This window comes from Triturus cristatus, chromosome 8 (genome assembly GCF_964204655.1).
Source record: "Triturus cristatus chromosome 8, aTriCri1.1, whole genome shotgun sequence".
Classification (NCBI taxonomy): domain Eukaryota; kingdom Metazoa; phylum Chordata; class Amphibia; order Caudata; family Salamandridae; genus Triturus; species Triturus cristatus.
In genome coordinates this window covers 78,348,796-78,575,195 of record NC_140591.1, presented here as the reverse complement: position 1 = coordinate 78,575,195, position 226,400 = coordinate 78,348,796, and the positions used below count along the sequence as shown (strand labels likewise).

At 47.7% G+C, this 226,400-nt stretch overlaps 1 protein-coding gene across 1 annotated transcript; it reads right to left on the bottom strand.

Annotated features, from left to right (window-relative positions):
* Positions 1-83,244: 83,244 nt before the first annotated feature.
* Positions 83,245-225,215, bottom strand: FSTL1 (follistatin like 1). The gene is made up of 11 exons (XM_085621046.1): positions 224,859-225,215; positions 207,534-207,590; positions 147,895-147,999; positions 142,216-142,345; positions 138,105-138,137; positions 131,411-131,541; positions 118,144-118,262; positions 117,059-117,171; positions 115,863-115,973; positions 95,103-95,188; positions 83,245-86,599 (listed from the first exon to the last, which is right to left on the bottom strand). Exons 1-11 carry the CDS (start codon positions 224,859-224,861, stop codon positions 86,555-86,557), a joined length of 933 nt encoding a protein of 310 aa, XP_085477172.1. The 5' UTR covers positions 224,862-225,215; the 3' UTR covers positions 83,245-86,554.
* Positions 225,216-226,400: the final 1,185 nt, after the last annotated feature.

Genomic DNA, 226,400 nt, shown 5'->3' with positions numbered 1-226,400 from the left:
TTTAAGATGTCGGAAGACTTCGAGTGTACGTGTGAAGAGGTCCGTCACATCGCCCTCTCCCTCTTCCCCAATATCAACCTTTCTATACAAGGTTGCTAAGCCTTCGGGACCTTTATCCTGGTACCTATCCTCATAGGCATTCAGAGTGTGATAACAAAGTCGTACGACTAAGTGTCGTTTGTGGTTGTCGGCATACGAGTTATACATATCTGTCACATATTCCTCACTTTCCTTCCGTTCTACTAGTGTTCTCACTACCTTATCGATTCCGGCTCGTTCACCCTTTGTTAGCCGATTCATTCTGGCGGAATCTTTCTTTCTCGTCTCAGGGTCATCTAACGTTATTGCTAACGTTGTGTTCAGTACAAGAGGCTCGGCCGGCGCGGAGGCCGTGAGGACCGAGGCCCTGGTACTGCTTTCGCTTGCGTTCAGGGGTTGTGGGTGCTGCACTATAGGTTGGGAGGGAGCGTATGGAGGGGGCATGTAGATGATCGGAGGACCTAATAGCAATTCATCGTTCGCCCGTTGCTTGGAAGGCAACTCAGGGTAGAGCGTAGAGGGGGTCCTAACAGGGCACTGGCCTGACGTTTCAGAATCTTGTTTTTGTTTAGCTTCCTTTCTCTCCTTTATTTCTTCCTCTAACTTTCTAGCGGCAAGGTGAGCTGCCTTTCGTAGTTCTTTTTCTGCCTTTACTTCTTCTCTCTTTTTCCGTTGCGTTGTTTCTTTGCGCCACATGCCAATACTGTTGAGCATAGTGGGCCTCGTTTTATTGCTACGTAAAGCTATTTCTAGCGTTTCTATTTTATGGTCATCAAAGGATCCCATCAGTGGCCACTGACTTTCGGAGTCCTTCTTTGTATATTAATGCCATAGTTTGCTATAAGCTACAGCGACTAGTCCATATTTAGTAAACATGTCCTTATTAGGGTTGCCTTCCAGTGGAGCCGGATGGTTCATCTCTAATAAGCGGTCCGGGCAGAACCAACTACTAATCAGTGGGGAGAAGATAGGCATGACGGGTTACAACGGGGACAAAAGTCTGCACTACCTATCTTTTCACTGCTTGCAAAGACTAGACAGAATATCTCTATTCCACGTTATTTGTAAGCAGAGAATACCTCCAAAGAACCAATATCGAACAACCAGTGTTCGGACAATCAAACAATCAATGGTGAGAAAGAGATAGGCACGACGGGTTACAACGGGGGACAAAAGTCCGCGTTACCTATCCTTCACTATCTGCAAAGACTAGACAGAATATTTCTATTCTACGTTATTTGCAAACAGAGAATATCTCAAAAAGCACTATTCGTCAAAAACAATCAATGTTCGGACAATCAATCAGTGGGGAGAATAATAGGCACGACGGGTTACAACGGGGGACAAAAGTCCGCGTTACCTACCCTTCACTATCTGCAAAGGGAGAGAGAGTGTTTCTACTCTTCCCCGTTTGTAGGCAGCAAATATCTCAAAAAGAACAATCAAATAAGCAATACTAGTATTTTCAATCAATCAATCAATCGTTTCGCAATTTGTCGTGTTACACGACCTTACCCGGACCGCATGGACAGTTTCTCGTCTTCTGCCTCCAGCGCCCGATCGTCCTCTACTCTCTGTATTTGCCGCGGCACTCCTGATGGTTCCCAGTCAGGACCGTAGATCACTTGAGAGAGGTCTGCTCGGAACCAGTGAAGTTCGGATGATCGGCTGCCAGACGAGGGTCTATCGGGCAGGAGCTCTTCCCGATCGTTGCAGTCGTTCACTCTGTCGTCGGGACCTCTCCCGTTGGATCCACGTGTCGCTGATGGGCCCCACGTTTGGGACGCCAATTGTTAAATGGTAGCAGCAGTTTCAGTCGATAACCTTTCAAGTATTGCCCGGCGGTAATCGCCTCTTATACCATTCGATGATTAACCAACAAAAGAGGCAGGCGCCGGAGACTGGAAGGCAGGAAACAAGTTTTATTCCGTCGGAGCAGAACACATCAGATCAGACAGCAAGGTATCGTCTCGAGGTGCTCTAACCACATCTCTGAGGCCTGGCCTCTTATACACAGGTTTATTGCTTTATTACCGGTTTATCGTACATGGCACATTCTTGAGATTGCTTTGATACATGAAAGAACATCCTCGGAATCCCCGGCTCGGATCCGCTCCCACACATAACTACAGTGGAAGTCCCCACCCCACCCACAGTAGGAGATGGCTATCACACAGCTGGACATTTCGCCAATTCCCGGGGGTGTGTGCGACTGGTCGGGTCTCAGGGGGTGGGGGCCTTAATCTACTGTAATCCCTTTGATGTGAGGTGTTTCCTTTACAGTAGGGGCAATAAACTGCATCCGCAGGGCTAGGTGATGGCCTGGGATCGGTTCGGACAATCGGGCGCAGAGGAAGGGGGTTATCAAAAGGATGTATGACCATGTATGGGATGAAAGGAGGTGTTGGTGAGGCGCGGGATGTGGTTCCATGGCAGGGTCGCGCAGAAAGGAGAGGGTTTATGGCCCATGTATGGCGGGGGTGGCCGGCGCGCGGGGGATGTTTGCAGCGCCTGAGGGACGCGCTGGCGATCGGCAATGAGACCATGGTGCCTAAAATGGCCGTCGCGCGTTTTCTGCGTGTGGCGCTTGGGGAGAGACAAGATGGCGCAGATAATGTTCAGATACGAACTAAATTTCCACAACTCTGTGTCACGATGGAAGAATATTATGAGGAGGATGGCTATTATTATGAGGAGGATCCTTCTGGCTCTTTGGAGCATGATTTGGTGGAAGCGCTAGATCAAGGGGTGCAACACTCCGTGAATAAGGCGCTTGTGCGCGCTATAAATCCTTTGAAGCGACATTTGTCTCTTTACGCGCAGCAGCAGGGTTGGTTACCGCCTGCACGTGCGTCAAAGTCTCCTGTCAATCCCCATAGGTCTGATTTTCAGCGGTTGGCTAAAACACTGTCTTCGGACACGGCCTCTCCTAAAGGGTCGGCTGGGACCTCTTTTTCTTCCTTCCATGATCCTGATGCTGATGATGCGCATTCCTCCTCTTCTGAGTTTGACCCACCTCCTCGGAAAAGGGCTCGCAAGGAGCATTTTGTTGACGCTCCTTCCAATCCTCCCATTCTAACATTTGAACCTTCGGACATTATGCATCCCCACTCCTCTTCTTGGTTACCTTCACCAGCGGTGGCTGACTATGTGCAATCTCACATTCGCCAACCTTTTGCCCAGGATGTCCGAGCCCGCATGAGATCTGAGTGTCCCCGTCCTGATCTGGCGGACCATTTAGCCGAGACACCGGAGGTCTACCCTACCATGGTCACCTACCTTAAGAAGTACGCAAGAGACCCCAAAAAAGGTTTGGACAGATCTTGGCGCTCCTGCCAGGATAAATTATTAGATTTATTGGGCCCACTCACAAAAATGTTGGATTTGGGTGTTCTAGCTAAAGAATCATCGGCTCTTGTAAACCCGGATGAACTCATTCAATGGGCCCAGAGGGCCATATGTCAATTGGGCAATGCCAATTGTGCTCTTTCATGCGAACGTCGCCGCTCCATCCTTCTCCGCCTGGATCCCAAGCTGGCGGAGCTCTCCTCTTCAGAGGCCGGTCCCTTGGCTCAGGGGCTCTTATTTGGTCAACCATTCCTCAAAGAACTTTCCAGTTTTGTGGCCACTTTCAGTGGCCTTGACAAGGCCCAAGCCTCGCTGCGGCGGGCGTTTCGGCCGGTTTTTGCAAAGGCCGGGCGTCTTAGGGGACGTTCGTTCGTCCGAGGATCCCAACAAAATTCTCAACGAGGATTTCAGTCCCACAGTGGAGGTGGACAGGATTCCGGTTTTACCACCCGTTCAAACTTCTATCCCTCCCGTAAGTGAAGGGGACAGTTCCGGAAAGGTCGCTTCGGAGGACAGCAAGGAGGTCCTCTCGACTCCAATACTTCAGGTGAGGCTGATTCCTTTTTCGGATGTGGTTTTGGGGGGAAGGCTCCAGTTTTTTCTCCACAATTGGCAGCTAATCTCCAGCGATGCTTGGGTTCTCGAAACTGTTCAGGGCTACAAGATAGAATTTTATCAGCCCACACCTCAACCTCTCCTTCCCACCCCGTTGGTCTTTTCTCTTCAAGATCAGGAGATCATTTCATCAGAAGTCGACTCCCTTCTTGCGAAAGGGGCTATTCTTCAAACTACCCGCCATCCAAGAGGGTTTGTGAGTTCGGTGTTTCTGGTTCCGAAACGAGGGGGTGGTTCCCGCCTGGTCCTCAATCTAAAAGAGTTCAACGGCGGAGTGGTTTACCGACATTTCAAGATGGAGGGGATCCATCTTTTGCGAGATCTTCTCCGAGCGGGAGATTGGATGGTTCGTCTCGATCTCAAGGACGCCTATTTGTCAATTCCAATCTTCAAGCCTCATCGGCGGTTTCTCCAGTTCCAGTGGCAAGGGAACTGGTTCGAATACCAAGTCCTTCCGTTCGGCCTCTCGTCGGCGCCCTGGTGCTTCACGAAACTTCTGAAGCCAGTGGTGGAACACTTACGCGCTCGGGGTCTCCGCATGATTATCTATCTGGACGACATTCTGATCATGGCGGATTGTCTTCACAAATTAATCTTGCATCTCGATTGGACGATCGATCTTCTCCAATCCTTAGGGTTTCTTGTGAACCTGCAGAAATCTGTCCTCACCCCTTCTCAGGTGATGGAGTTTCTAGGTTTCCAGGTCAATTCTCTGACCTGTCAACTTCTGTTACCCACTCAGAAGATTCGTTATATCAAACGGGAGTTGGTATCGATTATCTCCAAACGGATTGTATCATTGAGATCTATAGCTCGTGTAGTCGGTCTTTTGGCGTCTTCAATTCAGGCGATTTTCCCAGGTCCTCTGCATTACAGGGCATTACAGCGGTTGAAGATCCGTCATCTCCAGCAGGGTCTTCGCTATTCCGATCAGATTCCTCTTTCAGAAGAGGCGAGGTGCGAGATGCAGTGGTGGTTGGACCACATGGAGGCCTGGAATGGACGAGCCCTGTTCGGTTCTTCCCCGGAGATGGTGATCGAGTCCGATGCCAGCCGGTGGGGCTGGGGAGCCCGGTGCGGTCCCATTTCGACGGGGGGTCGTTGGTCCCCTCAGGAGTTGTCTCTTCACATCAATTGTCTGGAACTCCTGGCGGGGTCCTTTGCGATTCGTTGCTTCACGCCTCTTCGAGCCAATTGTTGCATTCTTCTCCGCATGGACAATGTGTCCGCGGTTCGGTATGTCAACAAGTTGGGCGGCACGAGGTCCAAACTCTTAGCGGAGATCGCCAAAGATTTTTGGCACTTTTGTCTACAGAAGAAGATCACTGTTATTGCAGAGTATCTTCCAGGCCGCAACAATCTGATTGCGGATTGGCATTCACGTCATCTTCGGGATTTCAGCGACTGGAGGCTTTATCCTCGCATCTTTCGTTCCCTCCGTCGGTTTTGGGGACAGTGTCACATCGACCTCTTTGCCTCTCGCCTCAACACGCAGCTTCCCCGGTTCTTCAGTTGGAGACCGGATCCGAAGCCCTGGCCACGGACGCGTTTCTCCAGTCCTGGCCTGCCCTTCTGTGCTATGCCTTTCCTCCGTTCATGATGATTCCGAGAGTCCTGGCTCGCACAAAGCGTTATCAGTCAGAGCTGATTCTGATTGCTCCTCTGTGGAGGGCTCAGGCTTGGTTCCCAGTTCTTCTGGAAATGTGTTGTGCGGTGCCGATCCTTCTTCCCCAGAAGTGGAATCTTTTGCTGGACCCTCTCGGGAATTCGCATCCCCTGATCCAGTCAGGCTCTCTCCGTCTTCTGGCTTGGCGACTTTCGGGGACCCTTGGTCGGTCCCAGGCCTTTCACGCGACGCTTCCAAATTTATCAGTGGATCTTGGGCACCCAACACTCACAAACGCTACGCAGGTTCTTGGAAACGATGGTGTGATTGGTGTGTTCAACGGGAGGCTGATCCCGCTACAGCGGAAGTCTCTCTAATTATTAATTTCTTAGCTTCTCTTGCCTCTTCAGGCTTAGCTTATCGGACGGTTAACAACTTCCGTTCTGCCATTTCGGCAGGCCATAGTCCTCTTGAGGGTAAACCTGTTGCGGAACATCCTTTGATTACTAAATTGCTCAAGGGTATTCATCTGGCGACTCCCCCTTGTCCTAAATACACGTCTTTATGGGATGTATCTATTGTCTTGAAGTTTTTGGACGCCTGGCCTTCCAATTCCTTGCTTTCCCGCAAACAGTTGTCAGCCAAACTGACCATGTTGTTATGCCTTGTCTCTTGCAGACGGGTGTCTGATGTTCGGGCATTAGACTTGGCTGGTCGTTGTTTTACTCCTGAGGGTGTCACTTTTCGCCTCTCTCGTCGTTCCAAAACGAATACTTCCTTTATTTCCTATCCTTCTTTTCCTCTTCATCCCAACCTTTGTGTGGTCCAATGCGTCAAGGATTATGAGGTATGTACTGCTTCTTTACGTTCTGATTTACAGGGTCAACTGATGATTGCTTTGCAGAAACCCTTTCGTCCTGTTACCCCGGCTACTTTAGCTCGTTGGGTTCGCTGGCTTATGTCTGAAGCCGGCATTGATGTGTCCGTTTTTGGTGCTCATTCGGCACGAGGAGCTATGGCTTCTAAAGCTTTTTCAATGGGTGTTACTTTGTCTGACATTATGAAGGCCGCAGATTGGTCCTCTGATTCCATGTTTAAATCTTTTTATTATAAACCTATTGATCATGTTGCCTCAGTAGTGGTGGATAAGCTTTGAACAGGCATAATCGGAGCCTCCTGTCCTGACATAGAATTAAAAATTTGCAAATATTCGTGACAAGAATTTTCAATTCTATTAAGGACAAGGAGGCGAGGATTATCCCACCCATTTTGTTTCTTCTGATGTTTTTATTTGCATTTATACTGATGTTTGCATATGTACTATATATCTTCTGATACTGTATTGCTCTCTGATATTTCCCCCCCCCCTTGTTATATTTTATTATATATTGGATGTATTTTACGGCAGTCTGTCTCTTTTCAGGTTCTGACCCGAAGTGACGATGTTACTGCTTCTTCTGGTTCCTTCTGCATCCGATGGCTTTCGGCTACCAGGGTCCTGTCGCCTTCCAGTGCTGTGTGTTTTTCCTTATGGACTCCTGCGGCTACTGATGGTGGTCCCTCCTGTTGGTCATCGTGACTCTTAATCTGTTTCCTTCTATTTGAACTGTTCTCCTCACCAAAGAAAGAGGATGTTGTACTTGCCATATTAGCTTTTATACGGTGGACTCTATGGTTATATACGTCATACCCTAGTGTTTATGGGTATTGTAGTTTTTTGTTACATATACTGTGTTCTTATTGGCTGCTGAGCATTTCTAGTAAAGAAATGAGAAAGCATAATCCTCGCCTCCTTGTCCTTAATAGAATTGAAAATTCTTGTCACGAATGTTTGCAAATTTTTAACTCTCCCACCAGCTGCCACTGCCAACTTTGAAAATGCTTAGACTGCGAGAGTACTTCGCTCCTGCAAGCTAACACTGCAACTCGAAGATCTGACTTTGTCGCACGGTACGCCCCGCTCACCATCCAACTGCCCCTACAGCTGGAGAACAGTTTTCACGCAGGCTTGAACACAGAACAGCCAGCACCACGGTCGACCGAACAACCACGTTAGTGCCTTCCCAGAGACACTCGGACCACACAGGATTTGTCCGTCCTCCACTGCTGCGTATCAACGATGGCCACCACCGACAGAACACCGGCCAAAATCATCGCCAAATTGTTGTAGACAGAGGAACCACACAGTTTGTCGGTGCTGGTAAGTATTGTGGTTTACTATGGCAACGCAGCAACGGCGGACTCCAGCACTTGGCCGGTACAACAGCCTGCAGTAACCGCTTCCCCCAACTGCCTCCCCAGCCCGTTCAAAGCCCTAATATTCCACTGTATAGTAGCCCACGAGACATCGAGGCATCCTCGAGCTCTCGTGGTGCGGGGAGTGCGAGCCAGCATGACATTATGACTTTATCCGACTGTATAAAGTTGTTCTGCTCGAACCAAGAACAAAACCTCAATAAAAGGTGTGTTTAAAAAAAAAAAAATGCGGATGTCGTGGGTTTGCAGCAAGCCACAGAAGTCAAATGTTAAAACCGATATGATTTCAACAAGGTAGAAATGCAACCGTATTATTTTTTATCGTTGGCCTTGGCAGCATTCAGTGACCTGTTAACCAACATTCCCTTTTATAATATTCCTCAGTTTGTAGGAGCGGTGTCGTCAGGCAACCATGTGACCCCACACGGTGCCTGACGGGATAGCGTGCGCACTGTGCGCAGTTGTACGGAGGACACAGACCGTGAAGCACCTTGTCTCTTCCTCTCCGGAATAAACCAGTTATCTCACACTAACCAAGTCTGTACCTTATTTTGGGTGTGAGACAAGAAATTACAGACTGGCGACGAGCGGAACGCGAACCCTGCTGCACCTGCCTGCTGCCGTGCTGCGCTCACTACAGAGAGCGCATCGCTTCTACAATCCGGGGAGGGAGTGCCGTGCCATTGCAGCTCCCGTCTACGCGTGGCCCATCCACCCCTCCAGAGGCATCCAGTAACTGATCTGCCTACCAGCGAGTGCAGGGTACGCCATCAGCACGATTCCCCGATCGCACTTCCACTCCTTGCACCCACCTCATCACCGCTCCTCTGAGGCCTCATGTCAGGCAGCTGCCGGTGACCACATCTAGTCCCACAAGTGGATGTGCACACTAGGAGGCCCCACCCGTACCCGGTGGCCCCTATATGTGGTACAACGCTCCTACACGGTGGCGCCTCCCACTGCGGCCTGCTCTCCGGCCCCTGCGCAGCAAACTCAAGCAACGTGACCTGCGCAAGGCAACCTGCGCACATGTTTCCTGGCCTCCTTGCATGCGGTCATCCTCGGCGCAACGCCTACTGGGGAGGACAATACGCCCAGCGATCCTGGGGAGCCATCAGCTACCCGCCCGTGCAGTCAAGCACTGAATCCAGCCATCGCCCTGCTACCTCTGCCACCTCTGCCTCATGCATGTACCAATGCAAGCCCGCAGTGATGTCGAGGTTCGGCGTGTACATTCCAACCCGTCAAGATGTGTGCCCAAACCTTCTCTGTCAACAACCCAGTGCCTTTCCTCCCGAAACCAGGTGAGCCAGCCATGAAGTGGGCTGATTGGAAGGGATACTTCCTCAACTACCTCTCGGCCCTGGAAGATGAAGGGTAAGAGGCGTTCTCCAGCAAATGCAGAAAGAAGATACTACTACACAACCTAGGTCCGGAAGGGTTAAGGGTCTACGAGAACATGGTAAAGAAACCGAGGGTCGCAACGGAGGAAGACGTGTTCCAGCATGTGTTAGAAGACCTAGAAAACCACGACCAGCCAGTGATTTGCACGGCCATAGACAGATACAATTTCTTCCAACAGAAACAAAGTGACTAAGAGACAGTGGAAGATTACGTTGCGGCGCTCAAAAAACTGGCTGTCAACTGCAAATTCGGTCACCTTCATGATGATTTAGTGTGTGACCAGATAATAATGCATACCACTAACACCAATGTCCAAGAAAAGCTTTGGGTGAGTGGAGAAGCGCCACTGCACGAGAACATAGCGATCGTCAAAAAGGCTGAACTGTCCAAACGCTGTGCGGAAGCAGCGAAGAAAGACACAGAAAGTAAACCAACAGTATGCAAAGTGAGTGACACAAAAGGGTCTGGAGACAGGCCTGCACCCATGGTGGGACACAGAAATAGCAGACGGCCCACCAAGAATGCATCGGGGCCTACAAGACCTCTCCCAGAAAAGAAGGGTTCCTGCTACAGTTGTGACAGCCACACACACATGGCCAATGATAAACGTTGCCCTGCCTTCCGAGTCAAGTGTTCCTTTTGCGGGGTGGTGGGACATTTTGGCAAAGTTTGCAGATGGAGACCCACCAGCTCCGCAGTGAAATGTGTCATGTACAAGTCAGAACCAGAAACGGGGAGGGTGAGGGTGACGACGACTGCATTCTATCCATTGATGACCAAGTGTGGGGCATAAATTGCAATGCCAGAAAAAAACCTCCTGTCTTTTGACCATTGGTGGTGTCCAAATATCCATGGTAGCTGATTCAGGGTCCCCGTTCACGATCATACAAAGGGACATTTGGGATAGTGACTTCGCAGACACCATAGGGAGCCACCTTCACCCCACAGATGTACACCCTGTCACTTACACAGGGGAGAGAATCCCCATGGTAGGCTTCAGACAACTAAAATTTGAATTCAAGGGGAGGGAAACCACAGGCAAACTATGTGGCAAAAAAAGGCCCCTCAGTCCTCGGCTGGGCTGACCAAGGAGCATTGGGCATACAACTGAACCCCAACAGAGTAACCCAAGTTCTCATGACGGACGACCCTCCCAAGCCGGACTGCATCAACCTGCAGAAAGAATTCCCTAACGTCTTTGGCGGGACAATCGGTCAACTGTCCAAGTTCACACACAAGATAGTGCTAAAGGAGGGCGCAACACCGGTCAGCCACAAAGTAAGAAACATCCCGTTCAACTGTAGGGAAGCCGTACAGCTGGAGTTGCAACGCCTATAAGATAATGGCAGCATAGAACCCATCGAAAGCGCCAAATGGTTGGCGCCCTTAGTCGTGGCACGCAAACCGAACGGCAAGGTGCGCCTGTGCATTGACTTGCGAGAACTGAACAAAAATATACTGGTGGACAAGTTCCAATTGCCACGCATCAACGAACTGTTGGCCCAGACCAAGGGACTCAAGTTGTTCTCCACAATAGACCTCACAGCAGCATACCACCAAATCCTGCTCCACCCTTCATGCAGGAAGTTGACCTCCTTCATTACCCCGTTTGGCTGCTACAGTTTTCAGCAACTCCCATTCGGACTGGCTTCTGCCGCGTCCGTTTTCCAAAAACTGATGCACAAGCTATTCAAAGACAGCAACAACGTCTTGTACTTTTAGGACAATATCGTCGTCATGGGAAACACCAAACGGGAGCACGATACCACACTTTGAGAGGTATTGAGGACGCTGTCTGAGAACGGTCTGACAGGGGAACTGGAGAAGTGCAAGTTTGGTCTACGCAACGTCACATACCTGGGGCACGATGAAAATAGAATTTCCCCGAAGAAGGCAAATGTGAAGGCCATCAGGTCTGCGCCTAGGCCACGGACTAAGGAGGAAGTCCGTTCCTTTCTGGGGTTAGCGGAATTTTATAGCAAATTCATCCAAAATTTTGCCACCAAAACCCACAGCCTGCGCCAGCTCCTGAAAGCAAAGAATATCTTCAGTTGGATGCCGGAATCAAACCTGGAATTTGAGACCATCAAAAAAGACATATGTGAAGCCACACCCTTACAAGGCTTTGACTGCTCTGTCCCCAGCATATTGATGACGGATGCCAGTGAGAAGGGGTTGGGAGCTGTCTTATCGCAACGCACAGCAGACGGCATGTAAACCACGATTGGCTTTGCATCACTTTCGCTCGCCCCCAACGAAGAGAAATTCAGCATCATCGAGAAAGAAATGTTGGCATCCACCTAGGCCATGGCGAAGTTTCTGCAGTATCTTTGGGGTTCCCGATGAACCCTCAGAACGGACCATAAACCGCTTATTAAGGTCTTAACGTCCAGCGGACACACAACAGCCACCCCACGCATCGCCAAAATGTTTCTCAATTTCCTAGACTTCCTTTATGACGTGGAATACCTGCCAGGCCAAAAGAACAAGATGGCGGATTTTCTCAGCCGCTCTACTGCCATGGAAGGGGCGCCGAACCCCAGCGATTGGGATGAGTACCAGGTGACGCTCACCGCAGACCACGATACTGTCCCAGGTGAAAATTGTCACGCAAGGGTGGCCTGCAAAAAAGCACATGACAGATGATACCCGGAAATATTGGGAAATACGGGATGAATTGTCCCTCAGCGACGACACCCTATTTTTACTCAGAGGATACAAAGTGGTCCCCCCAAAAGCTCTGGTGGACCGCATCCTCGACATCATGCATGAAGGCCATTTAGGCATCGTGAAATCCAAAAGGAGACTGAAACAATCGTACTGGTGGCCTGCCATCGTCATCTCCGTGGAGAAGTACGTACGTGCGTGTGCGCATTGCGCCAACGAGGACAAATCGTTGACACTGCTGAGGCCCCCCCGATGGGTGAGTTCACCACTCCACCAGCCCCTGGGAAGAGTTATCAGTTGACATATTGGGTCCCATCCTGGACTCTTGGGGTGTACCCAAATATGTTATAGTCCTGGTTGACAGGTTCTCCAAATGGCTGGAGGTGAAAGTCTGCGAAAAGGTGGACACGGAGGCAGTCATCGCTTTTCTCACTAGCGCCTTCTTGAGAGAAGGAATCCCGAGAGTCATCACATGCGACAACGGTCCCCAGTTTGCCTCGTAGAAATGGACGGCGTTCACTCGGAGAAATGGTATCAAGACCAACCACACACCAGTGTATCACTCCACGGGCAACGGCCTAGCCGAAAGGTTCAACCGAGTCATCATGGGCTCAGTCCAAGTGGCCATCAGCGCGGGCAAGAACTGAGAAAACAGAGCTCCGGAACACGCTATGGGCATACCGCATCACGCCCACACTGACAGGATACAGCCCGTTCCTGATACTGCGAGGAAGAGAACCATTTACGAGGGACAATCTCGCATGGATGAATTTGAAACTTCAGAGCAAATGGTCTCCGGCGGTGGTTCGAAGCAATATAGAGAAAGCTCAAAAAATTTACAAGGACAACTACGATAAGAAGCATGGAGTGTGAGAAGCCTCTTTGGCATTAGGAGACTGGGATAGGGTGAAGCTCGGCCACCTACACAAGAAAGTAAGTTCAGCAAGGCTCTACAAGTCAGAGAACTCTACTCCCGCTCTGCTCTACTGAGTGACGGCAAAGTGTGGTCCCACTGCAGAGTGGTGAAATGCAACAAGGTCCTACAGTGGCATAGGACAGCACTCCCACAAGGGCAGGCTATGACGGAGAGGACCCAGATGCAAATGTCGGCCCCACATCCTGTTGACTCCAGAGCTGTTGACACTATGAGGGGTACAGGGGGTGATACGGGGACCACAGGAGAGAGGAACATGGGGGTTCCCACACACCACACACCACCTCAGGAAACCAACGACAACCCAGACATAAGACAAAGGGTTCCCACAGCACAAAACGAGAATCAAGTACAGCGCAACATGCAGACCCCATCACAGGCAAGAGAAACATGCGAGGAGCTGGCCTCCTCCACAAGAACCCGCACAGGCAGGATAGTAGTGCGCCCTAAGAGATATAGCGAGTTTTCTATGTAAATCCTCACCATGCACCTCCTGCTCCCTACCGCAGGATACCCTCCGCATCTCTCTCTCTCTCTCCCTCCCCCCCCCGTGGAGGTACCTCTACATAGGGCCCACCCAGACCCACTGTTCATGCAATCTGCGTAATAGCAGCCAATGCAGAGTTACGATATTCCCTTTTGTTGTTATTGTTAAGGGGGGAGATGTGTGGTGTCACAGTCTAGTCGTCAGGCAACCATGTGACCCCACACGGTGCCTGATGGGATAGCGTGCGCACTGTGCGCAGTTGTACGGAGGACACAGACCGTGAGGCACCTTGTCTCTCCCTCTCCGGAATAAATCAGTTATCTCACACCAACCGAGTCTGTGCCTTATTTCGGGTGTGAGACAAGACATTACAACATGCAGTGCTTACCGTTTCTGGGGTGCGCCTACTGTTATCACCAGGAGAGTTGAAATGTGTGGATAGAGCATCAGATAGAAAGAGAAGAATGTCGCCAATGTGAGTGTCAAGCCTCGTTTTCACTCTGTCTCTGTGCGCAGAAAGTGAAGAGGAGCAGCCGTCCCCGAGCGCAGCTATGGATTGGTATGACAGAAGAGTGTGTTTGCTGACTGGTTAGGGTGACGATCCATTGTTTATGCTTTCTCATTTCTTTACTAGAAATGCTCTGCAGCCAATAAGAACACAGTATATGTAACAAAAAAACTACAATACCCATAAACACTAGGGTATGACGTATATAACCATAGAGTCCACAGTATAAAAGGTAATATGGCGAGTACAACATCCTCTTTCTTTGCAGCTCCGCAGCCAGTTAAGTGCTTATTTCTTTTCTTATGCATTACGCAGTGTATTTGCATGCATGCTGATTACTGTAGCATTTTGCTTTCAGGGTTTCGTTGCTTCGTAACGTTCAACTTGTTTGTTTATATTGCCATGGTTACGAATTTTCAGCACGCTTGATATTTCCGTTTCGCTCGCCGCTCTTGTCATTTCTCGTGCGGGGAGTGTGTGGTTCACCTCCCGTTGTCGGGCGCTTTGCGCCCGCGTTTTGTTGGTGGAGAGGGAGACAGGGGCTTGGAGGCTCGCGCTAACGCTGCGAGTGCTCCGTCTTTCAAAATACCGGGCGGTCGTTACCGCGCATGCGCGGCGGCCATATTTGTTTATCGAATAAGGTGTTTCTCGCCTGTCAGAGCGGTCGCTTCGCACCGAGAGCCCACAGCCTGAGTATTTGCCCCTATTACGCCCATTTGCTATTGAAAACGTTTGGGCTGTATTAATAAGCATAGGCATTGCCTAGAGTGCTAGTTGTTTGCTGACAGCAAGCCCTCCCTCCACATTTGAATTTATTTAATTAAGTGTTCAGATTTATCTACACTTTGGCTTGCTGTGGGGTTTTTTCACTCCCCCTGCATTGTGCCTTTGGCCACTATTGATTTGCTTTTTTCTTGTGGGCATTGATTTCTGTTACACTCTGTGTCACGATGGAAGAATATTATGAGGAGGATGGCTATTATTATGAGGAGGATCCTTCTGGCTCTTTGGAGCATGATTTGGTGGAAGCGCTAGATCAAGGGGTGCAACACTCCGTGAATAAGGCGCTTGTGCGCGCTATAAATCCTTTGAAGCGACATTTGTCTCTTTACGCGCAGCAGCAGGGTTGGTTACCGCCTGCACGTGCGTCAAAGTCTCCTGTTAATCCCCATAGGTCTGATTTTCAGCGGTTGGCTAAAACACTGTCTTCGGACACGGCCTCTCCTAAAGGGTCGGCTGGGACCTCTTTTTCTTCCTTCCATGATCCTGATGCTGATGATGCGCATTCCTCCTCTTCTGAGTTTGACCCACCTCCTCGGAAAAGGGCTCGCAAGGAGCATTTTGTTGACGCTCCTTCCAATCCTCCCATTCTAACATTTGAACCTTCGGAAATTATGCATCCCCACTCCTCTTCTTGGTTACCTTCACCAGCGGTGGCAGATTATGTGCAATCTCACATTCGCCAACCTTTTGCTCAGGATGTCCGAGCCCGCATGAGATCTGAGTGTCCCCGTCCTGATCTGGCGGACCATTTAGCCGAGACACCGGAGGTCGACCCTACTATGGTCACCTACCTTAAGAAGTACGCAAGAGACCCCAAAAAAGGTTTGGACAGATCTTGGCGCTCCTGCCAGGATAAATTATTAGATTTATTGGGCCCGCTCACAAAAATGTTGGATTTGGGTGTTCTAGCTAAAGAATCATCGGCTCTTGTAAACCCAGATGAACTCATTCAATGGGCCCAGAGGGCCATATGTCAATTGGGCAATGCCAATTGTGCTCTTTCATGCGAACGACGCCGCTCCATCCTTCTCCGCCTGGATCCCAGGCTGGCGGAGCTCTCCTCTTCAGAGGCCGGTCCCTTGGCTCAGGGGCTCTTATTTGGTCAACCATTCCTCAAAGAACTTTCCAGTTTTGTGGCCACTTTCAGTGGCCTTGACAAGGCCCAAGCCTTGCTGCGGCGGGCGTTTCGGCCGGTTTTTGCAAAGGCCGGGCATCTTAGGGGACGTTCGTTCGGCCGAGGATCCCAACAAAATTCTCAACGAGGATTTCAGTCCCACAGTGGAGGTGGACAGGATTCCGGCTTTACCACCCGTTCAAACTTCTATCCCTCCCGTAAGGGAAGGGGACAGTTCCGGAAAGGTCGCTTCGGAGGACAGCAAGGAGGTCCTCACGACTCCAATACTTCAGGTGAGGCTGATTCCTTTTTCCGATGTGGTTTTGGGGGGAAGGCTCCAGTTTTTTCTCCACAATTGGCAGCTAATCTCCAGCGATGCTTGGGTTCTCGAAACTGTTCAGGGCTACAAAATAGAATTTTATCAGCCCACGCCTCAACCTCTCCTTCCCACCCCGTTGGTCTTTTCTCTTCAAGATCAGGAGATCATTTCATCGGAAGTCGACTCCCTTCTTGCGAAAGGGGCTATTCTTCAAACTACCCGCCATCCAAGAGGGTTTGTGAGTTCGGTGTTTCTGGTTCCGAAACGAGGGGGTGGATCCCGCCTGGTCCTCAATCTAAAAGAGTTCAACGGCGGAGTGGTTCACCGACATTTCAAGATGGAGGGGATCCATCTTTTGCGAGATCTTCTCCGAGCGGGAGATTGGATGGTTCGTCTAGATCTCAAGGACGCCTATTTGTCAATCCCAATCTTCAAGCCTCATCGGCGGGTTCTCCAGTTCCAGTGGCAAGGGAACTTGTTCGAATACCAAGTCCTTCCGTTCGGCCTCTCGTCTGCACCCTGGTGCTTCACGAAACTTCTGAAGCCAGTGGTGGAACACTTATGCGCTCGGGGTCTCCGCATGATTGTCTATCTGGACGACATTCTGATCATGGCAGATTGTCCTCACAAATTAATCTTGCTTCTCGATTGGACGATCGATCTTCTCCAATCCTTAGGGTTTCTTGTGGACCCGCAGAAATCTGTCCTCACCCCTTCTCAGGTGATGGAGTTTCTAGGTTTCCAGGTCAATTCTCTGACCTGTCAACTTCTGTTACCCACTCAGAAGATTCGTTATATCAAACGGGAGTTGGTATCGATTATCTCCAAACGGATTGTGTCATTGAGATCTATAGCTCGTGTAGTCGGTCTTTTGGCGTCTTCAATTCAGGCGATTTTCCCAGGCCCTTTGCATTACAGGGCATTACAATGGTTGAAGATCCGTCATCTCCAGCAGGGTCTTTGCTATTCCGATCAGATTCCTCTTTCAGAAGAGGCGAGGTGCGAGATGCAGTGGTGGTTGGACCACATGGAGGCCTGGAATGGACGAGCCCTGTTCGGTTCTTCCCCGGAGATGGTGATCGAGTCCGATGCCAGCCGGTGGGGCTGGGGAGCCCGGTGCGGTCCCATTTCAACGGGGGGTCGTTGGTCCCCTCAGGAGTTGTCTCTTCACATCAATTGTCTGGAACTCCTGGCGGGGTCCTTTGCGATTCGTTGCTTCACGCCTCTTCGAGCCAATTGTTGCATTCTTCTCCGCATGGACAATGTGTCCGCGGTTCGTTATGTCAACAAGTTGGGCGGCACGAGGTCCAAGCTCTTAGCGGAGATCGCCAAAGATTTTTGGCATTTTTGTCTACAGAAGAAGATCACTGTTATTGCAGAGTATCTTCCAGGCCGCAACAATCTGATTGCGGATTGGCATTCGCGTCACCTTCGGGATTTCAGTGACTGGAGGCTTCATCCTCGCATCTTTCGTTCCCTCCGTCGGTTTTGGGGACAGAGTCACATCGACCTCTTTGCCTCTCGCCTCAACACGCAGCTTCCCCGGTTCTTCAGTTGGAGACCGGATCCGGAGGCCCTGGCCACGGACGCATTTCTCCAGTCCTGGCCTGCCCTTCTGTGCTATGCCTTTCCTCCGTTCATGATGATTCCGAGAGTCCTGGCTCGCACAAAGCGTTATCAGTCAGAGCTGATTCTGATTGCTCCTCTGTGGAGGGCTCAGGCTTGGTTCCCAGTTCTTCTGGAAATGTGTTGTGCGGTGCCGATCCTTCTTCCCCAGAAGTGGAATCTTTTGCTGGACCCACTCGGGAATCCGCATCCCCATATCCAGTCAGGCTCTCTCCGTCTTCTGGCTTGGCGACTTTCGGGGACCGTTGGTCGGTCCCAGGCCTTTCACGCGACGCTTGCAAATTTATCAGTGAATCTTGGGCACCCAACACTCACAAACGCTACGCAGGTTCTTGGAAACGATGGTGTGATTGGTGTGTTCAACGGGAGGCTGATCCCGCTACAGCGGATGTCTCTCTAATTATTAATTTTTTAGCTTCTCTTGCCTCTTCAGGCTTAGCTTATCGGACGGTTAACAACTTCCGTTCTGCCATTTCGGCAGGCCATAGTCCTCTTGAGGGTAAACCTATTGGTGAACACCCTTTGATTATTAAATTGCTCAAGGGTATTCCCCTGGCGACTCCCCCTTGTCCTAAATACACGTCTTTATGGGATGTCTCCATTGTCTTGAAGTTTTTGGACGCCTGGCCTTCCAACTCCTTGCTTTCCCGCAAACAGTTGTCAGCCAAACTGACCATGTTGTTATGCCTTGTCTCTTGCAGACAGGTGTCTGATGTTCGGGCATTAGACTTGGCTGATTGTTGTTTTATTCCTGAGGGTGTCACTTTTCGACTCTCTCGTCGTACCAAAACGAATACTTCATTGATTTCCTATCCTTCTTTTCCTCTTCATCCCAACCTTTGTGTGGTCCAATGCGTCAAGGATTATGAGGTATGTACTGCTTCTTTACGTTCTGATTTACAGGGTCAACTGTTGATTGCTTTGCAGAAACCCTTTCGTCCTGTTACCCCGGCTACTTTAGCTCGTTGGGTTCACTGGCTTATGTCTGAAGCCGGCATTGATGTGTCCATTTTTGGTGCTCATTCGGCACGAGGAGCTATGGCTTCTAAAGCTTTTTCAATGGGTGTTACTTTGTCTGACATTATGAAGGCCGCAGATTGGTCTTCTGATTCCATGTTTAAATCTTTTTATTATAAACCTATTGATCATGTTGCCTCAGTAGTGGTGGATAAGCTTTGAACAGGCATAATCGGAGCCTCCTGTCCTGACATAGAATTAAAAATTTGCAAATATTCGTGACAAGAATTTTCAATTCTATTAAGGACAAGGAGGCGAGGATTATCCCACCCATTTTGTTTCTTCTGATGTATTTATTTTCATTTATACTGATGTTTGCATATGTACTATATATCTTCAGATGATGTATTGCTCTCTGAGTTTTTTTCCCCCCCTTGTTATATTTTATTATATATTGGATGTATTTTACGGCAGTCTGTCTCTTTTCAGGTTCTGACCCGAAGTGACGATGTTTCTGCTTCTTCTGGTTTCTTCTGCATCCGATGGCTTTCGGCTACCAGGGTCCTGTCGCCTTCCAGTGCTGTGTGTTTTTTCCTTATGGACTCCTGCGGCTACTGATGGTGGTCCCTCCTGTTGGTCATCGTGACTCTTAATCTGTTTCCTTCTATTTGAACTGTTCTCCTCACCAAAGAAAGAGGATGTTGTACTCGCCATATTACCTTTTATACTGTGGACTCTATGGTTATATACGTCATACCCTAGTGTTTATGGGTATTGTAGTTTTTTTGTTACATATACTGTGTTCTTATTGGCTGCTGAGCATTTCTAGTAAAGAAATGAGAAAGCATAATCCTCGCCTCCTTGTCCTTAATAGAATTGAAAATTCTTGTCACGAATGTTTGCAAATTTTTAATTGATGGATAGTTTCAATAGGGCATGCTGGACAGCATTTTGAAGGTCCTGTGTGGTTTTGGATGTACAGGCACTGTACTTCGTCCATGTTCGGGTGCAATGTCACTACAGAGAGGAGGACAAACACCTTTGGGCTTGCTGCCAGAGAATAGTTTTCAGTGCTACGCTGCATTTTTACATGTGATGTCAATTGCATTGCACATTTTTGCTCATTATATTCTTATTTTGAGAGGAGTGGTCAAAAAGTGCTTTTATATTTGCTCTGCATGCAAGAGTTCTGAGAGGAGTAGCAGTTAATGTAGGCGCTACAAATAATTTAGCAGTGAGTAGACAAATGGTTCCCCCTGTTCTGAGTCTAATTTTTTGCATCTGTACAATAGATGTATTTGCCCTGTAAATCCATGGTCCTGTGAGAGTGTGAACCAGAGGATGTGTCTCTCAGGTGTTCTTAGTCCTGTGAGACTGCATAGCAGAGGATATGTTGACTATATGTCCCTGATTTTGAGTAGAGGGTGAATGTGTAGTATATTTCTCATGTCCTGCGCCAGTGCACAGCAGAGGGTGTGTGCTGCTGGTGTTCTTAGTCCTGCGAGACTGCGCAGAAGAGCATATGCTGACTATACGTCCCTGTTCTGTGAGAGTATGCAATAGAGTGTTAGTAAAATGTTTGTCTATAGTCCTGCAAGAGTGTGCAGTAGGGGGTGAGTGTGTAGTATATTTCCCTGGCCCTGCTAGACTGAGCAGCAGAGGATATTGTAGTAAATAAATCCAGGAGGCGGTGTAGGTGCAGGTAAGTGGATTTATTTCCATACAGTTCCCCAACTGTCAACCCACAGGCTCCTCAGGTCAAAAGTCCCAACATTCTATCATGCACTCTCAGTGGCATTCTAGGGAGGAACCATGGTGGGTAAGGAGTAGGGGTAAGAAGGAAGGTACCAAGGAAAGGGAAAAAGAAGGAGGGAAGGGGAGAGAGGGGGCAAGCGCGGGATAAAATCCAAGATTATAACACATATGTTCAATCAATCAATCATAGCATTTGTAAAACGCACTACTTACCTGTGAGGGTCTCAAGGTGCTGGGTGGGGGGGGGGGGGGCGGAATGCTGCTACTGTTCGAAAAGCCAGGTCTTGAGGAGTCTTCTGAAGGTCAGCACACTATATGTCCCTGTCCTGAGAGAGTAAGCAGTAGAGGGTTAGTGTAGTGTATGTTGTTTGTCTCTAGTCCTGCAAGAGTGTGCAGTAGAGGGTGAGTGTGAAGTATATTTCCCTGGTCCTACAAGACTGCAAGGCAGAAGTTGACTATATGCCCCTGTCCTGCGAGAGTACGCAGTAGAGGGGTTGTGTAGTGTTTGTCCCGAGTCCAGCAAGTGTGCAGTAGAGGGTGAGTGTGTAGTATGTTACCCAGGTCTTGCGAGAGTGCAGCAGCAGAAGGTGTGTGCCACAGATGTTCCTTATCCTGCAAAACTGCGCAGCAGAGAATATGTTGAATACGTCCCTGTCCTGCGAGAGTACGCAGTAGAGGATTAGTGTAGTGTTTGTCCTTAGTCCTGCAAGTGTGTGCAGTAGAGGGTGAGTGTGTAGTATATTTCCTTGGCCCTGCCAAAGTGCCCTGTACAGGATATGTTGAGTAATGGGTTTCCTTCATTAAGGGTTTCGAAATAATCTGCCCGCAAGACACGTGGGCCACAAAAGACTTCCATGTGGACGGTTTTCGATCCTGTTGTACTTTGGCAGCTCAGACCCCACTAGGAGGGGAAAGGGAGAGTTGGCTGTTTATAATTTCGGTCAATGTCCTAAAGTAAAGTTCTTGTGTTCGTCGCCTTGGTTTTAAATACTGCTGTTGTCTGGTCTAAGCCCAGTAGATTTGTTGATTATCAACTTTTATAATAATCTGTTTGACCACCAATCCTCAGAAATAATAGGCATACTAGCTGAGCATATTGTAAAACTGAACTGTAATTCTGTATGTTCTGGGTGGGTGACTTTTTTGTACTTAGTACCCTTTTAGTGAGTCTCAGGTCTGTGGCCTGGAGGACCATTTGAACCAGGAGGTGACCCATTTTAAGCATACAGTGTATGGGAACACAATAGTGTCATATTTAATAACGATCTCTTCTTTACGAGTGAATGCGGCCCATAGCCCATAAACCTGTGTCCAACTTTTCCAGTGGGTGGCTGTCATAGTGCCATTGATTTTATATTCATTTCAAAAGATTATAGTATTTTATTTTCAGAATTCAAAATTTTACCTAATTGTATGAGTTACCATAACCCCCTTGATTTTATATTTAATTGTCACCAGTTAAGAGTTGGCAAAACCTCTGAGTTACCTTCTATTACCTTTTCAGCAAATAGTGGTCTTTGTGTCAAGTGGGTAACTGTTGATTCGTCCCATGTTTTGAGGACTATAGTGTCCCAAAACCTAGACCAAATGAAAAAAGAGTTTATCTATTGACATACTCGCCAGTCTGATAATAGATAATTTTGCCAGGTTATGCAGTTTCCTTAGCACTTACCTTGAAAAGTAAGTCCCTTATTCCCCGCCCACAGCATCGGTTTAACTTAGCTTGTTCTACAGCCCATAGGATGCTTAAATTGTTCATAAATCTTAATCAAGGAATCAGGAGAACATCAAGTTAGCAAGATCGTTGTATAAAGCCACGCTTCGGGATAGGAAATCTGCACTCGGAGAATTAGCATGGGCAAATCTCCTCACAGCAGGGAAATCAAAGGACTATAGAATATTCCGGGAGGTAGTTAATCGAAAAAGAAACAATTGATGGACGGAATGCTGGACAATGCAAACATTCACAAGGATCTGGGTTAAATCCTTCATTCTTTTGCTCACCACACCACCCCAGTTTAGACCCAGCCATATGCAAATCAGTCTTGACCCTGTTCCTTGTGGGAACAGTCCAGCCCGAACTGCCAAGCCTGGTCCTCCCTGGACCGGAAACAAGCATCCTGGGACCGTTTTCAGGGCATCACCCTTCATCAGCCAGGCTAGCTTGAATCCAGTGGTGTAGTGAGCACGGGACCCACGTCTGGGCATACCCTTCCCACTTAGGGCAACATAAGCAAAAAAAAAAACCGATGGATTTAGGCCCAGATCTCTGTACTGGGGTGAATGTATGACATTGTTCTGCATTCTGTCCATCAATTGTTGTTTTTGCATTTCTCACCCTGAGTGGGACAGGTATGCCCAGACGTGGGTCCCATGCTCTACATGCCACTGGAATCAAGCTATCCTGGCTGATGAGGGGTGAAACCCCAACACCGGTCCTAGGATGCTTGTTTTCAGTCCAGGGAGGACCTGGCCTGGTAGTTCGGGCTGGACTGTTTCCATTGGGCACAGGGTCAAGACTGATTTGCATATGACTGGGTTCAAACTGGAATGGCATGGTGAGCAAAAAAAGATAGATATAGGCCCAGATCTCTGTACTGGGGTGAATGTATGACATTGTTCTGCATTCTGTCCATCAATTGTTGTTTTTGCACAGGTAGGTAATCAAGCCATGTCTACATCAGGGCCTCTCGCCACGATCAATTGTTTAATTTCACCAGAATCTTCGGTTACTCCATTTTCTCAAGTATTAAACTCCAAGAGTAAGCTCTGCACAGAACAAGGTCTTTGGGATATGACACCGGTTGATAGAGTCAGGGTCAGTTTGACCATTGGGGTTGACGAAGTGCAAAAGTGGCAAAGCCCCGGGCCTGGACGGTGTTCCTGTGGACATTTTTCAAGAAAATGTAGACCTATGGGCCCCACTTCTAACAAATGTATTCTGTACTACAATAACTGGACCCCTTTTACTCACTTGGAAGGAAGCAGTTATTGTGCCCATTTTTAAGAAAGGGGATGAATCCGGCCCTGCCTGTTAATGTCCAATATCTTTGTTGGACTCAAACATGAAGATTTTAGGTAGGGTACTTTTGGCGAGACTTGAGGACCGGGCGGAGACAAATAATATTATTTCAGCTCTCCAGTATGGATTTAGACATGGGACTGGAACCACAGAACAATGTCTTAGTCTTTCCCTTTTAATTAGTAAATACATTCATGCTAAAAACACCGCTTTGTACCTGGCTTTTATGGATTTTCAAGTTGTTTTGACTCCGTAAATCGCTCTAAACTATGGAACATCTTCGAAATCTTGGGAGTGGAAAACCCTTAGTCTAAATTTAATTAGACTGCACTGGGACTCCTCGGGAAGGATTCGCTATTCTCCTACTGGCGATAGTACGTCCTCCATAAATTGTTGTCAGGGAAACTAGAAAGGATGTATTTTAGCCCCATTTCTATTTTTAATTTATACAAACTGTCTTTAAGGGCATTTTCTCCAGAAAAGGATAGACATCCAGAGGGTGGGAAATCGAAACAGCCCCACACTCCTTTACGCTGACGATGCTGTCCTCATAGCTAGGACTGCAAATGGTCTCCAGCGGTTGTTCGATGGTTTTATGGAGTTTGAGTTCTCTAGACAGGAAGGTTAACCAATCTAAGTCTTTTATTTTAGTCTGTGGGCCCAAAAGCACCAAATTGAAAACTGTTATATCGAGGGATCTCTAATTTTACAGGTTCACCGTTTTATTTATTTAGGTATTCCTTTCGACCCCAAACTCAAATCGGCACCTTTGCTGTCGCTAAGATCACTTCAATGTTCAAAAGCTATTGAAAGCATGTTCCGTTTTGTATCTACATTGGGGCATAGGCCAGTGAAAGAAATGTTGACTTGGTTTACATCTAAATGTATCTCAGTGGCCTCTTATGGGGCAGGTGTGTGGGGGTATTGTAATAGTAATAAACTCCAAAAATTAGAAAATAGTTTTTTGCAAAGAATACTATTGGTTCCCTCAGGCCTCAGCAACTCTTTTTTTTATCATTCTGAGGTTGGCTTGTCCTATTTAGAAAGGGTATTAGGGCTGGCTAACCTTTTGCTTTGGGTAAAAATCAAGTGAGCTTGGTCTATTAAAAGTATAATCATTGATTGCATGGCCCTTGACAACATGGCTTACATCCTGTGGCTAGCCTATATTTAGGGCACCTTTTCAAGCCTGGGGCACCTGAGTTGTATAATAATCCTGAAATACTACGCCCTGTGACGAAAGCTCGGATAAGGTCTCTTTTTTATGACCACTGTCATAGCTCTCGCCAAGCTAACGCCTTAAGGATGGCCTCCATGGACATATATTTTGCTCTAGGTCCCTGTTATGAGTTGGAGCTTCATCTAACGCTTGTAGAGAACCCCCAACCCAGATTTTACCTAACTAGGGGGCATATTATCAACAAACAGTGTTAAAAGTATCGCTGCTTTAGCGGCAGAAAACTACCGCTAAAACGGCGATAATGGGCTTGATAATATGCCCTTGAGAATTCCCATAGAAGCTCATGTTCTGGTGTCAACATGGGCTTCTATGGGAATTCTCTGCGGCATATTATCAAGCCCATTATCGCCGCTTTAGCGGCAGTTTTCTGCTGTTAAAGCAGCAATATATTTAACGCAGTGCTTGATAATATGCCCCTAGGTTACGTTTGGGCACATAAAAGTTTTCTTTTGCTTTTCCGCATCAAAGTTCATGGTTTGATGGTCTTCCTTTTTGCCCTTGTGATAATTGTTCAGTTCAATCCTCAACTCACCTAATGCTTTCTTGCTCTCTGTGTAAGACAGTATGCTCTTGATTCCTTTTCCCAATTTTACATCCTATGAATTTTAAGTCATATAAATTGGGCTTTTAATACCTTCAGAAGTTAAACTCGGACGAAATGTGTTGTGCAGTCATTCATTTTATCAGAGGTGCATTTAGTATCAGGAAGAGATATTCTTGATAAAGTTAATATGCATCCCACAAGCATAACATGTTTTTGCACTTTTTGTGGTAATCTAAATCTGTAACTTTTATTGACGTATTTACTCTTATGAGTTTTAATATTTTTCTGAATTTTTTGCTATAATTATTGTATGGAAAGGTTTTAATAATGTACTTTCATGGCATTGTTTTGCCGAATAAAGTTTGCTTTTGACTTTGACTTTGATATGTTGAGTATGTGTTCTTGCAAAAGTGGGTAGTAGAGGACGTGTGCAATATATGTCCCTGTTCCTGCAAGAGTGTGCAATAGAGGGTGAGAATGTCATATATATTTCCCTGGTCCTGTGAGAGTGTGCAGTATACGGTAAGTGTACCTATGTGCCTAGTCTTGCGCGAACGTTAAGTAGAGGGAAATTGTATGATTTATGTCCCTGGACCCGTAACTAAAAGCAGTAGAGGTATGTGGAGAACATGTGCCTGGTCCAGCAAGAGTGTACAGTACAGGGTATGTGAAGTAAGTGTCCCTGGGATGGGTTTGTGTGACCTGTGCACAATTCTGCTTTCAGTTTTGTGTGGATGGGGTTGGATGCAACCATTGTGTGAACAGTTCATCAGGTTTATCCAAGCTGGTGTCTCTAACAGTTCTCTTTGTATTTTTATTAATTTCCATGGAAAGAAGATGTGTTATAATCTGTTGTATTTGCAAGGCCTTCCCTGCTCTACTCCCCCTGCTCCCCTGCTCTGCTCAGCCAAGCTTATGATGTCATAGAATGTTTTTGAGTGACTGGACGGATAGACGGCTGCTAAAGAGAGCGGGTTGGGCAGAGATGATACTGCTTCTGGTGGGGTGTTCTACTAAGTAACCGGTTACCTTTTCAATAAACCTTAACCCGTTAACCTACACAAACTGGAATCTTCAATCATAACACTCATGTAAAGCACTCTAATGCCCTAGGGCCAAGATTTTCGCTGTTTAAAAAGAGCAAAAATAAAATAAGGGCCACATGTACAATCATTTTTAGCGGTCGCAAACAGACATTCGGGCCTTTTGCGACCGCTAAAAGGGTTGTAGCATGTATCAACTCTATTTTGCGAGTTGATAACCTGTTACCGACTCGCACAATAGGGTCTGCGAATTGCTATTAGGAAGGTGTGTGCCAAGGGCATCCTTTCTTAATAGCGAGTTGCAAGGCCATGTATGTTTGTTTTGCGACCGGAATGCAATCGCACAGCAATCACATTCTACCGCCTACTTCAAGTAGGTGATAAGCCATTCGCAAACGAGAAGGGGTCTCTAGGGGACCCCTTCCCCTTTGTGATTGGCAGCAGGTGGTCCCAGGGACCACTGCCTACTCTTAAAAAATGAAACTGGAACGTTTCTTTTTTGTTTTTGAAACGCATCTAGTTTTACTTTAAGGAAAATGGGCTGCATTTAAAAAGCAAACTCAGACATGGGGGTCTGCTGTCCCCAGCAGACCACCATCCCTTTGTTTTATCAGCCCTTCTAAATGGGTCACAAATTTCGACCTGCTTCATGAGTATTGATGAGGCAGGTCATTTGCAACCCCATTGGGAATGGCAAAATGTGTCTGAGACACATTAGTACATTTCCTTTTGCGACTCGCTAAAATTCGCAAATTTGGAGTCGCAAAAGGGAATGGTCATGCATGGGGCCCCAAATATTTTCTCTGTAGTTCTCATGGTCCGAAAGAGAGGTGTCTGTGAGAGCCGTTGTGGGGAGGATTCTGGACTCGATGGAATGAAATGTTGGTCTGAGGTGAAGAGAATGTGAGAGGAGTCTGTCACCGATTTTTGGGAGACAACTATCTGTCCGAGATAGGAGCGCAAGTGTGACCAAAATAGAGTGGAGCCCGGGAGCCACAAGTCCTCAGGGCCTTTGGACTGTTGAGCCCTGAGGTAACCTGGGTGGGAACCCTCGGACTGTTCAGCTCTGAGGATCTTCTGTGTGATAAGTAACCCGCGGCCTATCTTGGACTAGGTCTGAAAGAGGAATACGTTTTCTGTAATCCCCGAAAAGTTTCAGTAAAACCAAATGTCTGTTCTCATTAATGAGACGAAGACCTGCGTTAAATACTGTTTCCCCAGACTAACCCCTGATAAACCTCAGTAAAAACATTGTTGTCGAATGATTTTTCATTGTGATTTGTGTTTTTGGGTCTTTAGAGAAGTAATTTAGCTTGGGTAAACCTTGCTGATCCTGGCTGGATTTCTCTGGGCAACATTTTCAAAAATGGCAGATGTGTGGCGGTGATGATGTAATATTTCAGGAACCATGAGACCTATATACTTCATTTTGGAGGTCAAGTAGTCTTATTGACACAGAAAATAACTCCTCAGAGCAACCTTTCCACCATTTTCCAAAATGGCAGCTATAATAGAGGAAGAAGAGACATATATAGAAATGTAACAAATAATAATGGTTTTTAATCCTTTTATGTATATACTAAACAGTGCTTATGATCTGAACATGGAAAAAATAATGTTTATCACTCCTGTTTATGACACATTCCCACAGTTCACTTTATTTATTTGTTTCGGCAATGGATTGTGGTACGTTTTCAGAATGTTGAACATTTGTAGCACAGGTTTTGCAAGTATTTTGTATTTATCGGTATTTGTATAGTGCGACATTCATCCCAAAGGGACATCATGGCACTAAGACTGAGCAGAGTGCGGTGCAGGTAATTGTAAGAGTACTATTTGGAAGGTCAGTATCTAGGGAACAAAAAGGTTTTCAACTTTTTCCTGAATATCAAATAGTCGTCTGTCAGGCGTAGGTCGAGTGGAAATTTGTTCCAGAGGACCGCTGCTGAGTTTGAGAAAAATCGGTCGCCCATCCTGACTTTAGTCGTACGTTTGACTGTTGCCAATGCCTGATGGCACGATCTCAGATTGCGCGAGGGTACATGAAATCTATTATGCCTTGCAAAATATGTGGGCCTTTCTTATGTAAAGTTCTAAGTTCGTAGCACATGAGCTTAAAGCTGGCTCTTTGGCGTACTGGCAGCCAGTGTAACTCCTTCATGCATAGAGATGCTGAGCTATATCTACTTTTACAGATCAGTTTAGCAGCAGCGTTTGGAACCACCTGGAGTCTGGTGAAAAGATAGTCGGCCATGCCCACATAAAGTGCATTGCCATAGTCCAGCCTGCTCAAAAGAAGTACCTGTGTCACCGTTTTCCTGCAATCCAAAGGGATTCAAGGAAAAAGTCTTCTAAAGAGTTTTAATGTTGCGAAGCCTTTTCCGCACAGTGTGCGTACTTGATCCTGCATAGATAAGGCATCATCAAAGATGATGCCCAGATTCTTTGTAGCCTGCCTTGGTTCAGGGGCGGTGCCCAACGCCTGGGGCCACCAGCTACTGTCCCAAATTGAATGCGCGCCACCGAAAAGCAAGATCTCGGATTTTCCGGCATTTAGTTTTAAACAATACCCAGACATCCAACCTGCTATTTCCGTAAGGCAGTGGATGAGATTGCTTTTAGTGTCAGCTTTAGTGAGCCTGTCAAACAGGGGAATCATCAATTGTGTGTCGTCAGCATAAGAGCATATGTAAAAACCCCATTTCCTGCTGATGTCTGCCAGGGAAGAGACAAATATATTTTAAAAAGTGGGGCTCAGAGTAGCTCCCTGTGGAACTCCATAGTCAATTATTTTTGCGGTGGAGGAGTAGGAACCCATTTGGATTATTTGGGTTTGATTTTTAAGGAAAGACGCAAACCATGCTTGGGCTTTTGAGCAGAGCCCTTTTTTCCCCAGGATTTGTAATAGTTTATTGTGAGATACGGTATTGAAAGCCACAGTAAGGTCCAAAAGGATCAGTGCTACAGCTCTACCTTGGTCAACCAGTGACCTAATATTATCAGATACAGCAAGCAGAGTGGCCTCGGTGCTGTTGTTGGCCCTAAATCCAGTTTGTGACGGATCCAGTAAATTATTAGTTTCAATGAAAGAGGTAAATTGTCTATTGACAAATCTCTCCAAGACTTTGGACAGGTATGGTAATTGAGAGATTGGCCTATAGTTTGCTGGGTCGTAAGTTTCAAGGCCTGGTTTCTTTAGTAGGGGAAAGGCCACTGTTTTTAGGTCTCGCCTGAGCTAGCGCATGCGCTGCTCTGGTGAGACATTTAGTAAGTGGCTTCAGAAAATGCTGCTTGTGGCCTGGAGCTTGCGGTTACGCGAGCGGGTGCGCGCTTGTGAGCAGAGGCGCCATCTGGCTTTCCTCGCATCGCTCGCGGGCACCCTCTCTCGTCATGTGCATTGCTCGCGGGAGCGCGCGCACATCGCACACCACTCGCCGGCACCTTCTCTCGTCATGCGCATCGCTCGCGAGAGCGCGCGCATATCGCACACCCCTCGCCAGAATTTTATTGATGTCTTTATCGCTTCCCACCCCTCCCCGATCAGCGATGGCCACCCGATATGACATGCAGTGACCGGAAGGTATTGGAGCACTTTACATGACCCCTTCTGTGTTTGCGCAATGACCTGCATACCCTGTAGTCTCTGTCCAGGATTCTAGGGTTAGGCATCTCCAGCGCACACCCATCAGAAGAGAGGCTAATTTGCTAAGCCCCGCTGCTCAGGCTGCAACATTTATTTAGGTATTTTAAAGCAAACACACTGTATATAATTATTACGAAGCAGCTAACATGATTAATGCCACTTGATTGCGCCAGAAGGTAGATCTGCTCAGTTCCCGTTCCTTGAAGGACCTTTTTTTAAACAAAGAAAAACAAACCTTTTCTGGGGTCCGCAAAGTGTTCTGACATGCCCTACTGTGCTCAGGTCTGTTGCTCAGTATGGGGGACTCCATGTCCCTGTTGGTCTCTAATCCAACCCACTCTGTGTTCAGTGCTTAGCTCAGCCCCTGGCTCCCTGCCACTGCTGCTACTTGTTTTCTTCTCTCCGTTTTGTAAAGCGGCAGAAGTTTTATTGCCCTCCGAGGTGGCTCTAGATGGATACATTAACAGCTGACCGGGGGCGGGTCCTTTGACAAGACCTCGACCACTTAGACATTGCTTACGTCCACGGGGAACAGTTGTTTGATAAAAGCACCGACAAGGTAACGTTTTATTCTTTCTGTGTGCCAAACAAGGGCAGACGCAGAGAAACATTTCCCTACATCAACACACGTATTTTCCAAGGAGAGCCGACGTCACTTTTTAAAAACTGATGCCGTCTGTTGTGATCTGCTCAGGTAGTGAGAAGCCCCTTGCAGTAAATACAATGTGCCAGCGTGTTAAAAAATACCTGTTTCTGCAGCGAGCGCAGTTGTAAGCGGTGCAATGTCCAGTTAGCACCAGCATCTGCCTGCTGTTCCACATAATCTAGAAAAAACCTCTGGGTAAATGTTATTAATCGCACCTGATAAATCCCACGTCACACCGTATGAGATTTCACCAGGTGGAATGAATGCTGACTACCCCTCGGGGGCTGTCTCATTGGCCTGGTGCCCCCTGTTCACCCACCCACCTCCATCTGACATTTCTAACAGCTTTTTCACGGTCCGGATTAGGTCTCCAACCTTTTTTGTACTGGAGTTGCTCAAAGAAGCGCATTGACAGCTACTAATATTCCTAGTGTTGTATAATTTAAATTGTTTATATAGCGCCACTTTACAAAGATTGCCAGTGAAGCGCTCCTTCCTTTTTCTCTAATTCCGCACAACAGTGTTCACTTCTGCTGCTCTGCTGCTGGGCCTCTTCCCCCTCTCTTTCCTCCTCTTCCTCTTACTCCGTCTGTCTGTCTCTGTCCCGCTCGTCCTCACTTGCTGAAACCCATAACTTCCACAAATGGCTCTCTTGCCTACATTCCACATGTTTTACTTAATTTTGCATTCCCTATAACTGTTTGCTATTTCCAGGATGTTGTTACTTTTTTTTTCTCCAGGTAGCATATTACTCTGGACTCCCCTCCCTCATAACCTATTTCCCATTTCTAGTTGTCTAGCGCCTCGAGTCATTCCAATGGAAATAGCGCTATGCAAATATCTTCACTCCGCGGCATACAAAACAAGCATTGGCATAGCCAATAGGTCTCGCCTTTGGGACCTTATAAGTGTTTAGCCATGCAACGGTTGATGTTGTTGCACCAAGGATATTGTGCTGCATAACTAAATACTTATAAGGTCCCAAAAGCGAGACCTATTGACTATGCCAATGCTTGTTTTCCATATATCTGGAAAAGATGCAAGCTCTAGGGGATTGGTTGAGAGCTTTGGTGACCTGGGGGCATAATAAAGACGCCAGTCGGGAGAAAATGAAATGCGGGCAGGGGTCTAGTGGCGATCCTGCCTTGACCTCTGTCATAGCTTTAGCCACTTGTTCTTCTGAGAAAGGCGTCAGTGTCGAGGTGAGCATGTACTGCGGGATGGGGTGCTAAGTTTTCCCAGACCGTATTGTCATCGTCATTGGGAATATTAAAGGATGCATAGATTTTTTGTCACCTTGTCTATAAAGAAGTTGTTAAGTAGCTCACAATTCTCAGACGTGGGTGCCATAGATTGAGACAGAGGTAGGCTTGCAAAGTTCCCAAATTACTTTGCAGTGTTCTTTGGATGAACTGCCATTATCTTCAATCCTTTTTGTGTATTACTTTGTTGTGGCATTTTTTAAGGAGCAATGATACATTTTTTGTTCAGCTAGATCGTTTTGTTTGTCTAAGCTGGTTTTTGACATTCTCCATATATGCTCCTGGGTTCGGCACTTCCTTTTCATAAGTTTTAATTTCAATGTATACCACTTTTCAGATTGGGTCTTATTAGTGGATTTACTAATAAGTTTATTACATATGCAAGTACATGTATGTTTAAGCTCTGTGGGTAGAGGCTTTAGAAATGTCATAGGTTTTAGCACCCCATCAATATCTTCCCAACCAAATTCACACAGATCTTTCCCTACATATGTATGATCCAAAACATTTGCACATCTTCTGATCAAGTAGAACATTATTTTAATGTGTCCACACACAGAATCTGATGCTGGTGGAAGGTCACTTAGCAGGACTGATCTCTCGAACTAACTGTACCAAAGATCCTCAAATGTGTGACAGTCTGATGATCGTCAAATGTGTGACAGTCAGAACACCTTTTCCACACACACACAAGGTATTTTTCTACGTCTTTAAAGTCACATTCTTCTTCTGCCTCAGCAAATCCTTTTAGAAACTTCACAGGTTCAGCAGTTAAAGCTCCAAGCTTTGTTCCGAATTTGCCCATAGTGTAATCACCCGTAAGTATTTGTTGCTTGATAAGAACACTGGACATCTCTGGGTCAAGTTTCTTGTACAGAATGTTCCATGACATATCCATAACTCTGACAATCCTTGTATGATGAACATTGTAACAAATCTAAGTAGCTCAATAATAACATCTGTGTCATTTGCCAGTACAATGACTTGATTAGAACCATTTCGAACAACCCACTCAGCATGTGGCACAACACGAAGATCAGCTTCCTCCAAATTGCTGTTAAGTTCTTGAGCAATATGGCCCATACCTTTTAAATATATCTCTGCAGGCACCAACTCCCCATTGACAATCATTCCACTTGTGGTAATTGGAAATGCACTGTTCACTGAAGCATCAACAATGTTTTGGTAACATCTCTAAGTTCATCATGTTTGATGTTGATAACCAGAATTTATGAAGGTGCACCGGTTTGGTGTCGAATTTTTGATTCAGGCAAGGTCGGTTGTTCCACTTTTAGATATTCATCTGATTCTCTCACATTCGTTGGCAGACAGTTTAAGATAACTCTCAAAGACAATGTGCAGTTTTTGCAACGGTCCTGATATCTGTAGAACAGTCTGAATGACCTCTCCGAAGTTTTGTTTGAATGAAATCTTGACCAATCGCAATTGTGACATATAGTCCACAACAATAGCAGTTTTCAATGAGAACACCTTTTCGAAGATAAATTCTTCAGATGAAAGTTTTTTTCGAGCTCTTGTACGAGTTTGCGCTTCACTGGTTTGGTTGCAGCATCTCCATCAAATAATGCGTTTGTTAGAAAAAGATCGTGTGACAGAATGTCCTTGGTAAATTCTCCCCTTTCTTTTCCTGCATCCATCTCTCTATGTGCTTGCAAAGTTGTTTTTTTGTAACCTGTTTTGTAGTGGCTGGTTGGATGAAACTCAAACTATGGCAATTAAAGCATAGACGTTTAGCTTTAGTGGTTATGTCAAACAGCTTTTTCTCATTCAATACGAATCTCTCTTGCTTCATTTCTGTGTATAGTTTCGATCCATGTTCCAGGACATTTAGTAGACATGTCTTTATATCATTATCCACATATTGTTTGGTTACGAAGTTGTGTCGTCGCACAGGCTCAGTAATTTAAACTAGTTTCTTTGCTGCTGCCTGAAATAAAGAAGGCTGTCAACATGTTTATTAAACACTCCCCTCTCTTTCCCACAAGTTTGCGGCGAGGAACAGTTTCACGATGGTCCATTAAGTTTGAATTTGCCATCTCTCTTAAAACATTGCAAGTAGGAAGGACTTCATGGTAAACTAGCTGTCTTTCACCAAAAATGTCTTTGGATGAATTTTCTGTAGAGTTGTGTTTTTTTTTTTCACCTCTAACTTCTTCACTCTTTCCAAATACCAGGACCCTTATAACTCAGGTAGTTTAAGCAATCGAATTTGCGAAAGACAGTAATCAGTGACTCCACAGTCTTCACTTGCAGCTCCCAATCACCTTCCCGATCAGCATTTGCCAAGTTTATCACTAGAGCTATCATGTGTAAAACATTTCCCCAGTACTTGCAAAGTTCTGATTTTTCTTCACATTCTTTGACAAACTCTACAAACTTGTTTGTCAGGTTTTCTGATATTGAACATTGCATGGCTTTGCATTATGGGCCTCATGTAGGTAGCCTAACATTTACCACTTCATAAATACCGAATCATACCGAATCGGTATTTATGAAGTGGTAAATGCTATGTAGGTAATCCGCCGGTAATAATTACCGAATCGGAATGGGTCGGTATTTTAGAATCGGTAATTACCGATTCGGTAATGGTAACTGGCTTCCCATTGATTCCTATGGGCCAGGAGGCCCATAGGAATCAATGGGGAGCCAGTTAACATTACCGAATCGGTAATTACCGATTCGGTAATGGGGGGAGCACTATCAAGGGTGGCAGGGTGTCACATTGACACCCTGTTGCACCCCTGATTCCTGCATGTGTGCACATGTGGCACACATACATGCCCTAAGGGCATGTATGTCTGCCACATTGCACACTTCTAAGCGCTTTAAAATTCTTTTACACATCCATTCTTACTTTACCACCAACTATTAGTTGGTGGTAAATACCGACTCCAGACAACACCCACACACTCCCCCTACATCTCATTTCTGTATTCGGAATTTACCGAATCGGTAAAATTACCGATTCGGTAAATTACCGAATACAGAAATGATCCCCCTACATAGCAAAAGCCTAAATACCGGTCGGTAACGGTATAATTACCGAAAATCGGCCGTTACCGACCGGTATTAGGCTACCTACATGAGGCCCCATGTCTTTTAAATGGAGTGGAGCCTGTGCCTTGTTCAATTCTGAGATAAGATATGCAAAACCTAATTTGTTGTCATTCTTGTTCAAGAAAGTATTCCAACATAATGTTTCTGTAGCCTCAGATATGATGAGCATATCTTGTAACGAACGAACATAATTAGTTCAATCAAATCAAATAATACATATAAAGCACACAGCTAATCAAAAGAGTGTCCCAGCGCTAAAAGTCCAGTGAACCAGGTCTTGCATGAGAGGAACACAATCTAAAAAAAGCATCATTAAAAAGCCAAGCTTGTAAACTGCATTTAAAAAAGTCCATATTCCTGGTCGCACGAAGATGTAAGGGAAGGGCATTCCAACTTGCAGCAGCTATCGCTGAGAAGGAAGTGACTATCAATGTCTTCCACCTCGTCTTCGGCACAACCGCCAACAAAGCGTCTGCCGAGTGAAGGGTTCTGGAAGGATGGTAATGGATGAGACACTTGGATAGATATTTAGGGCCTATACCATAGAACGCTCTATGGGCAAGCATTATCCCTTAAATGTCACTCTAGCCCGAATGGGAAGCCAATGCAGCTCCTTAAGATGTCGCTAAACAGAAAAATTAATAGGAATGTTGAGTAGGAGCCTAGCAGCCGCATTCTGCACCAACTAGAGTATCTTAAGCGGGTACGAATGGAGGCCTCAGTAAAAGTGCATTGGCGTAGTCCAGCCAAGAGATTATGAGGGAATGGACTACCATCTTCCGACAAAAAGCTGGAAGAAACAGGAACTTCCTCAAAAACATGAGAAGGCCAAAGCATATCTCAACTGTGCTCCTCACTTGTGGTTTGAAGGACAGGTTACTCCAAACTTCACTCCCAGGTTCTTTATTACCGTAGTAGGAGTCGGAGGAGAGGGAGCAGAACTAGGCCAAACCTGACCACCCCACAATGGGGGTAGGGGGAACCAAAAACCAGTACCTCTGTTTTGCTTGTGTTGCAGTGAAGATTACTCTGGCACATCCATTAAAGCACTGCTGACAGACACGCCTCAAATATGCGTTGGGCACCAGAGATGTTCCTGTCCCAAGTTAGAATAATCTGTGTGTCGTCAGCATAAGGGATGATTTGCCGAAGGGGACCTATAGAGATCGAACAATGTCAGGCTCAAGGCAGAACCCTGAGGAACCCCAAATTTAATGGACTTAGAGTCTGACTCCAATGGCGGCATCCGCACCGACTGGTCTCTGTTCAATAAGAAGGAACGCAGCCAGGCCAGGGCGGTGCCACCCAACCCAGTATCCCGCAAGCGTTGAATCAGGAAAGGATGAGAGACTGTATCAAATGCCGCTGAAAGGTCTAAAAGCAGCAACGCCACTTTCTTCCCATTGTCCACATCCATTTTAATAGTGTCTGAGACGTCGACCAAGGCAGACGCAGTGCAGAATCCAGGACGAGAACTCGATTGGGTAGAATGCAGCAACTGATAGCGAAAAGATAGCTGGAAAGTCGAAATTGACTAGTTTTTCGATGATCTCAGCAAAGGCTGGTAACAGGGAAATCAGCCTGTGGTGGGCCAGGATGGAGTTATTTGACGAAGATATTTTGAGCAGTGGGATCAGCCTGGCTTTCTTCTAGTAACTGGGAACACAAGCCTGGTGCAATGAGTTGTTGATCAACGCATTCAGGGTGGGGTTTAGGTCCTCTCCATTGGCATCGAAGATTCGGGGAGGACAGGGGTCTTCGGGAGACCTCGACTGACAGGCTCTAAGGGCAAGCTCAGAATCCTCCAATAGAATGGGGGAAAACTCTGTAAAAGGGCAGGATAATGGAGGAGGAGCTATCAAGGGCTGGTCTACATACCGGCCTGGCTCGCTGTTGTTAGTGGCAGTGAATACTCCTAGGCCGTCTTACCCATAGGAATCAATGCCGTTGTTAAGACCAGCAGCTGTTAAGGACCCCATGATGCCTAAAATCTTGTTCTCGAAAAAGCCTGAAAGTTCGGAACAGAGTTTCGGAGAGGCATCTAGGGGCTGAGACAGGGCGAGGGCATTGGTAAACTTCTTAGAGATTTTAAAAACCTCTTTAGGTAGATTATTCAACCTGGTGATTTCATCAGTAAAGTACTTTGCTTGAGCATTTCTAGTGGCTCGGTGATAGTAGATAGCTCCAGTTTATAACACTCCTTATCCGCCGACAGATATTGCTTGCGCCAAGCTTGATCAAGCTTCTTGCAACGTTGCTGCATCTGTTTACGCTTCTCATTAAACCAAGGAGCTGATGGCCGTTGCTGATCACCCAATGCAGATTTAATGGGTCCCACCTGGTTGGCCATATTGCCTAACCAGACATTGACTACCAGTGCATCTACAACATTACCAGCAGCGAAGCAGTATTATTAAGGAAAGAGATGGTTTCCTCAGTCTTGACCTAAGCTCAATTATGATCAGGGAGTGCAGCATTATAACTTCTGCATCTGGGGCCATGCTCCACGGACCAACAAAAATACACTGTAGAATGTACCGACCAAGTTTTGTTCAAGACCTCTGTAACCTGGATACAGCCATTGGAAAAAATAGGATCAAGCAGATGGCCCGCAGAATGGGTAGGCTTATTCACGAATGGCTTCATATTCCAAGCGGAAATAATATCCGAGAGAAGGGATGTCCAAATGTATGTTCAGGTCGCCCAGTCTTGAAAAATTGAAATATTTTAACAGCTAGCTGGACAAACAATCACTCAAAGAGGACAAGAAATTAGTGGCCAGACCAGGGGGATCATAGATTAATATTCCAGACACAGATTTGTAAGCTGGAGGAGAATAACAAAAGCCCAAGGATGAGAGAGCATTTAGAAATGATGGCTATGCACCCACCCCTCTTACCTATTCTATCATGACGCGTGATTGAATAGCTCGCAGGGACAGCAAGAGTGATATCCGGGGCAGAGCTATCACTCATCCATGTCTCGGCAGCAGGGAAAAGAATATCCAGATGTTCCTCCTCAATTATGTGAAGTGCATTTTATGAAGAGAAGGAACATTTCTTAATGCTGCCTGAATCCTTAGCATATTTTCACAATGATTAGGGGCCTAGGGAGGCTATTGACCTGAAGGGCATTCACAAGCAGCTCGCCGTCATACAGTTTAAAGGGACAAAAAGAGCAAGTAATTCGCAAAACAGGGTCAAACAAGTCGGTTGCTTCCGACATATGGCACCAGGATTCAAGGGTAAGACCTCTGAAGGAGAATACCTTCAACGCAGGCCTTGTTGATTAGAAATTTGGCCAGCATGGCTGGCGCTGAGCTCAGAACGAGCGTGGATCAGCACAGACAGGCTTGCCCTTGGTGTGCCTTTGGCACGTCCGCACACTGGACCCTCTTATGTCCCTTGAGGACATACCCCTGCGGCAACTAGACCACAGCTTTCAAAGATGGCGGCCAGAAATGGCCAAAATGGAAGTGGAGGCATGAATGCACTGAACACGGCGTTCTGCTAGTGCCAAGGGCGTCGAAAAAGATTGTGGCTCGGGGAGGTCAGGTAAGGTCACCAAAATACATAAAGAGACATAAAACACTTCAAATACTCTTTAAAAGATGCTCCTTAAAATACATAAATCCCCCCCAACAAACCAAGGGGTATATCAGCAATAAGTTGCGATAATGATCGCAAAGCGCCCGTATCGCTGTTCTTTCAATCGCCGGCTATCGCTGGATTTCTTCGCCGAGTTAGCGCGGTATTACCAACGCGTTTCCCAAAGGCGATAAGAAATCCAGCGATAGTGGCGAAAAGCGCCAATATCGCGTGAAAAACAGCGATAACTTGTGAGCGCTAATAATGAGCTTGTAAATGTGGGAGTGTGGATTTAACCTGCCAATCCACTAATATGCCCCTACATGGTTAAGTCAGGTTTTGAGGAGACGTAAGGATCCGGCGATACCCGCGGTTAGCGGGAGTTTCAATATCGCCTCACAAATCTTGTTGATACAGCGCTGTTGTGTTAGTGCTCTATTACATGTTGTAACTTCGACGGCACGCCTACTTTGCATCTCATTAGCGATGTTCATCACTGGAATGAGATGCGGTGCAAAAACGGCTGCTAACATGCGTTAATGCATGTTAGCGCCGCATTGTAAATATAGAGATTAAATCATCGCCGCTTTTTTGGCTTTTAAAGCCAAAAAAGCGGCGAATTGACCCTTGATAATATGCCCCCAAGACACCGACTTGAGAGGTTTGTCCACGCACCGGCCCCTCTTATGTCCCTAGAGGACATCCTCCTTCCACAACTAGACTGCAGTTGTCAAAGATGGCAGCCTGAAATGGCCAAAACAGAATTGGAGGCACAAACACACTGAATTTTTGGTACTCTGCTAGTGGTAAACAGCCTTTACAATGCATGGCATTACAACGCATATGCCTTTACCATGCATGCCTTTACAACAAATTTCGTTGTAAAGGCATGAATGGTAAAGACATATGTGTTTTACATGTAAGTATAAGGGTTTAGGGTAGGTTTGAGTTTTGGGGTGTAGAGGTCATTGTAGGGTTAAGGGTGGGCATGGGTTTTGGAGTGTAGGGGTAATTTTAGGGTTCAGGGTGGGTATGGGTTTCGGGGTGCCAAGGATAATTTTAGGGTTCATGGTGGGTATGGGTTTTGTAGGGTCAAGGGTAATTTTAGGGTTCAGGATGGGTATGGGTTTTGTAGTGTCAAGGGCAATTTTAGGGTTCAGGGTGGGTATGGGTTTTTTGGGTGCTAAGGGTAATTTTAGGATTCGGGGTGGGTATGGGTTTTGGGGTGCTAAGGGTAATTTTAGGATTCAGGGTGGGTATGTGTTTTGGTGTGCCAAGGGTAATTTTAGGGTTCAGGGTGGGTATGGGTTTTGGGGTGCTAAGGGTAATTTTAGCATTCAGGGTGGGTGTGGGTTTTGGGGTGGGAAGGGTATTTTTAGGGTTGAGGGTGGGTATAGGTTAAGTGGTGGTAAGGGTGCTTTTGGGGTTTAGGGGGTATGGGTATTGGGTTGGAAAGGGTATTTGTAGGATTTTAGGAGGGTATGGGTATTGGGGTAGTAAATGTAATTTTAGGGATTTAGGGGGTATTTAAAAAAAATATGTATATATATATATACATTTGTATATATACACATATCTATACGTATATATATATATATATTCACTGAAAAAACCATAGGTTTCACACATGTTATAGTTAGCTGGACATTTCACTCGTAAAAAACCATTGAAATTCCCCCGTTATAGTTAGTGCAGGCAACTATAACTCACGCGACCGCAATCCTCTGCTGATGCTAATACTGTATTTAGACACTTATTTCCCATGTCTTCTTCCATTAAATTTTAGCTATACATATATTGCAAATATTTTTTTTTCATAAAGACACATATGTCATCAGCAGAGGATTGCGGTCGCGTGAGTTATAGTTGCCTGCACTAACTATAACGGGGGAATTTCAATGGTTTTTTACGAGTGAAATGTCCAGCTAACTATAACATGTGTGAAACCTATGGTTTTTTCAGTGAATTTGCAAGGTTTTTTAAATGCTAATTCCTAACTATAACGTGTGTGAAACCTATGGTTTTTTCAGTGAATTTGTACGGTTTTTTAAATGCTAAGTTACTTTACGCCGTTCGTGGCGTACGCGCCCACTTCACGCAGTTCGTTCCGTGCGCGCACGGTGCGCTTCACGCACCGTGCGCGCACAGTGAGCACGCGGTGCGCTTTGCGCACCGCGCGCCCACTTTACGCAGTTAGTGCCGTGCACGCACGGTGGGCACGCGGTGCACTATGCGCACCGCGTGCCCACGTTACGCTGGATGGGCCATGTACGCACGATGCGCTTCGCGCACCGTCCGCACACGTAGGACATATTATGCGCTTCGTTGTGAAAGGTTAACTATTATATGTTCTATGGATTAATACGCCATGCACAAAAGGTACCCTCCGGGCACCTGTTGCACACGGGGAGGGGAAAGGTGGATAGTGTTTTTTTTTAATTTATTTTTGACCGTACGCGTACGGTAAGCGCATTCGGCGTTTTTTCGAAAAAAAACCATTTGAATTTTTGCCCTTGGGGGTCCTTTTGAAACACCCTAACGAAGGCTAGGTGGTTAGGAGCTGTCTAGTCTGCCCCTTTTCTTGTTATCCCACTTTGTTTTTCCTCCCCCCCTCAGAGTGCGAGAGAGAAAATGGCGGCCGACACTTCCTGGTTTCGACCAATTCGAATGTTTACTAAGATCTAACAGCCAATCAGAATCGCGCTCGCGCACGGCACCGTACGCGTACGGTAAGCTTACCGTAAGCGCACGGTAAGCGCACGGTAAGCTGCCACAGATATATATATTGATTTAAATGCTATTTTCTCAGGAACTACTGAACAGATTTACAAAAGGCACTTCCTTGACCTGTAGACTACCTCTCTGCCAAATTTCAAGTAACTCTGTTCAGCCGTTCGCGCTGTAGCTGTGTCTAAAGGTCCAATGGAAAAATGCATGGGGAAAACGCGTTTTGGGACCCCCCTTTTTTCTCAGCCCCCGCTTGACGAATCCCCCCGAGACTTTCAGGGTAGGAGCGGAGCGTAGCGCCCCATTAGTTTTGAAAATTTCGCGAGGATTCGTCGACCGGCGCCAAAGTTATTCCAAATAGAATGTTGCGGATTTCCTATGGAAACAGGGTCCTAACTATAACTACCTACTGGCGACCGCCAGTAGGTAATATGTATGTATGTATGTATATATATATATATATATATATGTGTGTATATAATTTTAACCTACCTTAATCACTTTTACCAAGTGTATGCCTTTACCACGCATGCCTTTGCATTGTAATGGCATGCGTGGTAAAGGCATATTCGTGGTAAAAGTATGCGTCGTGATAGTAGGTTGTGGTAAATGTATTCACGTAGTAATGCCCACGTTGTAATGGCACGCATGGTATTAGTACGCGTTGTAACGTATCCTATTCTCTGCTAGTACCAAGGGAGAAGAAAAAGATTGTGGCTTAGGGAGTTCCGCTCAATACTGACTGGACAGTTTTGCTTCCAAAGATTTCAGCCTCAATAAGTGCATTGTCTATGCCACATCCACTGAGATAACTTCCTGCTCAAAGCAAACGCCACATTTGTCCTGTGGAAAACGCCCATCAAAGGAAAAAAAGTTCATCAAATTCTACTAGGTTGCTCAGAAAAATGTCAGCTACAAAATGGAAACACCTTCATCACAGAAAGCAGGATAGGCTGGTCTTAAAGCTGAGCACGCACATTTTGGAAATTATTTAGAGCTGTGTACACTGTTGCGTAGTTTGTGACTGGAGATGGTATTGCTGGTAAAAACCCAACCTTCTTCAGTGGGATGGTATTCTGGGAGATCAAAGCATGAATTCCTGCCCACAGTCCACACCGAAGAAGCGATATGATAAATTCAGTTAAATCAGCTTTGTGGACCTCAGCTTCAGGGAAAAGAAGATCCATATCCTCAGCCACTTTGAAATTTTCCGGTACACTGGGACGTGTTGATGCCTTGTAGTAATTTATCACACGCTGGCAAGGCAGTTGGGTTATAGGTTTGCAGCTTCAGCTGACACAGTTGGTTTTCCAGCAGGTACTTCATTTGTACAGTCTTGGAAAAGCACCATGGCAGTATCATTTGTGCTGGACGTTCCAAGAGCCGTCTTCAAATTCAAAATTATCAAGAGCAGCAATTGTAAATCCTTTCCTGGTAAAGTGACTTGGAAGTGGTGCGCTGTCAGATTCACAAGATTATCTTCCATTTCTTCACTTATATCTTCAAAGCCATCATCAATGTTGTCGGCTTCTGTTCTGAACTCAAGAACTTTGGTTGTTGACAGTTTTGCTTTGCTGTTATTAAACATTGATGTAAAAGATGTTAAGACAACATCAGCCATTCTTGTTGACTCCCATGATTTGCAGAGGCGTAACGAAACTTGAGGGTGCCCCCTGCAAGGTACGTGGAGGGGCCCCCGCTCCTGATTTAATCCGAAGCTTTCAGGCCAGAGTACTGGGCTGCCGGGGGCCTCTGCATGTGCAGGGGCCTGTGTTACGCCACTGACCTGGGGCATCACACAATTTGTCAGTAAGTCCAAAGTCAAAATCTTTCAGGATGTTTCTTAAAATGGTTCCTGCTGATTTTCTGCATCCTGTGATCTTATTTTGGCAGCAAAAACTTCAGGAGTCAAATCAGAGAAAACCATAAGTCGCTCATACTTTTTGTTAGACTGACAAAAACAAACTCTGTCATTGTATATTCTCACCAGAAAAATCTTAATTTCATTATTATGGATCAATACAGTTTCATCAATGTTGACTATTATTTCTTTGATCTCACTGAATGTAAACCTGGAACTAGTACTGAAGAGTGGCTTTAAAACTGCATTTGCTTCTTCAAAGCGTACAAACTTAACTGAAGGCTGGAGGCTACGTCGCTGCTTGAAGCTCATTGTACATTCATATTTTCAAAGTATGCACACATGCAGTTTAGGTGGGCATACAAATCCACTGCAAATACATTCACCTAGCTGTTAAGATTGGCTACTCGACTAATATGCATTTGCAATGCAATAGGTCTTGCATTTACACAAGTTTAAGCTAGTGGCATTGTAAATGACAATGCATTTTATTTATGTTTTAAAAACAAAAATAAAAGGCATTGTTATTTGCAATGTCAATAGCTCAAACTCGCGTAAATTCAAGACCTATTGCATTGCAAATGCTTGTTCTTATAAGGCATTCCGCAAGATGCCACGGGGAAAACACACAAACAAAAAATAAGAGAAGAAGGGAGAAAGCAGGAACATGTCAGACAGATAAACGGTTCAGATAGTGTCTGGCAGTGGATTAAATAGGCATGAGGTGGAATCACGCAGCCTGGGTATTCGACGCGCTGACATTTAATAGCACAGGCTGCTGGTTTCTGAGCAGTGCTTTTAGACACCGGCACTCATGTTACAAATTAAGCACTGGACAGGTCTTAGTGGTGCACTGTTGGGAGCCATTGACATTCACCAACATAACATATGTGAGCTCAGCTGGCTGTCTGTTTATATTTGGTATGTCTGCGTCGAAAATACCACTAGTCTAGGTGTGACATTAAAGCCATCCACCAGGCATGTCTGTGCTGTGCTGGGTGTGTGTAATGTCCTGTGTAATGTGTTCGCTCTGACAGTGGTATCCTCGTTGAGAAACAATTCATGGAATGAATGCAGCTGTAAACCCTTCGAACAGCGTACATGATGCTTCCTTGCATTTCACATGTTTAGATTGTGAAGGTCTGTATTAAAACCTCCCTTCTGCCAGGATAGCTTGATTCCAGTGGCATGGAGAGCACAGGACCCACGTCTGGGCATACCCGTCCCACTCAGGGTGACAAATGCAAAAACAACAGTTGATGGACAGAATGCAGAACAATGTCATAAATTCACACCAGTACAGAGATCTGGGCCTAAATCCATCGTTTTTTTATTCACCATGCCATTCCAGTTTGAACCCAGCCATATGCAAATCAGTCTTGACCCTGTGTCTCATGGGAACAGTCCAGCCCGAACTGCCAAGCCAGGTCCTCCCTGGACTGGAAACAAGCATCCTAGGACCGGTTTCGGGGTTTCACCCCTCTTCAGCCAGGATAGCTTGATTCCAGTGGCATGGAGAGCACGGGACCCACGTCTGGGCATACCTGTCCCACTTGGGGTGACAAATGCAAAAACAACAGTTGATGGGCAGAATGCAGAACAATGTCATACATTCACCCCAGTACAGAGATCTGGGCCTAAATCCATCGTTTTTTTAATTCACCATGCCATTCCCATTGAACCCAGCCATATGCAAATCAGTCTTGACCCTGTGCCTCATGGGAACAGTCCAGCCCGAACTGCCAAGCCAGGTCCTCCCTGGACTGGAAACAAGCCTCCTAGGACCGGTTTCAGGGTTTCATCCCTCTTCTGCCAGGATAGCTTGATTCCAGTGGCATGGAGAGCACAGGACCCACGTCTGGGCACACCCGTCCTACTCGGGGTGACAAATTCAAAAACTACAGTTGATGGACAGAATGCAGAACAATGTTATACATTCACCCCAGTACAGAGATCTGAGCCTAAATCCATCGTTTTGCTTTGTTCTTTGGTCAGTCCCTTTGGTCCTTGTTCTGGCTAAACCACAGTTAACGCATTGAAGATCCTCTGCTTTCTGATCAGTTGTTGGAGGTGGACAAGGAGGAGCCATCGATCTTCTAAGTGGATGAGCATTGTGTTTGGTTGTCGTCGGTTTCTCAGAAAACTCTGATTCTTGTTGTGATTCAGTGGTTTCTGCTATATTTTGACAATTATTTTCCAGGCTTTTTTCCGTTGTATACGACTTGTGCACTTGTTGTTACAATGATAAAATATTTCATCCTCTTCACCCATCTGTTTCATTCGTTTTAGAACTTCGTCTTGACAAATTTCTGCAGCATCTCAAACTCTCTTCTGTCCAGCTGCAGTTGATGTTAGCTTGTCCTCCGGAATAGTTTAGCACATGACACATTGTCGAAGGAATCCTCAGATTTTGTAGTTAGCAACTCTCTGTCAGGAGGTAAAGATCCTCTGCTACCACCTGCTTCACTCATGTTCACAAATTTGAATTAACTGAGAACCTGACACAAAAACGATATTAAAATAAATTACCAATATGATGGCTAAACACATCATTATAGAGCCGTCATTTTGGAAAATGGTGGTAGGGTTGTTCTGAGAAGTTATTTATTGTCTCTATAAGACTGTGTGACCCCCAGAACCTATGTTGTGGCAACAAAATGAAGTATATAGGTCTCATGGTTCCTGAAATATTACATCATCACTGCAACACATCCGCCATTTGTAAACACGTCATCCAGAAAAATTCCGCCCGGATTAGCAATGTCTACCCAAGCTAAATTTCTTCTCAAATGATACAGAAGTACAATTCAACAATCACAAATTCGCAGACAACAATGATTTTTTTACTGAGGTGTATCAAGGGGCCAGGCTAGACCCTCAGGAATCACAACAGCACACAGCACTGATGAACTAGCGTCATCCCTAAGGAAACAGAGAGCAATGGAGGTAACGTGCCTAGAAGGACTGAAGAAGGTTAGTGCAATGAGAGAGAGGTCAAAAGGGATCATCAGCACATACTAATGTCACCCTGAAAAGCATACTCATGGAAAAGAGAGTCGCAATATGAAATGAGGCAAAAAAGAAAGCTATTCAATTGATTAGGTATATTTACTTGATTCTTGATGATTGGCCACTAGATATACACAGAATGAATTTCGTAACAGTTTCAAAGTGATACCTATGATGCTTTTATATAAGGCTGTCATAAATAGTGGTACCTTAAAGCACTCCCAGAGAAGCAGATATATATGTGTGAAGAGGTAAGGTTGGGCCCAGCAGAGTTCTATGGCCTTTGCAGTAGAAGTTGCCTGGCAAAGTTAAATAAATAGAACAATGTTACACACAAAATACTGAAATGCACAATTTTGTATTGTGTCAGCACAGAGCATTGTGATGACACTTTAAAAAATATCTTTGCACACCAGCCTAATCAATAATTAAAAGGTGCTGGTGGTATAATTTCAAGGTTTGGCAAAGTCGAGGCACTATCTTTACAGTACATGGCAGACCAAACATTGATAACATTTGAAATCTTTTAGCACCACTTGCACATGGAATGTATGAAACACCTTTTGCAGTTTTCAAAGTACTCACGTCCATTTCCCTCAGCCCATTATTTATTTATTTTATCTATTGAGTGTGAAACTTTCGCCAGAGGCATCATGGCAACAGATCAAGATGGAAACAACAGGCAGACATACAGAGGGCACTTGGCAGGAGAACTTGTAGAAAACAAGTGTCCTTAAGGCGTTCCTAAATAAGGAGTAGTTAGCGACCTGCTCCGTCTTTGTTAGGGAAGCTTTCACTGCTGCTGCCACCTGTTTTGTTTTTGTGTTAGAGAAGCTTGCGCTGCTGTTGTTGCTGTCACCTGTCCTGTTTTTGTGTTCAGGAAGCTTGCCCTGCTGATGCCACCTGTACTGCCTTTTTAGGAAGCTTGCACTGCTGCTGTTGCTTCCACCTGTCATGCCCCTTAGGGAAGCTTGCCACCTGTCCTGCTCCTTATGTTAGGGAAGTTTGTCCCATTGCTGTTGCTGCCATCTGCCCTGTTCTTTGTGTTAAAGAAGGTTGCACAGCTGCTGCCACCTGTCCTGCCTTTGTTATTGGAGCTTGCACTGCTGCTGCCACATGTCCTGCTCCTTGTGTAAGAGAAGCCTGTCCCACTACTGTTGCTGCCACCTGTCCTGCTCTTTGTGCTAGGGAAGCTTGCACTGCTGCTGCCACATGTCCTGCTCCTTGTGTTAGGGTAGCTTGCACTGCTGCTGCCACATGTCCTGCTCCTTGTGTAAGGGAAGCGTGACCCACTGCTGTTGCTACCACTTGTCCTGCTCTTTGTGCTAGGGAAGCTTGCACTGCTGCTGCCACATGTCCTGCTCCTTGTGTTAGGGTAGCTTGCACTGCTGCTGCCACATGTCCTGCTTCTTGTGTTAGGGAGGTTTGCCCCATTGCTGTTGCTGCCACTTGTCCTGCTCTTTGTGTTAGGGAAGCTTGCCCCATTGCTGCCACATGTCCTGCACCTTTTGTTAGGGAAGCTTGCACTGTTCCTGCCACCTGTCCTGCTCCTTGTGTTAGGGAAGCTTGTTCTGCTGCTGTCACCTGTCCTGCTCCTTTTGTTAGGGTAGCGTGCACTGCTGCTGCTGCCTGTCCTGCTCCTTGTGTTAGGGAAGCTTGCACTGCTGCTGAAAGGAAAATCACCCCTTAAGAGACTATTTAATGACCGTGGAGTAATGACATGTAGGCAAGCATTGATGGCATGCATAAACTCTAAAGATATATTCATGAACTCTGCATTTGTAAAATTGTTATGTGCTGTTGGAAAAAAACTAGAGGAGTAATATCTGAACTATTTAGCCACTGTATCCCAAAATATACTGTAATTGCATTTTAGTAAGTATACGACATGAGAAAAATCGTGTATATAGTGTTTTTAAATCTTTTTATACTTGGTGATATTTTAAGCATTTTTGTAAGATTTTAATTAATCAAACAAATAAATAAACTTGAACTTGAACACTGCTGCTGCTACCTGTCCTGCTCTTTGTGTTAGGGAAGCTTGCACTACTGCTGTGGTGCTGCCTTCGCCTTACCTCCGTTGTGTGTAGTGAAGTTAGGTAAGTACCTTTTCATTATACAAATGTCAAAATAAGTGGCATTGTCAATGCCTGCTAGCATTATCTGCCCGACGATCTCAGTTCTATTACAGTGGCCTCACACTGTGAGTCCACTGGAGGTGCTCAAATTTTTTGTTGCTTGATTTGCTGGACTGGGAGTGTCCCCAGAGGGAGCCCACACCTGTAGTGCCTGCTATGAAGAGAAGCCTGCTGGTGGCAGCAGATTGAGGTGCTGCTCCCCAGTAAGACGTGTCTAGTGACCATCCACAGGAGTGAATTCAGTGCACCCAACTGAAGGCCCTTGCTTATCCGCGAGTGTGTGCTGCGTTCGTGGTGTCCTTCTCAAGACCATATTGGAAGTAGTACAAGATGGACACAGCCTGATGCTGCCAGCAATAGCTTGGGAGTTCGAGCTCACGCCAGTATCTTGTAATTATTATAATTAGGAATAGTAGTAGTATTTGTAGTAACATTATTTGTAGTAGTAGTAGTATTTGTTGTAGTAGTATTTGTAGTAGAAGCTGTAGTAGCTGTAGTTGTAGTAGTATTTGTAGTTATTGTATTTGTAGTATTATTTGTAATAGTACAACAGTAGTAACAGTATTTGTAGTAGTAGCAGTAGTATTTGAAGTAGTAGCAGTAATACTAGTAGTATTTGAAGTAGCAGTAGAAGCAGCAGCAGTATTTGTAGTAGCAGTCGTAGTAGCTGTAATTGTAGAAGTATTTGTAGTTATAGTATTTGTAGTATTATTCGTAGTAGTATAGCAGTAGTAACAGTATTTGTAGTAGTAGTAGTATTTGTTGTAGTAGCATTTGTAGTAGTAGTTGTAGTTGCAGTAGCAGTGGTGACAGTTGTATTTGTAGTGGCAGTTGTAGTAATAGTAGTACTATTCGTACTAAATTTTTTATTGTTTTTGAGCAAAGCCACTAAAACATAAAACACAAAACAGACTACACTGCATGTGTTCGGATTACAAGAAAAATTTAAAGGAAAACCTAATAAAAACCTCCCAAGGATCTAGCAATCTCCAGACACTTCAGCTGTCCCAGTAGCACAATTGCATGTGATCAAGTGACCACATAACACTTAATAATATATGAATTTAGATTTATATGAAAGAAACAATGAACAATTTGAAAGCTATTGAATAGGAGTTTCAGTTTAATATTACATGAGTTTAAGTTTAATATTACATGGAACATCCCACCATTATCTTCACCCGATTCATTAATGCCTTTGATTTTCATCCTGGATCTATGTCAATCCACACCTAAAAATATCGTGACGCATACTGACGTTTGGGAATCCATAGCTGTAACTATCAGAGCCCTGAATCCCCAGTTCATCTTTTGTCAAATTCATTGAGCATCTGTTTTGGATTATCCTCACTCGAAGTCCCTGGTTATGATCAGTTGCTTGCTCTGTTTAAGCCTTCCTTTGACCAGTGGCAAAGCACACTGACCGCATAAAAGGGTCTCCTTATGCTTGGACAAGGCAATAAGGAGTTAGTGTCATATATCAGTTACTTTCAGCTGCTGATGCTAGAGGCAGTCTGGACTGATGACGCTTCCGTTGGGGCTTTCTACCATGGCTTAAGAGAAGAGTTAAATGATGACTAAGCTTTGGTTGGGAATCAGCCTACTAGTTCCCTGGTGTTCATAGACTGAAATATTCAGACTGACCCATAAAAAGACATTGTAAATCAGAGAAAAGCAGCTGTGCGCAGTGTATTTGGAATGTTTAACAAGCAGAAGCTTCAGAAGCAACTCCTCATAAGGAAGAGATCATGCAGTTAGGAGGAGTATGCAAGACCATCACGCAGAAAGAGAAGGATAAAAGAAGGAAAGCAGTGCGCTGTTTATATTATGGAAAAGAAGGACATTTTATAACTCAGTGACCTACTCTGGCTGGAATGGACTGGCTTGTCCTTAGATGGCAGACCTAGGTCGAGCACACAACTGACTCATCTGTCTTTCACAACAAAGGTGCATTTCAAGTGTTACTAACTATGCAGTGGTGAATATTTCCAGTCTCTGGAGCCTTGTATTATAGACAAAGATGAATCTTATAACCAGTGAAAACGACAGCCCCGAGAGGTTAAAGGCTTTGATGGGACATCCCTCACATCAGGGCTAATAGAGAGAGACTTTTCTGATCATTATGGACACACCAAATAGACATGTAGGAACCATCCACTTTGAGCATATTGATGTCCCCCGCATTTCCTATCATTCTAGGAACCACTTGGTTACAGAGACATAATCCATAGATTGAATAGCAGCATCCTTCTATCATGCTTCCTTCTTTCACTGTAAGAACACAGTTTTCTATGTCTGAATCCAGAAAAGATGCTGCCATTATCTTGCTTTGTTCTAAGACATACCACCATCGAATTGCACGTGCAAAAGATAATACTACAGAGATTTCAGGAATGTCTTCAGTAAAAAAAACATTTCCCTCCACAACTAATATGTGCTGCCAATTTGGTTCCAGGAACGAACATTCCTCATGAGCAATTTTATCCTTTGGCCTCAAAGGAAGATGAAGTACTGTGTATTAATCTCCACAAAAACTTTGAGAAAGGATTTATTTACCCCTTTACATCACCTGCTCAGGCACACATTTTCTTCATACCAAAATCATAAGGGAAGTGTAGACCATGCAATGATTACCAGGAACTTAATAACATTACCATTAATAATCATTATTCTTTGCTACACATGTCTGTATTGTTGGATCAAAAACGGAAGCAAGAACTTTCTCCGAGCTCGAACTCAACCTCATAGGCATTTACAACTTGATCAGACTAAGTAATGGCAAAAAAAATGGAAGACCTCTTTTATGTTTCAATCATTTTTATTGAGGTTTTAAAACATCTACAACAGAGGCCGCATACCCAGCTCAGAATAACAAAGTATGGAAAAAACACAATTAAATAATATCCTCCTTTCTGCCTTCCCAAAAACAGCCCCACACCACGACACCCCTATATACAATTTGTGTACAGAACATTGTCATTAATTTGCCCAAGAGTCTCCATCCACGAGGGCTCTTGTCTGACACAAGAAACTTAAAGCGTGTAGTCGATTATGACAATTCAGGTCTTTATTATCTTTGTTCAGGAAAGTCAAGACAGGGTCCCACATGTTATTGAATTTGTTAGATTCTCTCTTTAGGTCATATGATTTTGGCACTATGATTAACTTTTCACACCTTTTTAGGGCTCGCGCCCTGCGTTGCACTGCGTAGCAGTGCTCGCGCAGGCGAGAGCCCTTTTGTCCGGGGGTTGAAAACGGACCCTGGAATCGCACACGCTTGTGCGTGTGCTGTTCCTCTTGGGTTCCGCTATTGGGCTTTGTGTGCGTGTTTTTTGTAACAGAGCACGCAATAGGCCAAAGGCGGGCGCATTGCTCCGCCCATGGCCTATTGGTGTCTGTTACGCGCACCAAAGCCCATATGTTTTCAATTATCGTGCCCAGCACCCCGTTAACCCTCCTGCGGTTAGATTTATGTATATAGGGCGATTGAAGATGAGGTTACCTTTAGACCTCTAACTTTCTGGCGCAGGATGTGGGTGACCCCGGAACTGGTAGATTATCAGGTAGAAACAAAAGAGCTACTAGGTCTTCCCGGGGCAGGAAAAAAAATTGCTTGGTTTGCACATATAAGGGAAGAGTGCACAAGGATAGGCAAACCAACCCTCTGGAGTAACCCTGAAGAAACTTGTTCTACAGTTTCACGTACTGAACTGGTGAGAACTTATCGAACTCACAAATTGGAAGTCATCTACGGGAATCCGAACCTAGGCAGTAGAATATCTTACTGTGAAAGATGAGTATAAATTAGAACCCTTTCTGGATGATATTCTACCGTCCCCAGCAAGAAAATTATACCTCCAGTTTAGATTTAGCACCCTTCCTTTGCGGGCCTTCACTTCCAAATGGTCTGTATTGGGCCAACGTGGGTGCCCAGCTTGTAACCATCAGGAGGAGTCAGAGCTGCATGTTTTATTTTTTTGCCCAGGTTATAAATCGGCAAGACAGTGTTGGCTAATCCAGCTGTGTAGGAACATGGGGTTTGTGCACTGTCAGGAGGCATTTAGAGTTTTGAAATACGATACCTCTAAGCCCATTGTCTTTGCTGTTTCTCGTTTTTTAAACACAATGTGGCGCAGGCGTTGGCTTTTCTTAGAAAAAGAAAAAAAGATAATAATAACCACCCCAGCTGCTAGCGTATCGTTTATTCTATTGCGTATAATAAGGAGATTGGAAAAACCCTCTTTTATCTTTTTAATTGTTTTAGATCTTTTACCATGAGATGATTATTTTTAATTGATACATTTTATGTATAACCCTCTCCATTGTACCGTTTTTATCACATTTTCTGCCCATTGGTTGGTCTTTGCAATTGACTTGTTTGTTATTGTATTTATGCCTGTGTTTTTTATGTTTCAATATTATCTACATAAACGACCAGGCGCCTCTAGAAGACACGCAGGGCTGGGAACGAATCCACCCCAGCTTGGCATGTTGGGAGGTCTGCTTCAGTCCTGCCTGTCGCAGATGCCGACCGTCTGCCATTCTCCCACTATTCCAGTCCTTGCAATAGAAAGAGTGCCTCGCCAAGGACTGTCATCTCATGGTGTTCGCTGCCCGCAGGTTTGTGTGCAGCCTGCTTGGCTGAGATGGCAGGTGTATCCACTGAAGCATAGCTACCCCCTCCTACCCTCCTCTCTTTAACATAAAGGTTGTATACGCGTCCTCGTCTTTCCAGGGAATTTGTGGTTACGCCTGCAGCCCGAGAGAGTTTATGCTGGACGCTGAGCAGCTTGTCATGGAGCTTGTGATATTAAGCCGATGCCTTTGCAGAGCTGTTACTCTGTCCGACATGTTTCGTGTTGTCTCACCACCTTGCGAGTAACCGTTATTTTTACTTAGCCCAAAATGCACGTATATAACGAATTGTAGGTTCCTTAAAGTATTTTCAATCTTAAGTATGCTCTTGTCTATTTCGCTCCACCTATATACTGTTTTTCAGTGTCGTCTCATAATAAGTCGCTCATTAGCAAAATACATGTTTTTTAATTCAATGTGGCTGTACTTAATCCGTGTTACATCCTCAGCTTGGCCCCCTGCTTGCTGAACAACCGAAATAAAGTATGTCAGAGCTATATGTGTTTATCTCCTAAGGCCACCACATACTCGAAGAATGTACTTCTTGCATTTCAGGAATATAAATATAAGCCTGTCAAGAGCTTTCCTGAAGGTCTCAAATTGAAGAGAAATTATGACCGTCTAAAAGTAGTCTACAGTCTTGTAACCAAAAACTCCATAGCACTTTAAATCAAACAATATATATATATCGCCAACCCCAATTTGCATACTATTTTGATAATATCCTTTAAAATCTACATAGTGGACAAATCCACTTACGTAGTTGGTGAGAAAAGAGACATGCACACATGACATTACTTAACTAAAACATCTTTAAAATGCTTCCATAATTTCAAATTTACGTTTATAAAATATAAGTTTGAAGCATCTGACTCTCTTTGCTATCCGCACAACTATTTTTCATTGCTATATTTGTGTGCTCAAATGTTTACGACTTGGAGTGACTTAAAAAGCATTCCCTCAAACATTTGCAACCTGTTCATTAGAGATGGACGTTGATGTTTGCAGAGTATATGCTCCGCAGAACACGTGAAGTAATTCCTGTAAACACAGACATGCTAAGAATGAATATAAATTATGATATCAAATCAGTTCTGTTTAGGAACCTGCTGGGAGCTATTTTTAAAGAGACCAAGTCTTTAAGGGATTACAGTCAAAGTGGCTAAATATAGTCCGTGTTCATTCGGTTCACAACATGCTCATTTTATGTTGCGTTGTAATAGAACAACCTTATTTTGCAAACGGTATCTGAGAAAGGCTTAGTAAAGTGTTGATAGTTTTATACACCAGAGTGAGACTGATTTCGGTTTGTATTTTATACATTTCATCCAATTAACCCACATTTTATAGTCGATCCTTTTAGAGCCATTTATAATGCAATTAACCTTTTTCTATCCCTGCACGTATGTTTGTGAAAGTAATTAACTCACGTGAAGTGCATGTGATCATATATCACTTGCACTGTACTTGATAAACATTTCAGTAAACACCTCTGCATCAGCCCACTTTCAAGAGATTAAAACGTATGTGATCAGACGTAAGTCAAAGAAAAGCACTTGGGGCAAACAGCACTCTTGCAAACTACCCCATAATTAAACCACTTTTTAAGTTACGCTGAACCCCCATTTCTTTGTCAACAGTGTTTTCTGGGTGATAGTTACACTTAAATTGAAGGAATGATGTGTTTACCATCCAAAACATAAAAGCGTCCAAAATGTGTAATTTATTTGAGGGTATGCAAACATTTGCGAACTCCCCCCCCCCCCCTGCACTAATCATAATGTAACAGATGACCTAACAATGTCACAGGCATCACTGGTGATATCACATCAGGAAAGACATGAATGAGCCAGAAATGATTGATCCTTTCCCCATGTTTGCTCACAGTGAAATGTGGGCTTGTTTCTTGGAGTATGATTGCAGTGCCTTCTGCTATTTGAACGCGGTTTTGCAGCATTACTCATACATCTAATGTCTAGGATCATGAAGCTTGTCGCTTGCTTATCCTACTATGGCTTTTGTTTTTTGTATTGTAACCAATAACTTTTTTGACTGAGCTTTGCAGGTGTCATTTTATTTATTATATCGACTAGTAACCATCTGATCCTCAACCACAATTTCTCTTAAAGTGCTTTCTGGTGCACAGTTGCAGATGTGTGAGGATCTGCTCCTTCCAGCAGTTTGTCTGTGTCACTACCACTCAGGGCATTTTGTCACAGTGGGCTTTGAGAGCTAGGCATGTTCTTTAGCCACGCCTTGCACATGAGCCCCTTAACCTAAAGTGCATTAGGCATGTACTACTGCTTTACCCAGCAGGTTCTGGGTTCCTGGGCTAGGTCTTTGGCCAAGCCCTTCTCCTAGTCACCCACCTTCAAAAAGCACTAGTCTTTGCTTCAGTTGTGCCCTGAAGGCTTGGAGACCAGAGTACCAGTCATGCCGTGCATGGCTTTGGAGAGTGCCCCATGGTCTCTGTGAGCAGAGTGTGAAATTGTCCCCATTTTAGATTGTCAGTAAACCCTTCCGGTAAAGGTCAATCTGCAAGCTCAGTGACGTCTATGAATCATATGTTAATGCAGTTTGTAAAGTCAGCAGCAATGTTATCCGACTTGCAAATGAAGATCCCTGTAATTCCTTCAACTAGCAGCACATCTACTCATAGCAATTAACTGTAATTGTATGGCTGCAGTCACCCTTGCCACAGGTCGATGTCCCTGTAACAAATAGATATACAGACAAGGCTGTATTTATACTGTCAACAAATACATGGAGGTTGCAGCTGCCAATTTTCCTGTTTTACAAGTGTCAGGGTGACCTTTCTGATTGTGAAGCCAGAAGCCTCCTAGGAGGTTGGGCCATTGTCATCCTGCCTCACACTAGCCCACTGAGGTTCAGTCTCAGTCTTGCGAGAGCCTTTTGATGATATCCCAAGGATGTGAGAGTTGTCAGCTGCCCACTTTTCATCCACCTCCACAAACGTGTTGACTGTAGAAGGATGAGGCAGCTAAAAGATCATTCAGCTATTTGGCTGTGTTAGCGGTCGAAACAAGGAGGACACTGTACAAACATTGCAGACAAAGGCGTGGATTCCCACCAGATCAGGGTGCAGGTAAATACTTTCCTCTTCCCACAGTTGGGCAAGTCGGGGGAAAAAAATCAGTCTGTCTATTTATCGGTCTTCTTTGTCCTTAGCAGGTCCCCTAATGCTTTTTGCAGACAGAGGTAGCCTTTTCTTTTCAGGTCGAGCCTAGCGGTAGTGTGCATGCGCTGCTCGCTCTGCGAGGCATGCAGTAGTAGAGTATGCTGTGTAAGCCTCGCCCACTCTCCGCCCATACTTTTCATTGGCTGGTGTCATTGTCCTTGGTAAATGCTGGCTTCCGATTCATTATGAGGCTTGTTTGTCCCTCCTTGTTACCGCCTTGTCACTATTTGTTACCGCCCATAACGACTGGACCTTTTACTTGGCTCGTTACACGGTCGGCTTTATCTAGGGGGTTAGCACTATTTTGTTTATGGGCACTTATGGGGACAATGGGGGGTGCTATTTTTTGTATTTGTATCCTGAGTGCGGTGCCTGCTTCAAGGACCCCGCACTCTGTTTCTTTTTGTTGTTTTACTTTAAAACTGAGCGTGGCACCGCTTCAAGGACATTACGCTCAGTGTTAAAGTAGAATACAAAACGAAAAAAGAATGCAGTGTCCTGGAAGCGGCGCCACGCTCAGTTTTAGACTTAAAAACACATTTGTAATGCATTAGGTCTCTCATTTATGCGAGTTTAAGCTATTGGCATTGTAAATGACAATGCCTTTTATTTGTTTAAAAAAACCAAAAATAATAGACATTGTCATTTACAAAGTCAATAGCTTAAACTCGCGTAAATGCGAGACCTATTGCATTGCAAATGCTTGTTTCCTATGCTATGCCCCAGCTGCCTTACAGAATTTTGGTAACAATATATTCAAAGATCTGTTGGACATAATCCTGTTGATATACTAGTGTTTCCTGGGAATCGCTTCCAACATCAAGGCCATATGAGGATCTGCAAACACTGTTTCTCATGCCAAACTTGAAAAGAGTGAATTTGAAGATTCACAAATCACTTTTTTGGAGTTCTAGATTTTCGGATATGGGATCAGCATAGATCCTATTAAAGTAAAGGCTATTTATGAGTGGCCCCAGCCTACAACAGTAAAAGAAATACAATGATTTCTTGAATTCACCAGTTTGTGTTGCCATTTAAATTGTGACTTTGACTCTATCACTAATTCCATCACAAAGCTGACCAAAAATGGAAGAACGTTTCTGATGGGACAGAGAGCAGGAGCACACTTTCCAGACTCTAAAAAAGGTTTTTACTTCGGCACCTATTTTTGGACATCCTGATATAAGTAGACCCTTCGTGGTAGAGACTTATGCCTCCTCCTTTGCCATCGGAGCAGTACTCTCCCAACACAGCCCCTTCTTACTGAGGCCCCGCATCATGAAGCTTTTCATTCTAAGACGGTCAACAACCCTGAATCCAGTTATAACGCCTGTGACCGAGAGCTACTGGCAAACAATGAGGTGGTCCCTTACACAGCACCACTATCTGGGGCACAGTTTGGAGAGATCACAAAAATCTTAATTATCCTCTCACCAGATTCTTGGCGGAATTAGCTAAAGCTAAGAATGCTCAGATGGGAGACTGGGGTTCTCTAAATATTCTCAAAAAAGTTTAACAGAAAGGTGAATTGTTATTTAGAAATAGGTCTGTGCCCTTTCTCAAGTACATTTGCAGAAACAGGCTCTGCATTTGTGTCATGAATAAGCCCGGGTGAAATTTTATTTATGCAAACATAAACGTGTGTCATTTCTGACATTTCATGGTCTGATTATTGTACAAAATGCCCAAGATAATGCGATTACGTCATATTGCGCAATTCAAATTTTATTTGGGTAAAAATCCTATCGTGAAAGCACAGAAACAATGCTAACGAACCAAAAGTGAGCAGCTGTTGCTTTAGACACACACGATTTTGTGCTATTTCTTTTAGTACGAAATGTGTCCTTGCACCCAAAGCGGGCAACAGGATGAATTGCACGCTACAAAGAAAGTAGCAAGAAATGCCTGACTTGAGTTTCACAAACTTTTGTGTAAATTTGGAGGCAATTTCTGAAATATCTGCAAAGGGATTTACAGGGATTTTACCCACGCCAGTCAGGATTCTCAAGCCTCAGGTCACCTAGGACAAAAGAAAACCAAAGGACTGGAAGAAAGATATTTTTAGTGGTGTCGGGGAATATAGTCTGTTCAGGCTTATGGGCATCAATCTGCCATCTGTGGACAGGACGAGATCTAACATATGAAACTGGCTGGTTCGTTGTTTCCCCTTTCAACTCCCAGTCAACCATGGACAATGCTATCAATGGACTTTGTTGTAGAACGTTTTCTCTCAGTTGTCAACGCAACTGTAGTTGCCTATTCCACCAAATAAGGGCATTTGTCCTATGGAAATGGCTTCCCACAGCTGAGTCACCTGTTTCACAACACATTTTCATAATGCATGGCATTCCTGAGATTATAATATCTGATAGGAGGTTCCAATTTACTGACGGTTTTTGTCTGAATTGATGAAATGTATTGGCACAATACACTTCAAATTCACACAATATCACACACAGAGAGATAGTAAACCTGAACCTTTAAATCAGTCCATTAGACAGTACTTAAGATGCTTTCTCGTAAATCATCAGACAGAATGGAGAAGATGGATCACCTTGGCCGAAGATACCTTTAATAACTCATTTTATAGATCCAAAGGCATCTCTATATTCTATTGGATCTTCGGAATACGTATTGAATGTTCCCTCTCACAAGATAGGAATCCTCTGACCCATCCGGGTCACATTTGTTGTGCAAGATACGATCCGTCCCGCAAACATTTGGCCTAAACTTGGGCAGCTTATAAGCGTTTTGCAAATGCCTTTGATTCTGGTCCAGAACTAAAGCAAGGGATAACGTATGGTTTTCTACCAAGTTCCTGACTATTCCTAGACCAAATCCTAAAGTTTCACCAACATTTGTAGGACCTTTTCATGTAGAAGAATTGTGCATCATTTATTGTACTGTATTTTATTGTAATTGCATTTATATAGCGCTTACTACCCCTGACAAGGCGTCAAATCGCCTTTTCGGTGAGTAGTACGCTACTCCGGAACCCATAAAGGATTAGTGTTGAATTAGTATAGTGACATATGAAAGTAATTTGAGTGGTGGATAGATTAGTTAGTTATTTGGATTCAGAAGGATAGTGGAGGGATAGAAGAGGGAAAAAGATTAGCATTTATATAGCGCTTGTTACCCCAGATCGGGTGTTGAAGGCCTTTTTTCGGCGGGTAGGCCGGTACTCCAGAACCCATAAAGGATTAGTGGTGAATTTGTATAGTGAAATATGAAAGTAATTTGAGTGGTGATTTGGATTTGGATTGAGAAGGATAGCAGAGGGATAGAAGAGAGGAAAAGGTTTGCATTTATATAGTGCTTGTTACCCCTGATGTGGTGTTGAGGCGCTTTTTCTGCAAGTATTGTACCCTTGAAGTTACCCATCCACTGGTGAACCCATCCTGTGGGTCATATCTCTAGGCTTACCCTGACTGCAGGACTAGGTGCCAAAATTGAGAGCGCTGGGATAGTTTGAGGTTGAGACCATATAAGTGCCACTGATGCAGCCAGGCGAAAGGGACTTAGAGGTGGTGGCATAAAAGGCCCAATAGTGTATTATTGATATGAAGATGGATTCCCAGATTCAGGGTGGGAGGAGGGCAGGGGCAAATAGTTGGGACGTTGCTCTTAGTCCTAACCCAACATAGGGACAACCGGCAAATTAGTGTATGGTGGCGACCCCCCACATGATGTTGTAGCATATGCTTCTAGTCAACTTTGCTATGAGTGACTGTCTGATATGTGATGTCATTTATAACTTTTGAAAATGTGAAACTTTGACTGAGTGTGTGTTGAGTCTGATGTAGAGGTGATTATAGACTCTTGATGCAGACATGGCAGATTACAGTATCTGCTGGTTTGGAAGGGATTTGATACCTCAGAACATTCTTGAAAATCAGCTTCTTCTGTAAATGTTCTTAAATCGGTATCATTCCTTCATAAAAACATGTCCCTCTCAAGCCCGCACTAACCATAGTTTCCGCCTAAATAATGTTATTGACCTTTGTGCAGTGAGATTAAAGTTTGGTGATTTTCACTACAATAGACTATCAATACCTGTTGGGCCCATTCTACTTTAGAGGTCCCACGGTCCCACCCAGAAGCGCCATCCTAAGCCATTCTCCAAAGCGTTCTATCATCTTTACTTTTTATGACATAAATATAGACTTCCATCTTTTATCCCACAGTGCCCTTTTGCTGTTAAGTGTGTGTGATATAAATGTATCACTTTCAATAGAGACATCACTTTAAAATGTGCATCAGGGCCTCTTGTTTACATAAACACACAACCTCAGAGGTATATTTCAGAATACAGTTCAATTTGCATAGGAGATCTCTCCCCACCAGATCTACAGGGCTGGTGTGACTGTTCCAAAATTCATGTTGTAATAGGAATTATAGTTATGGGGGCAGGAGCAGAAACTGGATGGGTATTGACAGAATCTGAAATGCTGGCTGCTCGCCCCAGTTGTCAGGCCGCAGATGTCTCTAAGCCCTGCCTCATCTTCTGTGCCACATGTAAGGCGGGTGGGTCCAGCCATCTTGGATGTACGTCAGCTTTAGCCCAGATGTTTTTCTTTTACGTTATGTGCGTTCGAATGATGTCGGTTATACGCTGCAGCATCATGGGCTGGTGATGGAGGTGTGGTGGTTCTTCCGGGAAAGCTTCAGGAACAGTGCCACGTCCATGCACAGTGTTGTGAAAGGCAGGGCTTGCCCTTTCTTGCCTTATAGTTCCAAGCGTATTGCACATTAGCAGAAGAGATGCGTCATCCCACTCCGCACGCAACGCTGGCTGGAGGCTAGAACTGGTCCAAGTGCTGCACGCACTCCCTTCCTCACTCAGCCCCTGTACACCTTGAGTATTTTGATGATTCACTTCCTAGGTGGGGTTGACGGATCCCTCTTTCATGCCTGTGCCTGTTACTCCATGGATCTGAGACTGCCTAATCATTGCAGTTCACTGCCTCAGAAGTTGACATGTGTCTTGCCACTGTCTGTGCTTTACAAAGATTTAATCCCCTGAAGATTCAATTGCAATCAAGCTGTTCTCTTTTTTTGTTGCTCGTTGGCTTCATCCTTTAGGATTTTGTTGGGTTTAATTCGCGGTTGCCTTGTTGTCCTTCCCGTTTGATCTGCCTTTTTGATCGGGTGTGCTCTATGTGACAATAGGCAACTCGTCTTTCTGGTGTAGTGGTTGCTAATGTCCTGACCTGTACTGAGAAATATTTCCGGAACAGGATATACCATTGCTTTTTTTATCCTTAGGTCCAGAAGCAAAAAATGAAGTCAACTGGCCTATGGAGACACGTGCTTCCTCCGACCACGAGTGGTGCGAGGCGTGGCAGGGTGGCGGCAGCCTGCATTGAGGATGACGCAAGCGCAGGAGTCACAAGGCTCTACCGCACAGTCTGTCTGGACCACATGTGAAGAACAAAGGCCTTATCAACTGAATCACGAGAGGGCTAAGGGTGTAGATGACACAAAGAAGGATTGTGCCTGCTAGTGACCTTGCACTTACCCTCTCACCGTGGTGAACAGAGGGTGTGGCATTGTGAGGGTTCTAAGACTGTTTGTGACTTCGAGGGTAGCTGGATCATCTGCTTCATGCCATGATGAGCCACACCACTTCCATCCAGGACCATGGGAGGATGTATGATGCAACCCTGCATGCATTTACCACGCATGCTTTTACAACGCAGTCTCTACCCCGACTGCAACATTACCACACATTCCTTTACCGCGTAAGTTGTTACAACAATTTGCCTTGGGGGGCGCTGGACTTTGGAATAGTATAGTTTACTATTCCAACTCCACTCTACACAACAGTAGGGAAGGGGTTTGACTTAAAATCCAACAGCATTCCAGCAATGCGCCCCCTATAGCAAGTCGTGCAACGACTTGCGTGTAAAAGGAACGCATGGTAATGTAGTGACTGAATTGTAAAGACAGATCGTGGTAATGACTTTTTGGTAAAGGATGTTTCCCCTCCAGCATAAGGGCTTGTCATGCTATTAGGTATAAGAATTGGCACCATTCTCTGTGACTTACAGTTCCCCAGTTATCACTGTTTCAGGTTAGGTGTCTCCCAAACCCACACTAGGGTGTCCCTGTGTGCCCCCAACACTAAACCCTGTGATGATGACGGCCATTGCAGAAATATCAACCTCTAAATTTATGAACCCCTTTTGGGTGCCAATTGCAAGGTACCATTGTGTCCCCTTTCACCCCTTTTGCACCTTTGTCTGATCCAGCACTTGTTTAAGCACGGCATGGTCTCCAGACCGTATTTCAGATAATGTCACCTCAACTCTCCCCTCTCCTCCCTAGTACAGACACCGGAGGCCGAGCACACTGTCAAGCTATTGACCTGAGGCTTGGTTCATTTCTTTGTGTCAACTGTTAATATCATTTCAGTGATTTTGGGACCCAGTAAACCTTCAGTTGATGGCTTTTTGCCATTTCCTCACAACCACTGAGCTATGCTGTTTTGAACTTCTACCTGCACAGATGCTAGGACAGGGCAGGCACATCAAAGCCCTTTGAGATACATTGTAAACAGTTGTCTTCTGAGGCCTTTATCAATAATAATTTGCTTTTTAATATAATGTTTTACACCACACTCCTAACCTTGTATGCTTTGTAAGTTCCTAATTTAATGTGACTCAATTCACTGACTTCAGAAAGATGAAAGGCTGAGTCTTTCTTTCTTTTTAAACTTAAAAAAAAAAAGTCAAGTCTTTCTTGCTGTGATCAGAATTTAGGACCTTTGGTTCTGTGCAAATATGCTGTGATTGCCAAGTGTTTATACACCAAACAATATTGTCTTGGCTTTGCCTCACCACAGGATATCACTGCACATAGTGATAACATAACCTCATACTTTACACGTAGGTGTTCTAATAACATTTAAGGTTTTATCTCAGCTCATGGATCAGATAGGATCTTCTGGTTCTCTTTGAAGAGTTCTATTTCAGCTGCCCAGCTTATCCCACTGCAAATAAAGATCCGTGCTTTCTCAAGCTATGACCAATGACCAATATGTATAAAGAGTACAAAGGTCCGTACGCGTCTAAGCGCTGTAGTCTTTTTTTTATTATTGTGTGTGAATACTGTATTTAAACTTTAAACTAGAGCCCTGACTCCTGGACCAAGCTGTCATTGGGAGGTCTAGATTATGGGAAAGTTAAAAGTTAGATGGTCAACCCAATTGAAATACAATAATAAATAAAAGTCGTTGCACCCCAGTGGTAAACGCGAGAGATGCTGCCCAGTAAACATTGTCTGCCCCAGGACCAGGATAAAAAGCTTCACACCTGCCTCCTCTTTTAGGCACCGATGGAACAACGAAGCTAAAGATGATGGACATGTAGTGGGGCATTGTGGGATTGCGGCTGACGTCAGGGGCTGTGTTGCTGGCTCCATCGATGGCCAACTTCCAAAAGTAAAATCTTATTTTCTTTTAAAGAAACTGGCCAGACCCAACCACTACATGTGTGGCGTGTCAATCTACACAAGGTTCACCTTGGAATATCTCCTGAAGGGAGCACTCTGGTGAGCCAGCATTGTTTCTATGATGGCACTAATTTTATTTATTAGACCTATAAAAGCAGAACTTTTGTCTTGCATTATTTTAAAGCTGTCAGCGCATGTTTTTATTTTTCTTTCTTCAAGGTCTTTATATTGAAGTTATCAAAAAAAGTACCCAAATGGCGCAGCTTGATATATAGATAGATGAAAAGCTCAAATGTGTTACTAAGATCGACCAGAGCAATCAAAGAGTTAAAACTATGAGCCTCCCCCACCTCCAGCTCCCACCCTGGTCAAGGCAGTGGCGGCTAATTCAAGGGAAGGACATGGCTGCCCTACCACGGTGAATAGCATCTCCAGGGGTGCAAGTCCAGGGCTGCCAGCCTCCATGGGCAAGAGGGCTGTGTCCAGTGTGGTGACTTATTTCAAAAGTTGGCTACACAATGTAAAAAAAAACTTGTGGGTCTTTATGTTAATGTTGTACTTCGTTTTTTCAAGTGTCATTTTATCCCAAAACTTGTATTGTAACTTGTAAAGTTCTTTGTGTGTTTTTGCATGCATTAGCTAAATGTATCTTAGCTGCTCCCAGCAGAGAACTTAGCAGGACTCTGCCCTATGGCTTTACGGCTGCTGCTATGTCTTCTTCCAGGCATCACAGTATCACTCCCAGGCCATTCAAAATTGGGTACCCCAGTGTTGATTTAATGCCACTTAGAATGTCATTCCAACAGATCTCAAAGTAGGAACATCGAAGTGATAATCAATTACTCACAATAAATGTCTCAGAGTTGTTACCTTCTGTTATAGTTTTAGCCGTGGCCATTACAACCTTTAGAGCTTTTCTACCATAATGAAACTAAAGAGAATGTATTAGAGTTTTTGTTAATTGCATTTTTTTACTGAGATCTACACTGAAAGTTCCTTTGTTCAGAAGGACCCTGATACTAAGGTAATTGTTCTGATAAGGCAATGTTTTGATATCACGAACGTCATTCGAATAGAATTCTGAATGGACAATCTCAAGTATAGTCTAAGAAATAGCGTGAAAGGATGCCTTATTTACAAGGCGGCATTAAACCACATTAAGTGGCTTAACGCTGCTTTGTAAATAAGACAAATACCTTATTGCCACAGAAATGTTGATAAAAGTGATGTTCCTGTAGAGATAGGGACTTGAAAATATCTTATGCCCCCAAATGTCAATGTAGTGAGTAGAGTGCAAGAATGTAATCACTTTTTGTTGTTTATGGACTTTGTTCCTTAAAATAAGGAATCAGGCACCCTTTTCAGAAAAATTGTACATGTGTTGTCAAAAGATTGAAAGAAGAAAGACAACTCAATGTAGTGGCATCATAGACAATAATTAATACTCAACTGAGTGAAACAGTTGGGCTGCAGTTGGTAACTGCTCAGGTTTTCAGACATCCTCAGAAAAATATCCCATCTATCTCTGGGATATTGAAAGCCCCATTTGTTCACGATTTTCATTTAGAAGACAAGTTATTTCCCACCCATCATATACACTGAATTCCGTGGGACATAGGTTCACAGGCCTCTTCCAGCCCATCTGTCTGCAACAGTCAGTTGTATCCAGTGAATAGTTCTCAGATGTTCGGATACATCACAGGTTCTCATCAATTGCACGCTGTCCCCTCTGGACAGAGGAGGCCCACCGATCTGCGCTCTTAACTCCAGAGACCATCATCAAACTTGTGTATTATCGAGCCCTCATATCCGAAAATGAGGGGGAGACTTGTATTCTCCATCAATCCAGCCATTTCCATACTTGTCCGAGGGTTGAAAAATAGTTTACCATTTCCTCCGGCATAACTTTTAACTTTGGTGCAAACCTCATCGTATACTTCCATCCTATTTTTGAAGGTTTTTCTTAGCAGAGTCAAAGCTGTACTGCCATTGTTGCTGCAGTCAAGTGAAGTCAGTTACAAAATTCAATTCCCTCAGTTGGTCAGACTCCATCCCTGGCCAATGAAATGTTCATCGAATGGATAAACAACTCTCTAAATGCTACGCTCTCTATGAAGAAAACTGCCTTAAAAAGATCTAGGATTTCAGCTTCTTGGTATTCAAATGATTTACGAATGAAAAAGTGCCACTGTAAGAGATTGGAACGTAAATGGTGATTAGGATATGCTGGAGCAGACAAAACCATCTATAGAGAGGCTATCAGAGTATACAAAAAAGACATAAAGAGCGCACAATCTTTATATTACGCACACAAAATTGCAGAGGCCAGCTCCAGCTCTAAGGAGATCTGTAAGATTGTAAAAAGTCTTATTAACCTCCCAACGCCTCCACTCACTGACGAAAATCCTCGGCTCCGCTGTGAAGATTTGGCCAATTTCTTCTTCCAGAAAATAAATCTCATCTACTCTTCCTTTCCATCCTCAGAGCAGACTACTTTGAAGGAGTCACCTTTATGTCCCCTACAAGAAAACATATCCAACTGCCTTCCAGTATTGGCGAAATTTCCCCAGATGGATGCAGACCATCTCACCTCCCTCATGCATCAGGTGAAATCAGGGTCCCCTAGGGACCCAGCACCCCCACACATTCTACTCTCTGCCACTCAGACCATTCTTCCTACACTGCTAGCTGTATTAAACACCTCGACCTCTACCAGCACAGTCCCAGTGGCCTGGAAACAGGCCATGGTGAGGGCCCTTGTTAAAAAACCCAATCTGGACACCAAGAATCTTAACAACTTTCGTCCGATCTCCTTGCTGCCTTGGGCAGCTAAAATCTTGGAGAAATATATAAACGGCCTATTAACAACTTTTCTCGAACAAAACCAGCTGCTCGATCCCTCCCAGACAGGCTTCCGCCCCAAGCATGGGACCGAGACTGCACTATTGGCCGTGACAGAGGAGTCCAGGAGGATCTTAGATCGGGGAGGATCGGTGGCAGTCATCCTCCTCGATCTGAGCGCTGCATTTGATACCGTCAATCACGATATCCTCGTGCAGCGTCTCCTGGACACCGGAATTTCTGACAGGGCCTTGGAGTGGCTCAGGTCCTACCTGAATGACAGATCTTTCCAGGTATATGAGGGCAATGTCACCTCCATCAGTAAGACTCTGGGTTGTGGAGTCCCGCAGGGATCATCGTTGAGCCCGACGTTATTTAACGTCTACATGAGGCCACTAGCTGAGATCGTCCATCCGTATGGTATTAAGATCATTACCTACGCGGACGATACTCAGCTGGTGGTTTCTCTGGCACAGGAAGGGGGATCCTCAGCATGCACGGATCTAGCAGGCTGTCTGGAGATGGTTAAGAGCTGGATGACCAAGTCTTGCCTCAAACTCAACGGAGACGAGACTGAGCTTATGCTCTTAGGTCGTCTCGTACCTTCTTCCATCGATACTCTCTGGCCATCCAGTTTGGGACCTGCCCCAGTGCCTAAAGATACCATTAAGAGCCTTGGTGTCTGGCTGGACAGGTCCCTGTCATTTGACCAGCAGGCAATAAGACTATCTGCTATCTGTTTCGGCATCCTTAGAGTCATCAGGAAGGTCCTTCCTCTACTCCCCTTCGAAGCAAGAAAGACCGTGGTTCTGGGCCTGATCCTATCACGGTTGGATTTCGGGAATGCTTTATACCTGGGAGCTCCCAACTCCACTCTACGCAAACTGCAGTTGATACAGAACTGCGCCGAACGGACTCTCTTACAAATCCCCCGCAGATCATCAGTAAAGTCCAGCCTAAGGAGACTGCACTGGCTTCCCGTTAGGGAAAGAGTCAATTTCAAATCACTTTGTATTGCACATCAAGCCTTTTGGTCCTCAGGCCCAGCAATTAATTTCCCCCTTATTACACCCTATCAGCCCGTTAGACATCTGCGTTCAACCTTTGCCAATTTGGCCATTGTGCCGAAAATAAAGAAGTCAAGATCGGGAGGCCGCTCCTTTTCCTTTAATGTGGCCAAGCTGTGGAATGCTCTTCCCCAACATCTAAGGTCCAACCCTGACCTCAGTTCCTTCCGCAAACAGCTGAAAACGCTTTTGTTCATTAATCAGTAGTAGGTTAGATATTCTTCCTAAGCAACCTTAGCCCAGTCGGTTTTCTCAGCGCTTGGACGCCCCAGGGCAGCTACGTGCGCTTTATAAAACCCAATTCATTCATTCATCCATTCATTCATTCATTCAGTAAAGAAGAACTTCGACACTCTCATATGGGGTTGAACCATTTAGTCTGGCATATTGGAGAAAAGCAACTCTGTGAAGTTCAGAAACTGTATAAGTATTGCTCTTGTTGGGGTCCCAGGCTGGAGAGGTTGCCAGGCACTTTAGGAGCCCTATCAACAGAGAAAAAGGTCCAAAGACCTGTAGGCATTAAGATTGTCTGGCTGCAGTTCTCAGTAAACATTTCTACGTTAGAACCTTCAGTCCATTCAGGATTGCCCACAAATCGGATATTGTTCTTGCAGGAGCACCCCTCAATGTTTTCAGCCCTCAAGAAAAAGTGAGGAGTATCAATCTCAAGCGATTTCAACCTTTCCCTGAGTTGTTTAATGTCAGCCATTGCTTCTTTCAGATCCTGTTCAGACATCTTTACTTTCTGAAATCATCCTGAATTCAGTCCATAAAATTCTAGATTTATCCTTTTGGGCCTAATTTATGCTTGCCGATCATTTGTGAGTTATGTACTGCAGTTAAGACCAGTAGAGTAGGTTTGGGTCAGTGGTTGCACAGTGTACAGTTTCAGATCTATTAATACAGTTCACTGCCTGATCTAGTAAAGACAAATATCCCCAGGTTTTTTGAAGGGTGATCTCTGAAACACAAGCACTCGTCCAAGAGAAAGGCAGCACACACAGGGTCCAGGTGCACAGGAGATTTCAAGCTGAGATAGTCCTCTGTATTCAGGAAAGTCTTCCCAGACCACCAGGACACTTCCCTCCTAAACCAGACAGAGATCCTCCCGGAGAGTTAATGGTGTGGATGCAGCTGGGTAAATCCTTTCTATAAAAGAATGCATTACAAGTGTCAAATCCTAACCAGTTACTCAGGCATCAGTATGTGCAATTCCTGAAGTCTCAAGGAGTATTTAGTGACATTGCTCCCTGGGGTTGTCAATTATGAGCCCCATCACCTTGAAACTCATAGCCTGGTATCTTGTCTCCATACCAGTTGTGTCTTATACGTCCCTTTCTCCAGGAGTTAAGCCTTGTTTGTTGCTAGAGGCTTTAGGATCACTGGCTTGGGGGTGGGGTCCTGGAGACCTTGCTCTTTTCTAGAATAAGGAGATCAGGGGTCAGATTGAAGAAGATGCCAGACAATGCAGCGCAGCACTTAAAGTTGTTGCACTGCGTTGCGTGACAAGGAGAGAGCAGGAGAGTGCTATCTCTACAGAGATATGACGCTCTCCTCCCCTCTCCATAGTGCAGGAGAACAATCAGGCAACCATGAGCCACGCACACACCTTTGCACCATATCGCAAGGGTGTGTGCGTGAGTCTAGCAAAGGATTTGTACTGGAAGGGTGGCCTTCCAGAACCAAATACAACACTTGAACTAACTATAAATCTATTCTTGCTTTGTATGTTTGCTGTACAGTGCAGCATGAATGCAAAGTTGGAAAAGAAAGGAGAAATAAAAGTATTTCTCTTTTTAACACCTGCTTTGAATTGATATTATTTTTTGGTGCAAAACCTTGTCTACTATTGTTAGCAGATAGGGTTTTGCGTTAAAAAGCATGGGTGGTCACACAGGAACACCCATGTACCACCGATGTAACGCCCCTCTGACACAGAGTAACGCAAAACATGGCTTTGTGCTGCTTTGTGTTACTTTTAGGTAACTTTCCATCACACAAAATGTTTGTAAATCTGGCCCCAATAGTCACACGTGAAAAACTATCCAAGTTGGATAAAGGGGAAGTGGCAGTAGTAGCTCAGATGGGATATACCTGTGATGGGAGTGCTGTATCAATTGATTCTTGCTTTCCTAGTGAGTCACTTGTCCACAATTACTGTTCTTAATGCTGCTGGGTTTTGTCTATGGTAAAATGTAATAAAACGTTGTATTTAAAAAGATGTATCCAGACATTGACTTGTCAGACCTTTCCCGCAGTCCTGCTATATGACTTTCTCCTTGTTTTTTGTATTTACGGCGGGGGCGACAGCCTTGCCTGATGGCGGGGGTGGGGGGCTCCACAGTCTCGCACTCTCCAGTAGCAGCCCAGGTTAAGACATTGGAATCCATACTCCAGGAGGGGTCCACCACGCTCTTTATACCCGAGCGCCTAAGCTTGGGATCTTGTGAATGTTGGTTTGGTTCGGGCGACAGATGCTTCCGTTCTCAAAGTGTAGGGTGGGGGGTTGAGGTTTGGTATTTATTGGCTGTTTCTCTTTGCGAGACTGTTTTCTTTGGGTTGGGGTTGTTATTTACTGAGTCTCTCACACAGCACCACACCGCGAGTGGCGTCATGTCACTTCATGCAGATGCGCATGCGCGCTCCACCGCCGCTCATCTTCCGCCACCGTCCGCTGATTTCCCCTAACGTGAGATCCGCGGTCCCTCCGGGGCCTGCGCGCTCCTCGTCCCCTTCCTCCTGCACCCGGGTCGTGGGGGGTCTTCCCAGCGTTCCCTGGCTGTCTCCTCCCCAGCGCGCTCCGTCCCCATCGCTGCCATGGATGATTTAGCTCCCAAAGCCCAGGTGCGCATCCTATCCTGGAACGTGAACGGCTTGCTGGACAGGCTTAAGCGTACCGCCGTCCTTAAATATGCCCAGCGCGCGGGAGCGGACGTGCTCCTGCTTCAAGAAACTCATCTGCTCGGCGAGAAATGTCCCTTTCTGGCGCGCTTCGGGTATGACCGGGTGTGGCATTCCGGGTTCTTGCGCGGGTCGCGGGGGGTCGCCGTCCTGCTGCGCCGTCCCTTCCCTTTTGTGTTGACCCGGGTGATCCATGACCCCCAGGGGAGGGGAGTTGCTGTCAGCGGCACGCTTGAGGGCAGGCCGCTCAGCCTCTTGTCGCTTTACGTGCCGCCCACAGAGCTGACTCCGGCCTTATCTCAGACCGCATCCTGGCTGGCGACTTTTCCGCTGGGCACTATTGTTCTTGGGGGGGACTTTAACGCCGTTTCCGCCCCACGCCTTGATTCCTCGGGTCCGGTCTCAGACTCCCGCGCGGCGCGGGCGAGGCAGCTGGCGGGTTGGACGGAGGCGCAGGGCCTGTGCGACGTATGGCGGATCTGGCACCCACACACGCGGCAATATACGCACACCTCGGCCGCCCACCACACCCACGCACGCATTGACGCGATCTTTGTCCCCCCTGCTGATTGTGTGGGCATCCAAGACATCCGCATCCTCCCCAGGGGGATATCCGATCACTCTCCGCTTCTACTAGGTCTGGGCCCCCCGCCCCGTGGGGCCCGCCAAATGTGGCGCTTTAACGCGTGGTTCCTCCAAGACAAGACGCTCCGTAGGGAGGTGGGGTCCGCGCTGGCACTCTACTTTGGCGACAATGACGGGTCGGTCTCCTCGGCGGGCACCCTTTGGGAGGCTTGTAAGGCCACGGTTAGGGGGGTTGCCAAGGCACAGGTGGCACATCGCCGGGCGCAGCTGCAGCAGCTCACCGCCTGTGAGGCACGTGCGCTGCGCCTGGAGCAATCTATTTCTGAATCTGGTGATCCGGCCGAGACCCGGCAGCTGCGACTCCTACATGAGGAGATTCGTCAGCGGTCGCTTGACACGGCCAAGCTCCTCTGGCAATCCTCACTGGCGAGGGTATACGGATGGGATGATAAGAATGGAGCGCTCCTGCATCGGTTGGCCACTTACCCCAGGGCATCGCGCATCATCCCGGCGGTGACCGATTCGGACGGCATGCTCCAGTCTTCCTCCGTGGCTATAGCGGAAGCATTTGCTCAGTACTACTCACAGCTCTACCGGGCTCGGGCGTCGGACCTGTCCCTGGCTTCACTGCTCGCCGCTGGTGATTTAAGACTTCCCCGGCTGCGGCCGAGTGATTGGGAGAGTCTGGAGGTGCCCATCTCTCCCGAGGAGATTGGGGACGCGATAGGGCGCACGTCTGCCAGGAAGACCCCGGGCCCGGACGGCTTCCCCCAGGAGTTTTATGCCACCTACAAAGATCATCTGGTCCCAAGGTTGGGTGCCCTGTACGCTGAAGCGGTCAAAAGAGGCTCCTTCCCTCTGGAGGCCGACATAGCCACGATTGTGGTTCTGCCCAAGTCCATTCCGCCGCCCAGTGACAGGTCGGCCTATCGGCCGATCTCTCTTATCAACACCGACATCAAGCTGTACACTGCGGTCCTGGCCCAGCGGCTCCGGCCCTTTATGTCGTGCCTGGTGCACCCAGACCAGTGCGGCTTCATGCCGGACCGGGGCACTCGTCACTGCCTCCGCCGCCTTCATGTGGCCTTGGCACATCGCCATCGCATATCTCCCTACCTCACTCTCCTGCTTGCCGATTTCGAGAAAGCCTTCGACTCGGTGGGGTGGCCCTACCTGTTCGATGTCCTGACCCACATGGGTTTCGGCCCCAAGTTTGTTGAAATGGTACGGGTCCTTTATGCGCGCCCTTGCGCCAGAGTGCTGGTTAATGGGGCACTGTCGAGATCGTTTCGGATAGGCCGGGGTACGCGGCAGGGGTGTCCGCTCTCGCCCCCTCCTCTTTGCGCTTGCAATGGAGCCCCTTGCTGCCCTGATCAGAGCAGATCCTCTCATTCGGGGCTGGGATTGGCCGGGCCTCGAGGCAGACAAAATCGCCCTTTACGCGGACGACGTTCTGTTGTACCTTGGTGACCCGGCGCGCTCGGGCCCTCGGGCACTCCACATCTTGGGTCTCTTTGCCCGCGCTTCTGGCCTCCACCTAAACTCGCACAAGTCGGTCCTTGTACCTCTGCACCCCTCCCGGGAATGTTTTGATTGGCAGAACACTATTCCCCTCTGCCGGCTGTCCTTCAAATACCTGGGCATCTGGGTCTCCCTCCTCCCGGAATTGAGCTGGGCACTCAATGTGACCCCCCTAGTCAAGAAAGCCAAAGCGGATCTCGCACGGTGGCAATCACTCCCGCTCAATCCGTTGGGGAGTGTGGCACTCTACAAAATGATGATTCTCCCCCGGTTCCTATATGTATTGCAGAACACTCCTGTGTCCTTTCCAAGGCCGTGGTTTCGCGAGTTGGACGGGATGGCCACCCGATTTCTCTGGGGTGGTGGGAGGCCACGGTTGGCCCTGTCGATATGTCGCCTGCCCACCTTTGATGGGGGACTAGGCATGACCAACCTTTATCTTTACTACCTGGCCACCCGTCTCCTGGTCATTCACGACTGGTTGGGGGGGGATGGTCTGACCCGGCTTACAGAGTGGAATTGGAGGTCCTGGGTTTTTCCTGTATTCAAGACCGCATGTACGGTGCCCCCATCCCTGCCTCTTGCCCAGACATCACCAAGGCGATTTTCCTGGCTTGGCGGGCGGCGCTCCGCCACACCCGGTGGACCGGGAAGTTGACTCACGCCACCCCCCTCTGGCACGGGACATGGTTGCGGGAGGTTGTGGGGCTGGAGGGTTTTAAGCCATGGGATTTGCTCGGCATCTCCCAGCTGGGGGACGTCTGGCGGGGGGGAAGCATGTGCTCGTACTCTGAACTGCAGGCGCGCTTTTCCCTCCACCCATCTCAATTTTATAGGTACCTCCAACTGCGACACGCTATACGCGCATACACCCCGCTGGACATCAGGCTGCCGGACCACAGCCCCCCGGAGGCTTAGGTTGTGCTGGGTATCCTGGGGAGGGGGGGTATATCCAGGATATATCGCTCTCTTATTAACAATGCCCCCGCGCCCCGGGAGGGGCTGAGGGAGCGGTGGGAGGAGTGGGTGGGTCCCCTGGACGAGGTCGATTGGCGGGATGCCCTTATGGCTCCCAGGCTGGTGACGGCCTCTGCCAAACTGAGGCTTATCCAAATCTATTACCTCCACACGGCCTATCTCACACCAGCGCGCCTGCGCCGTGCGGGCCTCTCCACTGATGCAGCTTGCCCCCGCTGTGGCTTTGACCCGGCCGACTTCATCCACATGGTGTGGTCATGCCCGGAACTGGAAGGGTATTGGAAGGGCATAGAAACCGATCTGACGGAGGTCTTGGGGTGGGAAGTGCCGCATAACCCTAAACACACCTTACTGGGCATCACTGACGGCCTAGATGGCACACGTGCTGAGAAATAGTTTCTTATGACAGCGTTAATGGTGGCGAAGAGGGATATTGCAGCGGCATGGAAGCAGCCGCAACCACCTAGTCTAGCCAAATGGAGCACCGGAGTGGACTGGTGTGCGGCACAGGAACGGACTCTTTACCAGGCACAAAAAGTACCGAAGGGTTTGGGGGAAATGGTTAGGAAATGTATTGTGAATTTGTGGTGCGGGGTGGGGGGGGAGATTTCGGGGGGGGGCGGGGAGGGGGTGTGATTCCCCGGCGGGGCTATTGCGTGCTGATGGTTCAAAAGGCTCATTGTTTTCTGTTATACCTGGCAAAACAATAAAAACTTGTTTATCAAAAAAAAGATGTATCCAGGATGAGTTTCAGTTCTCTCAGACTCAATCTGCCTGGACCATTCCTCTCATCCGCTGCACGGTGGCCACTACCACCAGCTATTTAGGCTTGTCCTCACCGCACCTCAGCTTCCTTGCAGCTGCATGCAAGGTCAGCCCCAGTCTTCAAGCCACATCTGTAGGCCTGCCTCCTCACAGCATAGCCGCTGTCCAGCAGCTCCATCAGTGGTCAATCAGCTACCTCCATCGCAAACTTTTTTCCCAGGAGCTAGTGAAAGATACAGTCTGTCTCTGTGCATCCTGCCAGCAGAGGTGCGGATACATCTTCCTGCAGCTTTGTTCCCTGCATTGTAGGTCACAGTCTTCTTGGTTGCAAGCCACCAGTCAGCACATCCATTCCTCCTTGCAGCAATAACATTTATGACATGTCATAGGACAGGGCAAACACAGGCAGTGTTGAGTCTGTGCTTTGCAGAGGTGGTCTGAGTACGTAATCAAGTGCCTTTTGGTCACTCATCTAGCCGTGTCCTCCACGATGTTACTTCTTCGAATAAGTGCCCAGTTATCTAATGTCATTAACATCCAGAGTTGTAGGATGAACCGCAATATTTACCAATTGTATTTAGGACTATGGAGGGATAGAGTCCTATTGCAAGTCACTAATTAGTTAGTGTTGCATCCTTTCCATTCCTCAATATAGTGTATGCTGCTCTACCAACCTCTGCTTTCTGTGGAATCTGTTATTGCCACTGTGTACCATGCCGCTGGCCATAACCCTGAAAAGTGTATTTGTGCTGTATCCGTATTTCTTGGCTCTATTAAACCCCTTCAAAATGCTGACCTGTTGTTGCAAAGCTGCCATATCTTTGCTATCTATCCTGATCATCTGGAGACTAGTCACGATCTATTCGCTTCCATACCTTGGATTACGGGGTTACCAGTCAGTCCTCTGTATATCGAGGGATCGTGCCACATGCATCCCACCAGTCTGTGTTCCAGTTGCGGATGATAATTTCAGCAGGGCAGGTGGGGCACACATGTACACTCACTAACACCCATGCATTCAAACACACGCGCACACACACACACCCATTCACAACACTCACTCACACACCTCATGTTGTGTGTTTCATGCACAGACACTTCCATTTTACATGTTTATGTGTTAAATTGACATCTCTTAAACAGTGACCTTTGTAACTTATTTTGCTTGCACATCATCTACTCTGCAGATAATTACTTACATGTACATTTCCTCGTAGGCACATAATCTTTTCGTAGAACACTCTGTACAAGGTTCCCGGTACTGTGCGCAAATCATGTTATGGATTGTTGGCTGTCAGGCGACAGCCCTGGGTGGTAATGTATAAACAAGATGTGGCCGATCTGGAGCTCAGGCACTGAATGCATGGGTTTAGTTTAATATATAAACCGAATGAGCCCTTGCTGAGGCAGACGAGCATTTCAACAGGGTTTTCGTGGTGCTCCCTGTTCTTGGACTCTGGCCCAGCTGGATCCCATCCCTATCCCGAGAAGGGCGGCGGCCTGCTCCACATCAGACATGGCTGGCTGATGAAACACGTTCACAGGTTCATGGGGAGTTAGATCACTCTAAGGGGATCTGGCAGATGAGCACACCTACACTTATTAGGATAGCTAGAAGTACAATTATATCTTTACATATATTCTGATCCAATTTTTACTTCAGTTTATTAATCATTTCAGCACAAATATTTTACACAAGATTGCAGTTGTCTCAATATATATTTGAAAGGCAACTTGTGTATTTCTTTTGTACCTCTTTGGGTATGCCTGAGCTACAAACGAAAGGGTAAGATTTGTTTCCACGATTTGCTTGAGGGGATTAGGGTTGTCATGTTCTGAGGTTACAGACATAATCTGTTGCCTTGTGTATTAGAGGTCCAGATGATGCACTGTGAGCTGGCCAGGTACCAGGTCAACAGATTCTGATGGTATATGCCAAATCAGTCCCATATAGTTTTGATGCGTATGTTGCCCAAAACGCACAGTCTTACTGAGAAAGTAGGAACTGTACGACAGCTGCACAGTGCTTCAGATTACTGCTGGTGACCACCAGCAGCAATTCAGGCTGGTCCTCACTGCTTCTCAGCCTCCTTGCAGCTGCATGTGAGGTCAGCCCCAGCGTTCAAGTTACATCTGTGGGCCTGCCTCCTCCCAGCATGGCCACTGTCAAGCAGCTACACCAGTCGTCATCAATCAGCTACCTCCAGCGCAAACTTTCTTCCCCAGGAGCTAGTGGACAACGGACGGCCCTCCTTTTCCCTTTTTAGCTGATACAGTCTGTCTCTGTGCATCCTTCCAGCAGAGATGGCGATACATCTTCCTGCAGCTTTGTTCCCTGCATTGTAGTTCATAGCCTTCTACATGAGCCCCCTCGCCGCCATCGCATGCAAACACAACATCAACGTCATCTCCTATGCCGACGACACCCAGCTGATACTCTCTCTCACCAAAGACCGAGCCACCGGCAAAACCAACCTCCAAGAAGGAATGAAAGACGTCGCAGAATGGATGAAGCTCAGCCACCTGAAGCTGAACTCAGACAAGACGGAGGTCCTCAAGCTCGGACAATCCCCTTCCGACTGGGACGACTCCTGGTGGCCCGCAGTGCTGGGCTCCGCGCTGATACCCTCGGACCACGCCCGCAACCTGGGATTCATCCTGGACTCCTCCCTCACGATGACCAAGCAAGTCAACGCCGTCTCGTCCTCTTTCTTCAACACCCTGCGCATGCTCCGAAAGATCTTCAGGTGGATCCCCACCGAAACCAGAAAGACCGTCACCCAGGCCCTCGTCACCAACCGACTGGACTACAGAAACGCCCTATACGCTGGAACCACCGCCAAACTCCAGAAACGACTACAATGCATACAGAACGCCTCCGCACGACTCATCCTCGACATCCCTCACCACAACCACATATCCGCCCACCTGAGAAACCTGCACTGGCTCCCCGTCAGCAAGAGGATCACGTTCAGGCTCCTCACCCACGCACACAAGGCACTCCACAACATGGGCCCCGAATACCTCAACAACCGCCTCTCGTTCTACACTCCCACCCGCCAGCTCCGCTCCGCCAGCCTCGCCCTCGCCACCGTCCCACGGATTCGAAGAACCACCACCGGAGGAAGATCGTTATCCTACCTGGCAGCCAAAACATGGAACTCCCTCCCTGCACACCTACGACTGACCGAGGACCATCTCACCTTCAGGAAACACCTCAAGACCTGGCTATTCGAGCAGTAGCAGCCCCCTTCCCCCTCCCCCCCCCCCCCCCCCACAACACCTTGAGACCCTCACGGGTGAGTAGCGCGCTCTATAAATGGATTGATTGATTGATTGATTGATTGCATGCCACAAGGCATGTGAGCTGTGGATCACATGCTGTGCGTAGACTAAAAAGAAGTTATCTCCCAAAGAGGTGGCTAACCTGTAGCTGTTGCAGTGGTCTGGAATAATGTATGTAACACTGCTGGCCCACATTAGCTTGTTGTCTCGCTAACACATCTACATAATAGTGTTTTGGGAATGTGTGAGGTGTAGACCACATTGCAGCTTTGCAGATATCATCTATGGGTATGTTTCCTAGGGATGCCATGGAAGCCCCTAGTTTGCGAGTGGAGTGTGCTCCAGTGGGAATTGTTAAATTTCTTTGTGCTTTTGCATAGCATATCTGAATGCATTTGACTATCCACCTTGCAATGCTTGACTTTGATATTGGATTGTCTTTATGTGGTGGAGCAAAAGCGACAAATAGTTGTTTTATTTTGCGGAAAGGTTTTGTCCTTTCTATATAGTAAAGAATAGCTCTTTTTACATCTAAAGTGTGTAAAGCCCGTTCTGCCACAGAATCTGGTTGAGGGAAGAACACAAGCAACTCAACAGATTGGTTGATATGAAAGGCAGGAATGACTTTTGGTGGAAATTTAGGGTTGGTCCGCAGAAACACTTTGTTTTGATGTATTTGTAAGAATGGTTCTTCTATGGTTAGTGGCTGAAGCTCACCCGCTCTCCTCAGAGATGTGATAGTTATGAGGAAAGCACCCTTCCAAGTAAAACATTGTATTTCACATTTATGCAGTGGTTTAAAGGCTGGACCCATTAGCCTGGTGAGGACAATGTTGAGACTCCACACTGGATCAGGCGGAAGTCTTGGAGGAATGATTCTTTTAAGTCCCTCCATAAATGCTTTGATGACAGGCACTCTAAAAAGAGACAGATGTTGTCTGTTCTGTAGGTATGCAGCTATTGCAGCCAGATGTAAGCGTATGGAAGAGTACGCTAAATTGGAACCCTGCAGATGTAGTAAATAGCAAATTATGTTTTGAACTGAAGCATCCAGTGGATCTATTTGATTGTTATTGCGGTATATCACACATCGCTTGAATGAATGAAACAGGTATTTAGTAGAGCGCACAGCTACTCAAACAAGAGTGTCCTGGCGCTTAAGCAGTGATAAGAGAGGAGTGAAGGAAACCAGTTATTTATTGAAACAGCCATGTCTTTAAGCTCCTTCTAAAAGGAAGGAAGTTTGGGTCAAGCCTCAGAGATTCCGGCAGGCTGTTCCATAATTTTGCACCCAAAAAGCCAAAAGATCTAACGCCTGTACGAGTAAGGCGTGTTTTGGGCACAATGGCCAAATTAGTGTTTGAGGACCGCAAGGGTCTGGATGTGGAGTAATGGTTGACTCGTTTAATAAGGTACTCAGCACCAACCTTGTGGAAGGCTTTACAAATATGGTCAAGGCCTTGAAGTCAATCCGCTCTTGGATGCAAAGCCAGTGCAAGGATTTAAGAACCAGGGTCATACAGGTTCTAGGACTAGATCTCGTGATGGCTCTGGCTGCTGCATTTTGGACCACTTGCAGGCGCTGGGTCAGAGATTTTGGAAGACCAAGGTACAGACAGTTGACATAGTCAAGCATAGATGTCACATGAGCCTGCACGACGATCCTTCTACTCTCCAGTGGTAGGAGCGGCAATTTTTTTTTTAACATTCAGAGTATACCGAAGCTGACACCCGAGAGGTGTTGAATCTGTGGGCGCCTCGACAATGTTTTGTTAATGATTATTCCTAGGTTTTTTACTTTATCTTTTTCAACGGGCTGAGGTGGCAAATCCTTGGGCCACCAAGAGCTCCAGTCAGGTGTTTCAAGATTTCCAACGAAAACGACTTCCGTTTTATCCGGATTGCATTTCAGCTTGTTAACCTTGAGCCAATTAAAAACCTTCGAGAGGCAGGAATTAATCTTTGCTCCATCAAAGTCAGAGCCTTTTTCACACAAGAAGATAAGCTGCCTGTCGTCAGCGTAAGTGACAATTTTGGCACCCGCTTCCTCAACCAAGGATGCCAAGGGAGAAAGGTAAATATTAAAAAGGGTTGGGCTAAGAATGGAGCCTTGAAGGACGCCGACATTGATAACAGGGACTGGAGAGGAAAAAGGTGGAAGCCAGATGTCCTGAGATCTATTTTCCAAATAGGAAGACATCCACCTGAGGACGGTCCCACCGAGGCCAATGTTCTTAAGTCTATTTAAAAGCCGCCCGTGTGGGACCATATCAAAGGCCGCCGACAGATCAAGCAGTATCAGAATGGCTTTGCCTCCCTCGTCCAGTCTACCCCTGATGAACTCAGTTACTTCCACTTTGCTGCATAGCATGCTCTTGTGGTAGGACGTCTAGCCTCTTTGATATATTTATACAGTCTGGCGGAAGATTAAGGTAGCCAAACTCTAAGATTTCAGGTGCCAGATCACAAGGTTGAGATGGCTGGGATGTGGATGTCTCATTTCTCTATGGCTCAGAGTTTTTGGTGAGGAACTACTGAGAGCTCCAACAGGGTTGTGAACCAGGGTTGTGGAGCCCATGTGGGAGCAACTAGGATTAATGTCAGGGACGCCAGTCTGAGCTTCCGAACCACTAATGGAATGAGTGGGATAGGTGGAAAAGGGTAGGCAAATATCCCAGACCAATTCATCCACAGTGCATTGCCCTTGGACAATGGGTGTGGATGTCTGGATGCGAAGATGAGCATTTCGCGTTTAGGTTTGTGGCAAACAGATCTATGTCTGGAAAGCCCCACATTTGAAAGAATGTGAAGAGAACTTGAGGGTGGAGTTCCCATTCGTGGATCTGTTGTCTTTGACGACTGAGCAGATCTGCAATCTGACTGTTTACTCCTGGAAGGTATTCTGCCAGGAGAAACATTCTGTGATGTAGGGCTCATCTCCAGATGGTCTGTGCTATTTGTGACAGCTGGAGAGAGTGTGTCCCCCTTGTTTTTGTATGTAGTACATTGCTGTCATGTCTGTACGGATCAGGACAGCTTTGCCTACTAGATGAACTTGAAACACTTTGAGCGCTAGAAAAATCGCTAGCAGCTCTAGATGGTTTTTATGAAGCTGCTTTTGCTGCAGGCTCCACATGCCCTGAATTGTATGTGTTTGGAGATGAGCTCCCCAACCAGTGAACAATGCGTCTGCTGTGGAACTGGGTCTATGAAGGGCCAGCCTTTTGAAAGTTTTTGTGTATTCCACCACTGCAGAGAGAGATGGGTGTGGCCGTCCACCAACACTAGATCTGATAACCGACCCTGAGCCTGATTCCACTGACGTGCTAAGCACTCTTGAAGGGGACGCATGTGAAGTCTTGCGTAAGGGACCCAGTATGCAAGACGCCATCATACCTAGTAACTGCATGAACACTCGAGCTGGCAGTAAGTGATGAGGCTGAAACTGGCAGAGCAGAGTCAGGCCAGATCGGGGTAGGCCAAAGCCTTTTGTGTATTTATTGTGGCTCCCTGATGCACCTGTGTGTTGGATGGCTGTAGATGAGACTTGGACAGGTTTATTGTGAATCCAAGCTCATGGAGCAACTGCACTGTTTTGTGAGTGTGACAGAGACAGCTTTTTTGCCAGCTGGCTTTTATGAGCCAGTCGTCCAGATATGGGAAGACGTGAATGTGTTGTCTTCGACGGTGAGCTGGGACTACTGCTAAGCACTTGGTGAAAATTCTGGGTGTGGTTGTTGCTCCAAATGGGAGCACCTTGAACTGATAATGCTGTCCTGGTACTACAAACCTTAGGTATTTGTGATGAGCAGGATGTATTCGGATATGGAAATAGGCTTCATTTAAGGCCAGAGTGGACAGGAAGGGGCCTTATTGAAGGAGTGGAAGAACTTGTTGTAGAGTGACCATGTGAAAGTGGTCTGATTGAATGTATAGATTGAGTTCTCTGAGGTCCAGTATAGGCCTGAGCGATCCGTCCTTCTTGGGAATTAGGAAGTATAGGGAGTATACTACAGTTCCTGTATGTTCTAATGAGACTGGCTCTATTGCTCCTTTATCTAACAGAGATTGAACCTCTTTTTTGTTAGAAGGGTGAGATGTTCCTGTGACATTACGTGTGATCTTGGAAGAATGTTTGGGGGGGTGTCTGTACGTTCCAGATAGTAACCATATTGGATAATTTGTAGAACCCATTTGTCTGAGGTGATGGGGTTTCAGACAGGGAGAAATTGAGAGAGACGTCCCCCGACAGGAGTATCGGAGGGTAGTGGAAGCAAGTCACTGTTTGTTATTTGCGGGGGAAGTGCCTGTGGAGCTGCCCCTGCCTCTTCCCTTACCATTGTTTTCTCTAAAACCTCCTCTAAAATATCCTCTTGATGAGGGCGATTGATTGTTGGCCTTGTAAGAGGAGGAGGGATCTTCTGTGGTAACAGTTTTGGACCCACCCCTGTAAAAGGAGCAGCGAAAGGAACCTCTACTAGCAGGTAATTGTAGAGCCCCCATGGACTTTGCCATCTCAGTGTCTTTTTTCATTTTCTCCAGCGAGGTGTCAACTGCTTGGCCAAATAGGTGTTCCTTGTCAAAAGGTTGATTAAGAATGGAGTATCTATCAACAAAGACCTAGGACTTGGAAGGTAGAATCTTTTTTTCTCTTAGCTGTGGATTAAATCCTATTACTTTAGGTATATACCACTCCCCACTTTTTTGGAAAAAGGGTAGTCATCCACTACGCTAGCCACCTTCAATTGTAAAATAGGATTTTTACCTGTGGCAATCCCCCAGACAAACCTCAAGGTGCATGAATACATATAAACTACACCAAGTGTTATTTCAAATACAAATAGTAAAAGAAATAAGAAAAAAGAAAACATTTGAGAAAAACAAGATGGCACCTCACGTGCGCAACACCAATTGAGCCTGCTGATTGGTACTCATCAGCTCTGCCCACTTTTATCATCATTGGTTACCATCATGTTTCAAAGAAAAATTCGAAGAGTGTCCAAAAAAATATATTTGTGAAGGTACGTGGTGAGAGAATCACATACCAAAACGACTGAATAGTGAAGATAAAAGGTTGAGAAGGATACACCCTCAATAGGTTCAAACTTTATTACTCCTTTGATGTGCACCCAAATCAACAATTAAAAAGGTTGCTTAATGTGCATACCATAGTGCCAACATGTTTCATCGCCCAATCTTATTATGGCGATTTCGTCAGGGCTGCTCCAGTCGCTTGGCACAGACACAGGACACTGCTAGAGTTTTCTCTCTTGGGGACTGCCAAAGGTAAAAGGGAAATAAAAACACACACAACTTTCAACTCATTCCACTGCCCCTGTTACATACACAGATCTCTGATTTTCTTTTGAATATATCTGTTACCCTTAGTGAGCCATGGCCTCGCGTACCAGCTCGCATCAATAGGACCTGCACGGGCTCCTCAAGTGAGTCCTCGCAGTGATTCCACACTCAGCTGTAATGCGGATCTACAATGTAAATATTTTTGATATATTCAAATCCCAATCTTGTATAGAATGTAGGAAACACCTACACACTCATGTGTTCAATGTGGAAGCCAATATAACCCTTTATTTGCTGGTTCTTTTTAAGGCGACCCAACTGCCTGTTTGTCCCTGATACAGTGTCGCTCTGCCCTCATTGTCTATCACTCCTTTCTCACTAATTGTTTCGACCCTAATGATTTGCACCCGTCTCTAGCTACCAAAAGCTTGTTCTGTGTTTTTTTTGTCATCCTCAATTCATCCATCCGTCAAAGAAACATGCCAACCGAAGGTTAATGGTTTTGTCCATTTTATTTGGCTTACAGACCACAAAAATAAGAACGCAACAAAAACTTAGAAAAACACAGAATAAATGCTTGTAACAATCATCTGGAATATGAATACACACAAACTAAAGAAGGCGTAGACACAGGCAGCAGAGACAATGTGTGTTTTTTCCCGTATGTTTTATAATACTGAAAATTAATAAATGTAATAAAATAATACAAAAAAACCAGGACAGCACCTTTTAAAGTAAACAGCAACAGAAATACTGCTTGGAATTGAAGGGGAACTGACTCCCCACAAAAATACGTGGTCAAACTGCGGTCAAAGTAATGTAACAGAATTTCAACTGCTCTGAAGTAGACAACAGTACATGTTATTTGCCTTAGGGCGCCAGCAGCAGCCGAACCAATCCTTCTGATTTTAACCCTGTCTCCCATCTGACACTATGCCATTGATCTAAGTGAACTGGACACGCTGATTGTAATGGCCGCCATGCACAGGAGGGAACAAGATGGCCGCCACCAGCAGGCAACACCACACTCAGGGTAAAGTTATTGTTCTTCAAAATGTCAGCCTAGGCATCGTAAAAGACACTTTTTTAGATTAAAGAGGGCTTTGCTAGAGTTTTGCCCTAAATATAATATTTGATCAGCCGGCTCAGTGTGGAAGCTGACAGCTTTTGTGGTTCAGTAGAGACGGGAGGTCACCGAGCAGCCACTATATCTATGCTTTAGGGAAGGTGGACATGCTGTTGTCACCAGATCCACTCCCTTACCACTTACTGCTAATGTGTCTTTTAACAGAACATGAAATACCCAACTGCGGTAAATGTAAATACTTGCCCCTTTACCACACTGCGCATATGCTACGCTTCTAACTTTGTACAAGCGGCAGCGTTCTCTGACCCCATTCAATTGCATCTTTGTGAAAAGTGGTACGCTTGACTGTCTACCACCAACTCCACCACTCTCAACGTATTACTGTTGCCTCGTATGACCCGGCCGCCCCTTGCACCAAGCCGCCAACCAGGATGGGCCGTACTTCCAAAATGTGGTTACAAAAGTGGGCGTGATTATCTTTATGAATTCCCGGATGATTTTGAGGAACTTTCTATTCCATTATCAGCTGAGATGTGAACATTAATTTGGATCAATTCGCTGGAAGAGGAACGCACCTACCCGCACCGAAGAGGATTTTGATCTATCGTTCTACGTCAGCACGTGAAAGAGATTGGCCCTGTAACCGAAACTGCGACTGAGATGGTCTTTCAGGCACATTTACACACTTTCCTCAATACGTACAGGGCAGAAATGCCTCCAAAATCATTAGAAGTATACCCCAAAAATAACCAGCGTGGTACAAGAACACTACCTCACCACCCAAGCCCAAATCCTCTTGTGGCCCAACTGGAGACATCATGCTCTTTGGCTTTTGTGCACGAAACATGAATGATGACGTCACCAGCAGTAAAGCGAGACCATCAGTTTTGGGTGGAAGAAATGGCATTTTACCACGAGAACCTCAATTGCGCATTTTCATCCACAATCAGTTTAATTGATTGATTTCAAAGCACCATATGGTAATAAAATATGTTAAATAACAAAACAAAAAATACTGCTAGCTAGTTATACAAAATGATATTTTCTGAATAAAAAAAATGTTAAAAAAATGGAAATGGTTAGCTAGTCCTTGACATGGAGTGACAGGGTAGCCGGTGCAAAAAACAGTGGGAGGGAGCAGGCGAGGCATGCATTTGACGGATGGGGAGCAGAGATGAAGCACAGGCTAGGAAAAAGACATGTGGAGAAGCGGGGCAGAGGAGTCAACCCTTTCATTCCCGCCAAAAGTTATCCAAGGGCTTCAATGGGGGCAGCAGCCGTGATGGGGACCTTCTAGAACTCTATAGGTGCACTACTGAACAAAGATGACTCTGTCCACCGCCAAAGGGGTCTAAAATGTATCAGACAAGTGGCTTGTGGGACAGAAGGTGGGTCTACCTTATTTTTACTTTTTTACTCATGAAAACAGAGTGTGATCACACATTTTGCAAAAACACGGACTCCTAAGTAAAGTCTTTCAAAATCTAAAACTTAAATGCGGTAACTATCTCTCTCCAAATATTGCAACCTGTATATAATTCCTAAATGCTGCCAAGCTCACTTCCCATAAATTTAAGGCTGTGTTAATTTACCATACAATGTCGGCTCCTCCCTTATTCAAGGGCAAGTGTCAGGATTTGGGCCAGCTCCAAGTTTAACAGGAAGGTATTGATTAAGATCGACATCTGGTACTCTATGTTTAGAAGGCTATGCTTTTGCAAACAATGTTCCTCAAAGTCTGTGTTTTCACATCCTCCCATTGAAATGCCCCAGTAAGGGCCTACAAAGCACAACATGCTTTGTTGCAGACAAAGCGGAGTGCTCAAAAAAGTTGAGTTTCGGGGCGATGATACCCCCGTGCCCAAACACTCACGCTTTAAGTTTCAGACCCCATACAATGAAATGATCATCACATCCTCTATCTGGTCTCTCACGTGAGTCTCCATTGGAGTCGGCTGTCCTTGTCGTGAGATGTGACTCACTGCCTAACTCCACCAGTTGCCCCACACAGAACTTGTGTGTAATTGGTTTCTGAAACACTTACAGCTATAAAAGAATAGTTCCAATCCTAGCTGTTATCTGTTCATTCCCCAAATAAAACCCTGCAGTGCCTACTTACTTCCTGTTTCCCCTTCTGATAGGTACCAAAGTTTCCTGCCCGTCCTTTCTGAGTAGTGAGTGGAGAGGGCGGTGGTGGGGAGGGGCGGAACCACGGCACCTTGCATCCTCATGTCACTTCCTTCCCACCGTCCGCTACTTGCGCCTCAGTCTACGCGGTCAAGTTGGTTTGATTACTGATGTAGAACAACCGGTTTAAATGTCCCACTAAAAAACATACAAGAGATTTGGGCACCAACCCCATACAAGATTCTGGTTCTCAACAGTACGTAATTCCTCTGGCGGGTTTTTAAACGCAGAGGCTGTTGACAAGCGCTGACCTCAGTAATAGAATAGACACCATCAGTTTTCTTACCCTCCCTCATACAAAAATGCTCTGGTAACCCTCCCAAGTCTGGTTTTATAACAAATCCCTAACTGAAATGAACAGAATACATTCTTCAATTAAAAAAAAATTGTTGATATAAATTGCAAATATTTATGATCTGGCAAAAGAAGCTCCCTCTGCGCGTCAAACCCCGCGCCGGTGAATAGAGGTGCGCGTGCGTGCTGGGAGCAAATCTTCTTGGCTCCTCCCATTGCGGTGACATCACGTGGTCTACATCTCCTTGCTGCTCATCTTTTTGGATTTTTCAGCCGTCTCCTTAAGAATGAAAAAAATAAATTAAACTCAACACTTGACCACAAGAGGCTGACTCTTGTGCTAGAAGATGTTTGATAGTAGTCGCATTGTTTTTACAAGAGTAGGAATAATTCTGTAGACATTCTGATGTGGTTATGCCAGATGCACAATTTTCACAAGGGACACTGGGCTAAATCTCACTTCCTCAGAGACACTTTTAACTTACCTCTACAGAGGGTTGATCTGGAATTTTATTAATTGAGTAAAATGTGTTCATGTTCTGTATTTTGACCTCATCCTATTCGTCCACATAACAGACTACTAAACTCATGCTGTGCTGTCCTATTCATCACTTTACGCTGACTTTCTATAATACAGATGCTGCCGTCCTACTCATCATACATTGTAGACTATCATGCATAGATGCCGGTAGGCAAATCACCATCAGAAGATGTAATGTGATGAGCCCTTGTGTTGTGATGTTCATCATCAGGAATGAAATGGTTACTTACCAGTAGGAATAGTTTTGCAAAGCTGCGGCCACTGCAGGGAAGAGCAGTGGGGCCGGCTGGGGGGGGGGGGGGGGGGGGGGGGGATTTCGAGAGATGACCACATGGGAAAATTAAATAAATAATTAATTTTCTCTCATGGTTATCTCTCGAAAAACCCCTAGCTGGCCCCACCACTCTTACCTGCAGCGGCCGCGGCTGGTTTTGCACCCCGAAGAATTTTCTGGATTCACATGCTGTGCATCTATTTATTCTGCCATCTCATGGTTGAGTCTGGAAAGGTGTTAGTCCTTCTTTTTTTTGTTTGTTGTCCCGGTTGTGGCCGTCGCCAACCACTATTTGGTGGTACGTCTATCCCCTGTGTGACATCAGGGTGCACCCTGGAAGTTCCTGTGCATGGTCGCCATCTTCAGATTCTTTTTTTTTTTCTTTTTTAGGTCGAGCCTGGGCTCTGTGAGACATACTGTATTGAGGTAGGGACTTGAAGCGCTGCCCATGTCCCACCCATCTTTTCAATTAGCCCCTGTTACCGTCCTTGAGAAATTGCTGCTTTTCCTTCCTGAATAGGCTTGTTAGTCCCTCCTTGGTTACCGCCTTGTCTGCATTTGTAACCTGCCATAATGACTAGACCTTTTGCTTGTTTTGTTACACCGTCTGCTTTATCTTGGCTGCAAGCACTATTTTGTTCAATGATTTGCCCATATTCCACCCACTACAGCGCAGCAAGCCGCCCGCTTTTATTTTCATTATAATTACTAATAGCGGTCCACTTTAACTAAAGCGGACACGTTTCTTTCTTTATTTTAGCAGCACGGTCTGCTTTAAGTATAGCGGCTGTACTTATTTAATTATTTTTTTGTTTACTAGCGCCCATGCGCTGCTTTCACATTAATGGAGACCGCGCCCCTTTCCTTAGACAAGCCGCGTCTAAAGAAAGGTGTGCAGCTGCTATTTAAGTAAAAGCGCGGCATGGGGCACTTTTACAAAAAAAGCATTTATTTGTAAACTTGACAAACAGATGCTTTTTTTGTCAAAGCCCTTATGCCGCGGCTTCACTTTAATGTCGGCCACGCCCCTTTCTTTAGATACGGTTTCCCTAAAGAAAGGTGCGCAGCCTCCGTTAACATGAAAGGGGCACTTTGACACCAAAAATATTTGTAATGCAATAGGTCTCCCAGTTACGAGAGTTTAAGCTATCGACATTGAAAATGGCAATAGCTCAAACTCTCGCAAACGCAAGACCTATTGCATTGCAAATGCTTGTTTTTTTAATGTAGTTTCCCGTGCCATGTAGTGAATGCAGAAAATTGTTCAGGCTGCAAAACTACTCCTACTGGAAGCAACCATTTAATTTTGTAACATGAATCCTTTTCTGGATTCGCATGCTGTGCATCTGATTATGTAGCGGTATTTCGTTCCTTGGGTAGGTTGGGCTGAAATGTGGGTATGTTGGCAAACAGGTGTTGTAGTACTCTCTGTCAAGCCTGTTCTTCCTTGTACATTTGAATGTCCACACAGTAGTGTTTAGTGAAGGTATGTGGAGACAACCCTTCTTTCTGGTCAAATGCGCTCTGGGTCATATGAGTAGGGTACTTTCTGACATAGCGTAGCAGGTTTCTATGGCTTCACTATCCATTGTGCGATCGTTCCTTTGGTCACAAGAGTTCACTTGCTTGGCCTGGCAAAGGAGACCAAAAGGTGGATCCCCCTTCAGCAATGCCTTTGTCTCCTTAAGGTAGTACATTGGTGCTCTTCGCACATCCTGTGTGTGAAGCGCCTTCTCGTGATTTTGGTTCCTGAAAAAAGGACAGTTGTTGGATGCTTTGGTTGGCGTAGAATTGCGATATGAACTTTGGTAAGAACTGTGTGTTCGTTTGTAGGACAACCGTGTCCCTGTGAGTCTGCAGGTATGGTTCTTGTATTGTCAAAGCTTGTAGCACACTGACTCTGCATAGGGATGTGATCTCTGTTAGGAAAGCTGTCTTTAAGGACAAAAACTTCAAATCTGCCTTGTACATCAGTTCAAAAAGCTTGGTCATGAATTGTGTGAGCACTGTGTTCAGTTTCCACATTGGTGTTGCTGCCCTCGGTGTTGCTGCTCTTTTTGACCCTTCCAGGAATCTTTTCACCACCGGGAGTGCACAGATGTGGGTCCCTTGCTCACTTTGCTACTGGATTCAAGCTAGTCTGGCTGATGAGGGGTGTTACCCCTAAATCGGTCCCAGGATGCTTGTTTCAAGTCCAGGGAAGACAAGGCTTGGCAGTTTGGGTGGACTGTTCCCATAAGGAACAGGGTCAAGACTGATGTGCATATTTTGACGAAAACTTGGGGTCGGTAGATTCGGCCCTTACTATCTGGGAGGCATTTAAGGTGGTATTGAAGGGGCGGGCCTTGGCATTAAAGACTGGTTATATACGTAACAAACGCAAAGTGCTACTCCAGCTGGAGGCTGAGCTTCAACATTGGGAAGCTGAATATGCTGCCAGTCCCACGGATGATACAGTACATCGCCTCACACTTAAGAGAGAGGAATACAAACTGAAGGCGAGGGGGCATATGATGACTAAACACCTAAATATGCAGCATAGACTATATGAGCTGGGAGATAAGGCGGGAAAGACATTAGCGTGGCTAGAGAAAAGGGATCATGGGGAAAGGTGGGTGCAGAGACTACCCTTGCCCAGCGGCGAGATGGTTACACACCCCAAGGACATAGCAGAAGCGTTCGTAGAGTACTTTGAGAAAGTATACTCTCCATCTACCACATACAACGCAGAAGACTCCCGCCAGCTCCTCGCTGACAGCGACCTGCCCACCCTTTCTGAACAAGAAAGACACACCCTGGATAGTGACCTCTCTGATGAGGAAATCCAGAAAGCCATTACCCAAATTCGCTCGGGCAAGGTGATTGGACCTAATGGCACCCCTATCGAGTTTCTAAAAGTGACGAACTCTCAGATAGCCCCACACCTTCGGGCCATGTACAACGAAAGCTATGAAACAGGTCGACTCCTGCCTGATCAACGTCTAGCTACTATAGTAGTAATTCGTAAACCCGGAAAGCCCAGGGACAAATGTGGGTCGTATAGACCAATTTGCCTGAGCAGTGTAGAAGCTAAGATATTGGCGAAAGTACTAGCCGCAAGGTTAGTCACGGTCATCTCTTCCCTGGTACACCCGGACCAATCAGGCTTTATGCCAGGTAGGAATACGACGTTGAACATTCGTCGTCTCCAGAACGTATTGGCTCGGAAAAACTACCTATAGGAGGATGCGGCGATCCTATCATTAGATGCCTCCATGGCTTTTGACTCCATAGAAAGGCCATATCTATTTGCGGTACTAGTGCATTTCAGATTTGGTCCTAAGTTTTTAAAGTGGGTGCAGTTACTCTATGAGGATATATGGGGTCAAATACGGGTTAATAATCATACATCCCGGGCCTTCCAGCTAAGAATGGGTACCCGGCAGGGCTGCCCATTGTCGCCACTAATATTCTCCCTTATGCTCGAACCACTGGCGGCATGGATACGGCAGGATGTAATGGTAAGGGGGTTGAAATGGACACTGGACCAGGAGGATAAAATATTACTGTACGCCGATGATATCCTACTCTATCTTGCCTCCCCCTATCGGTCCATCCGGGCAGTTTTGGATATATTCACCAACTTTGGGAAGTACTCCGGATATGCCATTAACTGGACCAAATCTATACTGTATATGCTCCATTGGCAGGTCCCTCCCCTCCCGGCCGATTGCAAGCTGGAGGTGGCTGGAGATGGGTTCGTTATCTGGGGGTGTATATCACGGCAAGTCCGGTCCTGTTTTACAGCCACAATCTGGCCCCCCCACTGGCCCGGCTGAGATCCGATGTCGAACACTGGTGGTCCCTGCCGCTCTCCCTGGTGGGCCGAGCCACCCTCTTTAACCCCTTCAGCGCGGCGCGGATTTCCGCGCTGTGCTGAAGGTTCCGCATGCGCACAGTGCAACCGACGCGCATGACGGAACCGCTCCGTCATGCGCATCGAAGGGGTTAAGATGCTTGCTCTCCCGCGATTCTTATACATCCTTCAGAACTGCCCGAACCGAGTTCCAGATGCCTATTTTACAGCGGTAGAGGGCGAGGTTCATACGTTACTGTGGAATGGCGGGGCCCCCCGGATATCGCTGAAAAAACTTACCAAGGGGTGGTACGATGGAGGCATAGCCTTGCCGGACCTGAAACTATATTACTGGGCCTCGCAGTTGGTGGTGGTAAATCACTGGGTGTATCGACCCCCTGACGACCCGGCGTTCGTGCTAGATAAATATCAAACGGGTCGTGCAGGATATCTGGGAGCGCTTTACTCCAAAGGCAAAAAGTATACATTTATAGGCCCCATGTCTCATACAATTGACATCTGGCGCAGAGCAAATTCTCAACTGGGGTGGGCAAACACCCTCACAAAGGCGACACCACTATGGCAGACCCAAAGACTTGGTACCCTATGTTTTCAGCCGGGGTTTGACAAATGGGACCTGATTGGCATCTCAAAAATCGGAGACTTGATAAAAAAAAAGGTTCCATCCTTAGCTTTGAGGAACTGAAGGGAATCTACCACATGGCGCAAGGTGAACTATTTCGCTACCTTCAGATTCGACATGCCCTCCAGACGGCATTTACTAACCTGCATGATATTCCAGATTCGTCGCCTCTAGAGGACAGACTATTAGATGGGCAATTACACTCGAGGGCCATCTCCCTGACGTATAAAAAGCTGTGCAACAACCTCCCCGACACATTCGAGATGCTTCGGGAGAAGTGGCAACAGGACGAAGGACCTATTGAGGAGGGAGGCACTGATGTCTCCTAGGAGGGCGGCGATCACCCTCCGATACCGACTGATCCAACTAAGGGTCCTACATAGGTCCTATATGACGGGGGTCGTCCTTGCACGCATAGGGGCTAGGGAAGATCCACTCTGTATTAGGGGATGCCAGCATGAGGCCACTTTCTATCATACGGTATGGGAATGCCCTGCGATCAAATCGTTATGGGAGGGGACCACGACTAAGCTTCAAACCGCGCTGGGGAAAAGGCTGGCCCTCACACCTCAGCTGGGCCTACTTAACATATGGGAGGCTACGGACCTCACGGAGATCGAGCAGCAGATGGTAACGCTGGGCTTCACCTTGGTCAAACGGGAAATAGCACGCCACTGGGGGGCTGCAGATGCACCATCCCTAAGAGTATGGGTTCAGGAGTTAGACAGATGATAGCCGAAAAGGAAGTGTTCATTATTCGAGGATGCCCCAGGAAGTGGGAAAAGAAATGGAAAGCATGGAATAGGTACAGAGGGACCTTATGTACATCCCCAATGGTGGATTTGACACTACGACGAAAAGAACTCAGAGAAGTGTTAAAATTGTGAATGTAATTCATTGTACGTTATTTAGAAAAAGTGTTCTACGGTGCTGCTGGCACAAGTGTGACTCTGTCTGTGCAATTGATAAAATCAATAAAATGTTATAAATTTTTTTAAATTTTTTTTTTTAAAAGACTGATTTGCATATGGCTGGGTCTGGCCTGGGGATTCCGAAGTGATGATGGTTTCAAACCAGATATGTGACTTGGGGTGAGTGTCTGAAAATTTCAGTGCTCTGTTCATTATCTCCTTGTGTTTGCCCTGTTGATGTGCGGGCATTGTTTCTCTTCCTTGCGGTTGTCACAATCATCAAAGCCGCAGGGATGTGCCCCTTGATGTACTCGGATCCTGTGTAAAATACTTGTACTTCTCCACACAAGGGGTTATTGCTCTTGCTGTGGCTGGTTCTCTGAAAGCCTCTTTCCCTTTGTTCAGGATGCTGGGGAGCATGGGCAGATTGAGGTTTACTTTCTGGGAAGGCATCAGGGTAGGAAGCATGATTCTTACTTTTCATTCTCTAATTGTACCCCATACCTGTCTGCTGCCTGCTTGGTAAGGCTGTTGTACAAAGACAGGTTGTCCGGGGGCAAAGGCCTCAAGAAGCAGTTGTCCATGCCCTCCTACTCGGACTTGGCATCAAGGTTGTGCCTTTAGCCTAAAACTACGTTGCCACCTCTCCTTCCTCGAGTTTGTGGAGCTCCTCCTGTTCTTCCTCATATGGCTCTGGAGTCACGGGTAACTCCATGCCTGGTTGCTCATGCGCCACCTTTGCAGATCCCGATGGTCTTGCTGGGATGGGAAATTCCCTCAGTGATTTGTCAAACTCCATTTTCCTCTGGAGATGGGCCAGCGTTTCGGCAACGAGCCTCCGCTTTTACCGCTCGAGCACTTTTTGCTAGATGTCCAGTGTGATTGGCATCTTCCTTTTTGGAGTCGGCAGCTACCCTGCCCTTGTGTCTCTGTTCTTCTTCATTCCCTCTCAAGCACTTGTGTGCGTCGAGGGTTTCATCTCAGGTTTGCCTCCATGTGTGTCCTATAGTTGGGACTCGTGCGGCACCTTATATGTGTGCTGTGCTTCAGTTATTGTTTGTTTTGATGCTGAGGCTGCTTTCGAGAACTTAAATTCTGAGACTTTTTGCAACTTTGTTTCCCTCTTTTGACGTCGTTCGTGGCCTTCCTCTACACTTTCCTTCTTTCAATGTCAGCTGTGGTGTCTTCCACGTGCAACTCCCCTCCTTGCGCAGGTTCGCATTCTTTTTGTCTTCATTGGATAGGTCATGGTCTTTCAGGAATTTCTGCATCTTGTGGGTGCTAGCCATGGCGTGGTGTGGTGGTAGTCTTTGTTGACGTCGTACCGTGAGTGTCTTTGGCACAAATTCCGTGCAATCTTCACAATCTTCATCCTTATGGTCTTTCGGCAGGGACAGATTGCAGACCTCATGTGGATCCCTCTGCACAAACTTGTGCTGACATTTGGGGTAGAATTTAAAAGGCATGTTTTTGATGACCCTCTGCTGCCTCTCTACTCTTCATTCTCCAGCCACGTGGGTTTTCACCGGAGGCATCCTCTGTCAGAGTTGAGAAGGCCCCCCCTTCCCTGTTTGAGCGTTCTTCCTGTGGCTTTTCGGTGTTCTTCAGTGCTTTTCTGTTTTTTTCCCCCCGTTATTACTAGGAATTCTTTGGAGCTCCCCTGTTGTGCTTCCAGACTCAATGGCGGAAAATATAATCTGAAGGTGGCTACCATACACAGGAACTTTCAGGGCACCTTCCGACGTTACACAGGGGATGGATTACCACCAAATGGTGGTCGACGACACCCACAATTGAAAAAAAAGTGAGAGAAGGGGAGAGAAAAAAATGAAAAAAAGAGTAGGACAAACATGCTTCTGATCCAATCACTAGATGGCGGAATAGATGCACAGCATGCAAATCCAGGAACGGTTTCATGATGCAAACTTCTAGGGACTAAGTAAGATCCTTCTTCATCTAGCAACATTCCTGACCTCTATCCTTCCACCACTCACCCCTCTATGTTGGCCTTAGGAGTGTGCCCACACCAATATTCAGCTTTTTCGGAAATTTGCAGAAATTGGATTTCATTTGCTCTTTTCTTTCAGACAACAACATAAGACAGCATCACCAGTATAGTGTGGTATAAGACTTAGCAATACACGTTTGAATTACAGGACCTTTTTAAGGACTAAGTATTGCGGACTAAAGTGTAATGAGCTGGTGCCAGCCTGTTCCTAGTGTGTCGACATCATTGCCTGCATTTCAACCTATCTTCTACTGTGTATGTAAAATGGATCCTTTAGTTCTGGGATTTGCAATGCTGGGGCAATTTTCTGATCTCAAATGTAAGCTTATGACCTTGCCCATGCCAATTGTTTATAAGAGGTTGCATCAGTTTAAAGGACTAGAAGTGGGAGTGTGCAAAATGGAAAACCCAACTGTAGTTTCACCCTACTCTCCCAATGAAGGACAGATAGGGTCACAAAACTCTAAGAATAAGGTCATCTGGAGTGAACAAAAGAGAGAACAAGAGACTAAACCAACGCTTGATATGGAATAAGGAGCAAACTGGAGGTGGTAAGAATGTGACTATCAACCTGATGCTTCTGCAGTTCCTGCACATATCTGGTCATCTCTTCCTCGGTCATTTCCTCGTCTGGCTCACCATCCTTATGATTCTTCCCTGAAAATCACAGGCAGAGGTTAGAAGCAAAGCATTACCAGCCGCACATCAGCATTCCTAGCAGCAACACTCTGTAAATCATAGCCAGTCATTCAAACCAGCATTCCCAGCAACGCGTCAACATTCCTAGCAGGAATACTCTGATTCCTACCTAATCGTTCAAAGCAAAGCATTCCCAGACACACACCAACATTCCTATTAGAAATGAGAATCATAACCAGTTGTTCAGAACAGAGAATTCTCAGACCCACATCAACATTTCAAGTCGCTATCTCAGCGATTCATAACTAATTGTCCAAATAAGAGCACTCCTGGACATAGATCAACGTTCCTAGCCGGGATGCTCTGTAATCCATAGCGAACTGTTCAAGAAGAGCATTCCCAAACGCATCAACATTCCTAGCCAGATTGCTTCTGTGGACCACAAGTGGGGGCTGGAAGCCTAACATTCTCAAGCATTTATGAACATTCCAAACTGGAATCCTTCTGGGACCCAGAGCCAGTAGTTGGAAACACAAATTCCCCAGATGCACATCAACATTGTTATCCCTGTTTTTTTCTAAATCATGGCCTATGAATCAAATCAGAACACTCACATCAACATTCCAAGTCAGAATCCTTCCATGAGCCACATGCAATGATTTGAAGCAACCCCTTCGAATCATCACAATTCATAATCTAATTAACAAATGCATCATCTGACGCTCTTGTTAAAATATGTAGGTGCTCCTGTCCTATTCATCATTACTGGTTCTAAACGATTATGGCTAGAAGCTGCTGTCCCGCTGATCATCACAAGTTCTAAACTAATATGGCTAGATGCTGCTGTCCTGCTGGTCATCACGAGTTCTGAACTAATATGGCTAGATGCTCCTGTTCCGCTCATCATCACAGGTTTTAAACTAATATGGCTAGATGCTGCTGTCCCGCTCATCATCACAGGTTCTAAACTAATATGGCTAGATGCTCCTGTCCCGCTCATCATCACAGGTTCTAAACAAATATGGCTAGATGCTCCTGTCCCGCTCATCATCACAGGTTCTAAACTAATATGGCTAGATGCTGCTGTCCCGCTCATCATCACAGGTTCTAAACTAATATGAATAGATGCTCCTGTCCCGCTCATCATCACAGGTTGTGGAAATATGGATTTTTCTGGTCAGTTATGTCCCCTATCTTGGACCCCAACGGTTCTATGTGCATATTACAAGTACATGTATGTTTCCTCCAGTTCCAGTTATGAAGACGCAAACACATGTGCGTCCACCATCAACATGTCCTCTGTCAGATCTGCCATGAATAGGCCGGATATTCCATTCCTAAGTACGAAAGGCCACCGGCTTTATATGGTTCACTTATGCCATTTTACAGTCCAGGCAAGTAGGCCCTGATTCTGTCGTCAAACTCTCCTTGCCTTCTGCCTCTGAAAACTCCAGTCTGAGCCTGCATCTGTGACCATGAACTTTGTCTCATTCTCTGCGCGGCTCACGAAGCCTGACATCAGCCTATTCTCTGCCAAGAACTGTATTTCACCTTCGAGTTATCTGCTTCACCCCTTAGCCGATGCATTCCTGTCTAGTAGTTTAAATAAACATTCTTCCAGCTACCGAGCAATGGCTCGGCTTCTCTGTCTTTATACAAGTAATTCATAGCCCTGTTACTATGGAAGATTCCTGCCCCCGCATTTAGTGTAGACACTTAGACGCTTGTACACGCACACACAGTCAGTATAGAATAGATTCTGTCCGAGAGTCCTTCTTTTGTGGATAACATAGTTCTTTAAACATAGGATGTTAGATATGATTTGGGATTAGGTTGACTTGACCCCCCAGACTTTTCGTCTCCACATGTAGAGCTAAACGTCAAGTCCCCTTCACCCCTAGTTGCACGTCAATCACACGTCATGCTGCTGCGCGCGCATCTATGCCAAGTATTATCTTATAGATCCACCTATATATGACATCATAACCAATTATGTTCCTTTTTACTCCTTATTACACCCATTTTCGGTTACGCATATGAATCGTCATTTTCCTTATCAATTGTTACGCCTACTGCATTCGCTTCATTGTAATGTATGTACTATAAAAGTCATTTCTTGTCAATAAAGTATGTACTTCACTTCCTGAACCTCCGTGGTGATGGAACTTGGAGTAACCGATTATAATCGATCATTGGAATAAAGCCCATTCCGAACCTCTAATACCACGGATTCTGCCTCTCATTTTACTGAGCTATTTTATTATGTTTCCGTATCAAATTAAGTCCCGGTAATGAATTTTATTTACCACATGAATGGCGCCCGAACAGGGACACTTTCTCATCTCACGCGCCGGCGGTGAGTTGCAGGCCCGGTCTCCTGCCACAGCTGGACGGACAATAACGCGTACCAGCAGGATTTCCTGTATCTCCCTCCGGTCAAGCGGGGGCGACTGAGGCTGCGATCAACACCCAGACGAGGCGGTGAGAAGTGCGAAGTATCCCGACCAGAGCCTAGCTGAGAGAGCAAGATCCGAGGTATACAGAGGCCCACCAGTTCGAAGTCAAGTCCAGTTTCCAACGAGTCGAGTCGAGTCCAGTCCGGTCCAAGTTCAGTCTCCGAGGCCTTCCGTTTCCGAAGCTACCCGGTGAGTACCATTACTGGGGAGGCATTTCTGACGTGCACATAGGTTGTGCCGGTCAAGACGGGTTTGGGTACACAAATCCGGTCTGCACTGTTTTAGCAGTGTATATGTACTGTTTAGCAGTATATCAAGTATTCCGAAGTATCTAGTTAATGTCAAAGAATTATGCTTGGTGATTAGTTATGCAGACGATCATCATTGTTGGTTATTTTAAAGGTTAAAAAATGTTTAATGTTTAATGTTTAATGTGTTAAACGTCCTGCATATTGTGGTATGAATGGTTGTTCATTATTGTGCTTTTGTACCAAGTGTGTTCAAGATTAAGTATCAGATCAGTTCTCAATATGCCACTCTTTTCGAAACTAAGACAGATCACTACAAGAAAAGGGGTACTCGAAGAAGCCGTTCCTATTCCTCCTAGGGACACTCCAGGGTACTTCATGTATCATAAACATGGCTTAGACGCTATATTATTTCTTGATTTATGGGTAGACTACACCAAGGAATTACCGGAAAGTCAGAGGTGGCCCACAGCGGGAACCTGGGATGCAGAGTGCATCATGAAAGTAGAAGAAGAGTTATGGAAAAGGAAAGTCAGACAGTCACAGAAAGATGCCGTTGAGTTATGGCGTAAAGAATCTCATAGACGTACAGAAAAAGCACGTAGACAGGAGGAGAAGAGTAAAGAGAATTCCAATAAAGTTCGAGAAAATCTATTAATTGAGGAAGGTATCCGAGTGAAATCAGAACAAGTAGACAGACAAAGAAATGCCCTTATGAATGGTATGTATCCCCTTCTGGCCGAAGGATTACCTAAAGCTACTCCCGAAACACCGAAAGACTTGCCGCCCCCATTATTTCCAATAAAGGTACATCCTAAGGGGCATCCTAGAACCGCAGAAGATGTTTTTCTTTCCTCATATATAGATGACGCAGCTCCCGAGTATGCTAATTCCGCCCCACATAGACCGCCTATCAGGGAGGTTCAACGCCAAGACCCAGTACCCGTATCCCTACAGCAACAGATCGTGTCACAAGTTCCGGCAAGCACATCTGTTTCTACATCTGTTCCTACAGCTGCTTCTATAGCTGTGTCCACACCTATAGTTGCTGTGTCACGTTCAACGAATCCTTTCACACCCGACACCCCAGATGGGGCTACGGGAGGTGCTAGTAACATTTTTTCTACGCCACCCAGAATAAATAAACTTACTTTTCAAGAGTCAGCACATTCACGTACCCCCAAACTCATAAATGCCCGTACACTTAAGGAACTTCTTATAGATTGCAGATATGACCCTGTGCCCGGCAAAGAGGACGAAATGACCCTGGCATCATTGCGTATCAGACGAGCCGCAGTGTACTTAGGGAAGTTACCAGGAATGACTGCGCATCTAGATAAAATATACCATTTTGTCCAAACAGGGCGAGATCCAGAATGTATTAACAGAGCTATGGAATACCAGAAAGTGGAGATACAGGGGGAACTGTTACGTTTCCTCATAAATTGTGTGATTAGAAATGAAGACCGACCGGGGGTAGACCCGGAAGCAATGCAAATTCTTACCAGATGGAGCCAGAATATATCAGAAGGTAGACATGATAAACAAAATTGTATAATAGCCATGTGCCGAAAGATCCGTAAAGAAATAGAACGCCTACACGAAGAAAGATTAGCGGTAGACGAGTTCGAACAAAACGAGGAGGAAGGGTCAGGACTGCCCGCAGGACAGTCAGACACCATAGCCTATGTAGGTAGAGGAAGATCTTGTAATAGTAATAAATGTCCTATTAACCCGATACGTCCGATATGTCCAGATAATAACAGGAATTTCCGAATACCTATAATTAACATCAGGTCTAACGAGCATTCGTTCCAAGCCGCCGACAAACTACTCCGAGAACGAAGGGGTTATCATTTCCTCGATTCTATGGATGAACAAGATTTAGCTAGGGCAGCTGTCCATTGGGTGGACAGTCCCGGAAAATATAGGGATGATACAGTAGCACGCGCATTTTTGAATCTCACCCCAGATGAACAGCGGTTAGCTGGGATTTATATGATTCAACAACTCATTATACTATATCAGAGTCAGCATTCGGACCCTGGTCCCTTACCTGACATATTGACTGAATTGCTTATGAATAGATGGAGAGGTTCAGGTACTAAATTAATTAAAGAAATTCTAGAATCAAGAAAGCAGTATATTCTTTTTGTATGTTCAGAACATGTTTCATTACCCATTAAGGAAAGAACCACGTATTACATGGACAGACAGAATCCTTTACGAGAAGTACACCCAATAAAAGGCGAGGACAATGAGTTTAAACGCGTATTTGTATATACGCCCATATCGAAAATAGAATTGTTAGAAATGAAGAAAGTGGTACCAAGCCATGACAAGGATCCAGCGGGTTTTCACCGAGAAATTAAAGACATGTTACTCATGGGAGAGTATACCTATCCCGACATTATGACAATATTAAAGGTATTGATGCCTGCTGGCATTTATGAGAAACTCAGGGAAAAAGAGTGGGAGGTAGGAGACCAAAAGATAGAATGGTCAGTATTAGAAGCAGAAGAAAAGGCCCGAACTGCAGGAGCAGGACTCGGGGATAAAACTAAAGCACTACCAGGTTTATTAGTACAGGTACTGCCACGTTTATTAACTACGAAAAAGGAAGATTGGGGTACAATTTCAGCCTGTAAGCAGAAGCAAGATGAAGACACTAGTGACTACTATGCCCGATTTGAAAAATGTTTTGGTATAAATAGTGGCATAAAAGCAAGTAGCGAATCATATCCGCATCTGTTTGTAACAAAATTAGTAGAAAATGCCCTGCCCCAAGTAAAGAATAGAGTATTAAAATTCGAGAGTACCTGGCAAGGTAACACTCCATCACAAATGTTACAAATGTTACAGTACCATCACAATAGAATTAGAGAGGAACAAGAACATGAACACAGACGCATGAAAGACACAAAAATGAAAATGCTAGTTTCTCAGACAGTTCCAGCTGAAGGACATAAAAAGGGTAGGACACATTCCGGTGATTCAGCAGGACCTGTAAAAGGGACATGCAATTATTGTAAAAAGCCAGGTCATTACGTACATGATTGTCCAGTTTTGAAACATAATATCGCCATAGGTAAAACACAAGAAAGACCACGGCCACCTAGACAGGACCAGAATGAACAAGGAGCTCCGCAGCATGCACAGTCCATGCCAGCTTCACAACAGTCTATACAGTTTGTGCCAGCTGCACCAGCGCTGCCTGTTGCTGCCACACAAACCACGACACGACAACTGTACCAGACCGCACAGTACGACTATCCTGATTATCAACGATACGCATGAACAAGCCTAGAGAGGGAAGTTGACTTACCCCTTATCGAGATCCCTGTAGATCAAGAAGGACCTTATGTACATAGTGAATTATTAGGCCAAGACAGAAAATTTTTACTCGATACAGGGGCAAGTCGAACAACCATAAAACGTAGTGAAGTTCCAGGGGCACCCCTCTCAGGCTCACAGAATATTTCCCTTGGTTTTTCAGGAAAACCTATTGTTAATGAAGTGTCACAGCCTCTCCCACTTACGATAGGACCTTTGACCCGAACTACAGATTTATTGCTTACTAAATCATGTCCAGAAAATCTGTTAGGAATAAAAACACTGAAAGCTCTAGGAGCTATAATATGTTGTTCTCCGGAAGGAGTAAGGTTGTTTTTACGTGATTTTAAAGGTCATTATGTGTCTAGAGACATGGATCCCCGACTGCAGACTTTACCTACACATCTATGGGCACAAGGCCCTACTGATGTTGGATGCATGAATATTACACCATATCGAGTCACATTAAAGGCAGGAGTGGTACTACCACGAATGCGACAATACAAGTTACCACCAGATGCTGTAGTGGCTTTACTACAAATCATTGACGAGCTCATTACCCAAGGAGTAGTTGTAGAAACAGACTCCAATGTATGTAATTCACCGATAATTCCGATTCTTAAACGAACAGATCCAAAGGCCCCGCCAGTATATCGATTGGTTATTGATCTGCGCGAATTAAACAAATGCATTGTGCCACAATTTCCTGTGGTCCCAGACATCTCGTCATTACTGACAGCTATTGATTCCGAAGCGACATTCTTTACTGTAATCGATCTCAAGAATGCCTTTTTCAGCGTCCCAATAGATCCGGAAAGCCAATATTTGTTCGGATTTAGTTTAAATGGACGTAGCTTTAAATTCTCACGCGCACCTCAAGGATTTACAGAAAGCCCCAGCATCTATAGCCAAGCACTGAAACGAGAACTCGACAGTATCCACATGCCAGTTAACACTGCTCTGCTTCAATACGTCGATGATCTGTTGATCACCGCGAGAAGTGAACCGGAATGTGAAAAAGCATCACTGACAGTTTTACAATTTCTAGCCGAAAAGGGGCACAAGGTGTCCCCTTCTAAGCTGCAATTCTGTGTCCAGCGAGTTATTTATCTTGGACACTCGCTGTCCAAGGAGGGAAGGCAGCTTACACCCGACCGCATTCAGTTAATAGCTAACATGCCAATACCCAAGACACAAAAGGAGGTGCGGGCTTTCATAGGCCTCACGTCATATTGCAGGCAGTGGATCCCTCAGTACGCATTTCTAGCAAAACCACTCATTCAGTTGACAACACAGGAGGCAGCCACATCGACTGTTCTCCCTTGGACCCAGGAACATACACAAGCTTTTGAAAGCCTAAAGAAAGCTTTATGTCAAGCACCTGTTTTAGCAACGCCATGTTACAGAAAACAGTTTACACTCTTTGTTACAGAACGCGAAGGTACTGCCTTGTCAGTACTCACACAGGAACAAGCAGGAGCACACAAACCATGTGCTTATTTTTCTAGTACATTAGATCCCGTAGCTCAGGCTTTGCCTGCATGCCTAAAATCAGTGGCAGCGACAGCTTTAGCAATCAGACAAAGCGATGCCATAGTGTTAGGACATCCATTGACAGTTCAAGTACCACATGCAGTAGAGGTTCTTGTAAATAGAACGCAAACACAACACTTGACTATAGCGCGACTTACAGGGTACGAACTTACATTGTTTCAGCCACATATAGAAATCAGACGCTGTAACACATTGAATCCTGCCACACTTTTGCCAGTAACCGGAACAGACCCACTAGCCCATGACTGTATTGAAGTTATTACAATAACGACGAAACCTAGACAAGACTTAACCGATGTCCCATTGTCAGACCCAGACCTGACATTGTATGTAGATGGTTCATGTATGAGAACAAATACAGGAGAGTTGGTGGCTGCTTACGCAGTCACAACAGATACTGAAGTCATTGAAACTAATCGTATAAATACTTTGTCAGCTCAAGCCGCAGAGCTTATTGCTCTGACACAAGCCTGTATTCAAGCCACAAATAAAAAAGTCAACATATACACTGATTCACGTTATGCATTCGGAGTTGTACATGACTTCGGCGTGCTATGGCGAGAGAGAGGTTATTTAACTTCCCACGGTGCCCACATTCAGCACGGACCCCTCATTCATGCCTTATTAGATGCAATACATCTACCTACTGCAATATCAATTATGAAATGTAAGGCTCATACGAAGGTTACTGATATCATTTCTCAAGGCAATGATCTAGCCGACAGAACAGCTAAACAGACTGCTCAAACCCAAACATCCGACATGACAAAGACAATAGTCCCGACGCCAACACATTGTATGACAGTTAAAGATCCTACCCTTGACGTAATTGACATACAGACACATGCTACACCAGACGAAATAAAGAAATGGACTGAATTAGGAGGGATCCAAACGGACCAAGGATGGATGATGAAGGAAAAGTCTGTGTGGTTCCTTCCTGATTCAATGGTCCAAGTTATAGTTAACACTATACATAGTCCAGCACATCTAGGAGAAAAAGCTATGCTAGATAGCATTCAACACATTTGGTTCAATAAACATTTACGAGCAGCAGCCAAACAAAAGGTCCGTACCTGTATGATCTGTTGCCAGTTCAACCCAGGAAAAAGTGTTCCCGTAGAACAAGGTGGATTTCATCCTCCTAATCACCCTTTTGAAGTACTCCAGATGGATTATATCCAGATGGAACGATGTCGAGGATTCAAATATGTTCTCGTAGTTGTCTGCGCTCTGTCTCGCTGGACGGAGGCATACCCGGTTTCAGATTACACTGCCCCGACTACTGCCAAACAGTTAGTTCGAGAATTCTTCCCACGATACGGTTTACCACGTGTTGTTCACTCAGATAACGGCCAGCCGTTCTCATCCGAATTAATGAAACATGTTTCACTTCTGTTAGGTTATCAGTGGAAATTTCACTGTGTCCGACACCCCGAAGCAGCAGGTCTCGTAGAAAGACATAATCAGATACTGAAAATCAGATTGTCCAAAATATGCAGAGAGAAAGGTGTCGACTGGGTAGTAGCGTTACCAGTTGCACTCTTCTACATGAGAATGGTAGCACACTCTCGAACAGGGCTATCCCCGTATGAGGTGATCTTCGGCAGACCACCAAATATGTGGGGGACGCCTATACCACGCAAAATAACTGATATTGACTGTAATATGCTGACAGATTACTTGGCTTCCTTGATGTCTGCACTACAATCTTGTCGTTCACAGGTAGCTGCAGCCTTTCCCGACAACACTGAGGTGAAACCCCATGACGTAGTTCCGGGGGACCTTGTGCTTGTGAGAAATTTCGACCGAAAGACTCAGTTGGAGCCCAGGTGGAAGACACCCCAGCTGGTCCTGCTGACCACAAGGACAGCCGTGAAGATCGAGGGCAGGAAAGGATGGGTGCATTCAAGTCATATCAAGAAATTTCATGGACTTCCTTCAGATGTAAATAGCCCACCTCGTGTGTCTTCACCAATTGACTCAAAACTACCTCTGGCTGAGGCCGACAGTAAAGAACTATATAAACTAAAATTAAGGCCTAGAACGTCGGACGATTTGATTGTTTAAGTCCTCTCCTAGGTGAAGCGGTTGAATCTGTCTCCGACATGTATCGCCTAGACCTGAATCATGGACAGTCGCGAAAAATGATGAAACGACAGGCGTATTGTAAATCACTGCGTAGCCATTGCATAGTGACATTATTAATCTTGTTTTTCTTAAGTCTTTTAATAATTACTGCAAGTATATTGTTGCACATATATTACCCTATTGCCAGAAACGTTTACAATGTTACTGCTGAACATTCTTTTAGTGACTTACCCCCACATGAATTGTCTTATAGACTTGCGCTGCGCAATAACACTTTCATTAGTATGTTACATCATTCCCATCAGACTAGTAATGCAACTAATTGTTGGGTGTGTGGCCGGCTCCCTCCCTATCAGAATTATGAAGGAGTCCTGCCTTTCTTTCCACATCCGTTTACACATAATGGCTCCTGTGGAGCATGGTTTAGTTTAATAAATTCCATAGACTCAGACACAGCAGTTTATCAAGACCATTGGGTATGGGGAAATCTGAACCTGGTTTTATTCAAAGTCTGTTACCCTGACAAGGAGGGTCGCCCCAAAGGAACAGGAACTGATCTAGAAAATGAAGTATATGGATTAGGTAACTTTACTCCTAATCTCATGGTTCTAAATGTCGAATCCGAAGTTGAACTAGTTTTACCAACCATGTCAGTATTCCCAGCGAAAGGTGAATTGTGTGTAAGAAAAGTTGGTTCCATACATATGGGCCATAGTAAATGCACTACTACAGTAGAATTCAGTGATCAAGGCAAATCTTCGTTTAGAGCTTATCGCCACTCCTACTTTATATGTGGTCAGACTGCATATATGCGTCTACCTCTAGATTGGGATGGTACCTGCTACATTGCATTCCTTTTGCCACCTGTTTTCCTAGCTCCTCCTGATTATTATAGAAATATTCATTTAGTACACAACAGAGAGCGAAGAGATCTCCCGATAGTCGATTACACTGAAACAGCATGGGAAAAATACACAGATTTCAATAAAGGCATCTTTCCCTATATAGGTACTGTTACTAATAGTAAGCTGATACGTAGATTAACTAGAACCCTTGAAGCGGTAGTGAATGAAACTATTTCCGCCTTAGGCAATTTAACAGAAGAGCAGTCTGCTATGCGGATTGTTGTGCTTCAAAATCGTCTTGTCCTTGACGTCATCCTGGCTGATAGGGGCGGAGCTTGTAGGGTCATCGGATCAAGCTGCTGCGTATTCATACCAGAAAATTCGCCATCTGTATATAAAGCTATAACTCGCCTTCATAAGATTGTAAGCCAGATACACCAGAACCCAGGCACTTGGACTTGGTCCGGTTGGTTTTGGAGTGTGATATCAGCCTGGGGATGGAGAGTTCTATCCTTCCTAGGTATTGGCCTTCTCATACTATTCAGTTGCTGCTTATGCCTACAATGTGGACCAGCGATTTGTGGTCTGTGTGCCACATCGTGCATTCCACATCAAGATTTTCATTCAAGATCCCGGAAGAAGAAAGAAGAACAAATGATGTTATATGAACAGATCAATGGATTAATGAGGATTGATATCTCTTGACGGGCAAGTAGGGGACAAGGAGGGAATGTGGAAATATGGATTTTTCTGGTCAGTTATGTCCCCTATCTTGGACCCCAACGGTTCTATGTGCATATTACAAGTACATGTATGTTTCCTCCAGTTCCAGTTATGAAGACGCAAACACATGTGCGTCCACCATCAACATGTCCTCTGTCAGATCCGCCATGAATAGGCCGGATATTCCATTCCTAAGTACGAAAGGCCACCGGCTTTATATGGTTCACTTATGCCATTTTACAGTCCAGGCAAGTAGGCCCTGATTCTGTCGTCAAACTCTCCTTGCCTTCTGCCTCTGAAAACTCCAGTCTGAGCCTGCATCTGTGACCATGAACTTTGTCTCATTCTCTGCGCGGCTCACGAAGCCTGACATCAGCCTATTCTCTGCCAAGAACTGTATTTCACCTTCGAGTTATCTGCTTCACCCCTTAGCCGATGCATTCCTGTCTAGTAGTTTAAATAAACATTCTTCCAGCTACCGAGCAATGGCTCGGCTTCTCTGTCTTTATACAAGTAATTCATAGCCCTGTTACTATGGAAGATTCCTGCCCCCGCATTTAGTGTAGACACTTAGACGCTTGTACACGCACACACAGTCAGTATAGAATAGATTCTGTCCGAGAGTCCTTCTTTTGTGGATAACATAGTTCTTTAAACATAGGATGTTAGATATGATTTGGGATTAGGTTGACTTGACCCCCCAGACTTTTCGTCTCCACATGTAGAGCTAAACGTCAAGTCCCCTTCACCCCTAGTTGCACGTCAATCACACGTCATGCTGCTGCGCGCGCATCTATGCCAAGTATTATCTTATAGATCCACCTATATATGACATCATAACCAATTATGTTCCTTTTTACTCCTTATTACACCCATTTTCGGTTACGCATATGAATCGTCATTTTCCTTATCAATTGTTACGCCTACTGCATTCGCTTCATTGTAATGTATGTACTATAAAAGTCATTTCTTGTCAATAAAGTATGTACTTCACTTCCTGAACCTCCGTGGTGATGGAACTTGGAGCAACCGATTATAATCGATCATTGGAATAAAGCCCATTCCGAACCTCTAATACCACGGATTCTGCCTCTCATTTTACTGAGCTATTTTATTATGTTTCCGTATCAAATTAAGTCCCGGTAATAAATTTTATTTACCACAGGTTCTAAACTAGTATAGCTAGATGCGGCTGTCCTACTCATCATCACAGGTTCTAAACTAATATGGCTAGATGCTCCTGTCCCGCTCATCATCACAGGTCCTAATCTAATATGGCTAGATGCTGCTGCCGTACTCAGCAGCACAGGTTCTAAACTAATATGGCTAGATGCTGCTATCCCGCTCATCACAGGTTCTAAACTAATATGGCTAGATGCTGCTGTCCTACTCATCATCACAGGTTCTAAACTAATATGGCTAGATGCTCCTGTCCCGCTCATCATCACATGTCCTAAACTAATATGGCTAGATACTGCTGCCCTACTTAGCATCACAGGTTCTAAACTGATATGGCTAGATGCTGCTGTCCCGCTCATCATCACAGGTTCTAAACTAATATGGCTAGATGCTGCTGTCCCGCTCATCATCAAAGGTTCTAAACTAATATGGCTAGATGCTGCTTCCCTACTCAGCATCACAGGTTCTAAACTAATATGGCTAGGTGCTCCTGTCCCGCTCATCTTCACAGGTTCTAAACTAATATGGCCAGATGCTCCTGTCCCGCTCATCATCACAGGTTCTAAATTAAAATGGCTAGATGCTGCTGACGTGCTAATCATCACAGGTTCTAAACTAATATGGCTAGATGCTGCTGTCCCGCTCATCATCACAGGTTCTAAACTAATATGGCTAGATGCTGCGGTCCTGCTCATCATCACAGGTTCTTAACTAATATGGCTAGATGCTGCTGTCCCGCTCATCATCACAAGTTCTAAACTAATATGGCTAGATGCTGCTGCCCTACTAATCATCACAGGTTCTAAACTAATATGGCTAGATGCTGCTGCCCTACTAATCATCACAGGTTCTAAACTAATATGGCTAGATGCTCCTGTCCCGCTCATCATCACATGTCCTAAACTAATATGGCTAGATACTGCTGCCCTACTTAGCATCACAGGTTCTAAACTGATATGGCTAGATGCTGCTGTCCCGCTCATCATCACAGGTTCTAAACTAATATGGCTAGATGCTCCTGTCCCGCTCATCATCACATGTCCTAAACTAATATGGCTAGATACTGCTGCCCTACTTAGCATCACAGGTTCTAAACTGATATGGCTAGATGCTGCTGTCCCGCTCATCATCACAGGTTCTAAACTAATATGGCTAGGTGCTCCTGTCCCGCTCATCTTCACAGGTTCTAAACTAATATGGCCAGATGCTCCTGTCCCGCTCATCATCACAGGTTCTAAATTAAAATGGCTAGATGCTGCTGACGTGCTAATCATCACAGGTTCTAAACTAATATGGCTAGATGCTGCTCTCCTGCTCATCATCACAGGTTCTTAACTAATATGGCTAGATGCTGCTGTCCCGCTCATCATCACAGGTTCTAAACTAATATGGCTAGATGCTGCTGCCCTACTAATCATCACAGGTTCTAAACTAATATGGCTAGATGCTGCTGCCCTACTAATCATCACAGGTCTTAAACTAACATGGCTAGATGCTGCTGTCCTAGTCACCACCAAAACCTTTAGTTTACCATCCTGTTCGTCTTCAGACACTGGCTCCATTACCACAAACGAATAGTTTCTTACCTGTCGGTGTAGTTTTGCAGCTTGAAGATCTTTCTGGATTCACTATGCTGTGCATTATTCCGCGATCTGGTGGTTGGGTCCGGATTCGTAGTCTTTTTTTTTTTTAACCCTAGGCGAATGATTAAATTATATGTCCACTTTTCTGTAGTATTTCATTCCTTCTGTTCTTCTTTGTTTTCCCCCCTCTTCCTCCAGCCTCATCTTCCTGGCGGAGGTGGGTGGGTTCGCTACTGAATCCAGAAAGATCTTCAAGCTGCAAAACTACACCGACAGGTAAGAAACTATTCGTTTTGCAGCGTGAATCTTTCTGGATTCACTATGCTGTGCATAGACTTTGTAGCGGTTTGTTATCTTTGTGGCGGCTGGGTGGTAGATGAGCGTTGGTCATTGAATATGTGTTGAAGCACCTTCTGTCCTACTTGTGCTTCCTTGTTCATCTGTATGTCCACGCAGTAGTGCTTGGGGAACGTGTGCACCGAAGCCCATGTTGCCGCCAGGCATATGTTCTGAATGGGCGTGTTTGCCAGAAAGGCAATGGTTGCCCCCTTCTTCCTTGTGGAGTGAGCTTGAGGCCCCTCCGTTAGCTCCTGTCCTGCCTGTTTGTGGCAAAACTGTATAGTCAGTGCAATCCATCTAGCAATGGTGCCCTTTGTCACTGGTCTACCCATGAAACTCGTTGCAAAGGACACAAAGAGCTGCTTAGTTTTTCTGTGCTCCTTGGTCCTCTCAATGTAGTGCATCACCGCTCTTCTAGCGTCTAGAGTGTGTAGAGCCTTTTCTGCGTTCGTAGTTGGGTTTTGAAAGAAACTCGGTATCTGAATACTCTGGTTCATATGGAACGCCGACACGACTTTAGGCATGAAGTGCGGATCCGTTCTCAGGACAACCCTATCCTTGTGTATCTGTATGTAGGGCTCTTGTAGCGTTAGTGCTTGCAGCTCGCTCACCCTGCGTAGCGAGGTTATGGCTACCAGAAATGCCGTTTTCATAGTCAACATTTGCATTGAGGCCTTGTGGATGGGTTCAAACGGTGCCTTCATAAGCTCCGTTAGGACCACATTGAGGTTCCATGCCGGCGGCGGCAACCTCTTAGGTGGCGCGATTCTTTTCGCTCCTACCATGAATCTCTTTACTACCTGCGACGTAAAGAAACTTCCACCTTTCTCCCCTCTTGTGTAGGCTACTATCGCCGCTAGGTGTACCCTTAGGGAGGTCGAGCATAGGTTACTTTTCAGAAGGTGCGTGAGGTATCTCAGCACTGTTGAGTCCTTTGTCATTTTATTTTGCAGCCCATTTTTCCTGCACCATATTGTAAATCTTTTCCATTTCGCACTATAGCATTTGCGTGTAGTTGGTCTCCTTGCCTCTCGCAGCACTCGCATAGTGCTTGGAGGCAATCTAAGGTCCGCAAACTCTAAGTCTTCAGGAGCCATGCCGCCAGGCTGAGGCTCTCTGGTTCTGGATGTAGAACCTCTCCGTTCTGCATGGAGAGCAGGTCCTTTCTTCTCGTGAATCTGTGGGGATTGCCTTGAGCCATTTCTAGAATTTGGGAGAACCAAGTCTGCCTTGCCCACTGTGGTGCCACCAGGATCAGTGTCATGTTGCTGGTTCTGCACTTGTCGAGCACCCTGTGTAACAGTGGTATTGGCGGAAAAGCGTAGGCAAATGTCCTTGACCAGCTTATCCATAGGGCATTCCCTTGGGATTGCTGATCTGGTTGCCTGGACGCGAAGCTTTGGCATTTTGCATTCTGGCGTGTTGCAAACAGGTCTATTGTGGGAGTTCCCCATTTCTGGAAAAGCTTCTGCGTTTCGTGCCCATTGAGCTCCCACTCGTGTGAAGCCGAGGTCTGCCTGCTTAGCCAGTCTGCCTCCACATTGTCCTTCCCTGGTAGGTGGATTGCCAGCAGGTCTATCTTGAGAGGTATGGCCCATCTCCAAATCTCCTGTGCCAGAGTGGAAAGGGGGAACGACTGTGTCCCACCCTGTTTGTTGATATAAAACATGGTTGTGGTGTTGTCCGTTTGAATCAACACTCTCTGGTTGTACAGGTGCTTCTGGAATGCCTTCAGGGCTAGCAGGACAGTCTTCAATTCCAGGTAATTGATATGTCTGACCGCATCTGCCGGAGCCCACAGACCCCTCACTCTGAGTTTGTCCATGTGTGCTCCCCATCCCCCTTGAGATGCGTCCGTGTTGATGGTCACAGTTGGGTTTGGTGGTGCCAGGCTTTTTCCTGTAGTTATGTTGTCCCTGTTCCACCAAGTTATCTCTTCCTGCACTGCGTGCGTAACAACCACTAGATCTTCCCAACTTCCGCTCGCTTGTGACCATTGCTGTTGTAGCCATTCTTGGAATGGTCTCATGTGAAGTCGTACATTTGGGACCAGGTGGATAAATGACGCCATCATCCCCATGACCTTGCTCACTGTTCTCACTGTCAGAACTCGCCCCTTCTGGTAGAGGCGCGTCTCCTTCAGTAGGGCTGCTGCTCTCCTGTCGCTGGGCACGACCGTTCTGTTTATGGTGTTGATCTTTGCTCCCAGGAAAATCTTCACCTGTTCTGGCTTCATTGATGACTTCCCCCAGTGTATCGAGAACCCCAGGTTCGTCAGTGTCTTTGTCACCCGTGCTGCGTGTTTCTCGCACTTCTCGTGGGTGTCTGCTTTGATCAGCCAGTCGTCTAGGTAAGGGTACACATGAATCCCCTTCCTTCGTAGGTATGCTGCGACTGCCGACAGGCATTTCGTGAATATCCTTGGTGCTGATTTCAGGCCGAAGGCCAGGGTCGTGAATTGGTAATGATCCTGATTGATGCTGAATCTTAGACTTTTGTGCCTTCTGTTTATTGGGATGTGCAGGTAGGCATCTTTGAGATCCACGGTGGACATGAAGTCTCCGTCCCTTATTTGGGGCAGCACCTCCTGTAGTGATGTCATTTTGAACTTCTGTGTTCTGATGAATTTGTTTAGGTATCGCAGGTCCAGGATGGGTCTGAGATTTCCGTCTACTTTCGCTACCACAAAGTAGTTCGAGTAGACCCCTTTGTTCCTTTCCTTGTAAGGCACTGGCTCGATGGCTCTCTTTTCGAGCAGCTTCAGTGTTTCCTCTCTGAGTTGAGCAAGCTCTTGACCTGAGCGTTGCCTTCTTTTTGGTTTTCTGTTTGGAGGCGTTTCCTCCAAGTCCACGCAGTAACTGTGTTGCATGACGTTCAGTATCCACTTGTCTGTGGTTATACGTTGCCATTCCTGTAGGTAGAGTCCCAGTCTTCCGCCTACCGGTGTTGGATGCTCGTAGGCGATCGGGTCTTGTCCCCCCCCGTTGTTTTTGCATTGCGCCTCACCCCTGGGGGTATGTTGGGGGAGAGCGTCCCCATGCGTGCCGAGTCACTTAGATGAGGGTTGGTCACCCCCTCGTCTCCTTTGGCCACGTCCGTTTCCCCTCCCGCGAAAGGACTGGCCCCGAGGCTGGTACTGCCAGTTTTGTTTTTGCTGACCTTGCTGGCTGTGACTGTCACCCTGCTGTCCTTGCTGGAACGTCTGGTGCGACGCTCCCTGCTGGTTACCTCCTCTACCGTACGGTCTCCTACTTGGAGTGCCTCTTCTCATCCCCCTGAACTGTAGGGCCCCCATGGACCTCGCCGTCTCGTTCTCTTTCTTCAGCTGGGTGAGCTTTTCGTCCACTGTTGCCCCGAATAGCGTTTCCCCGTAGAAAGGAGTGTTTAGTATGTTGCTCTGCACCTCCTGTTTGAATCCAGAGATTCTCAGCCAGGCCTGTCTTCGTTCGGTGATCCCTATGGCCATCAGTCTGCTTGAAGTTTCCGCCCCGTCCAATGCAGTCTTAATGCATGAGTTGGCTATATTTTTACCTTCTTCCACAAGGTGGGAGGCTCTTTGGCGGTACTCTTCAGGGAGGTGTTTGACTAGTTCCCCCATCTCGTCCCAGTGCTGGTACTGGTGTCGATTGAGAAGCGCATTGGAGTTCGCCATGCGCCAGTGCATTGCGGCGTTCCTTTCGACCTTCCTCCCAGTGAGGTCCGTCCTCCTGCTTTCCTTATCGGGGGTGGCCCCGAGGTCGCTGGCACGTTGGCCCTTCTCCTGGCCGTGGAAGCGATGATGGAGTCGGCCGTGACCGCTCCCTTGATGTAAAGCGGGTCCAGGGAGGAGTGCTTGTACTTCTTCTCCGTCCTGGGCGTGATGGACCGGCATGTTGCTGGTTCCTTAAAGGCCTCCTTTCCTTGGTTCATTACACTTTGGAGCATGGGAAGGAACTGGCTCCTCGTCTGAATGGGGAGCAGAGTTTCGAGAAGGAAATCAGCTTTCGGTTTCTCCTCGTCCAGTTTTACCCCAAAGGCTGCTGCAGCACTCCTGACGACCATATTGTACACCCCGATGCTGTCGGGCGGCGAAGGCCTCGAAGGATACGTGTCCACGGGCTCTTCGGTATTTTCAGCGTCGATGTCTTGCCATTCCAGCTCGTGAGTGGTTGATGGCGCCGAGCCGTAGAACGACTGCTGGTCGTCTTCCTCGTCTTCGCCTTCATAGTAGGGGCCTTCTTCCTCCTCCTCAGGATCTCTCGGCAGCCCTTCGGCGTCGAATTCGTCCTGTTCCTCGATCTCGACGACATCCGTCGACGGAGTCGTTAGAATTCTGAATTGTTTCATTTTGGCGTCGAACTCCTTCTTCCTCTGAAGGATGCTCTTCACCTCCGCTTCGAGCCTTCTCTTCTTTTTCTCCATCTCGGAGATGCTTTCGACGTCGACCGCAGGTCTTTTCGACGGAGCTTGCGTCGACGCTGGCTTGTCTTTCTGCATCGCACGCCCCGCTTCGTGGGCTATCTTCGACGAACTCTGCCTTTCGGCGTCTTTCGGCACCAGGGAGTCCTTTTCGCAAGATCCGCTCGGCCTTTTGTCCATGGATCCACCCTTGGTCGTCGAAATTTTCGGCGCCGGTGCTCCTTTTGAGGACTTTGACTCAGATTTTCGAGAGTCACTCTCAGGTTTTCGAGGCCCTTTCGGGGGTTTTGAACTCGACGATTCTCTTACCTCGTCAGGCGTTTTCTTGTCGGTCTCTACGACCGTGAAGCTTTCAGGTCCCTCGGCGATGTTGTCCTCATCGTCGGTGGAGAGGCCCAGATTGTAAAGCGACGGGGCCTTACCCTTGCCTTCCATGCTGAAGTTGGCTCTTCTCTGGCGTTCTCTCACCCGGAGCGTCTTCGGCACGAAAGCTGAACAGGCGTTGCAGTCCTTGCTCGGGTGGTCGATCGGTAGGCAAAGGTTGCAGACCGGATGCTGGTCCTTCTGCGCGAACTTGTGGTGGCAGTTAGGGCAGAATTTGAATGGTGTCTTGTCCATTGCGCTCAGAGCCTCTGAGTGCGCATTTTCCAAGGGCGTCGAAGAAAATTCGTGAAAACTCTTCCTTCTTCGCGTCCCGGATGTAAGTTATTCCTCTCTGTGTGATCAGTAGTTCTTTCCTCGACGAAACTCGCGTTTTCTCCTTCTTCCTTCGATTTAAATCCTGGAGCTTCTCGATGACGATCCAGACCCAACGGCGGAAAAAAGAATCTGAAGATGGCGCCCCAAAGGTGGGACGTCCGCAGGAAGCACGACGACGTCACGAGAGGTGCACCAAATGGTGGGACGTCGACGCCCACCTGGGGTACAAAAAAACAAAAAAAAAACAAAGGAAAGACTACGAATCCGGACCCAACCACCAGATCGCGGAATAATGCACAGCATAGTGAATCCAGAAAGATTCACGCTGCAAAACCTCTTAACCAATCTACCCACCCGCCAGCCCTTGGCACAGGGCTCTGAGAGGGGTCATCCTCATACACAGCGCTGGTTGGAATGCACGGAGACTGGCTCTGGTTTGCTCTTTCGTTTCAGAAGGCAGAGCGGCACGGCACCACTGTTCTACTGCTCAATGGGGCTTAGAGGGGAACCTTTGAAGTTGAAGACTGTTTACAACAGTATTGCCGACCACAATGTCATGACCTTGAGCCAACCAGTAATATGCTTGTAATGGGCCTGTTTAAATTTGAGCCACATCCTGCAGAGGTGACGTCTGTCCTCGAAAAACGTATAATGAAAATAGCTTTCGAGGGGAGATGTGTGTCTGGGATGTACAGAGGTACTTTTTAGTCTCAAAGCTTTCAATCCACAAATCCACAAAATCACAGGATTTGTGACCAGAATTAAGGGTGTTACTATTACAAAAGCTCTTTTACAAGACATAAAAATGTTTCTTATTTAGAAAAGGGCCTTTACGACTCTGTCCGAGTGGCAAATAGAAGGGGGCGGGGGGAGAGAGAAGGAAGGGCATCCTATTTGTGATTCAGGGACAATTGCAAACCAGTCAAAGTACAAACTGCACATACCTGGTTTGCAAACAGAATAGTACATCATGGCCATGGCACTTTCCCAAATGACAGTAGGGATCCCCTGAGCAAAGAAGGGGCCAAGCTGTCTCGGTCCCCGTTCTCATGCTTTGGGTTCTTTGCCTCCAGGTCTGTGGCCCCAGAGAGATGCGCTACTTTTGGGGGAAGTGAACATGTGTTTTTTGATCAATACTTCTAGGCTGTATCTTCTACATTCTATAGCTCCCAGTGTCAAGGAATCCCCTGCGCCTCATAAAAGTTACAAAATGAATGAGCGGGTTATGGTATGTAAGCACCTACCAGCACACGTCATGGCCGTGCACACCCAGTTGCCGCAGGCACACACACAGCGGTTGCACTCCACCTGGGTCTCAGCTCCATCCTCGTAGGATTCATCCTCAAGGGCGCACTCTGTCAGGGAAGGAAGAAGAGTGGACATTAGGGTGACATTGTGGGTATAAGGGTGGCCGCCAGCACCTACAGGCCCTGAACAGAAACAGGAGTAGGTGGAACAAAGGGGCGCATGGCATGCTTACTAGGGAGGATACCACAGGTACACAGGGCACAATAGCAAGCGTCCTGTGACTGTCACCAAATGAACCCCCTTGCAGGGCTCCATATTTATACCCTCCCACCTCTGCTCTCTACAAATCCTTTACAAACATCACATCTCACACACAGCTTCGCTTACCACAAAACATCACAGACCACTGGTCACTCGCTACACCCCAGCTCTGGCCTAGCACACACAGAGACCCTCATACACAACCCAGATCTCTTTTCTCAGTGCAGGCAGAAGTACCATGTGTTGAGACCACTCTGGTATGCACTGCTTTATAAACACAAAATCAAATATTCCATTCCATTGTTTTGTGCTTTTCTGCACGTCCCTCTGCTTTTCCTCTTCCTGTCTCTCCTAGCCCTCCCTACTCTCACTGTCATGTACAATCTGTAATCTTGTGCCTAATACTTCATATTGTCACATTGTTTTGTCCTGCTCTCTCCTTCTCCTTTGCTTTCCACTTCTGCCGTTTGCCATGTGTTCCACTGTTGCCCTTCCTTTCTTTAACATTTGAAAATTTTTACTTTTACTCTGTCTTGAACTAATGTAGCATCTCTCACTAACACTCTTTTAACACTTGTTCCTTCTCTGGCCTGCTAATTCTGATCTACAGTGTCCTTTGTGTACTTTCCCAATGTCTTTCATCTCTAACTCTGCTTCTTTACCTCTCTTTGCTTTCTTGTCCTTCTTCCCCTTTACTTGTTATTCTTGTATACAATCTGATCCTGTAAGTGTGCTCTCCGTTCCTCCAGACTCCCTTGTGCTTGCTCTCTTCCTAGTTCTCTTTGTCTCTATCTCTACCTCTGTGTTCCACACTCCCTCTTTGACTCTCACAGCCTGTGTCACTCAGTCACACTCATTCTCCTCCACTCAGATTCTGTCTGTCGGTCCTGTGGTCCCCCTGGGTGGGATGGAAGGCAAATATCACACATACTTTTCTCTGGAGGGTTGAAAGAAGGGTTCAGGCACTTGAGGAACTCATTTAAGCTCAGCTTCCAGTCCGCGTTCTCGTCGGACACCTCGATGAGCGCATCGACGCAGAGACCCCTGGAGGAAGAAGTAAGAGGGCGTTATACCCAGTAGGTTCAGGACTGTCCCACCTTTGAGGTCTTCCTCACCCTGGTCATGGTCAACTTTCATCAAGGTACACGTTCTGCGAGATCCTCTCCCACCATGTCTAGGACATGACCAACCAGTGTTTTCCTGGTCTACACACAGCAACATCTAGTATATCAGTCCACACTTGGTAGGCGAGCAGCAGTTGGACCCTTGGTCCATATATAATAGCTAAGCATCCAGGTGGTCTCTTGGCTAGAGTGCAGTAGCACAACAACCGAACAGCGTCCTGGCACACATACGGTATCGAGGAAGCTGTTTGGTCTCCTAGTCTATATATGGGACACAGTCAACCACTTGATATTGGGCAAATATACAGTATCTGAGCAGTCATCGTTTAAATACATTACTTTGGCAATAGGTTGGTCTCCTGACATATGTGGAGTGCTCTGCATGTATCTTTCACAGAATAAACACTTGGGTCTTGAAACAAGACCCAACATCGAACCATCCAGCGTCAGTGTGAGGACCAACGATGAAGCATGCCACCTCTGGTAGGTGAGGTAAATCGTCCTTAAAAAGGAATATCCCCACTTTAGCTAGGTATTGTTGTGAGTACCCTTTCTCCTCGTTCTTTTTCTTGGTTCAAAACCAAGGTGTTTATTTTGTGAAAGATATTGATAGGTTGGGCGTGAACACCTGCAGGTCTATAAATCTTCCCCAAGCCATTCAAGTACTCTGCATGTAGCGTTTGGTCTCACTGTATAAATTAATTCCCAGGGCATCTGGTTGGCCATATGTCTGTATCTACCACCTAGACAGCTGGTTGGTCCCATGTTTATGTAGAGTACCCAGGTGGCTGCTTAGTTCCCAGGCCCATATACACTACCCGAGCAGCCGGTTGGTCACATGTCTGTATACGCTGCCTAGACAGTTGGTTCGTGCCATGTCTATGTAAAATACCTGAGTAGCCGGTTGGTTTCCTGATCCATGTACGTGGTGATGTTGATGGCCGTCTCATTCTGCTCCACAAACTTCAGGAACTCGCTGGAGTCCAGGCGGGAGTCTCCACCATCGTAGCTCTAAGGACACAGAAGGAAAGGCGATCACCAGGTGTTTGCTGGAGCAAAGTCAAACACCAAAAACAGAAGGGCAAAATTCTTGAATCAATCAGGGCCACTTGGTCCATTGTGTTTTTTAGGTCTCGCCTACCTATTGCGTTTACGCAATCGCTATGCGAGACTCTAGTAAAGGGGCATTTCAAAGTGCTCCCAAAAGTGGATTGCATGGCGAGCACGCGCACAATCACGTGCATCGTGCCACCATGCAATCCTTTTAGGTCCCGCCTAGCTATTGTGTTTACGCAATCGCTATGCGAGACTATAGTAAAGGGGCATTTCAAAGTGCTCCCAAAAGTGGATTGCATGGCTAGCACACGCACAATCACGTGCATCGTGCCGCCATGCAATCAGTTTGGGGAAGCGCTTCAGCCCACTGGCGCCCTCGGCATCATACTTCAAAGGGTCCGCTCCCCCGCCTGGAATGCGCTCCCCCGCCCCCGCCCCCGCCAAGCGCGCGCGCCACGGTCCGCCGGGCTTGTCTTGTTTTCTATGTTTTTTTATTCCTCGCGCCATTTCTCTTTTTCAGACAATCTCTGTTGTGACACGTGTTTTTGTTCTTTTTTCCACATTGTTCAGGAATTCGTAGGTTCTCCCTCTCTGTCTCGTGCCCTCACTCCTCATGCCGCGCACACTCTCCTCCGTGACTCTCAGTGACAGTCGTTTCTTGCGCTTATTTTCAGCTCAGTGACTTGGGCGAGCTCTTGACGTCTCTCTATCGCCATCCGGTGCCGCAGCTGAACAGTGCAGTCAGCCTGGAGTTTGTAAGTACAGCAGAGCTGCCCCTTGCTGTGGGTATATATATATATATATAAAATATATATTTATATAGCGTGACGTCGCCAGAGAGACCACTGGTGGTGATGTGTTCTGCTTTTCCGAGCCTTGAACCGATATCTCAGTGTCTGTACAGTGCCACCTGGCGGTCTCTTGTGCATTCCTCAGCTTTGCTGGTATCAATTCATAGGTGGGCATCTGTGAGCCGCTGCCAATGGGGCTGTTACACAGTGTGTCCTGTTAATGCTGCCATTTCTGCATATATGTAGGTATCTTTCTAATGCCCCGAGCCTGCAACCAGCAGACAGACAGCTTTGCAAGGCCGGTAGAAGGGCGAATGGAAGGGTGGTGGAAAGTGGGATTTAAGAGAAACGGCAATCCTCAAATGCATGGAGTGGCTCAGAGAATTCGCTATTCACCCACCGGTCAGCTTCAGAGGCCGGTGGTGCTGGAATCAGCTCAATTACACCTCAGACAGCAGCGTGAGTGGTTGTTTTTAGTGTGAAGTGTGGCGTTCTGCTGAGCTGTGGTGAAAAGCTTAACAGGTGTGATGTCATGTACAAACCGCACCACAACAATTTAAGCAGAGTCATAATCAGGGTCACTGGAATAATGCGACAGGAGAGGAATTCATTATGCTGACTAAATTACGAGGCAAGAAAAGGCAAATTATGCAGCGTAATTCGGAACATTTTGTGAGAGGATTATTTCATCATTTCTTATTTTTTACCCTTGTAAGCACTGTTTTAGCAAAGTTTTCAGCTTATTAGTACCACTTTCATATTCGAAATTCAAATACAAAAATAAGTTCTGAAAGTAACCAGTGAACCTTTGTTCAGGACCTTTCACTGCGCGACAAATGTCGTGCATTTTTACTAACTTTTGATCCATTTGAGCTAGAAACAATTTTATTTGGTTAAAATCTGCAAATGATGCGGATATGAGGATTATGTGACAAATGCAGCAGATCCATAGCTAGGTGAAAAATGCAGCAGCTGCAGAATCTCATAATTCCAGTGGCTCTGTTCATAATCAAGCTCGTGTTGGGGTCCGAGAGCTGCAGACAAAGCTATGGCCCAGCTTGTGATGTTACAGTCCTGCCTGAACCCCTGATCACACAGCACACTGCAGTGACATCACAAGCCCCACCGACTGACCGCACATCATTCTATTATGACATCACAGATCCTACCTACTAACAGCACACTGCAGTGACATCACATGCCCCACCTCCTGACACCTCTTGGCGTTTTTATCACAAGCTCCATTCTCTGACAACTCTTCACACTGTAATGTCATCTCACATCAAACATTGTAAAACAGCCCTTGGATCATAGAGCAGCTTATGCAAGGGCTTCCATATATTCTTTGTTTTTGGATAAGATAGGGCAAAAGCAATGGAAACTCCCCCCTTCAGAGGACATGTTCAGCTAGGGTAGCAGTAGTGCAAGGTTTCTTCGTCTCGGGGCACATACAAATCAGGCAGCAGCAAAGCAAGCTTTGCTCTCTTACAGTAGCAAATGAAGCCTCACTTTGTCACGAGTGACGGCCACCAATAAACAAGCATTGGCATAGCCAATAGGTCTCGCTTTTGGGACCTTATAAGTGTTTAGCCATGCAACAGTTGCTGTTGTTGCACCAAGGATATTGTGCTGCAGAACTAAAGACTTATAAGGTCCCAAAAGCGAGACCTATTGGCTATGCCAATGCTTGTTTTAGCTTGTGTTTGCAAATACAGGGGATGAAGCATTTTAAAGTCAGCCATGGTCCTGCCCTAAACAGGCAGAGCCAACATGCCAAGACAGGACCTTTCTAAACATGAACACATGTAATCCCAGACCTCCTTCACCTCAGGTAGGCCAGATCTGCTCACTCTTGCGGTATGATCAAGCCAGGAATTGGAGTTTATTCTCAAGCTCTCTTCCACTTTATGGCCATGTAGGCAGCTGCCTTGTAGTGCCACCACAAGAGGATATAACGTGGTTCCAGGCATTACAATGAGTCATACCAACGTCTTCCATGGCTGACCCCCAAAATAAAGCGTTATACCCCGAAATAAAGAATCAAGTATGCTTCTCTGGACCCAGTCACCAGATGGTGGCATAATGCACAGGATGTGAACCTAGATAAGGTTCAGGCAGCAAAAATGCCCTCATTTATAGGGGCGTGGGAGTATCTAAATGTTGAACTGTTATTGTGCCTAGGGCTCTGAACATCCATGACCAGAGCTGGATCTCCAAACTAAAAGATCTTTTTTACTGCCTGAAGATGCCTCAAGAACATGGGCACACTGTGGTCTAGAGGAAACTCTTCCAGCGCTTTGATGATCCCCCAATCCGTAGATCACGAATACACCCCCAAGATGTCCAGTGTGCGCCAGGGGCATCTGACAGAAGAAAAGTCTTAAAAACCATTGTTCATCTTATGACCACTCAGTGAACACACTTAGAAAACACAAAACAAGACCTATGTCCTCATTACCAGGGCTTCAACGTTGTACCATAGTAACTCCAGCCGCAGCCGTAAAGTTGTAGATACTAGGGGTATTGAGAACTCGCGGCGCGGGCGTGGGTGGGGCTGGTGGGGTACTGACTGGGTATTAGGCGTGGGATCCTGAGAGTCCCCTGGGAAATGAAGAATAACACGGTATGGGTAATTCCAGTCTTGATTGCAATCCTCATTTGCCCCTGCTGCTGGTGTTTCAACCAAAGACTCCCCCTGGCTATGGGAGAAAGACACCAAGGCTTGTAATTCTATCGCCGAGACACCCAAGGGTATTTGTGCGCTCTACAAATTGCTTAAATAAATGAGTAATAATAATAAATAAGGAGATTTCTGGGCCCTTATTCTATTCTTTTGTACCAGAAATAATCCCTTTTTTGTGAGTGGCAAGATTTGGGGGTGGGTGGGTGCACTGGGAGCCCAAAGATGTACTAATTTGGGCAAGGTACTGACTGTGAACACAGCCTACCTGATATCTAATCTTGGTCTCACAGGTTACCAAGTTGTGTGCTCCCTATAGAAGCATTCATTCACAAATGGTTTTCTAATTATACGTTATTACGCCCATAAAAAGTTGTATTGAGAGTTGAAATTCTCAAATCCTCAGGAGTTCAGTCCTTGACCCCTCTCGCTTTAGTGGTCACCTCTAAGGGAAAGGGAGCTCGGCCCTACATGCGCAGTCTTTGGCCTCTCCATATAGGAGCACGTCTTCAAAAGGGAGCGTGGCTGAGCGAGGTGTGGTCAGCACATGGGGCTTCCCTGGATGGATCTCATCTAGAAGGGGAGCAAGCCCCAGTGTGCAAGCCATGCTCATATGCGTTCGCATCGCCACGAGGAGAGAGGGAGCGAGGCCAAATGCAGCCAATCCCTGGCCTCTCTCTCTAGAAATCACTTCTGAACGGGAGGCCGAGCACCCACAATCATTGGCCTCTCTCTAGAGAGCGCCTCTAGGAGAGAGGCCCAGAATGCTCCATCGTTGATCTCTGCCTCTCTATGAGCGAGGCCTAGAGTGCTCAGTCACTGGCCTCTCTCTAGAGCTCAATTCGTTCAAAAGCATGAGAATAGCGTATCGTTGAGGTCTATAGACCCAGATACCACTAACAGCAGATGGTTTCATCCATGTTTGCCTATCTATATAAAGGCCCCACAGGTACTTCCCCCATCCATTTGGTGGTTTTGACGGTTCATCCCCTCCTGTTGTTCTGGTGAAGACCTGGCTCCAAAAAGTGTGTGTTAAGGGTCGAAACGTTGTCATTACATTTTCCATAGCTTGACGTATATGGACTGCTTAGGGGCAAATGAAGGACTGTACTCTTTGCTCTATTGACTGTGTACATAATATTCCATCAGCTCATTTTGAGTTAACACATGTTTACTATATGCTGAATTGTGACCTCACCTTCACTTGCACAAGCAGTGCGCCGTTTTCATATTGTGGTACACCCTTATGTGACACATTGTTTGCCTTACTCTTTTTTAATGCAGTTTGCTTGCTTACATGGAGTTTTGTGGGTGGTCCATCATAACTTGTGAAGGAGCTTCCTTGAACCCTTTTCTGAGTTTATAAACCTTTTTTTTTCTTTAAAAAATTGTTTCCCGACAGAATCACTTTATAAATGAATATGTAGTAGACCCAGATTCTCAGGGTTACTGGGCTTACCGTGTGCAATTTAATTAGGGGTAGGGAATACAGCAATTATCATTGTTCAATGGGTCTCTTAGGGCTCTAGGCCCCTGTGCCACTGTACCTGCTGCACCAATGGCGGCTATGCCCTTGGGCACTATATTGTGCACAGCTGAGTCCTTGACAGCACAGGCGATACTGACAGGTGAGAAGCTCACCCGGAGTCTCTCTGCGAGGAAATGCTCCCTGTGGGGCTGTCAGCCCTTGTACCCACGCCAAGCCTGGAGGCCAGGCAGTCGACGTGCAGTGCACACAATGGTGTAATGACAGGCTCGGTTACAGCTCACTATCAAAGCCAACCGGGGTGTGTTACTGTAACCATCAGGTTTCTTCAGACTCCCCAAGCAGGTTAGGCAGAGTCCAGGCCGGTCAGCCAGACCCACCTGGGCCTGCGGAGTCTGAGGGCAGATAAAGATCCGTCTCTGAGCCTGGGCACGCTCAGTCCACGCCCGCCCCATCTTCGGGTCATGGCTCATTGTCTGAGGTCTCCGAGGATCCAAGGAGTCAGGCCCATTCCCTGAGGCCAAAATACAAGCCAGGGACGAGAGGGAGAGCCTGCTGGTCCAATATTGAGCATCGGATGGCCACTTCTGGTTGTGGGGGTCAGAGGACTGTGGAGAGGCAGCAATGGGAGGGACTGGTGCAGCAGTGACACCTACAGAACATTCTCAGGATAGCTATGTCTGAGGACTCCAAGAAGGGAGGTTCAGCCAGCCTGTGGCCAGAACACAAGCCAAGTAAGAGAGGGAGGGTCAAAGAAAGGGCTTCCGACAGCTGTGGGGCCTGAGGGGAGGGAGCATATGGAGTCACCAGTGACACCTAAAGGGCAGTCACAGCATGACACTATTTGAGGTCGGCGAGGTGGCAGGTTCACCCCTCTGGGGCAAAAACATAAGCCAAGGAAGAGACGTGGGCCTGACGATGGCGGTTTCATCATGAGGGCGGGGAAGCATCACCCCCCCCCATCCGCAGCAAGGCGTATTAGGTGTTAAAAATAAAATAACAATGAAATTATTGAATTGTCTTTTTATTTTTCACCAAGGCGCACCATAGCTGTCAGCTGGGAGAAAAGGGGCGTGTCCTCTGCTGCCGACTGGCAGCACAGAGGACTGGAGCAGTGGCTTGACTGGATGCTCCAAAGTGCGCATGTCACTTTGGCCAGCAGTCTTGCACCAGCCAAAGTGACATGCAGTTGGGTGGACGGCAAGCACAGGCCTCCAGACAGCCCGCTCCATCCAATCCTGGTGCTACTCTTGCTGGTGCTGGAGTGACGTCTTGTGGAGTCACCATGTGCAAGTGCTCTGACAGAGTGTATTTGTTGAGGGGCTTGAGATTGAGGATGGGTCTGAGGGAGCCGTCCTTTTTGGTGATAAGTAAAGTACAGGGAATAGACAGAATCCTTTTATTGCAGAACCGGCTCTATGGCCCCCCTTGGCAAAGAGGGCCTGTATCTCCTCCCAAATGTTCTGTGAGCATTTTGTGTTGGCAGGGAGAAATGTTTGGTGGTGTTTGAGTAAGTTTTAGACAGTACCCCTCCTGCATAATGTCGAGAACTCAATGGTCAGAGATGATTTCTGACCAAATGGACAGAAACCCATGCACCCCTCTCCTGACAGGTGTTATATAGCCGGGTGGGGAGGTGGAGAGTGTCACTGTTTTGGAGGGGCAGCCCCTTTTGGAGCTACGCCTCTTCCTCTACCCTGCCATTATTGCCCCTGTAGCCACACCTCTGGTAGCCCTGGGAAGGTGATTGCTGCGTGGGTCTCATGAAGGTAGAAGTGATTTACGGGATGGGAGTTTTTGCTCCTCTACGGTATTGGGAGTATCAAAAGGAGCCACGGGGAATGGGTGTCTGTAAGGTGCCCATCGCTTTGGCCGTGTCAGTGTCTTTCTTGGTTTTTTCTAGCATCTTGTTGACCTGAGGGCCAAATGGAGGCTGGCATTCAAAGGGTACATATAAGAGATGATGCCGGACATCTGGTTTATAACCAGACACGCACAGCCATGCATGGTGAGGCAGGAGGATGCTGGTGTTAATGCTGCAAGCAGCTGTGTGAGCGGCATCCAGCACACAACGGACGCTGGTGTTAGTGAGAATGTTTTCCTCTGCCACCAATCCCTGTCCCTTCTTGCGGTACTGCTCTGGGAGATGTTGGATGAGGTACGCCATCTGATCTCAATGGGCTCGGTTGTACCAGGATGGTAGGCCGATGGAGGTGATGATGCACCAAGGCGTACAGACTGTGCTGCTACCCTTGTGTCCCGGCATGAGTTTTCTTGCTCTCCTGATCTGGAGAGGGAGCATCACCTGTGCCTTGAGTGTTTGTGAGCTTTCGAGCTGTACGCGTGGGTAGAGAACCAGGAGGTAAGTGGCCTCGTATCTATGGAGGGTCATTAGGGGAGGCAATGTCTTATCAATGCTAAGTGTAACTACCCTTGCTTTAACTGGGCATTAAATATCTCAATGGCTGGTTTGAGGACCCCTTTGAGCATATGAGAGTACTGTAGAGAGTGTTGGGTGGAGGAGAGGGCCTCCATGAGGGAATCCTCCTCCTTCTACAGCACACGCATCTCACCATTGTGGACGGTAGCTGCCCTATGAAGGAGATCACGTTAAGAGGTGACGTCATCTGGGGTGAAGGCTTTGCAGGGTACATGTCTAGGTTTGTGGGTTCTGCATCATAATCACCCCAGGGATCTGGGTCCTGAGGGCGATGAGGAGGGTCACAGGGGTCCTAGGATAGCCTTGGACTGGCTCCACCACCCCCAGAATGTGAGGAACCCTGTGGTGAGTGTTGTTGGGAATCCACATGCAGTAAAGGAGAAAAAGTGGGAGAAAGGAGTGGAGGAGAAGGTCGAGCAGGAGGCAGTGGAGAGGTAGCCCTGTCATGCCTTTTGGGAGTGGGAGGCACAGGAGTGTTGGGGGCCTCCTCAGAAGACAATTTCCTAATATGAGGAACAGAGTCCTTCTGCAGCTGTGGAGGCTTCGCCAGGATCCGACCAGTGCCCAGCTGGGTGTGGATTCGCTGCTGCTTGGCATTGAGATGTTCCTGCAGCTGCTGGAGGATTGGTTGGTCGAAGTCATTAGAGGCAGCGGAGGACGCAGCAGTAGAAGACAGTCTAGAGGGAGCCAAAGAGGGTTTACGCCCAGACGGTGCCAAGCTCGATCTCGACTCCGAATGGTTTGGCTCCGAATACTTCAGAGTTGATGTCCTTTGGCTTTGAATGCTTCGGGTGGTATGTCTCTCCTCCGGACGCTTTGGGTCAACCCGCTTCGAGTCCAAGGGCAGGCAAGCCTGCGTCTTCCAGTCCGGCGCCGAAGCGGCTGTCGACACTCAAGGCTTCGAGGAGGACTTTCGCCCCGAGGTCGAAATGGGCGTCGGGCACAGCTCAGAATGGTGGTGTCGACCATGGCCAGAAGGTAGTGGTGCACTGGAGGCCTTAGAGGCGGCACAGGAGCTCGAGGATGGCACCTCCGTTTGTTGAGTAGAAGGGGTGCCTGTACTCGTTGTGATCTTTGGCAAACGCTGGGCCTGCGGAGGCTCTTCTGGTTCGATGTCCCCCTTGAAGTCAATGCTTTCTGGCGAAAAAGATACCTCGACTTCAACACCTGGAGCATCCAGTTGCTTGACATCCGACTATTCTCGCTCGCTGACGCGGTCCGATGTATTACCCTCCTCTTTCTGTGCATCATGGAGCCCGAGCCGATTCAGAGATCGCACTGGTACTGAGTGGTCTTCTTGTTTAGAAACACAAAATAAGCCAAACAGGAGTCTTCACGACGATCAGGAGACAAGCAAAGGCTGCAAACCTCGTGGAGATCCGTTCTCGGGTACTTGAAGTGGAAAACGGGGCAAAACAGAAATGGAGTCCTTTCCGTTATGAGGACATTCTTGACACAAATGACGGTAGTTGAGAGGTTGATGACCGACACAGAGTAGAAGACACACAACGGTGGAGCCCGATAAAGAGCGCGATTGTTTAAAAGAACTGACGAGAAACGTTCTCGAAGGCCCAGCGAGAACACCACACGGTGTCAAACCAGAGCTTACTTGACACATCTGAACCCGAATGCAGAGAAAAAACAATCTAACAATGGAGTCAATACCCATGTGCAATACCACTAATAGAATGAATTGCTGAGAGTGGTGAAGAACAAGGGATACGTCCCTCTTTAATGGCCTCATTTATCGAAACTGTCTTAACCTGTGAGTGGGCAAGGCCCCCTTATCTCGCAAAGGAAATATTAAGAGTACTAAGTTTAGATAGGCAGAACTGCCTACCTAAACGTACAACTGCAATGCCACTAATAGGTGGAGTCACTAGGTCCCATGACTCGATAAGACTTACTGCGAAGAAAAACAAGTTTTACACGTCAAAGCCCAACACTAAACGGCGGAAGTATGCAGAGCATGTGTATCTACAGCCACACATGCCATGAAAAGAAAGCACCTTTTCTCCATAGCGTCCATTTTCAGGTGTTTTTTTTCCATGCTGGCTTTTCCGTGCTGTTAGACAAACAAATATTGCCAATAGGTTTGACATTTGTAAGGGATGTGCATGTGCAACGGGCTCGCAAAACAAACGTTAAACCTATTGGCTTTGCCAATGCTTGTTTTATTTGCATTTTAGTACTTGTACTTTGGTTTTTCCCATTATAATGCAGGACTTCAAATACCAGAATGCAAAGAAAAACAAAGCTGAACTAATTACTTCCATTTGACATTACTACTCGAACACTCTATTCATCTTCAAAGGTTTGTTCTGTACCAACCTCACATTTTGGTGCCTAAGTGGTGCTTTACCACCAAAAACGTCTTCAGACCAGTCTGAGGGGCAGATTTACAAGCCACTTGCGCCACTTTTGCGTCACTTTTGCTTCACTTTCCCCATGTTAAGTGACGCAAAAGTGGCTTGTAAATCTGCCCGTAAATTCATAACCCTGTTTCCAACCGCATTCTAGCCAGAATGAACCTTAAACCCGCTCCCCCTGCCATTACTGGATTAGCTTCTAACTGTTGGTGAGACTGGTAATAAAGCTCAGTGGGTTAATGTACCTGGGACAGATAACCGTCTGCAGCTAGGTCGGAAGCTCGATTTTCCACATGGTCTATTCAGCCAATCATTTTTCTCAGGTGGGGGAAATAAATGCCTCTCTACGTTCAATAAAAATGCCACCCTTTATTTTAAACACCGAGGGGCTTATTTACAAGCCCCTTGCACCGACGCTACGTCACTTTTAATATGGAAAAAAAGTGACGAACCGAGGGCGCAAGGGGCTTGTAAATAAGCCCTGAGAGACCGAGCTACCAAGCACTTAGCATTTCCTAATTTAATACCTAAATGTACAGCCCCACAACCACAGAGTTGTTTCTTTGTGTGTGTTGTAATGATAATAGCTATTATTTTACTCAGTGGTACCGAGTAATCTGCTTCAGAATGATTAAAGTCCTCATGGGGTACGCGCGGACATCTGCAGCCGGTGCATGAACCCCCAGAGCTGTCTCCGACTGTCATCACTAGGGAGTGATTGGCTTCAGAACGATGAAATCCCTCAGTGGGGTACGCACGGACCTCTGCAGCCGGCGCATGAACCCCCTGAGCTGTCTCCGACGTCCCATCACTAGGGAGTTTTGTGTTTAAAGATGGCCGCTCCCTGAGGGAAGGAGCAGGGCGGCATCCTTTGGTGTGGGGACCCAGTAATTACCGGTAATGACAGGTGTGGGTGACACCCCTGACAGGACCGACTCTGCACGCACAAAGGGTATTAGTAACAGTTACAGATCCGGGGCGGCGCTGCGGGGGCATTCCTCGCCCCCGGGCCTGCGGGGGTCATTGCCATGGAGCCGGCGGCGCCCACAATAAACTCCTGTCAGGCCCTGTGTGCCGAGGCGTGTGTTCATCCGCGGTGACACCTCTCTCAGGCCTGGTACAGACAGCTCTGTGTACAGCTGCAGCGCGGGCACGTCCGTATGCGCGTGCACGGAAGCAGCGTGCGCCATGAAGCTGTGCGCTGAGACAGTCTTGCTAATGACCCTCAGACAGCAGGGCTCGGAAACAGTCTTTCAGGACAATATATGTTTTGGCGACGAAGAACCGAAAAGCCCAGCGCAATCAATGTGCCCATGATAGGGCCCGTGGGCTTTTAGTTAGCAAATCACTGCATTCTGCGACTTCTAGGCACTTGGAATCCTGGGAAGTGAGCGAGGTGTGCAGACAGAGCTGAAAGTCTGCGTTTATGTGCGTTGAAAGGGGAATGTGTCTTTGGGCGGGTAAACCGAGTTGTACGCCGAAGTTTAGTTAAGTGCGTTAGTTAAGTGGTCTGTGGATAATGTATGAGGCTGCTTTGATGGAAGTCATTGACTAGTGGCCAGCACGGCTAAAGCAGGCTTCTGTATTGTTCAGTGATTTATAATATTGAACAGTGGCCGACGACAACTCGCAACGGATCTGTGTGGACTGTCCTGATGCCTGCACAGAAATGTATTCCTGTTTGTTACGTCAGTGTGTGTATCTTGAAACAATGTGTTATGTGTGTGGCTGACACACTACTATTGATGAGGCAATTTTGAATGCGTTTAAGTAGAGGTGCGCATGCCGTGTTGTTTGGTTTTGTTGAGAGGATGCTGTGTGTATATGTGTGGCCTGAGACAGAAACGCCCTTGAGGGATGTATATCACAATATTGGAGTTGGCCTGCTGAAAACTCACATAAATAATAGTGGTCACCCCTATATTGTCAATGTCAGAATATATAGTAAAATGGAATATGTTACTTACCCTGTAAGCATCTATTCGTAGGTGTAGTGCTGTAGATTCATGTGCTTAGCATTCTGCTGCCATCTAGTGTTGGGCTCAGACGTCTGCAACTTGTTTTTCTTTGAAGAGGTCTTGAGTCACAAGGCATGGTGACTCCTACTGTAGTCTGTATTGCTCCACGTGTATTTATCTTACCAATATAGTGGGAGTCGATATTGTGGATGTCGATATTTCAACAACGATATCATGACACCCCATCATCCTTAAATCGCAAAGGACTACCTTTTGTCAAGCAAATGCCTGCTTTTCGACTGCGCCCCTACAAATCACCAATCTCACCCAAGGCCTTCCATCAAAAACCTTCCAACTAAATGAAGCCTTCCACTCAAAGAAAGCTTAATCTAGCTAGTCCTTCTTCCATTTCACATACTCCACAGGAAGTGTGTTACAGCTGTCTGCCCTTGAATGTGACAGGGTTTTGTGAATGTGTGTCAAGGCAGGTCTGTGTGTCAGTGAGTATGTGTGCCTGTGTGATGAGGCAGGGCGGTATGTGTAAGAGTTGGTCCAATCTATTCTGCCAAAGGATGACTTTTGAAAGTTGTGTTGACAAACTCAGCAGCTCAACAGACAGGTAGTTAAAGGGACTTTAGACAAGAAGTTCAGATCAGAGGTACTCAGATCCCCAGCTAACCCAGACGAATGCCATGTTACTGCTTAGGGCCAAAAGGTGTCAAGAAAGCCTGGAATGCGCTAAATAATTAAGGGCAGTTTAGTTGTTAGCAGTGCCTAATTTCAGCCGGTGGTTTCCGGTGCGCGGCACTGGCACTTAAATGTCAACACTGGCGCTTGTGACAGTCTGCCACAAGGTGGCACTCACTGGCTAATTTAGAGGTGACGACAATAACAGCCCATTACTAATTCAATATGCAATAAAAATGACTATTACCTGCCGCCCAAGCAATTCGTATAGCTTAGGGGGCCTGGAATAATCCAAACTGTCACACTTGTAGGAGTGTGATGGTCAGTTGTTGTGTTATCACTATCATTGGCAGCATGGCAGGGACAATGTGTGGTGCGAGCTGCAGTGGCCTCCCGACGAGAGCCCTGGCACGTATGTTTTTTACAAATGTAGAACTGGTTGTTAGGGCCATTTGACATTTCACCAAAAGCACTTGCCACCTTCACCCTTCACGGACCTTCTGTTGGGTATGTGAATTCAAAAGGAAAAACACTAATCATGGAACTATTAGTTTGCCACGATGTTAAGCGCACTCCATGTACCAGAATGCTCAGGGGCTGAGCAGCTGACAGTAATACACCACGTGGGTCTAACGACCAGATGGAGGCCACGCCCACCGGCAGCTAGTGGTCTTTCCTTCTAAGTTCCTCACCTTGAAGTACTTGTCGAGGACTTCACTGTAGTTGTTGCCCTTGGAGAGCCAGCCGTCTGGAATCACCTCAGCTTCCAGCCACTGAATGATGCGTTTCCGCAGCTCGTCCCGATCAGACTGGTAGCAGACAACTGCCAATCAGGGGAGAGGAGGAGAGAGTGTGAGCAAGAGATGTACAACTAGCAGGAGAGGAGGCGTATAGCAGCCAATCAAAGCACAGGAGGGAGCGTGTGAGCAAGAGATGTACAACTAGCAGGAGAGGAGGCATACAATAGCCAATCAGGGCACAGGAGGAGGGAGTGCGTGAAGCAAGGGATGTACAACTAGCAGGAGAGGAGATATACAATAGCCAATCAGGGCACAGGAGGAGGGAGTGCGTGAAGCAAGGGATGTACAACTAGCAGGAGAGGAGATATACAACAGCCAATCAGGGCACAGAAGGAGAGAGTGCGTGAAGTAAGAGATGTACAACTAGCAGGAGAGGAGATTTACAACAGCCAATCAGGGCACAGAAGGAGAGAATGCGCAAAGCAAGAGATGTACAACTAGCAGGAGAGGAGATATACAACAGCCAATCAGGGCACAGAAGGAGAGAGCACTGAGCCAGATCTTTACAACTCGAAGGAAAGGAGACAGTATGCAAGTTACAGATGCACACCATCAATCAAGGAAGAGATAAAGACTGGGTGCGAGCAAGAGGTTTACATGAGATGGAGAGAGTGTGTGATACAGAGATGCAGAGTTAATGATTAGTGGAGAAAAAGAGTAGGCATGTAAGCTGAAGTGATACAACCAACAAGTCGATGCAGAAACAAAACAGTAGGGAACAAGCAGTATTGAACCTAGAGGCACAGAACTACCAACCAGTGATCAGAGAAAGCAAGGGAGAGGGCATCAGGTGAAACAAAATGGTTACTTATCAATAGGAGTAGTTTTGCACCTTGAAGAATCTCCTGGATTCACATGCTGTGCATTATTCCGCCATCTAGTGGTTGAGTCCTGGAACTTTTGTTAGTCTTCTCTTCTGCTGGGTGCCGTTTGTGGCCATTTGGTGCTATGCCCATCCTCTTGTGACATCAGACGAGCACTACGGAAGCCTCTGTACGTAGTCGCACTCTTCAGATATTTTTCCCTTGGTGACCTTTGTTTTTGTTGGCTTCTTGATGATTTTAGGCAGGATTTTAACCCTCCTTGCAAACTCTCATTCTTTGGGAAGGTGGAGGGCTGCATGTGAATCCAGAAAATTGTTCAAGCTGAAAAACTACTCCTACTGGCGAGTAACCGTTTCGTTTTGAAGCATGAATCCTTTTCTGGATTCACATGCTGTGCATTGATTTTGTAGCTGTCTTCTGTTTTCTCCTGGAGGTGGTATTAAAATGAGGTTGAGTTTGCGAATACGTGTTTCAGTGCTCTGTCCCACTTGTGGGTCTTAATTTAACTGAATGTCCACGCAATAATGTTTTGTGAAGGTATGAACTGATGATCAGGTGGCTGCCATGCGTTTGCTGCTTATCGGCATGTTTGCAAGCAATGCTAAGGTGGCCCCTTTCTTCCTTGTGAATGAGCTCTAGGTCATGCCTTCAAATGCGTGCCTGCTTCCTGATAGCTGCTTTGTATTGTTTGCACTGTTCATCTTGCAATGGTGCCCTTTCTTACTGGTATTCGTTTGCGTGAATCAGCTAAGGATATAAAAAATTGGTTTCCCTTTCTGATCTCTGTAGTTCCTTCTAGGTGGTACATGACTGTCCTGCGGACATCCAACGTGTGTAGGACTCCTTCGGCGTACGTTTTTGGTTGTTGGAAGATCACTTGTTTGATTTATGTGGAACTGGGATATGACTTTAGGAAAAAAGTGTGGGTGTGTTCGCATGGCAACCCTGCCAGTGTGCATTTGTAGGTAGGTTTCCTGGATGGTTAGCTCTTGCAGTTCGCTCACCCTAGGTAGTGATGTGATCGCAATTGGAAAGGCAGTTTTTACGGTCAGGAACCGCAGTTGTGCCTTGTGCAGTGCCTCAAAGGGTGCCTTCTTTAGTTGTGTGCGGGTTAAGGTTCCACATTGGTGTCGGTGCAGACATGGGTGGGGCTAGTCTTGTTGCCCTTTCTAGAAACCTTTTAATCACTGGTGCCATGAAGATGCTTCTTCCTAGGTGTCCTTGTGTGTAGGCTACTATTGCTGCTAAGCCTTCTTTTAGTATGCCGTATGTTAGGTTGTCATCTAGCAGTTGTGTGAGGCATTATTTTACTGTTGTGCCTTCCATTCTGATGTGCAGTAGTTCTTTATCCCTGCACCGCAGAACTTCTCTCTGCCATTTTGCTGAGTAGCATCTTCTTGTACTCGGTCTTCTTGCCTCTTTTGGGATGTCCATGGACCGTTTTCAGGTGGCCAATCTCTATGACCTCAGGCACCAAGCTGCCAGACTCAAGGTATTTACTTACAGGTGGTGGACTCTTCCCCCTTGCATTGCAAGAAGGTCGTGCCTTGTCGGCAACCTTATAATGTTCCCTTGTGCCGTCTCCACCAGGTCCAAGAACCATGTTTGTCTTGTCCACTGAGGCACAATGAGGATCACAGTCATGTGCAACTGTCTGCACTTGCTCATGGCCCGGGGCATGAGAGGAATTGGTGGAAAAGCGTATGCAAACCTACCTGACCAGTCTACCGACAGGGCATTCCCCTTGGAGTGGTCGCGTGGGTGCTTCAATGCGAAGTCTTGGCATTTTTCGGTTTTCTGGTGTTGTGAAGAGGTCGATCTCTGGTGTGCCCAGGGCTGTGACGAGCTCCCAGAGCACCTGTCCATTTAGTTCCCATTCGTGTGATATGGAAGCTTGTCTGCTTAGTCTGTCTGCCACTTTGTTTTGTACTCCTGGCAGGTAGGTAAGGTTATTCTTCTTTGAATGGCCCATGTCCATATTTCCTGGGCTACTTTAGACAGCATGTGTGATTTTGTTCCTCCTTGTTTGTTCAGATAGAACATCATGGTTGTGTTGTCTGTTTGTATTTGTACGGTATTTTCCTTGACTAGAGTCTGAAAATCCTTTAGGACAGGAAGGCAGTCTTTAGTTCCAGGATATTTATGTGTGGGTTCACTTCCTACGCTCTCCACAGTCCTCTGATTTGTAACCCTCCCGTGTGTGCTTCCCAGGCCGTGTGGGATGCGCCCGTGGTAACTGTCACAGTTGGAGTTGGCTGTGTGAAGGGCTGGCCAACCATTATGTTATTTGTGTTCCACCACTTCATCTCTTTGCGCACTTTCTGAGTTACAACCACTAGATCCTCTGAACTCCCTCGTGCCAGTGACCACTGATTCTGGATCCACTCTTGGAGGGATCTTGTTTTTGCATGTAGTATAATTCGGATGCAGGAGGCCATCATTCCCATCTTTTTTCTTTGTCAGAAAGTGCCCCTTGTGGTAGCCGCCAGCTTTCTCTGTGATTGCTTGAACCCTCTTAAGGGTAGGGAATGCTTCTGCTTACACCATGTTGATACTTGCTCCTAGAAAGGTCTATTTCCCTTTGTAGATGATTTCTCTAGGTTGATTGGGAAACCTAGCCTGTGTATGATGGCCCTGACAGTTCTGACGTTCTTCTAGCATTGGTGGAAGGAGTTTGCTTTTACCAGGCAGTCGTCCAGCTTTGGGTATACATGAATCTCTTTCCTTCTTAGATAAGCTGCTACTGTGGCCAGGCATTTTCTGAATCCCTTTGGTGCTGACTAGATCCAGAAAGGGAGCACTTTGAATTGCTAATGGTTTTTGTTGCCGACAAACCACAGGTATTGCTTGTGGTTGATGGGTATCTGTAGGTAGGTGTCCTTTAAGTCTATAGTTGCCAGGTAATCCTTCTGCTGCAGCAATGGAAGCACCTCTTGTAGAGGGCACATCATGAACGTTTGTGCTTTCATGATTTTGTTTTATAAACAGGTCCAGAATTGGTCTGAGCGCCCTGTCTATCTTTGGGCTGCGGAAGCATGTAGAGTAGTTCCCTTGGTTGATTTTTGCTGATAGCACTCTGTCTATTGCCCCTTTTTCCAAAATACCCTGCATCTCGCATTCTGCCCCCCACTGGTGTTGTATGGAGTGGCAGCTGGCCTGCAGAGTTGTTTGGCTGAGGAGCTGGCTGCTCTGGAAGGAGATCCCTTCCTCTCGCTCTGCCACGAAAGGGCTGTTGTTGTGCTGTCTGCGGCTGCTACTGTTGCACCGCTGATTGTTGTTATCCAGTGAGGTGGTAGGGGGTCTGTGGTACGGTGCCCCCGAAGCTTCCCCTTCTGGCTGTTCTTCACTTGGAGGCTGCCCCTCCACATTGGTGGCCTCAAACCTGTAATGCTCTCATGGCCCTAGCTGAGTAATTGTCCTTCTTCAACTGCTGGAGTGTTTCATACATTGGGGTGCCGAATAGGCGTTCTCCAGGAAGGGGGTGTTAATGGTGCTTGCCTGCATCTCGCTTTTGAACCCTGACACCTGTAGCCAGGCGTGTCTTCTCAGTCTTGTGCCCATGAACCATCTGTCTACTGGCTGTGTCTGCGGCGTCAAGAATGGATTTCAGGCATGTGTTGGTAATGGTCTTACCATATTGCCTGCTTTTGGAACTGCTCTAGGAGCTGCTTTATAAATTCACCCATTTCTTCCCAGTGCTGATGGGCATACCAGTTTGGGAGGGCATTGGACTTCGTGATTCTCCACTGTGTGGCTGCTCCTCTCTACATTTCTTGTCCTACCATCTCCACACTCTTGCTCTCTGTCTCAGGTGGAGGGTGTGGAAGTGGAGAAGTTGGCTCTTTTCCTTGCTGTGACCACTATTATGGAGTCTACCACGGCATTCCCTCTAATGTACAGTGGGTCTCTGGAGGAGTGTTTATATTTTTTCTCAGCTCTCTGGGTCACTGCCTTGCAGGCTGCTGGCTCTCTGAAAGCCTACCTTCCTTGGTCCATGATGCTAGGTAGCATGGCGAAGTATGTGTTCCTGCCCTGTGAGGGCACAGGGGTTTCAAGGAAGAAGCATTTCTGTGCCTTCCCCTCTTCGAGTTATACTCTATATCTGATGCCAATTTCCAACTGAGTTGTATGTGGCGATATCATCTGAGGTTCTCTAAGGGTAGGAGCTGATTACCTCTTCGAGTGAGTCGTCTTCGATATCTTGCCTGTTGTCGACACTCTCAACGTCGGGGAAGAGTCTCTGGACAACGTTGAGCTCTTCGTCCTCGAAGAACATTTCCTGTTCTTATAGAGGCTCTGGTGCTTTTGGCGATTTTAGTTCGACCTCCTCCAACTCTTCCTGGCTCGGTTCCCTCGGAGGCTTTGAAGGGATTTAAAATTCCCGGAAGTAAGTGTGGAATTTTTTTTTCTTTTGCAAGATCGGTGCCATTTTGGCCTTGAAGCATCTTTTCTTTCTTTAGACCTCAAGCGCCTTTTCTTCGGCATAGATCGTGGTCAGCGTTCTTCTCTTCAGAGCAAGGACCTCAAGGTCTATCAGTTCCTTCAGTCACTCTTGCATGTCCTTTGACAACGAGCCTTTGTCCATGGGGCTCTTTGCGTTTTGACATTCCTTCGGTTGTCAAAGTACCTGAGAACTTTTTCGGGGGGTCTGCCTCCATAAATTTCTTTGAGGAACCAGGTGCCCTCTCAACAACCTCTCGCTCAACGTCTGACCCTTCGGCTTCAGCTGCTTCAGTGTCCGCGTTGTCCTCTTCCTCACTAGACAGCTCGAGGTCCCTTAGGGATGAGCTCTCTTTCTTCTGGGCCTGCAGGTGGCATAGTGCTCTTTCAGCTTGGCTCTAGTTATCAGCGTGTTTGGGATACACTCAGCGCACAGCTCGCAGCCGTCCTCGTCATGATCTCTGGTTAAGCAGAGGTTACAGACCTGATGGTTGTCATTCCAGGCAAACTTTTGGTGGCACTTGGGGCAGAACCTGAAGGGTGTGTTTGCATCAGTGAGTTCACAGTGCTGGTGGTGCATTCTCCGACTGTGTGGTCGCCCTACCACGTGTTGGCCCTATTTCAGAGTTAGTGTTTTTTGGTTCTTTGTCCTTTTTTCTTCCGCAGATCTTCACTCTCTGTCCTCGACGATTAGTCGAAGTTCTGGCTCTGTTCTTTGGTGTCTGCGTGCTTTGGTTGATGCTTCCAGACCCAATGGCGGAAAGAAGAATCTGACGATGGTGACCACGCTCAGATGCTTCTGGGGTGCACGTCTGACGTCACAAGAGAACGGGCATAGCACCAAATGTCCACATATGACGGCCAGTAGCACAAAAAAGTAAAAAGAGGGCAAATGAAAATTTCTGGACCCAACCACTAGATGGCGGAATAATGTACAGCATGTGAATTCAGAAAAGGATTCATGCTGCAAAAGAGCCAGTTACAAGTGCGTGGACTGCGACAGTGAAGTTGGTATGTTTTGGCTGTGTTTAGTGACATGTGGGACAGAGACTATTGCCTTGTTAGTCTCATGCATTGTGTGTGATGACGGCTGTCACTTCTAGCTGGACAGTAGAGATGACAGGACTGTGGTTGTACAAAGACTTGCGTGTGTCAGTTGCACATTTTGCCCTTATCTACAGAGGTCATGGATCGGAAATGGGTTATATGTTACTTTCATGTTCCTGTGGCGGGTGATGGCCCTTTGAACTTTACACATATGTAGAAATCATGCAGTTTACTACTGTGGTTAGCACATGTTTGTACATGTGTGCGCTTCTCACCTGGGGTGGCCACTGGCTTGTCGGATGTCTTCTCTGTAATTAAAAAGATGACAATTATAAATTCAGAAGTGCGGAAGGCCCACAATACCAATAGCATACATTTCATGTTTCGCATCACTTCCATCACATCTCTGTACACAGCGCCCTTGGTCACAGAGCTCTCAGTATACAGATTCCATGTGCGTAGCTCATACGGTCCAGACTTTGGTCCTTGCGGCCTGGCTCTGGTAGGCCTCCGTATAGTTGTAGGACTATGAGGACCAGAATAAGCAGACTCAATGAGGGACTCGTGCACGAAACCAGGAGACGTGAGAGCTCTGTGCACGGTATCCATAACCGCTGAGGGACTATGGACAGCCTTCGTCGGCCACCCAGTTGCTGATATTCTCATCAATAATCACCGGCTGCCATGTTGCAAAAACTGACTCCAGCATCGGTTCCAGTACAATCACCAACCAAAAAACCCAACTGCCTTTTACGCTTTTTAAATACACAAAGGGCCAAAATGAAAAGCAACATTACTGCGGGTAGAGAACTGACCGTCTTTTGCTGACACTACTCCCTGGTGCTGGGGCACCCTCTCCTTCAGCACACTAGTCATCTTCTGGCTGCTGTAGAAGCTCTTTCATGAATCACCCGTAGATATTTAAAGAACTACATTGATGGTTCTTCATGAATTACCAATCACTGCCTATTACAGCAGTGTGAGATCTGAGCCTGTAAGCTAAACTCTGCTGTCTGAGCCTGTAAACTAGGCTCTGCTGTCTGAGCCTCTATGCTCAATCTCTGCTGTCTCTTGTAAGATCAAGCTCTCCTGTCTGAGTCTCAAAGCTCAACCAATGCTGTCTGAGCTCTGCAGTCTCAGCCTGTAAGATCGAGCTTTGCTGTCTGAGCCTGTAAGATCGAGCTCCGCTGTCTGAGCCTGTAAGATCGAGCTCCGCTGTCTGAGCCTGTAAGATCAAGCTCTGCTGTCTGAGCCCGTAAGCTCGAGCTCCGCTGTCTAAGCGCATAAGATCGAGCTCTGCAGTCTAAGCCTGTAACATCCAGCTTTGCTGTCTGAGCCCATAAGATCGAGCTCTGCTGTCTGAGCCTGTAAGACCAAGTCTACCGTCTCAGCCTGTAAGATCGAGGTCTCTTATCTGAGCCTGTAAGACCAAGTCTGCTGTCTCAGCCTGTAAGACCAAGAATGCTGTCTGAGCCGGTAAGATCAAGCTCTCCTGTCTGAGCCTGTAAGATCAAGCTCTGCTGTCTGAGCCTGTATGCTCTGTCTCTGCTGTCTGAAACTAGAAGCTCAACGTTTGGTGTCTGAAATTGGAAGCGTGCGCTCCTGCTGTCGGAGCACGTACGTTTTTGTTTTCTCCGGAGTTTTATATAGCGCGAACTTGGTCCGAAGGTATCAGAGCACTTTACATGAGCACCAGTTGCATTACAGACAGACACATACATTTTTGTTAGGCACAGAGAGATTAAGTGATTTGCCCAGAATCACAGGATGTTGAGCGTCCCTACCGGGACTCAAACCTTGTTCCCTAGCGTGGAGGTCGACCACTCTAGGCGTAAGGCCGCATCCTCGCCATATCTAAGAGATGCTGGCTCAGCCTGCTGGATCAAGCCCTGTCTGAGCCTCTAAAAGCACTCTCTGCTGTCTCAGCCTGGGAGTCTGAGCTCTGCAGTCTGAGTCTGAAAGCTCGAGCTCTGCTGTCTGAGATTGTAAAATGAAGCTCTGCTCTCTGTTTTCACATTTTTCTCCCCTTGGTGACTCTCAGACTCATTTGAACGGGTCGTCGCACTCACGTCACACTCTCACTTGGTGCAATTTTGGCACAACATTTTAGCTGCACTTCACTGAAAGATCACAAGTGATCACTCACTACACTGAAGAAATCGACCCTGAGCAGCCATCACTGTGTCTGTCTGCTCTGGGGGTCTATGTAACCAGCTGCAGTGGGGTCTGTCTGCACCAGGATCCCACTGTCAGCCGCGTCAGTGTGTCTGTCTGCAGCGAGACTCCCCTGAAATCTGCTGCAGTGCAGTCTGTCTGCACCAGGATCCCACTGTCAGCCGCGCCAGTGTGTCTGTCTGCAGCGAGAATCGCCTGAAATCAGCTGCGCTGCAGTCTGTCTGCACTGGACACCCACTGGCAGCCCTGCCAGTGTGTCTGTCTGCAGCGAGAATCCCCTGAAATCTGCTGCAGTGCAGTCTGTCTGCACCAGACACCCACTGGCAGCCGCGCCAGTGTGTCTGTCTGCAGCGAGAATCCCCTGAAATCAGCTGCGCTGCAGTCTGTCTGCACTGGACACCCACTGGCAGCCGTGCCAGGGTGTCTGCAGCGAGAATCCCCTGAAATATGCTGCAGTACAGTCTGTCTGCACCAGACACCCAGTGGCAGCCGCGCCAGTGTGTCTGTCTGCAGCGAGAATCCCCTGAAATCTGCTGCAGTACAGTCTGTCTGCACCAGACACCCACTGGCAGCCGTGCCAGTGTGTCTGTCTGCAGCGAGAATCCCCTGAAATCTGCCGCAGTAAAGTCTGTCTGCATCTGACACCCACTGGCAGTCGTGCCAGTGTGTCTGTCTGCAGCGAGAATCCCATGAAATCAGCTGCGCTGCAGTCTGTCTGCACTGGACACCTATTGTCAGCCACGCCAGGGTATCTGCAGCGAGAATCCCCTGAAATCTGCCGCAGTAAAGTCTGTCTGCATCTGACACCCACTGGCAGTCGTGCCAGGGTGTCTGCAGCGAGAATCCCCTGAAATCTGCTGCGCTGCAGTCTGTCTGCACTGGACACCTATTGTCAGCCACGCCAGGGTGTCTGCAGCGAGAATCCCCTGAAATCTGCTGCGCTGCAGTCTGTCTGCACTGGACACCCACTGGCAGCCGCGCCAGGGTGTCTGACTAAAGTGAGATCAGCAGCAGTGCAGTTTGTCTGCACCAGACACCCACTGGCAGCCGCGCCAGGGTGTCTGCAGCGAGAATCCCCTGAAATCAGCTGCGCTGCAGTCTGTCTGCACTGGACACCTATTGTCAGCCACGCCAGGGTGTCTGCCTAAAGTGAGCATCTCCTGAGATCAGCAGCAGTGCAGTTTCTCTGCACCAGACACCCACTGTCAGTCGCACCAGGGTGTTTGTCCGCAGTGAGAATCGCTCGCCAGCCGCTCACGGGTGCCCGTCAGCACTGAGATTCAACTGCTGTCACAGAGGACATCGAGCTAGAAGCCCCAGAGGGCATCTGCCAGCCCTGGAAGTCAAGCAAGGGCCAGCAGTGGCAGCAGCTGCTTCCTCTAGAGTGCCCATCGGTACCCCGGGCACTCACCTAGGTCTCCCTAGCCTCAGAAGCCATGAAGGCAGCAGCAAGAACAGAAAGTAAACAGGGCACTGAATAAACAGGAAGAGGACCATTTACTGTCTGTTGTTGACCCTGTCCCTCACCTCCCCCTGTCTACTGATGAGGTGTTACAGGAGGACCCCGGGTCAACCCTCTTCTTGACCTCTTACCTCATCAGGTAAGTGAGGTCCCTTTGGGCTAACTTTGTACTTAGGTATGGACGTCCATGCTGGCAGCACGGAGACTGAGGTCTGGTGAGCTACTCTCAGGTTGTTACCCCGCTGTCCTGCCCCACTCTGCAGTAGGTCCCTGAGTACCTACAAACACTGCTCCACTGAGTGACTGAAGCTGGAGTGAGCCTTTCCCACAGACTTCCGTTAAACCCCAGGGCAGAGGAGATGACAAAATGTTGCCACATGAGCACACAGCACGTCCAAAGGAGGAAAAACACAATCTAAAGATGGAGCCGATGTTCATGTGCAATACTACCTAAGGGAGGAGTCACCATACCTCGTGACTCAAAACTTTTTCATAGAATAAAACAAGTTGTACATGTCCGAACCCAACACTAGATGGTAGGAGTATACATAGCATGTGTATCTACAGCTACTCATGCCATGAACAGCTAGTTCTCTTGCATCCAGCCCTCCACCCTGCCAGGCCAGGCCTCACTTACCCTCAGGGGCCAGTGAGAAGAGGATTTTGACAACGGAAACAGCTTTGTTTTAACATATTACCCTGGTGACATCCCCAGGCCATAAACAGCAGCCAAACGCAGGCCATCTCACCTTTGCAGTGACCATCGTAGTCCACCTGGATCTTGGTGCCAGTCAGGCAGGCATCACGGTGCAGCTCGCAGTGGTTGTGGTAGGTTTTGGCGTTGCTGCCACACACAGGCCTCTTGTGTGGTTTGCATTTCTGAACAAAGAAAAAGAAATATGCTCAACTGATGCCTGCTCAGAATTCTTTAAAAGGGGCTTCTGGCTCAGATACTATGCATTCACCTGTCACAGCCCTTTCAACAGTTTTCCCCACATCCAGATGAGTCAGTGATGCATCAAGGCAGATGTAACATGATGACTTACGGCACCACCACAAGTGGCCAGAAGAGGGCGCCAGATTATTATTAATGGTCTCCAAACGGCTTGTTAAGAGAAGTGAAGCGCATGAATGGCAAAATGAGGCTTAGAAAATACTTGCACCAAAGCTGAACTCACACTGCAGGGGCCACGTTTTGACATTGGCTCTTATCATTGCTGTGATCTGAAATTCCATTTTATTCCACCAAAATTGACAGGAACAAACACCATTCTGTTTACTGAACCCTGTCACCAGCAGTAGGGGATGTCAGGCAGTTTGGCAAAATCAGGATGTTCCAAAATGTATCAGGGAAGCTTAAATTATTCAGGCTCCCAATAATTTGCCACGCTCATCGCTGTAACTAAAATACCCATCAGAAGTCATTTCCCTATATTTACCACAGATATAGACAGTTGAAAAAAATGTACAATAGTTTTAGATCTAGACATCAGTTACAGCATTTTCTGCAATATCATGCCATCTAGTGGTTGACTAGGTGTGGTGCAGCAGCCAGGGCAGCTGACTTCGGAGCACAGGGTTCACAGTTCAATCCCTGGCTTTGGCGGCAGCTCAGCACCATGTGACTCTGGGCAATAGCTCACTTCATTTCCACGACGGCCCCCAGCGCCTAGAGACCTGTAAGGGTGAGTAGTTCGCCCTTTACAATTTCTGAAAGTGACCTCATTTTAGATTTTTCACAGGGAAATGGGGAGCCGATTCCAGGCCTTAGCTCCTAGGACAGAGAATGATCTGTCCCCTCTGGTAATCAATTTGAAGTTGGGGATCCGAAGAAGTTTAGATCTTAAAATTCTATGAGTACTATAGAAGTAAATAAAGGATGAACTACAGTCTTCCTGTCAGCTAGTTCCAGACACGGCCAAGGTGTGTGGATGGAAAGATAAATACTGTCAAATTTCACCCTATGGTTCCTTATCACAGCAGCGGGAAGGGGAGGGCTGGCAGGCCGGACAGGTCACCAATCTAAGGTGGAGAACGTGTTTTTCTTCCCAAAGAGGAGAATTTCTGCTTTCTCCATGATGCACTTCAGATGATTAAATTCCATCCAACTAATACCTTGAGTAAGGCCATTCTTAAAAATCAGTTCACAGCCAATTTTTATCTAAAGACAGGATCGATTGAGTATCATCTGCACATGAGGAATTGGTGATTCCAAAAGATTCAATTAAAGGCAATCAGTGGAGCCATATAAATGTTAAATAAAGTTGACTAGGGGATGAACGCTGCAGATCCCATACTTTAATAAAGTTTCTCCTGACATACCATGACCAATTGTGACTGCCTTTTTCCTATCTCCAAAAAAAGATTGAAACCATGGCCAAGCATGGTCACAAAATTCGATGTTGGCAAGGCGCTGTAGTAATAAAGCATGTGACACAGTATCAAACGCAGCCGACAAATCGAGAATAATTAGAACAACATTATTACCATAATCAAAAATGATCTTTATTGACTTCAAGAAAGACTGACCTGATTGAAAGGAATGTAGAAGTTTGAACCCCCAAGGCAGTCAACCAGTTGTGCATTTACTAGCCTTTCCAACATTTTGGCCAGGTCAGAAAGCAAGGAAATGGGTCTATAATTGGTCAAAATATTGGTGTCTGCTCAGGGTCAGCTTTAGCAGTGGTGGCGCCTGGTGCTACAATAGTTTTTGGCACCCCTACCCATGACCTCCTTCTGGTAAACAACCTTCACCACGAAACCGTCACCCCGCATGTTGATACAATGCAGACGTTACCACGACTGCGTTGTTTCAACGCATACCATTACCCCGCAAGTCGTAACAACAACTTGCAGAGGGGGAAGAAGATGTTGGATTTCAAATCCAACACCTTCCCTACTGTCCGCACAGACTGGAGTTGGAAGAGTAAATTATACTATTCCAACATCCAGCGACCCCCTCTGCAAGTCGTTGTTACGACTTGCGGGGTAATGGTATGCGTTGTTACAATGCGGTCGTAACAACATGCGGGGTGAAAGGCTGCGGGAAAAACAGGCATATTCCCTCCTTCTAGGATGCCCTTACTACCACCCGGCAAAAGTCCTCCACATCTCTCCATAGCCTCTGTCTCACATACATTTCAATGGTTTTAAAGCATTGGTAAAGGATGGCTTTACTAATATGAATGTATATCTACCCAAATGAATCCTTTTTTAGCAACATTGGGAGTAGATAACAAAAGATTGGGGGGGGGGGGGGGGGAGGACATAACTTCCTAACCTATTTTATGCAGTTTGCATGCAGCTCTTTGATGCCAGTTCATAACAGCCACTGCTTATATTAGGACTGTATCTTTTAAACTGTGGTAACAAAAGGTCTGAGAAAACCAAGGTAGTACATTTTAGAGAACTGGTATTTAAATGGCAAAAATGTAGGGGCCGATTCACAGAACTAACTTAAGGCAAAATCCTAAACTTACTACTTTTGGTATTCACAGAAGTTAGGATTTTGTCTTAAGACAAACTTAAGACAAACTTAAGACAGACTTAAGACAGATTTAAGACAGACTTAAGACAAACTTAGACAGACTTAAGACAAACTTAAGACAAAATCCTAACTTAAGTCTGTCTTAAGTCTGTCTTAAGTCTGTCTTAAGTTTGTCTTAAGTCTGTCTTAATTCTGTCTTAAGTCTGTCTTAAGTCTGTCTTAAGTCTGTCTTAAGTTTGTCTTAAGACATACTTCAGACAAAATCCTAACTTCTGTGAATACCAAAAGTAGTAAGTTTAGGATTTTGTCTTAAGTTAGTTCTGTGAATCGGGCCCGTAGAGAGAGTCCCATGTTGTAAATACTTTAGAGTCTTTTATGAGGAAAGAAGTACCATTGGCACCTGGCCGCCTCAAAGTGAAAACCACTCTCTCAACTTAGCCTTTACTCTCAGCTGTAAAAGAGAAACCGATTCCTTGGCTGGAGGCTGTGTGGTCTTTTAGAGGATATCTCTTGTAGTTCACGTTATGCCAGGAAGCTTCAAGGAGCAGTGACATCAGAGGTCCCGTTGCCATGGTTTCACTGTCATTGAAGAGCTGCCGGCTGGCCTGGGGCTGCTCTGCTGCTATCGTCTGCGCACACATACACTTGGAGGAAGAGCAGAACTCCTGGACTGGAGAGGTCTGTTTACAACAACATCTAATTCCATTTTTGGAGACGGCTCAATGCAGCACATTTAGTGATCTATTTATCGAGAATTACTTTGCAAGCGCAAATGAGACATACATTTACACTGTCTGATGGGTCCAGAGTACTGAGCCCTGCGTCCCTCATACACCCTCACACCTCGAATACCTCTCAAGAGGGCACTCTAAGTGCATCTGTGCTCTTATGCGCATCCGCCACCTTCAGTACAGCCACTGACATCCGTAATCCCTGCCACCACTAAACAGACCCATAGCTATAACCAACAGCACAATGACCTTAAGTCAGTCACCAACCTGCAAAAACCACAACTGCCAGAAGGATACCCGCTGCTGCAGTCTGTCACCCTCGAATCCACAGCAACATATCCCCTCCTGCACCACAAACATGGCCACTTTCATGTATGCTCTCTGTCATTGCCATCAAAACATATATACACAATCACAAAAAGCATACATACCCTCTGCATTCATACTATGTGCCATTGAGATAGCCACAGCATCTTATACAACTCATACACAAAGGCTGCTACCATCAACACAATACACAACACAACCGGCACACTAGTCCATACAAGCATACTGCATAAAATAACCACACCTGATACCACCACAAAACACAGATGCATGCCTACCAACACCACAGTCACAACAGTATGTACTGGCTGCCACCACTGATTCTATTCACAATATCCAACACATTACCCACAACCACCAAAGGCCCACTCACCACCACTACACATAGAGGTATCTATATTAATGGCCAAAACCGTAGCTAATATATTCTCTGTCTGCTACCACCAAGACACATCGACCAATGAGATGCATGCCACCTAAAAGGCTAGCCCACAATGCCCACCATTACAACCACACACACCTCATATTTATTGCCCGACAGCCCCATGTTAAGCCGACCATCACCGATGAGATGGCCATCTTTCATGTGTATCATCTTCCAACACCCTTCTCACACACAACCACCTACTTCATACAACACACAACGACTTGCAACATCACGTCCACACATTCTGTAAGCCTCCAAAATGCCCACATATACTGCTACACAGCGGTGTAGCGTGGGTTGCCAACGCACTGGGCAAGGCAAGTAGCCTTCCACTTTTCTTTTAAAATGTTGCGCCCCTAAGAATTTTGCGCACAGGGCAGCTACCCTTGTGACACCGCCCACACTACGCCACTGCAGCTACCCACAATCCTGCAGAGCATACCACGACCACCAGGGCACTCCACCATGTAATGAACTATTTCTACAGCAGTCACACCTTTTAACAATATCTCTTACCACATTCCCCACATGGTATCCACCCAAACCATATATATTGTTTGCTGCCAGAATGCCTTCCACCACTAAGGCGATACACCTTGTACCCTCCAGGGTTGTACCACTAGTGGGGTCGTTTGCACACGCCCAAAGGTGTCTAGAAGAAGGGTGCGAGGTCGGTGACCACAGCAAAAAGGACCCACCCTTCCATTCTCTGAAGAGAAATGCCTCACAGATGGAGCAAAGAGCCGAGTCCCCTCTCTCTGCCCCCCCCCCCCCAATCATGGCAACGTTCTGACATTCCAAGAGCACTGGAGAGGGGCGTAAAGGTTTGCTACACATACATGAGATGTGGCTGAACTGTAACTGTGAACCCCAGGGCCCTGAATGCAACGCGTTCTTCTGTAGCATCAACAAGTCAATCCACTCCAACCACTGGGTGGCAGTCGCGAGTGCAATACGTGAACCTGATGCTCATGCGTAGACATTGTAGGGACACTTGACGGGTATGTCCAGTGTTGGTTAGGTAGGAAGGTCTGCAGTGGCGTAGCAAGGTCAGGTGGTACCCGGTGCGAAAAATTTCTTGTCACCCCCGGCTTGACAAATTGGCAAAAATATATGTTTAAAACACATATTTTTGCCATTTTGTCACCCCTTCAGTGATGATACCCGGGGCGGCCCGCACCCACCGCACCCGCCTTCCTACGCCACACGGTCTGCCTCCGCCTCCCCATGTGTGCCCAATCAGATAACAGAGGTTTTTGGCTAAACCAAGAACAGAGATCTCATGGAGGCTTCTGGGGTTGACTAGGCCCTGCTTAGAACTATGCTGCTTCTCACAGAGGGAGGATACAGACACATGGCTGCCTGACAGTAAACACGGAAGTGGTGTCGACAAGGGTTTCTTACACAGGCTGCTTTCTCCCTCCATCCGTTCCCTTGGTACTTCTGTGGTACCTACCTCGATGCACAGGCAGGTGGGGTCGCCCTTCTCCGTCACAGCACACTCCCGCCCAGCGCCACAGAACACGTTGGCACAGACTTTGGACTTGCTCTTCGGCTCCTCCTGAAAGTAAACAAAACCAACAGCGATGAGTTTACGCACGGTGACAATGTCTCAGAGCTTTGTTACAATGCAGGCTATTCTTTACAACCCTCGGCTTGATAACGTCCAAAGCTAAGAAGGGCCTTGTACCTGACCCACAAAAATAACAGAAACTTAAGGCACTCTAGAGCTGCGGCAGAATCACTTCGTAGATTGTGGGAGGTGGAGGGAGGCCGTAGACAACACGTCAACCCGTCCAGGGCATTCATTGTACATCACTTCTCTGGGGTCCTCCTGGTGATGGTCTTAGGGTCAGATTTATCAATGAGATGTGTTGGCTTTGCGTCACTAAAGGGGGCGCAAGAGCTACACAGCTACTGAGTCAGATTTATCAAGCCACGCAAGAACACCTCATATGGCCCTGCGCAACTTAATAAATCTAGAGGAACGGAATGCATCGCTATTCGCTGCGTTGCGTTACTCTTCCCCAAGGAGGCGTTCCATGGGTGAGGCGTGGGTGTTCCCTGCATACACATACAACTTAGTGTCTGCAGTGCTTAATTTGAGCTGCAGGTTTACGATGCTGGGCACTGCCACTTAATTGCCATCACCGGCGCTTATGACTGTCTGCCACATGGTGGCGCTGTCTGACTAATTTAAGTATGAGCACAACAACAGCTGTTCATCAATTGAATGCAATATATGAGTATTTCATTTGATTCCAGTTATTTAAATTGAATTAATTATAGCGTTGAGACCAACACTAGGGATGCAACAGAGGTGTGTTTAAATGCAATTAAATGAATTTAAAGTAGGGTTAGAGTTAGAATTATTATTACCTTAATATAATAATTATTTATACTGGTTTCATTTAGTGTCATAGTTAGGGATAGAGTTAGGTAACTTATTGTTTATATTAAATGCATAAAAAGTAACATTTGATTCACTTCAGGTTGTGGTACGGTGTCGTATAAAATAAATTGAATGTAATTTTATTAGATTATGGTAAAGTGTGGTGATAGGGAAGGGAACAAAGTGGAGATTATGTCAATGAAATGGGGTGGAGTAAACGGCGTGTCAATGGAATGGATCGGCTTGAGCAGTTAAGGTGGACAGAAGTAAAGGTAAGGAAGGAGGTGTGCTTAACCATCGAGGCGCTGTGCAAGCTTCAGCAGCATCCCAACAGGATTAGTACTGCAGTGGCCCGTCTTCCATTGCTTTGTTTCAATTCTCCCCTCTGCCTCGTTCATGGACTGGTCCTGAAAAGGCGGGCGCGGATTGGACGCTTGAGCCATCCGCACTGCGTGGCTACTCCTGTTAATTTACAGAGGCTGCAGTCACCCATGATGCCAGTCTCCGCAGCCATGCTACATGCGAGGACTAGCAGCATAGGGCCTCTAAATGAGATGTGCTTGGGGACTATTCGTTCCCGGTGCTACACTGCCCTCTGGAGGACATGTTCAAATGCACACCATGATTAGTATGGTTCCAAGAATTAGATTTTGGGGAAGACCTCTGTCTGCAAATGTCCCTCGGCTTACATCCCGCGCCTACGCGCAAAGGACTCCCACAGAGGGGACGGCTCATTTTGACCCAGAGAGCTCGCTGTCTTTATTCTATTCCGCGCCCCGTGTTGTCTTGTGTGATGAGGTAAATTAAGGCTGTAAGGGGTTACACCTACTTAATATTAACATCAATGGGACGTAGTTACGCGTACATTTAAAAATAGTCATTATTTCTGCTTTTAATCACAGATCACAAGTTGGACTCCAGCCAAGATAGGGTGACCAGAACTTTAAAGCCAAAAACCGGGACATTTCAACAAAATAGAAGAAGGACTACAATTTTACTTCAAGCGAGTGGACAGAATGACAGCGCTCCTCTGCAGAGAATTACAGAACAGGCCGTTGGAACATATATAAAATGCAATTTTTTAAACCCAGTAGCTTGCCTGTTAATTAAATTGCTTTCTTGAAACAACTGATAACCATCACTGCTTTGTAAAACATAAAAAAGCACCTCCTGTCATTTTCATTCATCCCTCTCTAAAAACTGGAACAGGAGCTAAATTTCCTGAAATCTGCCGGGACAGCTGCAGAAAAACCGGGACTGTCCGGGAAAATCCGAGGTCGCACCGAGTGGCATTAAAATTGGATACTGGTAACCTTTATTCTTTGCAGAAGTGCAGTATAAAGGGCTATATATATCCAGTATACGGCAGTGAATCAATAATGAACACTTTTAAAGGTAAGTGAAATACACAAAATGGCAGCATTGGATCCAAAATTTAAATGAACTGTATTGGCGCGACAACCTCTGGCCTTGTTGTACAACCCATGCTACGCAAACAAATGATGGACGGAATGCTGAATAAATCATACATTCACTCCCCAGTCAAGAGATCTGGGTTAAATCCATCGTTCTTTTGCTCACCATGCCACCCCAGTTTAGACCTAGCCATATGTAAATCAGTCTTGACCCTGTGCCTCATGGGAACAGTCCAGCCCGAACTGCCAGGCCAGGTCCTCCCTGGACCGGAATCAAGCGGTTTCTGGGTATTACCCTTCATCAGACAGGCTAGCTTGAATCCAGTGGCACAGTGAGCAAGGGAGCCACATCTGGGCATACCCATCCCACTTAGGGTGGTACGCAAACAGATGTGGGTCCCATGCTCTCCATGCCACTGGAGTCAAGCAATCCTGGCTGATGAAGGGTGAAACCCCAAAACCGGTCCTAGGATGCTTTTTTCCAGTCCAGGGAGGACCTGGCTTGGCAGTTCGGGCTGGACTGTTCCCATGAGGCACAGGGTCAAGACTGATTTGCATGTGGCTGGATTCAAACTGGAATGGCATGGGGAGCAAAAAAACGATGGATTTAGGCCCATATCTCTGTACTGGGGTGAATGTATGACATTGTTTTGCATTCTGTCCATCAATTGTTCTTTTTGCATTTGTCACTCCGAGTGGGACAGGTATGCCCAGACTTGGGTCCCGTGCTCCCCATGCCACTGGAGTCAAGCTATCCTGGCTGATGAGGGGTGAAAACCCAAAACCGGTCCTAAGATGCTTGTTTCCAGTCTAGGGAGGACCTGGCTTGGCAGTTTGGGCTGAACTGTTTATTTGGCTGCAGGGTCAAGACTGATTTGCATATGGCTGGGTTCAAACTGGAATGGCATGGGGAGTAAAAAAAACAATGGTTTTAGGCCCAGATCTCTGTACTGGGGTGAATGTATGACATTGTTCTGTATTCTGTCCATCAATTGTTCTTTTTGCATTTGTCACCCAAGTGGGACGGGTATGGCCAGACGTGGGTCCTGTGCTCTCCATGCCACTGGAGTCAAGCTATCCTGGCTGATGACGAGTGAAAACCCGAAACCGGTCCTAGGATGCTTGTTTCCAGTCCAGGAAGGACCTGACTTGGCAGTTTGGGCTGGACTGTTCCCATTGGGCGCAGGGTCAAGACTGATTTGCATATGGCTGGGTTCAAACTGGAATGGCATGGGGAGCATAAAAATGATGGCTTTAGGCCCAGATCTCTGTACTGGGGTGAGTGTATGACATTGTTCTACAATCTGTCCATCAATTGTTCTTTTTGCATTTGTTGTACAACCCATCATTAGGAGTATGTTTTTACTCTTCTGTATCCGGATGCCCAAATCTAACATTTCCAGCAGCCAGAGCTGCTGCTTTCATATCCTGCTGCAATATTTCTTCCTCATATTTCTTGGGAAGTATTTTCAACAAAGAAGATGAAACGGCCCTTCAGTTTCAGTTTCTCGCTGTCAGGCTGGGGCAGGGTATGCGGGTCTGTCCTCTGACGGCCAGTCCAGAGTGTTGGAGATAAAAAAAAGCTCTAACGATGAATGTTTGAGGAGTGAGTTCCTCAGACCTTGGCGGTAGTTACAGTAGGAGGAACTACTGCAGACGTCCACGTATAGCAACAGGTGTATTACCAGCAGAGCAGTGAGGCATCCACACGTCAGAAGGAGAGTGTGTGCTCATTGGGCAGAGGAGGGCATTAGTTTAGAATCAGTTACTGCTCGGTGGGCAATGGAATGTATTGGTTTACTATCAGTAGTTACTGCTCGGTGACAGTGGAGTGTATTGGTTTACTATCAGTAGTTGCTGCTCGGTGGGCAGTATGATGTATTGGTTTACTATCAGTAGTTTCTGCTCGGTGGGTAGTGGAGTGTATTGGTTTACTATCAGTAGTTACTGCTTGGTGACAGTGGAGTGTATTGGTTTACTATCAGTAGTTACTGCTCGGTGACAGTGGAGTGAATTGGTTTACTATCAGTAGTTGCTGCTCGGTGGGCAGTATGATGTATTAGTTTACTATCAGTAGTTACTGCTCGGTGGGCAGTGGAATGTATTGGTTTACTATCAGTAGTTACTGCTCGGTGACAGTGGAGTGTATTGGTTTACTATCAGTAGTTACTGCTCGGTGGGCAGTGGAGTGTGTTCGTTTACTATCAGTAGTGACTGCTCGGTGGGCAGTGGAGGGCATTGATTTACTATCAGCAGTTACTGGTGGGCAGTGGGGTGTATTGGTTTACTATCAGTAGTTACTGTTCGGTGAGCAGTGGAGTGTATTGGTTTACTATCAATAGTTACTGCTCAGTGGGCAGTGGAGTGTATTGGTTTACTATCAGTAGTTGCTGCTCGGTGGGCAGTGGAGTGTATTGGTTTACCTTCAGTAGTTACTGCTCAGTGGGCAGTGGAGTGTATGTGTTTACTACCAGTAGCGATTGCTCAGTGGGCAGTGAAGTGCATTGGTTTACTATCAGTAGTTACTGTCAGTAGTTACTGCTCATTGGGCAGTGGAGTGCATTGGTTTACTATCAGTAGTTACTGCTCAGTGGGCAGTGGAGTGTGTTTGTTTACTATCAGTAGGGACTGCTCATGGGCGGCATTGGTTTACTATCAGTAGTTACTGGTGGGCAGTGGAGTGCATTGGTTTACTATCAGTAGTTACTGCTCAGTGGGCAGTGGAGTGTGTTTGTTTACTATCAGTAGGGACTGCTCCTGGGCGGCATTGGTTTACTATCAGTAGTTACTGGTGGGCAGTGGAGTGTATTGGTTTACTATTAGTAGTTACTGCTCAGTGGGCAGTGGAGTGTGTTTGTTTACTATCAGTAGTTTCTGGTGGGCAGTGGAGTGTATTGGTTTACTATTAGTAGTTACTGCTCAGTGGGCAGTGGAGTGTGTTTGTTTACTATCAGTAGTGACTGCTCGGTGGGCAGTGTGGAGCATTGGTTTGCTATCAGTAGTTACTGGTGGGCAGTGGAGTGTATTGGTTTACTATTAGTAGTTACTGCTCAGTGGGCAGTGGAGTGTGTTTGTTTACTATCAGTAGTGACTGCTCGGTGGGCAGTGTGGAGCATTGGTTTACTATCAGTAGTTTCTGGTGGGCAGTGGAGTGTATTGGTTTACTATTAGTAGTTACTGCTCAGTGGGCAGTGGAGTGTGTTCGTTTACTATCAGTAGTGACTGCTCGGTGGGCAGTGGAGAGCATTGGTTTACTATCAGTAGTGACTGCTCGGTGGGCAGTGGAGAGCATTGGTTTACTATCAGTAGTGACTGCTCGGTGGGCAGTGGAGTGTATTGGTTTACTATTAGTAGTTACTGCTCAGTGGGCAGTGGAGTGTGTTTGTTTACTATCAGTAGTTTCTGGTGGGCAGTGGAGTGTATTGGTTTACTATTAGTAGTTACTGCTCAGTGGGCAGTGGAGTGTGTTTGTTTACTATCAGTAGTGACTGCTCGGTGGGCAGTGGAGAGCATTGGTTTACTATCAGTAGTTTCTGGTGGGCAGTGGAGTGTATTGGTTTACTATTAGTAGTTACTGCTCAGTGGGCAGTGGAGTGTGTTTGTTTACTATCAGTAGTGACTGCTCGGTGGGCAGTGTGGAGCATTGGTTTGCTATCAGTAGTTACTGGTGGGCAGTGCAGTGTATTGGTTTACTATTAGTAGTTACTGCTCAGTGGGCAGTGGAGTGTGTTTGTTTACTATCAGTAGTGACTGCTCGGTGGGCAGTGTGGAGCATTGGTTTACTATCAGTAGTTTCTGGTGGGCAGTGGAGTGTATTGGTTTACTATTAGTAGTTACTGCTCAGTGGGCAGTGGAGTGTGTTCGTTTACTATCAGTAGTGACTGCTCGGTGGGCAGTGGAGAGCATTGGTTTACTATCAGTAGTGACTGCTCGGTGGGCAGTGGAGTGCATTGGTTTACTATCAGTAGTGACTGCTCGGTGGGCAGTGGAGTGTATTGGTTTACTATTAGTAGTTACTGCTCAGTGGGCAGTGGAGTGTGTTCGTTTACTATCAGTAGTGACTGCTCGGTGGGCAGTGGAGAGCATTGGTTTACTATCAGTAGTTTCTGGTGGGCAGTGGAGTGTATTGGTTTACTATTAGTAGTTACTGCTCAGTGGGCAGTGGAGTGTGTTTGTTTACTATCAGTAGTGACTGCTCGGTGGGCAGTGGAGAGCATTGGTTTACTATCAGTAGTTTCTGGTGGGCAGTGGAGTGTATTGGTTTACTATTAGTAGTTACTGCTCAGTGGGCAGTGGAGTGTGTTTGTTTACTATCAGTAGTAACTGCTCGGTGGGCAGTGGAGAGCATTGGTTTACTATCAGTAGTTTCTGGTGGGCAGTGGGGTGTATTGGTTTACTATCAGTAGTTACTGCTTGGTGAGCAGTGGAGGGCATTGGTTTACTATCAGCAGTTACTGGTGGGCAGTGGGGTGTATTGGTTTACTATCAGAAGTTACTGCTCGGTGAGCAGTGGAGTGTATTGGTTTACCTTCAGTAGTTACTGCTCAGTGGGCAGTGGAGTGTGTTTGTTTACTACCAGTAGCGATTGCTCGGTGGGCAGTGGAGAGCATTGGTTTACTATCAGTAATTACTGCTCAGTGGGCAGTGGAGTGTGTTTGTTTACTATCAGTAGTGACTGCTCGGTGGGCAGTGGAGAGCATTGGTTGTGTTTGTTTACTATCAGTAGTGACTGCTCGGTGGGCAGTGGAGAGCATTGGTTTACTATCAGTAGTTTCTGGTGGGCAGTGGAGAGCATTGGTTTACTATCAGTAGTTTCTGGTGGGCAGTGGTGTGTATTGGTTTACTATCAGTAGTTACTGCTCGGTGAGCAGTGGAGGGCATTGGTTTACTATCAGCAGTTACTGGTGGGCAGTGGGGTGTATTGGTTTACTATCAGTAGTTACTGCTCGGTGAGCAGTGGAGTGTATTGGTTTACCTTCAGTAGTTACTGCTCAGTGGGCAGTGGAGTGTGTTTGTTTACTACCAGTAGCGATTGCTCGGTGGGCAGTGGAGAGCATTGGTTTACTATCAGTAATTACTGCTCAGTGGGCAGTGGAGAGCATTGGTTTACTATCAGTAATTACTGCTCAGTGGGCAGTGGAGTGTGTTCGTTTACTATCAGTAGTGACTGCTCGGTGGGCAGTGGAGAGCATTGGTTTACTATCAGTAGTTTCTGGTGGGCAGTGGAGAGCATTGGTTTACTATCAGTAGTTTCTGGTGGGCAGTGGGGTGTATTGGTTTACTATCAGTAGTTACTGCTCGGTGAGCAGTGGAGGGCATTGGTTTACTATCAGCAGTTACTGGTGGGCAGTGGGGTGTATTGGTTTACTATCAGTAGTTACTGCTCGGTGAGCAGTGGAGTGTATTGGTTTACCTTCAGTAGTTACTGCTCAGTGGGCAGTGGAGTGTGTTTGTTTACTACCAGTAGCGATTGCTCGGTGGGCAGTGGAGAGCATTGGTTTACTATCAGTAATTACTGCTCAGTGGGCAGTGGAGAGCATTGGTTTACTATCAGTAATTACTGCTCAGTGGGCAGTGGAGTGTGTTCGTTTACTATCAGTAGTGACTGCTCGGTGGGCAGTGGAGAGCATTGGTTTACTATCAGTAGTTTCTGGTGGGCAGTGGAGAGCATTGGTTTACTATCAGTAGTTTCTGGTGGGCAGTGGGGTGTATTGGTTTACTATCAGTAGTTACTGCTCGGTGAGCAGTGGAGGGCATTGGTTTACTATCAGCAGTTACTGGTGGGCAGTGGGGTGTATTGGTTTACTATCAGTAGTTACTGCTCGGTGAGCAGTGGAGTGTATTGGTTTACCTTCAGTAGTTACTGCTCAGTGGGCAGTGGAGTGTGTTTGTTTACTACCAGTAGCGATTGCTCGGTGGGCCGTGGAGAGCATTGGTTTACTATCAGTAATTACTGCTCAGTGGGCAGTGGAGAGCATTGGTTTACTATCAGTAATTACTGCTCAGTGGGCAGTGGAGTGTGTTCGTTTACTATCAGTAGTGACTGCTCGGTGGGCAGTGAAGAGCATTGGTTTACTATCAGTAGTTTCTGGTGGGCAGTGGAGAGCATTGGTTTACTATCAGTAGTTTCTGGTGGGCAGTGGGGTGTATTGGTTTACTATCAGTAGTTACTGCTCGGTGAGCAGTGGAGGGCATTGGTTTACTATCAGCAGTTACTGGTGGGCAGTGGGGTGTATTGGTTTACTATCAGTAGTTACTGCTCGGTGAGCAGTGGAGTGTATTGGTTTACCTTCAGTAGTTACTGCTCAGTGGGCAGTGGAGTGTGTTTGTTTACTACCAGTAGCGATTGCTCGGTGGGCCGTGGAGAGCATTGGTTTACTATCAGTAATTACTGCTCAGTGGGCAGTGGAGAGCATTGGTTTACTATCAGTAATTACTGCTCAGTGGGCAGTGGAGTGTGTTCGTTTACTATCAGTAGTGACTGCTCGGTGGGCAGTGAAGAGCATTGGTTTACTATCAGTAGTTTCTGGTGGGCAGTGGAGAGCATTGGTTTACTATCAGTAGTTTCTGGTGGGCAGTGGGGTGTATTGGTTTACTATCAGTAGTTACTGCTCGGTGAGCAGTGGAGGGCATTGGTTTACTATCAGCAGTTACTGGTGGGCAGTGGGGTGTATTGGTTTACTATCAGTAGTTACTGCTCGGTGAGCAGTGGAGTGTATTGGTTTACTATCAGTAGTTACTGCTCGGTGAGCAGTGGAGAGCATTGGTTTACTATCAGTAGTGACTGCTCAGTGGGCAGTGGAGTGTGTTCGTTTACTATCAGTAGTGACTGCTCGGTGGGCAGTGGAGAGCATTGGTTTACTATCAGTAGTTTCTGGTGGGAGATGGAGTGTATTGGTTACTATCAGTAGTTACTGCTCGCTGATGCCAGTAGTTTGAGTATGAAGAGTTGCTGCTCGTTGGGCACTTGTCTGTCTGACTAGTAGAGTTCATGTCCACTGTTAGGAACCGTAGACCCTACGTTTGTCTGACCAGTGGAATTTCTGCTGATTGAGTACAGGGGGGCAAAGGCACCCCTCACCCGGTGCTAGCACAACCGCTCCAACAACTGATTTTATGGAGGTATCGAGAAACAATGCTACAGCAGTAAGTCGACTGTCCGCAGCTGCTTTACTGCATTACAACTAATGGCCACAAGAGTGTGCAAGATTGCAACAAAAATCCTAAAATGGTATTGTTGCCAGATGAGGCGAGCACTCCAACTGCAAGAATGTGGCTCTGAAAAACCATGCACTGGAGGTGAGTGCGCTAACGGCGCGTGCTCAATCCTCGGAGCAACAATTTACACTTTAGAGCACAACCAGTGCTTAATTAGAGCCGGTGTTTGCCGGTGCTCGGCACGGCACTTAATTCTCAACACCGACACTTATAACAATTCACCACATCATCATCAGCTGCGTGTTCAACAATAAAATATATATTAAAAATGAACATTATTAGCACATCCAAGCCATCCCTACAGCTTTGGGTGGACTGGAATGGTTCGAAAGGTTCCACTTGTACGAGTGCAATGATTAGAAGTTGTGTTGGGCTGGAATTTGGTAATTTGGGAACAATGGCAGTGGGGGTGGGAGTTGCAAGCTGCAGTGGTTCTGGCACTTTATTTTTTTTAACAAAGAAAGCACTGGGCACAATGCCTCATGTTAGGTGTGCACGAACGAACCCCAGAGCACCCCAGTTCTTATATTGTGCCTGTGACAGTTAAAATCTTTCTGCAATTGGCAATTTAGTGACATCATTTCAGAGTCATTCCGGGGTACCCGCCCTATAGGGAGCCTCTGTCCCAGTACAGTGCTTAGGAACCGGTGGGGGTCTGGCCCCCGCCAGACAAAAGAAAAACAAAAAGCTATGTTCACTGCTTGCCAAGAAGCTGCCATGAAGGTATTTCAGAGGCCCCCCGAGGGCCGGGATCTCAGCTGCAATCTGCGCTAAGTGTTTCCACATGTAACTCCAGGAAACAGGCTGAAGGGTAAGAGAAGGGCAGGCAGGCCAGGAGTCTGGGACGTGCAGGGAAATCAGTGCCCGTGAACAAGCAGGGAACCCGGGATCCAAACATGCCGTACAACCAGAAGTCGGTGATAAAGACAGAGGGACTCTCTTCGTCAGCTGTTGTGCAGCGAGTGCAGATCCTTTGTTTTCCATTCCTCTGTTGCTACGCCTCGCGGCCCCCGCTCCGCGGGAGCCGCTCGCAGGCCAGGTCAATTTGCAGTCTTGTGTAGCTGGACCAACACCATAGTGCCTGGAAGCACCAACGCGGCTAAGTCGAGCCAGCATCTCATCAGAGGACGTGAGGCGGGACTGCGAGGACCAGCAGGCAGCGCGGCGCTGATCGGCCGCAGCTGGTCCTCTTCCCGCCCCTCCACCGGTCAAATACACCTTGCCGAGCGAGCTGCCTGGGACTCTCTTCGTCAGCTGTTGTGCAGCGAGTGCAGATCCTTTGTTTTCCATTCCTCTGTTGCTGAGACCTACGCCTCGCGGCCCCCGCTCCGCGGGTGCCGCTCGCAGGCCAGGTCAATTTGCAGTCTTGTGTAGCTGGACCAACACCATAGTGCCTGGAAGCACCAACGCGGCTAAGTCGAGCCAGCATCTCATCAGAGGACGTGAGGCGGGACTGCGAGGACCAGCAGGCAGCGCGGCGCTGATCGGCCGCAGCTGGTCCTCTTCCCGCCCCTCCACCGGTCAAATACACCTTGCCGAGCGAGCTGCCTGGGACTCTCTTCGTCAGCTGTTGTGCAGCGAGTGCAGATCCTTTGTTTTCCATTCCTCTGTTGCTGAGACCTACGCCTCGCGGCCCCCGCTCCGCGGGTGCCGCTCGCAGGCCAGGTCAATTTGCAGTCTTGTGTAGCTGGACCAACACCATAGTGCCTGGAAGCACCAACGCGGCTAAGTCGAGCCAGCATCTCATCAGAGGACGTGAGGCGGGACTGCGAGGACCAGCAGGCAGCGCGGCGCTGATCGGCCGCAGCTGGTCCTCTTCCCGCCCCTCCACCGGTCAAATACACCTTGCCGAGCGAGCTGCCTGGGACTCTCTTCGTCAGCTGTTGTGCAGCGAGTGCAGATCCTTTGTTTTCCATTCCTCTGTTGCTGAGACCTACGCCTCGCGGCCCCCGCTCCGCGGGTGCCGCTCGCAGGCCAGGTCAATTTGCAGTCTTGTGTAGCTGGACCAACACCATAGTGCCTGGAAGCACCAACGCGGCTAAGTCGAGCCAGCATCTCATCAGAGGACGTGAGGCGGGACTGCGAGGACCAGCAGGCAGCGCGGCGCTGATCGGCCGCAGCTGGTCCTCTTCCCGCCCCTCCACCGGTCAAATACACCTTGCCGAGCGAGCTGCCTGGGACTCTCTTCGTCAGCTGTTGTGCAGCGAGTGCAGATCCTTTGTTTTCCATTCCTCTGTTGCTGAGACCTACGCCTCGCGGCCCCCGCTCCGCGGGTGCCGCTCGCAGGCCAGGTCAATTTGCAGTCTTGTGTAGCTGGACCAACACCATAGTGCCTGGAAGCACCAACGCGGCTAAGTCGAGCCAGCATCTCATCAGAGGACGTGAGGCGGGACTGCGAGGACCAGCAGGCAGCGCGGCGCTGATCGGCCGCAGCTGGTCCTCTTCCCGCCCCTCCACCGGTCAAATACACCTTGCCGAGCGAGCTGCCTGGGACTCTCTTCGTCAGCTGTTGTGCAGCGAGTGCAGATCCTTTGTTTTCCATTCCTCTGTTGCTGAGACCTACGCCTCGCGGCCCCCGCTCCGCGGGTGCCGCTCGCAGGCCAGGTCAATTTGCAGTCTTGTGTAGCTGGACCAACACCATAGTGCCTGGAAGCACCAACGCGGCTAAGTCGAGCCAGCATCTCATCAGAGGACGTGAGGCGGGACTGCGAGGACCAGCAGGCAGCGCGGCGCTGATCGGCCGCAGCTGGTCCTCTTCCCGCCCCTCCACCGGTCAAATACACCTTGCCGAGCGAGCTGCCTGGGACTCTCTTCGTCAGCTGTTGTGCAGCGAGTGCAGATCCTTTGTTTTCCATTCCTCTGTTGCTGAGACCTACGCCTCGCGGCCCCCGCTCCGCGGGTGCCGCTCGCAGGCCAGGTCAATTTGCAGTCTTGTGTAGCTGGACCAACACCATAGTGCCTGGAAGCACCAACGCGGCTAAGTCGAGCCAGCATCTCATCAGAGGACGTGAGGCGGGACTGCGAGGACCAGCAGGCAGCGCGGCGCTGATCGGCCGCAGCTGGTCCTCTTCCCGCCCCTTCACTTGCCCCTTCCATATATTTTGCTGTAACAACGCGCACGCGGGACGCGCGCGGGGCGACTACCGGGGCGAAGACCGGGCAAAGAGCGGGCCGTTTAAGGCCGTTCAAGGACGGCAGAGGACGGCTCTGGCCCAGGACTTTTGTGTCTTCACCCCTGAAAACCAATACCCAAGATGTCGACCATACGCAACAGAACTCGAAGTTGCGCGAAAAAAGCTACGGCGGTAGCTCAGGTGACTGGTCCTATTGATCTCTTTATTTCACGCGTACATGAGACTATTGACCAAAGTATTGTTCTATTGGAAAAAAGAGTCTCTATGGACCTTGCTAACGCTAGGCGTTCATCCCTGGGCCCTTTGGCAAAGGCTAAATCTCCTGTTCTGCAGAATGTGAATAATTGTTCATTATCTATAACCTCGCCCACTAATCATGTTTCGACTGTACCGAATACTGTAGATCTATCGGTTGCCCCATCATACACGGACCTGTCTTTTGAAGACCTGGAGGTTACACCAGATCTCGAAATCTGTCAGTCACCTGACAAAGTGGAGCCGAGTCTGAGTGGGCATAAGGATGCGGAAACAGTTTCTGTACCCATTGCTCCACGGGGAAGGGCTTCTAACCCCCATAAGGCCATATTGAAGGGCAAAAGTAAAGTAAAAGCCCCAGCTAGGAATCATAATTTGATCTCCCCTACCCCACAATCGACATCAGGTATCCCGTGCTGGGTGCAAAATATGGTAATAGACTTACAACTAGACCTAGAAGCCACTTTAGCAGCTCAAATTAAGCCTTTAATTTCTAAAGTGGATAGGCTTACTTCTTTAATACACTCCAAATGGCCACAAAAAAAAAAGCAGGTACAAGTGCCTGTCCAGTCACAAGGGACTATAGAATCAACCCCTGAATGTCCAACGAGCACTCAGGCCCCCAAAGGTGTATTAAATAAGGCTCAAGGTATTACAGTCCATGTGAATCCAGTTATACTCCCTAAGCCGCAAACAGGGAATATTCCCGCTCAACCAATAACTGCTCAGATTACAAAGGGGAATACTCCTGTCCAGACGACTCAACATTCTGTTGTTGCTAATATTGCTACCCCCACTATCCAAGCTAAAGAAGTAGCAGGGAAACCTAACTCAACTTCTGCACCTCCCATTATAAACAAACCTGAAGGGTCCAAACTAAAGCAGACACGTTTTAGGTCCATAAACCTACCACCAGAGGTTTCCCCTTTTGTAGTCGTGCTGACGGCGGTTCCCCCATTGAAGGAGGGAGTAAAAGAATCGTTTACCGAGCTTAGGAACAAATGTGCTCAATGGCTCCATTTACATAAACCCCTACCTAACAACATGAACGGTGAAATTCTTACCGTGCGTAGAGGGGATTGGGTGGGCAGAAGCAAGAAATCAATAGTAGGGGACGTAATAACTGTTAATTTTAGGGATGTAGGGGCAGCAAGCTACGTGTGTAATGCACCCATCAGTGGTCCTGCGACCCAAATTAACCCACTTCCCCTGTCATATTTTTTATCAAAACCTGTACGACCTAACACTCCCTGCCCCACTTTTCAAAGCAACAGTGGACCTGGATATTTTCCACAGCAACCTGCTAAATCTTGGTTGCAACCACCTTATCCGCCCCCTTTTTTCCCACATCATGTTAATTTACAGCAGCAGCCTCCAAATGCCCCACTTTTTCCTATGCATCAAGCAAAAGCCCACTGGCAACACCCTTTTCATTTTCCGCCACCTTTACCCCAGTCAGTTTACCAATGGCCGCAATCTTTTCAGCCAACCCAATTGGATAAATATTCTTGGCAACAAACGTGGCAGGACCCGCCCCACTCTCAAGACCCCATGTCCTCACAATTCGCCCACCCAAATAGATATGCCGTGCTAGATGAGGTAGACTGACTCAGCTCACTAGAAGCATTGGATCTAAACAACCCTAATTTTGAGATGGAGTATTCTTCTTTTTCCTCGGCCAAGCCCCCAGTTGTACACTACGAATCTATTGCATTGTCATCATTAAGACCTTCCCAGCACATAGGCAATCAGGGTAGCCTGGATATATGTACAACTACTGTAAGCCCCAGCCTAAGTTCGGTTACCATCCTTCGGGAAGAGGGTCCTGCTTTATTATCACCAGTAAACCAGCAGGAGTTACCTGTTGCTGGTAATGCTGGGAAACCAGCAGGAATCTCTCTTATTTCCTGGAATATTGCTGGTCTTACTAGTAAATTGGGTACACCCTTTTGGACCAGCTTTTTGGGCGAGGGTTTTGATTTAATCTTATTACAGGAAACTTGGTGTCCAGACCCTATTATTATTGAAGGGTATGTATCTTTTTGTCTCAGAGCAACCAAATCCAGCTCGGGTAGGGCTAAGGGAGGCCTTCTATTGTTAGTGTCAACTAAGTGGCGTGACTGTACGGTCAAATATAGTACAACCGTGGGGACGCACAGCCAAGTTATAAGGGTGGAATGCAGAAAGAACATTGACTTAGTTATTGTTAACTTCTATAACAACATCTTTGATGCAACCAGGGGGGATATTTTACTGCCTTTAGAAAAGGAAATCATTAAAGCTCTAGAAATCTCGAAAAGAAAGGCTGAGGTGGTATGGGCAGGGGATTTTAATTTGCAGCCTTGCCATCTATCTAACGGGAATATCTGTGGCTTTGATGTAGCATTAAATAGCCATCGGAGAGATCAGGGGGAGAAGGAGGATTCCCCCCATTTCCAACACTGCAGTTATGGTTCTACCCTAAATAATATGTTAGCTATGCTAGATATGACCCTGTTAAACTGCAATGTTAACAACCGGGCAATAACATGCCCTACATTCACGGGCAGAGATGCAGGTTCATTTATTGATCATATCTTGTTGTCTAGCAGTGGAGACTACACTGATTTATATGTGAATGAAGAAAGTCTCAGTGATCATAATAGCCTACGTGTTACCCTTTTGGGGCATGGCACCTCAACAGTTTTAGGTGGTAAATGTACAACCGATATAGTACCTACTAGACCAAAGGGCCTTAGGGTTAAATGGACCGGTGTAAATTCCAAAGTTAAGCAGAAGGAGGTTGTCACCCAATGCAAGAATCAAATTAGTTATTGTCTGGATGATGACAGTGATTCTGGCTGTTTAATAGAATGTTTTGTATCTTTGAACATCATGATTGAGGGTATTTTCACTAAGACCCCGTCAGCCAATAGTGGTAAAAAACAGGGGTGGTTTGATAAGACATGTATCGTCGCCCTCCGCAACCTAAAGAATGCGCTAGGCACCAAACCCCGTGTTAAGAATGTGATACAACACCTCAGGGCTAGTTATAAATTAGCCATTAATAAAAGGAAAAGGGTATTACAGTCTGAGGCATGGGACAAGCTGAGGGAGGCTGCTGAAACTAAAAACAGTAAACTCTATTGGGAAACGATTAATAGTCCGTTTCTCAGTAGAGAAAATGTTCCAGAACTGACCTCATACGTGGCTTGTAGCGATTGGGTTAATCATTTTTCTAAAATATTTAACCCTGGAGGACCAACTTCTGAGTTACCTCCACCAGATATAAACCCATGGTTGCCCCTTTCGTTGGCTATAACATTGGAAGAATGTCAGGAAGCAATTTCTTTGAGTAAAGGAGGCAAGGCACCTGGCCCCGATGGGGTCCCGCTGGATTTATATAAAGATGAAACAGCGTTATGGGCTCCCATTTTGACAAGGATTTTTAATTGTGCGGCTGAAAATGAATTCCCTTCTACCTGGGGTCAATCGATCATCATTCCTTTACATAAGAAGGGCGATAAGTCAGAGGCCTCTAATTATCGCCCAATTTCATTACTGGATGCTTCTGTAAAGGTGATGAGCAGGATTTTGCTGAAGAGGCTAGAAGACTGGGCAACTGATTTTAACATCTTAACTAAAGTCCAATACGGTTTCCGCAAAGGTCTGGGTACACTGGACCAATGCGTAAATCTAGACCTTTTAATCAGTAAATATACTGTGGCCAAAAGTGGCAACCTCTTTTTATGTTTTGCTGATTTGAGCAGCGCTTTTGATTTGGTTAACCATAGTATTCTTTGGGAGGTTCTGCTTGATGCAGGGGCACCAAGGGAAATAGTGTATTTTTTAGCTAGATTATACGAAAAACTTTCATGTAAAGTCCGCTATGGCACCCTTGGCGAATGTACCCCGTTCTTTAAAGTGTCTCGGGGCATTCGTCAGGGTTGTGTTTTAGCCCCGCTTTTATTTTCCCTTTTTATTAATGGTGTAGACCGATCCTTGACCAACATTTTAGCAGATGCCCCCCTGATTGGTGGTAAACCTGTTCCGCTGTTACTTTATGCGGATGACGCTGTTCTTTTATCTCGAACACAGTTGGGCCTACAGCGCCTTATTGATAATTTCACGCAGTTTATACAAGCTAGGCAGCTTCGTGTGAATAAAACTAAGACATACGTAATGTCATGTGGTCAGGCAGCCAAGCAGGTAAAACATACTTTCTTTCTAGATAAGGAAAAGCTGACCTCTGTTAAATCCTTTTGTTATTTGGGAACAACATATAGTAATAGTGGGTCCTGGAATGCGGAATTTGATGCCGTAAAAATAAAAATGTTACGGTCCACTAGTAGTATTTTTCGTTTTGCCTCTAAACTTGGCTCACGAAGTATCTATGATATGAGGAACATATATAATGTATGTTGTGCTTCCTCTGCTCTGTATGGGGCAGGGGTATGGGGTCACTGTGAGGGTATTTCCCTGCAGAAGGAGGAAAACAAGTTCTTAAAGAGGTTATTATGTGTTCCCCCTTCCGCCTCCATACAGCTGATCCATGACGAAGTTGGGATCGAGTACATCTCTGACTTAGCAGCAGTTCGGCCACTTTTATTGTGGCGATCTATTTGGGCTAAACCGGAGACCCGATTCACTCAGGATATTATCCTTGACTGTATAGGTTTGGATCATTCCTCACGGGTATTATGGTTAAGATACATCCATCATTGGTATCTACTTTTGTTCAACATTAATGTGTTCCGTGAGCCGGAAAAGGTTGTATCCATTTCAAAAAAAGAAATTAAGATAACGTTCCTTAATTTTCGTAAGGCTGAGCGAGACAAAGCTGTTGGAAATCTTGCTACTCTGAAATTTTACAAAGATCTAAATTTAGCTTCTGGACTACAATCCTATCTTGTATTTGTGACCCGCCCTTCCCACCAGTATGTATTAACACGGGTCAGATTGGGTATAGTACACCATTTGGTTGCTTTTCCAAACACAAAGACTAGTTCAAACACACCTTGTCCGTGTGACGGTACTTCTCGTCAGAGTAGTTGCCATTTTTTACTTTTTTGTAAATTTTATCAGTATTTTAGGCTTAAATACCTTAAACCAATTTTTATTAAATACAACATCTGTACCACACAAACAGCATTGATATTTTTATCTTTACTAGTGAACGAGGAGATTTGTTTCTTCTTGGCTACTTTTATTTTAAAATGTACAGCTGCCAGGAAAAGTATTGTACTTTGATGTTGTTTACTGACCTGTCTGTACTTGTGTTATACAGCTGCCAGGGTTTATTCATGATGAAATTAATGTTATTATCCCTGTCTGTATACATATGTTTTATTTCTCTTTGAATTTTATATCAATGTCTGTATTAAGATATTTATGCAGTGCCCCACAGTATTGAATGATTATTTAATAATTTTAATATACAGTTCCCAGTAAAGGCCTAGTAAGTAATTTCTACTGACTCCCAGTTAGTCCATGTAAGAACGTTGTGTATTCTATAAAAACATGTTGACCTATAGAGGCATGATTACTTTTCACTTGCTGCACTTTAGCTTTTTCCATTTTTTAGGAAAGATTATTTGGTGATTTTAATATTTCAATTGTGTTGTTGCTTGTATGATTTGTATGTACAAATCGAATAAAAGCTTTTGAACTGAACTGAACTGACAGAGGGACATGGTTCAGGGACATGCAGGGAAATAGGGACCCAGAAATGTGTAAGGGAAATCAGGACCCAGGAATGTGTATGGGAAATCAGGACCCAGGAATGTGTATGGGAAATCAGGACCCAGGAATGTGTATGGGAAATCAGGACCCAGGAATGTGTAAGGGAAATGGGGGCCCAGGAATATGTAAGGGAAATCAGGACCCAGGAATGTGTATGGGAAATCAGGACCCAGGAATGTGTAAGGGAAATCAGGACCCAGGAATGTGTATGGGAAATCAGGACCCAGGAATGTGTATGGGAAATCAGGACCCAGGAATGTGTATGGGAAATCGGGGCCCAGGAATGTGTAAGGGAAATCGGGACCCAGGAATGTGTATGGGAAATCAGGACTCAGGGATGTGTAAGGGAAATGGGGGCCCAGGAATATGTAAGGGAAATCAGGACCCATGAATGTGTAAGGGAAATCAGGACCCAGGAATGTGTATGGGCAATCAGGACCCAGGAATGTGTATGGGAAATAAGGACCCAGGAATGTGTAAAGGAAATCGGGGCCCAGGAATGTGTTAGGGAAATCAGGACCCAGGAATGTGTATGGGAAATCAGGACTCAGGGATGTGTAAGGGAAATGGGGGCCCAGGAATATGTAAGGGAAATCAGGACCCATGAATGTGTAAGGGAAATCAGGACCCAGGAATGTGTATGGGCAATCAGGACCCAGGAATGTGTATGGGAAATGAGGACCAAGGAATGTGTAAAGGAAATCAGGACCCAGGAACGTGTAAGGGAAATGGGGGCCTAGGAATATGCAAGGGAAATCAGGAGTAAGGGAAATCAGAATCCAAAGCACCAAAACCTGGTAATATACAAAGAGGAACATGGTTCGAGGATTTGTAGAGAACTCAAGTCCCATGAATGTGCAAGGGAAATCAGGACACAGGAATGTGTGCTGAAACGTACTGAAATAAGAACCCAGGCACAGAGAAGGAACATGCAGGGGGACACGGAGGAGCAGTACTGGGAAACCAGGACTAAAGAACATGTGTGGGAACCAGAGAGCAGGAACTCAGGGAAGCATTGCTCAAGAACTTGCATGGGAATCAGGACCCAGGAATTTACATGGAAATCATGAACTAGAACCTTGCATGGAAATCATGACCCTGGAACTTGCATGGAAATCATGACCCTGTAACTTGCATGGAAATCATGACCCTGTAACTTGCATGGAAATCACGAACCAAGAAGACGTATGGAAATCATGAGCCTGGAACTTGCATGGACCAGGAACTCGCATGGAAATCATGAACCAGGAACTTGCATGGAAATCATGACCCGGGAACTTGCATGGAAATCATGACCCTGGAACTTGCATGGAAATCACGACCCAGGAACTTGCATGGAAATCATGACCCTGTAACTTGCATGGAAATCATGAACCAGGAACATGTATGGAAATCATGAGCCTGGAACTTGCATGGACCAGGAACTCGCATGGAAATCCCGAACTAGGAACTTGCATGGAAATCATGACCCTGGAACTTGTATGGAAATCATGACCCTGGAACTTGCATGGAAATCATGAACCAGGAAAATACATGGAAACCAGGAGTGAAGAACATGCAGGGAAACAAGGCACCAAGAACATGTGGTGGAGCAAGAACCTGGTAACACTGGCCCAGTAGTGGTCAGGATTAGGCAGGAAACTCAGGATCCAGATACAAAGACAGAAACATGGCTCAAGAACACTGGGAAAGCCAGGACTTACAAACATGCGGGAGACCAGGCCTCGGGACTGGCAGAGTAGGTAGGGGACAGAAATGTGCAGGGGAACCAGGGCTCAGAAACAGCATAGGAACCGGGGTTCAAGAAGATGCAAGGAAAGCGCCAATTTAGACTGGTCAAGCAAGGTCTAGGAGAGAAACTGCAGTCGGGCGACAGAAAGCGTCTCCAAACATAGGATGGTCAGTGCGAAGAAGAGACAATGATTCCACTATGGTCAGTCAGCGCAAGGACTGCTCGAAAGGACTAGGGATGAGAGTCTACCAGACTTGGTATCCATTCCAAGCGACACCATGGTGGCCACAGAGGGCCAAATGCAGGACATGTTCAGTTACTATGAACAAACAGGTCTGTGGTAGTTAGAGTCTCATACAACACTCAGTGAAACACGGTTACCTAACACAGTGAAGACGGTCACAGAACGCCATAGGCAACCGTTGGTCGGGCAGAGGGTCACCACCGTGCTGGGTGGTCAGAGAGAGAAAAATACAGACAGGTTGACACTGTGTTAAAGAAAGGCTATGTTGGACGGGGAACTAGAGACAACACTGGGTCAAGTGTAGTGTCCCGGCATGACTTGGATGGCTGAAAAACACCAGTGATTATAGGTGGTCAAAACAAGTGTTCACTCATGGCTTGCAGGGCAACAGGGCTTGGTGGTTGGGACAAGCAGCGACAGCCTGTCAGACATGTATCCAGCTAAGAACCATTGCACCTCAAAATAGGGATGAGGGCTTGAGACAATCTACCAGGCACAGAATTATGGTAAATGCGCATTTTCATTGTTTGCGCCGGGCTCACATTTAAAAAGGTGCACCGGGTGCGAAGAGTGAAAATGTGGCTATTACCATGAATGTGCTGCCCCGAGGGCAGTCGCAAACTCCTGCTGCCCTGGGGGCACCACATTCCTGTGAAAAACGGAGTGTCTGCTTTACAGCCGCTCCATGTTTTCACAGTGCAGTCGACAACCTGCCTGCTATCTGGTAAGTAGCTCTTTATCCAGGGCTTTAAGTGAGATGAAAAAACTGTGTGGGTCTCTCAAAGGGGCGTGGCTGATGTAAGTAGAGCGTGGCTTAAAACACGTAAGCTAAACATTTGTAATTAACATAGTGTGCCGCCACACTGGTAATGTAGCTGCTTCTGTTATTGCATCCAAATACATAATACAAGTGATATTACACCCTACAACAAGCCAGGACTATTGGCGTTGCCAATGGTTATTGGCTTTGCCAATGGCATAAGAGAAATAATAAACAAACACATGACCCCGGTGCACCATAGCTATATCTCTGCAAAGTCTATGGATCGACTCAAACTGTAATCCAGTTTCCTCTAAGTGATGGAAATGGCAGGCCCATGCAAAACTCACATTATCTTCTCAGTTCAACTACTCGGGACTAGAAAAGGAGGTTACACCAGAACTTAGACATTCTAAGGTGACGCTCTTTTTGAATACGCGAGTGGGGGGCAAGACCCTCAAACTTCACCTATTCCCCTCCTGCAGTAAGTTTCCCCTTTCCAGAGTGCTGGCTAGCAGAACAAGGGCGGCGGTAGAAGCGTGCAGGCCCGCACGGCCCGGCCATGCATTTCTGGTTTCATGCTCCAGCCCCAGGCACCTCCGGGGGTTTCTGCCCGTCTGTTCCCAGGCATTCCGGGCCGCGCTTTTAAGTTATTACAGCTGTTGCGTGCAGTGGGGGCGACTTCCTGGCAGCACGCGCGCCATGAGAGGGGCGCCGACCAATCAGAGAGCGACAGCGCACCGAGGCGGCTGCGGTGAGCCAATGGGGTGACCGACGGACGTCTTGTGCCTGACCCCTTCCACATGCGGCTCAGAGACAAGAGCATGGCCCCTCCGAGGGCTGGTGCAGCCCAGAGCCTGCTCCTGGGACTCCTCGCCGGTTCACTGTAGTGTTTTATGCTCTAGTCTAGGGTACATGGCTGTCAGCTGACTGACACCACATAATATGGGGCAAGTCATGACATTTTATCCAACTGTAAGTTGCATTCTGGGGCTTTTAGTTTTGATTTAAAGTTGTACACAAGGTTTTTAAAATCCCAGTATACTATGTGCTGTGGCTAAAAAGTAGGGATGGCAGTCCAAACATATACACAAGGAGAGCAGAGCCCAGAGACAGGCTTGGCTCTAAGAGTCCAAGCACCAGCCGACCTGCAAGGATATTTGGCATCTAAATCACACCACAAACATTGTGTAAACTATAACATTGTTTCAAAATTTAAAAAAAGGCATTTCTTTAACTTGCAGACGTGTTTCATAAAACAACCCTGCCAAGTGTCCCAGGTCCATGCGTGATATGCTGCTCCAGCTTTGAATTCTGAGACTTGTAGTCTTGTTTATCACATAGTAAAATAGAACTACAAGTCCCAGAATACAAAGAAAAAAAAAGCTAGACTTGGGTAGCACATCACGCACGGACCTAGGAGGCAAGTGAGTTGTCATGCGCACCATATATATGGCTTACGTTCTCAATGTAGAAGGAGTGACAAAGTCAAACGAGGTTTTTTACAGAGCACGTTCTGAAGCCACACATTTGAAGATTGTATTGTAATTGCATTTATATAGCGCTTACTACCCCTGACGAGGCATCAAAGCACTTTTTCGGCAAGTAGCAGGCAACTCTGGAACCCATAAAAGGATTAGTGGTGAATTAGTATAGTGAAAATTTGAAAGTAATTAGAGTGGTGGATATGTTAGTCAGTTATTTGGATTGAGAAGGATAGGGAAAGGGTCATTGAGGAGGTGAGGAGCATACACTTTGGCGCAGACGTGGAGGACGCACCACGGAACTGTAAGAGCTTGAGAGTGTGCGTGAATGAATGTGCATTTTTGTCTTTCTGTTCTTCAGACCTCCACGCTTCAGTAACCATTGAATTTCAAGGTTGCATTTACTAAAGTCCTCACCTGCTTGTTGGACCATTTTTTCTCCTTATTACAAAGCGCTTGACCAAAGTGGGGAGAGGAGTTGGCCTAACGGCTAGGGCGCTCGACCTCGGACCTGGGGAACTGGGTTTGAGTCTCGGTAATGACGCTAAAACATCCTGTGATTCTGGGCAAATCACTTAATCTCCCTGTGCCTAACAAAAAATGAATGTGTGTCCTCATGTAACGTAACTGGTGCTATGTAAAGCGCTCTGATACCTGATTGGATTCGGGTCAAGTTCGCGCTATATAAAACTCTGCAAAAAAAAAAAAGGGGTTTTCCTCCCTCACCCTCCTATGGGGCAATTTGATCCCATTTCTAGGATAAGCAAAGTGGATTAAAGTTTCCACAAACCAATAAGTGCACAGATGAGTGTCACGTTTGCTGCACTTTTAGCCACTCACTATATCTGTGCGTGTATGTGGCTGATTGAAAGTTTTTCTAAAACATTGGCCTTGGTGCTATTTTGTATTGTAGATTTTTGTTGTTTGTTTTGTTTTTTCTTTCAGGCTGGAACGCATTAGCCATATAAAAGTGGAGCATGATCTAGATCACCTCACCTAGTGGAATCCTCTCACCACAGTCTGGTAAGAGTGGAGCCCGTTTTCTGATTATTTAGGTCCTGATGAATGCCATGGACCCTACTGGGCCAACTGGCAGAAACATGTCGACCATATACACCACAGTGGGGGGACAATAGAATCTCCACTACACCGATCATTCATTTTAATTACCATATAGATGCCAATTATATTAAAATTTGTTTGACATCTATAATGGCCTTTTAGTTTCACTTTCTGTCTGTAAGGGCCCCCATTTAGTTTAGAAGTGCATCCCTGTCGTCAGGTGTATGCCCGCCCTCTATCAAACCAAGGTTTTAGAGAGCGGGGACTGGTCAATGATGAAGCATAACACCAGGTGGTGTGTGAGACCAGTCTTTCACTTTTTGTGAGATGCCTGCACTCACAAATTAACACTGTAGCCAGGGCCGGCTCTAGGGCGGTGCGATCGGTGCCACCGCACCGGGCGCTGACTTGAGTTGGGGGCACCATGTTCATGTTTCAAAAGCACCTGATGCCCTGTACATTGACAGCAGACTCCAGACATCAATAAAAATGACAACTCAGGTGATTAATGTTCTTCCTGGAGAAAGACCAGAGCTTTGTCTAATAAAAGTTTTGAATCGTCATAGTGCAGAGGGTTAATGTGCCTGCTGCATGTAAATTGCAAGGAAAATATTAGAGCTATATATTTTTTGCCCAGTCTTTCGTTGTCCTAATTTTGCAAAAGGGATTCATTTGGGGGAGAAATCAATTCTTGTTAATAAAGAAACCTCCTAACAATGGTGTTACATTTTAAATTCTGAATTTGTACTTTTCCAGTCCAAGGACTCTTAATCTATACTGCCTACCAGTAAGGATGTCATGTGACTCCTACTCCTTGTAGGCCTCTGTCTTAGTAACCTTTCCTATATACTGATTTGCACAGCGATGATTGTATCAGCGCAATGCGTGTGTGATGTAAAGTGTTCTGACATCTTAAAATGGTATGAGTTGCGCTAATAAACTAACTGAATCTAAGAGAGAGTGGTTAGGGATACTTGGGGGGCACTGTCAAATGGTGGTAGTGAGGGAATCCGTGGCGGAGGTGGGGATTGGGGGGGGCGCCAACAAACATTGTTGCACCGGGCGCCACCAGTGCTAAAGCCGGCCCTGACTGTAGCACCTAGGTCACCTGACTGGGATCGACTCTATTTGTGCAGAGAAAGGGCAGGAGTGCTCCGTATCTAACATTATACAGCACATTCCTGTAATTCACCTGTGCTGGTGTGGAATGAGCTGCCTAGCGTCACCACAGGCACCCTTGCGTCATACTCTTAGGGTGCCTGCATTGTAAGCAGGATTGTTTTACGCGAGAAGGCAAATCTTCCTGCACAAAAACAATCCTGAGAAGCATTTCCCTCCTTCTAGGTATCCTGCAGAATGCAGGACACACAGAAAGAAGAAGTAACAAGGAGAGACAAAGATATTTATCCTCGCTATACCTCATCTGGGGAGACAGCATTTTGATGCATTCCCAGGTCTATCAGTTCTGGTAAATCTGGGAATGTACCAAAATCCACAGGTGGATGCGTGGCAACACCCCGCTCCAGCCTTGGAATGCCTCCATGGGGCAGAGTAACGCAGCGATTTGCGCTGCATTGACTTACTCTAGATTTCTCAAGCCAGGCAAGGCCACGTAAGGTGGCCGCGCACGGCTTGATAAATCTAACTGAAGAGTGGTGTCGCTCTTGCGCCCCGTTGCAGGGCGATGCAAGACTTTAATAAATATGGCTCTGGGAGACTACCATCTGCTCAAGGTTGTGATGTGCCACCCGGCATGGCGGACTGACACCAGAGGGACCCAAGAGGGTGTGTTCGGCATGCAGCAACAACCCGAGATGTACCCACTGGAAATGAGTGGTCTTTTACGGAGCTTGCTATCTACGTGCCCACATGTGCCAGTCCCCCACATTTCCGGCCCGCTACAGTGGCGACGCCGGTGTGCAACATGCAATAGCAAGTTACAGAAGTGCACAGGCAGACCCGCAAATTTTAAAAAAATCACATTTTCAAGATTGGGTGTGGGCTTGGTTGGGGTGGGGCCTCATATTGAAACACTTCTGCCCCCTCCCGCACCAACCCCACCTCCCCTCTCCAAAAAAGAAGCTTGCTGAGACTGGTGCCAATTCCTGGGTGTTTTCACATCCCTTAGTGAACATCGGTTCTTAAAAACCCTCAAAAACGCGCTGGGAACCCACTCTTTGTATGGGTTTCCAGCTCGTCTTGCCTGCCGCCGTGTGGTAGCGGCTCCGACTCCTCGCCGGGTGACTGTGTGAAGGGAACCGATATCGTGTGACACACCGCGGCACTGCGTGAGTCGGCAAGTCTGCACTGGATAGAGGGGGCCGCCCCAAGACGCTGCGATACAAGCATTGAACAAGGACACCCCGACATGCACAGTGGGAGGCAAGAACATCTGCACAAGCCAACACCAGCCGTGAACAAGGAGACCACACGGAGCACATGTACACGGGTGTTGTGAAAATCACAGAACGAGGCTCTCGCTTCATGGCGCCTGCCGTGGGGATAAGCAGACGTCTGCTTACTAAGACACAACCCCGTGAACACACAACCAGGACACAAGGTTCACAACCAGAGTCTAAAACCAAGACCCACTCTGTACACGCAAGTGTCATGAAGGTCCCAAAGTGGGCCCTGCCCTCCCCCTTACAGGGCACCCACGATCTACACCACACACACAAAACAAACAACAGAGCGCCAAAAGGCCACACGAATAGTCAATGGCGTAACAAAGGCCCTCGCAGAGCGGGAGGGCCCCCGAGCTCCAGGGGTCACCTCTGCACAGTACCTTGGCCTGAGAGCTCCTGATTGAGTCCAGAGGGGTGTCCCTCCATGCGCTTTGCAGTGGGGGGGGGGGGCTCAAGTTTCATTACGCCCCTGCAAGTAGCAAACGCTCCGCTATACAAAACTGCAAAAAAGACTACAATATTTTAACTGATAAAGTTATAACTCCCCCCCCCCCCCCCCCCCCCCCCCTCGGCCTCCAGTCCCTCACCTCAGTGCTGCATTAAGAGAGCAGACTCAAGTGAATCAGAGGGGGGGGGGGGAGACATTCCTCAGGAAATAGTCATGGTTTAGCAGCAAGAATCAGGCAGTGTGCGTGGGGAGGGGGGCTCTGGGGAAGAGAACCCAGAGGAGGCTGTCTAGACTTTGATGAGGGTTAGTTAGGCAAAGGCAAAGGTGGGGGCTTGGGGGGGGGGGCGCTGCAGGCTACAGAGAGAACATTTACATTCCTTGTCATAACCAGAACAAATACATGAGCTCACTCCTGCGGGGGCCACGGCTCCCCCCTCGCAGAAACACAAAGTGGCTCTGAAGGGCCTGCGCATAATTGCTACAGCCTGGGAGCAGAGAAAGGCCTGGATGCCAATAAATGTAATTCACATTTAACTAACATTTACATTGCCAGAGCAACCGAGCACAGCTTCACATGTAAGGCAACTAAAGATACTGCCTTAGGCAGAGTACCTTATGGTTTATGTCTGGCCTACAGACAGCTTTAGGGGTCTTGCTAGGCTGTGATTTCCCCAAAAATCACAATACATACATATACACATATGTACATAATACATAGCGGGTTACCGTGTAATGTGCTCGAATGGGTAACCGTTGAATATGGTCCTGTATCGCTATTGAGGGGTTCTGGTGACCCCGTAATACCACAAGGCCAAAGTATCACCAGATCCCCAACATGGCCATATTACGTCACGCCCATTATGCATTTTGCATATTACATTTTATGGTGGTTGGCTTGAAAAAGCTATGCTCTTGAAAGGTGCAGGGCTGGAATTAGAATGTTTAAAGTTTGTGAAGTTTTAATGAATGAATTGTTGATCAAATAATGGACAATGGGGAGGGGAAGTGGACTTATGCCACATACATTGCATGATTTGCAGATTTCATAAAAATGCTACGTCTTGTTCAAACAAGACAAAATAATCATGCAAGACATTGTGCCACATAATTTAGATAATCATTCCAGATAATTCGGTCTCCGTGCTGTATAATTCAAGCAGCCATGCAATTACTAAACTGCTGCAAAGGGGTTTGGAGGCTGTGACTGCAATGATGAACATTTTACAGGAAGGCATGATATATTTGCTTTATTTCATGGCTCCCAGTGAAATATGATATGGTGAATTTATACACATACGTGTGGGGCTTTCGACCAGCTTTCTTCATTTATAGATCTGTTCAAGCGTCATTTACAATTTGCTTCCGCCCACCACAGCACAGACCAATGGACTAGCCACTTCCGCCACTTTTCACTGTGATAGCATTTTGCTTGAGCACTGTCCGCATTCACCTAAAAAAAAACTGCCCACTTTTGTGGCAGGGGTATGGGTGCCATTCTTTGCTTTCATTTCTCTTTTTATTATTATTATTTTTGCATTGGGCATTTTTCCTTTTTGCTTTTGCTAATATGTGCACCACCTTTAGAAAGCACTTTTAATACTTTAAAACTCCGAATGACTGTTGCATGTGTTTCAAAAATATGAATACATGCAAAAATCAAAGTCTTGCTAAGGCCAGGCCTATTGACTTAGCCAATGCTTATTATTAAACGTGTAAAAATGGACACAAGGTCTTCCCACTCGCAGCCCATCACCATAGAAATACATATAACAACATAACAGCCATCTAGTATAAAGTGGCTACAATTTCAATATGGTTTGGTAAAGCTAATAGGTCTATTTTTTCCTGAATTTGCAGTGGCAAAGCCAAATAATCTGGCTTTTTGTTAGGGGAGGTGTTTTGTTCATAGCTGGGAAACTTTGTGGGTGTTTCTCTCAGCTCTCCTAGGAAATAAAAACCATAATGAAGCTACCGCTCAAGTTACAAAAATATGGATGGTGGGAATAGGGCACCTTTACTGAATAGACCTATGAGCAGGGTTAAGCTGTGCCCTCAAAGAAGATGTTTGCATTGTAATTGGTGAACTTAAAAGGCATAAACAGCAAAATGTTACATAGTAGATACTTTTTACCATTGGTCAGTATTTTCGGTGTGCCTGTAAGAAAGTTTATGTGCACGCACATCTTTAATCACAGAACAAAAAAGACGGTAATCAAGGGACATGCTATCATGAAAAAATGGACATGCCAGGTAAGTTGCCATAGCCTGCCAGAAAGATAAACAGGGCACACTTCCTAAACAAAAAGTCATAAAGCAGCAATCTGAATCTCATCAGATCAATAAATACATCAAAGAACACACACAGACTCTGAATTACAAGCTACGTCAGGTTGCTTCTGCAGTCTGCAAATGGATTACCCAAGCACCATCATCAAATCCAAATGGGACAATGTAACAATCCAGAAAATGCCATAGCCGTGATGGACAGCTCATCCAACCAATGGAAAACTATGAAAAACCTGTGCAATCCAATGGCTAAAGTGGGCTGACCCAAAGACGCATTGGTTACTTGCCAATTAGACTATGCAACGTGGCAGACCTTCTTGCTATGTCAGGACAAGGTCACCAGCCCAAAGATGGTTTCATGTCAGATAATGGCAGAGTACATCATTGCGCTGTCTTCCTGTTAAGGAGGTGTACTGGGGTGTGAATGTGACCCCTGGTCACTGACGGTCACCATGCACATCCTATTTTTCATGGGTGACATAGGTAACTTATTACTGCCAGGTTCTGCTGAGCCAGGTAACACACACTCACTTCCTGAGCACAGAGCACAAAAACTTCCATGGAGCAAACATAAAGAAGGGAGATCAAATGAAGGAAGCAATCATACCCTGACATATAGCCACAGTGCAAAAACAAGGTGATGGTTGGAATGCTTGAATTCATCTCAGCCACTGGCAATCACTCAGACTGTGTCCCAATTCATTGTTTTTTGCCCATTATGCCACCGTAGTTATGGCACAGCCATATGCAAATCCGCCTTGACCCTACTCCTCATTAGAACAGTCAAGCCCGAACTGCTGGGCCCAGTACTCCCTGAACTGGAACACAAGCAACTCACATTGCCACTGGAACCAAGCTATACCCGGCTGAAAAGCATTAACTAGAGTGAAACTGTTCCTAGGTTGCTTGTGTTTCGGTTCAGGGAGGACCGCGTGAAGAGGGCATAAAGAGTACCTGCAGGAGCCTGCAGGGGAAGGACACTGGCAACCCGAAGCAGTACTTGGTCCACGCTCCATAGCACAATGAAGACTGAAAGCCCAGAAGGAAGACGGAGGTGAGGAGGAGGCGCTGACCAATAGAAAGCAAGGAAACAAGAGTGACGTGGGAGTCACTGGGAGCCAGCCAATGTTAAGTAAAGTGACACAGGAGCCGCGTGGAAGCCAGCCAATGAAAAGTTAAGTATTGGGTAGGCTCAACACCCCTTATAAGATTTGTTTTTCAATACATGCGCTGTGCATGCGAAGCCTACAAATTAAATGCAAGTGTCTCTGTGCCGCTTCCTCACACCCATTTGAGCGACCCTCAAGGGCTAGCTTTGAACCCCCAGATGAAGAGAGTCTGGCCCACTTCTTGCACCATAAGTTTGCTGTAAGCAAGTCAGTCATTAAAACAACTCCTTCCACCCCTTTGACCCACAGAAGACAAAAATGTAAGCAGATGAATACGTTTAATAATCATATTTTTCAAGTATAGCAATAGCACCCAGCCCCTTCACCGAAACACTCACCAGAACAAGCATTGACATAGTTCTTCATTCAATTCATAGATACAGCAGAGCCATAGTCTGGCTACATAAGAACGTTATCGTATGCGATGGTTGAACACTTTTGACGGACAGTTTTTGGTGATCGTTGACTGCATGGTGGTTGTTACAAGCTTCTCCACACATGCACAGGAGGGAGTTTGAGAGTACTGACGGAAATATGTTTATCCCTGATGAAGTCCTCTCGGAGGGAGGAAACGTGTTGACTTGGCTGGAGTTTTGTATGTGAAGAATACACGTTTTTTGAAGATTCAAGATTATGGCTCTCGTGTATTTATGGATTGAACGAAAATCTTTCCATCTGACTGATTGACGATTAATTCAATGATCATATAATTAAATCACTCAAGTGCTCTACTGATATTTAGAAGCGCTCCCTGCATTGTTCATAATTGCTTCACAAGAAGGTTGGGGGTCTGTGAGCAGTAGGACCTTTTGGAAGGTCTAGCGCTGTACTTTGATTTATATTTACCAACACTTGTGCAGTCGTGGAGAGCCACTACTACTCTCATTTTTGGACGTAAGCATTAGCAAAGCCAGGAAGTCTGGCCTTGGCGAGTGAACAATGAAAACAAATTGAAAACATTTTGAAAAATACTAGTTAAATCATTAGCAAAGGCACACCATGTTTAAAAAAATGAAGCATTGAAAGCAGACAATTGAAAAGTCACGCCCTAGCACTACAGTGCACTAATTTACAGGCAAATGTGGACAAGTGATCAGGCAAAAGAACATCACCGTGCAGTCGAGGCAGCGGCCGAGGTGGCCTAATCCATTGCCCCATGCTGCTTGCCGTTGTCTTTGGAAGCAAAATGTGAGACCAATGAATGAAGAGGGCTGACCCAAAGCCCCTCTATGTGGGTTATTTATGTTTTCTTTATTAGGTCTCGCCTGACCCAGCGCATGCGCTGGTCTGGGGAGACTTTTTGAGAGGGCTCCAAAAAGTGCTACCAGGCCAGCCTAGAGCTACAGTGCATGTACATGGGCGCGCGCGCCGCGTTTGACCGCGATTACTTTCACTTTCGCGGCCGGCTTTGATGATTGATCGCGATCACTTTCACGGCCGCACGGCCGCTTGGCATAGCCAATAGGTCTCGCTTTTGGGACCTTATAAGTATTTAGTTATGCAACTGTTGCAGGGCTAAACATTTATAAGGTCCCAAAGGCGAGACCTATTGGCTATGCCAATGCTTGTTACTTGATGATAGAGAGAAAACTAGACACTGTCTCTAGGTAGACCTAAAAAAAAAATAGTACCTTAGACCAATTATTACCAAGTAATAATGGCGAAACAGCGGGCAGGGGGGATTTGCCCACCAGCTAGAACTGCAGACCTCGGAACCAGGGGGCTCGAACCCCGGCCCTGGTGCTTGACTCAACATCTTGTGATTCTGGACAAATCACTTAATTTCCCTGTGCCTAAAAATGTGGAATGTAAAGTGTCCATTGTATTTCTGTAATGGCCACTTGATGTACACCATCGTGTATATCGCCTCCCATGCCTGCAAATAATGCACAGTGCATCGTTGCTTCTAGCTGGATTCGTGCTGTACAAATACTAAACCATACATAGACTACCAAAATACATGGCAGTGTGGACTCAATGTTGCAGCAATAGAGGGCACATTATGTGGCAGCAAAGGCCAAATTCAACCGATCCAATTCAAAATGTTATCTACTGACAATTACATGCTTTGGGGCATCACATGCAGGGAATAGTGATTCATTAAGTTTCCCTGGAGTTTCAACGAGATTTCGGTGTATAATTCTGATGGGGGAAATTCGGGTTCATCATAATTTAGGGGTCGCTCGTGAGGACCGTGGTATCTTTATATCACAGAAATTAGGATAAAAGTAGCTTGATTAATATACTCAGAAAAAAAAGCTTCCCCCCCACCACCATCATATTAAAACTTTTTTATATATGGAAACAAATTTGCTTCCTCAGGGCAGAGAAAAATCTAAGTCTCACTGAACTGATATTCCCAGGAATTTATCGTCTGACCGGGTCACTTTCACTGTTTCTTTAGAAGGAGACTCCCTAAGCGATGGCACATCAAGTTTGGACATGGGCTTTTGCGTTAAACACACCTTTGTTGTACAACACAAAACCCTTTGAATAACCCTCTTAGGTTCAGCAGTGGTAAATTTCACATTTATTGTGCACGTGTTTCACTAGCAAGCATTCTAGTATTCAACACATCGGAGCTTAAAAGAGAAGCAAGTCCCAGTCTGATTTTAGTTTTTCCATTCTTCCAGCCTCTAGTCTTAGCAGACGACTGACCCTGCCCAGCCCTACAAGCCCTTTTATAGGTACCAATCCTGTTAACCTAACGCACGCCCCAGAGAGGCCAGTCCGACCTGTCCTGAGTTTTTAACCAACAGCACTCTGCATGCCTGCTCCTACAGTCCCACGGTGGTAATATTGGGAAAAGAGTAACTACAATTCCCAGCATGCACAGTAGAGTCAGGAGTGGCTGCATGTCCCTGGTGACATGGTGTCAGCTGTGGGCTGGAATGTTTTTTTAATAATTTGTGCTAAAGATCCAAAGAAAGACATACCCTAGAACATAAAATAAAAAAATAATAAAATGTGATGAAAAATGAAAAACATGCGCCCAGTAAGAGAAGGGGTCAAAGTTCCTCTTCTGGCACGTCAGAACGTGTTAAGAATGTGAAAGCTTCAGTTCAGACTCGGAGAGGGGGTATTACTTTCTGCTGGGTGGAGGATGTAACGAGGGGCGGTTGGGGCAAGGCAGAAAGACGCTGAGGTATTGTAAGGGGGGCCAGGGCCCCATGTGGGGAGGGTCATTCCAGAGTACTGAGGTCCAGGAAGGACATTCTTGGAGTATGATGCTGTGTTCACAGAACACAGAGCGCCCCTCCCCTGGACCCTCGGGGAGCCCCCTCCCTCCTGCAGCAGCTGAAATGTTGTTTTGGCTGACGAGAAAAAGCAGAGAACAGGTCATGCGCAGCATTCCCCAAGAGTAGGTACGGAAAGAATGCGGGGTCACACCCCCTCCCTCGTGCATAACAGCAAACACCCCACCAAATGAGGAAAACCCATCCATAGGGGCAAACGCAGCTGTGCTTACAGAGACAACAGGCTGCAGGACAGAGGGACAGCAACACCCTCCCCCAGCCTCACACAGCCCTCATCTTCTTTATCAGATGTACATGGAGTGAAAACTCAGAATGAAAACAAGCTGGTCTGGTTTATAACTACCAGTGCCTCTTTAGTCACTGCTGTCTTAGGCACTCAATAACCCATCATGTATGCACTGCGCCACTCATCCCTGCACTCACACATCCATTCATTCAACCACTGATTCATTTTTGCATTCACACACTCACTAATTGTCCACAATGAAACACACACAAACTCAAAAAACATATATACGATAGAATCAAAGCATAAACTTAGAAAAAAGAAAACATACCACCATCTAAGCATGGCAGCCATTTTTCTGCAGTAAAAATAGATTACAAATTCAACATAGCTGAGGGCAGCCATCTTGGAGTGGTATTGTACATAGTGTGGACTCAGTATAATAACAATCCAGCCTTAAAAGCATATTGCTTTAACATATACTTTTAAAAAATAAATATGGCGTTCCTACTGCCTTTGTCGTAACTTTTCATGATAAACAATTTAGACCTACAACCTCTGACTTTTCCCATAAACTAATCAGGCCTGTTGTCTTTATCACTGGCCTGACACCACAACAAACCAAGCCTACGGTATGGAGCATCATTTTTGCCCAGAGCATCTTTTAGTCGTACACTCATAAAATCACAGATATGTATGCAGTCGGCAAACCAATATACAGACCCTCCTAAGAGGGCCTAACAAGGATTATGCCCTCAAGGGCACCCTACATCATGCTGCATGTCACCTCAAGCGCCTGAAGAAATATGATCGCATCACGCCCATACTGATGAAACTCCACGGACTCCCCGTGCCATCGCTCACCATCCTCAAAACCAGCTGCATCATTTACAAAGCCATCACAGCCAGCACCCTGCATTACTGGCTGACAAGCTGACCAACTCCAGGGACTCCCTGTGCCATCGCTCACCATCCTCAAAACCAGCTGCATCATTTACAAAGCCATCCCAACCAGCACCCCGCATTACTGGCTGACAAGCTGACCAACTCCAGTGACTCCCTCAACACTCGCAGCCAAGACACCAACAGACTGGAAGCAAAGGGCAAGAAGGGAAAACAATGCAACAGGCCCTCTCCATCCGTGCACCCAGAATCTGGAACAACATCCCTGTATCCATCAGAACAGCAGCGCCAGCTCCATGGAGTGGAAACCACAGGGCAGCCTTTGTAATCCCGATATTAGCTAAAACTACAAAGTCTCAGAAATCAAAGCCAGCTCCTGGACTGGAAGAGCCACTCACACATGGAACCAGGAAACGTGAGAGCTCTGATGCCTAAAAAAAGTATTCTAGGTCAGACGTATGATTCGAGAGAGCAAGATGCCCGGCTCTACTGCTGGTCGCTGCGGGTGAAAAGAAGGATTGTTCCCAGGCGAGTGGAAACCTCCCAGCCACACTGGCCACTTGGGCCTGGCTTATCTTTGTCCTGAGGGAAACCAGGAATGTATCTGTGGCAATTCTACCAGTTAACCCTGTGCCCGCCAGCTCTCGCCCTTACATCTTGCTGATATCGGTCTGGTTCTCAGACTTAAACGCAAGAGTCCTAGTGCCAAGGGGGGTGCACAGCTCTGCAACAGGCATCTTCCAAAGCGCTCGAAATGTCCAGTTCTAAGCATGGTTAGCTGGAACAATCCAGAAATAGTCTTTGCTTTCTGGGACTTGTAGTGCTGCTTTCAGAAGGATAAACAGGGCACAAATCCCAGAATGTAACACGCCTGCCTACATGCCTTAGTCGAGAAGAGTATGCCCAGACGTGGGTCCAGTACTCACTGTGACATTGGAACAAAGCTACACACGACTGAAAAGCCCCAGTCAGGGGGGAACCGGTCCCAGGATGCTTGTTTCCGGTCAGGGCAGACCTGGCCTGGCAGTTCGGGCTGGACTGTTCCCATGAGGCATAGCGTCAAGACTGATTTGCATATGGCCATGTCTGAACTGGGGTGGCATGGTGAGCAAAAGAAGGATGGATTTAACCCAGATCTCTTGACTGGGGGTGAATGTTTTGATTTGTTCTGCATTCAGTCCATCAATTGTGTGTCTTTTGCTTTCAAGCCCTAAGTGCGCCAGGTATGCCCCGTACTCCCTGTGAAATTGGAACAAAGCTACACGCAACAGAAAAGCCCCAGTCAGGCTGGAACCGGTCCCAGGTTGCTTGTGTCTGGTCCAGGGCAGACCTGGCCTGGCAGTTCGGGCTGGACTGTTCCCATTGGGTGCAGGGTCACGACTGATTTGCATATAGCTGGGTCCAAACTGAGGTGAGCAAAATAACAACTAGACCGACCTCTAGCCAGCGGTTTCGCTCCTTCCTCCTACTGTCTGCCCCCTGTAACACACGCGTGCATACATACACACCCCATCAGATTTCCATGTTCATGGGGATATGCTTGTGATGCGGTGTAATCAGCCACGACCCATTTGCTGCATAAGCAAAGATAATTCTTCGCTAATTGGCGAGCAATTAAAGCAATTAGTGAGGAAGCCCTGGATAAGGGTGTACCAGGCAGGAGCACCCCTGGGAGGAAGGGGTGGAGGCTTCGAGAGCAGCAGCCATCCCTGCCCCAGCAGTCCTGCTGCATGCTGCTATGATCTGCAATAACAGCATACTGAAGAACCTCGTCTTCTGCAGCCCGCCAAGTTTCTCAGCTCCATGTGTGACTAGCGGCTTGCATTCTGGAACTTGAAGTCTTGTTTATCCCATTATAAAACCAGAACTAGAAGCCCCAGAATGCAAAGAAAAAAAACCTGGACTGGAGGAGCCAGTCATGCAAGCACTTAGGAAACGCGGCCGCTGTGCTTCTGAGGAGGAACCCTCAGTCTCTCGTTTACACCTGCATTGTTAGCATCGCTGCCAAGTGGCCTCAAGTCATGGGGTTTTTCACCAACAGTGCTTTGTATTAAAGCATTTCATTTTAAGCTGATACTTGCTAGGATAACACAAAACTACAAATCCCAGAATGCAGTGTGCTGTTGGCCAAAAAGCTGGTACAGTCTCAATGTGTCATAGATAACGTGGCTACTCATCAGCTATGAAGCTGTCATGTCTGCGGTGAATAATTCACTCATTCCTAATTTTACTTTGAATTTTGGTACTTGACATTTTGAGGTTCATTTTATAAACGTAGGACTCCAGGTACCACTAACACGGCTTATCGGGGGATGCCTCTGTGTGCAGGTAGATGCCACTTGAGCAGCAGTCACACAACCCTCCCCAGTGCCCACTACCAACATGTTTGGACTCTGTTCAGCCAGCACTATGCAAGAGGACCTAATCTCGTGGCTGGCACCTTCAGCCAGGCCTGGTATTTTAACTAACAGAAAGTTGCATTCTGGGACTTGCACTGTTTTTCTATTCACAAATAAAAGCCACCAGACTGACTGAGAGGGGTCACAAATGGCTCTGATTCACCGGGCAGCCATGCCTCAGAACCTGGACTCTCTGCAGAGCGTATGATCAAACCTGCTGCTTTTTAAGGGAATAGAGCTGACCTTAAGACAAGATGTTCACCTTCAGCCATGGTGTAAGTTAAGATTCTTTGGTCATCCTTGAAATGGAAAAAACAAAAATGCAAGTGCAAAGATTCAAATGCTGCTGGCTAGAAAGCAGGTTTAGGTAAAGCTCATGAGACAGGGTCATTTGGCGGTTAGTAGAATGAAAGACGCAGTGAGTCCTGGGCTGCAACCAAGCGGGCTATAGGAAATGTACACAATAGGGTGACCTTACCAGGTAACTCCAGGTCCCCGGATACACCACGTCTCCTAACCGAAACGTTCCTTTGACAAACCATAACCACTCTGGTCCGCTCTTGCTTACCTAGCCTAGTAGATGTCTGGTGTCGAATTGTGGAAGACCCAGGTTGGACAAATGCAATACTTAGAGAGGACTTTGAGTCAGTCCTTACGATAGGTTGGCGTCTTTGTCAATCTCAAGTGCTTGATTCTTTTCCAATGGCTTTCCTTCCTCTTCTTGTGTTTGTCCCTCCCCTGAAGCACGGCTTCTTTACCACCCCTTTGATTGGATGACTTGTATTGTTCCACTGCTCACATTCAGGCTACAACTTTTGCTTGTATCGCTTTTAGTATTCAAAGATGTTCAAATGATGAAGCCAGACATCCCTCAAAGATGTTCAGCAGATGCAACCAGACATCCCTCAAAGACGTTCAGCAGATGCAACCAGACATCCCTCAAAGATGTTCAGCAGATGCCACCAGACATCCCTCAAAGATGTTCAAGAGATGCAGCCAGACATCCCTCAAAGATGTTCAGCAGATGCAACCAGACATCCCTCAAAGATGTTCAGCAGATGCAACCAGACATCCCTCAAAGATGTTCAAGAGATGCAGCCAGACATCCCTCAAAGATGTTCAAATGATGAAGCCAGACATCCCTTAAAGATGTTCAAGAGATGCAGCCAGACACCCCTCAAAGATGTTCAAGAGATAAAGCCAGACATCCCTCAAAGATGTTCAAGAGATGCAGCCAGACATCCCTCAAAGATGTTCAAGAGATGCAGCCAGACACCGCTCAAAGATGTTCAGCAGATGCAACCAGACACCCCTCAAAGATGTTCAGCAGATGCAACCAGACATCCCTCAAAGATGTTCAGCAGATGCAACCAGACATCCCTCAAAGATGTTCAAGAGATGCAGCCAGACATCCCTCAAAGATGTTCAAGGGATGCAGCCAGACACCCCTCAAAGATGTTCAGCAGATGCAACCAGACATCCCTCAAAGATGTTCAGCAGATGCAACCAGACATCCCTCAAAGACGTTCAGCAGATGCAACCAGACATCCCTCAAAGATGTTCAGCAGATGCAACCAGACATCCCTCAAAGATGTTCAGCAGATGCAACCAGACATCCCTCAAAGATGTTCAAGAGATGCAGCCAGACATCCCTCAAAGATGTTCAGCAGATGCAACCAGACATCCCTCAAAGATGTTCAGCAGATGCAACCAGACATCCCTCAAAGATGTTCAAGAGATGCAGCCAGACATCCCTCAAAGATGTTCAAATGATGAAGCCAGACATCCCTTAAAGATGTTCAAGAGATGCAGCCAGACACCCCTCAAAGATGTTCAAGAGATAAAGCCAGACATCCCTCAAAGATGTTCAAGAGATGCAGCCAGACATCCCTCAAAGATGTTCAAGAGATGCAGCCAGACACCGCTCAAAGATGTTCAGCAGATGCAACCAGACACCCCTCAAAGATGTTCAGCAGATGCAACCAGACATCCCTCAAAGATGTTCAGCAGATGCAACCAGACATCCCTCAAAGATGTTCAAGAGATGCAGCCAGACATCCCTCAAAGATGTTCAAGGGATGCAGCCAGACACCCCTCAAAGATGTTCAGCAGATGCAACCAGACATCCCTCAAAGATGTTCAGCAGATGCAACCAGACATCCCTCAAAGACGTTCAGCAGATGCAACCAGACATCCCTCAAAGATGTTCAGCAGATGCAACCAGACATCCCTCAAAGATGTTCAGCAGATGCAACCAGACATCCCTCAAAGATGTTCAAGAGATGCAGCCAGACATCCCTCAAAGATGTTCAGCAGATGCAACCAGACATCCCTCAAAGATGTTCAGCAGATGCAACCAGACATCCCTCAAAGATGTTCAAGAGATGCAGCCAGACATCCCTCAAAGATGTTCAAATGATGAAGCCAGACATCCCTTAAAGATGTTCAAGAGATGCAGCCAGACACCCCTCAAAGATGTTCAAGAGATAAAGCCAGACATCCCTCAAAGATGTTCAAGAGATGCAGCCAGACACCGCTCAAAGATGTTCAGCAGATGCAACCAGACATCCCTCAAAGATGTTCAGCAGATGCAACCAGACATCCCTCAAAGATGTTCAAGAGATGCAGCCAGACATCCCTCAAAGATGTTCAAGGGATGCAGCCAGACACCCCTCAAAGATGTTCAGCAGATGCAACCAGACATCCCTCAAAGATGTTCAGCAGATGCAACCAGACATCCCTCAAAGATGTTCAAGAGATGCAGCCAGACACCCCTCAAAGATGTTCAAGAGATGCAGCCAGACATCTCACAAAGATGTTCAACGGGTGCAGCCAGACACCCCTCAAAGATGTTCAAGAGATGCAGCCAGACATCCCTCAAAGATGTTCAAGAGATGCAGCCAGACCCCCTTAAAGTAGTTCAACGGTTGCAACCAGGCATCCCTCAAAGCCGTTCAACAGATGCACTGGGCTGTGTTTAGAGCTGATTAGTGGGTGAAGTAGACCCGCTGTAAACGCAGCAATATTGCACCTTATCGTGACATCAAACTCCCTATCTCAGGGGTGTCCAACGCATGCCCAGCACAGCCAGGCCCATGCCGGGGTTTAAAGACATCACAAGATATATGTACAAACAATTAACCTGAATGGGACTCATTTATTTAGAGAGTGGTTATCCTGTAAATGTGCCATGAAACCAGCCCAAGCCCGCCCGCCCCCCCCCCCCCCCCCCCTTAGACAGGACAGCCATGACCTCGATAAAATGGAGAGTAAAATACGGGGGCAAGGGCACGCGTAATGAAGAATTTCACCCCTGGTTCCAGAAGAGAAGGGCATGCCAACCTAGAAGACGTACTTCAGAAAATATCCCCCCCCCCACACCACCTCCCCCCCCCCACCTCACACTCCCCCAGCTCGCGGTTATGCAGCTCATGCAAAATTCAGTGTCAAGAAATCTTTACACTCTTGAAATAAAACATTTCAATATTCAGAGGTGCCTTAGAGCTTGAGGGAAAGAGCTGTCATTTATATTGGGAGGCAGGGACTTCCAACTTTGTTTAATAGGTGAATATTTTTTATTTATTGGCTTCTGTGTGAAGAGAGGTGGGCTATTGCAGCTGATAAGGATGGCTGTTATTTTAAGGGCCCGTATATTTAATGACGTCACAATGTCTCTCAAATCCCAGCCGGACCTCATAACAAAGGGTCGTTCTGGAGCCCTTATTATTGGCAGTGAGGGCTTGGGTGGGGGAACTGGCTTTCTGGGGGGGGGGGGGGGGTTGTCTTCTTTACACTGAGTGCCCCCTTTAAGAGCGCATTACAATTTGTTAGTATTTTGTGTCAAAACAACGGTCAGGATTATTGACGGACTGGCCCCGCTGCCCAAAGAAGTACCTCCCTTTACCACTATGTATCCATCCGATCGGGCTGTGCCCTACAGGAAATGTACGCCACGCTCTATGCCCATCCAGTCCTTGGCCTCCCTGCTGATATATCAAAGTAGATTGCCAATCATCAAGGAACTGCAGCAATGTTTGATGAATTGTGATGACGACATGTCATAGAAAAGTGTGTGTGCTGGGGGGGGGGGGGCACTTGTGCACACTGTCGTGTTTGTGGAACTCTTTCGTATAAGGTTACTGTGTAGCCCATTTTCACAAACTGTGGAGTGACTGGGTCGCATATCGCATGTCTCTCTAGGGGTGTCCTATTGTTATAGTGATAGTTGCATGTGAAGAAAGGACTTAACTGACCAATCGGAGCATCAGGATTCTAGGGTTGGCCCAAACGGCCCCTGTGCACACCCGAAAGAGCAAATACCATCCGATGCTGGTGGTGTTCTTGCAGAGGGGATCGGGTGCCCCTGAGCACCCTCAAGACAAGGACCCCTCTAGATGGTCAGTGCGGGCTCCCCATTCCCACAGTAGCACCCAGCCAATCACATGCTGTGTTTGTTGGTACAGGTGGCGGTAGGTCTGGGAGGGGACGGGGGGAGCGGCGGTCTGTGTGTCCTGTAAACATGGGGGAAGCAGCTGTGTTTGCCAGGAGGTGTCAAGAACTCCTTCACCCCTGTGAGGCCACCGCCTGGGTGGGCCTGGGTGCAAAAGGGAGGCGGGGGGGAATCTCAGAATTCACCCCCACCAGGGCCAGGCCCACCGTGCAGAGGCCCCGTGAGCCACGCGTTGCATATGTGCAGGCCCCCATCGACCGATGTCTCACGTGTTAAACGCTCGCCTAGCGATCTAGCGCTTAGAAGCAACTGCAAGGAGATGTTTGACACTATCCAAAAATGAATGCACAAATTTAATGTAACACTTTAGTCTGGTCCGGACCGTCCGGTGTGTCCAATGTTCACGCATTTCTTCACTGTAAAGAAGGTTTGTTTGCGCCTTGTTTCCGGATATCCCGAAGGACGAGGGTTCAGCTTTTAGTAGAATAAATGGCGCCAACCGTAAAACCTGATGTGAAACGAGGATGTGGAACAGATGCCTCCGAAACACTGATGGGCAATTAATCAGCATTGACCAGACTCTAGAAGGGCGGGGCTGCCTTACACCTGGGCGCCCTCCTTCCAGCTGTCAGAACACTAAATACAGCCTCCCCCTCCACCCCGCACATCAATGCTTCAAAAATGTGATTTAGGCCTGGAGACGTAAATAGAGGAGACGGGAGCAGGGTGTGCCAGTGGTGAAATGACCCTGTGTGCTCACTTCCACTTTTCACCACTCTGGTACAAATACGGATTGGGTGCATACGGTAGGCACCAGGGCCACCCAGTCTGTCTCTCTCCCTCCCAGTTGTGCCATTTGACAGACACAGGCCAGTCACTCCTCATTCACACGCTCACTCATTCAGACACTCACTCACAACAGCCCTCAGCGGCCCGGGCCCAGCAAAGACAGGTATAAACCGGGTAGCAGCAAAACTTTACCCCTGTCAGTGATTTTGGGTTCACACTGCTGCCCCCTCTCGCAGCGCTATGAAGGGCGGGACGACAGTATGGCATATTAAAAGAATGACTATAGAATCCGAACCCAGACCTAAGAGGGTCCGTAAACTTCCTCACAGAAGCACCCACCCTCTCAAAGCCTCCAGCAGGATCAAAGAGCCGCCATCTTGTCTAAGGTTCGAGGGGAGGGGGGGTCGTGATGGTAGGGGAGGGCACTAAGAAGGGGCAGAAACCGAGACTGCCGCCGCACGGCTACCTTTAGTATCCTGACTACACTCACTACAAGAGGGTCACTGGAATTATGCGGTTGTGCGGATCTGCTGCATAATCTCCAGATTTTACAATAAATACTTTTGGGTCTAGCTCAAACGGTTCAAAAGTTAGAAAACATGCAGGGACATGTGATGCCATGCTGCGGAAGGATGCAAAGGTTGACTGGTCCTCTTTCTGTAGGTTATTGCTATATTTAATCTGGTATTAATGCGGTCAGTGCCTAATTTGTAAAATATTAAGCGCCAGGGCTCTGACCAGGAGGCCACTGCAGCTTGTACCACCCATCGCCCTTGTCATCGCTGCCAAAACAACTACTAACCATCTCCCTCGCATGTAAATGCGACAGTTCAGATTATTCCAGGTCCCCAAAGCTAAAGGAATGGCTGGGAAGGCAGGTATTAGTATTTTTTAAGGTATATTGTTTTACTAAACAACTGTTATACTGCTCATCTCTAAATTACATGAGCAGCGCCACCTTGTGGCAGTCTGCCCTAAGCGGTTGTGTTGCCAATTAGGTGCCGGTGCCAAGCACTGGAAACCAATTAAGTGCTGGTGCTCAGCACTGGAAAGCTCCGGCTCAAATTAAGCACTGAATGCGGTACAACTAATGCCCTTACAGTCAGGGCTTTAAGTGGGCCGGGTCTCACCGATGCTGAGCACCAGTAGTTTTTAGGTCTCGCCTGACCAGCGCTTTAGCGCTGCTCTGGCGAGACTTATAGTAAGCGCGTTTTGGAAGTGCAAACAGTGGCTTTGCAGGCCTCCAACTACAGTGCATGTGACCCGTCCGGGCGCGCGCACCATTTGGAGTCCTGCAACCACTTGTTTGCTTTCACTTTAGCCGTGATTCATCGCACCATTTGGCAGCCTGCGTGCCCGCCCCCACTCCCCCTCCCACTCCGTCAGCTTCAGTGCGCGCTTGTTTTCTTTCTTCCTCTTTAACTTTGCATCTTCTTTCCCCGTTCTCTTTTTGTATCTTACTCCATCCTCTTTCCGTTATATTCCACTTTCTCTATTTCTTTCCTTTCTCCGTCTCACGCTTTCTCTTCATTTTGACCCCTATATTTCTTTCTTCGCTGGTATTCGTTGTTTTTCTCTTTGGTTGTATTTCACTTTCTCCATTTTACTCTTTCTTCGCTCTCTGTCTCACACTCTTTCCTTTTTCTTTGAGCTCTATATTTGTCTTACTTCCCTTGTTCTTTTTCTCCCATTCTTTTTGCATGCCTCGCTCGTTTTTTTCTCTCTTTTCACCTCCCCTTTCTACCTTGCTTTGTTTCTCTCTCTGCCCTTCTCTGTTTAACCCATCCAGGCCCCCGTTGCCTCCATCTAAGCCTCTCTCTTCCTATTTTTTAAGTTGTGCGTCGTTGCAGTATCTGACTTCTCCCACACTCGGATACATCGCCAGGTAGGAGGCAGCACGCGCCTCCCGAGGACGTCTCGTGACCATCTCTTTGTTCCATGATATAGTTGAAATTGATATGCCTACAACAGGCTTCCTGGAAATAGCATATATTTCCAAATCTTCCTGAAATAAGACGGCATCCGCCTAGGCGCTGCATTGAACTGCATTAAAATTACAGTTATGTAGCGCTTGGCACCCCTGACGAGAGGCGGCAGCGCTATATGTTGTGTTAAGTAAATGAAGCACGTGCCGTGCTGATCAGTGTTGATCAAGGTGGGATAATGGCATTTTAATGGCAGCTGGTGTGTGACAAGTGTATGACCGGTCTCAGTTTGTTACAAACACCGATGTCGTGGTCCAGGTATATCCACACAGTGCGCACAGCCCGGCTGCCCGGGGGAGGGGTGAGGAGGGGGTGTGCTGAGCACGGCTCTGCAGCGGAGTTCTCCGTCTCACATTATCAGGTACAACATTAAACTAGGGGAAACCGTACATTAGTGCAGCCTACCAGCTGTCCTTAATCACGTGCGCCCCCTGCGTGCAACAATTCACTGTCCCCCCCCCCCCCCCCCCCCCCCCGCCCCACTGCCCTTGCGAAAAATATTTCGGAGTAAAAACCTAGCACAGTGGTCAGATTTCTATCCTTGTGATATAGATTTGCCCACGTTTAATGCACACACGAGTGAACTTTTCTTACTGACTCCTGTGGGTACGTGTAGTTTCTTCCTTCTTATGTAATCACCTCACGTGCAATATTGTATATATCTTGTTTCACATATGTTATTGGGGTATCTGTCTATTAGGAAACAACTGATTCATAAAATGATAATTTATTTTTCACTGAAACATTTTAAGTGTATTAATGAGAAGAACTAATTAACAGATATAAAAACACTCTGTGTAAGATCTAGGCAAACGCAGGCGCAGAACAAAACTCTCAGCAACACCCAGGCTTCAGACAAGTCCATACCTTTTTTTGGAGAAAACCACTCCATCCCTAAAGGTTGCACTTTCTTCCTCAGTTCCATATCTGTTCTTTTCCCCTGTCTCTGTTCCTCTGTTTCATTTCGCCTGTCCCTCCTGAAGGCTTTGAGTTAATCTTACAGAGTGCATAAAGTGCTGGGCAAACATTCAGCATAACTTAACTAAACACACACACACGCAATCACTCTCTCTTTTCGCTCCCTCCCTCCATCTTCCCTCTCTCTCTCTCGCCCTAACTCTCTCTCTCTTCTTCTTCTTCTTGTTCTCTCTTTCTCCCTGCCTCTTCCCCCTCTCTCTCCCTCTTCCCACCTCTCTCCCGCCTCTCTCCCTCCCCCCCTCTCCCACTCCCCCTCCCACTGCACGCCTCACACTGCTGCATGCCGCACACTGCTGCACACCGCACGCTGCTGCACGCCGCACACTGCTACACACCACACACTGCTGCATGCCACACACTGCTGCACGCCACACACTGCTGCATGCCGCTGCACGCCACACACTGCTGCACGCCACACACTGCTGCACGCCGCACACTGCTGCACGCCGCACACTGCTGCACGCTGCAAACTGCTACACGAAACACTGCTGCACGCCACACACTGCTGCATGCCACACACTGCTGCACGCCACACACTGCTGCACGCCGCACAATGCTACACGAAACACTGTTGCACGCCACACACTGCTGCACAGCACACACTGCTGCATGCTGCACACTGCTGCATGCCACACACTGCTGCACACTGCTGAATTACTCACTGCTGCACGCAGCACACTGCTGCAGCCGCACACTGCTGCACGCTGCACACTGCTGCACGCCGCTGCATGCCACACAGTGCTGCATGCCTCACACTGCTACACGAAACACTGCTGCACGCCACACACTGCTGCACGCAGCACACTGCTGCACGCCGCACACTGCTGCATGCCGCACACTGCTACACGAAACACTGCTGCACGCCACGCACTGTTGCACGCCACACACTGCTGCACGCCACACACTGCTGCACGCCGCACAATGCTACACGATACACTGCTGCACGCCACACACTGCTGCACTGCACACACTGCTGCATGCCGCACACTGCTGCACGCCACACACTGCTGCACGCCACACACTGCTGCATTACTCACTGCTGCATGCTGCACGACACTGCTGCACGCAGCACACTGCTGCACGCCGCACACTGCTGCATGCCACACACTGCTGCACGCCGCTGCACGCCACACAGTGCTGCATGCCTCACACTGCTTCACGAAACACTGCTGCACGCCACACACTGCTGCACGCCACACACTGCTGCACGCCACACACTGCTGCACGCCACACACTTCTGCACACCGCACACTGCTGCATGCCGCACACTGCTGCATGCCTCACACTGCTGCACGCCTCACACTGCTGCACGCCTCACACTGCTGCACGCCACACACTGCTGCACGCCGCACACTGCTGCACACCGCACACTGCTGCACGCCGCACACTGCTTTTATGCAAGTTTATGCTACTGACATTATAAATGACAATGCCTTTTATTTGTTTTAAAACCAAAACATAAATAAAAGGCATTGTAATTTTACAATGCCAATAGCTCAAACTCTTATAAATGCGAGACCTATTGCATTGCAAATGCTTGTTTTAAGGAGGCCTCGAAATGGGTCTCTATCGGGCTCTGTTCTGTGCTCTGGCAGAGGAGGTCTGGTTTTTTCCTGCCTGCAGTGGCAGCAGGCACATAGATGTCCGCGTGCTCTAACTGCTTACTTCTCACTAGTGGAGAAGATACGGCATGACGTCATGCCAGAGGAGCGTTGTAGGGGAAGAGAAATCCTTTAAAGAGAGTCATATTCTCTCTGGATTTCCCTTCTCTTTTTGAAACTCATGAGCAGAAACATTGTTGTGGTGTCACCAGAGCTTGAAGTTTAAGCTTTTTCAATGTTACCTACGAGCCAAAGTTACTGCTTATTTATCTTATGCAACTAACAACCATTGACAAAGCCAATCGTCATGACTTGTTGTCGGTACGATGTTACTTATTGTATCATATATCTGGATGCAGTGACAGAAACAGCAAAATACAAGTCGGGCGGCACACTATGGCAAGCACAGATTTTTTTTAGCTTAAATGTTTTTAAGTCACGCCCTTTATTTCAGTGGCCACGCTACTTTGAGAGACCCCCCCCCCCCCCCAGTTTTTTCATCCCACTTAAAGCCCGGCTTACAGTGTTAACAAGTTTAAAAATTACTTAATATTGAAGTAATACTATCACAAAATGTGCCGCATAATGCCGCAGAATTTCCCTTTACTTACCCTGCCGCATAATTGACAACTCCCCTCTTTCATAATTCCAGTGGCCCTGGCAATACTGCACCTAGATGGGCATGATGGGACTTCGGCCTACATTTACCTGGCTATAATGGAACCTAGAGTGTGCTGTTGTAGTGCAGGATAGATGGGTCTGGTGGTCCTGCAGCCTAGAGTGGTCTGGCCGCCCGCAACCTAGAACAGCCTGCTGCACTGCAGTCTAGATGGGCCTGGTGGTCCTGGCGCCTACAGCGGCCCTGGTGCACTGCAGCCTACAGCCGCCTGGCTGTACAGCAGCCTACAATGGCCTAGCTGCACTGCAGCCTACAGCCGCCTGGTTGTACTGCAGCCTAGGTCAGCCTAACTGCTCTATAGTCTAAAGTGGTCTGTTTATACTGAGCCTAGAGGGGCCTGGCTGTACTGCAGCCTATAGCAGACTGGCTGCAGTGCAGCTTAGAGCAGCATGCTCTACTGCAGCATAGATTGATCTGCCCAGTCCTATATACAAGATGGCCATGCTGCTGATCCTGCAGCTGAGGTCTTGAAGCCAAGATGGCCATGGCCTGGTCTGCAGTCTCGATAGACTTGATGGTGCAGCGGACGAGATGGGCCCGGTTGAGAGGCTCTTGGCTGTTCTGCAGCCTCAAATGCCCTGGCAGTACATCATACAATATTGGCCGACCGTTCCTGCAGACCTGGTGGGGGTCCTGCAGAAAAACATGGGTCTGCTGGGGGTCCTGCAGACAAACATGGGTCGGGCTATGGTCCTGCAGACAAGATGGGTCTGGTGGTGCTCCTGCAAACAAGATGGGTTGGAGGTGGTCCTTCAGATAAGATGGGTCTGGAGGTGGTCCTGCAGCCTCCTTGAATCTGGTGGTCTTCAACACAAGGAGGACCTAGTGGTGGTAGTACAAGATAGACCTGGTGGTGGCCCAGAAGCCTAGATGTGCTTGACGGTCCTACAGGCCAGATAAGCCTGCTGTCTAGCTGGTCCTGGCTGTACTGCAGCCTCGATGGACCAGGTAATCCTTCAGACAGAGTAGTCATTCTGACTATATGGGTCAGAGGGTCTGGCTTAGCAGCTCTTCCGACGAGGTTGGTTGGCTCTGCCTGACCAGGTAACGTTGTACACTATATAGGTCTGATGCTCCAGGCTAGCAGACCTCCAAGTTGGGCTGACAGAGGGCAACTTGGCATAGGTGTATGGGTGTGGTGGTCCAGTCCAACAGCCCTCAAAGCAAGGTGGGCTGGCAGTGTCTGGCCTGGCAGTGTTGTACACTAGATGGGGCTGACAGTCCGGACCGGCGATCTTCCACATTAGATGAGGCTGGCAGTCCGCACTGGTGGTCTTCCACACTAGATGGGGCTGGCGGTCTGCACTGGTGGTCTTCCACACTAGATGGGGCTGGCGGTCCGCACTGGTGGTCTTCCACACTAGATGGAGATGGCGGTCTACACTGGTGGTCTTTCACACTAGATGGGGTTGGTGGGTTGGACTGATGGTCTTTCACATTAGATGAGGCTAGTGGTCCGCACTGGTGGTCTTCCACACTAGATGGGGTGGCGGTCCACACTGGTGGTCTTCCACACTAGATGGGGCTGGTGGTCCACACTGGTGGTCTTCCACACTAGATGGCGCTGGCAGCTTGGACTGGTGGTCTTCCACACTAGATGGGGTTGGTGGTCTGGACTGATGGTCTTCCACACTAGATGTTGCTGGCGGTCCACACTGGTGGTGTTCCACACTAGATGGGGCTGGCGGTCTGGACTTGTGGTCTTCCACACTAGATGGGGCTGGCAGTCCGGACTTGTGGTCTTCCACACTAGATGGGGCTGGCGGTCCACACTGGAGGTCTTCCACACTAGATGGGGCTGGCTGTCCGGACTGGTGATCTTCCACACTAGATGGGGCTGGGGGCTGGATTGATGGTCTTCCACACTAGATGGGGCTGGCAGTTCACACTGATGGTCTTCCACACTAGATGGAGCTGGCGGTCCGGACTGGTGGTCTTCCACACTAGATGGGGCTGGGAGCTCGGACTGGTGGTCTTCCATACTAGATGGGGCTGGCAGCCTGGACTGGTGGTCTTCCACACTAGATGGGGCTGGCAGCTCGGACTCGTGGTCTTCCACACTAGATAGGGCTGGAGGTCCACACTGGTGGTCTTCCACACTAGATGTTGCTGGCGGTCCACACTGGAGGTCTTCCACACTAGATGGGGGTGGCGGTCCGGAATGGTGGTATTCCATTCTAGATGGGGCTGGCGGTCCGGACTGGTGGTCTTCCACACTAGATGGGGCTGGCGGTCCACGCTGGTGGTCTTCCACACTAGATGGGGCTGGGGGTCCACACTGGTGGTCTTCCACACTAGATGGGGCTGGCGGCCACACTGGTGGTGTTCCACACGAGATGGGGCTGGCGGTCCGGACTGGTGGTCTTCCACACTAGATGGGGCTGGCGGCCACACTGGTGGTGTTCCACACGAGATGGGGCTGGCGGTCCGGACTGGTGGTCTTCCACAATAGATGGGGCTGGCAGTCCGGACTTGTGGTCTTCCACACTAGATGGGGCTGGCGGTCCACACTGGAGGTCTTCCACACTAGATGGGGCTGGCTGTCCGTACTGGTGGTCTTCCACACTAGATGGGGCTGGGGGCTGGACTGATGGTCTTCCACACTAGATGGGGCTGGCAGTTCACACTGATGGTCTTCCACACTAGATGGAGCTGGCGGTCCGGACTGGTGGCCTTCCACCCTAGATGGGGCTGGCAGCTCGGACTGGTGGTCTTCTATACTAGATGGGGCTGGCAGCCCGGACTGGTGGTCTTCCACACTAGATGGGGCTGGCAGCCCGGACTCATGGTCTTCCACACTAGATAGGGCTGGCGGTCCACACTGGTGGTCTTCCACACTAGATGTTGCTGGCGGTCCACACTGGAGGTCTTCCACACTAGATGGGGGTGGCGGTCCGGAATGGTGGTATTCCATTCTAGATGGGGCTGGCGGTCCGGACTGGTGGTCTTCCACACTAGATGGGGCTGGCGGTCCTGACTGATGATCTTCCACACTAGATGGGGCTGGTGGATGGACTGGTGGTCTTCCACACTAGATGGGGCTGGGGGTTGGACTGACGGTCTTCCACACTAGATGGGGCTGGCGGTCCACACTGGTGCTCTACCACACTAGATGGGGCTGGCGGTCCGGACTGGTGGTCTTCCACACTAGATGGGCCTGGCAGCTCGGACTAGTGGTCTTCCACACTAGATGGGGCTGGCAGTCCACACTGGTGGTCTTCCACACTAGATGGGGCTGGCAGTCCACACTGGTGGTCTTCCACACTAGATGGGGCTGACGGTCTGGACTGGTGGTCTTCCACACTAGATGGGGCTGGCAGCTCGGACTCGTTGTCTTCCCCACTAGATGGGGCTGGAGGTCCACACTGGTGGTCTTCCACACTAGATGGGGCTGGCGGTCCACACTGATGGTCTTCCACACTAGATGGGGCTGGCAGTCCGGACTGGTGGTCTTCCACACTAGAAGAAGTTGGTGGGCTGGACTGATGGTCTTCCACACTAGATGGGGCTGGCAGTCTACACTGGTGGTCTTCCACACTAGATGGGGCTGGCGGTCCACACTGGAGGTCTTCCACACTAGATGGGGCTGGCTGTCCGGACTGGTGGTCTTCCACACTAGATGGGGCTGGGGGCTGGACTGATGGTCTTCCACACTAGATGGGGCTGGCAGTTCACACTGATGGTCTTCCACACTAGATGGGGCTGGCAGCTCGGACTGGTGGTCTTCAACACTAGGTGGGGCTGGCAGCCCGGACTGGTGGTCTTCCACACTAGATGGGGCTGGCAGCTCGTACTCGTGGTCTTCCTCACTAGATGGGGCTGGCGGTCCACACTGGTGGTCTTCCACACTAGATGTTGCTGGCGGTCCACACTGGAGGTCTTCCACACTAGATGGGGGTGGCGGTCCGGAATGGTGATATTCCATACTAGATGGGGCTGGTGGTCCGGACTGGTGGTCTTCCACACTAGATGGGGCTGGCGGTCCTGACTGATGATCTTCCACACTAGATGGGGCTGGTGGATGGACTGGTGGTCTTCCACACTAGATGGGGCTGGGGGTTGGACTGACGGTCTTCCACACTAGATGGGGCTGGCGGTCCACACTGGTGGTCTTCCACACTAGATGGGGCTGGCGGTCCACACTGGTGGTCTTCCACACTAGATGGGGCTGGCAGTCCACACTGGTGGTCTTCCACACTAGATGGGGCTGATGGTCCGGACTGGTGGTCTTCCACACTAGATGGGGCTGATGGTCCGGACTGGTGGTCTTCCACACTAGATGGGGCTGGCAGCTCGGACTCGTGGTCTTCCGCACTAGATGGGGCTGGCGGTCCACACTGGTGGTCTTCCACACTAGATGGGACTGGCGGTCCACACTGGTGGTCTTCCACACTAGATGGGGCTGGCAGTCCGGACTGGTGGTCTTCCACACTAGAAGAAGTTGGCGGGCTGGACTGATGGTCTTCCACACTAGATGGGGCTGGCAGTCCGGACTGGTGGTCTTCCACACTAGATGAGGTTGGTGGGCTGGACTGATGATCTTCCACACTAGATAGGGCTGGTGGTCCACACTGGTGGTCTTCCACACTAGATGGGGCTGACGGTCCGGACTGGGGTTCTTCCACACTAGATGGGGCTGGCGGTCCGGACTGATGGTCTTCCACACTAGATGGGGCTGGCGGTCCGGGCTGATCGTCTTCCACACTAGATGGGGCTGGTGGTGCACACTGGCGGTCTTCCACACTAGATGGGGCTGGCCGCCCGGACTGATGGTCTTCCACACTAGATGGGGTTGGTGGTCCACACTGGTGGTCTTCCACACTAGATGGGGTTGGTTGGCTGGACTGATGGTCTTCCACACTAGATGGGGCTGGCGGTCCACACTGGTGGTGTTCCACACTAGATGGGGCTGGCGGTCTGGAGTGATGGTCTACCACACTAGATGGGGCTGGTGGTCCACACTGATTGTCTTCCACACTAGATGGGGCTGGTGGTCCACACTGGTGGTCTTCCACACTAGATGGGGCTGGCGGTCCGGGCTGATGGTCTTCCACACTAGATGGGGCATGCGGTCCACACTGGTGGTCTTCCACACTAGATCCTGTCCTGCAGCCACTGTGTTTGCCTTCACTGCAATGGCACTGCAATACTAAACTGGTATTCTGCAGGAAGCATTCAAAGAACAGGGTGTTGTTCGAATATGGGTGTTCTAGTGAAAATAAGTTCCTGCCACCAGTCCATCTGCCAGCGATGAGGGAAGTGGGCAATGGCTCCTCCTGACAGGGAATTGCTGCCGTCACCGCAGGGCAGGAGCTCCTGCCCCATTCCACACTGAGAGCAATGGGACAGGAGCATAAGCGCATGTGAACACCGCAGCTTCTGTACATAAGTGGAACAATGCCTCCTCTGTTAATGGATGCTGTGCACCGGTCCGGACGACACAAAGCATTCATTGAAACCCCATATGGCAATGCTATTATGTATTGCTGCTGTAAAATAGATCAAGTAATTAACTTTCAAAACTTAAGGGTCAAAATCTCTTAGCAGGTTCAGTCATTATGAATATCAACAGACTGCATCGATCGCTCAGCGCTTTTCAATCAGCACAGACGAAGACTCAGCCTGCCATTATTAAGGGTGTGACAGGTGGCACCTTCAGAAAACTTGAAGCAAATTGGATTGTGCGCCTCAGCTGCATGTCACCCCTTGGGATGAATAAGGACACAGAGCTCCTACCAGATTCCTTTAACATCAGGTCAGTACTCCGTACTGTCTGCAGCTTCTGCTTGCCAAGAGTGAGGCTGATGGTACAATCTTTTCTATACGTAATTGCGCCTTTTTACCATATTGGTATGGCTGTATGCTATATGAACCAAGGTGCATCCGCTATCACTTTGTGAGTGGGATTATGGTTTGCAAGGGCTCAATAAATGGAAATTGGCTACTTTCCTGGTAAAATTCACTGTTGCACTGGTAGGTAAAGGTGGCTCGCAAGGTAAGTTTTGGCAGGCTCATTATCACAGTTTTGTTGTCACTCATTGCCCAACGGCGTTGGCCAGTGAGGCCCTCTTGCAACAGTACTCTGGCCTGAGTGCTTCCGAGTGAGTCCGGAAGGGGGGCCCATCCATGTACTTGGCAGGGGGCCCCCTCAAGTTTCGTTACGCCACAGATTGAGGCATTTCTTAAAAGTGGTAATTTCTACCATGAAGTTAAAAACATTTGAGCCGCGACCCGCCATGACAATACCACTAGTGAACCAAGAGGCAAATCAGTTGTCACGTGCACCATATAAGTGGCCTAGATTCCTATTATACAAGGAGCAATGCTATAATCTATTAAATCAAACCTCACAGATGTTTTTGGAGAGAGGACATATTTCAAGGCATTCTCACAAGCAATAGTGAGGAAAAAGGAGGCCCAGTGAAATCGAATATTTGCCTAGAATCACACAATTTAGGCAAAAGGGGGAAGCAGGATTGTTTCCAGGTTTTCTTGCTTTATCCACGTGATGCAGTTCAGCCCCTAGCTGGGTATCGCCCTTCTCCTACCTCACATCAAAGATTAATGTTTAGTCTTTTATTCTTGCCCTCTGAGGTTTGAGTGTGGGTGGCAGGCAGAAGCCACATGAAAGCTCGGCTCGTTTTGGGCTCGAGGGTTCGAGAGGATCCCGAGCTGGTCCAGAGCCAGGTATCTCTATAGGAATGGTTCTCGATATTTCACTGTCCCGCTTTGATTCTCCATTGGCCAGCATGACCTCAGCAGCCGGCTGCAGGGTCAATCTTTGGGACCTGAAAGGTTTATTTGTTGTTTCTAGCAACACAATCATATTACTGGGTGGAGCAGGGAAGGCACAGGGAGTTTATCTGATGACAAATTGCATTTTCTTCAGATTTCTATTTTATTCTAAAATCCGCCTCTCCAGGGTTGAGCCTAGTCGGGCCTTCTGCCCCAATCCTGCAGCCTCTCCTTTGAAATGGAAGGTCTGCTGTCTGTCTGCAGCGAGACCGTCCTACTGTCGAGTGCAGCAGGAGGGGGAGACTGGCTCTGTCATGGTTTCCTCTCCTTCAGAATTTGTAAAATAAATAAGTGCCAGGGCTCTCGTCGGTAGGCCACTGCAGCTTGCACCACACACTGCCCCTGCCATGCTACCAATGATAGTAACAACACAACTAGTAACCATCACACTCCTACAGGTGTGACAATTCGGACTATTTCAGGTCCCCAAACCTATAAGAATGGCTTGGGCGTCAGGTAGTGCTCATTTTTAATGTATATTGAATTAATAATTAACTGGTGTTTTGGTCATTTCTAAATTAGCCAGACTGTGCCATCATGTGGAAGACTGTCACAAGTGCCGATGTTGACAATCAAGTGCAGGTCCGAGGCCCGGAAACCACCGGCTCAAATTAAGCACTGCTCTCCTTTGTTTCAGTTCTGTTGTAAACCCCAGTTTTCCAGTATTCGGCCTAGTTAGACCTTCTGCTCTAAGCCAGCAGGCCTCATAACTCAGTCATTTTTTTCAACGCTACAATTTTGCCTCTGTTTGCCTTAACAATCACCCAAGAATAATTTGGACAAATCCATGGGTTTTTATCTTGTATTTATTGCTATAAAATTATATTTCAAAGAGTAGAAAATACCGGATATTGAGTTTTAATCTACCTTGCTAGTTATCTGGACATGAAATGACCAACTAGGCTGGGAAAATCCTGGTCAGTTTGTAACCCTACATGAAGGTGAAAGTTTCGAGGCCTGCAATTCTTTTTTATGCTATACAGAGGGTAGAAGGAATTTTTCTAGTAACTTATTTCGATTATTTTCAATTCTTTTATTCTATTTTTGTACTGAATACTCACGCTTGTGAAGGCTGCGACCGTTCTTCTGCCGCAGTATTGATAGCTGGGAAGTTGTTAGAATAATGACAGAGTTGGTGGTGTGGTCAACTCACAAGAGATTTCACAGAAATCATATAGAGGTATAGGAGCTACTTAATGGGACTTTCTGACAAAGACTATGCAAATTATATTCAAGTGTGAGTGGAGTGCAGTTGAAGTGCGCTGCACTTTATTCCTATCAGCAGTCATGTCATGAGATCAGAAGTTTAACCAAATTGGGACCTTTATTAATATGTAAATTAATAATGCACGCCAATGGAAAGAATGTTATTACAGTTTACTCACTCAAGGAGAAAAGCTTTGCAATTGTGTTTAGTTCATTACGCTAATAGTGCATAAATAAAACATATTATTCACTAATAGTGTAATAAAAATGGAGTACAATAAGCTGGAATGTGTATTTAAATGTATCTTGTATGTCAAAGGGCGTGTGGCATCACTTCCGCCACCCCTGTGGACATCACAGCAGGATCATGGACGTCAATTCACCGAAATGCCAGGGGTGGCGGAAGTGATGTCACACGCCCTTTGACCTCCACTTTCCCTCACACATACTTACACATACACACAAATTCACACATATACACGCTCTCACCAGCAAGCACGCACACAAGATACATTTAAATACATTTTTTACTTACCTCAGCTACCACGGAAGGGCATATTCCAGCTTATTGTACTCCATTTTTATTACACTATTAGTGAATAATATATTTTATTTATGCACTATTAGTGTAATGAAAAATTGACAGGCAATAAAGAGAGTAGAGCCCCAGCTGCTCCTGTGTTCCTGGCACTGAATTTTCCACCTCTGAGGCCAGTTGTCATAAAGGCAGAGCTTGGGGTGGCAAAGGGCAAGCCAGGGGTCACAGCTGCAAACCCTGGTGACCCCTATATGAGTAGGATCTTAAACGCATGCGCCCACACCACAAGAGGGGCTTGAGCTCCTGTCTGGAGTGGACCTGGACTGGCAGTTCTACTGGAGCTGGGCAAAGTCACAGTATGCATGCGGTGGCTCTAGAGTGGCACCAAGGGCCATAAAACACTTTACTGGAATGCGGCCCAGAGTAATTACCAGGGCTAAGATTAATTCAGCCATTCCATCCATCATCTCTTTTTGCAGAAGCGGACAGGGCATTGGCAGGACTATAAGATGAACAGGGTACTGGTTCTGGGAGACTGGCGGGTGTGGGGCAGAGACAGTCGCTCGTTAGACTTACCGAGGCACTGCCTTGCAGAGGTCGCTGCCTACCAGGAGATTTCCAGAGTTTCCCAGAGGTCACTCTGCCTCTGGCTGCAGCAGCCAGAATAACCTTTTGTGCCAAGGGATCAACCGAAGATTATCCCATGAAGGTGATCGATTTTAATCATTATTATTGGTAGTAATATAGACCTTGGACACAATGCATAGTTCTTTAAGTATAGTAAATATGTCAGACTTTTTGGGTACTCATTTTATTGACCTCAGTAGTATGAAACGCTAAGTCAGCCCTGCATTTATTTAGTGAGCAGTTTAACATAGTGCTGCATGTTTCCTTTCAGTGATATCAGAGGCTGGATCGAGGCGACGGCGGATTGTAGGTGCAGAGGCGCGATAAGGGGAAGTGAAGCCCTCCAGAGCACTGGCGATGGACCACATATCTCCTGCGACTAAACAAGCACCAAAAAGTTCCCGAAATATGGAAAAGCAGACTCAAGCAGCTGAGAAGCCGTCCCAAAATGGTAACCTCTGCTAAATGGTTAGGAAACGGCTGGAAAAGTCTTTAAACTTTGCCAGACGTTTCAAAGAAGCCCCCCTAAGACTGAAATCCCCCCCAAACCTCCGCCTTTCACAACAATTTTGACAAACAAAAGGTCCTGCTCGTATAATGCACCCAAAACTCACAGACTACATCAGACGCGCCCCACCCTACATCTGCTCAAGACTGCGCTTCAAGAGTGCCTCCTAGCCAGGGTAGGTTACTCTGCGCTTCACTCTCTCTGTTCAACATCCTCTTAGAAAGAGTATCCCCTCACGCATTTTTAGGTAAATAAATGTAAATACCTCTATGTTATATGTGAACACAATGTTTATGTACCCTGACAATTTCATGTATGATGTGAAATGTTTCCACTAGCGGAAGTCTCTGGAATACGCTGTTTTCTTGTACGGTGGTGTGCTAACCCTGGGGGCATCCAATGGGTCCTCTCTATTAAAACTATTAAATAAATATAAATCAGTAAAGCATAAATAAAGAATCATAGAATTTGGCAATTAAGGATTTGAAAAAAATGAGGATGCCTAGGCTGTGTTGCAGGGATGTGCCTCGGACTAGTTAAGTTCCTGCAGATGTTAAAGATATCCTAGGTATCACCAGGTGCTTCATCGATGTGTTTCGCATAAGACATTTTGGCTCTCTTGAGGTCCCTGAGGTAGCCTCTCCTGTGGCCTTTGCAGCCACTTGTATCTTTTTTTGATTAAAGACTCAACGTCATTGTTGCGTGACACGTTTCGGCTCCTCGAGTGCCCTGGTGATCCACTTGTTGGTAGGTTTCCTGCCCACTGTAGGTTTTCTGTGATTTATTGATCTTCATAAATCTCTGCGGAACAGGCCCAATCCACCATCCTGACTATTCCAGATGCTGGTCAAAGCTGACTCACACCACCTCCCTTGGAGTCTTCTTCAGAGCCCTACCTACATTCTAGATTGGTTAAGCCATAACAAATGGCCACATCAGGTGGAAGTTTCCAACAGAGGGTTTTCCAACAAAGCTTCAGTGAGTTCTCTACAATGTTCAGAACATCTCAAATTCTTCTATTCCACCGAGAGGATGAAAGAAGCAAACATAGATCACGCAATTCAGCGAAACCTTTTTTCAATTTTTTTTCTCCAAAAATCCATTAAACAAATTCTAAAAATTATTAAACAAATTTACAATGTTTGATAATTCTTTAAAGTTTCAGATAAAAGTGTGTTTTTTTCCACAGTTTTTCTATTGAAACAACTGCAGGATCTCTCAGTTTTCTGCGTAGCTTACGGTACCCGTCAGCATGCACTATGTAGTCCTTCAGAAAAAGAGGGATACTATGCTGAACAGAAAAATCTGGGAGCGGTAAGAAAAGATCCTCGTCTCTCTTTTCTAAATTATATATCACGGACACTCCCCAAGAAGGACTTCTGAGTGTCCCTTTGTTTGAGAAGGCCCTGTTGAGTGGCAGAATATGTTGTAGTGTCTTTCAATAGATAGCCCTTTGGAGAAAAAATGGGAATGTCTAGAAGGTCCTTTAAATTCCAGCAATATTCCTATAAAATTCTGAAACTGTGCTTTATCTCCCCAAAAAAATCTCTTAAACTGCAGTAGGAACAATGAATACCTTATTATAGCTCTACATGTACAGTACACAATATCCCTCCAGGAGTGTTTTTGAGCAGAATGACGTTTTTTTTATTGCCAAACAGGTTTGCCCATCGTTTTATCCACCTCGAAAGCATAAAAGGCAGGATAGGCCCACTAGGAGTTGAACCTTTGACTGGAAGTACAAAACATATGCTAGCACAGGCAGAAACACTACTGAGCTACAACCGCAGCCCTTTCCCTGCGCATCTGCAACAACGAGAGGATTTAACATTAAAGAAGAGACTGTTCAGATTTTTAGAAGCATCTTGAAAAAGCAAGTCAACACTTTGCATTCCAATTTAACTGCAAGCAGAACATTCCTGAATTTGAAAATCTCCCTGAATAGATTACAATCTCCCCAGTGCTGTTTGCGATGATAAATATCCCTGGATAGGGTAATTACATTAAACCTCCCATTTGAAAATACAATTAGCCCAAATCTTTCTGAAGTGGAGATACAACTGAGAATGAGGAATGCCTCCCGGGCGGAATAAATTGCGGCAATTATGAAATGCCATTGACTTCCTCTCCAGTCAGCACTACCCCCCACACTCCCCCAGCCCTGCTGTGTGATAGCCCCCTTCCCTCCTCGCCCCCGCCCAGATGTAGCAGAACATCCGGCTGTCGTTTATTCGAGCTGTGCTAAAATAAACAGACTTTAACGCATCTTTCCATTTCCACACAATTATCCAAAGAATAATTCATTTTTTCATCTTCAGGGGGAGCAGCCCGTTCACTTTATTACCACATTATAAAGGTGTAAAACAGACATTCCTCGCCTAAAATGGAGCCTGTCTGGGGCGCGCATGCGCAGCGTGAGCGGTACCTACCAGCGCGTGGACCCAGGAGGCGGCCAGCAGGACCAGCACGGGCAGGCACTTCAGCATCTGAAACAGGAAGCAGAGGGGCGTGAGTCTGGGGGTGCACGGTCAGGGTGACAGACATATCTAGGCACATACAGGGCGGTGGGCTGAGAGGACTTCCGTGTTTGAGGGAAGTCTAGGGAGTGCACAAGCCTCGGGTACGAGAGTCCAAGGTGATGGGTAAATCTAGAGTGGGGTACACACGTCTAGGGGGACAGGTGATAGGTGCGTATATGCCGCTGACCACGGCCCCCGCAGGGGGCCACTCGGCGGTCGGCGCCTTAGTGGCCCCGGGGCCCCGGTCACCCCTCCCCACTCCCTACTTCGGGGGGGGCGGGGGCAGGGATCCTGATTGTGCCCCCCTCCGTGTCGGGGGCCGGAAGTGACGCGAAAGGCGCGTCACTTCCGGGCCCAGGTGTGAGGGGAAGGCTATTTAGCCTTCCCCCACCCTCACTGGCGACCTCTTTGTCGCCCACCTCGCCTTTTTACCCTCCCTACCGCTTACCCGGCGTGGTGTGGTGGGGTTTTTGGCTGAACGTTTTAATGTTTTTCTTTTCGTTGCAGGCGGAGTTACAGGGCGATCTGGAAGCAGGCCGGTACAAAGGGTACCTCTGCGCGGCACCACGTGGTGCCTGAGCCAAAACGAGGATCCTCCAGAGAGGTCCCGGAAGCCGGTCGGCGCCCCGCTAGGCCTGCGGGCGGTTGTGGGCCTGAACAACCGGGGGCTTGCTATGCGACGCTCCGCCCCGAGAGGGGGGGTGTGAGTAGAATTTCAACGGCACGTGATCGAAAAAAGAATCACTTGGGGGGGCAGCACTTGCGGGTCGTTCCCGTGCTGCCCGGCTCATCAGGAGGGGCAGGTGAAGTAGATGGCCGCCTGCCCTTGGATCGCCCGTAAGATAACCCACCTATTACATATCCTGGAATTATGTAATAAATCCTGCAGCATTTGTTACCCATCTACAACTGTTTCTTGTGTCTTCTTTGGGTAACCTAATTTGGGGGAGGGGGGTAAGCGGGGTGCCCCTGGGGGTACTATGGGGTACACGCTTCGAGGGTGACAGATACATCTATGCAGATTCAGGATTTTAGCGTTAGAGGAATTTACTGTTTTAGGTAAGGCTAGAGAGCACACGAAAGTCTAGGGTGATAGGTTAGTCTAGAGGGGTACACAAGTCTAGGGTGACAGGTGATATGGGGCACATAAGTCTGGGGTATAAGAGCCCAGGTGATAGATAAGTGTAGGAGGATACATGAGGTTGTGTTTAGAACATTTGTATTTATATATTTTGACAGTTATATATAGCGCTAGAAAACCACGGGCATAAAAGCGCTTTACGAGAAACAGGGACGTTTACATTTAACAAAACCTAGAATGAAGAGGAAATCATACAACAGAAGGTCATAGAGGCAGGAGTGAACGGCTGAGAATGAATGAGTTACCGTACGAGCGACTGTAGGACAGTGGGGGCGAGGACGGAGGGAGAGCGAGACAGGGTGAAAGGGGAGGGGTCGATGCGGACACTAAAGAGGGAGGGGACGCGAGAGGCTGGGGGCAGTAACTCTGGAGGATATATGCATCTGGGTGTTCTGCATGGGCCTGGAGGGGAGGATGTCCTTGAAGGGCGCACATGACTCGGGGGGTGAAAGAGGGGTGCAGGAGTCTATGTGGGTACACGGGACTGGGGAAGTCTCGGCGGATACATTAATCGAGAGGATCTTGGTCAAGTCTATGGAGAAGAAAGGAGAGGAAAAGAGTAAACACAGGGAAAAAATGTGAAGACAGCAGGCACAGGGGCAGAATGGGACGAGAGCGAACACAGGACGAGACTGGGAAGAGAGTGAGCACAGGACGAGAATGGGAAGAGAGTGAGCACACGACCAGACTGGGAAGAGAGTGAGCACAGGACGAGACTGGGAAGAGAGGGAGCACAAGACCAGACTGAGAAGAGAGGGAGCACAAGACCGGACTGGGAAGAGAGTGAGCACAAGACCAGACTGGGTAGAGAGTGAGCACAAGACCAGACTGGGAAGAGAGTGAGCACAGGACGAGAATGGGAAGAGAGTGAGCACAAGACCAGACTGGGAAGAGAGTGAGCACAAGACCAGACTGGGAAGAGAGTGAGCACAGGACGAGAATGGGAAGAGAGTGAGCACAAGACCAGACTGGGAAGAGAGTGAGCACAGGACGAGAATGGGAAGAGAGGGAGCACAAGACCAGACTGGGAAGAGAGTGAGCAAAGGACGAGAATGGGAAGAGAGTGAGCACAAGACCAGACTGGGAAGAGAGTGAGCACATGACGAGAATGTGAAGAGAGGGAGCACAAGACCAGACTGGGAAGAGAGTGAGCACAGGACGAGAATGGGAAGAGAGGGAGCACAAGACCAGACTGGGAAGAGAGTGAGCACAGGACGAGAATGGGAAGAGAGGGCGCACAAGACCAGACTGGGAAGAGAGGGAGCACAAGACCAGACTGGGAAGAGAGGGAGCACAGGACCAGACTGGGAAGAGAGTGAGCACAGGACGAGACTGGGAAGAGAGTGAGCACAGGACGAGAATGGGAAGAGAGTGAGCACAGGACGAGAATGGGAAGAGAGGGCGCACAAGACCAGACTGGGAAGAGAGGGAGCACAAGACCAGACTGGGAAGAGAGGGAGCACAGGACCAGACTGGGAAGAGAGTGAGCACAAGACCGGACTGGGAAGAGAGTGAGCACAAGACCAGACTGGGTAGAGAGTGAGCACAAGACCAGACTGGGAAGAGAGTGAGCACAGGACGAGAATGGGAAGAGAGTGAGCACAAGACCAGACTGGGAAGAGAGTGAGCACAAGACCAGACTGGGAAGAGAGTGAGCACAGGACGAGAATGGGAAGAGAGTGAGCACAAGACCAGACTGGGAAGAGAGTGAGCACAGGACGAGAATGGGAAGAGAGGGAGCACAAGACCAGACTGGGAAGAGAGTGAGCAAAGGACGAGAATGGGAAGAGAGTGAGCACAAGACCAGACTGGGAAGAGAGTGAGCACATGACGAGAATGTGAAGAGAGGGAGCACAAGACCAGACTGGGAAGAGAGTGAGCACAGGACGAGAATGGGAAGAGAGGGAGCACAAGACCAGACTGGGAAGAGAATGAGCACAGGACGAGAATGGGAAGAGAGGGCGCACAAGACCAGACTGGGAAGAGAGGGAGCACAAGACCAGACTGGGAAGAGAGGGAGCACAGGACGAGACTGGGAAGAGAGTGAGCACAGGACGAGAATGGGAAGAGAGTGAGCACAGGACGAGACTGGAAAGAGAGTGAGCTCAGGACGAGAATGGAAAGAGAGTGAGCACACGACCAGACTGGGAAGAGCGTGAGCACAGGACGAGAATGGGAAGAGAGTGAGCACAAGACCAGACTGGGAAGAGAGTGAGCACAGGACGCGAATGGGAAGAGAGTGAGCACAAGACCAGACTGGGAAGAGAGTGAGCACAGGACGAGAATGGGAAGAGAGTGAGCACAAGACCAGACTGGGAAGAGAGTGAGCACAGGACGAGAATGTGAAGAGAGGGAGCACAAGACCAGACTGGGAAGAGAGTGAGCACAGGACGAGAATGGGAAGAGAGGGAGCACAAGACCAGACTGGGAAGAGAGTGAGCACAGGACGAGAATGTGAAGAGAGGGAGCACAAGACCAGACTGGGAAGAGAGTGAGCACAGGACGAGAATGGGAAGAGAGTGAGCACAAGACCAGACTGGGAAGAAAGTGAGCACAGGACGAGAATGGGAAGAGAGTGAGCACAAGACCAGACTGGGGAGAGAGTGAGCACAGGACGAGAATGGGAAGAGAGGGCGCACAAGACCAGACTGGGAAGAGAGGGAGCACAAGACCAGACTGTGAAGAGAGGGAGCACAAGACCAGACTGGGGAGAGAGTGAGCACAGGACGAGAATGGGAAGAGAGGGCGCACAAGACCAGACTGGGAAGAGAGGGAGCACAAGACCAGACTGGGAAGAGAGTGAGCACAGGACGAGACTGGGAAGAGAGTGAGCACAGGACGAGAATGGGAAGAGAGTGAGCACAAGACCAGACTGGGAAGAGAGTGAGCACAGGACGAGACTGGAAAGAGAGTGAGCTCAGGACGAGAATGGGAAGAGAGTGAGCACACGACCAGACTGGGAAGAGCGTGAGCACAGGACGAGAATGGGAAGAGAGTGAGCACAAGACCAGACTGGGAAGAGAGTGAGTACAGGACGAGAATGGGAAGAGAGTGAGCACAAGACCAGACTGGGAAGAGAGTGAGCACAGGACGAGAATGGGAAGAGAGTGAGCACAAGACCAGACTGGGAATAGAGTGAGCACAGGACGAGAATGTGAAGAGAGGGAGCACAAGACCAGACTGGGAAGAGAGTGAGCACAGGACGAGAATGGGAAGAGAGGGAGCACAAGACCAGACTGGGAAGAGAGTGAGCACAGGACGAGAATGTGAAGAGAGGGAGCACAAGACCAGACTGGGAAGAGAGTGAGCACAGGACGAGAATGGGAAGAGAGGGCGCACAAGACCAGACTGGGAAGAGAGGGAGCACAGGACGAGAATGGGAAGAGAGTGAGCACAAGACCAGACTGGGAAGAGAGTGAGCACAGGACGAGAATGGGAAGAGAGGGAGCACAAGACCAGACTGGGAAGAGAGTGAGCACAGGGCGAGAATGGGAAGAGAGGGAGCACAGGACGAGAATGGGAAGAGAGGGACCACAAGACCAGACTGGGAAGAGAGTGAGCACAGGACGAGAATGGGAAGAGAGGGAGCACAAGACCAGACTGGGAAGAGAGTGAGCACAGGACGAGAATGGGAAGAGAGGGAGCACAAGACCAGACTGGGAAGAGAGTGAGCACAGGGCCAGAATGGGAAGAGAGGGAGCACAAGACCAGACTGGGAAGAGAGTGAGCACAGGACGAGAATGGGAAGAGAGGGAGCACAAGACCAGACTGGGAAGAGAGTGAGCACAGGGCCAGAATGGGAAGAGAGGGAGCACAGGACAAGAATGATGTAGTAATCAGGTCCATTCAGTAGTGATGATTTAAGTAGGTTTATTGGAAGATGGTACAAGATCACAAGTAGATTAGATTAAGATAGTATAAAGACCAAGTCTAGATCAGATAAAGACCCCACCAGGAGCAGCCAGCAGGCAGCTCAGCCTCAGTCAACTGACATTACTCACTGGAGATTCCCAACATTCTGCCTGCATCATCACATGAACATTCCACTGGTGGTAGACTGGCATTGCATCAACATTAGCAGGATATAACAAATGGGAAGAGAGGGAGCACAAGACCAGACTGGGAAGAGAGTGAGCACAGGACAAGAATGGGAAGAGAGGGAGCACAAGACCAGACTGGGAAGAGAGTGAGCACAGGACGAGAATGAGAAGAGAGTGAGCACAGGACAAGAATGGGAAGAGAGTGAGCACAAGACCAGACTGGGAAGAGAGTGAGCACAGGACGAGAATGGGAAGAGAGTGAGCACAAGACCAGACTGGGAAGAGAGTGAGCACAGGACGAGAATGGGAAGAGAGGGAGCACAAGACCAGACTGGTAAGAGAGTGAGCACAGGGCCAGAACGGGAAGAGAGGGAGCACAGGACGAGAATGGGAAGAGAGGGAGCACAAGACCAGACTGGGAAGAGAGTGAGCACAGGACGAGAATGGGAAGAGAGTGAGCACAAGACCAGACTGGGAAGAGAGTGAGCACAGGACGAGAATGGGAAGAGAGGGAGCACAAGACCAGACTGGGAAGAGAGTGAGCACAGGACGAGAATGGGAAGAGAGGGCGCACAAGACCAGACTGGGAAGAGAGTGAGCACAGGACGAGAATGGGAAGAGAGTGAGCACAAGACCAGACTGGGAAGAGAGTGAGCACAGGACGAGAATGGGAAGAGAGGGAGCACAAGACCAGTCTGGGAAGAGAGTGAGCACAGGGCGAGAATGGGAAGAGAAGGAGCACAGGACGAGAATGGGAAGAGAGGGACCACAAGACCAGACTGGGAAGAGAGTGAGCACAGGACGAGAATGGGAAGAGAGGGAGCACAAGACCAGACTGGGAAGAGAGTGAGCACAGGACGAGAATGGGAAGAGAGGGAGCACAAGACCAGACTGGGAAGAGAGTGAGCACAGGGCCAGAATGGGAAGAGAGGGAGCACAAGACCAGACTGGGAAGAGAGTGAGCACAGGACGAGAATGGGAAGAGAGGGAGCACAAGACCAGACTGGGAAGAGAGTGAGCACAGGGCGAGAATGGGAAGAGAGTGAGCACAAGACCAGACTGGGAAGAGAGTGAGCACAGGGCGAGAATGGGAAGAGAGTGAGCACAAGACCAGACTGGGAAGAGAGTGAGCACAGGACGAGAATGGGAAGAGAGTGAGCACAAGACCAGACTGGGAAGAGAGTGAGCACAGGACGAGAATGGGAAGAGAGGGAGCACAAGACCAGACTGGTAAGAGAGTGAGCACAGGACGAGAATGAGAAGAGAGTGAGCACAGGACGAGAATGGGAAGAGAGTGAGCACAAGACCAGACTGGGAAGAGAGTGAGCACAGGGCCAGAATGGGAAGAGAGGGAGCACAGGACAAGAATGGGAAGAGAGGGAGCACAAGACCAGACTGGGAAGAGAGTGAGCACAGGACGAGAATGGGAAGAGAGGGAGCACAAGACCAGACTGGGAAGAGAGTGAGCACAGGGCCAGAATGGGAAGAGAGGGAGCACAGGACAAGAATGGGAAGAGAGGGAGCACAAGACCAGACTGGGAAGAGAGTGAGCACAGGACGAGAATGGGAAGAGAGGGAGCACAAGACCAGACTGGGAAGAGAGTGAGCACAGGGCTAGAATGGGAAGAGAGGGAGCACAGGACAAGAATGGGAAGAGAGGGAGCACAAGACCAGACTGGGAAGAGAGTGAGCACAGGACGAGAATGGGAAGAGAGGGAGCACAAGACCAGACTGGGAAGAGAGTGAGCACAGGGCCAGAATGGGAAGAGAGGGAGCACAGGACAAGAATGGGAAGAGAGGGAGCACAAGACCAGACTGGGAAGAGAGTGAGCACAGGACGAGAATGGGAAGAGAGGGAGCACAAGACCAGACTGGGAAGAGAGTGAGCACAGGACGAGAATGAGAAGAGAGTGAGCACAGGACGAGAATGGGAAGAGAGTGAGCACAAGACCAGACTGGGAAGAGAGTGAGCACAGGACGAGAATGGGAAGAGAGTGAGCACAAGACCAGACTGGGAAGAGAGTGAGCACAGGACGAGAATGGGAAGAGAGGGAGCACAAGACCAGACTGGTAAGAGAGTGAGCACAGGGCCAGAACGGGAAGAGAGGGAGCACAGGACGAGAATGGGAAGAGAGGGAGCACAAGACCAGACTGGGAAGAGAGTGAGCACAGGACGAGAATGGGAAGAGAGTGAGCACAAGACCAGACTGGGAAGAGAGTGAGCACAGGACGAGAATGGGAAGAGAGTGAGCACAAGACCAGACTGGGAAGAGAGTGAGCACAGGACGAGAATGGGAAGAGAGTGAGCACAAGACCAGACTGGGAAGAGAGTGAGCACAGGACGAGAATGGGAAGAGAGGGAGCACAAGACCAGACTGGGAAGAGAGTGAGCACAGGACGAGAATGAGAAGAGAGGGAGCACAAGACCAGACTGGGAAGAGAGTGAGCACAGGACGAGAATGGGAAGAGAGGGAGCACAGGACCAGACTGGGAAGAGAGTGAGCACAGGGCCAGAATGGGAAGAGAGGGAGCACAGGACGAGAATGGGAAGAGAGGGAGCACAAGACCAGACTGGGAAGAGAGTGAGCAAAGGACGAGAATGGGAAGAGAGGGAGCACACGACCAGACTGGGAAGAGAGTGAGCACAGGACGAGACTGGGAAGAGAGGGAGCACAAGACCAGACTGAGAAGAGAGGGAGCACAAGACCGGACTGGGAAGAGAGTGAGCACAAGACCAGACTGGGTAGAGAGTGAGCACAAGACCAGACTGGGAAGAGAGTGAGCACAGGACGAGAATGGGAAGAGAGTGAGCACAAGACCAGACTGGGAAGAGAGTGAGCACAAGACCAGACTGGGAAGAGAGTGAGCACAGGACGAGAATGGGAAGAGAGGGAGCACAAGACCAGACTGGGAAGAGAGTGAGCACAGGACGAGAATGGGAAGAGAGGGAGCACAAGACCAGACTGGGAAGAGAGTGAGCACAGGGCCAGAATGGGAAGAGAGGGAGCACAAGACCAGACTGGGAAGAGAGTGAGCACAGGACGAGAATGGGAAGAGAGGGAGCACAAGACCAGACTGGGAAGAGAGTGAGCACAGGGCCAGAATGGGAAGAGAGGGAGCACAGGACAAGAATGATGTAGTAATCAGGTCCATTCAGTAGTGATGATTTAAGTAGGTTTATTGGAAGATGGTACAAGATCACAAGTAGATTAGATTAAGATAGTATAAAGACCAAGTCTAGATCAGATAAAGACCCCACCAGGAGCAGCCAGCAGGCAGCTCAGCCTCAGTCAACTGACATTACTCACTGGAGATTCCCAACATTCTGCCTGCATCATCACATGAACATTCCACTGGTGGTAGACTGGCATTGCATCAACATTAGCAGGATATAACAAATGGGAAGAGAGGGAGCACAAGACCAGACTGGGAAGAGAGTGAGCACAGGACAAGAATGGGAAGAGAGGGAGCACAAGACCAGACTGGGAAGAGAGTGAGCACAGGACGAGAATGAGAAGAGAGTGAGCACAGGACAAGAATGGGAAGAGAGTGAGCACAAGACCAGACTGGGAAGAGAGTGAGCACAGGACGAGAATGGGAAGAGAGTGAGCACAAGACCAGACTGGGAAGAGAGTGAGCACAGGACGAGAATGGGAAGAGAGGGAGCACAAGACCAGACTGGTAAGAGAGTGAGCACAGGGCCAGAACGGGAAGAGAGGGAGCACAGGACGAGAATGGGAAGAGAGGGAGCACAAGACCAGACTGGGAAGAGAGTGAGCACAGGACGAGAATGGGAAGAGAGTGAGCACAAGACCAGACTGGGAAGAGAGTGAGCACAGGACGAGAATGGGAAGAGAGGGAGCACAAGACCAGACTGGGAAGAGAGTGAGCACAGGACGAGAATGGGAAGAGAGGGCGCACAAGACCAGACTGGGAAGAGAGTGAGCACAGGACGAGAATGGGAAGAGAGTGAGCACAAGACCAGACTGGGAAGAGAGTGAGCACAGGACGAGAATGGGAAGAGAGGGAGCACAAGACCAGTCTGGGAAGAGAGTGAGCACAGGGCGAGAATGGGAAGAGAAGGAGCACAGGACGAGAATGGGAAGAGAGGGACCACAAGACCAGACTGGGAAGAGAGTGAGCACAGGACGAGAATGGGAAGAGAGGGAGCACAAGACCAGACTGGGAAGAGAGTGAGCACAGGACGAGAATGGGAAGAGAGGGAGCACAAGACCAGACTGGGAAGAGAGTGAGCACAGGGCCAGAATGGGAAGAGAGGGAGCACAAGACCAGACTGGGAAGAGAGTGAGCACAGGACGAGAATGGGAAGAGAGGGAGCACAAGACCAGACTGGGAAGAGAGTGAGCACAGGGCGAGAATGGGAAGAGAGTGAGCACAAGACCAGACTGGGAAGAGAGTGAGCACAGGGCGAGAATGGGAAGAGAGTGAGCACAAGACCAGACTGGGAAGAGAGTGAGCACAGGACGAGAATGGGAAGAGAGTGAGCACAAGACCAGACTGGGAAGAGAGTGAGCACAGGACGAGAATGGGAAGAGAGGGAGCACAAGACCAGACTGGTAAGAGAGTGAGCACAGGACGAGAATGAGAAGAGAGTGAGCACAGGACGAGAATGGGAAGAGAGTGAGCACAAGACCAGACTGGGAAGAGAGTGAGCACAGGGCCAGAATGGGAAGAGAGGGAGCACAGGACAAGAATGGGAAGAGAGGGAGCACAAGACCAGACTGGGAAGAGAGTGAGCACAGGACGAGAATGGGAAGAGAGGGAGCACAAGACCAGACTGGGAAGAGAGTGAGCACAGGGCCAGAATGGGAAGAGAGGGAGCACAGGACAAGAATGGGAAGAGAGGGAGCACAAGACCAGACTGGGAAGAGAGTGAGCACAGGACGAGAATGGGAAGAGAGGGAGCACAAGACCAGACTGGGAAGAGAGTGAGCACAGGGCTAGAATGGGAAGAGAGGGAGCACAGGACAAGAATGGGAAGAGAGGGAGCACAAGACCAGACTGGGAAGAGAGTGAGCACAGGACGAGAATGGGAAGAGAGGGAGCACAAGACCAGACTGGGAAGAGAGTGAGCACAGGGCCAGAATGGGAAGAGAGGGAGCACAGGACAAGAATGGGAAGAGAGGGAGCACAAGACCAGACTGGGAAGAGAGGGAGCACAAGACCAGACTGGGAAGAGAGTGAGCACAGGACGAGAATGAGAAGAGAGGGAGCACAAGACCAGACTGGGAAGAGAGTGAGCACAGGACGAGAATGGGAAGAGAGGGAGCACAGGACCAGACTGGGAAGAGAGTGAGCACAGGGCCAGAATGGGAAGAGAGGGAGCACAGGACGAGAATGGGAAGAGAGGGAGCACAAGACCAGACTGGGAAGAGAGTGAGCAAAGGACGAGAATGGGAAGAGAGGGAGCACAAGACCAGACTGGGAAGAGAGGGAGCACAGGACGAGAATGGGAAGAGAGGGACCACAAGACCAGACTGGGAAGAGAGTGAGCACAGGGCCAGAATGGGAAGAGAGGGAGCACAGGACGATAATGGGAAGAGAGGGAGCACAGGACGATAATGGGAAGAGAGGGAGCATAAGACCAGACTGGGAAGAAAGGGAGCACAAGACCAGACTGGGAAGAGAGTGAGCACAGGGCCAGAATGGGAAGAGAGGGAGCACAGGACGAGAATGGGAAGAGAGTGAGCACAAGACCAGACTGGGAAGAGAGTGAGCACAGGACGAGAATGGGAAGAGAGGGAGCACAAGACCAGACTGGGAAGAGAGTGAGCACAGGGCCAGACTGGGAAGAGAGTGAGCACAGGGCCAGACTGGGAAGAGAGTGAGCACAGGGCCAGAATGGGAAGAGAGTGAGCACAGGGCCAGAATGGGAAGAGAGTGAGCACAGGACCAGACTGGGAAGAGAGTGAGCACAGGGCCAGAATGGGAAGAGAGTGAGCACAGGTCCAGAATGGAATGAGAGGGATCTCAGGACCAGAATGGGAAGAGGGAGCACAGGGCCAGAAAAGAAGAGAGTGAGCACAGGGCCAGAATGGGATGAGAGGGAGCACAGGGTCAGAGTGGGAAGAGAGAGAGCACAGGCCCAGAATAGAGCGAGCACAGGGCCAGAGAAGAAGAGAGTGAGCACAGGACCAGACTGGGAAGAGAGTGAGCACAGGGCCAGAAAATAAGTGAGTGCCAGAATGGGAAGAGAGTGAGCACAGGGTCAGAGTGGGAAGAGAGAGAGCACAGGGCCAGAAAAGAAGAGAGTGAGCACAGGGCCAGAATGGGAAGAGAATGAGCACAGAGCCAGAATGGGATGAGAGGGAGCACAGGGCCAGAATGAGATGAGAGAGAGCACAGGGCCAGAATGGGTTGAGAGAGAGCACATGGTCAGAGTGGGAAGAGAGAGAGCACAGGGCCAGAAGAGAGCGAGCACAGGGCCAGAGAAGAAGAGAGTGAGCACAGGGCCAGAATGGGAAGAGAGTGAGCACAGGGCCAGAAAATAAGTGAGTGCCAGAATGGGAAGAGAGTGAGCACAGGGTCAGAGTGGGAAGAGAGAGAGCACAGGGCCAGAAAAGAAGAGAGTGAGCACAGGGCCAGAAGAGAGCGAGCACAGGGCCAGAGAAGAAGAGAGTGAGCACAGGGCCAGAGAAGAAGAGCGTGAGCACAGGGCCAGAATGGGAAGAGAGTGAGCACAGGGCCAGAAAATAAGTGAGTGCCAGAATGGGAAGAGAGTGAGCACAGGTTCAGAGCGGGAAGAGAGAGAGTACAGGGCCAGAAAAGAAGAGAGTGAGCACAGGGCCAGAATGGGAAGAGAATGAGCACAGGGCCAGAATGGGATGAGAGGGAGCACAGGGCCAGAATGGGATGAGAGAGAACACAGGGTCAGAGTGGGAAGAGAGAGAGCACAGGGCCAGAAGAGAGCGAGCACAGGGCCAGAGAAGAAGAGAGTGAGCACACAACCAGAATGGGAAGGGAGTGAGCACAGGGCCAGAATGGGAAGAGGGAGCACAGGGCCAGAATGGGAAGAGGGAGCACAGGGCCAGAATGGGAAGAGGGAGCACAGGGCCAGAATGGGAAGAGAATGGGATGAGCTTGAGCACAGTGCCAGAATGGGATGAGCGTGAGCACAGGGCTCGAATGGGAAGAGGGAGCACAGGGCCAGATGGGAAGATAATGGGAAGAGAGGGAGCACAGGGCCAGAATGGGAAGAGGAGCACAGGACCAGAATGGGAAGAGAATGGGAAGAGAGGGAGCACAGGGCCAGAATGGGATGAGCGTGAGCACAGGGCTCGAATGGGAAGAGGGAGCACAGGGCCAGAATGGGAAGATAATGGGAAGAGAGGGAGCACAGGGCCAGAATGGGAAGAGGAGCACAGGACCAGAATGGGAAGAGAATGGGAAGAGAGGGAGCACAGGGCCAGAATGGGATGAGCGTGAGCACAGTGCCAGAATGGGAAGAGAGGGAGCACAGGGCCAGAATGGGAAGAGAGGGAGCACAGGGCCAGAATGGGAAGAGAATGGGAAGAGAGGGAGCACAGGGCCAGAAAAGAAGTGAGTGAGCACAGGGCTAGAATGGGATGAGCGTGAGCAGAGGGCTCGAATGGGAAGAGAGGGAGCACAGTGCCAGAATGGGAAGAGAGGGAGCACAGGGCCAGAAAGGGAAGAGAGGGAGCACAGAGCCAGAAAGGGAAGAGAGGGAGCACAGGGCCAGAATGGGAAGAGAATGGGAAGAGAGGGAGCACAGGGCCAGAAAAGAAGTGAGTGAGCACAGGGCCAGAATGGGATGAGCGTGAGCACAGGGCTCGAATGGGAAGAGAGGGAGCACAGGGCCAGAATGGGAAGAGAGGGAGCACAGGGCCAGAATGGGATGAGAGGGAGCACAGGGCCAGAATGGGAAGAGAGGGAGCACAAGGCCAGAATGGGAAGAGATGGAGCACAGGGCCAGAATGGGATGAGAGGGAGCACAGGGCCAGAATGGGAAGAGAGGGAGCACAGAGCCAGAATGGGAAGAGAGTGAGCACACAACCAAAATGGGAAGAGAGAGAGCACAAGAGTGGGAGCTCAGGCCCAGAATGGGAAGAGAGGGAGCACAGGGCCAGAAGGGGATGAGAGGGAGCACAGGGCCAGAATGGGAAGAGAATGGGAAGAAAGTGAACACAGGGCCAGAATGGGAAGAGAGTGAGCACGGGGCCAGAATGGGAAGAGAGTGAGCACAGGAGCAGAATGGGAGGAGAGCAAACTCAAGGCCAGAATAGAAAGAAAGCCGCGAGCACATTGCCAGAATGCGGAATGAGTGAGCATACAGCCTGAAAGGAGAGACAATGACTCCATAAAATGAAGAGAGCCAGAAGTGTGCTAGAAAGGGAAAATGAGAAAGGCGAGGAGAGGGGGCTCAGTCCAAAATATAGGAAGAGAGACAGAAAATGATCAGCATGTGAAGAGAACCAGGTAAATACAGATTTGGAGAGGGCCAGAACATCTGGAGAGTGAGTACCAGAGCAGTGCCCAAACACCCAGGGAGAATGAGAGCTGTACCAGATCAAGAGGTCTGCCACGCAGTGCCAGAACCGACAGCAGTGCTGGGACAGACCAGCAGAGCAGTGCCAGAATCCACAGCAGTGTCAGGATAGGTCAGCAGAGCAGTGCCAGAATCCACAGCAGAGCCAGGATAGGCCTGCAGAGCCAGAATTGACAGCAGTGCCAAGATAGGCCAGCAGTGCCAGAATCGACAGCTGTGCCAAGATAGGCCAGCAGTGCCAGAATCGACAGCTGTGCCAGGATAGGCCAGCAGAGCAGTACCAGAATCCACAGCAGTGTCAGGATAGGTCAGCAGAGCAGTGCCAGAACTGACAGCAGTGCCAGGATAGGTCAGCAGAGCAGTGCCAGAATCCACAGCAGAGCCAGGATAGGCCTGCAGAGCCAGAATCGACAGCATTGCCAGGATAGGCCAGCAGTGCCAGAATCGACAGCAGTGTCAGGATAGGTCAGCAGAGTAGTGCCAGAACTGACAGTAGTGCCAAGATAGGTCAGCAGAGCAGAGCCAGAATTGACAGCAGTGCCAAGATAGGCCAGCAGTGCCAGAATCGACAGCAGTGCCAGGATAGGCCAGCAGAGCAGTGCCAGGATAGGCCAGCAGTGCCAGGATAGGCCAGCAGATCCAGAATAGACAGCAGTGCCAGGATAGGCCAGACAAGCAGTGCCAGGATAGGCCGGGAGGGCCAGAATCAACAGCAGAGACAGGACAGGCCAGCAGAGCCAGATTCGACAGCAGTGCCAGGCTAGGCCAGCAGAACAGTGGCAGAGCCAGCAGTGGCAGAATAGGTCAGCAGAGCAGTGCCACAATTGAAAGCAGTGCCAGGATAGGCCAGCAGTGCCAGAATCGACAGCAGTGCCAGTATAGGTCAGCAGAGCCAGAATCGACAGCAGTGCCAGGATAGGCCAGACGAGCAGTGCCAGAATCGACAGCAGTGCCAGGATAGGCCGGGGGATCCAGAATCGACAGCAGAGACAGGACAGGCCAGCAGAGCCAGATTCGACAGCAGTGCCAGTTTAGGCCAGCAGAACAGTGGCAGAATCGCCAGCAGTGGCAGAATAGGTCAGCAGAGCAGTGCCAGAATCGCCAGCAGTGCCAGGATAGGCCATCAGAGCCAGGATAGGTCAGCAGAGCCAGAATCGACAGCAGGGTTCAGACAGACCAGCAGAGCAGTGCCTGCATCTGAGGAGGATGAGAGCAAGGCCAAACCAATAGACCAGTGCCAAAATTGACAGCAGTGCCAGGATAGGCCAGCAGAGCAGTGCCAGAATCGACAGCAGTGTCAGGATAAGTCAGCAGAGCAGTGCCAGAATCGACAGCAGTGCCAGGATAGGCCTGCAGTGACAGAATCCACAACAGTGCCAGGATAGGCTAGCAGAGCAGTGTCAGAATTGACAGCAGTGCCAGGATAAGCCAGCAGAGCAGTGCCAGGATAGACCAGCAGAGCGATGCCAGAACCGACAGCAGTGGCAGGATAGACCAGCAGAGCAGTGCCAGAATCGACAGCAGTGGTGGAATAGGTCAGCAGAGTAGTGCCAGAATCCACAGCAGTGCCAGAATCCACAGCAGTGCCAGGCTAGGCCAGCAGAGCAGTGCCAAAATCCACAGCAGTGCTAGGATAGGCCAGCAGAGCCAGAATAGACAGCAGTGCAAGGATAGGCCAGAAGAGCAGTGCCAGAATGGACAGCAGTGCCAGGATAGGTCAGCAGAGCCAAAATCGACAGCAGTGCCAGGATATGCCAGCAGAGCCAGTTTCAACGGCATTGGCAGGATAGGCCAGCAGAACAGTGCCAGAATCATCAGCAGTGGCAGGATAGGTTAGCAGAGCAGTGCCAGAATTGCCAGCAGTGCCAGGATAGGTCAGCAGAGCCAGAATCGACAGCAGTGCCACGTTAGGCCAGCAATGCAGTGCCAGAATCGACAGCAGTGCCAGGATAGGCCAGCAGAGCAGTGCCAGAATCGCCAGCAGTGCCAGGATAGGCCAGCAGAGCCAGAATCGACAGCAGTGCCAGGATAGGCCAGACGAGCAGTGCCAGAATCGCCAGCAGAGCCAGGATAGGTCAGCAGAGCCAGAATCGACAGCAGTGCCAGGATAGGCCAGCAGAGCAGTGCCAGAATCACCAGCAGTGGCAGGATAGGCCAGCAGAGCAGTGCCATAATCGCCCGCAGTGCCAGGATAGGCCAGCCGGGCCAGGATAGGTCAGCAGAGCCAGAATCGACAGCAGTGACAGGATAGGCCAGCAGAGCAATGTCAGGATAGGCCATGGTGAGCAAAAAAACGATGGATTTAGGCCCAGCTCTCTGTACTGGGGTGAATGTTTGACATTGTTCAGCATTCCGTCCGTCAATTGTTCCTTTTGCATTTGTCACCCCGAGTGGGACGGGTATGTGGGACGGGTATGCTCAGACGTGAGTCCTGTGCTCTGCACGCCACTGGATTCAAGCTATCCTGGCTGATGAGGGGAGAAACCCCGAAACCGGTCTTATGATGCTTGTTTCTGGACCAGGGACCAGGGGTGGACCTGGCCTGGCAGTTCGGGCTGGATTGTTCCCATGAGAAACAGGGTCAAAACTGATTTGCATATGGCTGGGTCCAAACTGGAATGCAACTGTGAGCAAATAAACGCCTCATGCAGGCCCAGATCTCTGTACTGGGGGCGAATGTTTGACATCGTTCAGCATTCCGTCCATCATGTGTTCTTTTTGCAGGACAGGCGGGAAGAGCAGAGCCGGAATCGGAAGACAACGCGGGCTGAGGCGAAGCGAAAGAGTTGAACCTAAGTGGGACAGGAGCAGCCACAAGGGGTGGGAGGGGAGGGTTCAAGGTGAGAGACAGATGAGCAGTGAGGAGCCAAGGGGTGCAGGGGGAGGTAGATCTGCAGGCAGGGTGGAGGGCAGGGGAAGTCTGGGGCTAGATGAGGAGAGTCATGCTGGGGTGCAGAGGAGAGGGCTGAGTCCATGGGAGACAGGAAGGGGGTAGAGAGGAAAATGGGGGCCTGAGGAGGGGAGAGAAAAGAGAGTGGGCCCTGTGGAGGAGGGGCGGAAAAGAAGAGACGCTTGGAGGAGACATTAGGTGGCCAGGAACGGATGTATAAACGAGCACAGGAGAGACGAGGGCACGGAGTATGTAAGCCTAGAGATGGGGAGGGGGTTGGGGAGACAGGAGGGCAGACATTCCAGTGGGCAGGAGAGAGGGGTTTTCTTTGGGAGACAGGAGAGGGGGCTGGTGTTATAGAAGGACGGGGCATGGGGGGACAGAATAGAGAAAAAACTTGCGGGGAGATCAGACAGAGACAGGAAAGCTGGAGGGAAGTAGAATTTGGGGGACAGAAGAGATAAGGGAGTGGAGGGCTGCGTTCCGGAATCTAGGCTCCCACCAGGAAGGACATCTTCCTACCCCCATCCCAGCTGGGACAGGCCGGAGCCCCTCACTCCTCGAGTGCCCCTCCGCCCCTCCTCTCGCCCTCTCCATCCCTCCTCTCGCTTCCTCCCCGGGTCCTGGGGGTCCTCACCATGTTGTCTTCGGGCTGGGGGTCCTCGGCAGCGGCTGCGGGGTGCTGTGTGCTGGCGCTGGGGAGGCGGGCTGCAAAGATGCCTGTCGCTGCCTCGGCCGCTTTTCTCCTTCTCTACAGAAGGAAACCTGATCCAGGCAGGGCTGATGGCCGAGTATGCCAGCCTCCCTGCCCCCAGTTCCGCCCCCTCCCGGCGCCTGCCCCAATCCCAGCTCTCCCCCCTCCAGTGCAGCCCCGCCCTCTCGCTCCGCACCCCTCCTTTCTCTCATTCCATTCTCCCCTACCCCTCTATCCAGGTTCTCCCTCAGCAAGAACCCTCCGCACAGACCTCTCTCCCTCCAGCCTCCCACCCACCCTTCCATCCATCCCGTCCTCCGCATCCCTCCGTTCTCCTCTTCCTGTGACGTGGCCCGTGTGGGTGCCCCCCTAAAGGATGAGGGCTGTGGGCAGGGAGCAGGCCTGAGAGGATGCAGCGTGAGGGAAAGTGGGGGCCAGAAACTTGGCAAGCAAATGCCATCCCATCAAAGTACTTTTTCTAGGTGTGCCCTCTGCCTTTGTTTTTGCAGTTTTATATAGCGCAGACTCAACCCGAAGGTGTTGCAGCGCTTTATATGGACACCAGTCACGTCACACAAGGACACATTCATTGTTGGTAGGCACGGGGAGATTACGTGATTTGCCCAGAATCACAGGACGTTGAGCCGACGCTGAGACTCAAACCTGACTCCCCAGCTCCAAGGTCGGCAGCTCTGGTCGTTAGCCCCCCCCTCCCCCCCCCCCCCCCCCAGCCCGACACACACACACACACACACACACACATATTAGGCAGAGAGGGTCCAGTGCTCACCCGCCTTAAGGAAGGCTGAAGGCACACTGGGGGCACAGGGGGTGAGGGCGTTTGGGCAGCCGAGTGGGCGGGGGCAGGAATCACAGCCAAACAAGACCTGGACAAAGGGGACAGTAGGAAGCCGCGTTCAGCATTAGCACAACAGTTTCAGGAAATGATACGAGTGCCCTGGGACCCCTAGAGTACGCTATTAGCACGAGAGTAGACAATTAACAACAATAAGTAACATAATGTGCTTTTTTCCAAAAAACTAAGTACGCTTTCGGCTAGCTATAGCTCACCACAAACCCAATTCAACTTGCGTCTTCTTCTTATTATTAAAAGTTTCATCTTTGTTATCAAAGTAGACACGTGACACACATTAACTCCTTGCAACGGAATTCCAGAACCGTAGGGGGCGGCACTGAGACCCTGAGTGCGCACAGAGGCATACCGACGGTAGAAGGGCGCTATCCAAATGCCTGATGCTTTTATTCGTAGTTGATGTAGCGCCTTTTGCGCCAAAGGAGTCCCTGAGCACTTTAGAGCACAATATATCGTGAAATACACAAAACAGCAATCCGCCGCGTTAAGGCCGCGTCTGAGCTTTTTTCACCCCAAAGGAAAACACGGTGAAGCACTGAGCTCCTGACGGACAGCTGGGCGTGACACCACAGCATGTCACGCATCGATCGAGTGGCTGTTACTGCCATCTC

Excerpts from the sequence above, each read along its gene's own strand:
- FSTL1 (XM_085621046.1), bottom strand. Across the intron at positions 138,138-142,215 it reads CTACGATGGTCACTGCAAAG|AGAAGACATCCGACAAGCCA; the intron begins GTGAGATGGCCT and ends TTTTAATTACAG. Across the intron at positions 131,542-138,104 it reads CAAGCCAGTGGCCACCCCAG|TTGTCTGCTACCAGTCTGAT; the intron begins GTGAGAAGCGCA and ends CCTGATTGGCAG.